This window comes from Lepidochelys kempii, chromosome 5 (assembly GCF_965140285.1).
Source record: "Lepidochelys kempii isolate rLepKem1 chromosome 5, rLepKem1.hap1, whole genome shotgun sequence".
NCBI classification, from domain to species: domain Eukaryota; kingdom Metazoa; phylum Chordata; order Testudines; family Cheloniidae; genus Lepidochelys; species Lepidochelys kempii.
The window spans coordinates 44,911,429-45,126,271 of NC_136384.1; the positions used below are offsets into that span (position 1 = coordinate 44,911,429).

At 41.6% G+C, this 214,843-nt stretch overlaps 1 protein-coding gene across 3 annotated transcripts; it reads left to right on the forward strand.

Moving 5' to 3' along the window:
- The first annotated feature begins 53,443 nt into the window (after nt 1–53,443).
- HOMER1 (homer scaffold protein 1) lies at nt 53,444–204,936 on the forward strand. 3 transcript variants are annotated; one of them, XM_073344146.2, is made up of 9 exons: nt 53,444–54,597; nt 92,066–92,222; nt 111,985–112,116; nt 121,277–121,369; nt 128,044–128,186; nt 166,134–166,290; nt 186,425–186,535; nt 192,431–192,511; nt 201,676–204,936. In XM_073344146.2, exons 1-9 carry the CDS (start codon nt 54,593–54,595, stop codon nt 201,862–201,864), a joined length of 1,068 nt encoding a protein of 355 aa, XP_073200247.1. In that variant the 5' UTR covers nt 53,444–54,592; the 3' UTR covers nt 201,865–204,936. The 3 variants fall into 3 exon arrangements, with proteins under 3 accessions (XP_073200247.1, XP_073200248.1, XP_073200251.1); XM_073344147.2 differs by lacking the exon at nt 201,676–204,936 and adding an exon at nt 195,144–197,512; XM_073344150.2 differs by lacking the exons at nt 166,134–166,290; nt 186,425–186,535; nt 192,431–192,511; nt 201,676–204,936 and adding an exon at nt 128,262–128,996.
- The last annotated feature ends 9,907 nt before the right edge of the window (nt 204,937–214,843 follow it).

The window sequence follows — 214,843 nt, forward strand, 5'->3', positions numbered from 1 at the left end:
CTCTCAGATCAGCAGCAATGTCTTTGTTGTATTCCCTGTTGTCTTTGCTGTATTCCTTGTTATACTTAGCTGGGTCTTAGCTGGAGGAGTTCTGGCAGTCTGTTGCTGCTTGATTTTTATAGTGTGAGCTGCCCTTTTTCTCCTTTGATTTTTGTTGATTGGCTTCTCTTGATCACACTTCACTGCTGCTACTTTTTTCTTATTCCAATGACTTGGGAAGGCTTCTCGCTGGAGTTCAAATGCCTCCGTCATTTTATTCTCCAGTTCTCAGGGAGTGGTGGTCCCAAAGAAATCCTTATAGCAAGCAGCAATCCCTGAATCAGAGTTTCCTTAAAATCAGGTGTATCACAAGTGGCCAACCCATTAACCACAGGACACATGCTGGACAGCCAGTATAGCAACCGTTTTTGTGCCAGAAACCTCTCTGGCCTTTCCTCAGTCTCTGTCTTTCTGAATAGTATTTACCCGTAACATTTTCATGTGGATAATAGACCTTAAACACAGCATCGTACACTTCTGCAATGTCTGTTATGGTGGCTATCTGAACATTTCCAGGCAGGGCTTCAAACTCTTTCCCACTCATACATTCCCTTAACAGAGAGATTGTATCCTCTTTACTTAAAGCAAGCATGCTGCTAGTCAGAGCCGTCCCTAGCAATTCTGGGACCCTATACAGCCCCCCCTCCCCGTGGCGGGGGGACAGGCCTCTGCTGGGGGGAAAGCAAGGGGGCTGGCCTCAGGCCTCCGTGGGAGGTGCTATTCATATATCCAGCCCGGCTGCAGAGCTCGGAGGGGGAGGGGGGGGCTGGGCCGACACTCACCGGCAGTGGGAGTGCAGCAATCTGGCCTCAGCCGTGCCACCGGTGAGTGCTAGGGGGGCTGGGGCAGGGAAGGGGGAGGCCTGGGGAAGAGGCGGGGCAGCGGCTGGAGCAGTATGCAGCTGCGTGCTTTGTGTATGGGTAAGGATGACCCTGCTGCTAGTCCTAGTGAGCCAGTCCAGACCTGACTCTCTATTGAGAGAACCCAAGTTCTTCCCCATCGCACGTACCTGCTCTGGCCCAAATGGTTGTGTCTCATACCTGGTTTCAGGTGGTTTGTGTGGTCCATAGCGTACCACAGTAGTGGTCTCTGGAGCCACTGGAAGATATGATGTCCCCTCCTCCCTTCCAGTAAAACATGTTAATTCCTTGGGGGCTGAAGGCTGTGTTTCCCCCCACACACACACACACATTCATGCTATCATCAGAAGTTTCCCCATCTGAATATGTGCCTTGGGACTCGGCCCCTGAGAGGGTCCATATGAATAGCACTGATCTTTCCCTGTGTTTTCCTAAACTTCTCTTTAACATGTTAACTTTAAAAATTACATGCTGAATGATTATTAGACCCTTCTTTGAAATTTTTTGTTTCCTTCATCATCTCCCTTACAACTGCCTGGGAGTCTAATTTTTTTGCTAATATAAAATTTTCCCTTATCCTTTTTGGTGAGGCAGATTTCACCCGTTGCTCCAATTGGTTTATTTGCATGGTCTGATTTAAGACCTGTGCTGACAAAGTGTTTGAGTGCACTGTCAGTCTTTACATTTCAATACTTTTAGATGACATTTGTTCTTCAATATTTGTGACAGCACCTTGCTGGGACTTAATGTGCTTGTCCAATTCTTTAGCTGCCATTGCAAAGCCATATATCAAAGCCCTTTCCCCATAGCGTTTTACTAGGTTTTGATGTGACAAATCCCTCCCCATTAACACTGAGTTTCTTTAAAGCACTTTCTCCTGCAAACCATTCCTCATCCCATGGATTTTTACCCTTCACGAATAAGTGGAGACTGTACTAGAGTGAAATTTTATTTTTCTGCTCTTTCCAGCTATTGGCTCCATACTTATCGTTCATTATTGCTGTTGATGTATTACTCGGTTCTGATAGGGCTTAACAAGATGGCATAGCCTGTCTGACACTGAGCTGCTGAAAGCTCAGAGGGTTAAGTGGGGGGTTAAGGTGTTCACTGAACCGCTTGGATCAAGGCAGAAGCACAGCTTACTGTACCACCCAAGGTAGATCTGAAGGAATGGTGGTGGAGGTGATATGCTCACTTAGAGCCTACTAAGGCCAGAGCAAAAATCCAGTTCACCAGACCTCTGGGTCCAAACTAGTTCAACTGTATTCTCCACAGGCTTCTTCCAGTCTGGAACAATATCCATACATCCCCTGGGTCCTAGTGACTGGGACAGGTACCACAATGCCTGTGTTGCAAAATGCAGTACGGAGTACAACAGAGGCAGAAAAATAAGTGCTGCTTGCTGCACCCACTGGACTTAGTTAGGCTTACTGGGGGCTCACCTAGGGCCTACTAAGGCTGCAGTCAAGACTGAGCTCACTGGACCTCAGTGTCGGAACATGGATCAGAGCCACCAAACCGTGGGGTCAGAGCCAGTAAATTGCACTCTCCACAGCCTTTCAGTTTGGGCGGGAAACACTGGCCAAAGCTGCCAAAAAGGAACAGGTTGCTCTCCAGGGCCACTGGGCCAGAGCAGGGGAGCACAGCTCACTGGGACACCTTGGCCAGAGCTGGTGCCATTCGCATTCCGCTGTTGAGGGAACAACTTCCCTTCCCACAAGGTCAGTGGACTTTTTGACAAACCTTGAACCAAGTAGATTATAATCAACGAAGAGAAAATAAAAGTAAACACTGTGACCTTCTGGGGTCCTACTGCAGTTGCCATAAATGTTAGGGGAAAAAGGGAATCAAAGGAGGTATTAAAGGACCCCTGCTAAGGATGAAAGTTCAGATTATCCCTGATTTAGGGTCTGTCACCTATGGTCTCAGTGAAACAGAAGAAGGACACGATTAAAGGTGAATGAAAAGACAGTTTATTAGGTACAGGCACGTAAAGAACACTCAGTGGTTTGGAATCAAGGGTGTGAAGCACAGGCCCTCAAGCCCTTACAGATGTTAAGGACTCACAGTCAAGAAATCTATACTTTACAGACGAGACATCAGTCATGGAGGGAGGGTCATGTCCAACCGATTGCCACAGCTCGGGTGCGATGGACTACCCAGACCTCCTACAGTGCCTCCTACTGTGCCGGTGATGTGCACAGGAGGAACACGGATCAAATCAGCTGCTGAACCAGAATCCCTCAATCTCAGGTAAGTAGGGGTAAGTTGATGTGTTGCCTCTCGGAGACTGCTCATGACTACCGATGACTGACACGGACACAGGCTGCCACCATGATGGATAGCACCCTATAGCCTGTGAGAGGAGCTTATATAGTCATTTGTTTCCAGGCAGAATTGCTGGATCACATGACCAATCTTTTCCCACCGTACAGGAAAAGGGCACCAAAAGCCCAACAAGAAGGGAGACCAACATGGCTCCCAAACAACAACTTTACAGAATTCAAAATGGCGATTGTGAACAAATGTTTAAAATGATACCGTAACACAATATACAGTTAGAATACACAACATAAGTTTTCCCGTACACCACTTCCTCAGGATGCAAATCAGGCATAGTCAAAACAAGTGAAATAAGAAGTGCTTAATCACTTTGTTTTCACCAAAAAAGTTAATACCTATTGTACGTCTAACATAATTAATGCCAGTGAAAATGAGGTAGGATCAGATGCTAAAATAGGGAAAGAACAAGTTAATAATTCTTAGACAAGTTAGATGTCGTTAAGTAACCAGGGCCTGATGAAATACATTCTAGAATACTCAAGAAGCTGACTAAGGAGATTCTGAACCATTAGTGGTTATCTTCAAAAAGTCCTGGAAGATGAGAGATTCCAGAGGACTGGAAAAGGGCAAATATAGTGCCAATCTATAAAAAAGTGAATAATGACAATCTGGGGAATTACAGACCAGTCAGTTCAATTTCAGTATTAAGAAAGATAATGGAGGAAATAATCAAATTTGCAAACACCTAGAAGATAGTAAGGTGATAAGTAACAGCATGGATTTGTCAAGAACAAATCATGTCAAACCAACATAATAGTTTCCTGTGACGGGTAACAAGCCTTGCGGATAGGGGGGAAAGCAGTAGATTTGGTATATCTTCATTTAGTAAGGTTTTTGATACTGTCACACACAGTTGCTGGAACTGGGGGTGCTCCTGCACCCCCTGGCCTGATGTGGTTTCCATCATATAGAGCAGGATAGTCAATTATTTTTTGTCAGTGTCCAAATTTCCAGACCCCCCACTCAGCTCCCCTCACCCCTCGATTGCTGCCCCCCCGCAAGCTCCTCAATTGCCCACCAGCTCCCCACCTGGAGAGTAAGGTGACCTTATTTTCTTACACTGAAAACAGGCCAGCCCCATGTGTCCTTAGCTATCTGGTGTTGCTGCTCACCACCTCCACCCCCCAAGTGGTCCTCCCTGCCCCCAGTTGAGCCAAATAGCAGCAATGGGGGTAGGGGGAAGAGAAATGGGTATGGGCTGGAATCTGGTCAGCAAAACAGAGTGTGAGTGTGTGTGAGTATTTTTGAGCTCGGAGCCAGGAGGTGAAGCTATTGGACTAAGAGTGAACAGGATGAAATTCAATAAGGACAAATGCAAAATACTCCACGTAGCAAGGAACAATCAGTTGTACACATACAAAATAGGGAATGACTGCCTAGGAAGGAGTACTGCAGAAAGGGATCTGGGGGTCATAGTGGATCACAAGCTAAATGAATGAACAGCGTAACACTGTTGAAAAAAAAAAGCAAAGATAATTCTGAGATGTATTAGTAGGAGTGCTGTAAGCAGGACACAAGTAGTAATTCTTCTGCTGATAAGGCCTCAGCTGGAGTATTGTGTCCAGTTCGGTGCACCACATTTCAGAAAATATGTGAACAAATTGGAGAAAGTCCAGAGAAGAGCAACAAAAATTATTAAAGGTCTAGAAAACATGACTTAGAATAATAGAATATCAGGGTTGGAAGGGACCCCAGAAGGTCATCTAGTCCAACCCCCTGCTCGAAGCAGGACCAATTCCCAGTTAAATCATCCCAGCCAGGGCTTTGTCAAGCCTGACCTTAAAAACCTCTAAGGAAGGAGATTCTACCATGAATCTTATGAGGAAAGCTTGAAAAAATTTGGTTTGTTTAGTCTGGAGAAGAAAAGGCTAAGGGGGCACATACCACCAGTTTTCAAGTACATAAAAGGTTGTTACAAAGTGGAGGGAGAAAAATTGTTCTCCTTAACTTCTGAGGGTAGGACAAGAAGCAATGGGCTTAAATTGTAGCAAGAGCAGATTAGGTTGGACATTAGGAAAAACTTCCTGTCAGGGTAGTTAAACACTGGAATAAATTGCATAAGGAGGTTGTGGAATCTCCATCATTATCCCTACCCCGGTGGGTATGTGCCAGTGAGGTCCTCTCAGTCTATGGTGGATACACATAAACAGAGGGGCATTCCACGATACAGCAGTTTTCATATCAACAACTTGATAATAACCAGAATTCATAAGTCATACATGGGTTCACACCAAATCACACCCCTCATCTCAAGTCTCTCCATTCATTCCATAACTTAGAGCCTTGCTGCTGTCTCTTATATCTTACCATGGCATTCCATTCATCCTACTAATAATGCTAACCTCCATCACCTGTTTGTCTGCTTCTCCCGCAAATGCTTTCATACTTTCTTCTAGTCTGCTCTTTATGGTATGGTGGATACACTTACCAGTTTCATCTGACCTGTTTTCAGTGATGTGAAGAGGCAGGAGTGGAGCCCACCCTACTACATGTGGGGTCTCATCCCAGATCATGATTCCTGTCTGTGGTAGCTGACAACCAGATGGGGGGAGCAAGCGCAAGGATTTGCCGTTTGGGCAGTGGAACAGACTCTACAATGGGTAGTGGAGGAACAAAAGAGATGTAGAAGACCATGCATTTTTTCTCCAAGAATCCTATCAGATGAAAAGGCAGTTCCTCCTTGTGTGGCAGGCCGATCAGCAGAAGACCCTGCAAAAGTTCATAAAGGAGCAGGCAGATGTGTAGCAGGGTGAGCACCCGCTCCAGCCCTGAAGGGGTTAGAAAAGCCCTGCTGGTGCAGGGGAAGGGAGTAAAACCCCGGCTGATTGGGGGAACTGGCAGCAGCTGGGGGCATGCCCCAATCAGGGCCCAGCTGGCTCTATAAAGGCTTTGAGCCAGAAGTTCCAGAAGAGACTCTCTCTAGTTTGAAGGGGGAGGGACCTGGCTGTAAGGGCTGAGAAAGTATCTAGATTGGAAGCAAGGGAGCTTAGGCCTAGGAAAGCCTGAGATTGCAGGCTGGGAAGGCCTATTAGGTATGGGGTTTGCAGGGGTAGCCATGGGTAGGCAGAGGCAGCAGGTCCAAACCCCCTTGCCTGTAATGAGTGGCTTATACTGCAGTCTGCCCCAGGGAGCGGGGGCTAGTTGGTGACTGGCAGTAGCCTAAGACTGAGGCGAGTTGGGGATAGTGGGTGGGGGTTCCCCTGGGAGGGGGAGACCCAGAACTGGAGGCGGCACCCAAGACAAGGGCGCTGGGGTCTGGGAGGGACACGGGGGCCAGAGGCAGCAAGACACTGGCCTGAAGAGGGCACTCCAGAGGCTAGAATGCTAATTCCTCAAGACAACCAGCAGGAGGCGCTGCCGGGTGAGTCTGTGCTCCATGACAAGCAGCAACTGATAAAGGGTCTGTGAATCTTATGGCTGGGAACAGCAGTAAGACACAGGGATGGGTCCAGCAGATGACCCTGATGAGTTTTTACTAACTTTCAAGAGGGTAGCGATGGGAGCCGGATGAGATAAGAAATCATGGACCTTCCAGGTGATGCCCTGCTTGTAAGGGGAAGCACAGGCAGCCTATATGGCCTTGAGTGAAGAGCAGACCTGGGACTATGGTGGGGTAAAAGTGGCCATCCTGGACAAGGTAGGCCTTAGGGGCACCATTTCAGATTTTGGAGGTGTGGGGGCAACTTTTACTTTGATTCCAGGAGCAGATGACATTAAACTGGGAGGAGTTATAGATAAGCTGGAGGGTAGGGATAGGATACAGAGGGCCCTAGACAAATTAGAGGATTGGGCCAAAAGAAATCTGATGCATTTCAACAAGGACAAGTGCAGAGTCCTGCACTTAGGACGGAAGAATCCCATGCGCTGCTACAGACTAGGGACCGAGTGACTAGGCAGTAGTTCTGCAGAAAAGGACCTTGGATATGAGTCAACAGTGTGTCCTTGTTGCCAAGAAGGCTAACAGCATTTTGGGCTGTATCAGTAGGAGCATTGCCAGCAGATCAAGGGACATGATCGTTCCCCTCTGTTTGATATTGGTGAGGCTACATCTGGAGTACTGTGTCCAGTTTTGAGCCCCACACTACAAGGAAGATGTGGAAAAATTGGAAAGAGTCCAGCAGAGGGCAACAAAAATAATTAGGGGGCTGCAGCACATGATTTATGAGGAGAGGCTGAGGGAACTGGGATTATTTAGTCTGCAAAAGAGAAGAATGAGGGGGGATTTGATAGCTGCTTTCAACAACCTGAAAGGGGGTTCCAAAGAGGATGGATCTAGACTGTTCTCAGTGGTAACAGATGACAGAACAAGGAGTAAAGGTCTCAAGTTGCAGTGGAGGAGGTTTAGATTGGATATTAGGAAAAACTTTCACTAGGAGGGTGGTGAAGCCCTGGAATGGGTTACCTAGTGAATCTCCTTCCTTAAAGGTTTAAAGGCTGGCTTGACGAAGCCCTGGCTGGGATGATTTAGTTGGGGTTGGTCCTGCTTTGAGTAGGCAGTTGGACAAGATGACCTCCTGAGGTCCCTTCCAACCCTGATGTTCTATGATTCTATTTAGGCAACAGAAAATTCTAGGTTTTTTTTTTAACAGACAATAACTTAGAAATTAGCTGACTATATATAGATATTGTGGCAAATTGCCAGCACTACTATGATGGGTCTCTCACTTTCTCTTCTTGGGTGGGGATTCAGGGCACCATTTCTTGCCCCGGAACTGGGGTATTAATTGCCCCACTAGTGTCCTAGAGGAGGGGAGTGGAGAGGGAGGGACCCAGGCCCACCCTCTACTCCAGGTCCCAGCCCAGGGGCCCTAGGGATAGTGGTAAACCACTAGAACTAGCGGTTCCTTCCCCTGGGCTACTTCCCTCTCATGCCCTTCAGCTTGTGGGGCTTCCTGCCCTCCCTCTGCACAAACCAGGTGTCCCTTTCCCTAGGGTCTTGGTCGTCTTAGCCCGCTGCAGCACTCCTCCAAACTCTCCTCTGCTTCCCTCCAAACTGCTCTCTGCTTCAACTCCTCCTCTTGTCTGATTGAAGCAGGGGGGGTTTATCATGTGACTGGCTTCAGGTGCTTTAATTGGCTCTGGCCATGCTGTATCACAATATATAAATAAATCTCCAATACTCAGCTCTAATACTAACATGTTCTGACATCTTGTGTCATGTCACTTAAGGGACACTGGTTAGCTTTAAAAATTTAAAGTATATTCTTACTCTTGAATACAACTGAAATAATTCTAGAAAAATCTAGATTACTTTCTATCATTTAGGCTACTTACTTTTTGCAGTTCACCAAGCTTGGGAAAGATCATTTAATTTTTGGAAATATCCTACTTAGGGAAAGGCCCCATGAGTTTATACTGCACCTGACTGGGGCTCTAGGGGTGTTATACCATACTACAAATAATAGACTAGAAACTGACTTTAAACAGGGTGAAACTAACACTTTCAAGTTACTTTCACAGTATTGCCAACCCCAACTATTCAAAAATCATGAGTCGGGTTCACCAAAAATCATGAGATTATCTAAAAATAATAGATTTGGTGTTCTTTTTATTTGCCTTCTGCTTTTTGAGCTTTTAGGGTGCACTGGGATCACATTTTGAAGCTTTTGTCACAGCCATGAGGGCTAGAAACTTACTGTTTCTTTAAGAATGAAGGCTGAAATCATCACATATCCACTTGACTCCAGGAGCTGGGGCTTTAAAGAAAGCAATTATCATGAGACCCATGACAAAATCATGAGAGTTGGCAACACTTCTTTCACTTCTGTTTAAAGACCAATTACTTTCAGGAAGGCTCTTAAGAAAAACACTCAGTGATTGAGTTGCAGTTCTCCCAGGAGAATATTTTAAAACCAAATACCAAGAACATTCCAAATTTTAAAGTTGAGAAAAAATTGAGTCTTCTAAGGTATATCAGGGCACTGCAAGCAAGAAAGGAAAATAAACAGGCCAGGAGCTCTGTGCAGCTCTTCCTCTTGAAAAAAAAGTTGCAGGGTCAAATCTTCCAGTTCTTAATCAGGTAAAACTTCTGTTGCCATCAGTGCCTCCACTCATGGATATTACCATGTGTTCACTAATTATACACTTCAAGATATTTAACCATCTTATCCAGGGCTATGCATTTTATACGCTGTGGCTCAGGGACTACATTTTCTGTCATATTCTAAACAGTGCTGAGCGCACAGATGGTGTCCGTGAATAAGAACAGTCAAATGGTCCATCTAGCCCCGTGTCCTGTCTTCTGAAATTGGCCAATGCCGAGTGCTTCAGAGGGAATGAACAGAACAGGCAATCCTTGAGTGATCTATCCCCGTCACCCATTCCTAGCTTCTTGCAAACAGAGGCTAGGAACACAATAATTCAATATCATGAATAATACAAATCATGACAATAATTGTTGATTTTATGGACTCTGTGGATGCAATTTCTGTTCTTTGTTCTGGAACTAGCCTGAATACAGCTGAAACACATCTGATACTCATATGACACTTTCTCATTCCTTCCTTTTCTCAAACTCAGAACAAAAAATGACAAAAACAAAATAGTTCAGTTAAAATATAAAATTTCACAGCAGCCATTGCAGTACAGCCCATCATGGGGCAGAACATGCCACTCCTTGTGGGTTAAGTGATCTCCTCTCATCTGATTCTTATTCTCCCTCTTTCTTCATCCTTCCTGACCTCTGTGCTGCTTTTCATGGTGTCAACCATGACATCTTTCCCAATCGCCTGGGACCGTTTGCTGGAGTCTCTGAGAACTGGCCTTCTTGGTTTTGCTCCCATCTATCAGAGTCCTCTGTTTTTGCAGCATGCAGCAGAGAGAGAGGCTGGCCCAGTGGATAAGGGAGCAAGCCCTCAGAGACCTGGGTTCTACTCCCCTGCATAGACTGCCTGTATGAATCTCAGGCAAGTGCCTTAGGGACAGGGTTGCCAAATTTCCAATTGCAGAAAATCAAACGCCCTGCCCTGCCCCTGCTCACTCCACCCACCCCAATTGCTTGTTCTCCCCACCCTCAGTCATTTTCACCGGTCTGGGCAGGAGGTTGGGGTGTGGGAGGGAGTTCAGGAGGGCTCCAGGATGGGGCCAGAAATGAGGGATTCAGACTGTGGGAGGGGGCTCTGGGCTGGGGCAGGGGGATAGGGTGTGGAGGGGGTATGGGCTCTGCGATGGGGCCAGAAATAAGGGGTCCAGGGTGCTGGGGGGCTCTGGGTTGAGGCGGGGAATTGTGATGTGGCGGGGAATGAGGGCTACAGCTGGGGGTGTGGCGTTTGGAGTGCAGGAGGGGCTCAAGGCTGGGACAGGGTGGGATGAGGAGGGGGTGTGGGCTCTGGGAGGGAGTTCGGATACAGGATGGGACTCAGAGCTGGTACAGGGGTGGAGTGCAGGAGGGGGTGAGGGGTGCGGGCTCTGGGAGGGAGTTAGGGTGCAGGAGGGGGATCCAATCTGGGATAGGGGGTTGGGATGCAGGCTCTGGGCAGCGCTTACCCCAGGCGGCTCCCGGAAGTGGCCAACATTTCCCTCCAGCTCCTAGGCAGAGGCGCAGCCAGGCGGCTCTGAATGCTGCCTCCATTTGCAGGTGCCACCCCAGCAGCTCTCATTGGCTGCTGTTCCTGGCCAATGGGAGCTGCGGAGCTGGTGCTTGGGATGGGGGCAGCACACAGAGCCCCCATGGCCATGCTTCTGTGTAGGAGCTGTAGGGAAAAGCCATCCGCTTCCGGGAGCCTCGCGGAGCCAGGGCAGGCAGGGAGCTTGCCTTAGCCCCGCTGTGCCACCAGCCGGACTTTTAATGGCCATTTTTTGACCATTCCCGTTGAAAACTGGACACCTGGCAACCCTACTTAAGGACAGAGTTTCAAAGGTTTTTAGGCACCCAAAGATGCATCTAGTGGGGTTTACAAAGAACCTAACCTTCTAGGCGCTTTTGAAAATCCCACTATGTGCCTAAATATCTTTGAAAATTTGGTCTTTAGTTTGTGTGTGCCTCCATGCCCATCTATACAATGGGGATAACAGCATCGCTCTACCTCACAGTAAGGAGAAATAGGTGAGGTGTTCAGATCCTATGGTGATGGGGCCACATAAGGACCACAGGTAGAGTGCGAACTTCTCTGTACCCCTGCTATATCTCCCTCTGGTTTTGGCCCCTTCTTTTCACCTATCCCCCTCACATCTCCTTCTTTTCTGAATGTAACCTTGGCTCAGAGGGTTTGGCTGTGCTCCTTTCAATTCCCCTGAGTTCTGTCTTCACTTCCAGATCCTTAATTCAATTACCAGCCCTTTCTTATCTTAATCACCCTGTCTCTGTTAGTAAACAAAATGCTGACTCCCTGCCCCAGGGACATAAGCTGAGACTAGCTCCTCTCCTCTGATAAACTCACATTCCACACTCAAGCTGCACAGCAGGTAAGAGCTCTGCCTGGGGCTGGGACTACATGCACTGGGAGCAGAGCTCATGTACAAAACTCAGAGGGAGAGGGGGGACCGTAAATGACACCCCTGGTAGGCCTCTCAGTTTTAAAACACAGAGAAATTTCTGGCAGCTAGATGGAGTGAAGGGTAGTTGACAGGCAAGGATGGCAAATGTGGGTAGCCCAATGTGCACCAAAGCATGGGATGGACTAAGGTCTACAATGGAGCGGAGGCATGCAGCCCACGGCATTCATGTAAAAATTAACAGGCTGGGCAACTTACTGACTATGGCCAGACACCTGAAGTGTGGGGAAAATCATAGATAGGATCATATTGGAACAATTTTTCCTGAGCCTCCCTGAAAGCACATGCATTTGGGTTCGGAGGCACCAGCCAGCCAACAACCGTAGAGGAAGTGGTAAAGAAAAGTTTGTGGAGACAGATTTAAGAAAGAAGTCCAGCTATTTCAGGGACTGGACTTGAAGAGGTGAGGTGGGTGAGTTCTTGCCATACTAAGGACAACCAAAAAGAAAAAGGAGGAGACCAAAGAAACTCCTTCAGGGAGCTAGGGTGTGGTTTTCTACCAATATGGGCAACTGGGGCATATGAAGGGGGACTGCCCAGTTATGAAATGTGGGTTCACAGAACGTTGTGGATGGACTGTGACTAGCAGAGATGAGTGGAAAAGAAGAATGCCTACCATCCCCGTAGGAGAGGAGGAGGCGGCGGCATAAGAGGGGAGTAGTGGACACTGCTTCAGGATGTTCACTGGTCCAAAGGGATTTGGTGTAGCCCCATTGGATGTTGCCAGGCAGGAGCTTAAAACTAGAATGCATCCACGGCGAGAGAAGACTATGCCCAATGGGAGACACCCCTAGAGATAAAGGGACAAATGGGAGCCCCTTCCCTTCTAAGAGAAAAAGGGGGGTCTGGAGTCCCCTGCAGTGGAAAGAAGAGCTAACAAAAAATAGGGCAAAAGGGCTTTATATAGAAAAATCTGAAAACCCTAGACCTGAGGACACAAAACAGGTGAAAATACAATCTCCTTAGGGAAAAGGAAGGAGGAAAAAGAGAGCCCATAACAAGATGTAGGGGAAGACAGTCAGTCAGACAGTCCCAGGGAACCTCATCAGCAAGTCAACAGTATGCCCTTGTTGCCAAGTAGGCCAATGGCATTTTGGGATGTATAAGTAGGGGCATTGCCAGCAGATCGAGGGACGTGATCGTTCCCCTCTATTCGACATTGGTGAGGCCTCATCTGGAGTACTGTGTCCAGTTTTGGGCCCCACGCTACAAGAAGGATGTGGAAAAAATGGAGAGAGTCCAGCGAAGGGCAACAAAAATGATTAGGGGACTGGAACACATGACTTATGAGGAGAGGCTGAGGGAACTGGGGATGTTTAGTCTGCGGAAGAGAAGAATGAGGGGGGATTTGATAGCTGCTTTCCCCTACCTGAAAGGAGTTCCAAAGAGGATGGTTCTAGACTGTTCTCAGTGGTAGCAGATGACAGAACAAGGAGTAAAGGTCTCAAGTTGCAGTGGGGGAGATTTAGTTTGGATATTAGGAAAAACTTTTTCACTATGAGGGTGGTGAAACACTGGAATGCGTTACCTAGGGAAGTGGTGGAATCTCCTTCCCTAGAAGTTTTTAAGGTCAGGCTTGACCAAGCCCTGGCTGGGATGATTTAGTCGGGGATCGGTCCTGCTTTGAGCAGCGGGTTGGACTAGATGACCTCCTGAGGTCCCTTCCAACCCTGATATTCTATGATTCTATGAAGAGTGTAGGAGGAGGAATCTCAGGAACAGTGGGGCTGGGAGAGCCAGAGTTCCTACTAGAGGAGAAAAAGGAGGGACAGTAAGAGGCTGTACCCCCAAACCAAAGGGGGAGAGGGCAAAGAGTAGGGAAGTGGGCTGCCTTGGTGTGAGGACTTATAGGCAGAAACTAAGTTATGTAGGCAACCCCACCCAAGAAATGTGATTTCTGTAGGTGGAGAATGGAAAACCACCCTGGGAGCAAGCCTGAGCAGCAAGAGTCCAACACTGCCTCTAAAGAAGGAAGGGCATGAAGCAGCGGGGGAAGAAACCTGGCCAGTAAGCAAGCAGGGAGATGTATGGGGTTAAGAGTTAACAGATGAGCCTGTATCTGATCATTCCAGCACCCATAAGATCCCCCAGAGAAAGCTAATTAAGACAATTAAAGGTAATTAGCTGATCAGTTGGTGGGCTGGGTGAGCTAAGACTGATAAAGAGGCACAGGAGGGAGGAGTTAACTGAGCTCAGTTTTACAGAAGTCTCAGTGACTTCTCTCAGACTGTGAGAAGAGAGTCTAATGTATAGGGGGATATTGTAAATAGTGCTGTTGTATGGGACTATAAGTGTTGGTGGAGGGAACTCAAAGCAATGGCACAGTAGATACGTTACTAGTAGAGTCTGAGGTGGTTTCTGTAGTGCAAAGAGGCAAGAGTGGAGCTCACCCTACAACATTTAGCCTAACTAAAAGAAGGTTGAGGGGAGATATGATTGTTCTCTATAAATATATCAGAGGGATAAATACCAGAGAGGGAGAGGAATTATTTAAGCTCAGTACCAATGTGGACACAAGAACAAATGGTTATAAACTGGCCACCAGGAAATTTAGACTAGAAATTAGATGAAGGTTTCTAACCATCAGAGGAGTGAAGTTTTGGAACAGCCTTCCAAGGGAAGCAGTGGGGGCAAAAGATCTATCTGGCTTTAAGATTAAACTCGATAAGTTTATGGAGGAGATGGTATGATGGGATAACATGGTTTTGGTAATTAAATATTCATGGTAAATAGGCTCAATGGCCTGTGATGGAATATTAGATGGGGTGGGGGATCTGAGTTACCCAGGGAAGAATTGTCTGTAGTATCTGGCTGGTGAATCTTGCCCATATGCTCAGGGTTTAGCTGATCACCATATTTGAGGTTGGGAAGGAATTTTCCTCCAGGGCAGATTGGAAGAGGCCCTGGAGGTTTTTCGCCTTCCTCTGTAGCATAGCGCACGGGTCACTTGCTGGAGGATTCTCTGCTCCTTGAAGTCTTTAAACCACGATTTGAGGACTTCGATAGCACAGACATAGGTGAGAGGTTTTTTTGCAGGAGTGGGTGGGTGAGATTCTGTGGCCTGTGTTGTGCAGGAGGTCAGACTAGATGATCATAATGGTCCCTTCTGACCTAAATATCTATGAATCAATAATAAAAAAAAACAAAAACTTGTTCTGATGTAAGCAGTGTCAGGATGAGCTCCACGGGTAGTGATCAATGACTCCATATCTAGTTGGCAGCCGGTATCAAGTAGAGTACCCCAAGGGTCGGTCCTGGGGCCGGTTTTGTTCAATATCTTCATAAATGATCTGGAGGATGGTGTGGATTGCACTCTCAGCAAATTTGCGGATGATACTAAACTGGGAGGAGTGGTAGATACACTGGAGGGGAGGGATAGGATACAGAAAGACCTAGACAAATTGGAGGATTGGGCCAAAAGAAATCTGATGAGGTTCAATAAGGATAAGTGCAGGGTCCTGCACTTAGGACGGAAGAACCCAATGCACAGCTACAGACTAGGGACCGAATGGCTAGGCAGCAGTTCTGCAGAAAAGGACCTAGGGGTGACAGTGGACGAGAAGCTGGATATGAGTCAGCAGTGTGCCCTTGTTGCCAAGAAGGCCAATGGCATTTTGGGATGTATAAGTAGGGGCATAGCGAGCAGATCGAGGGACGTGATCGTTCCCCTCTATTCGACATTGGTGAGGCCTCATCTGGAGTACTGTGTCCAGTTTTGGGCCCCACACTTCAAGAAGGATGTGGATAAATTGGAGAGAGTCCAGTGAAGGGCAACAAAAATGATTAGGGGACTGGAACACATGAGTTATGAGGAGAGGCTGAGGGAGCTGGGATTGTTTAGCCTGCAGAAGAGAAGAATGAGGGGGGATTTGATAGCTGCTTTCAACTACCTGAAAGGGGGTTCCAAAGAGGATGGCTCTAGACTGTTCTCAATGGTAGCAGATGACAGAACGAGGAGTAATGGTCTCAAGTTGCAGTGGGGAAGGTTTAGATTGGATATTAGGAAAAACTTTTTCACTAAGAGGGTGGTGAAACACTGGGATGCGTTACCTAGGGAGGTGGTAGAATCTCCTTCCTTAGAGGTTTTTAAGGTCAGGCTTGACAAAGCCCTGGCTGGGATGATTTAACTGGGAATTGGTCCTGCTTTGAGCAGGGGGTTGGACTAGAGGACCTTCTGGGGTCCCTTCCAACCCTGATATTCTATGATTCTATGATCTGGTGGTGAGGTGTAGCAAGTTGTGGAAAAGAACTTCAGGGGCCAATCTCATTTGCATAGGCACACCCACCCCGCCTAGAATGAGGCCATAGCTGCCCAAATGGTCACTTTGGCTGCTGTGGGATCCCCAGTGTCTCTGTTATTGGAGCAGGAAGAATAAATTGTTGTTATGCTGATTATGGGAACTGTGCTTGGAACTGTACTTGGCCTTTTGTTATGATGGAGGGACTCACCATCAACTAAGTAGCACTCGCTAGGCAAGAGTCATGGGTTTTAAAACTCTGTGAAGGGAGAGAGGCTGGGGACAAGTATTAATACTTGGTGGCCTGGGCCCCTTGGTGAGGGCCTTACATGCTAATTGCACTTCCTTCTCTCTCCACTGTGGAATATCAGAGCTAATTTTGATTCCATTAGGAGTCTAGTTACAGGCTGCTGAGCTCACTTTGGGCTAATAGTGCACCAGCACTGAGGCTCCCCTACTACAAGCTGAATTCACCAAAGAGTTGAACTGACTAAGAGCTGAAATCACTGAGCGTTGTGTTAAGTAGTGGGGGAGCCTGAAGATATATTGTGGAGCAGTTTGCGGGACGGCTGGAGTGCCTTGTGGACAGGCTGGTAGAGCAGTTCGTAGGATGGCGGGAGCTGCTGGTGGGACGCGGAGCAGTTTGTGGACCGGCTGGTGGCGCAGTTTGTGGGATGGCGGGAGCTGCTTGTGGGCTGCGGAGCGGAGCTGAGCGAAGGAGTTCGTGGGGCGGCTGGTGGAGCGGAGCGAAGGCCTATGGAGCTGTGGGGCAGTCAGCTTCAGATCATGTAAGGTGCCTCTTACCCCCGTCCCATCTCCACCCAGGTTGGGAGGTAAAGCTCCACAGATAAACTTTCGAACGCTGGGGCTGCCCTGACCAGGGACAGAAACTTTTGGGTCATTGGACTTTTGGGACTTCGGGTGATTTGGGGTTGCTGGACTCAAGAACCAAAGGGAAAGGGGCATGCCCCAATTTGCTTGGGGTGGGTTTTTTGCTCATGGGTTGTGTTATGAATCCTGTTGGTGGTGTTTCCCCAACATAATGCCACATTGTTTCTCTCTGTTATTAAAAGGCTTTTTGCTACACTCAGACTATGTGCTTGCGAGAGGGGAAGTATCGCCTCTTGTAGGCGCCTAGCGGGGGTGGTATATATTTGTCCCAGGTCACTGGGTGGGGGGCTCGAGCCGGTTTGCATTGTGTTATTGGAATGGATCCCCTAGATATTGAACCCGGCCCTTGTTGCTGCCAATTCTGACGGGCAGAAGGGTTACACTCATTATTGTTTTCTTCACTTCTCTGTCCATGTTGCTGTCTGCTCTGATTGCATCTCAATTTAATCTAGATTTTGTTCTTTTGGTCAGGGATGGTTTCTTACTATATAATCCTGAATGGGGCCTGTGGGTGTTACAGTAATAATAATGATGTAGATGTCTTCAGTTAGGAAACACAGCGCAGATCCTTTATCTAACACAGGGTGCAAAGTCTTAGTGATATTTTTCAGTCATGCCACACAAAAGAAGTAGGTTGTTGGTCAAAACAAATCCCCCTCACCTACCAAAAGGGGGGGACGGGATTCTTACTCCAGGTATTTCTGTAGCATTGTAGTAGTTTGTATTTTATTATGGCCCTCTTCCAAGTTCTCCATGTTCCTTTTTCCAAAGAGTATATTACTCTGAAATAAAGAAGGGTCTAACAGATTGTGATGCCATGGACAGACCCCACGCTGGACCAACACAGAAAGGAGTTACTGATCTGTGCTAGAGGCAGCAGCTGAAGCCACAAAAACTGACAGCAATATTTAGCCTGGAGGGAATAAAAAGGAGAAAATATGTTTCAGAGGTAAGTTGTTCTGACAATGAGTTTCTTGGATTTAAGGCAGAGGAGACTTAGGGGTGGGCTAAACAGACTTAACTAAAAAAAAACCCCTAAAAGTATCAATGTCTAGGGAAAAGGCTTAAATTGAAACCCAGGAAGGGGGTGAGTTTTGACACCACAGGGAGTGTATAGACTGTTTATTGGAACAAGTGGAAAAGTCACCTGCACAACAAAAGCCCTCTCAGGTGTGATGTTAAGGGAAGCCTGTCCCAGATGTCTGAAAAGGGAGTACACTAGTATTTGCTATACTAATTCTATTTCCCCTGTGGAGAGAGAAACCAGTATGATATTTCAGATGCTGAAAGAAGGAAAGTCACATTTGTTTCTTCTGGACACTTTATCAGCCCAAATCTTGCCTTTCAAGCAGCCCACTTACTACTGTTATGCCTATTTAAAGATGATAATCACAGGTCCCTTTGGAAGTATTTTACTAGTACAATGTTTCTGATCAGGCCCCTTCTTAAAAAAAAAAAAAAAAAATTGCTAGGACTTTCAAAACTGGGTGCCCAAAGCTTCATTCCTAATACTTACTTAGGCAACTAAAAAAATTGCCTAAATTCAACTGTGAGCTGATGGATTTTCCATGCTCTCGAAAATTAGGCTACTTATTCAGGTATCTAAATACAGATGTAGGAGGCTAATTTGGCTGTTTCTTACCCTGTAATCAGAACTGTATGTGCCATACACTGCCAGCTCTGGCAACAATGAACTTCATTGCGAACATCACTTTTTTGCATCATATGATTTACTAGAGCTTGCAAATGTCTTAGGAAAAATTGCTGTATAAATGTCAGTAAAAACAATTTGCTATTTACCACCTGTAAGTGTATTGATGAGTAAGGTACTAGAAGGACTTTCTGACCTGTCTTTAACAACTATAGAGTAACTGTGTGATGGGGTGTACTCCTCAAAGTGGTCTGCCTGGCCTAATTCAAATCAGATGCAAACAGGAGTGGTCTGCCCACCTTCCCAGGACTTCAATAGGTGCAAACAGGGAAGATATAGAATGAGTGGGTGGTGCTAATCATGAGAAGCTCATTTGTGAGGAAATAGGCAGGGCTTCTATAAAGCCAGAAGGCAGGTAACAGTCTGGGAGGAGACAGGGAGGAAGTCTGCAGTCCCTCTCCCCCTTAGGAAAGGGGGAGATAAAAACCTAGGAAGAAGAGTTTATGTAGTAGCCCTAAGAGAGGGGTCTGACTAGGGTGGCTGGAGAATGAAAAGCTTGGAGAAGCACAGGAGGAAGTAAGGTAGATGTAACTGCAGACCTTAACTGTTCACTGTAGGACCTTGGACTATAAACCAATGTAGAGGTCAGGCCTGGGTTCCCCGTCAGTCCACTGTAGTATAGTATTGCTAGGGGCTGTGAATGGGAAGATTGCCTGAGTCACTGTGGGAGTGAGAGCAGTGGGCAGGAGGAGTGCCTGATGCTGCTTGGGCAGAGACATTTAGAAAGACTCCCTGGGAAGGGGAAATCAGAGTATAATCTGGCCAGAGGGCTGAGTCACGAGGTAGCCATACTGCGACTCTGCCAGCAGTGGGACAGCTGAAAGTGTCTGAGCAGAAAGGGTGCCCTGAACTGGGTGTAGCTAATCGCTAGAAGGAGGAAGCACTCAAAGGTGAGTAGAGCACTCCATGACACACCTATGTAATTCTGGCCTTTTTTGGAGATTATAACAATAGGAATCTCTATAGATGCAACATTATTTATATAAGTCCCTGTTTTCAGTTCACTCGCATCATGTGAATTTTGACAGTGGAAAATGCATTTTCTTAAACTCTCCTCTTGAGCTGAAATTCTTTCTGTTAAGTTTGTGCCTGAAGGTAAATTGTTTTGGTAAGTTTGATCAAAAATGGCTCAACTGTCATCATGTGTCAACACTGTCTCTAGTGCCCTCCATTGCTGGTGTAGGTCGTCTTCAAGTAGAGTGAGGAGTTTATACAACATCCCAAATATACTGTGTTCCTTGAACTGCATGAAACATTCAACTGACTGTATTGCACAATCTAGCACCTGGGTGAAGAATTCAACTTTGAATTATTGTTTGGGGTCTCTTATGGGATTATCCCGTGCCTCATAATCAAAATGTCGTCATCTTCGATGACTCTTGTATTCTTGAATGGGTGGGAAAATAGCTTCAGTGTGAAGTTTCTCTGCCAACTTCTGTGCACTGTTCAAAACGTTTTGAAGTCCCTCATCTGACCAGTAAGACTGTAGGTATGACTTTGCTTTGTCCAGTTGTTTCATTGATCCAGATATATCAAGGTCAACACCTTGGAGTCTCTTGCTTACAGCATTTATTTCAAACAGTAGGTCCTGCCACAACATTAAGCCACACAGAAATTTGAAGTTATGTATGTTTCTGATGATTCCATTTTCCTCTGCCACTGTTCTCCCTCAAACAGTTCCTGTCCTAGCATTATCCTCCATAATGGCAACTATGGCATCATCTATCTTCCCAATTTGGTGTTTGTTAGGCTTTGCCTCCACTCAACTTTCCCATCATGTGGCACTAAGTGATTTCAGTGTCAGAGAGGATGTTCCCCGATATTGCTTCAAAATTTGCCATCGATGAGTTGATGCAGAGAAAAATACATAGACGCTTTTGAATTTAAAAATAATTCAGCAGCCTCACTAGAAGCTGATGCTGCATCACTGACCAGCAAGTTCAATGAATGAGAACTGCATGGGACAAAAAAGCTCAAGGGTTTAACTTGGATCCGTGTCTGCACTCCTCTGTTCTTTCCTCTCATGTTGGCACCATTATTGTAGCCCTGACTTCTTATGTCAGCTATTGCAACTCCTGTATCTTCCAGCTTTTTAAGAAGCATATTTGTCATACCAGCTCCTGTAGTATCACCAATGTCAATAAATTCTAGAAAATGCTCTCTGACAGTGACCATTGCAGGGACATTTTTCACTAGGTTCTGTTGTTGTTACAAAACATACCATTAATGTCATTGTTCCGTATGGCTGATGTCCGGTGTGCAGTCAAGAATAAAAGTAATATCTTGCTGACTTCAGATCTGCCACAATCTCCTGTTTGACTTTTGTTGCCAGTAACTGTATGATCTCATTTTGAATTGTTTTTCCAAGGTAGTGGTGTATGTACATTTCTTGGGTGGTGACCCTTCTTAGATGCTCCTGGAGTATAGCATCAAACTCAGCCATCAGTTCCACAATTTTAAGGAAGTTTCCATTGTTTGGCACATACAACTTATCTGAAGTGCCGCACAGTGCTAGGTTTTGGATAGCAAGCATTCTCACAGTGGCAATCAGCCTTTTCAGAACATTTTGCTAGTAAAGAGACTCTGATGCAATCTTCTCTTGATGCTGATCATCTATGGTGGCCTTTAACCTTAGTCTCATCTCAAGCTCTTTCCCTCTATGGAATGCTCTTTGGTGATTTGCTGCCTTCTCATGGCATGCCAGATTTTTCTAGTCCTTTGTTCTTGTAGAACCCAATGTGGCTGGAACATTAGACGAAGAGTTTGCGACAAAAACAGTGTGCAGCATTCTGGGTTTTTGAGTGCATAAGCCATGGCCTCTCCACTTCGTCACCATTGGGGATTTCACGTCAGTAATGTGTTGGATGGAAACTTCTATTTTCATTGTCTTTGGGGGACATAAAGTTTTTCACTTGCTGTGGCCCATGCAGTACAAGGAAGTTCCCTCAGGCTACTGCTCAAGTGGGTCCACTTGATCCTGGATCATCCTGACTTAAGGAACTAAACTCAGCAGCAGCTCTTTCTTGCACCTCCACCACGCTCTTCTCTGATCTACACTTTTTTTTCTTCAGGAATGCACATGGTTACATCCATTTGAGATGAAAATATGGATGCTGCAGTAGCTGCCAGGTCACCTGCACTCTGACTAACTGGAAGATCAAGCATCTCCTCACCACTCACATCCTCACTGGGGCTGGAAGGCTCACTATGAACGTTTGTGTCTACGTATCTCAGGAGAGCTCCTTCCTGCTTTAGATAGAAAAGCTTCCTTTGCTTTCTTTTTCTGAATGATGCCCCAGAGCGGCGTTTTCTTCTTTCACTGATGACCGCTGTTCTGTGCCAGCTATAGTGGCTCTCAGCATTCAGTTGAAGGGGACAATAAGCAGGCTGGTAGCAGGGCCTGAGTGAGGGAAGATATCAGCGTCTTAAGGGCCTAACTGTCTCCTACTGCTTCACTTGACTGCCTGTTCTTCTCAAGTGGGGACAGGGAAGCAGCAGGAAACAAGAAGCTCCCTGAGAAGCTGGTGTTAATCAGTCCAGGCTCCTGGGGGTGCTAGAGAGGTACACAAGCTGCAGGGAGAGGAGCCTCTTCTGCTGCTTTCTGTTATTCCCTCTCTCCTTTTCTCCTGCCCTCCTTTCTCCAGCATAGCACTCCACTATCTCTCTGCATCTAGAGCAGAGAGAATACCTATGCACCAGCAGCAGACACAATTTTCTACACTCTGGGTTCTAGTGGCGCCCCCCCACCCCCCACAGTCTGGCACCTGAGGCAGCCACCTCAGTTCGCCTCATGGTAAGGCCAGCCCTGTGTGTCCCCCTGTGCCTAAGATAAGAGATTTTAGGTAGCAGTGTCAATTCAGCCTGCACATGTGCTTTCCCAGTCTCGTGTCTTGCTTTGAGGTTATCTAGCACTGTGCAGGCAAACGGTCCCTAGTTCCTTCTCTATCGCAGAGCCCTTATTAACAGCTCCGAAGTATGGGAGGAGGGTGGGTTGTGGAGCATGCATAGGGACACATCTCAAAGCACCACAGTTACTGCACAAGGTGTGTAACCCCTTCTTCTTTAAGTAGTGTCCCTATGCATGCGCCACTGGGCTTGAGTCCAGTCTAGTACTGATAATACCATAAATCAAAATGTATCACCTCTGACTCACCGTCAGATGCTTGTGTAATGTTCCACAAAAATATGAGCAGATGTCCAAGTTGCTGCTCTGCATATTTCTGTGACGGGAATGTTTTTTGATGAAGGCTACAGAAGTGGAAAGAGATCTTGTCGAATGAGTTCAAACTCCAGATGGAGGTTGAAGATTGCAGATACAATAGCAATAGGGAATACGGTTTGATATCCATCTAGAGTCTTTGTTTCAAGGCTGAGGATCCTTTAGACCTCTCTACAATCAAAAAGAATAGTTTAGGAGATTCTTCTGAATTTTTGTTCTATCCAAATAGAATGCCAAAGCTCTCCTGACATCAAGTGTATGTAATCTTGCTTCTCTTGTCACAGGGTGACTTTGGGAAGAAATTGGGAGGTGAATAAGTTGGTTTATGTAGAAGGCAGTGGCAGAGGATACTTTTGGGAAGAACTTTGGCTGTAGTTGTGTGTGACCTTATCCCTTAAAAAAAAAAAATGCTAAGGGTGAGTGTGCCATTAGAGTCCCTATTTGCCTGATTCACCAAGCCGAGGTGATAGCTACTAGGAATGTTTTCATAGACAGATGCGAAAGCAAACATGTGGCCATGGGCTCAGAAGGAGGCTTTGTAAGGCGCTTGAGGACCAGATTAAGGTCCCATGTTGGTCTAGGATGTCTGATTTGTGAGAAGTTACCCATACCCTTGAGGAATCTCTTCGTTGTTGTAGAATGAGTGAATACAGAGTGGCCATCTGTCTTATGATGAAAGGCAGTTATGGCTGCAAGATGTACCTTTACAGAATTTAGAGATGATCCTGACTCTTAGATCTAGGGTGTAGTCTAGTGTTAGTGGAAGGAGAGAGCATGTGGCGGGTAATGTTTCGAGTCACACCAGATTTGGAATCTTTTCCATTACTGCATATACGTGCAACCAGTTGTTGTTTTTCTACCTATGTAATAACACCTTGTGACACTGACATACTAGTATTGCCTGACCCTATCAACCTTCAGAAAATGTTTGAATTAATTGCCAATTGATCTGACTGTAATAAGGTTCTTCCCGCAGAGTCAGGCTGTGCAGAATTCACACTATGGAGTTCAGTATCTTCTGGGGAGTCTTGGAGTGGATGACAAGGATACTTTGCGTCCAGCATGAGTAAAACCTTTGGTATTTTTATTAAAACAATAGATAAAGCTAGAAAAGATCCATGCCACATAACATGATTGAGATAATACAGTATTGGGGGTAATCTGTGGTATCATTCTATGCATAAACTCTTAGAATTGCATACTCTCACCCTTGGTTGAGGACCAGGTGGTAAGAGACAAAGCACTAGTCTTATCTTTGGCATGCCAGCATCCAATGGTCCACGTACCCCCAACAAGTTGAGGGGTCAAGTAGAACAGAAGAAGACAGTAATGGAAGAGGCCCAGGAAACCACAGCCTTGGACCACATGGTGACTGCCCTATTATAAGAGCATCATCCACTCATTCTCAGTCCTCCATGCTCATGTTTAGCCTTTTCACCAACATAATACTGAGCTGTACTTACACGTATCAATAGATTATTCTATAGGTTAACTGCTATTTCCACTCTTGATTACACTGTCACCCCTTGCTTAAGCAGATTTGCAGTTATTACTTCCATGCTCCTTGTGGTAGCACTAACTGGAACATTCAAACATTGCTCTTTGATTGTTTGGGAGATGCTCAATAAAGGCACGGAGTGTTGCATAATTGATGTGATTATATTTTTGCCATAAGGGCCTGATAATTTGCAATCCTAAACAGCAGGATTGCTGATGAGTATGATTTCCTGCTGAATAAGTCCAGTCTCTTCCAATCATTGTTGTACAGTGTTGATTTAGTGTGGAGTTGTCTATCACATTTATTTACAGCATCTACCACAAGGGAATTTGGTGATGGGTGGGGGGGGGAAGTCCAGGTATTTAGAGGCGACGTAATTTTTGTCTGCCTTTTACGTTATCCTGGCCAGCATTTGCCAAATGATTTCTGCTAGATCTAGTAGGGCCTCATTAATCTGGAGTGCAATACAAACAGAAAAGGACATATGGAGGATGTCCAGCAGCTTGTGCTATGACTCCTTTACTACTTTGAAAGGAATCTGAAGTGAGTTCACCACTTTCTTGATGAGGTCTTGAAATTGTTGACGTCGTCTGCCATAGATGATGGAGGAGGCATCACAGCTTCATCTGGAAAGGATGATGAAATGTTTGTTGCTGGAGTAATTTCTTTATCCAGTTTTTCCTCTTTCTTCTCAAAGGTCTTCTCCTGAGGACCATGGGGCCTAGAAAGGGAAGCTGAGGGAGATTATTGTCCTCTATCCATATGTGAGACACTCAAGGTCCTACAGAACTGGTGTCCGTAGGCGGCCCCTGGGTTCCAAGACGGCCACTGGGGAGGTGCAAAGGGTAAGGGTGGTGGTACCCAAGGGTGTCAATACCAAGTGGATGGGCCTTGCCTGTCTTGTCAATATCATGGCTCTGCAAGTGTTTCTAGGTGACTGGTCCCCTGATGTTTCCCTCAGGAGCTTTGCATGAAGACCAAAGAGATAATCATCCTCTTCTTCTTGGCTCAAGAGAGGTGGAGCAGATAAGGAGGCTGATGGTGAGTGTCTCTGTACTATGGGGAATTCAGGAGATCAAGATGTGATTAGTACCTCTAACGCTGGTACTGAGTAGCAGGGATTCCAGCATTTCTGAGACCAAGAAGTCCTTGGAGAAACTGAATTCCTGTGGTACCATGGTGGTAATCGGTATCAACAGAGTCTGTCTAGAGTGGCCCATCAGTGTCAAGGGAGTCAGCGGTACCTGTGGTCTGATGATTGGCCAGAAGTTGGCACTCTGGTGGAAGTGCTCAGAACAGAGTCTTACCTTATCTCCAGCGATGCCATTTTAGAAGAGGTAGTCTGGTCTCTACCACTTCTTTTGTCTGATGGTACTGGTGCCTCTGAACCTGTGCTCCTTCAGTCTTTAGGCTTATTGCGGTACCAGTACTTGAGGAGCCCAAAGCCTCATGGGTACCATGTCGCAGCTCAGTTGATAGCGAGGTTGATGATTTTGCTGGGGACTTTTTTCCTGGTCAATTCGTCAGTCTGGGGGTTTGTAGCCCCCCCTTTTTTTTAAGGTTTTTGCCTCTTTGAATCCACTGAAGTTGGATGTCCTGTGGATATTGATGGTTGTGTCAGAGATTGTTGCACCATCTGGGGTCGGAGGCTGGTCTAAGTGAACTTTCCATCATAAGGAGTCTGAGCTTCAGTTCATGGCTCTTGTCTTCAATGTCAGATGGAAAGTACACTTTTTTTTTGGTATATTGGATTCTCTTAAGTGGCAAATGCAGTGTGAATGGCCATTGCTGACTGGAATTGCTTCTCTGCAGGAGAGACAGTGCTTAAATCTGGGGAAGACAGGCATGCCCTTTCTTGGGTTCATTTTCCCACAAGGGGAGAACCATTATCTCCCTGTCTTTATTGATTTAGTTTTCAAAAGTCACCAAAAAAAACAAAGGGAATAGTGTTAATCTAGATAACGTAAACTCTACTAGCTACTCTATAAACTTTATTTTAAGTTAAGAAATGAGCCATCTCTCAGACTCTGCTAATGCTCTGTCTCAGGCCAAGGATGGCTGAGAAGCAACTGAAGACAGTTCACCCATGCAGCGTTAGGTAGTCTAGACATAAGGCATGAGACAGGGAGAATGCATGTGCAGGCAAAATGGATGCTGCTACCTAAAATTTCCAGTCTGAAGCACAGGGATGCAAATATATCTACAAAGGAGCACCCAAAGGGGTTCTACTTACAGAAGAAAAATCTAGTTTTCTACAGGAGCCTTTGGCTGAACTCCTTTGCACCTGAAAAATGTGCAGCTTCTTTCCTTATCGCCCTTGCCCCTTACAGTGCCTGCAGGACCTGAGCCAGAAGCTCCTGCAGAGCCCTTGTGTCCACCCGCACTCTTCACTGTAGCTAAGTTAGCCATAGGCATAAAGTATAGAATACTACAATTTTTGAGAAATGGTTTGCTTTGCAATCACCTTTTATTATATATGCTCAGTTAGTTGCCTGGGTAACCTTAACTGTGGCATATCCTGACTGAGTATCTCGCTGTGAAACCTTAGCTTTCTTAATATGGTTTTTGTGTTGTAGCTGTGGTACATTATTTATGTCACGGGTTTGCAAGTATCCTGAAGTAGATAAGCTTGTACCAGCACACTAGTTTATATTTAAATATAGCTATGCTTATATTACATATCAGAGCCAAATTTTGGCCTAATAAATCCAAGTATGTTCGAATCTGAAATGTAGCTCTATTGAAGTAAATGAAGCAATAACAGGGATTAATTTAGGCCAAAATCCACAGTGAAGACTCTAGCTTTTTAAAAATGATACCCATGTACTGTTTTTTGAAGTTTGTTCAGAAATCAGCATGTTCTGGGATGCAAGCCAAAACATAGACTTAGCTCTAACAGAATTTCTGTGTCCATGAAAAAGCTGCTTTCCTTGTGGAAAGCAATAAATTTAAATCAGATGTACATTAAGAAACAATACATTAATATTCCAAAAAACAAATAATTAAAAAAAAATCAGTTAAATGACAGTTTAAATACTGACCCATTATTTACAAAACCCAGATGCATAAGAGCCAGGAAATGAATAGTAGAGAGCTTGATGAATGTGTGTTTTTATAATAATAAACACATTCTTACCATGTGTATAGTAAGACTACATATTTTATTACAACACAACCTTAGCTGTAACCTAGCAATCAGTTCTGCTTTTAGCAGCTATAAGATGGCTCTAATGTGACAGTGTGTATCCCACCATGGGTACATACGTGCCTGGTGTGTGAGCTCAGAAGCTTTTTGAATACCAGCGTACAGTGGGGCCACCCATGTACTTCCTTGTGCTCTGGTATGAGGGCATAAATGGCAGACCAGCCCCAATCCTCCCTCAATTCTGTTATCGCCCATAGCAGCAAGACTGAGCCTGGATTGTGTCTGAACCACGTTAGCTTTCTGAGTTTCACAACCTAACTTTTTGTGAAGATATAGCTTCATTTTTTAAATTAAATTCTTGTTCTTGTCCAAATTTTCAATTGGACATTCAAAACTAAATGGCAGACCTAAACACTCTCTCTGGGTTTGTCATACCCTTCCTACAATGGCCTGATGTCACAGCAAATGCCTCTTACCCCTGCCTTGGTGAAGGGCACATCCCAGACTAACACTCCATTTATCATTCCTTCTCATCCTGCACCTGGAAATCAAGAGACGTAGGCTCAAACTGTACCTGTTAGTCTCTTCCCCAGGGTTGGACATCTCCTTCCTGGATTGCTCTATCATCTGGCAGCTGGGCCCATCTCTGCCTCCAGCAGCAAGAAGAAAGTCAAGTGAACACCTAAATATTGGCACAGGGAGCTCTGTGGAGTCTTCAGTATTGGGAACTCTGGCCCAATCAGCATCATCACTGACCTCAGGCTAGAGAAACCCTACACTGTCCACTTTGAGTATAGAGCGTCACAGCTACCCTGAGTGTAAATGCAGCTCAGTATGGGCTTTCCTGTCCCTCTCAAAAAGAGTACTCGAAGTCTAGGAACAAGCCCTCAATACCTTACCTGACTTCAAGAGACAGGCAGGCCACTGCAGGGGGGGGAGGGGGAAGAAGGTGTAGGAGATCATGCTAGTGCTGATGCTGAAAACTGTCTCAGCACCAACTAAGCAAACCATTCAGGTGCTGAGGTGTGCGTATTCAAAGATCTACCCTCCCCCTTCCTCCCAGCACCACTACTGATGCCTGCTCCTGCAGCACCACCAGAATTACACTGTGCAGTGTGCCATTTCCTGAGGAATATGCCTCTCCTCTAGGAAATTCCTTCTTCCCTATTTAGAACAAGGAGCACTCTCCAGCAAGAGGGGGAGTGGTACCTTAAAGTGTACTGTAGAAGTTCCCAGTATTGGGTCTCAGCACAGTACTGGCAGTGGTTGGGCTGCCAATAACAAAACAACATGCTGCCATAGCTGTACTAGCCCTACTGAGGTGGTCCTTCTCACAGGTCCTGGAGTGGAGCCCTGTCTCAGAGCCCCTTCCTCCACATGAGAGGACAAAGCAAGCCCAATAGAAGCTCCATTTTCCCTCTCTGTCTAAAGAATCAGCCTCTTTCCCTGACAAGGTGGTTGCCTTTTCCCCAATACTGGCCACGGATGACTTTTGACCCTTCAGAAACTGCTCTCTAGCACATCAGACACCTTGCAAATTGAGATGACAGTACTCAAAGAGTGCATTAATTGTTCAATATCTTCAGGTCCTCAGTGACCACAAATATTTCCCTATCAATTAATGAACACATATTGGGTCCTGCGAAAGGCCTTTGGCACACCCCAGCCTTGCTTCCTCCAATCTTGATAGCAGCCTTCATTTGCTTGAAGTCTAGTCCAAAGGAATTGAACAGTTCTTTTTGTATCCCACACTAGGATCACTTGTTTTTTGGTGGTCCAAGAAAAGACTAGATCTACTACAGGGATGCCAAAATATAAGGATCCTGTAGTGTGGTGGCTTGGTGGTCTGGGTCTCTGACTCTGGTCTCTCTAGCAGCCCAATGTGGCCTGGATCACCTGGATGGGATCTCAGCTGGGTTGGCTTCCTTGCTGATAACCCCTCATCCTTTCTATCCCAAGGAGGAAGGGAATCTGAGTGGGTAGAGAGACTCAAGTCCTGGTCCAGGACCCTTAAAGTGTAATAGTGTGGGATGGCCAGGACCCTGTTTACCATCCCTTGGACAACTTCTTACCACACCCAGTACCTCTGTTTGGGGCATGGCTGCTGCTGGGTTAAAGGCCTCTGCTTCAAACCCCTCCAGCCTAAGCGCTGATGCAGGTGGCCTGCTGGTGCCCCTGTACACTGGTCTCCCTCTCTCTTGGGTAACGTCAAAAAGGAAATAAAGCCAAGAACTAAAGGCTAAACTGTGACCCAAGAAATCCTCCGTGCCAACTGTCAAGAATATCCTGATTCTAGTATGTACATTCTGGTTCACCAAAGGATGTCATGTGAGGTCTTAAAGGAAAGCTAGGGTCATGCTGGTAATTAATATTATGAAATGTGTACATACTCTCTCTCTCTCGGACTGCCAGTCGTAGGCATTAACTGAAAACAAAATGAATGCGTTAATTGTATTCCTTTGGAAGAAGAGAGAAGCATCAGTGGGGCTGAAGCTCAGCGCTTCACAGGTGGCAGTATGGGGCTTAAGGTAAGGGGTCAGTTTTTTTTGCGGGGGTGGGGGGGGGGCGGGGCAGGGAAGACCACTTTTTAAAAGTCCGAATGGAGTCACCAGTGCAAAAAGTTTGAGAAACTGCCATAGAGAGCTGGGGTCTGGGAATCTTAGCCTCCCTGCACCAGCTTCAACTCCCCTGCTTCATGACAAGCCCCTGAGGTAAATCCTTCCCTCCCTTGCAAAAAAAAAAGGGCTCACTCAGCTGAAGGGAGTTATGTAAAAATAGTAATAATTCTACATTTGTAAGGTCAACTTTCATGACAAAAAGATTGCACTACAGTAGTTGTATTAGGTGAATTGAAATACTATTTCTTTGCTTAGTTTATATTTGATTACAAATACTTGCACTGTAAAAATAATAAATCTATTTAACAGTGCCATTAAAAGTGTGATTAATCACAATTTTTTTAATTGCTTGACAGCCCTAATATATACTAAAAATGTTTTAAAGTTTGTATGAAGGCAGAGTTGACAAACAAGTTTTCTACAAGGGATGTTAATTTCAATCCCAATAGAGAGATGGGTGAATAAAGTATTGTCTGTCTCATTCACAATGGGTCCTCCATTATCCATCTAAACTGATGTAGATGAAGGATTGTAAGAATTTTAGGGTATGCTGCAGCTATGTCACAGACCACCTGTCTTGAACCCTAATTCTCAGGGCTCTTAGGAGTTATTAATTTCCAACCTGCCAACAGTTGCCACAATAGAAGCTGAACCCCGACAGAAGACTCCAGTCCTGGAATCTGACTGGCAGAATGCTGGGAGTCCACTGAGCTGTCCTTGCAGAGCTTGTTCAGCTCTGCCTGCCAGGGTACTGGGAGGGCGCTCTCCTTCTCCTGCTGTCCCTCCTCCCCCACCACATTTCTAGGTCTCTCAGCCCCTCTCTCCAACAGCTGGGCCTGAGCATGAAGTGGAGGGGGTGGGACAGAGCCACTTCTCCTGCCAGGTGAGGGTGGCCACTCCTGGTCCCTGCCTCTATGCAGCGCAGCAGCTGCCTGCAAGAGCCCAGTTGGGGTGGTGATGGCAGCCTGCCCTCCCAGCAGCTGGGCCTGGGTGGGCCCAGGGCAGAGGGGGGGGGCCTCTGGATCTGCCTCCCCCCTGGCATGTTTCTGACTTGCTCAGCCCCACTCCCTGGCAGCTGGGCCTGGGCAGGGAGCAGAGGGGGTGGGCCATCGCTGCCTCCTCATCCAGGCTCTTGCAGGCAAAATAAAGCACCCTGCAGCAACTGTAACGTAAGTCCTGAAGGCTCTAAAAAGACAGAGGTTCTATCTCCTGCATTAAAGGAAAATCTGCTAGAAGTCAGCTAAACAAATAACTTTGTTTTTCCTAAGCTGCAGCCAGCTACTAAAGAGTAACATGCTCACAATGTGCCTACCTGTTCCCACTTTGGGTGCTGCAACAACACCCATTCCAAATTAACAGAGCAAAACTGGGACCCCATCTATCCCTGCCAAAAATTGTGTATAATTTTACTTTTTTCCAACTATCTTTTCTTTTTTCCAAATACGGGACACATTGGTTTTTAATAACATGTAGCTCATATCATTTGATTTGTCTTCAGACTTTGCCTTCATTTTGTTTGTTTGTTTGTTTTTTAAGGGACAAACAGTTTTCTAAGCCTTCATTATAGAAGGGATAAAATAGGGCTCTGTAATGGAAGCTGACTGCAGCCTTATTTAGGAAGAGGCTACCACATCTCCATAATTCACTGAGCAATATATTAATACATTTTCTTTGAATAATTTATAATGTTGCTGTGCAAACTAGTTACAGTATTAGGAGTCCTAGAAATGTCAGATTTCAAAAAGTGTTCTATTGATAAACACATACAATGCAAAATACTTCATTAATGCAATACTGACGCTGTCTTTAAACCCGCTAAAGGTAGGAAATCCAGAGTTAAGGTTCCCATGACAACCTTTATATATGCAGTACTATGGTTTTAATTACCTGCTTTATCTATAACTCTATAAGCACCCTATTTTCATTTTATGGATTTTAAGAACACTGAGCACTATTTATAGTACATCTTAATTACACTTGCACCACTTAGCAAATCTCATATCTGAGTTAACTGTAGTAAACTGATGTATAGAAATATCTTTCATAGTAACATTCTGTTGTCTGCAGATAAGTTAATTGTAGCTTACTTGCCTGCCCTAGTGTAATGTATTGGCTAGTCCTGTTTCTCAGAGTTACAGTAGCAGAACACAGATAATGCATTATAGAGAGCTCCTGGAAGTCAAGGCAATCTAAAGGATGAGGTAAACTGAAACTAGTACCTAAGGGCAAGTTGAACCAGAATAAGGGTCACTTGATTCAGCTCAGCATGAAATTATAGTTTTTATATCCTACACATTTACGTTGTTCCCCAACACTAGCATGTCCTTTACAAGGGCAGAGCTATTGCTTACTTTCCTCCTGCTTCCTTCACGGACAGCTTGACTGCCAGTGTGAAATCCTTGCAAAGCTCTTATTAGGCTGCTAGGATCACTACATACCCCTACCCAATTCAGAGTTACTTTTTGTGAGTTACTGAGCCCTAGAAAGGGGCAAGTTTAGCTGCAGTTTTGGTCTATTAACTTGATCATTGACACTGCTAATCCTTTAAGGAGTGCACAAACTTGAAAGTTGGGGTTACTAGAGTCTAGTACAGGGGTGGCCAAATTTTTGGCCTGATGGCCACATCAGGGTTCTGAAACTGTATAGTGGGCCAGATAGGGAAGGCTGTGCCTCTCCCACTTCCTGCTCCCCTCAGAACCCCTGACCAACCTGCCCTGCTCCTTGTTCCCTAACCACCCCAGCAAACCATCCCATATCCAACCCCCCCGCTCCCTATCCACACCCCCACCCTCTGACAAGCCCCCCGGGACTCCCACGCCTATCCAACCACCCCCCATCCCCTGAACATATTTTCCCCCCCCATGAACCTCCACCCCATCCAACCACTCCCTGTCCCCTGACTGCCCCTCAGGACCCACTGCCCCTTATCCAATCCCTCCGCTCCCTGCCCCCTTACCATGCCGCTCAAAGCACCAGGACTGGCAGCCGCGCCACCCAGCTGGAGCTAGCCACAGCACTGCACAGTCTAGAGCACCAGGGCATGCCAGCGGCTCTTGCAGCTGTGCTGCCTTGCAGGAGCTTGCAGCCCTGCCACCCAGAGCACTGGCAGCATGGCAAGGTGAGGCTGTGGGGGAGGGGGGACATCAGGGGAGGGGCTAGAGGCTAGCCTCCCTGGCCGGGAGCTCAAGAGCCGGGCAGGAGGGTCCCGCGGACTGGATGTGGCCTGCAGGCCGTAGTTTGTCCACCTCTGGTCTAGTACTTAGACTTTTTGACCACTTCTGGATGAGATCCTGAAGTATATAGGAGACTGCAGGGCAGATTATTTAGCAAAAGAGGACCTATCTCAGTGCAAGCAGGAAGTGATGCACCCTTTGGTGAATTTTGTAGGGGATATTTATAGGTACCTCTAGGAAGTTCATAGTTTCTGGCAATGAGAATCTATTTTAGGGCAGGGAACCTGCATGCCTTAAATTCTGTAAGTACTCAGTAAAAGTTTGGAAGACTGTCACCAAAAGCATATAAGTAAAAAAGAAAAGAATATGTTTGTAAAAAAGCAGATTTGAACATCATCTAGTGATTTTCAGTTCTCAAACTACTAGTAGTACCTCTGGCAAATTTGTAGGGATAATATTAGATGTACAAAAATTAAAAGATAGGAATGAAGGCCTGGAAAAAAACCTGTTTTTACGTTTGCAGTTGTCATTGGCATTAACCTGTTTAGAAATCCACAAATAAGTTTTTTAATTTATTGACAAACTAGCAAATATATTAAAGTAATCATCAGTTATTTAACACTGAATAAATAATTTGAACCTCGACTAAAGTCACCAATTACAAAGGGATAAAAATCCAGTGAACATCCTCAATGAACAACAGTTTGAAGGAAAAGAGCAAAGGGAAAAGTTATAAATCTTGAAATCCATATACGTTGGTCAGTAATAAAGCCTTGTACTTAACTCTATTACATACCACTTGCTGCAATATATCAATACACATAAATATCCTACATTGTCATAAATGAGAAATTGTCATTACTATGTTAGCATACAATTTAATGCAAGATTGGAACATGACTACTCCTCAAAGTAAAAGGGAAGAGGAGATCAAATTCAAATAGTTGCTTGACTTTAGCTACATTATCTAGCTAGGAAGAGACTCTCTATCCCATCCACTGGCTCTTTTAGCAAAGATTCAAGGCGTCAAAATCTCTGCTGACATAAGTAGATATTTTCCATTGACTTCTGTAGTGTTTCAATCATTTATGCAATCAGGGAATTTGGCCCAATATCTTATAAGGTACTGTCATCTGAAATTTGACTCTAGGAATTTCAGCCTTCCAACCAATTTATAAAAAAGGGCAACAAGTTCTGCTGCTTAAACAGCTTAAATCTCTCAAGTCTTACTTTCCACTATAAAAGTGTTAAACTAACCCCTCATAGGAATTTGATAATTTCTTGTAGCTCAAGAATGGACAAAGAAACAGGATTGAAAGTGATAATTAGCCTATCTGCAAGTTGAAGACTCCCCAGGGGCCAGTCCTCTTCAAGCTGCTGGGGTTGTAGAGACAACAATGTAGAATCTTTCTAACAAGACAAAATACAGTCAGTTTCAATGGTGAAAAATCCAGGTACCAGGCAATAAGGTACAATTCCTAACTTTGGCCCTGATCTTCCAAGGGACTCTGTGTGGATGAAATCCTGAGCTCATTCAGAGGCCTTCTGAACTTAAAGAGGCTCCATATAACTGTGATTCACCCCCATCCTGCAACCTGGGGCCCTTGATAGTATGCTGGTATCCTTAGGTATGAGAATAAAGAACATGGAGTCTTAATAACATGCAAATTGCAACTAAAATCTCTCAAGGTTTAAAAAAAAAATCTGCATTTTAAAAAGAGGCTACTGGGTTGACTGAGAATAAAGTATGTTGAAGAATTAACTCCGAGTCAAAAATTGTAGAATTCTGGTATTCCTGAGCAAATCAACATTTACTAGTATTGGTGGAAGAAGGAAAAAAGATACCTCTTCTATTAGGTTTCAGAGGAGCAGCCGTGTTAGTCTGTATCTGCAAAAAGAACAGGAGGACTTACGGCACCTTAGAGACTAAACAATTTTTTAATCTCTAAGGTGCCACAAGTACTCCTTTTCCATTAGGGTTAGAACTCTTAAGATTACTGAATATATAGTTAATTAGAAAACAAAAACTATGTTTAGTGACAGTTAAGGTGGTGGCAGGACAAACCCTCATCTGTGCAAACCCTTAAAAGCACAGAAACAAGAAATTAAGGGCAAAGATTCCTGCATTCATTTCCACATTCATATTGCCCCCAACAATAATTCACTCCATAATTACTCCCATTCGCCTTTTACTTTCATCAGTTGTAGACACCCAAAAGGAACAGGTACCCCAACTTCATCAAACTAGCATCCTGCTGCAAAACCTTAAGTGATCTCATGCTTTTATATCAAGTGATCAGCATAGCTGATTGTTGCACATTCAGTGCATGTAGGATATTGTTTTGTTTTAACACTTTTGATATCCTGATCTTTTATGGAGCTTTGCTTTACCTCAGTAGATAGTTATTCAGAGACAAGGAAAAGGGGAGCAGCACTTGGCTGGGAATCACAGAAAAACTGTACTGTTGAAGCTGCTCCTGACTATGCCAGACCTCCTTCAGGATCTCAGAGGATGTGATGTACCTCAATAACTTTTTGGTCTAACATTTTCTCCCCATTTAAAAGTTAACAGAAGTAAGTACACAAAGAGCAGTTCTCCATGATGAACTGGTGATGGCATAGCCTTTCAGCAGGAGGAAACTTCCATGAACAAAGGAGTCTATGTCATCACTCCCCAAAACATAGCCTCTCATTGGCTTCTGGAAATGGATACAGCCAGGACTGGCTGCAGCAGCAAAAATGTGGCTATGCTAGCAGTTCTGCCTTTTGCACTCTCCTTTTGGGACCCAGTCCCTTCCTGTGTTAAGCATACGTTCTCAGCCTTCAAAAATGCCTATGCTGGATAACTCCAAGTATGACAGCCAATTGTGACATCACCCAGGGTACAATCTGGACTGATGGACAACTGTGTCCTCTCAATTTTCCAACCTGGGGTGCTCTTTACCCTGCTTTGTTGTGAGAGCAACCACTCCTAGCCTGCTCTCACACACTTCCAGCTATACGGTATGAGTGCCCACCACTCATGAATTATATTGCAGGCAAACACCAGCAAACTCCCAGTCCCAGGCTTCCCCCCAGCAATGTGCATTTTGTACTGCCCAGCACCCTCCTGGACAATACAAGCCCATATAAAGTCCACCATATATTTGTAGAAAATTATATCCGTAAGCCCTCTTATCCCAAATGGAGTTTCCCAAACACTTCAGTACAAACACACTCATTTAGATAAAACAACACAACTAATGTATTAACTACACAAAGATAGATTTTAATTGACTACAAGTAATGAGGCCTATGTCAGAATTGGTTACAAAGAAATAAAAGGTAAAGTGCAACTTAAGCTAAGTGAATACAAAGCAAAGGTCTCTCTCACCAGTGTTCCAGCAATCTTACTGGCTGAACCTCTTTTAGTCAGGATCTCTTCTCCTGCCCACCATCTAGTGCTGCTTCCTTTGTTCTTCAGGGGTTGATGCTGCCATGGGTAGAGAGCAAGGGAGAGATGACTTGGGGCATGTGCCCTCTCCTCTTATAGCCCTTTCTCTTTGCAAGAATCATCTCCAGCTGATGTTCAGGAGACAGAAAGTCGGTGTGGCCAGGAACCTTAAGCTGCTTCTTTGTCAAAATGTAAATCTTTTGCTCACAGCCTCTCTCCTGCTAAAGAGTGGCCCCTTGATCAGGTGATGGTCCCTTTGATCCCATTGACACCTCACTGAGGTGTTGGCTAGCCTTTCATCTCTGGGAAACTTGTTTGTGACTGCCCTCCAGAACATGTTGAAACATGTCCCAGTAATATCACAGTGGAATCTTATATCTTTACATACAATGTTGCCACTCAAATTTACCAGGACAATAATGATCAGCTAATCATGAGTTTTCAAATGCTACGTTACACAGTCTGCTTTGTACAAAATTTAACATGGTCTTATAAAAGGGGTGAACATAGAGATACAGACTGTCACACCAATTATTGGCCAATGCTGGGAATTGAACTGGTGACCTCCAGAGGTTAAAAAAAAAAGTTTGCCCCTTAACTGCTTGAGCACGGCTCTCAGGTGACAGGTAACACACATAGGCACCAACTCCGTGGGTGCTCTGGGGCTGGAGCACTCATGGGGAAAAAATGGTGGGTGCTGAGCTCCCCACCACCTCACTCCCAGCTCCTCCTGCCCCCGGCAGGGCCTCATGAATCAGCGCCTCTCCCTCCCCCCCATGCCTCTTGCCCACTGTGATCAGCTGTTTTGCGGCATTCAGGAGGCTCAGGGGAGACAGGGGAGGAGCGAGGATGCGGCACGCTTGGGGGAGGGAGCAGAACTGGGAGGGAAGAGGTGGGGCAGGGCCTTGGGGGATGGGTTGGAGTGCAGGCAGGGCATGGGGCAGAGCCGGGGGTTGAGCACCCACCAGCACTTTGGAAAGTTGGTGCATGTGGTATCACAGACTTATAGCCCGTGTGGCTTGGACACAGCACATATGTATGCACTGCATCTGGGAGTGAACCTCTCAGCCCAGGTCACAGACTCACACTAACATACTAAAAATAGCTTTGGAGATGTTGCAGCAAGGCTCTGAGGCCTGGGTGGGTGTGTGTCAGAGCCTGAGCACCAGCTTGTGTTGCAATGTCAAAGCACTGTCTATACAGCTATTTTTAGCATGCTAGCGCAAGCCGCACAAACACAAATCTGTGGACGTAGGCTAGGAGGCATGCTCCAACATGCAGTGCAGACATACCCAGAAAGGACATATAACACACACACACCATATTATTTCTTTGAACTGACCAGGAGAGGGCTGGACATTTCAGGGCACATGGTTTTGAGAAAATTTGGGCATGCATTGGAGTCACTGCAAGTAGTAACTAAGGCTCGTGGAAGCCAGAGTGGGGCCACAAGGCTGTAGACAGGCCACTGGGGTTAGAGCTGGTGAACCAGGGCTGTCTAGCACACAGATAGGATGCAACTTGTATGTAGGTAGGCTGGTTGTGGGTGGCATAGGTTGGGAGCTATAACAGCAAAGCATTGTGAGGCACTCAGGGTTAGAGGGTAGACAGTGACACAATCCCTGACTGCTTTGGATTGTACCCAGAACATGACTTCATAAAAGCTAAACAGATTAATATTTTTCATTACCTTCCAAAACTTGCACACTGTTGTCCAAAAGTACTCCCTTTCAGGCCCGTTTGTCCACTCTGGATAGACCCAAAAGAATCAAGCATGATAACCAAAGGCTTAATGTCTTTTTACTAAGGTTTGCTCTAGTGGACCTCTCTCTTCTGTGCTACATCTCTTCAGGCCGTAAAGAATATCCGCATGACTCCTAGCAAAAGGAAGAATGAATGCAGACCCATCAACCACTGATCTGCAAAACACCCTTGAAACTATCACCAACATCTTCTGAAAGTGATACGTGAGAAAAAGAAAGCCTGTTTTCACGAGCATTGCAATAATAAAGTTCAAACATAAATGGCCACTAGCTTGCGCTGCCCCCCTTACCAGGTTTCCCACAAGTTCAGGGACTGTAATATTTCCTAGCCCTTCTATTGGGATCTGGGGAAGGTGAATCTGCCCCTATATATTTACAAGTTTGTTTGTTTTAATGGGCAGAGTTTCCTGTGAACCCTGACCTAGTGCTTGACCGTTAGCAGCCACTTTTCCATTGCTTGAAAAATCTGTAGCTATATACTCTTTATTCTGACTCTCTTTTCTGCTGTTTTCTTTCCTATGAAGAACCACCAGGGAGCCCCACTGTTTCCTGTCAGGAAACAAGAGCCCTCTCATATTTTTCTCCACTCAAAACCTTTCTCCTCCTCAAGGCAAATTGCCTCAGGGGGATAGCCTGATATTTTCCCAATTAATCCCTTGTCTCAAGGGCAAGGTCTCAGGAACCCCATATAGTAACAGTACTAAGAACTGACAGTATAAATCCATCTGCCAAAGACCTACTGTCACTCCCAACTGCCACAGAACCTTCTGATTTTAGTATTCCATCCCTTCACCCTTTAAAGGAGCATTACACAATGTTCTACAGATGTGCACATTAATACGGAATATCCCTGTTTATGCTACTACATTAAGAGCATACCATCAAAAAGAGATCTCTATTCACTTTGATTTTATTCTGCTAATAATGATTACCTTTCCTTTGGTGATTTTTTTCCAGGCTGTACTGCAGGGACCATTACAGGACTTCATTCAGTTGCCTGGGGATGGCTGGAATGACCATCCTGAGACTGCATCCCACATGCAGAAATTGAAAGAAGATTATTTAATAACTTCAAACCTCATGGCTATCATAGAGCTAACAGAAGAACTAGGAAGCCTGTGATATCCCTTCCCTCGCTGGCCCAGCGATCCCTGTTTGTCCGCTGGCCCCACCACACCCATTCTCACAGGCACATCTTCTTTCCCACCTAACAGCAACTGGTCCAGTTCATCACGTAAAAGTTCTGTCTTCTTTTGCCTGCTTATTAGCCTGTCCTATTATCTGAAAGTTCCATTGTCTCTGTACCCCAGTCTCCCTAGTCAACCAGTCTCCCTAATAAAGCTCATATTTTCCACCTGAGATCTCTGCCTCCTCACAATTCTTGAAAGCAAAGATGTCATCCCCCATGCTTGTGTAACTCACATACTTATACTGCAGAATTATTATTATTATTTTATTATATTAATTTATAAGTCCAAAGAAATGGAGAGAAGCAGTGGGGAGGAGACATGGGTTTTAGTTGAATCATCTGTGTCTGTGCATACATGCAGAGATCAGGTCATGGCAACTTAGAAAGGCCCAGAAACATCTCGAGGAGGAAGGTATGTGATAGTTACTAGACATGCTCAATAGCTCTTTTTAAAGCTGTACAGAAATTTTCCATTAAAGGCAAGCAGTCTGTCAGGTCCACACATTCACCCTCGGAGAACTGAGTCAGAGGTCAGGTGGGAAAGGTTATAAATATGGGAGTTGGAGAGAGCCCTAGAGAATCAATGGCTGATCAATGCATAGCTAAGGGATCTGTCTGCTATGAAGGCTGCGTCCCAATACCTGTACCATTTTGGGTATAGATTCTCTGTTTTGCTAGAAGATGGAGACAGTCAACTATTAGTTCAGGCATTGAAATTTGCTGCTGGCTGCTAGGCTCTTAGGACTGCTGTTTTGCTGAGGATATTCTGAAGTATTTGGGTGAGACCTTAGAGGCTTCTGTTCTCCTTAGGCTCTGAAGAATCTAGGTGACACACACACACATTTTGAGGCCATGCTATAGGGACTGAGAAATCCTCTCTGTGAGAATGTCTCTCTATGAGTGTACCAAAATATAAAATTATATATGGTCTTTTGAAACCTTGCCCAGAAGTATACGCAACTGCAACAAGTGGGGAAGTCTGTACAAAGAACACTAATAAGTTTACTGCCAAATAGTCTTGTTTAAGAGGTTATTCAGAAGTATTCCAAATACTGTTTGGAAATATTTGTGTATGTGTTAAATGTTTGTTCACTAAGAAATTGCATAGTATGCTCTCTTTGAAGCTGATTGACAGCTGTTATTAACACCTATGTTCAGGGGTTTGCACACTATAGCTCTGAGTTTTAACTCCATTTTATATGTTCTGAAGTCTTGAAAACACCAAACCCTGGCTTGTGCTTCAGCACAGAGGCTGTGACAGAGTGTGAGTAACCTCAGGCTGACTCTCCACACTTTGCAAGCTTCCCCATGTGGGCCAAATTGAAGAGATAATTGGTTAACGATTGGATGAGTAAACAACTAACAAGGTGATTCAGCTTGTCAGCTGGGGACAGTTAAAAGAGTGATAGGAAGAAGAAATCTGGAAAGAGGGGCTGGAGAAGTCCAGGATCTTATTGTAATCTTTTCTCTTTCTCCTTGTGTGTTGGGAGAAGGTAAGAGCCTTATGTTGTAGGGAACAAGTATCTGTATAGCATATTGTCAATAAAGCATGTGGTGTTGAACTTCTGCAGGAGTTTATGAGGACAGTTTGCGGTAAGGAATCCATAGTGAGGGAATACTGCCTTGTGATAGAGGCAAACTGAGATACAAGAAAAAGGGGAGTATGATAGTTATACATAATATTATCTCAGCAGTTACACCTGCTTATTGTCTTATCCCACCATCCTCCCTTGTTTACAGTATGCTGTGGTAGTCACATGAGGCAGTGCTTAGTGAGTGAGCCAGATATTGGTATTTTGGAAGCAGAGAAAGGGGAGAGGCCTGCACCTATGTAAGGGGGCTGTTTGCCCCTTACTGAAACTTGGTGATATTTATTTATTGGTTGTCCCTCTTCCACTATTAGGAAAAAATGGAAAGGGCCAAAGAGAAGTCAGGATCCTGAAACTGGTGCTTCCCAGGGCCAAGGGGAGAGGGCAATGTTACCAACTTGTGATTTTTGTCATGAGTCTCATGATGGTTATTTTTCTTAAAGTCCCAGCTCCTTGAGTCAAGTGGATATGTGATGATTTCAGCCTTCATTCTTAAAGGAAAAAGTAAGTTTCTAGTCCTTATGGCTGTGAAGAAGGCTTCAAAATCTGACCCCAGTACACCCCAAAGGTTAAAAAAGCAGAAAGCAAATAAAAAGAACATCAAATCTATTATTACTACAGAATCTCATGATTTGTGGTGAGCCTGACTCATAATTTTTGAATATTAGGGGTTGGCAATACTGAGAGGACAAGGCTCTAAGTCAGCCAGATTGACAGGGAAGGTAGGCCAAGAAGGGAGTCAAAAGCCCAGGGGCCCATTCTCCCTGTGAGATGGGGCTGCCTGAGCCAGAGTGGGCAGAGCTAAGGAGAGAGCAGCAGCCAGAGCTGGGTGGGAGAGAGAACTGCAGCCCAGGAACAGAGAAGGCAGAGCTGAGCTGAAGGCAGAGCAGTAGCTAGAACCAGAGGGGCTAAAGAAACAGCCGAGAAGGTAGTCAGGCTGGAGGCAAAGCAGCAACAGTAACACTGAGCCAGAGGAGGCTGGGCTGGGCTGGAGCCAGGAGCAGCAAAGATCTGCCACGCTGACAGTAAGCTAGAACTGAGCTACAGTGGGGAGTTGCGGGGATAGTGGACACCTGCCGCGCCATGAGTACACCGAAGCTGAGAACGGTGAGCCATTGAGGAGAGTGAGGTGGGCAGCGAGGGCCCAGAAGAGGGAGTTGTTGCCATGCAAGAGGACCTTGGAGGTTGGACTGGGGGAGGGGAGGGTGAACCTGATGAGAGGGCTGATGCTGGGGAGGAGGGTCCTGTCACCTAGAGCCTGAGGGCATGTAGCTGCCATCAGAGCAGGTGTCTGACCCACGGTATCACTGCAGTGCATCTAGGTCCTGGGAGGGAGGCCTGGGACATGTGAGGTCTGTGAACTTTTCTTAAATTGCAGAGACGACTGTTTATGGTGTTCTCCATGGCCATAGGGAAGGGTCCCTTGTTCTTTTGATCTTTTCCTTTTTTCCCATATTTTTCTTACAGTTTCTGTTGAATAAATTGTATTTGGTTTAAACTTAATGTAGTGATCAGTGGGTCAGGGAAGTGGCTGGTGTGGGGAGAGTACCCCACAGTGGTGATGCCCTGGTCTAAGTGACCATGACAAGATTGGGGATTAAGCCTCCCAGTAATCCTGGACCCAGCCTTATTGGGGTTACGAGGACTACTGCATTGGAGAATGGAAGAGGAGTCCTCAAAGGCAGGCAGGCATCTGAGTTTGGAGTGAGAACTCAAGTTCTTTCACTATCCAATTCCACCAGAGTGGTACAGAACCTAGGAAAGTTCCCACAATAGCGAGACCATTCCCCTAATTACACCTACACTGTAAACTGGCCAGTTTAATGAAATTTCAAAGAGAAAAGCAGATGTATGCTGGCAAACAGAAGGGAGAAGTGTCTGTATTCCTAACCAGTTCACCACACATCCTACTACTCTCTTATATGGACCAGCTGGGATAGTTGCATCTCTTCTTCTTTCCTTAACTGGCCCCATTCTCTGCAGCTGATGCCTTTCTCTAAATCAACTCTCTCCAGTTACAGTTTGTAACAATATTCTCTCATAAGATGACTATTATTTGCAAGGTGTTGTTACCTTGTCTTCCCTCTGTTTTCAAGTTTAAACTATTTTTTTTTTTGTTTCTTTGTCTGCTAGAGATGTTTGAACCCACTTCCCTTTCTTTCCTTTTGTATTCCAGGGGAAAAGAAACCCCATCCTGGACTTCTTACACCAGTAGCTAAGGAGCCAGCTCTCCCTAGGCATACATCCTGTCCTGGATTGCCATTTCTCAACTGTGCTAGAACATCTTGGTCTGACTCCCTCAGTGCTCCCTGGATGTGTCAACTTGTGTTGCCATTCTACAAGCAAATCAGCAGCACGTATGAGAGCGCCAATGAACCTCTTACATGGCATACCCCAATTGCATTGCCATTATAGTTTAAGTGCAGTTATTCACTTGCACAGCAAAACAGGGATCTGGTCCTCTAGTTTTGTCTTCCCTTATACACTAAGACCTAAAAGTGTAAGGAATATGTTGTCCTTATCAACGATGCCATCAATTATTGAAGGAGAGACCTGAGAGGCTTGCATTTATCAGGGCAGATAAAGAGCCTTTCAGGTTACCTTCACAATGTATTTATTTGTAATTTTTAAGTTCACAGATATATTTTTCTTATGTGGCTTTTAATTATTTTTTAACATTTCAGTGCAAGTATTTTCAAGTACTTTTTAATTTGCTCATTATTGAGCAAAACCTAGTAAGATCTCTGTACTCTCTCCTTCACTTCCAACCTATTAAGGTCTCAATCCTGCAGGAATGTAGATAAGGATTGTGAAAGTGCACTTCTGAGCTGTGGATGGGACTGCTCAGCATGATACTTTGTTATTCGGGACACAATAAGGTTAAGTAAACAGAGGGGAGTGGGCGCTGCTGGCTGTTGAGCTGGCAAGAACACTGTGCCCAGTATTTATTAAATAATAAATCCTGTTCACTCAGTGTCAATTTCCCCATACTGGGTCACTTCTTGTGGCAAAACTAACCTTTTTACTCTGTTGTTCCTGCCCTTCCACAAATGTAGATGCTACTTCTATAAGCTATGACCTTATTGTCCTTGCAGGGAACTGATTGCTGTGGAAGACACTGGGTATATGTTCCTTTATTTTATGGAAAATGTTTTATTAGATCCTTTGTTTATATAAAGGGAGTTCCAAAACTTTAGTGAGAGGTGCCTTACAAATGTATACAATACAATAATGAAAATATGCATTTTATCTCTTCCTTGTATAGAATGTAATCAGTTATCAAGTATTTGAATTAAAAATGCGAATATGGAAAATAATAGTATCCTAGCATACAATTAAATAACCATCTTGTGAGATGCAGGTGGGGAAGAATATGGGGTGTTTGTTTGTTTGTTCTATGCATGTTTTGAAAAAATCTTGACAACTATCATCATAGGTCATTTTCTTGAACCACCACCCTTGGATTGGCTAGTTGTTCAATTATTATCCTTCTGTTTAGGACAGCAAAGAGTCAATGATTTAGAAAAATTAGAAGAGGGAATGAGAACTTTATTTGCCTGCTTTTGGAGATGAGGTAATAAAATGGTATACTATTCTTGCACAAAATAACTAAGTCCCCCCACAACTCTACGAACACTTATGCACATGCTTAACTTTACAGCCATGAGTAGTCTACTATTCACGTTAGTAAAGTTAAATATGTGTGTAACTGTTTGCAGGATCAGGGCCTAACCAGCAGTTGGAGAGGATATAAGTGACCATGCAATCTGTCTACCTCTCATTATTACTGGTTGAGGGCAAAAAAGAATTAGTTGAGGTAAAACTTGTATTATACTATCTGGTTTGGAGGAAACACCATCACTTTTCCTCTAGAGATTTGATCATAGATTTAAAAAATGATGATGATGATAATAATAATTTAATCCTAAAAATAAGGCCTCTGACCAATAGGGATGACTGCAGATGATTTTAAATAAAAGAAAGAGAATCTATCCTAAAATGAGCCAACATGGACCTTCCCCAAACCACATACCAGTGCTAAAGCCTATGTGAACGTAGGTGCAATGGGAGAACTGTTGGACAGCAAGAAGAAGGGGAGGAAAGGCCTTGGGAAGAAAGGAGATTGTAAATCTTATATGGATTAAGATGGGAAATAAGGGTGAATAGTCTCCAATTGTTTTTTAGCTGAAATCAGTAAATGGCAATGACATCACTTGTTTGTTAAAGAGAATAAAAAGTAAACTCTGAAAGGGCTCACTGCTAATACCTGCCTGACCATGTTGGAGCCAACCAATATGGATCTAAGCACCTGTGGGTTTAGCCCATTTGTAAGTATCTTGATCGAATGCTTATAAAAGTTTTGTTACTGTTTAGCTGTAGTAAATTGCTTATTTTTTAGGTTCTTTAGGAATGTTTAGAACAATTGTATAAATACCATTTGGCCTTTTAATCATCAATTCCTTTATTAAATCCAATTGGTGTTTGGTAGTTTCCCATATTAATAATTTCAAATATTATTAATTCCAATTCCACAACATCTCTCGGAAGCCTGTTCTAGTGCTTGACTATGCTTATAAAGTGTTTCCTAATAGTTAACCTAAATCTCCCTTGCTGCAGATTAAGCCCCTTACTTCTTGTCCTACGTTCACTGGACATGGAGAACAGTTGATCACCATCCTCTTTATAACTGCCTTTAACATATTAGTAGACTACTATCAAGACCCCCCACCCCCTCAGGCTTCTTTTCTCAAAACTAAATGTGTCCAGTGTTTTTTAACTTTTCCTCACAGCTCAGGTCTTCTAAACCTTTTATCATTTTTGTTGCTCTCCTCTGGACTCTCTCCAGTTTGTCCACATCGTTCCTGAAGTGTGTGTTCCAGAATTGGACATAGTACTCCAGCTGAGGCCTAACCAGTGCGAAGTAGAGTGGCAGAATTACCTACTGTCTTACTTACAATAGTCCGGTTAATACACCTCAGAATAGTAGCCAGTTTGCTAACTGCATCACATTGACTCATTCAATTTGTGATCCACTATAGCCCCCAGATCCTTCTCAGTAGTACTACCACCTAGCCAGTTATTCCCAACTTTGTTGATATTTTTTTCCTTCCTAAATGAAGTTCTTTGCACTTGTCTCTATTGAATTTAATCTTTTTGAATTCAGGCCAATTATCTAATTTGGCACGGTTGTTTTGAATTCTAATCCTGTCCTCCAAAGTGCTTGCAGTCCGTCCCACCTAGCTGTCATCTGAAAATTTTATAAGCATACTCTTCACTCTATTATCTAAGGTTTCAGAGGAACAGCTGTGTTAGTCTGTATTCGCAAAAAGAAAAGGAGTACTTGTGGCACCTTAGAGACTAACCAATTTATTTGAGCATGAGCTTTCGTGAGCTACAGCTCACTTCATCAGATGTTTACCGTGGAAACTGCAGCAGACTTTATATACACACAGAAATTTCTGTGTGTATATAAAGTCTGCTGCAGTTTCCACGGTAAACATCTGATGAAGTGAGCTGTAGCTCACGAAAGCTCATGCTCAAATAAATTGGTTAGTCTCTAAGGTGCCACAAGTACTCCTTTTCTATTATCTAAGTCATTAATGAAAATATTGAATAGTACTGGACCCAAGACTGACCCCTGTGTGACCTCACTAGATGCACCCTCATAGTTTGACAGTGAACTGTTGGTAAATTAGTCTTTGAGGACAATCTTTCAATAGTTGTGCACCCACTTTATAGTAATTTTATCTAGACCACATTTCCCTAGTTCACTTATGAGAATGTCATGTGGGAATAGCAGGACCAGCTCTAGGCACCAGCAAAGCAAGCATATGCTTGGGGCGGCACATTTCCAGGGGCAGCATTCCGGCCATTCTTTTTATTCCCCCCCCCCAGCCCTTCTCAGTCAGCCAATAAGCCTCTGCATGGGACGGGGCAGCGGGTTCAGCATGGGGGTCCCAGCCCGGGGAAAGTCCCTATCCTAGCCCCCTGCTGCTGGGGGAGCAGCGTGATGTGGCTCCTCCCCTCCCCCCGCCCGCCCGCCCCAGCCACACGTGTCACACGTGGCGCAGGAGCTGGAGCCGAGGGGAGCGGACCCCGGGGTCAGAGCAGGACCCAGGGCCAGTAAGGGACCCACTGCCCCGGGCGGCCCGGTGCTGGGCGGGCACCCCACTGCCCACGGCTGACCCGCCCTGCAGCCACTCTGTCGGTTACTGTCCCCTCTGCAGTTGTGGGGCCAGGTCTGAGATCGGGCTGTGGGGCCACAGGCAGGATGTACAGCCCTGAGCACCTCACTCCAAACACTGCTATAGTATTATGCATTCTTTTAACATTACCAGTATCAGTGTCTTCTGGTGAGTGCGGTTTCCCAAAACTGAAATTACTAAAAAGTTATTTGAGGTCCACCATGTCTCAAAATCGTTTGTCAGGACTTGCATTAATTTCAATTGAAAGTACCATTGCAAAAAATTTAGATTTCACTGAATTATTAAAAGACTATGCAAGTATAAAAACCAGAAAAATTCAGTTCAGATAAATTCTTTTAATTTATGAGAAACTGGGCGCACCAGAAGACACTAACGTTTTTCATTACAGTGTATAGTGAACCCAAATTGTTTGTAATTGTGATTTTTGTTAAAATTAAATGAGTACACCAGTAGGAAATTGTTTTATTTCACTAACTACAAACTCTGTTTTCATTTCTTTATTTTAAACAGTCCAAAAAAAATTGCAAAGTGCAAACTTGTGAAAGTGGGGGCACCCAAAAATTTTTTTTGCTTTGGGTGGCAAAAAACCTAGAGCTGGCCCTGGGGAATAGGCAAAACATTTATCCAAACTGAAGCTGGACAATCTGTTTTTGGTAATGTTTGTCCCTGTCCTGTCCTGGACTTGGTTTTGTTTGATATCAGAGCATGCTACTTTGCTCCCACTGGTGTGACCTCACATACATGGTGCACGCAAGGTCATGCCGCATGGAGGACACCATTTTGAAAAGCGTGCCATCTTGTTCCCACTGGTGTCTTGCATGTGAGGTCACACAGGTGGGGCAGGCCCATGCTGTTCCAGAAGTACCAAGACCTCTGGTATTCTGTGGATCCATCAGTGGCCCCTGTATGAAGGACTGTGTCAAAAGTCTTACTAAAATCAAGATATATCATGTGTACTGCTTCTCCCCTATCCACTAGGCTAGTAACCCTGTCAAAGAAGGAAATTAGGCTGGTTTGGTATGATTTGTTCTTGACATCCTTGTTGGCCATTCCTTTATAACGCTATTATTCTCTAGGTGATCACAAATTGATTGTTTAATAATTAGTTCCAGTATCTTTCCAGATGTTGAAGTTAAGCTGATTGGTCTATAATTCCCTGGGTCGTCTTTGTTCCTGTATTTAAAGATAAATACTATGTTTACCTTTCTCTCCTCTGGGACCTCACCATTCCTCTATGTGTTCTCAAAAATAATCAGTAATGGTTATGGGATTGCTTCAGTTACTTCCTTAAGTACCCTAGGATGAATTTCATCAGGCTCTGCCAACTTGAATACATATAGCTCAGTGGTTCTCAACCTTTACAGATTACCTTTCACTGATCTGATTTGTCTTGTGTACCCAAAGTTTCACCTCATTTAAAAAGTACTTGCTTACAAAATCAGACATAAAAATACAAAAGTGTCACAGCACCCTATTACTGAAGAACTACTTAAGTTCTCATTTTTACCATATAATTATAAAATAAATCGATTGCAGTATAAATATTGTACTTAATTTCAGTGTGATACCTGAGCCTGTTTTTCACATGTGAGCCTTTATCTGAAGCCTGAGTCCCACCACCCAGTTCTGAAGCATATAACTTAACTCCACAGGGCCCCCTGTGAGCCACCCTGTAATGCTGGCCCTGCACTTGTGACCCACCCTAAACGTATCCTGTGACCCCCCCCCCCCATGGGGGTCGCAACGCCCAGGTTGAGAAACACTGATCTAGATGAATTGAGTACCCCATGGAAGACCTCTATGTACCCCCAGGTGTACACATACCCCTGGCTGAGAACCACTGATCTAACTCATCTAAATATTCTTTAACCTGTTGTTTTTCCCTATTTTGGCTTGTGTTCCTTCCTACTTATTAATATTGTGTTGAGAATCTGGTCACATGAGGTGTTCCTTTTCTGGTCCTGAATTTTCTTAACCGAATAATGCAGACACGATGACATACTTCACAATATCTGAAGTGGCTAAAGCAGGCCAGGTGCTGCCCTAAGGAGCAGGAGGCCTGAGGGGTTGTCACGTGCTGCCTGTGCCACTCTCACATATAGCCTCTCTACCCCTCCATCTCCATTTATGGAGGGGTGGACGGGCCCAACTTGAGTCGTGGTGCAACCCTATTTCCTAGGGGCCAGGACTCAATGCCCAGAACTGAGAGCCAAGCCCAGCCAGCTCTATGGGACAGGAGCTGCTTCACCCAGAACAGAAGGGTTTGGGGGTTAAAACAGGACAGTCCTGCAAAACCTGGGACTGTTGGGAGGTGTGCTTCAAACTTCCTACATTAAATTAACTGAAACCTTGTGTACAGATTACTTCTGAAGATTTATGTTTCAAATTAAAGGCCACTTCCCCCTGTTTTTCATAACTAAACATTTCTTCAATTGGACCTGAAGGGGAGAGCTCATTCAGATCCTGGCTTGCACAAAAACAAGTTAAAATAACATTACTAAGGTTGCAAAAATCAAGCACTCAAGAACTAGAATTAAGGTTACCTGTGCAATCCTAATTCAGATGCCTTGTGCATATGCATTATGATACAGTTCTTAATTATATAATATTTTTCCCACAGGACCCCTGCCTTATTCAATGCACAGCATAGACAGTGTTCATTTAATGAGCAGTTATTCAATATTTTGTTTTCTCCTCATTGTTCAATGTTGTGCCCCATGGTTTACTTACTGCACACTATTCAAACCTTGTTCAGAATACACCAACTGATTTCCTCATGGGCTTTTCTCTGGCTCTTACCACTACAGTATCTGAGTGCTTCACAAACATCAATTTGTATCATAACAGTCTTCTGATATGTCAGTATTGTCCCCATTTTACAGGTGGGGAAATGAGGCAGAGGGAGATTAAGGTCAAAAGTACCCACTAATGTTGGGTGCCCAGATGGCTCAGTCTCTCTGCTCTGAATCTGCTCACAGCTCTGGTTCTCAAGACAATATGCAGTTGTTTCCCTCAGGATTTGGTTGGTGGGTTTTATTATTTATTTTGTCCAGACTTGGGAACTTCTGTTTTTGGTCCTGTGTGCTGGGAAAACAATGTTGTATTTCATGATGGCCAAAAATGTGAACAAGTTGAATGGTAGAGACAGACTGAGCCATCTCTGGAATCTTTAAACATCTCACTTTGGGCATCAGTAAATTCTATAGCATTTTCACCAGTTTCAGAACTCCTGGTTGAGAGAACAGAACTGGTGGATGCATGGCATTTCTCATAAGAACTTGGAGCTTTTGTTAATTTCTTTACCCTTGAATTATGTTGCCACAAGCAAAATGTGTCACATTATGGGTTAATAATACAAACATGTTTTTATCCCCTCAACAACAAGGATTATATTTGTAATAATTGGCCTATTTTTTAGTCCTGGTCTGTTTAATCCTAAACTATTACTGTGTGGAAGAAAGGAGTGATATACAGCTTTATTCCTCCCAGAACACCCATTGCCAGTGGGGTCCATTACAAATAGTTTTATTTCTAAAGTCACATAAAAAGCAAATCTACATTTCTAAAGTCACATAAAAAGCACAAAAACAAATGAGATATGAAAAAGACAGCCACAGTTTGAGAGTCTTATATGCTAACTTCAATTATGCATACTTTGAACATTGCTAATAGCAAATTACACCACTGATTCTAAACTTTTCATAGATGAATGCCTACCCTGTACTCTTAATTGCGAGGGAGGGAGTGGGAAATGTGAAACTAAGGAAACTGCTGTTTCCTCCCTTGTGATGAAATCCACCTGACACCTCCATGCTGCTGATCTGAATGATTCACACTTTTTTTTTTTGTACTTATTTTCCTTTGGAGAAGATTTCCCTTGCTGTGTAATGTGTCAGCCTCCTCTTGCTTTGTAAGAAGTCCTCTTTACCTGTGTCCAGTTACTGCTGTAGGTCAAAATGCTAGGTAAGGCATTCTAACTCATCATATCTACTCACACTTATCAATTAAGATCACTTTTTGAAAATGTCAGTCATTCAATACCAAGTCGTTCAATAAAATCATGCTGCAGCTTTAGAGTTCCCTGCTGAAATATGCTCAGTTGGATGTACTGTAGTTGTTGTCATGCAGCTATCCTATATGAGGAAGAGCTTGTCTGATAAAGGAAAAGCTCTGAACATAATTTTATTTTATTCTTGTTTTATTTGTTTTTGTTTTGTCATTTTTCTGAGTGAGGCAGTGTCCTATGTACCCCAACGGTATAACTCGGGGCTAATCAGACTTTTACGTACAGGTAGACAATTTGAGTGTCTCATGGATACCTCCCCTCTCATTCATGATTGCATAGTGTCCCTGTGCTAACTAGATTGCTTATGAGGAAAATATTTAAAGAATTCTTGGTTGCCTAATTTGATGGAAAGCACACCACAGACCACAGAGTGAGACTCTTTGATATAACTGCCTCACTGTACTAACTTTGCCAAGGATCAGCTGCCCTTGATTTCTATTTATGCATTAGTATTTAGAAATTTAGGTACAAAAATCTGCTGAATCTACAAAGATTCAGGTGCCAGATAAAGGATTTTACATTAAACTAGCACCAGGCTCTAACAGAGTCTGGCAATTTCCGGTCTAGTAGCAGCAGCAACATGTGTTATCTATTTTGACAATACAGTTGGAGGAGTGGGCCAAAAATAGTAGGATCTGGAAAACTCTAGGTGCTGGTGTGTCTTTGCAGTGTTACTTAGCAGGAGTGCATGAGATTTAAATTTTTTTGCAGTAAAACTGGAGAAGGTGCTGCACTTCTGTATTTACCTGGTAGAATGTGGAGACTTTGGATTTGTAAAAGTAGCTGGATCTAAGGATTGGATATATATCTTTATGGTGCTAGTGTGCCAGTTTACAACAGGATCAGGATTTTTTTTGGTGCACTAGGAGCTGTTAAATTTTGATATAATGAACACCAAAAAACCCAAATTGGAATTAAAAATTGGCAGAAAGCAGGCACTGGATTGGGCTGCAATGCATCAGGTTCTGGATTTTTAGAGTGATGTAGTAGAGGCATACTTTGTTTTATATTTAGATTATATATTTTGGGGCTTTGGGCCAAAAATTGCAAAGATCCAGCTATAACTGTTCTCTATCCAGGCTATGCAATTCAGGAGGTATAGAGGGAAACCAAAAATTGGCTAGGTCTCAGGGGCTCCAAGTTTTTATAGTCTTTATTCTCCAAGTTTTTGTAGTGTTTATTCTCTGAGATGCATCTGGTATGCATTTTTATTTTCTGGTAGAATAGGAGGCAGCTGGACTTGTTAACTATTTTGATGGTACAGTTTGGGACTTGACAGCCAAGAATGAGCACACTCCAGATTTCTTCCCATTTGCTGAACACAAGGTGTTCTGTGGAGAATCCGTGAGGTGGGCAGAGGAGGTGGGAGATGAATGCGCTGGGACAAGGCACAGCTAGTACTCTGGGGAAGATCACGCATGGAAGTGGGCGGCAGCCGAGGTTTCCCTCTGCTTTTCCGTTCCATTCCCTAATATAGAAACGCTTCCGGCGGCGTGGAACACTTTGACATCATCCCCCGCACCCCGATGACGTCAGCGCCGGGAGCAGTGTGTGACGTTGGTGCGTAGGGGAACGCGCTGACGTGTCCTATTTAAAGGTCCCCAAGCGGAGGATGGAGACAGAGCAAGCGGGTGCCGCTGTGGGAAGCGCCGGGGCTGCAGAGCACAGGGAGGGAGCGTGCGGCGCAGCTTGCTGGGGACCGTAGGGTGCCCGGCCACGGGGAGGAGGCGGGGCAAGTGCCCAGCCGGGACCGCTAAGTCGCCGCGGTCTCGCTGACAGAACAAGCGCCTGGTCCGGCACCCGAGGGGTGAGGGAGAAAGAGGCGAGGGGGCCGGGGCAAGCAGCGCCTGTTCCCCGGCGCCGACGAGCTGCTGTTCCCGGGAGCAAGGGAGGCGGAGAAGGAGCGGAGCTGGAGCGGGGGCGGGTGTGAGGGAGGGGGGAGGTGCGCGGGGAGCCGGCGTCTCGGGGGCGCTGGAGCAGCCGGGTGCAGCCCGACATTGAGCTCCCAGCTGCGCTACGCCAGTCGCCGCGCGACACTGGGATCCCGCCGCCTTGTGCGGGGCCAGGGAGCGGGGGGGCCGCGCGGCTCAGTCCCTCGGTCCGTACCGTTCCCCTGCGGCATAGGGGAGCGGGGGGCGCTGCCGCTCCCATCCCCCGCTGCCGCTCTCGGTGATTGATCCGCCTCTCCGAGCCCGGAGGAAGATGCTCGCCCGGTCGGTCGCTGCAGCATGAGGCGTGACTGAAAGGACCTGTCCCTGCTGGAAGAGGGAGCGGCGCCCCGCGTCTCGGCGGCCGGGTAGCGGGGCCTCTGTCTGCGGGGGATGTGCCACCGGTGCTCCCGCATAGCTGCTGCTGCTGCCGCTCTCGGGGAGCCTCATGCCAGCGCCGGTGAAACGGCTCCCTCCGCCTCCGCCTGCTGCTCGGGAAAATGAATCGATACCCCCCATCCTGCTGCTGCTGCCGCCGGCGGGGGTGTTAGAGGGAGAAGCGGCGGGGAGCGCTGCGCATAACGCCGGCCCCATCCCGCGCTGCACCTGACATACCCCGAGCTCGCGCTGCCCTGGGGCTTTGCTTACCCGGGGGATAAACGCTGCTGCAGGGTCCCTCGCCCCCGTGAGAGGCGAGCGTCTCCCCTTCTCCCCGCGCAAGGAGAGGCTGGCTGGCTGTGGGGAGGGGATTCGCTGTTTGCTACTACCTCCGAGGCCATCTCCTCTGGCAGTGGGCTGGAGTTACTCTAGGGCTGGAGAAGACCGTGCTCCGAGAGGATATGGGAGAAACCCCCCTCGGGCTTCTTCCTTAGGACGCCTCGGCTCCTTCTTCCAGAGGGGATTGTGATTTCTTTGGCTACAACTCCACATGCCTACGGACTCCCGTTGTGGGAGGCGCTGACCCGCTAGGGCAGCGCTTAAGCCCTGCTAATAGGAGCGCGAGGCCACTTGGATTTCTCTGAAAAGCCTGGGATATAATCAAGCCGGGAAACGTGGTGACCCAGACTCGTGTCACCATCGCTAAGGGAACGTCGGACCAGAGGGGTAGAGAACCAGGTGGTGGAGAGGCGAGGAAAATCCTCTGGGAATCGTCTATAGAGCACCTTCAGTTCAAGCTTCCGTTGGGCATCATGGGGTAAGGATTTCATACTAAGAAATGGACTTGTCAAGAGGGAGCTCCATAGAAGGAACTGGGTTTCCAGGTGGTTCACAAGTTATAAGCAAAATACATAGGTCCGACATGAAATGCAGAGCAAATGAGCTTTTAATTTCTATTGTCAATAAGTTTTTCTGGTACAGGAAGTCTGGTATGTAGAAATTTGTCATTTTAACTTTAGTAGAATGAATGCTTTCATGGCCATGTGATCTAGTCTTTGGTCTCTCAGCACTATGGACTTGGATAGGGCACCAGGAGTTGTATTAAAGGACACTGTTATTTCTATAACAGGTTTTTGCTAACGAGTATGGAACTAGGGAGTATTTCAGCAACAAGACATGAAACAATAGCTAGAAAAACAGCAAATTGGTGTTTCTGCCCTTTCCAGACTGGGATAACATCTATTTCATGTTTACATTTTTAATTTCTACTCTGAAAAGTGAATGAAAATGGCATCTCACTACTGAACTGATCATTTCTTTGTGTGACTCTAGTCATACGTACTTGCATTGTGACAAACCATTTTACTCCTATTGGCTCTGCAGGGCCAGATCAGCTAAGAAAGCAATTTGTATTCTATTATTTCAGAGGAACAGCCGTGTTAGTCTGTATTCGCAAAAAGAAAAGGAGTACTTGTGGCACCTTAGAGACTAACCAATTTATTTGAGCATGAGCTTTCGTGAGCTACAGCTCACTTCATCAGATGTTTACCGTGGAAACTGCAGCAGACTTTATATACACACAGAAATCATGAAACAATAATAATTCTATTATTTGGCATCCTCAGAATTATTTAATTACATTTAGTAACCTGGGCAAATCCACCAAAGACAGCAGAGTTGTGCAGGTTTCATTGATCATAACTTGGTTTGCAGAACTCTTTCTGGTGCTGACACACAAGAAGAAAAGAACCCAGCTTGACTTTCAGATCCGAGAATGGGAGAAACATGAAAACTTTCAGTGACATTTTTAGTCACTTTCAGAGTTGAACCATAGTTTAAAGTATAGCTTGTTACATTAACTTAACAGTAGGTACCAGGGAAGGAAAGATTTATTCTAGCTCCTCTTCCAGGTTCCCTACAGAACAGAAATTAGATCTAATGTGTAGTCTTCCCAACTTTTATAGAATGTTCTCTGTATTGGAAAACTACTGTACACTAAAAGAAAAGGAGGACTTGTGGCACCTTAGAGACTAACCAATTTATTAGAGCATGAGCTTTCGTGAGCTACAGCTCACTTCCTCAGATGCATATCGTGGAAACTGCAGCAGGCTTTATATATACACAGAGAATATGAAACAATACCTATTCCCACCCCACTGTCCTGCTGGTAATAGCTTATCTAAAGTGATTTCCAGCACAAATCCAGGTTTTCTCACCCTCCACCCCCCCACACAAATTCACTCTCCTGCTGGTGATAGCCCATCCAAAGTGACAACTCTTTACACAATGTGCATGACAATCAAGCTGGGCTATTTCCTGCATAAATCCAGGTTCTCACATCCCCCCCACCCCCATACACACACAAACTCACTCTCCTGCTGGTAATAGCTCATCCAAACTGACCACTCTTCAAGTTAAAATCCAAGTTAAACCAGAACATCTGGGGGAGGGGGGTAGGAAAAAACAAGAGGAAACAGGCTACCTTGCATAATGACTTAGCCACTCCAAGTCTCTATTTAAGCCTAAATTAATAGTATCCAATTTGCAAATGAATTCCAATTCAGCAGTTTCTCGCTGGAGTCTGGATTTGAAGTTTTTTTGTTTTAAGATAGCGACCTTCATGTCTGTGATCGCGTGACCAGAGAGATTGAAGTGTTCTCCGACTGTACACTAGTTATTCAGTGTTAATCAGAACTTGTAAAGTAGAGAGATGGGGTAAATTTTAAGTCATTTAGACTCTGAAGTGACTTAGCCATTTTGGAAATCTTTTCCCATGGCCAACTGGAATTTTTATAAAATGTCTTGAAATCATCCCAAGCAGCACACTTGGTTGGACAGCCCCTACCAAGTATAATGGAAAAAACATATGATCTCTCTCTCTCTCTCTTTTTTTTTTTTTTAAATGACTTTCTCCTTTTTTCTTTGCACGGAACATCAGTTGAGGAAATTTGACTAATTCACTATACATGGGAAACAGTAGTGTGGATTATAAAGAAAATGCTATAAAATGCACCGAGTAAACCCCCAAAATTCTTTTTTTTCCTGATATTTTAATTATACCAACTTTATACAATAGTAAGGCCAATATTTCAGACAGAAATGTGACTCAAGACAAGTTATGGTCCTTCGGTGCCTAATTCATATAAGGATTTGTTCTCATGAAATTGGTACACCAGGTGGGAAGTGAAAAGTGCATTTCTCTTCAAGGACAGTTTAAATGGGCATTTTAAATCTCCAATTTTTTCAGCAGCTTCTTGTGGGGGCTTTACGTAGTTTTGACTACATTCTGGAGTAGACCTTATATAAGGCATGGGATGAATAGACTGATAATCTTTTAGATCCCAGTGGTGTACCTCTCTTGTTCTTAGGCTAGCTATTATCTTCTTACTTTCTCTCTTCTTTTCCACTCACCCAGCAGACAACAACCCAACTCACTTTTCATTTGCAGCAAGCTACATACATAGAAGATGTATTCAAGCAAGCAGTAATGTAGGTACTCCTTGTGATACAAATGGCTAAATGATTGTGGGGTCTTCATAGAATATAAATGTTGTACAGACCTTAAAACTGAACTAATTCAGATGTAGGAATTATTGCTTTTGGAAGACTTTCAAAATACTACTAAAGTCTGCTCTTAATAGTTTTTCGAAGAACTTGGTTAGTTGATCTTATGCCACATAAGAATGGAAAATCTATTTTGTCCTTCACAGAGCGGTGAAAAATATGAACATACTTAATACTACCTGGGTATACAAGTTCTGCCCAATATCTAAGTTTTCACTATTCTGTAGTAAGAAGTAATGAGTTCCTCACCCCTTCACAACTTTATCATTTCTGAAAATAAAAGCTAGCCAGCATAAACTGAATATTTCACCATTGCAGAGAAATTAAAGTGTGTTGGTTATTTGTGATTAATTAGCCAGTGCAAATTACCTCTTCTTGCAGATATATAAAACGAGGGGCTTTTGGGGTATAGAGAGAGAGGAGAGAGACTACAAAAATGGCTTCCCAGAGAATAGGTCCCTTAACTGAGTAATTTCAGCAGAAAATCACTAGCAGATCTTCATCTGAAGAATGACTCTTCAGCGAAAGTGCATGCTGGATAATGTAGAGAAATTTATTAACTCAGAAGATGTACTATTCTCTCTGCAGATTTCTTTGTAAAGGAATGGGCACAATCGGATCAGGAATGATGATATTAACCATTGCTAAGACTATTGCTGTATAGCCTTGTCTACACTTATCTGTTCCTGACAGGTTTCACAATGAGTGCATGGGAACCATGTTTAGCGCAGATTCAGCTGAATCCACTGTAAAGAATGGGTAATTTTGCTCATGGTGAAAGCCACATAGCATGAAGTATCCGTCCCCTTCATGGGACTGAAGTCCTTTTTTGTGTTAGAGGGTACCCTGTGGCATTTGTGTAGACACTTTTTCGAATGTAAGATATAGCAACTGTAACACTGCAGTTTCTAAAGTTATCTTGATCATGGCTTTTTCATCAAGCTTCTATTCAAAATAAATTAAAGTGGCATGCAAAGTGAATGACTGTAAACTCTTGAAGTTTAATCCTTTACAGTCAAGTTACAAGAGTGCATGGCTACTCTGATAGAAGCAGTGAGACATTTAGGCAGGAGGGGTGCATCTATTTTAAAAACATATCTAATACTTAAGAGGTGCTGTTTTTCTACACATCTCTCACTCAGCCTATGAACATACAAATTGGTGCCAGAGCACACCAATGGTGTAACAATTTCAGTGCTTAGTACCAGATGCTTCAGAGGGAAGCACAAGAAACCCCATATAGACAATTATGGAGTAACCTGTCCACAAGAGAAGTTTGCTGTTTTAGTCATCTCTAATGTAACTGGATGTTCTTACTGACATTATAAGTGTTATCCTTCTAAACTCTTGAACTCATTGCTACAAGATACTGAGGCTAATAGATTAACTATGCACTGTGTAAAGTATTCCTTTTTTTCAGTCTTAAATTGGTTGCATTTCACTGTCATTGAATGTCCCTTTGCTTTTGTAATATAAGAGAACTACTTTTGTCCGTAACATTCATTATTTTGTACCTTTTCATCATGCGCACTCTTATTCATCTCCTCACTGAACAGTTCCAATCTTCTTGGTCTCTCCTTGTATACAAATTTCTCTATCTCCAGTCATACTCTGTTTCCTGAGTGTCTACAGGTAATTTCAATCCAAGTCCTATTAGAAGAAATAGTTTGCACTACTCATGAGTATTACCTTTTATTGTTTAACACAGAATTTCACCTGCAATTTTGCTGTCTGTTCACCTTCTTTATTTTAACTTAGTGAAGACAACTTTGTCATCTAGAAGTTCTGCCAATTTGTTGTTCACCTCTCTTTTTTAAAGATATTTGAAAAATATCTTTAAATATCAGTTCTACTATGAAAAACTTGGGCACAGCTGTTAACCTTGCAAAGTGAAAAATGATCACAGCTACACTTGTGGTTTACTACACTACCTTTTGCCCTATAATCTTCTTCTTTCGTTAGGGTTACCAATTTTGGCTGGACGTATTCCTGGACTGAAGGAATCTTTAATTCCGAGAGACTCCAGGACAATCCTGGAGGTTTGGCAACGTTTTCTTTCATATGGCTTGAGTAGGTAGCAATGACAACAAATTTATACTTGAGTGAGATAGCCAGCACGTTGCCGCAGCGGTGAGCTAGTGAACGTCCTTCAGGCCCCCGGCAAATTATTAATTCCCTTAATAGCCTTTTTGCAGGACTTTGTCAAATATTTCTTGAAAATACAAAGAAATTGTCAACCGGTTTGCCTTTTTTTACCTTTGCTGAATGATCAAAAAATTACAGTAATTCCTATCTTTGCTTTCTTTTTTTCTCTAATAATAGTTATGACATTTGTCAGCCTCTAGTCCTCAGGTGTAAAGGTTTTTGCATGCACCTACACTTGTAAAAAATTCCTGGGATGTTGCACAGTCAGGATAGCAAGCCTTTCTCATCAGCTGGGAAATGTTGTAGAAAGTAGTATGTATGTAGTTATTCCACAGATACTATTCATTTAACTTACACAGAAGTTCCGCATGAGTATTTGAAATAGTGCATGCCTGGGCTCTTTTTAAGACACCTGGCAGAATGCATATTTCTAGTTGATTGAGTACCCTAATTTTGACTCCTCCTACACTTGTTCTCTGAGTCTCAGGCATCTAGCTAACACTCTAATTTTTAGCAAATACACACACACACACTCTTTAAATCTTCTTAAAAAGTGGATTTTTCTTCAATTGTGTGGGACTATGTCTCAGAGAGAGTTTACCAAGGGCTTAGCTACAGGGAGAGGGAAGGAGGGAGAACCTGCAGCAGTTAGTGTGGAGTAGCTGTTGTGCAATAATTCCCCATGTGGACACTCTTGCTGCTCACTAAGAATGTCGTAGTGCATAGTAGCTTAATGCACTTTGGGAAAAACTCTTAGAGGCAAGTTGTTACACTTAGGCTATGTCTATACTACACAGCTTTTAGCGACACGGCTGTGTCGCTACAGCTGTGCCGCTAAAAGTTGTGCAGTGTAGCCGCTGTTTGTCAGCTCTCCTGCTGACAAAAAAACTTCCACCAACAAGCAGTGTTTGCGTTGTCGGCAGGAGAACGCTCCTGCCAGCAACGTGCTGTTCACAGTGGTGCTTGTTGCAGCAAAACTTTTTTGTTTTTCGGGGTGGGGAGTGGGTTTAACACCTCTGAAAGACAAAAGTTTTGTCATTCCATTGCCAGTGTGACGTAGCCTCAATCAATCCCTCTGACCCCTCCCAACCCCTGCCCCCAAACAAACCCTAGACTTAAAGGGAAACTTACAATTGGTGTTGTAAAAGCTACATTGAATTGTGATGAACCATTTTGTTTGGGCTTACAGCATAGACATACATGCTATACAACTTAAATATTCATCTGAGGGATTTATAAAACAGAGAGGAGAAATGTTGTCACTTTCACCTTTTTTCTTTTTTTTAAAAAAAAGCATTTCAGAGATCTAAATAGCAGACTATTTCTTCTTGCAGACTACATTAACTGAGTATTGAACAATATTTGACAATACCAGAAGCCTTCATACACCACAAACTGGACCTTATACTAAACAGCCAGCTAGGATGTGATGTCCACTGTTGAATACCACATCAAATTTAAAGATTCTTATCCTGATGTTTTTTCAAACCACCCAGGAACCAGCTTTTTCTCAACAGTAGTGGTCTCCTACAGAAGTTGGAAATATTGCTTATAAGTATGAGGGAAGAGCTTTTTGGTAATGCATTCGTGATCTTGAAACTCCCTTCCACAAAAGCCACAGACGGTGGCACTTTCAGGACAAAAAGAGATTTTTCACTGCTACTGCTTTTCCACTTAAACACTTTAACGCTTAAAAAATTACACCCGTTCCTCTGGCAGGGGTGGAGAGTAGTAACAAATAAGAAGAACTTTTGTTACAGATGTACCCAGGTCGCTCAACAAAGTGTATGTACTAGATGAGTGAGGTATAAACGTCTAGAAAGAATCCAGTTTGTGTTTGTTCTTAATATTACATAGATCATAGACTACTACCTGAGGAAGTAACATTGGCAGGAACTCCACACACTTAAAGCATGTGTTTTTTATGGCCTTGAAACAGGCATCAGAAGATTAAAACTGCTCTTGCAGCCTTTCAGCACATAGGCATGGAGTAGATTGGGCTGAAAACACCTTTCTATCCCAATTCTGCTCCCTAATCAAACTTGAGCATGTTTATAGATTTGTCAGACATGTTAGACCACCCCCCCCCCTAAAACTTTTGTACTCATCAACTGTTTGTTAGTTTAGAGACAAATATAGTGAAATTGGTATGACCTGCCCCCACAGTATGTATGTGGTTTCATATTGGTATAACTCTATCCACTAAGGGTTGCACCAATTAATTACCTTTTTTTGGTAAACCAGTATAGCTAGATCAGGACGAAAACTGTACCTAAGGGTGAAATCCTAGCTCTGCTAAAGTCAGTAGCAAAACTCCCTGTCACTTCAGTGTGCCCAGGATCTCACCCTTAATGTCTCAAGACAAACATGGCGGATACCAGAGGATTATTTTGCGAGTGGTTTTATTCTTGGGATGTCTTTCAAATACATAATAAATGGATGTGGCTAAAGCTACAGACACTGCTGCATTGCATATCTCTTGGTTAATGTGTCATTTCAAAATAGATTAGCGGGCTGCTGAGTGTGTCTTTTTATGGCTTGCAAATGATAATGGAATTACCACAGGTTCTTATGAATAGCTTTAATATACAATCCACTTAAAGGATGAAAACATAACAGCATGACTGCTTAGTGTAATGTTGGTCACTTGTATTAGAAGCAGAGTGCATCACTACTGGCTAAATGTTCTTTTTAATAAATAAAAACTCAAGAGTCATAGGGTATGTCTACACTGCAATTAAAAACCTACGGCTGGCCAGTGCCAGCTTACTCAGGCTTGCAAGGCTGTTAAATTGCTGTGGAGATGTTCTGGCTCCGGCTGTAGCCCAAGCTCTGGGACCCTCCCACCTTGCAGGGTCCTAGATCCTGGGCTCCAGCCTGACCTGGAACATCTACATAGCAGTTAAGTGGCCCAGCAGCCCAAGTTGGGTGTCCCTAGCCTCTATTTGCCAGATGCCGGGAATGGGTGACAGGGGATGGATCACTTTATGATTATCTGTTCTGTTCATTCCCTCTGAAGTACCTGGCATTAGCCACTGTCAGAAGACAGGATACTGGGTTAGATGGACCTTTAGTCTGACCCAGAATGGCTTTTCTTATGCCATCTGTGGGTGTCTGCAGTCTATGCACGTGCACAGGGGCCAGGACAAGAAGTAATATACAGGCAAGCACAGCAAGTTACACACTTAAAAATAAAAATTCCTTCTTATAATAATTGGTCCATCAAAATTTATCTGTTTCACTCTTATTTGTCACCTCTGTTCAGCACTGCAACTTAAGGTTGAACTGTATGGCTAATTTTTTTTTTTTTAAGTCAGAAATGTTGCTTATCTACCTCCACGGTACACTAATGCATAGGGAGAAAAAAGTATTTGTTCTAGTGTTTGTAAAACTGGATTACAGATATCTGTATAAAATAACTGTCCAGATCACCTTGATGAAATATTAATCTTCTAGCTATAACTTCCAGTATATCTCAAATTGTGTATATGTAAAGAAGTTTTGAAATATGTAAGTAGATAGGACAGTTTCTGTTGATCAGCTATTATTATTATTTTAATCTAAAGGACATGTTTTGTTTACAGACTTCATGTTTCATATAATGAAAGATGTGATTGAATTAGCAGCAACTAGTGGAGAATTAGGATGAGACTTGAAGTGAACTGCAAAAGCAGGTGTTTGTGCTTCACTATATATTTCTTCCTCTCTTTCAAAAAAATTTTTTTTTCCTTTCTCTCTCCTTCCCTCAAAGATCAGGAATATGTGGTTCAGATGATGTTGAAGGAATGAATAAACTGGCAAAACCAACAAACTGGAGTTGTTGTTCTTCAGCTTGCAGCTTGGGTTTCAGGCTCCTAGCTCTAGTTTCCAGTCTGTTATGTGTGGGGGTTCATTGTGTTGGTGGTAGGGTGAAGGTATATATATATTTTTTTCTTTAACTCTGTGATATGATACTGACGCAATCTTTACCTCCACGAAGGGCACAAACAGAAGGGTGTGATGACAGAGCTGCCAAGCACCAAAAAAACTATACAAATTGGGAAGCTTTGAGTTAAGGCTATAATGGTAGGTAGGAATTTATCTCTGTGTGGACAGATTTTTAATTTGAAAGCATGGTCCTGTAAAAGTCTTTAATTTTGAGGGGTTTCAAATAATGTGCCACCATTAGTAGGATCTTTACTTCTAGGTAAATATGCCTTTAAGGGGGTAGAATTAAGGCTGCTATTGGAACCTTTAATCTGAATTTCCTGACTTTTTAACAAGATTTAACATCTCTCAAATGTTGATTTCTTACAAATGTCTGTAATACAGTCTCTTTTAGGATTCAATGAAAAAGGATGACTAAGTGCAATGATCATGAAAGAACCATGTAAGGCACTATTAGAAAGCAGCCTAACGCATTTAACTTTGCACAGTTTTGGGGTCAGACAAAATTAACAGTGGGAGTGGTAATAGTGCAGGTTACTAGTTTCTGGGAAGGAGGAGCATGGAATACATTGCAGTTCCAAGGAATTAAACAGCAGGGTTAGAAATCAAATACACGCTGCTGGCATGACACCGAAGTGTACTGTGATTGATATCTTTGTTCTGCTGGCAAATATAATGCTGGTGACAGCAGTCATTACTACTACAAAAACAATAACACCAATCCAGAAAGACACTGTTCAAGCATCCAGCTGCTCTCATTCCAAGTGCAACTGACTGATGCTTTCACTTGAAAAAACAGGGTAAACCTATATTTCTAATATCTTATACTGGTTGTCACCAACAAGTATGAAGTCACCTAGTTTGCACCTTTGGGCTTGGCTGGCTTGAAAGGATGGCTGGTAGCTAAGCAGCTCTGAGAGAAATTGTGATTCAAATTCACAGTTCCTCTCCGGCTTCTTTTCTACCCTTCAACCCCCTTCACCTCCCAAATACACACACTTTAATTTACTACCTCATAGAGTAAGTCCCCATCATGGTGCCTGGCCAGCTCTGGGTGCAGGAGCCAAGGCTGTGTCCTCACAGACATTGGCCCTGTTCTCCCCATCTTCTCTGGGCATGAGTCATAGGATTTAATCTAGGAGAGTTTTCTGTGACCATCTGGAGGGCTGGGTTGGTCTCTGTATTGGGACAAGTACCCTTTCATGATTCTCTAAAAATATCTTGTTGACAACATAAACCTAAGTATAAGTAGGTCCTCTTATGTTCCTTGGTTATGGAAACGACCCATTCCCACAAGTTAAGTTCTTGAATTTGTTTTTGGTTTTAAAAAATGCTTCTCATCCATATGGTTGCAAAGACACTGTGGATGTGACTAGTGTAAGTTAGGGTGAAAAGTCTCAAATCTACGTTAGCCTAAATATAGCTCGGAGAAGTGTAAACTCAGTGAGTTCTTAAGTCTGAAAGGTAAATATTTGATTTATTTTTAGCAATGAAGTATTCAGCTGAAATGTCTCTCCCACCATTCCTAGCTGCCAACCATGTGGCCCATACCTCTCAGGTGCCAAAAGGCTTTGCTCTCCCTCACCCAGCTGTGAAAATCTCCAGTGTTACCCAAGTCTTGAGATGCAGCCAGGAATTATCAAAACAAAAATTATTAGCATATTGAAAACTGAAAATAGTAAGACAATGTAAAATGAATTTGTGTCTCTTACTAGAAACTTGCTGAGTAAAAGAATAGCCATTGGTTTGTGTATACACAAATGTAATCAGTGAAGGAAACTAAGAAGAAATGGATGGTAGTTGAAGGTGGCTTTTTCACCAGCATTCTAGTTACATAAGTAATTTGGGGCCTTAGCAGTTATTTAGCCTACTTACTTTCAAACAAGGCATTGTACCATCTATACTTTCATATGAGTTATGGACTTCTAATTTCCAGTACCCACTGATGCATACTCTGAATTGTTTACAAAACTAACCTACGTTGGTTCAACTTTTTTTTGTTTTCCATTCTTCTCTTTTGAATATTTCTTTTCTCAAATATTTAACTGGACTACTGACAGTATCCTTATCACTGTACAAAACGTGCCTGATGATCCTGTCCCTGCCCCAAAGAATTTGCAACCTACAAAATCCGGATACAAAATGCATTGAATGACTGGGAGAATGGGTCTTAGAGTAGTAAATGTTATATACGGGTGTATATCAGTACTGTCTGTTTTTAAGTGGATTAACACTTGATGCTTCATGGAAATATTGAATTTAAGAAAGGGATTTGAATGAAGAAGGTGATTGCCGTGTTCAGCAGGGCCAGAAAGGACTTTACATGTGATAGCAACATGTATCAAGTACTGTCCAGAGGTGAATGGGAAATGCAAAGGAAGAGGTGAGGAAGGAGATCTGGGTGGAGAAAAAATGGGAGTAGAAAGAAATAAGCATGGGTAGCACATGTAGAATCTTGAAGGACAGTAGGAGAAATCAGAACTTGATGAAGGTGAGACAGCTCATGGATGTTTTCAGTGGAGAGAGTAACTGGGCAGGGGTTAGGAGAATCTATTTTAGGCATGGTATCTTGGAGGGACTGGAGGAGATTGAGCAAGGAGACCAGAGAGGAGGAAGATACAAACAAAAGCCCAAGTATGAGTTTTCCTGTGGCATAGTTGTTTGTTTTGGCATGGAGAGGGGAATGAAGAGTAGCTAAGTAGCCAGTTGGACGTAGGAAGCCAAACCTTCCACCCAATGTGTTGGTTTTGTTGCAGGAATTTGAAAAATAAACATGAACATAGCTCTGAGAGGGATCTTTTGAAACATTATCCACAATGTTAAGACCCCCATTTGCAGCCATTTAGCTTTGTAAGCACTCATCCAGTTCAAAACACTCAAGTTATTTAACTTGTTAGCTTAACCCTCACCTTTTAATTTATTACAAACATTTTAACCAAAACATCAATGGATTTCTTAAGGGTTTAGTGTAGAGCTTGAGCATTTGATTCAGCTGCAAGGAGGCACCTTTTTGTCTAAGCTTATGGAAGGAAAACAAGCAAATGAAGTAGCACTTCCAAAATTTGAGGAATGGGTAGCAGGGGTCTGTCAGACAAGGTAGATGCAGATACTAAGGAGAACATGATTGAGCTCTTATTCTTTCTTTTGTGGCTTAGAAGATATGTCTTATAGGTCAATTTGTACTCCACTTCTGCTGCTTGTGGCCATAATAGGTTAATTTTCACTGGCTAGTGGGGGAAGTTGTTAAATCTAGATAGGCAGGCTGGTGTGATAGCAATTTGAAATAAAATATGTACTAACTAGCTGATTTGTTTGTCTTTAAAAGAAGAGTGAAGCTGGTGGATGGAAGTGATGAGTATGTTGCATAGCATAGGTTGATCTGGTCAAAGGCTTGAAAAAGTGTGGTGGGAAAGCACCAAATACTGTCCAGAAAATTTATTTAGAAGAGCAGTCAGGGGTCTGGATAACACCTATGCTCCAAATCACTAGTAGTGATCATCACTTATTCTGAAGTGAAGTTATTCTGACAGCATGTCTCCACTTGTTGTCCCCTACAACTCCTATCACTTCTGGCTGCAATTTACTTCTAATGGTGAACGTTTACTTCTAGAGAGACAAGATGGGTGAGGTAATGTTTTTTATTGGCTGTCTTTCACCAAAAGAAGTTTTCAAGATACACAGAGCTCTTCTTCAGGTTTACCTTTGTCTTGGGGCATTCAACATATTCTAAACTTAACAACATTTGCAAACTTCTGCTTGTACATCACCTTTAAACTTATTTGCAAAATACATTATTTTCTTTATGCCATTTATTTTGTTGCTAGTAAATGTTGTTCTGTTCAAAAAGACATCTATTTTTGAAAATGAAATGTCGTCATGCTTTTGAACTTTGTGAATGTTAGGGAATTCACAGTAACAAATCATACATACAGCATATGTGCTAGTTGGTTTTCTAGACTATCGGAGGACTAACTCTGAAGAGTTTTGTTTTTTTTTAAATAAAGTAATTTTCTTTAAAGTCAAAGTAGGGCAGTTATGCATTAATTGTACGCATTTGCAAAAGACACATAAATATCTAGGGTGATTAATATTAGAGAGGATTTCAGAAGACCCGAACAGAAATAGGTGACTGGGCAGTATGGTGGCAGATGAAATTCAGAGTTGATAAATTGCTATTTGAAAGGATTAACTCTACTGGTGTCAAAATTAGCTGAAAAAAGACATGGGTATAGTTGTTGACTTATCAATAAAAATTTCTCATCAGCATGAAGTGGTAGTCAAAAAAGTAAATCAAATGTGAAGATGCATAATGATTGATAGAAAATAAGTGTTATAATGCCAAGTCAATGGTATGCCCTCGCTTGGGGATATTTTGTTCACTTCTGGGCATGGTGTCTGAAAAAGGAGACAGAAATAATATGGGTTCTGGGACAGACAAAGTATATCCTCAAATATAACTCCATTGCTTGCAAGTTTTAAAACTAGGCTGGAATAAATATTTAAAAGTGTACTCTGCAGAACTCTCCTGGATTGAAATTGAGATGGACTGGATGGTCTAACTAGGCTCTTTCCTCTTGATGGCTCTCCCATTAAGACCTCAAACCACCTTCCATTTGCTTCTATTGTCAGTAGTCTTGGTGTCCTCTTAGACCTCAAACTCTATCTGCGGCATCTCCTAGACCTGAAAATATGCCTGTTGGTACTTCCTCAACAATTCCCATGTATACCACTACCTTGACTCAGCCTGTGATGAAACTTTCTTTCATATAATCTTCTCCTTTGATTGTTACCATTCTTTTCTGTGGCCTCCCTAAATCCTAGCTCTACACAATGCTACTGCTGTCACGCGCTGGAAGACACATGACTACATCGCTATTTTCCAGCAACTCTCCTGGCTCTTTTCTTTTTTAGGATTCAGTTCTAAATGTTATGAATCTCATCTGACTATTCTCCTTCTCACTTGTCTATTTCCTGGTTCCCCCTCCCCTCCTCCAGACTTCCCACTGGCTACTGTCTGTGCTACAACCTACACTGCTGCAGCTGCTGCCATGAGGTAGAATCCCTCATTCTCTCCCAGTCATTGATGCACTCACTTCAAATATTACCTGAAAGCTTCTCTTCTCACTTATTATACAACTTAATTTCTCTATTTTATCTGCCAATATCTTTAAAAATGGTTTGAATCTGTGTAGGAGCTAGGAATAGAACTTGAGAATTCCTGTTTCATAACCTCTGCACTCATCACTAGGCTACATCTCTCTGTCTCCTGTGGAATTGAGAGCAGATGCCTGATCAGCATTTACCCAGATTTTTTTTACAGAGGGAGGGTGGGTGATGACAGACCCAGAGGAAGCACTCCTGGTGCTACAGATACACACATTTAATGTTAGTTTCATCACCTGTTAAGGATTCACATTGGAAGATAAGGGATGATGAATGCAGGCAGCCTGGAGATTGGTTAGCTGCTTTTGGAGACCAGGTGGTGATTATATGCTACTATAAAACTTTATTCTAGTGCAAAGAGGCTGGCTGCATTCCATTAAATTATTTTCACACTCCCATCCAGCTTCTTAAGGTTAGTATTACTGCTTGGCTGTTGCTTCAAATAATTTAAACTATTTTTTATTTTTCAGTTCTGAGGATATATCAGTGACTAACTCTTATAGCAGATCTTTACAGTTCTCAGAGAATCTTGGGCATCACAAGGTTGATACACCATTGTTAGGGCCCAACCAAATTCGCAGCCATGAAAAACGTGTCACAGACCATGAAATCTGGTCTTTTGTGTGCTTTTACCATATACTATACATATTTCGTGGGGGAGACCAGTGTTTCTCAAACGGGGGGTCCTGACCTAAGAGGGGATTGCAGGGAAAGTGGTGTTGCAAGGTTATTTTATGGGGATCGCGGTATTGCCACCATTCTCTGCTGCCTTCAGAGCTGGGCGGTCAGAGAGCAGCTGCTGTTGGCTAGGTACCCAGCTCTGAAGGCAGTGCCCAGCCAGCAGCAACACAGAAGTAAGGATGGCAATACCATACCATGCCACCTTTACTTCTGCACTGCTGCCTTCAGAGCTTGGTGGCTGGAGAGTGGCATCTGCTGACTGAGGGCCCAGCTCTGAAGGCAGCAGGACAAAAATAAGCATGGTAATACCAGACCATGCCATCCTTTACTTCTGCGCTGCTGCTGGCGGTGGTTCTGGCTTTTTTCAGAGCTGGGCTCCTGGCCTGCAGCCACCACTCTCCAGCTGCCCAGTTCTGAAGGCAGCGTCGCCACCAGAAGCAGTGCAGAAGGGTAGCAGTACTGCAAGCCCCCCTACAATAATCTTGCAATTGCCCCTCCCCAAACGCGCACACCCCACCTTTTTGGGTCAGGATCCTTACAATTACAATACCATGAAATTTCAGATTTAAATACCTGAAATCATGAAATTTACGATTTTAAAAAAATCCTATTGCCATGAAATTGACCAAAATGAACCATGAATTTTGTAGGGCCCTAACCATTGTCTTTGAATTTGTCAGGTGAGATGGACATAGTGCCAGGAGCATATACTTAATAAATACTAGGTAACCCTTGTAGCTGACACTTGTGTGGTCTTGCTGATCTATTCATATCAATTGGAACCTTAATAAATTCTATTGAAATAGTATGTTTTTCATACATTCAGGTTTTGGATACTTTGGAGTATATAAATTTGATGTTCATATGATCAAGCAATCTACAGTACTTGAATTAGTACTTCTATATGCACCACATGTTTCTGGATAACATGATGTTCTCTTGTTCCAAAATTGGGTAAAATCCTAGGTAGTGGCCAGAGTTCTGTATTACATCTATTCTCTAATTATACCATATGTAAGTTAAATAACTTCTATCTAGGTTGAACCATCTAACAGTGTGTTATCCTGATAATGTGGAGTGTTGGAACTGCAGTTCCATGATGACATGTTCATAACCTGCAAAAATAGAAGTATAACATTTGATTCAAATCTGAATCTTCTGTGTCATTCACTTCAGCCAAGTCCATTATATCGTTGAGAATCTGGTCACAGAATAGTTCCATAGGTGTACACTGAATCTGCCCCACCAACAGCAGATATTACTCTCTGTGAATGAATAGTGTATCCAGAGCAACAGCTGTAATGGACAAATACTGCTTCAATGTTTTTATATAGATCAAGGGCCGTAGTGTCTCATAATGTAACAGTCTTTATCGTGCAGTATGTTGTCAGACATAAGGAAAAGGATTAACTTTCCAGATCAGTGATGGCAGATAGCCCTGAAGTACTATATGTAGTGCTTATTAAAAATGAGTGTAATTTATTCGATACTTATTACTGTAAGATGAATTAATTTACCTTTTTTAAAAACGCTCATCCAATTCCCCATGTAGCATGAAATAGTTATTGGCTGATCTTATGATCTGGATCAGCAATTCCTTTGAAAATTTAGCATGCTTCTAAAGCAGCCTGGAAAAAATATGAACTGTTTGGAAATTGATGATGGAGACAATGGGTATTTATCCATTTTAGCCCCTCTTACTATTTGTCACTCTAACCACCAACACTGTACTCAGTGCTGATGAAGATACTTCCCCATCCCAATGAGCTTACAGTCTAAATAGGTAGACCTAGAATACATCATGAGAACATCATCATAAAGGACAGTTATCTTTAAACTTTTAACTTTGCAATTGATAAAAGCATTTTTATTAATGTAGGTTAGTGCTTCTATGCTAAATGAGTGTTAGGGATGGAATTGAAAGAAGACTGGTGGGTGCTTAATAGACTGGGATAAGAAGGGAGTTTGATACATAGCACTGAAAGAATGCACACAAATAAGAGTGAGTAGAGGTGAAGAGGAAAGATAAGGCAGAATTTATTCATTGGGTGAAGAGAAGAGTGGTAATAAATTAAGGTGGAGATGAGGCAGGGGCTGAGCCTTGAAGGCAAGGACAAGGAGTTTAAAGTTGATGTGGAAAATATGTCGAAGGAGAATGACCATAGACTTAGTGCCAATTTATGAAAACTTACTTTTGCTACTGAAATATAGCAGATAAATTCCAGGTGACTCATTCTGACCACACCAGAGTGACAATAAGAAGCTTACTTTGTGTTTTTATAGATGTTTGCAGCTGCTTTTGACTCATTGTATTGATCAGCACTGTGGATACTGCTGCACCAGTATGGTGTGCCTGAGGGCTTAGTGTGCTTAGTAGAGGAACTGTACTGCGGAACACTTAGCTGTGTGAGGGTCAACAGTTGTATTAGACTGGTTTTCAATAGACTCAGGAATACAGCAGGGATGCTTTCTCTCACCTATGCTATTTAATGTTATAATAGACTACCTGATGACAAAGCTGACTGAGGCCAAAGTAGTAAGAGGTGTGAAATCTAAAGATTCATTTTTAGAGGATCTTGGGTGTGCAGCTGATATTGCCTTACTGGGAGAGACTATTGACCAATTACAGATAGTGGTGGAACAGCTGTGAAAACCTATAGAATCTATGGGACTTAAGATCAGTGGTGGTAAAACGAAAAGGAGGCCTTGTGGCACCTTAGAGACGAACCAATTTATTCGAGCATGAGCTTTCGTGAGCTACAGCTCACTTCATCGGACGCATACTGTGGAAAAGTGTAGAAGATCTTTTTATATACACACAAAGCATGAAAAAATACCTCCCCCCACCCCACTCTCCTGCTGGTAATAGCTTATCTAAAGTGATCACTCTCCTTACAATGTGTATGATAATCAAGGTGGGCCATTTCCAGCACAAATCCAGGGTTTAACAAGAACGTCTGGGGGGGGGTAGGAAAAAACAAGGGGAAATAGGTTACCTTGCATAATGACTTAGCCACTCCCAGTCTCTATTCAAGCCTAAGTTAATTGTATCCAATTTGCAAATGAATTCCAATTCAACAGTTTCTCGCTGGAGTCGGGATTTGAAGTTTTTTTGTTGTAATATCGCAACTTTCATGTCTGTAATCGCGTGACCAGAGAGATTGAAGTGTTCTCCGACTGGTTTATGAATGTTATAATTCTTGACATCTGATTCGTGTCCATTTATTCTTTTACGTAGAGACTGTCCAGTTTGACCAATGTACATGGCAGAGGGGCATTGCTGCCAACCTTCCACACAAACTTCCTCGTGGCTGGACTTTACTAAAACTAGACAAGCCATTTACAACACGCACTTTGCTTCCCTACAAAAGAAAAAGGACACTAAACTTTCTAAACTGCTACATGCCACAAGGGGCCACAGCAATGGTTCTCTCAACCCACCCAGCAATATTGTTAACCTATCCAACTATACTCTCAGCCCAGCAGAAGCAGCTGTCCTATCTCGGGGCCTCTCCTTCTGTACCTCCACCCCCACGAACATGATACAGTTCTGTGGTGACCTAGAATCCTATTTTCGACGTCTCCGACTCAAGGAATATTTCCAACATACCTCTGAACAACATACTAATCCACAGAGACCTCCCTACCAACACTACAAAAAGAAGGATTCTAGGTGGACTCCTCCTGAAGGTCGAAACAGCAGACTGGACTTCTACATAGAGTGCTTCCGCCGACGTGCACGGGCTGAAATTGTGGAAAAGCAGCATCACTTGCCCCATAACCTCAGCCGTGCGGAACACAATGCCATCCACAGCCTCAGAAACAACTCTGACATCATAATCAAAAAGGCTGACAAAGGAGGTGCTGTTGTCATCACGAATAGGTCGGAATATGAACAAGAGGCTGCTCGGCAGCTCTCCAACACCACTTTCTACAAGCCATTACCCTCTGATCCCACTGAGAGTTACCAAAAGAAACTACAGCATTTGCTCAAGAAACTCCCTGAAAAAGCACAAGATCAAATCCGCACAGACACACCCCTGGAACCCTGACCTGGGATATTCTATCTACTACCCAAGATCCATAAACCTGGAAACCCTGGGTGCCCCATCATCTCAGGCATTGGCACTCTGACAGCAGGATTGTCTGGCTATGTAGACTCCCTCCTCAGGCCCTACGCTACCAGCACTCCCAGCTACCTTCGAGACACCACTGACTTCCTGAGGAAACTACAATCCATCGGTGATCTTCCTGATAACGCCATCCTGGCCACTATGGATGTAGAAGCCCTCTACACCAACATTCCACACAAAGATGGACTACAAGCCGTCAAGAACACTATCCTCGATAATGTCACGGCTAACCTGGTGGCTGAACTTTGTGACTTTGTCCTTAACCATAACTATTTTACATTTGTGGAGAATGTATACTTCAGATCAGCGGCACTGCTATGGGTACCCGCATGGCCCCACAGTATGCCAACATTTTTAGGGCTGACTTAGGGGATGAGAGCTGAGGAAGTGTTGTTCTAATGCCCCTACTCTACTTGCGCTATATTGATGACATCTTCATCATCTGGACCCATGGAAAAGAAGCCCTTGAGGAATTCCACCATGATTTCAACAATTTCCATCCCACCATCAACCTCAGCCTGGTCCCGTCCACACAAGAGATCCACTTCCTGGAGGCTACAGTGCTAATAAACAATGGTCACATAAACACCACCCTATACCGGAAACCTACTGACCGCTATTCCTACCTACATGCCTCCAGCTTTCACCCTGACCACACCACACGATCCATCGTCTACAGCCAAGCTCTACGATACAACCACATTTGCTCCAACCCCTCCGACAGAGACGAAACACCTACAAGATCTCTATCAAGCATTCTTACAACTACAATACCCACCTGCGGAAGTGAAGAAACAGATTGATAGAGCCAGAAGAGTTCCCAGAAGTCACCTACTACAGGACAGGCCTAACCAAGAAAATAACAGAACGCCACTAGCTGTCACCTTCAGCCCCCAACTAAAACCCCTCCAACGCATTATTAAGGATCTACAACCTATCCTGAAGGATGAGCCAACACTCTCACAAATCTTGGGAGACAGGCCAGTCCTTGCTTACAGACAGCCCCCCAACCTGAAGCAAATACTCACCAGCAACCACATACCACACAACAGAACCACTGACACAGGAACCTAGACGTGCAACAAAGCCCGTTGCCAACTGTGCCCACATATCTATTCAGGGGACACCATCACAGGGCCTAATAACATCAGCCACACTAGCAGAGGCTCATTCACCTGCACATCCACCAATGTGATATATGCCATCATGTGCCAGCAATGCCCCTCTGCCATGTACATTGGTCAAACTGGACAGTCTCTACGTAAAAGAATAAATGGACACAAATCAGATGTCAAGAATTATAACATTCATAAACCAGTTGGAGAACACTTCAATCTCTCTGGTCACGCGATTACAGACATGAAAGTTGCGATATTACAACAAAAAAACTTCAAATCCAGACTCCAGCGAGAAACTGTTGAATTGGAATTCATTTGCAAATTGGATACAATTAACTTAGGTTACCTTGCATAATGACTTAGCCACTCCCAGTCTCTATTCAAGCCTATTTCCCCTTGTTTTTTCCTACCCCCCGCCTCCTCAGACGTTCTTGTTAAACCCTGGATTTTTGCTGGAAATGGCCCACCTTGATTATCATACACATTGTAAGGAGAGTGATCACTTTAGATAAGCTATTACCAGCAGGAGAGTGGGGTGGGAGGAGGTATTTTTTCATGCCTTGTGTGTGTATATAAAAAGATCTTCTACACTTTCCACAGTATGCATCCGATGAAGTGAGCTGTAGCTCACGAAAGCTTATGCTCAAATAAATTGGTTAGTCTCTAAGGTGCCACAAGTACTCCTTTTCTTTTTGTGAATAAAGACTAACACGGCTGTTACTCTGAAACTAGTGGTAAAACGAAAGCTTTTGTGCCTCCTATAAAATGGAAATGAATGACCTGCAGATGCTGTCTGTAGATGGCAGTGCCATTGAATGGGTGAACAGTTTTTATCTGGGTAGTCAGCTGACAGCAGGATGTTCTGTATCCAAAGTCACATGTCGGATTAGTCTTGTCTGTAGGATTAAGTTCAACGTGTAGAAGAAGGTATACATTTACCGAAGGGTTATAGAGGTGAGGTTGAAGGAAGTAGAGCACAAGGCCAACCACAAATTGAGGTTGGAAGATGTAATTTTGGGGGGATTTAAAAAACCAAAATCCTCCCATGCTTATTCTTTCCAAAAAAAAGAGATGACTTTCAAGGGACTGTTCAAGATGGAAGTCTATTGTACGTGTCACCACAGCTACATCATAGCCAGGTGAATCTTCTGTTGCTACTGTGTTATGACCAGAGACTCGGATTGCTTCATTCCTTTGTGGAAGAATTCATTGTAGAATCCATCCCTTGCTCCAGAATCTCAACTTTCCTCAAAACAAAATAACCTTTGTGCATGCGAAGAAAACCCTGAACAGGGTGTAAATTGATTCAGTGTTACTTCCTGAGTCTTAGCCTGAAAAATGACTCTTAAATGTGATCTTCTCCAAAGTTAATGATTTTTGAAACATCAACCTTTACTACTTCACTGCTGATTAAGCGAATATTTCTGCTAAAATGTGCCTGTTCCATGATCTTAACTGCCTTCTCCTTGTCCTCAGGTACCAAACACTTGAATTGTCCTCTACCCCATTGCCAAAACCTCAAGCTTGTATCTTGTTAACTTCTATGATGTAGTTAGGAGTTGTCAGTATAAACATCCACAGCATATCAAAAACTGCAAATATGGAGACAACGTAGAATTGAGTAATATCAAACAAGAGAAGGGCTACTGTACTATATTCATTTTTGTATTTAGTTTATTAAAATCCTTCCTTTTACTGTAGAATTTCCAGTCTGATAGTACAGGAGCTGCAGGATTTAGGTGAAGCTTTCAATAGAGTACAGAGGGCTTTAATCAGCTCTTTCTCTGTGCTCTTACTGTATGCAGGGACTCTTTTCTGATGTCTGAAGGAAATAATTATGGTGGGGAGGTTGTTTTATCAGATCAAACTTCTGGTCACAAAATAAGTTGGTTCCAGACAATATTTCCTGTAGTTTTTGCATCAGTATAAAGTGTCTCTGATATGGTGGTTAAATCTTCTGATTTTTAAAATTAAAGATACTGGGGGGGGGGGGGAAATGTCCACTTAGGTGTATGGAAAAATAAATGTCTACACTGCTAACTGTAGCTTTTGTCTAGTAAATCACAGGTACTCTACCTTACCAGCACAACCCATCTGTTAAACTGGAGAATAGGAGAGATTTAGGCATTAGGGCATGCATAAAGTGCTGCTTTCTGCCTGTTTTTGGCAATTGCAGGTTGTGTAACCTGATTGCTGTAAAAAAAGATAATTAACTTTTTGCTCATGATTTGTGTCAAGCTGCAATAAGATAGAAACTGGAATTAAACACACAACAGCGTATAGAATTTGGTTTTATTAAACAAAACCTTACATGTTTTGGATGCATAAACTTTTCTCAAAACATGTTTCACATTTACAATTAAAAGATTTATAAAAGGAACAAAAGGATTAACTGTAGTCAATGAATTAAACTGATTATTTCAGTTCAGTCTAGGAAAATTTTCAGATATGCTAAGGTGAAAGTGACTGGAGCTTAAGTTTCTACTTGTATAAGTCTCTTGAAAATGAGACAATTTGCTAAGTTACTTTAGGCTATCCTTCAGACTTTTAAAACTAGTAAATATCACCCCCCTCCTAGATTTTATGCATAGACTGGAAGAGAAACAAGTTTTCCTTTTTTAAAAAACAAACAAAAAACTCCCAATTGATTTCTCAACTTTGACTTAGTCCAAATGAAGAAAATCTCTTCAGTAGGCACAGAAAGTGTACTACTGCTTTCAAAAGCTGGTTTAGCACTTCAACAACTCTGGTTTCAGGTCTTGGGTAGTGACTTCCTCCAGTTCAGTGGTATGACTTTCTTTAAAACATCATCCGCAAACATGTACTGCTTGAATGGTTCACCGTGAGTCCTGAAACTTATAGTTGGCATGCTTTCGTGATTATTGGATGCCTGTGTTACAGCAGTAGCATTCTCAGCATTTAGGCATCTACGCTGGAATTTTAGGTTGAGAGTAGTGGCAAGAAAAATGAGGTTGAGTAAGTGCTTGATCCATATGCTTCTTTACTGCCTGCAATTTAACTTTGTTGTTGGGTATTTCTTCAGTGTCTCTTGAAGTTCCTTCCAAATTTCACCAGCATCAGCAGCACAGCAGTTTGTCCAAGGCTATGGAAATAGATTTCAGTATATTCAGCATATCTTTAATCCAATATTGACTGCTTTGGCTGTGATAGTTCCATCTATTTTGTTACAATTTTCTTCACAAATTGTCATCAGAATGCTTCTTAATAAATAGCTCAGAACAGCCAACCACTGAATTTTTCATTGTACATCTTGGGGGAGAATTAGTTTGAAATCCTCCTGCTCTCTTCGGTGTAGCTGAAACAAAGTGGTTGATACAGAAGTATTATGCAGTTCTAACACTTTCCTTTATTCCTTGAATTGTGCCTAAACCTTTGGCTAAAATGTGCATCAAATGAGCACTGTGCCCATATGTTAAAAGTTTCAGGTTCCCTTCATTATCTTGTTCTAAGATTTCTTCTCAACTTTGCGACATTTGTAGCATTGTTTGGGACAATGCTACATATGTGAGTTAATTTTTGTTCACAGTTGTTACAACGTTTACTGCTGCTACTTTTAAGTATTCTGCATTATGAGCATTTCCTGATGTATCGATTGTTTCTGTAAGCCCCCCTCCCTCCCACCCTCGTTGTTGTCACTCAAGCACGTATTACTGGGTCAGTATCTACATTGCACCACACATCAAGACTCAGATTAACAAATTTCCCATCCGTGTTTTTTGCACCCTGTTCAACTTCCTTCTCATATGCTGTATCTGGCAACCTTCCAGCAATGTCTGTTCTATCAGGTGGAATATAGCCTGTTTGTAATGACTGAACCATATCAATGAAATGTTTGTTCTGAGCAAGGTGAAGGGAGAATTGATTGCATAAATATGCTAAGCAATCTTTTCAGCTATTCAGTCTTGTTGGAGTTTGCTGGTCCTAATTACCAACTCATTCATGGTTTTACTGGATGATGAAGAAAGTGGGGGAGGGTGCAGGTAGTTTACTGTCTGATATATATTTATTTAGTTGCAGAACTTCTGGTCACAGCAGCAGATGACTAAAGTTCTAGACCTTGCAGATGATGAATGTACATCTGAACATCCCTGAAACAAAAATGGTAAAAAGGTCTCTCACTCACTGAGTATTACAATTTCTCTTTAAATCAGTGCTCTGAGTAACTGACAGATCCTTCCTAGTGCAGCTGTTTGTACCACTGTTTAAATGATATGATTATTCTAAACCCAGTTTTATAGGGAAAATAACAAATTATAAGGATTATCTAAATCTATTTAAACCTTATCTCTAGCAACATACCAAACAACTTGGGAAAAAACCTCATGTGTTAAAATTCAAAAATGCCTACTAAAACTTCACTTTTAAACAGGAAACCTTCATGTAGAATGTTTTGATTGTATTGAGCTATTAAAAATCATTTAATAAATCCAGTAGTAATAGATAAATACTCCCTCAAGAAACTAACATACCAATTTATATTTTGGATGCAAACATTTTGAAGTTTATAAGCATCTGTGGAAAACACAAATTTGATGATGATCTAAATTACCATTTACTAGCATTGTTAGAAAGGATAGGCAGCCCAGAAGAATGGTTCAAAAATAACGTGACTATCCAGTTGATCCAGATTGTTCAGACATGTCTGCATTATCATCTTCAAAGTTGTTGCCTTCTGAAAAGCATTTTTCTTAATGCTGTTTCATTCTGACATCCAGGCCTTGTATCTCTGTTGCACTGTTTACATTTGGCACATGTTCCTCTTGTAGCCAGGGATACAGGAATTTCATGAAAGTATTCCCAAATATGGTGTTTTTTTATGACCTGCAGCCATGGCAATATTATTTCCTCCAAATCTCAGGTGTTGAAATCAGCACTAGAGGCTACACTCTGTCCCTTCTTTCCACAGTGACCTGCTTTGACACCAGTGTTGCGCCTTTCTGGTTACACAACTCCTCCTCTCCCAGAAAAACAAAAGAACTAACAATCCAAGCCTTTTGTTCATGTAACCCACATGCCTTTTACGCTGCAGTATTTTATTTGTTTATGGACAGAGGGAGACAGTTGAGAAATTATTGGATTTGTGTGTGTGTGTGTGTGCACACGTGCGTACACATGCAAGGAGACAGAGCAAGGCCATTTTACCTGAAGTGCCCAGAACCATGAAGAAGCAAGTTCTGGCAGTTAATTACTGGGCAGATCATTGTTTTTCCCTGAGCTGAAGAATAAGTTTCCATCGTGAATGGAGTCATAAATATTTATAGTTTTTTTGAGAACTGAGCCAATCGGAGCTCAGGTAGGGAGAAGTTATAAAATAGGAGTCTGAAATCACCCAGGTGAGCTCTCTGGATGAACCTGAGGGGATCACATGAGAGTTAGAGGTTGGGATCCAAGGCTTGTCATAACTTTGCCAGTCTCTTGCACCCAGTAGCACAGACCTGGGATCCCCCACAGGATCAAGCCCTTAATACAGCACTTGACATCTTGTGCCATATTTATAAAGCTTGACCTGAAAAGTTAGATGTTTTTCCCCAGATTCTTTATTTATATAGAAAAGCAGCCTTTAATTCAGTCTTTGATAGAGACTTATGGGTACAGCATATTTTATTTTTTGTTTAAATGTTTTGAGAGATTATAAGTAGTTTAGGCCTTAACATATTTTGTATTAAATTCAGATTTCATTTTAAACAGGTTTATTTTTTAAAAGAAAAACTTCTTATAATAAAATAAAAAAAACTTCTTTAAATTTAAAAATGTTCTTTCTTTTTTGTTTAAAAAAAAAAACCCCTATATTTTTATCCATCTTGATAGGAGGGAGCTTTGAGTGTTGGCTGGAAATGAGGTCTTCCAACCATACGGGTGCTGTGAGATTGTGAGGAAATATTGTTTATCTCTGTAGCTCCTGGGGCATCTCTACTTGGCTCATTCTGGAACCCTAGCTGTGTACTTAATTTCTCTTCGTCCTAACAAAGGGGAAACTAATGTTACTCCTTGTAGTTCTATGCAGATATCATTTTGAATATTTGCTGGCTTGCCATGGGAGTGCTCTGTAGGAAGAGGGATATGCTATGTATGCTCCAATTCATCTCATCTGCAAACTTCTCCATTGTACCTGAACCCAAGTGCTGCAACAATTAATATAATTTATTTTAGGAAATATTTATTGGATTTTTAAATTTTTTTCAGTGTCATAAATTCATAGGATATATTAACTGATTTGTTGAATTTTTTTTATTCTGTTTTGTTTAGGGATTAATTTTTTGGTTAGCAGATAAGAAAGCTAGCTATCATTTTTTAAATCTTGGGGGGTTGGCTGGTCACACAGTATTAAAAAAAAAAAAAAACAACAACAAACAACCTCTTTCCCTTTTTAAATTTTTTAGGGCTTTTGGTGAGAACAAAGGGTATGAGGCTTTGTTTGGGATGGAGTTTTGCTGCTGTTTGGTGACTGGAATATTTGCTTTTTACTTGATTAGACTGCTGGATGATACTTTTACTGATTGTAAATTTAATTGCTATAGTATCACTCTAAGATCATAGCCATTTTTATATTTTAATCAAAAGAATAAATTAAAATAAGAGGTAATTCAGAAGTAATAAAATGCAAATAAATGGAAGATCTCCAGATCAATAAGCACTTTACAAATCTTTAAAAAATCAGCAGTTAAGATGTTCTTTATACATTTATTAATGGTAATTCATGAAGGTATTCCAAAATGGAACTGTATGAAGCCAAATGCTTGTCCTTGTTCATATCCTTCTCCTGGTTGTTCACATCTTACTCCCAGAGGTCTCATTTGGTACATGGCACAAGGAAGATGAATGTTTGATGGTTGGCTGGAAAGACAGAGTAAGGGGAAAGTGTTCAGTGAGATGGAACTTCAAAGCAGCAGTCAGTGAAACTGCCATATTCGGCAATTAATGTTGGTCTTGCTTTTCTTTTAATAGCACTCTGGGAGAAGTGATTACACTGAGCTGAAATGGCACAGGATATTTTGGGTTAATGGAGGGAGTGAAATTTTTTTAGTTTGTTGGACCATTCAAAAAGAATTAGAATTTCTGTTTTTATTATGGGGGAGCGGCAGCCACTCTGATATTTAGATTGTCGTACACCTTCCATTGTGTATGTGGTTAAACCCCTTTCCCCTCCCTTATTGTACCTAAGTAAGAGATGCTGCCTAAATAGACAGATAAGGTTTTACAAAATGCAGAAAGACAAACCACATTATATACATGTTCCACAAGAATGTGGAAGCATTGGTAAATGTTTTTGTCTCCATGATGACGATGATGATGTTGCAATTCTCTGTTTTCAGGAGCGGGTACTCAAATTGTATTTAGAATGCATCTTACTAAAAAAAAAAATAGCAGCTTGCATTTTAACAGGTAAATATCTCTCTGAACACTGAGCCTCTCCGTGGGGCCAGGAATTTGGGGGCAGATGGCCCCAATAACCTTACTGCACTACTTAGAGCTCAACAGCAGCATCTGCAAGTGGCACCTCCGCAGCCTCATGAGCAACAGTGAACAACAGCTCCATAGTCAGAGCTGTTGTGTGGAGTTAGGAGACTGGCTGGCTGAGACTCACTAGTGGGAGGACAAGTCTTTCAGGAGGAAATGGTTATGTTACCAGAATTTTGATAGAGAATGAAATTCTTGATAAGATACAATTCATAAATTCAACACACTTCTTATAGGTGCTCTTATAATTTTTACTGCTCAAGATTGTAGAAGATTATGATTATTACTAATCAGAGCCAGATTTAAGAAGGACTCCATCCCACTCTTCCACTGCAGAAGCCTGTGCATAATTTTGGAAATCAGATGATTTTCTGTCCTTGCACAGGCTTTCAGAACAGAGAAGCCAATCTGGGGTGTTATGAAATCTGACAGACACAGAGTGATGATCATCCTTGGTCTAGTTTTGTTAAAGTTACACTGGGGTGAATTTGGTCCATTGCTTATTTGTGTGGGGATGTGAAAGAAAAATTGTCCTTCCATTCGTAGCATTAAAAGTATCTGAATAAAAGTAGCACAGTGTTTATAGATAGATTGAGGGGGAAATGTGGAAACTTAGTCATTTAAGCAGGCTAATACACTATAGAGAAATAGGTCTAAAAATGTTGTCACAAACAGTAGAATGTACATTGATCCACCGAAATATCTCATCAAGACTCGCTTATTCCACAGATGTTAACCTATGTCAGTCAATGCCCTCTCCACTCGCATTGTGTATGTGAAGAGGGGATGAGAATGAATATAAACTAATCACCTCTAGCTTCCAGGAGCTCCTTGTATTCTGTTTCTGTTTTTATACTGTAAGCTCTTCAGGGCAGGGTCTATTTTTATTTATTTTGCACAGTTCCAAATAGAATAAGAGCATTTAAATAAGTTTCAGCATGTTAGTCTGTATCAGCAAAAACAACAAGGAGTACTTGTGGCACCTTAGAGACTAACAAGTTTATTTGGGCATAAGCTTTCATGGGATAAAACCCACTTCATCAGATGCCTATTGTTTTTTTTCCCCTCCATGCATCTGATGAAGTGGATTTTAGCCCACAAAAGCATATGCCCGAATAAATTTGTTAGTCTCTAAGGTGCCACAAGTACTCCTCGTTGTTTTAGCATTTAAATAATTATCTAATGAATGCTAAGCCCACCAGACTATTTCTTGAGAGGCTTTGATATTATAAATCCTTATTTGGTGCTACTTAAATGAACCCAGGGTAGTCACTGCTTCTTCTTCCTTGCCCATGTATCATGCATTTAGCATGTTTTGGGTAGTATCTATGCTAAGTACATAAACACCACCCATAATTTTATTAAAATAGATATGTGAAATCAAAGCTACAGAGGCCAATAAAAAGTAGAGTATTAGACTATTCTATCTAGGAATTTATATGGTTCTCATTGCAGTTTGAGCACCTCACAGTCATTAATGGACTTTATCCTCACAATACCTCTGTGAAATATGGATGTATTATCCCTGATTTTACTGAGGAACTGAGACACCAGATAAATCAAGCACGTGTCGCGGCTCACGCAAGAAGTGTGGCAGAAGCAGGAATTGAACACAGTTCTCTTGAGCCCCACCCTAGTGCCCTCTTCACTAGATGGGCTTTCCTGTGCCTGACATATTGGGTTTATAAGACAATCTCCTCTCTCCCACCACCATGGTCTGCTACCTTCATAATCTACCCTAAAATTGCTAGAAGAGACTCCTTATACTGGCTCATGCCTGTCTTTTATAAGGTTTGGAACCTGGACATAAGTTTGTTTAGTGTTTTGTAAATTTGCCAAAACGTAACCTGCCAATGTTACATTTGTGAGAACTTTTGCATTGGCAGTGAATTTTAAATTGGAATATACACTGTTGAAAAGGTACTTCCTTCTATTTATTCTAAATTTTAGCAGCTATTGACTTCATTCAGTGACCTCTGTCCTCTTGTACGATAGAACAGGGTAGAAGAAGTAAAACTTGTACTATGTTCTTCAAAATACTGAATCCCTTTAATGAAACTCTGTTTTTCCCAGGCTGAGCAATCATAACTCTTGCAATTTTTTTTGTCTTATGTAAGTAAAGATTAGAATGCTAATGCTGTCTGCTGTTTTAGCAACACCTGCTTGCAGTTTCTTTTCTAGTTATTCCTTTCCTCTTTTTGAAATTATACCTTATGGGCTTCCAGAGCATTCAGCTGACGTCATAGTACACAAGCCAATTTTTTCTCCCAAATGCACTATTTTATAGGATTAAATACTTGTAAAGATTCTGTCAGTAACTAGTGGAAATGCCAAAACATTATCAAAAGGATCTACTTTAAGAAAGTTTTCTTATTTTATTTTCTGCATAACTATTTGGTTTCCTGATGTATCACCCATGCAATACACATACACAATTTGTGCCTTTAGTGTATAAAAATGTAAGTGGCCACCTACAACAGATTTCAGTGGCATCACACCTGCTTACAGCAGTGTTAAACTTGGCCCTGTGTGTACATATTAATGTAACTGTATATTACCTCTGTTTCGAGTGGTATACATGTGAATCTTAAGTTAAATATTTTTAGCCTCTTGGTAAAATGCTATGATTTTTTAAAAATTTATTTTTATGAGCATGGTGGAGAAGCGGGGATGACTCTTTATGGATAGGATTTTTAAAAATGCTCAGTGAAATGAGTCAATTTTAAAGACAATGATTAGGCAATGCTGAGCACTTTTTAAAATCCCAGACTCTCTGAGTGGGTGTGGTGTTATCAAATATAGAAACCTAAAATGCCTTTTGCCAGCTGTTTATCTTCACAAACTGACCCCTTCTAATATTTATGTATGTACACGCTATTCTTCTGCTGAAGAGCTGAAGCTACTAGGTGGTAAGATTTCTAAGTCATCATATGTATAAAAAACAATAAAAAAGAAATGCATACCTTTTGAGATGTTATAGATTGTCCTACCCCATAAAAGTTTAGTTGTTTCGCTTGTATTTTAAACATGTAGAGACTTATATACTTAATTGCAGGCAGGTCCACAGATCCAGTAGCGAGTTTTTAGCCAGGTGAGACAGGTTTGTTTGCCTTGGGAAGGGCTGCATAGCTGGGAGCCTTGAGTCTGTGTTCAGCCTGGGGTTTGAGTGGTTAGTCCATCTGTTTAGTAAAGGTGTGGAGCTGAACAGTAAGACTTGGGGTTTGTCTTCACTAGACTGGAATGTGTAAATTCCAATTTGAGGAGACATACCTACCCTAGCTCTGATTGCGTAAAAACAGAAGTACAGCTGCAGCAACATGAGCAGCAGGAGGGGCTTCCTCTCCTTCGTATGTACTTGGGGCAGTACTTCCCATTGCTCGAGCTGCCGCAACTAGACTGCTGTTTTTAGCACTCTAGCTCAATCAGCGCTAGCGTGGGTAAATCTCTTCAAGCTGGAATTTACATCCTCCATTGTCTGGGTATACCGAAAGAAGGTCAGGAGACACTTGATGTGGATTTTAGTCAGGCCACAACTTTATTATATAGATATCTGGGACTACCGGGCAGATAAAGTGTACAATGCAGGCAAATCCATGCTTATTAAAATCATTACCCATGGCTTCCACCAGCCTCCCTTCATTTTCCGTCCAGGTCCCCCCAGCCAAACTATGGCTTGGACCTTACCACCCCCCATAGGAGGGTTAAGGTGGGCTATAATAATTGGAGGCGGGGGGGTGGGGTGGGAAGGTTGGTTCCATGCCATACCCATCATAGGTGTCCCCAAGCCCCTCCCTCATTCTGTTCCTTTATCTAGCACATCCTTTTAAGTCCTTTATCTGGCCATTTATCTGGTCACTGGATGCCTTCCCTATGGAGTACCTTCACTGGACATCTGCCGCACGCTTACAAAATAAGTTGCAACATATAGCCTACCACCTTTTCTTCTTACCAAGAAAGGTCCTCCCTGACACCCGCTGTGGGGATCGTGAAAAAACCTCACTGCACTGAAGCCAATCTGGTGGTGTGGGAAAAATTCCTTCCCAGACCCCCTTAAAAAGGAGCGACTAGCATAATGCTCACAGCAGGCTCAACCTGATATTCACCACCTCTAGGGGAGGGAGGATGGGTGCTGCCTTGCCTGCTGCATGGAAAAAGGGGCTTCCAATGCCCAGGGCTTGCACCTTTATAGCCTTCAAACCTCACATTCCTGTGGGGTGAGTCAGCGTTGCAAAGCTGACCACTGTTCACCGTTTGCAGCAGTTTCTGACCTTGTTCCCACCCCCAGCCATAAAGCACAGCTGCCTTCCCTCAGCAAACCTAGACAATATTCTGCCCACTTTAGGTGAGGTGTGGTTAACTCTACTATACAAACTGGTTGCCAAGTAAACGGGAGCTGTAACAGGAGAGGTTTGGAGAGGGAGTGTGGTTCCTTCTGTTTAGGGATGGCTCCACACTAAGTAGTTGATATGGAGAACAAGGAAACAACTGTTGTGACCTGCCTTGGATGTGTTATTTCCATTCTGCTAGAAGACAGACAAGACCTTTGGTACATGAACTGCAAGTTGACGGCCATACTAGTATACAAAATGTATTGTCTGGAAGTGCAAGTTTCAACACTGCAGCATCTGAGAAAACAAGACTTCTTGGACAACTAGATTCAGAAATTGTTTCCACAACTGTCTATATAAGGGAAAGGACTGGCTATAAAGGAACTGGAGAGCGTGACAACTTTTGACCAAGAGTGGAAGTAGAACCAAAAGGGTTTTGACCTGATTAGAAGTAATGAATCACTGTCAGTTACTCAATGAGTAAATTACTAAGGGGTCTGTCTCTGGAGGAACAGAACTGGGGTGAAAGTAAGTCTAAGGACTTACCGGTACGGGACTGGGCTGGGGCCGGCTCTGGCCCCTGGAAGGGGCTGGGCCTCAGGCAGAAGGGGTGGGGCTGAGGGGGTCAGAGCCAGCCCCGGCCCACCCTGCACCGGTAAGTGCGTCCTTCCCCCTCCCCAGGGTAACAGCGGCAGTCAGGGGCTCTGGCAGCGGTTTAAAGGGCCCTGGGCCCTTTAAATCGTCCCCAGAGCCCCGCCACCGCTTCCCCAGGGCTCCGGCAGCAGGGCTCCAGGGATGGGGCTCCCACCGCCACTACCACCCTGGGCCCTTTAAATCATCCCTGGAGCCTGCTAGAGCCTGGGGAAGCGGCAGCTGGGCTCTGGGGACGATTTAAAGGGCCCAGGGCTTGGCCGCTGATACTGCCCCAGGCCCTTTAAATCTCCGCCCGAGCCCTGCTGCCGCTACCCCAGGGCCCTGGCAGCGGGGCTCTGGCAGCAAATTTAAAGGGCCGGGGACTCCAGCCACTGCTGGGAGCCGCAGGCCCTTTAAATTGTGCCTGGGGAAGCCGATCCACCCCCGGTACGGCGCACCGGCTCTTGCCGGTACACCATACTGGGGCGTACCAGCTTACTTTCACCTCTGAACAGAGAGCTACCGAGGTCATACCTGGTAAATAACCTTGTGGTATGAAGTGAGCAGCTAACAGGAGGTTCTTCATCCATCCGAAGAAGGCAAGCAATATTATTGGTGACTCCATATTAAGAAAAGTGAACAGAGAATTCAAGGAAGGGACACAAGGACAATAAGACAGCAAAAATACAAGATCCTAACTGCAAGATTAGATGGGATTATGCAGTTGTCTGGCAAGTTGACATTGGTCATATACATTGAAACCAATGGCATGGCATCACATGGAACAACATTGATTATGGAAGACTTCAGGGATCTTGGAAGGAAGCTGAAGAAGAAGAAAGTTCAAGTAATCTTGAAGATCGTTCCAGTTCTGTGAGTGAGAGAAGGTAGAAAATACTGCATGTGGGTTGCGTGAATGGTGTGAAGCCAAATGTTTTTATTATGTGGAACATTAGGCCACAATCCACCAGGAGAGAGGGCTGTATGAATGGGATGGTCTAAATGTCATAGGTGAGTCTTCTCTGGAGCCTGGCTGAAGCAGCATGGAGAGCCTTTAAATTAGCAATTCAAAGGGAGGGTGTTAAGGAGACAAGTTTAGTAAAAAATCACTCAGCATGTCATAAAGAACATGAAGAGAAGAGTTTTCAGTTGCTTGTTACCCAGACTCATAGCATTTGTTTATAAGCAAGTGGAATGGGAAATTCTCATTAAGAAACTTGATATAGTTGGCATTATTAAAACTATAAACCACTGGTTACAACTCCAACAATACTCTTCTTCTCTCTGGGGGAAAAAAAAGTCTGCAAGAGAAGAGCAAGCCAGTACTTCTCCACTCTGGGCTATTTAGTGTCCTGCACTCTCTGGAAAGATTGGTAAGAAAGTAAGAGCTCAGTGTCTCATTGAAATAGCACTTGCTCTTTCACCCTGCATCTCTATCAATCTGAATAGTTCAGCATCCATAAGGAGACTTCAAAAACTTTGTCATGACAGTTTCCCTACCTCCAGTCCTGTATCTCTCCTGTGCTTCTGACATTGATTCACCTGGCAATTTTAAACTCAACATTACCAAAGACAAGCTTTTGATTGTCTGTCTGTCTTCATTGTAGATAAGATGATGGAAACACGCCTCCCCCCCCCCACCCACCCACCCACGGTCACTCATGTCATAATCTGTGTCCTTTTTTTTACTCTGCCTCCCAATGGACGCATCCTGGCACTGTCCGAGGCCTGCCACTTCTACCGCCATAATGCCAAGATTTAATCCTCTCTGCTCAGAGTGCCAAGACACTCTAGTAGACTTGACATGAGATGATGACAGTCAACAAATCTCCTGCTGTCTGGCTTTAATGCCAGCCATGTTGCCCCTTCCAGTCCATTCAAAATGTTGTTCATGGGAGCATCTTCCTGGCGCATACCTCTGACTAAGGTGATAAAGGGTCATTAAAAATATTTTAAAATGATGACAGATAGAAGGACAATATTGTTGTTATTGCAGCTTCTGGTATTTTTGGATCCCCTTAAATTCCTAGTTCTACCTACGGTTTTATCCATAGGGTCTGATCCTGCAAGTGGTTTAACATTGACTTCAGTATGAATTTAGGGCTCCCTCACAGGTTTGGTCCGTTCACTGTAGTAAATCCACCTCCTCATGAGGTGGTAGCTAGGTAGACAGAAGAATACGTCTGTTGCCCCACAAGTGTCTGCTCTGGAGCTTAGCAGATTAGCCTAGGTGTGTCTGCCACATGCAGATGAATTTAAACTTATTTTAAACTCGGATACTGTGTCACTTCTTTAAAATTCCACTCGCCATTGCTCATTGTCAAGATATTTCTGGAAAAGAGTTCATGTTCTTAGTAATTAGTAACTGGCTCTTGCTTTACTCCTGGTTTGTGCATTTTAATGAGTACTGAAAGCATCTTCATAATAGTGGAGGAGTAGTAAAAGAGGCAGTTGCAAACGGAAAGTAGGAAAACGATAGCTAGGGGAGGATGGGACTAACTGTTCTTATAGACCTTTTTCTTCCTTTCTCCCTCAAAGAAATCCATGCAGACAGGCATGTAGCTTTTTAACTTTTTGTTTCAAAATTTTCGAGGTCTCAGAACTCACTAAATTGAAACCCATGCCGATCTATATATAACAGTGGTGGTTACTCACTTCTGCTGTCATATGTAACAATGCAATAACTTTGGGGGAAAAAGTTATTTAGCTGTGAACTTGTAGAAAATATTTCATCTATATTGCACATATGTTGTTTTTCAGCTATATGACTACAAAAATGCTCTCTAAGAGGTTCTGATTAATGATAGTACATCAGTTTGATATACTATATACATAAATACCAGAACTAACTTTGTTCAGGTTTCATATAGTTTGTATGTGTGGGCCTGCTTTTAGGTAGAAGATAGGATGTTTTTCAGTCTTTCTGAAATGTTAACCATCGATGGATCCAGTAAACAATCAGTGAATTCTGTGAGCATACATACAATATAACTGATGTGCAGAAAAGCCCCGAAATCCGCTGCTTAATACACTGAATACTGGTGCCAAAACTGCATGTGTGTGTTTAGGTAGCTAAAGCATATATTCTTCATCACCCGTGGCCTACGCTGTTACTGGAAGAAAGCTCTCAGAAGAGAGGTTTAACCAGCTGAAGCCATGACTCTTGTATACAGTTTTTAGAGGCAAGTACTAACACAGTTAGCTGCTGGTTGTATCTGAATGTCTTAGTAAATATAAATGTAAGTAGCTCCTATGTTATGTACTTTATGCTTTAATGCTACTATCGATGGATACAAAAGACTTTATTTTACTGGAACTTTTGAAAGTCTTTAATGTTGAATGACTAATTGAGATTCTATACCATTTCCCCTTAGAAATAACTTGAGGTGGTAGGTAGGTAGACAGAAGAATATGTTTTCAATAGTTTTCATTTGTTTTTGGAAGCAAAGATTTATACTAATGTAATTGATTTATTGACAAATGCCCCTTGCACATTCTATTTAGAATAACTTTTGGTCTAGCTAAAAATTAAGCGTGCCAGCAGAAAACAGGGGCATGGTTCGGGTTTTTGATCTTTCTGAGAAGGCTAGTTTTTCATTTTAGACGCTGCAAGAGATTCTAATCAGCAGGATATCTGGGCAAAATTGTTTGTCACAACTAGTTTAACCAAATAGGGCTGTGCTCTTTACTACTCTGTTTAGCTACTATTTCTTTCTTGCATGGATTAATGTACTGTATAAATTGGGTGGTTTTTGTTTTTTTTTTTAAAGCTTCCTCTCTTTTCTCTTCTGGTGAACAGACAGCTTTACAACAAAAAAGATAGGAAGAGCAGTCTTTCTTTAATTTACAGAAAGCATTAAAAACAGTCAGTGCAAGGAAACTTGATAGGCACTGTTCTGTACTTAACAGTAAATACCTACAGTTTACATACTTGGGTACTGACTCATGATATATTGGAAAAAAATCCTCCATTTTGATAGAACTGAATAGGAACATAGCTCCTGTGTGGTATCTGGCCTCCTGTTCTTATAGTAGTTATCAGTATATCTAAAAGTTGGATTTATGATGCAAAATTATTTTTCCGAATCCCAAAATGGATCTTTTCAAAATAGCTGTTTATAAAGATTTGTAAAATTTTTGTTTTTTATGGCTTTTAAATTTCTGAACACTGGAGAGAACTGTATTTGTGCCATTGCAAAATTCTATTGCATTAAATTCAGGCGTAGATGCAGCAAATTTTGTGTCAGGTGTTGAATGAGGGCCATAAATTTAAACATGATATGCTAGACAAGTGGAGTAAGTGAAATGATTCAGAAGGAAGGGATGATATGAGGACTGATGATGAGGAAAATGAATTTTAGCTTCTGAGTTCAGCCGCTGTGTTTTGGTCAGGGAAAACAGTCTTTCAACCCCATGAATCCTGGGGAAGGCATGACCTAATACTGTGGATGCAGTGGTGTCTGTGTGGAGGACTGGCATCCTGTACTGATCTGTCTCATGTTCTTCCCAGACTTCACTTGGAACTGTGCTGCCACTGGCTAATTACATGGTTCTGTTAGAACATTCAAGTAATAAACTCCAAAGGATGAGGGTTTCACAAACATGTTCCTATCACTAATGAATGTCATCTGTAGCTAATTAAATCGAGCAGGCCAGTTCAGTTTCAGATGATAGACCATTACTGAATAATCAGAGTATTAAAAAGTTTAAGGGAAAAAAAGGATTTGAAGTCAATGCACTCTACAATGTTCAGTATACTGAGATGTAATTACACTTGTATTAATGACTGCCAGTGTTTAAAGGGGTAGACAGATGGAGGGTGGGAGCTGAGGTGGTGGTGGATCAGTGATGAATCTATATTTAGATATCTACTGTATATCCTTTTTTATCTGACTCTACAGCTGGCCACTGATTTTGTTTTAAAAATCTTGCCCTTCTCTGTGTTAATGCACTTAAAACTGCTGTATCCCACTTCACATAACAATTTTTGTGGAGGAAAAATACACATGCAAAGTAAAATATGTACATCCCGATAGTCAGAATTGCCAGATCACTAATGTAAAAACCATGCTGTGTCCAAACCAGATTCATCACTTTTACTTTCTGTCCTGCAGGGAACAACCCATCTTCAGCACCCGAGCTCATGTCTTCCAGATTGACCCAAACACTAAGAAGAACTGGGTTCCCACCAGCAAGCATGCTGTTACTGTGTCCTACTTCTATGACAGCACAAGAAATGTCTATAGGATAATCAGCTTGGATGGCTCAAAGGTAAGTTCTGTTTATTTTAAGATTGTTTACTTTGACTTGCTTGATCAACTTTTTAACTCTGTTTCAGTCTGGCATATCTCACACACCTTCTTAGAAATGTGTCCTACCTACGTCACAATCTTTCCCAAAAGGAAATTTATTTTTGGAGTTTTAAAATGGGAACACTTTTATTTACAGTGTTTAATTGTTCATGAGAAAATGCTGCTGTCAATACATTAATATATAAACCTATTACCAAAGTTCAGGAATTGCCTTTTCGTCACTGAGCAATCTCAAAAAGTGCATTTACTGTAAAAGATACTGGAAGTTACGTGTAGGTAATGATCATATCTGTTTTCAGCTTTGTTTTCTATGGAGTATTAATGTAACTAGTTCCTTAGCATTATGAAAGACATCTGTTCAGTTATCATAATCTCTCAGTAAATCCTTGTTTGGCATATAATCCTCCATTTTCTGCATAGGAAAAATGGTGACTTTTCTCCTATAATGCTTTCAGAAGTAACCTCTTTTATCAAAATTCAATACATATTTTGATTAGGCATTGTAAATTGTCTAGTACCTGGATTTAGAGGACTAAGAGTCAGGAATCTTGTTCTATTGTGTGATGTGAACAATATCCATCTGTAAAATACATATTAGAATACTGACATGGAGCTGTGAGATTTTAAATGTTTGTAAAGTGCTTTGAAATCTGTGGGCTAAGGGTACTGTGTAAGTGCAAAGTATAATTCAAAAATTAAAAGCTGGAATTTTTCCCAAAAGTCTTAATTTACAAAAAGGTTGCAACTTCTGCCGGCTTCACTGAATTGAAAAATAGGGGTATAGCCAAAAAAAACCCCAAGAATTTAGTGGCACAGATGACTTGTATCTTAACCAAAGTTTTAAGGTCTATTCCAATGCTAATTGCATGATGCAGTAGAGTTTGTTTTAATTCCTTAATGAATGTTCTGTATTACTTGGGGTTTACTGTGTTTTGTAAAACTTTGCCGGGTTTGTCAGTGTGGTCCAATGGATAGAGAACCGTAGTAGGAGTCAAAAACTCTATTTGGATGAGCTTTCATGCCCACATGAGTTCCCACTGAAGTCAACAGGGTGTTGCATAGTCACAGAGATCAGAGGGCAACCCTAGTAAAATAAATTTGCATACAGATTAATTTTGAATAAGTCTAAATAAGTTCTGACCAAAATTGACGTGGTTTCATATCAGACATGTAAGGTGAACAAAAGCCTATACACAAGAGAATTCTGAAAAGTACAGTAGATGCAAGTATAGCTTACAAATGTTTTTATATTTACACTGACAAAATAATAAATTAAGTATGAATAGTAATATGACCATATTTGCTTCAAAGCTCCATTTACGTGGTATTAAGATCAGTTTGCTTAAATACCCAAATCAACATAATGCTCACATCTCTATTGACAGCTTTTTCTGCTTTGGATTTTATTTGGTTCTGATTTGCATAATTAAAAAAGCCACCACCTTGGGAGGTAGAGGGAGACACTAAAGTAGTGCAAAATTCTTATGAATTGAGTAGTGTGATTTGCACAGAGTGCAGTTTCTAGAGTATTTTCTTATTTTAATAAAACCTAAAATGTGAACCTCTGCATTTCTTAAATAACATTCTTGATCTTTTAAAATAAAAAATGAAAAGCTTATTTTTGTAGACACCTGTAAGGTTTTTAAATGGATGTTTTGTTTGACACCACTTTAGGCAAGTTTAGAAGGGAGTAGCAAAAGAATTCTAGCAGACTTCTCTAGTATTTATTTTAATTGCAGCTACAGTACTCTACTTAGCCATTGTTCACACAGAAGGGAGAATGATGCATGGCTTTATTCCTGACTCTTCTACAGACTTATTGTGTGATCTTAAGTCATTTGGTATCTCTCTCCATTTCGCTAGCTGTAAAATAGGGATAATGCTTCTCTACCTCACAAAACTGTTAAGCTATAATTCGCTAATGTTTGTAAAGTATTTGAAGATCTCAGATGGAATGTGCTATGTAAAAGCAAAGGTAGTAATTTAAATCTGTTTATACCTAGATTTGTTTCATCTGTTTGCAGCCCTAATCCTTATTCATATGTCCACCATTTTTTTCCTTTATGTATAGAGGCTTCATTGTGTAAAAGCATCAACAGTCTCAAAATAATTGTTGAATTGTATTGTCCAACTGCTAGCATTCGAAGAGTGTAATATCTACATTTATCTGGGTCATTTCTTTTGTGTATTTACATATGGGGGCAGCTCACACTAATAATTATCATTTCCTCTTCAAGCATTCCATCAATAATATGGTACTCATTGAGATCGAGGTAGAAAATACATGGGCTGCTGTTGCTATTTATTTTTTACTTTACTTTATCTTGTTGCCCAGAACCTCAATCAGGATCAAGGTCCCATTGAGCTTGGTACTGCTGCAAAAACTGAAATTCACACATTTTACCTGTGTAAATAAGTCACTAGTGGAAGATTGAATCTTAAATTCAGGATATTTTCCAGATATATCTCTACAAATTAAGCTATATTTTACCTTGTCCATCCCCCCCATTAAGTGTAAGTGTGTGTGTGGGGGGGGGTGTATAATATATTGCGAAGCACACAGTTCAGATGTCACAAAACATTAAGTTCAAATCATATCCAGCTTATATCTCTGCTACTTGGGATAGAGCTGGGTGTCAATAACCAGGGCCAATCAGAGTAGGGGGGAAGGCGCCAAGAGGGCCATATGGCCTGGGCCTCAAATTTAGACACTGGTTAATTTTTTGGCATTTGATAAGGTTTTTGCTTGTTTTTATGTGCATCCCTATCAGACAAAAATGTGACCACTTAGAGCTGCAAATTTAAGCAAATAAGAGTTGTGATTTGGTAAAAGACACAATTTTTTAAACTGTTATAGATTTTGTCATATTGAAGAGTTAAAACTGTTCATAAATATTAATAAAAATATATCAGTTCTGATGGCACAAGATTAGACCGTGATGAATGTGTCCTCTCAGATCAGCTGATTCTATAAACAAACCACTACTAGTGGCTGGTGCTGGATCCAGTGCTTGTTGAAAGGTAGTGAATTGTTACATTTTAATGTCTTTAAAGTTTTACATCTAGTTTACTAAGGAATTATTTGTGTATGAGAATTTTTCATTATTATCTTCATATGGTGGCTAAAAGAGGTGGTTGGTTGGTTGAACCCTAGCTTGGTAGCTTGGCTATCATCGTAGGCTATAGACCCAGATTCAAGGTGAAAATTTGTGAGGACAATCTTGTACAATGAGTTTCGTGAGGAGACACATTTGAAATTTTTGGACATTATCCCTCTGTGTGTATCTTTCTGCGTTTACTATCTGTCTGTCTATCTATCTGTAGTCATCCCTTTTGTCTTCAGCTCAGCTTGTTATATTATACTGTTGCCGGCACCCAGTGCCAAGAGGCTGAACAACAGCTTGAGTGGTTCGTTACCCGGTGTGCTACACCCAATAATCACAACGGGGTGGAGAAGCAGAAAAGTTTATTTGCAGCTGCAAAAAGGTACAGGGAGAATAAAATCTCAAATCCTGCACCACAGAGCAGGAAGTTACACAGGCTTTTATACATCCTTTTTCCCAGCATACTTATCCAATAGCAAGCTGCCCCAAGTATCCATATAGCCAGCCAATCCAGTTCCCAGCTAGTTCCCTGATTCTCTGTATCATTTGTTAAACTTTACATAAAGCTGCTTTATTCAGCATTGTTCTTTCATATCTCCCCTGTTTGGCCTTGCTTAGTTTCAGGCAGTCTGACTCTGCAACATACTGTTGCAGATTCTCAGCATAACTGCTGTGTGTGCCTCCAGGCGGGGAGGGGCCAAGGACACTTGGGCCTAGTACGCAGAGCTGCTGCGAGTGCCTCCAGGCAGGAGGGGGGGCCAAGGACACCAGGGCCTAGTGCGAGGGGGCTTCATCGACACTCGTGGTCTTCCATCCCCTCGAGTTACCTAGTGGCCATGCCCCAGTGTTCCCAACAATACCTTGCATGCTTGAGTTTTGATTCAGTGATAAGGAAAATAACCTGTTTCATTTTGTGTTCTTAATTAGTATTCCTTCGTTGTAAGTCTTTTCAGCATGTGTACCATTCAGCATTTGTGTACATGTTTACAGTAGAAGACTTCAAGTGTAGATAAGATACTTATTTACAGTAGAATATTTCAAGTGTTCATAGGCTACATATTGACCAGATAGATTACTATGAAGAGGAGATTTGAAAGTGTTGCAAATAAGAGAGGGCGAAAACAACTGAGTGAAACAGCTAAGAGCTCAAAGCCAATAACTTCATTTTTCAAACCACTGGAAAACACACCTTACCCAACAAACAATGCTACAGATAATGAAAACTCCGCAGCTGCAACAGGTGATATTACACTGCCAATACCTGATCATGAGGACAGTAGTCAAGAAGGTGATGTGCCAACAATAACAAATGCAGCAAAAGATCCTGTGTACGATCCAGTAGCTCAACAGCAACAGGAAGATGTAGATCTTACGCAGCAAGAGCAATTCATGAGGACTATAGGTATGACTGTGACAGACATTGGAATTATTGACAAGAGCAATGCTGCCAGATGCAATCTTTTCTTCAAATTAGTTGTTTTGAAATTCCAAGTAGCATTCCATGAGATGCTGATAATCATGCTTTCCGTACTCATCTGGTGACAAAAACTCTTCCAAATGGTGAGACCTGCACAAAAGACGGTTTTTCCGTACTCCAGCATAATCAATCTCTGTACTGTGCACCCTGCTTCCTTTGAACAAAAGTGCTGCAAATGCTTCAGTTCTCTCTGATCAGTCAGGATGGAGCATCAACAGAGGTTGGAGGAAGTTGAAAGACGGAGAGTTCAACGTGTCACAAAGAAAACTATGTTGCATAGAAATCAGCCAGTAGGGCAGCATCAGCTGAAAGTTCAGCTGAGAATTTACTCTTGACTGAACTCTCTACAGAAACTAATAACTGGAAAAAACTTCTTGAGCGCATCCTGAACGTCATCCTTTTTCTTTGAGTGGGGATTGGCTTTCTTTGGTTCCAGTCAACGTATTGGCGATTGTGCAAATGGAAACTTTTTCGGCATTGTTGAGCTCCTCAGCAAATATGACCCACTTTTATCAGAGCCTGTAAACATGTTCAAGAATCGCAAGAGAGTCAAAAGCGCATGCAAGTCCATTATCTTTCCATGCACATAAAAAACGAGTTTGAGCTATGTGGGTCATTCATACAAACAACTATTCTCAATGAGATTTGAAATGCCAAGTATTTTTCAATTGTTGTTGATGCCACTCCAGATTGTTCTCACAAGGAACAGACTGCTATGGTTATTTGATATGTTAAGATTGTAGACGGCTCAAAATTTTCAATTGAAGAAAGGTTTATTTTGTTTGATGATTTCACCTGAAAAACTGGAAAAGAAATTGCTGCTCAAGTACTAGCAATTCTAGAAGGTTTAAAGTTAGATTTTCAAGTCTGCATTGGTCAAGTCCAAATGAGGAGCACAGAATATTGGCATTTCATCTGAGTTCTCCACCAGTCGCAACTTACCTACTGAGTCTGATGCCAAGCAGCATTATAGGGTCAGTGTCTTCCTTGTCGTCATTGACTGACTCTATTCAATTAGGTCTTACATGTCGATTTGAGTCTCTGCAACCAATTTGTACCCTTTTTGAGTTTCTTTGGCAATCCAACAGATGGGTAATGAAAATCTAATTTCTGCAGCTGAACAATTTCAGCAACAGTACAACAAAGAAATCTCAAAAGATCTCAGTGACAAGTTCATCTTCCTCAAACAAATATATTCCATGAACTTTAAATTGGATTGCAAGCCAAAGGCATTGCTTCAAGTAATACTCAAACTTGGACTCTCTGGTGCATTTCCTAATATCATAATTGAATTACGTATTTTTGTCAGTTTGCCTGCATCACTGACTTCAGGTGAATGCACCTTCAATGTATTGAAGCAGGTAAAGAACTATCACTGTTCAACTATGGGACAGGAGCATTTGAATGGGCTCGCCATGCTTAATATCAACTGTGACATTGCACAAAAGGTAGATTTTTTCCCCCCTCAATAATTAATGCATTTGCATAGAAAAAGGCTAGAAAAGCATTTGTTAAATAAATAAAAAAATCAAATTATGTCTTTCTCTTTTTGGTGCCTTATTTTGTTTTCATGTGTCATTTTTTATTTTTATTATGGCTAAGGGCCTCAAAAGTTGGAAGTGGCCCGGATCCCTCTGGACCTCTGAGGGCCTGTCAATAACATTGTTGTCATCTGAGGTTGTAGTGCTTTTCTCTATTGGTCAGACAAATGTTAAATTAGAGGAGGGAAAAAGTCTATAAAGCTTAGTTCTTGGAGATGCTTGAGGTAATACCCTGCATTAAAACTTCTTTCTTTAAGGAAACATACCAAAAACTTCCTTTTGTACCTTCATTTTTTGCTGCATCTCTGAAAGCTCTCCATGTACCTTGGCTACTTGAAGGACACAGGAAAAATTTGTTACAAGTCTAATTATTGAATCATTCCTATACAAATCTTAGAATCTCTAAGGGTGTTTTTATAGAAAATTTATTTAGTTTACTTCTGCAGCATTCCCTTATTTCCCTTCCCTGTTTGCCTTTCAGTTCTTTGTTTCTTCAGGATGTGTGAAAAAGCCGAAGGGAGGAAGTATCTTGGGTTATCCTAGGCACCTGCATAGAAGAGTAAGGAGGAATAAGGTGTTCCTTTACTCTCCTATAAACTATTCACATTGTGGGGACATGGAGAAAAGCCTCTGTGAGGCTGCTATTCTTCCTCTGGATGCTGGAAGTGGGCAGAGCATTGAGTGGTTCTGTGTGTAGACCAAAAGGCATGGCTATCGATTGGAATAAATCTCAGGGAATATAGAAAGTAGTGTGTGCTTTTGTTGCATGCAAAACACACGGGCAATCCCTACTAAGACCATGTGTGGTCCTTTGAGTGGCCTGTACAATGCCTTATATTGGATCATCCATATGAGGTATGGAATAAAAATGAATTTTTGTACTGATTGTCTGTCTGAGGATATTCAATCCCAATTTTCACTTGAGCCTCTTCTTAGTTTGTCACTACCATTCATTCCAGTTATCTATTTGGATTTTGTTACATAAGAATCAGGTTTTTAGTGTACTAAGAATATAAGAATGGCTGTACTGGGTCAGACAAATGATCCATTTAGCCCGGTATTCTGTCTTCTGACAGTGACTGGTGCCAGATGGTTCAGAGGGAGTGAACAAGTCAGGGCAATTTATCGAATGATCCACCCCCTGTTGTCCAGTCCCAGCTTCTAGTAGTTAGAGGTTTAGGGACACCCAGAGCATGGGGTTGCGTCCCTGACCATCTTGGTTAATAGCCATTCAAGAACATATCCTCTGTGAAATTTTCTAATTCTTTTTTTAACTTAGTAATATTTTTGGCCTTCACAACATCCTCTGGCAACAAGTTCCACATGTTGATTGTGCATGGTATGAAGTACTTTCCTTAAGTTTGTTTTAAAACTGCTGCCTATTAATTTCATTGTGACCTCTAGTTCTTGTGTTATGTGAAAGTGTAAATTATACTTTCACCACACCATTCATCATTTTACAGATCTCGGTTATATCTCTCCTAAACTGAACAAGCCACCTTTTTAATCTCTCCTTGTATGGAAGCTGTTACAAATCACTAGTCATTTTTCTTGCCATCCTGTGTACTTTTTCCAATTCTAATATATCTTTTTTGAGATGGGGTAACCAGAACAGCATGTAGTATTCCAGATGTGGGCGTACAATGGATTTATATAGTGGCCTTATGATAATTTCTGTCTCGTCTATTCCTTTCGTAATGGTTCCTGTCATTGTTAGCTTTTTCTAACTCTTGCACATTGAGCAGATGTTTTCAGAAAACTAGCCACGATGGCTCCAAGATCTTTCTTGAGTGGTAGCAGCTAATTTAGACCTCATCATTTGTATGTATAGTTGGGAATATGTCTTCCAATATGCATTGGTTTGCATTATTTTATGTTCTGTTAAGGTGTTTCTAGTCTAGTTCCTTCTAGTTTTTCTCCACCTCACCAAGTAATAATCTTGGAGTATGTCACTCAAAAATAAATTGTGTATCTTCCTTCCAAAATTTGCTCAAGAGGTAAATGTTTCATACTTACTGCTACTTTACCCTGTCTGACAGAGGCGTACCATTTTCAAAACTTTAAACCCCTGCTATTTCACTACCAGCATAATCTCTAAAGATGTTAAGATCTTTCACCCTAGTTAAAAAATTTTGTTGTTGGGCTGCTACAGTAATAAGGGCCATGAGCAAATAAGTTTCCTTGAAAGAAGACAGGAACAAGGAAAGACCAGAATAGGAAGAGATGGTGAATGCTGGGAAAGTATGAACCTTCTGTCTAGCAGTCCACATTCTCATATTTAAAAAAGGAATTTAGTTAGAGAGGTAAGAAAGTAAAGGGTATTTTTTTAAAAATAAGGCCTTCCTATTAAGTAATATGTGAGGTTAGATACAATTTAGGCTACTATTGAGTAAACATTCACTTCCTTATATTGAGGTGGGTAGCAATAGCTGGCTTCTGTAGCAGTCTTTATTTCTAATCCTGAAGAAGTTAACCTTCATGTTCAGGAACTGATCAGGCTGCAGGTCATACTCTTTCTTAAGAAGCAGCTCTACATCCAGAGCCAATTATATTTTTTAATTCAGCCTTCTCTAATTTCCAAGCTGTAACTTCCACACACAATGGTATCTGGACTGTATATTAATAAGATGCTTTTATAAAATGCACAAAATAAGGCCTAAGACACACCCCATCATCCAAAGCACACCCTTCTTCAGTTGAAGAGAGGAAAGAGTAGATGGTTTATGTAGCATTGTTACTTTAAACCAGTGGACATGACTTCCCAATTTAATCAGGTTTTGCTTACTCTGAATCATGTGGAGGATGATGATAAACTTCAGTGCAAAATGATGATCAGTTCTTCATTTAGTCTCTGGCAAAAGTCTAAAAACAGGTGTCCTATAGTGCTTTAAATATGCAAAGTGCTATGTAAGTGCTACATATCTTTTTTTTTTAGTTGATTATATGAAATAATTCTTAATGAATACAGGTAAACTCCAAATTAGTTCAGATTTGTTGCACCCGAAATTGATGTTGCCATTATGGTAGTCTTAGCAAAAACTACTGTTCTGAGAAGGAATTGTTTCTGGGGACTACACAATTTATTTTCTATTACAATGGTGCACTGAAGACCCCATATTTTTTGAAGTTCAGGAGTGCAAATGACCATGCCACATCTTAAGCTGGGTGGGGATAGTAAGGGGCATTGTCCAAGTTGCTGGGGGAAGGGGGAAAGCGCTTTACAGTTGGGAGGTGAGAGAGGGCTCAGAAGCTGCTACAAAAGAGAGAGTGGAAGGGCTGGGGAGGTGAAAAGTGGCAAGCCTGGTGGGAAAAGCCCCTTTTCCCCAGACCAGGTGGAGCAGCACCTACCCTCCCTCCCCTTGAGGTGGCAAAATACCAGGTTTGGTCAGGACCTGGTGTGGGCATTGCACTAGCCGCTCCTTTCTAGGGGTGCTGGGAAGGAATTTTTCCCTCACCACCAGATTGGCTTAGGTGGAGTGTGGTTTTTTCACCTTCCCCGCAGCAGGTTCGGGAAGGGCTTTGTCATGGTGAGTAGAGATGGGAGTTAAGTTATGATGTCGCAACTCATTGTGTAAGTGTGGGGTGGATGTTCAGTGCAGATATTCCATAGGGAAGGGATACAGTGATCAGATAAATGGCTTGACCAAGGACTTAGAAGATGTTGGTTAAAGAGTGGAACCGGAGGGGGGTGAGTGCTTAGGGCTTCTATGACTGGCATGGCAGAAACCAACCCCCCCCCTTCTTTATAGCCCACCTAAACCCTCATTTGGGGGGAGGGGGTCTGTAGGGTCCCAGCAGTGGGTTGGCTGGAGGACCTGGATGGAAAAAGGTGGGGGCTGGTAGAAGCCCGCAGGTAGATATTGTACAATCATGGAGTTACCAGTACTGCACACACATTTTTTCTCCAGGGTAGTCCCAGACATCTAATAATCAAGTTGTGGACTGATTAAAACCATATCAAGTATCTCCTGTCCTTCTTTTGGTATAGAAGGACAATGTAGGTTGTATGTTTTGGAGGTCCTAGAAAAGAATTTAGCCTCCCTTCCCTTCAGAGGAGCACGTTAATTGATCTAACTTCAGAGAGGCAAGATTATAGAGACAGAGGTAAGAAACCAGGGTGAACTCCTGACCCCGCTGAAGTCAATGGCAAAACTCCCATCAACTTCAGTGGGGCCATTAGTTCACACCCCCCCCAAGGCATGTTGTGTGGGTTTTTTCTGTTTTGAAATCACTAAGTATGTCTTTAAGCCAACAAGAACGTCTCAGCAGAAAGATACTAGTTTGGGGAGATGTTATTTTTCTTCCCACTCCTGTAAAAAGGAAAGATTCACATAGTTATGCTGGAAGACTGTGGCCACCATAGAGCTCTGAGTTGGGGACCTTGACAAAAAGTTTCTTTGTATGCAGTGTAGTTGTAGCCATGTCAGTCCCAGGACGTTAGAGACACAATGTGGGTGAGGTAGCATCTGTTATTGGATCAACTTCTGTTGGAAAGAGAGACAAGCTTTCGAGCCACACAGAGCTGGTCTTCAGGTCTGCAAATTTATTTAGTGTCACAGCTAAATACAAAATACAGATAGTTTAGCATAAGTAGTTAACTCGTATTTCAAGGAACCATTTGAGGTGAAATGTCCTGTTAACAGGCCATCATGAATGGTCCCTTAAAATATGTGTTAACTATTTATGCTAAACAATCTGTTCCATCTTGTAATTATCTGTGACACACAGTCTGGTCTAAACTACAGACCTCTATCAGTATAACTGTGTTGCTCAGGGGGTTGACAAATCAACACCCCTGTGGGACATAGTTATACCGACGTAACTCCTGTGTAGACTGCACTATGTTGGCAGGAGAGCTTCCTCCACCAACATAGCTATTGCCTTTTGGGAAGCAATTTAACTACACTGATGGGAGAGCATTTAAGTGTACATCTTTCCCTAAGTTTCACAGACCAGAAGAATCATAGAATCATAGAATATCAGGGTTGGAAGGGACCTCAGGAGGTCATCTAGTCCAACCCCCTGCTCAAAGCAGGACCAATCCCCAATTAAATCATCCCAGCCAGGGCTTTGTCAAGCCTGACCTTAAAAACTTCTAAGGAAGGAGAATCTACCACCTCCCTAGGTAACGCATTCCAGTGTTTCACCACCCTCCTAGTGAAAAATATCCAACCTAAACCTCCCCCACTGCAACTTGAGACCATTACTCCTTGTCCTGTCCTCTTCTACCACTGAGAATAGTCTAGAACCATCCTCTCTGGAACCACCTCTCAGGTAGTTGAAAGCAGCTATCAAATCCCCCCTCATTCTTCTCTTCCGCAGACTAAACAATCCCAGTTCCCTCAGCCTCTCCTCATAACTCATGTGTTCCAGACCCCTAATCAGTTTTGTTGCCCTTCGCTGGACTCTCTCCAATTTATCCACATCCTTCTTGTAGTGTGGGGCCCAAAACTGGACACAGTACTCCAGATGAGGCCTCACCAATGCCGAATAGAGGGGGATGATCACGTCCCTCGATCTGCTCACTATGCCCCTACTTATACATCCCAAATGCCATTGGCCTTCTTGGCAACCAGGGCACACTGCTGACTCATATCCAGCTTCTCGTCCACTGTCACCCCTAGGTCCTTTTCCGCAGAACTGCTGCCTAGCCATTCGGTCCCTAGTCTGTAGCTGTGCATTGGGTTCTTCCGTCCTAAGTGCAGGACCCTGCACTTATCCTTATTGAACCTCATCAGATTTCTTTTGGCCCAATCCTCCAATTTGTCTAGGTCTCTCTGTATCCTATCCCTACCTGCCACCGTATCTACCACTCCCCCTACTTTAGTATCATCCGCAAATTTGCTGAGAGTGCAATCCACACCATCCTCCAGATCATTTATGAAGATATTGAACAAAACCGGCCCCAGGACCAACCCTTGGGGCACTCCACTTGATAGCGGCTGCCATCTAGATATGGAGCCATTGATCACTACCCGTTGAGCCCGACAATCTAGCCAACTTTCTACCCACCTTATAGTGCATTCATCCAGCCCGTACTTCTTTAACTTGCTGACAAGAATACTGTGGGAGACTGTGTCAAAAGCTTTGCTGAAGTCAAGAAACAGTACATCCACTGCTTTCCCTTCATCCACAGAACCAGTAATCTCATCATAGAAGGTGATTAGATTAGTCAGGCATGACCTTCCCTTGGTGAATCCATGCTGACTGTTCCTGATCACTTTCCTCTCATGTAAGTGCTTCAGGATTGATTCTTTGAGGACCTGCTCCATGATTTTTCCGGGGACTGAGGTGAGGCTGACTGGCCTGTAGTTCCCAGGATCCTCCTCCTTCCCTTTTTCAAAGAGCTCTGTGTAACCTCAAAAGCTTGTAACCTCAAAAGCTCGCCAATAGAAGTTGATCTAACAACATATGTTACCTCCCCCACCTTGTGCCTCTCTTGTTCAAGATGTTTAGGATGGTGTACAGTTCCCCCCCACACCTTTACTAAAGACCATTAAAAAAAAATACATCCCAGTTTCTTTCCTTCCAGAGATTCTGCTTTTCCAGATATTCCACAATATATTATAATTGTACTTGAACTGTTCCATGAAGCCTATTTTTGGATATTTTGGCAGCTTTTTTACAAAAAGAAGCCATTTTCATCCATTCCAAACTGGCACTCTTCTGTGTACCAAAGGCAGAGAATGCTTTGAAAGTTACCTGGGATACTCAAGCATTCTCCAGAATGTCTGATACTTCTTGCAGGATTGATTAGCATATTTAAGCAGTTTCACTGCTGAGCCAATAGTCTGTTGGAGTTCAAAGTGGGTGATACTGACCATGGAAATTGTGCTAGCTGGTGAAATTTACTTTAACAAAGGGTTAAAGTGAATCCGGTAAGTAATTGAACATGTAATAAAAAGCAAAATTGGACAAGGCTGCCATGATGATCATGATTCTTGCAGATCCAGTGTTTGTTTAGATTGTCTGTTCCCCTGTAGTTTCTCCAAGAATTCCAAAGCATACTGTCCAGTACATGTAGGGTCTTTATGCTATTCTGTCAGTATGGAGTTTCTTTCCCAAACTGATCCATTAGGCTACCATCTTCTCCTCTTTCACATCTCATCAAGGCCCATTTCTTCCATGATGCCTACCAGAAAGGAAGGTTAGGTGGGTTTACACTTTAATATATTAAATAAAACTTGAACATGTTTGATTATATCCCTCTTCCTAACTTCTGAATGATGCTTGTCATCTTAGATTATAAACTCTTCAGGACAGGGACTATATCGTCCTTGTACAGTGCCTAGTAGCATCCAGGGATCACAGAATGTGTTTGTGCTGGGCACTGTACAAAGAAAATATGGTCCCTGCCCTGAACAGCTTGTAGATGTAAGCAGAGTCAGGATGAGCTCCACAGTGACATCTGATGGTGAGTTGTGGCAAGTTGTGGAAAAGAACTTCAGGGGCTGATCTCATTTGCATAGGCACACCCACCCCACCTAGCATGAGCCCATAGCTGCCCCTTAACCCCCCCATCTCCACCCAGGTTAGGAGGTAAAACTCTGCAGATAAACTTTGGAACTCTGGCGCTGCACTGACCAGGGACAGAGACTTTTGGGTTGTTGGACTTGTGGGACTTTGGGTGACTTTTGGGTTACTGAACTCAAGAACCAAAGGGAAAGGACACAACCCAATTTGCTTGGGGTGGGTTTTTTTGCTCATGGGTTGTGTTATGAATCCTATTGGTGGTGTTTCCCCAACATAATGCCACATTGTTTCTCTCTGTTAATAAAAGGCTTCTGCTACACTCAGACTCTGTGCTTGCGAGAGGGGAAGTATTGCCTCTTAGAGGCGCCCAGCGGGGGTGATATATATTTGTCCCAGGTCAGTGGGTGTGGGCTTGAGCTGGTTTTGCATTGTGTTATTGGAATGGAACCCCTGGATACTGAACCCGGCCCTTTTTGCTGCCAACTCTGATGGGCAGAAGGGTTACATATAGTAATATACCTCTTTGTCCATAAATAAACTCATGTTAATATCGTTTTAACAGAAAATGTTGTCTGGTACCCTTCCCCATATTTTTAGGGAATAAGACCAGGCCTGAAAGTCTAACTCTGAACTCACCATGTGACGTGAGAAGACGATATAGAGCAGTTGTTGCTAAGTCTTTCAGTTTTCATTTACCTTACAGTAAATTCATATCTTCCTCCAGACTTTAGCTTAATGCCTCTTTCTTTGGCCTCCTGCCTGTTGCAAGGGAAGGGACTCTTCATTATTTCTTACCCTCAACACACTGCTGCTGAGTGGGACTGTAGGATTGTTTCTTTTGCTTTCTCCGTCATGTCCATCCAACCACCTGGCAGCTTCTGAGAGGATCCTACTCCTTGCTGGCAATACCTTGCTCTGCCTCCACCCTTCTAATTCACTTGCTCCTCACTCCTTCACAAGTACTGGGCAATGTGGGGAGAATTCCAGTTATTTGTGCTTGCTCTGCCTGATGTTCGGGCTTGCTAAAGCTAATGTAGAACAAGAAGACTGCTGCTCCGGTTTGAAGACACCATGAGCAGAGCCGGCTTCAGGCACCAGCGTTCCAAGCAGGTGCTTGGGGCGGTGGTCAGAAAGGGGAGGCAGAGTTTCCATGGCGGCGGCAATTCGGTGGCAGCTTCTCTCCTTCCTGCCGTCTGCAGCGGCAATTCAGCGGTGACAGGTTTTTTCACTGCTTGGGGTGGCAAAAACGGTAGATCTGGCCCTGCACATGAGTGTGACTCATAAGCCAGCCACGAGTATATCACTGCTGGAGAGAATCTTTATATTTAACAACTGTTGTGAAAGAAACTGCTTAAGTATTATAATGTGATCTGTTAAATGGTAAATATAGATTAAAATAAGACTTTTAAAGTGGGTCTTCACTGCTATGCTTTTCGAAGAAACTGAAAATTAATATTGCCATCACTTCTAGCACAAGATAAAATATTTGACTGCAGCTGTTGTCTGTGTAGTCAGTGAAAAGAACAGCTCAGATATGTGCCCTGTTTCCTCAAACCCAGATAAACTCAATCGAAAGGAAAACATGAAAGCTGTTTTATTATTCCAACCCAATTTAGAGGAGATAAAAAATGCAGTTTTCTTTAAAATGAAATTGATCGTCCAGTTGATATTCTATTCAGAATTGAGAAAAATGTTACTGTAAGAAGTACAAGAACATTTTAAAAAGTAGATTCACCTTCAGCAGTTTATACACACGCGCGCACACACGTTGTTTTGTGTCTGAAAATGGGGCATCGTTCAGTTGGAGCTGTAGTAGATTGGGGTTTAATCAGTATTGGCTCTCCAGGAAGTCTGAACAGTAAAAGCGTCTCACTGAAGGTCTGTGTGTGTGTGCTACTACAAACTGGTGGTTGGTGCGTCATTCAGAAACCCACTAATAATAAGAGTGGCTGAGTTCCATTCTGTGTCAAGAAGCTGAGTGTGGCAGCTGTGCTACTAGACTGCAGAGTAACGTTCAGCCGGACCAAACCTCAGGGATAATACAGATGTGTGAAGGACCGAAGGGACTGTTCCCCAGGAGGTTCCAGTTAGCTTTTGTATGAAGGAGGTGTGGGAAGAGATCTTCGTTTTCAGGTTATTCTGTGTGAGGCCAGAATGTCCAGCTATGGCAGAGTTGTACTCCCAAGTATGTGACAACTGCTTGGAGTGGCAGTTGCCATTCTTGTATGTGGATCAAGATAAGACCATTGTTTAGAGGGAAAGTAATTGCTGCTGTCTTGGTTTCACTAAGAATTTATCTCCATTGCTGGAAGTAAGTGGTCAAAATGTCCATGCCTTGGCTGAGATTCCCTTCAGTCTTCTGGAAATAGTTTCCAGCATCAGCAATAGCGATGTTATCAGCATACACATACTACTTGTCCTGCGTATCAGGAAGGTTGTATGTTTATATGTAACCCTTCTGCCTGTTGGAATTGGCAGCAACGAAGGCTGGGTTCAATATCTTGGGGTTCCTCTTCAACAATACAACACAGAACCGGCTCAAGCCCCCACCCAGTAACCTGGGATAGTTATAAAAACAACAAGGAGTCCGGTGGCACCTTAAAGACTAACAGATTTATTTGAGCATAAGCTTTCGTGGGTAAAAACCCCACTTCAGATGCATGGAGTGAAAATTACAGATACAGGCATAAATATATATTGGCACATGAAGAGAAGGGAGTTATCTTACAAGTGGAGAACCAATGTTGAAGGCCAATTTAGTCAGGGTGGATGTTGTCCACTCCCAATAATTGATCAGGAGATATCGATACCAAGAGTCGAAACCCAGAGCTCATCTGCAGAGTTCACCTTCCACCCTGGGGCGGGTGATAAGAAGGCACCTTACTTGCACGCTGCCCAGCACTTCCTCACCACTCCACTCGCCGGCCACCTTGCCGGCCGATCGCCTATCCGCCAGGATGTCTTCAGGCCCCACCACTTAACATAGCTCTCAGTGACCCCAGCTGTTAGTGGGGGAACCTTGCTGCTGATGCACACTGGGTAGCCTCTTGCATCAGACACACTATCCCAAAGCAGGTCTAACACTTAGACCTAGGTATCGGTGATTTCCGCTCCGCAGTGTGTAACAAGATACTCAATTGAGTCTAAATTAGCTCTTTTATTACACAGTGGAGAGAGGAAGGGTCAAATAGTGTCTAAAGCCCTGTGATGGGGGTGGACTAGACTCTGAAGCCCCCTGTTGGAGGTCTTGTGGCCCTACCACACCCCACCCCAGAAAAGGCAGTAGAGAGGTCCTCCAAGCTGTCTAGAGTGGCTGTGTGGGAAGCAGCAAATCAGGGCCCAGCAGGTCAATATAAGAAGAGCTGCAGGGCCAGAGCGACGTCAGTTCCTTGTTAAAGCTGGAGGAGAGTGGATAGTGCTCCAGGCTGGCTGCTGGGACTCCATGAGGACAAGGCCCTGAGGTAAGGCTGAAGAATGTGCAGGAGCCATGGGGAAGTGGCCTGCCCCAATAACAAGGAGACTGTGGATCCAACACTAGCCAAAAGTGATCATTTGGGCAAGCAGTCTCATCCTTTTGCAATATACCAGATCACACAAGGTATTGGATATTCTCAAATCTCCCAGTACAGGAGATTGGAATATTTTCTCCCTACTCTCCGCCCCATTTCAAATGACTCACACTGAGCACAGTGCTAAACTCTTAATGTGCGTCCAGATACTTATAGTTAAGTGCACTTAATACAAGTTTGTTTTGCCTTGTGGCATTGTCTCCTCATTTGACAATAGTTACAAAATGTTTTTGTTTAAATGAGAACTCATAAAGTAATAGATTCTCTACCACTTGCCCCTCTTTCCTCACCAACTCTCCCTCTCCCCCCACACACTCTGCAAACACATGCCCCGATGCACAGGTTTTATCACAAGCTGAAGGAGAGATTTTATTTTATTTTATTTTATTTTATTTTTTGTGAGGGACATTTGTTAAAATATTTGTAGCACATCACTAATCTGTTCTTAGGATGGGGATGAGAAGAAATTGAAATTGCCAGTAACTTCTTTTGTTGTAGTCTTCCCTTTTTGCTCATCCTACCAGTTCATCCCTTTTTTCTGTGGTGCCTCTGTTTGTAGGAAGGTTCCTGAGAAACTATCTTGAGCGTTTGTGGTATATGCACATGTGGGCTTTGTGGTGGAGGTTATTAAAAACTTTACTGTGCCTTTCACTTACTAAATTAATGCTTTCCTAGAGTTGCTCCTCCCCTGTGTTTTTAATGACTGAATCCAATAGGATTGGCTTTATTATGAATTAGCATTGAGGATGCTAGCACTTATTTGGTAACAGTGGTTTGTTCTTTTTTTTTTTTTTTTAAAGTCAATTGATGTCTCCAGGAAAAAGGTCAAATTCTTTTAGAGTGGGTACCATGTGCAAAATGATTAGGGGCTTGTCTTCACTTGAAAGTGAATGCAAAATAGAGTGTGAATTTAAAGTGTAGTAGCTTTTCCAGTATGGATGCCTTTGTTCCTGATTAATTCTGGGATCCTTCTGCCTCTCAGGGTCCTAGAGCCCAGGCTCTAGCCCAAGCCTGGAAGTCTACACAGCAATGAAACAGCCCCACAGCTTGAGCTCCATGAGCTCAAGTTTGCTGGAACGGGCTTGGGTGTCTAGTTGCTGTGTGGACATAGCCTTAGAGCTCAGAGCCATCAAGCAAGTGTGTTCTACAACACTCACTGCAGCTATTGACAGGCTGCAGTGTACTATGTAAATAAGCAAAGGGGTGCCCACTCATCTCCCCCTCTGTAGAAAAGCAATCAGTTTGGAAATGGTGTCTACATAGAATGACATCGGTGGTGCTCCATGTCCTGGGAGTCATCAGTGACCGGCCATCCATCCTAAACAGACTGTCTGTCTGTCACAGGCCATGAGCGGTCGCTGCAAAAATCAATCACCAACTTGATATTTCATCCATTGATAGGATTGTTCTACTACCAAGCAGGATGTCAAGTGCCAGAACTTCTGCCCCAGAGGGGGTATGAGTTCAGGATCACTGTCGGAAGCCTTTCTTTGTACAGTGGAACTGAAACCTCATATATGCCTTTTCATGCAACTCCTCTACTCCAGGATAATTGCCAAAGGCAGATGAGACTAGGCCGTTCTTTTCACTCTGTTATTATGTATGTGTAATAATTGTTGTAGGTTGCCTAAATAGTAAGTTGGAAGTAGTTTATAATGCCAGAAAGACCCAGGCAGAGGGACACTGCCACGTTCACATTATCTGTAGTACAGAATAAGTTCTGCTGAATACTGTGTAGCCAATGTTGTTCCTTGCTCAGTTTGGCTAGTACTGAATTTCAATAATCAATAGGTCTTGGCTGATTTTGTTGTTGATCTAACAGAGTATTTGGGTATTAATAATACATTAAGTATTTATTTTCACATGAATTTTGAGTCAGCTGGGTAGTTCCACTTCACAGGGATTCGAATGTAGTCCAGTTGACTTCAGCGGGGCCAAAATTTCACTTAGTAGCTGCTTTTTTTTTTTTTTTTTTTTTTTTGGTGTCCAATATACAGTGCTGTGTGTAACGGAGGAATACATACACATTTACTGCTTGCTGTGCGTATGTAACTGATCCATCCTATGCTATATTGCAGTATTTATAAAAGATGTGCATGGTTTTTTTCCCTACAGTTAGATGTTATCTCATTAATGCTAGCCATGTTCACATAAAGGAAAAATAAGAAGAGTACGGAAAACTACAAAATTGTGTTTCTGAACACACATTTTGAAACTTTTATTTTTGTGTAAGACAACAGCTGTCTTAGCAGTATGTCTTTAGAATGACACATCAACGTACCCATCACAAAATCTGGGTTTTTTTTCTTCTGACCTCATTGGCATCTCTCCTAGCAAAAATGCCACTCTGAATATTAATAACAGTAGATGTGATTGGAACAGTTTGTATCACCTCTAAATCATGGCTACCAGGTTATATGGCTTTGCTAAAGAGTTGTCTTGAGGCCATGTAACTATACCCAAATATTTGGGTATATCTTCATGCTTTTTGGTGGATCTTACATTATTTAAAATGTGGTGAGAACTTCTTACAACTGCTATTACATTTTCTTTGCAGGCAATAATTAATAGCACTATCACCCCCAACATGACATTTACTAAAACATCCCAGAAGTTTGGCCAGTGGGCAGACAGCAGGGCAAATACGGTCTATGGCTTGGGATTTTCCTCTGAACATCATCTTTCAAAAGTAAGTAAACCTGTTTTTTTAAAAAATACCTGAAAAATATGGGAAAAAAGTTTTTTCCTGAACAGTCAGGGTGATTGATGAAGAGCTGGAACCAAATTGATATCTTGTATTACCCTGACACTCAGTAGTGTTAAGGTAATATTTACATATTCTCTGAATCTAGCCTTTATAACATAGAAAAGTGAGAAGGGCAACCATGGAAGCAAGTTTTTAAACCGCTTTGGTGATACCAATGAATTTTTTTTTAGAGAAATTTTAGATTTTTTTTTTAACCTTACTGCAGGATGTAAAATGTCAGATTTTCTTTTCTCTTTTTTGTCATGTAAGAGCGAATTTTTTCCCTGTAGGAAACCAGAACGTTTACATGGAAGATCAGTTTACTTTTTTTCTTTTAAGGAAGAAGATTCAGGCCTTAAATTCAAATGGTTTCTTTCTTGCTATATTTAGATCCCATCAGGAAAATTGTTGCTCAGTCAATGACACACTCTTTTCAACTGTAATTTTCACCCACATTCTTCTTTCACCTTTTCCTCCATTCTCTGCCATATAACTAATATTTTATTACAAACATTTTAAAAATTGAAAACTTAAGGGAATGTTAGTTTTATTTTACCCCCACTGTATTTTTCTAATGTATAGAAAATTCAAGTAGATTACCAGCAATATTGAGAAACACCTTGTGGACTATGTGAAATTTTATGCTGGCCTTCTTGAAAATAAAAGTCCACTTTCATAGTGGGAGGTAAGTTGCTCACATTTCCCAGAGAAATCCCAGTGAGTATTCCTGATGTCTTTAGTGCCGCAGTTTGAACAACAGACTGCGAGTTGTTAGTAGTGTATGCAGTAGTTCATAGGGCATACTGAAATAGAGAAACTCCTGAAAGGTTTTCTCACTGAATTACCTGGTTTTCCAGAGAACCTTGGGCCTTTCAGAAGACCCTACCTTTGCTTTCAATGGAGCTCCCTTAAACCAGATTGTCTGCATTACTGCATCCACTCTACACCTAGGAAAGTGTAGAGCCGGCTTCAGTCCAGATCAAGGAGTTACAGTAGTTCCCTTGTGCCCACTCCCCTTCAAAATATTTCCTGATGGAATATCTGTCCAGTTGGATATTATTGTGATTTACTTATAAAAATTATATCTACTTTTCATAATCAAATAGCATCAATCTCTACTAAGTTACACAAAACCAAGGAAAAAATTCTGAATGACATTGTTGATGATATAATATATATGTGCATTCTCACATGTCACTGCATCAATAAGCATAAAAAATAAGTCAATGTAGATTGTTTTAAACTGGCGTCCACATCTACCCAAGAGACAATTACTCATTAACATGGTGTATATCTTGCATTGCTAATACTTACAAGGGTTATTTGACAAGTGCTGATTTGATTTTCCTTTCTAATGTACTAGCTTGTTGCAGATCACTCTCTCCATTTCTCAAAACAGAATCTCATATGAGCTTAATAAGAGTGCCTTATATTCAGCCTTCTTCCAACATTTGACAGCAGGAGACTGTTTTGTTTTGTTTTTTCAAGTGTCTTGATACTGCCTCTTCATTTGCCTCTTTCTGTGTTTCGTGGTATCTTAATCCTCTTGGGATATGCTTATACATTGGTATCACACATGCAAATAATGATATAGCCAATGCGCTGATGATTAATCCAAAAAAGTGAGAATTATTGTAGGAAGCTGTTGTCAAGCAGTGCACATCCTGAATTCCATGGTCTTTGGCAGATATGTAAACTTCTTGTATAAAAATCAAACTGTCTTTTTTCTGAAATTTGTGATGATGAACATTCAGTACATGTTCAGTATGCTATTTTCATGGTGCCTTCCTTATCTTAATGATTAAACCTACAGCTTTTAGATATGTCAGTCACCAATCCTTATTCAGGACTCCCTTACTCCCCCCCCCCCCCCCTCAAAACAAGACTGAAGTTTTAAAATTAAGTTGTTTTGTTAGTGGTTTTTTTAAATAGCAAAATGCAAGAAAAGGTTATGAAAACTTCTTAGCAGGGGAAAAGAAATCTTCACTTTTTTATCGTAATCTATTCAGTCACTTTTGAATTGGGAAATAAGTTTATTTAGTGGACACTGGACTGAGACATAGAAGACCTGGGTTATAATCAAGCTCTATTAAATTCCTGTGTGACTTCGGGCAATTCACTTCCTCCGTCACTGTGTCCCCTTCCACAGCGTCCTGTCCACAGTGACTGCCTTTCACTAGGTATTTGTACAGTGCCTAGTGGAAAGGGACTTCAGTTCTGACTGGGACCTCAGGGTGCCAGAGAAATATTAATTTAATGTATATACTCATTCATAAGCCGAATATTTTTGGTAAAAAAGTGACGCATCAAAGAGCGGGGGTCAGCTTATAAACGGGTCTACACCAAAATTTGATGATTTTAAACTCTATGGAATCATTGAATTGACTGTCTAATACATTGTCATTTTGTTTACCTGGAGCGTCTGCAGGCATGGAGCACCTCAGCTCTCTGTGGCCGTAGTTCACTGTTCCCAGCCAATGGGAGCTGCGGGAAGAGGCGCACCATGCCTGCAGACGCTCCAGGTAAACAAAATGACAGTGTATTAGACAGTCAATTCAATGTCATTTTGTTTACCTGGAGCGTCTGCAGGCATGGTGCGCCTCTTCCCGCAGCTCCCATTGGCTGGGAACGGTGAACTACGGCCACAGGGAGCTGAGGTGCTCCATGCCTGCAGACGCTCCAGGTAAACAAACTGTCCCGACCCGCCAGTGGCTTTCCGTGACAGGCTGGGAGCCAAAGTTTGTAGACCCATTTATTGATGTCCATACTGCAGCCTTTTAAAGTTGCACAGACTTTGTTTAATGGACTAGATTGACTTGAAAGGAATACTAAAAGAGCAGTGCTGCAGATCTTCATGACATTTGACCTATGCATTTCACAAAATGCTATGCCTTACAAGCCAATCAGAAAAATACAATGAACAATAGTATTATAGCACTGGTGTCAGCCCACTACTGTGTAATTTGATCTCTTCATGCATTTCTACCAATGGACCTCATAAGTCTTCAGCCAATATAAAAATATAACGTGCAGAATCGATGGAATCGCTAATAAAATTGAAATAGCCTGTTATCCCCACAGACATGCTAATCTACAGGGCTGCTTTGAAATAAACGAAGAACAATAATTTGACAGTGAAAGAGCAGGTGACATTCCTATATAAAGTCCTACAAAATCTATAACTACAATAATAATCTATTTTCATACTAGTATTTAAAATGAACAGTGAAATAAAAGAAAAAGGTCCGCTTATCACACAGTGTTCAAACTTAAAGTTGTTGAATATGCAGAAGCAAACAGTAATTGCGCAGCTACTCGTGAATTCTGTATCCATGAGAAGCAAGAGAATGGTGAAAAAATAAAACAACACTAAAAGACATGCCAAGAAGCAAGAAAAAATGTCCAACGAAGTGCGCTTCATTTCCTGAGCTGGAGAAAGATCTCAATAATTGGGGTGCTGAATGTCGACAAAATGGGTACATTGTCACTAGAACTGAAATTCGTCTGCATGCTCTGCAAATGTCGGAAGATGACATACAAGTCAGTAAAGCTGTCAGTGTTTGTCGCATCAGCAGGCTGGTGTACTCGTTTCATGAACCATCATGGTCTCTGTCTTCATCAGCAAACAAAGATTGCGCAAAAGGTGCCAAGAGCTCTGGAAGAAAAAATCAAATCTTTCCAAAAGTTTATTATAAAATATTGAAAGGAATATGCATTCGAGCTATCACAAATAGGAAATATGGATGAAACACCGATGACATTTAATCTCCCGAGCAACAGAACGGTAACCAGTGTTGGTGAAAAAAGTTATAATTAAAACCACTGGCCATGAAAAAATCCATTTTACGGTGGTTTTATCGTGTTTGGCAAATAGATCAAAGCTCCCTCCTGTTGTTGTTTATAAAACAAAAACCTTGCTTAAAAACATGAAATTTCTTGCTGGTGTCATCGTATGTGCACACGAAAAGGGATGGATGGATGAAAGTGGGACTGTTGAATAGCTGGAAAAAGTGTGGAATAAGAGACCAGGAGCACTTTTCAAGAAACCTGCTATGCTCATTTGGGACATGTTCAGGGCACACAAGACGGATGAGGTGAAAAATGTGGCCAAAAATATGAAAACTACTTTGGCTGTAATACCTGGAGGCTTAACTTCAGTTCTACAACCGCTTGATGTCTGCCTGAGCAAACCCTTTAAAGACAGGCTACGCAAAATGTGGTCTAAATGGATGTGCTCAGGTATGGCGAAGTTGACAAAGATGGGAATCTTTTGAAGCCGGGAATCAATCTGATCTCCCAGTGGATCAAGGACATGTGGGTGTCCATTCCCTTGGAAATGATAAATGATTTTTCTAGGAAATACTGTATCAGCAATGCACTCGACGGGTCAGAAGATGATGCCATATTTGATGATGACACAAAAGAGGCTGATGATGAGAAGGAATCTGAGTCTGAAGACTCAGCCGACATCTACGATGACAATGCAGGTGCAGCTGTGACTGAAGCAGAGTTTAATGAACTGTTTGGTGAATCAGAGACTGAATCAGACTTCGAAGAATTTTAAGACTTTTTAAAGTCTCATATTGTTCTAAGTTACTGGTTTTAAATATCCATTTACTGGTTTTAAATATTGACTGTAATTTTGAAGGTGAATACGTATTTGTTCTGTTATTATAACAGGTTTTTCATTAGATTATATTAAAGTAATTCTAGCAAAACTTTTCAGTGTTTTTTGTGATGCCAGCTTTTAAAATATAGCAGGTGTTGGAAGACTTTGGCTCCCGGCCCGTCAGGGTAAGCCGCTGGCAGGTCGGGATGTTTTGTTTACTTGGAGCGTCTGCAGGCACAGAGCCTCTCAGCTTCCAGTGGCCGCGGTTTGCTGTTCCTAGCCAATGGGAGCTGCGGGAAGTCTGCAGGCGTGGCGCACCTTTTCTCGCAGCTCCCATTGGCTGGGAACGGCGAACTACGGCCACAGAGAGCTGAGGGGCTCCATGCCTGCAGATGCTCCAGGTAAACAAAATGTTTACCCTAATGGGCCAGGAGCCAAAGTTTGCCAACCCCTGAAATATAGGGTCGGCTTATGAAAGGATTATACAGTTTTTGCTATTTTTACCTCTCCATCTTGGGGAGTCGGCTTATAAATGAACGGGCTAATGAACGAGAATATACGGTATATTAACATTTGTTTCTGAAATTTCAGAAACAATTTATTCCTTTGTTACCTGTAACTCCACTTTTAAAATTCCTTTTCTATGTTTGTGACTATCAGTGCCCCTAGATGAGCTGTTTCATTATATATAATTTGAATTACATCAGTATACAGGGGCCCTAATCAGAGTCCCATTGAGCTAGCCACTGTAAAAACATAGCAAAAAGACAGTTCTTGCCCCAGGGAGCTTACTTTCTAGGTTTATGAGTAGACACTTTAGATGGATGAAACAGACAAGCAGAGCTGTGGAGGACAAGGTAGCTGTAAAACAAATATCTTTTTCGTAATAAGTAGTATTCTCAGCTTGCTACTTGCCTGATCATTGCCTGTTCCCTTAGCAAGTGGTATATTTTCTCTAGTTAACAATAAATCCTAAAAATTAGACTAGTATTTTCATTTTGTGGACTGCTTCCTCTTCTGTGGGTATTGCTGCCCTCCCAAACCAATCATCCATGCAGGATAGCCTCTTTCCTCAACACAGCAGCTATTATAATCATTATTTTGGTGAAAATCACCAGACTGAAAATACTAATGCTGAAAAATAACAAAAGGGAAAGAAACAGACTCTGGAATCTCTGATGGCGGATGTGCAAATATGTAACCTTGAAGAGATAAAAGCTATAAATCAGTCTGAAGATATGAGGATGGAATGAAGAATCTCCATTTGAATATATCTGTTAATTGAGCTTTTCATTGGGAAAAGGCGTCTGTTACTGATGGTTAAGGTGAAAAACGCCCTTGAAGGAAAGCTCCCTTTATTTTCTTGAACCAAAGAATTTGCTGTCAGAATTCCTATTGGTGTTTGAATAGGAGGACTGGAACTGTATACAATAGCTCCAAAAGGCCATAAAGAAAACTAGTTTCTTATCCAGGACATGAGATTATGCTTCCTGGAACTAAACTACTATCATGGTTAGAAGACATTTTTCTCAGGCTTGTTAGCTGTTTGGAAGGTCTAAGAAAACTTCTAAAAGTAATAGTTGGAATTTCAGTCTAGACTTTGACAGGTTTCAGAGTAGCAGCAGTGTTAGTCTGTATTCGCAAAAAGAAAAGGAGTACTTGTGGCACCTTAGAGACTAACCAATTTATTTGAGCATAAGCTTTCGTGAGCTACAGCTCACTTCGATGATGAAGTGAGCTGTAGCTCATGAAAGCTTATGCTCAAATAAATTGGTTAGTCTCTAAGGTGCCACAAGTACTCCTAGTCTAGACTTTCTGGCCTGATTTCTCACTGCTTTGCACCTTGTGTATTCATATACTAATGCAAAATGTGTAAAATGCTACCCTATTAGAACATCCTCCCTTTTGTACTCAGTTTGCACAAGTGTGAATAACTACACAATGTGTGCAGCAATGGAGAATCTGTTCTTCTGAATGTAGCCAATAATCTTCAGATTAGGAATATGGTGAGAATATCTAAATAAAAAAGTTGATCTTTCAAGCTTGAGTCACTTACACAGAGATGACGTTCTTTTGCTTCCTTAAGAGTGGAATGTAGCCGATTTGCAGAATACAGAACTCTGCTGAATGAGAGGACTATTCGTTTTTGTTATGTATGGAAAATCGTATTCCTAAGGATGCAGCCAAATTATTCATTTAGCACACATTGAGGTGCTTGTTTTGTTGGTTGCTAGCTTCAGAGAATATTGGAAATATATTGTAATATTAAAGGCAGTGAGGCACCTAAATGGGATAGTGATGCTCTTTGGGGAACGTTGTGCACATTGCCCCATCAGCCACAAAGCTGTCAATCATAATAATTTCTTGAAATATGTTTAATCTACAAATTATGTTTTAGTTGTGAAGTGGGTGGGGAACTTTAGTTTTCTTGTCCAGTGTTAATCTGGTGGAGATGACGGAATCCAAAGGAAAGAGGAAAAAGAAACCTTAGTGTGAGAAGTCTTAGTCATAGCTCGTCTCTCCAAAATTGTAGCCAAAATCTGGTGGTCTCACATATTTCAAATAGTTCCTCTGGAGGACAGGATATCGACAAGGGGTACTGCTTCAGACAGCATTCAAGTGATTGTGGAGGCTTTCCACGTTTGCATCTGGGGTCATTCCTCAGCTTCTGCTTGGTCATATTGTCACCAGTCTTTTCCATCTCCACTCTCACTCAATTTAGAGTACATCACTGTTTTCATTCAAGGTCAGTGCTTGGGGGGAGTTTTTTGGAAGCTCCAAGATTGGCATTTTCTGCCTTTTTCATGTAAGAAATAATGACTGTCTATTTTGGATGACACCAGTTTGCTCTTTGTTTAAGTTTTTATATTTGGTTTTTAAGAACTCAGCGCAAAATATTTTAATGTCTGAAGGAGAGAACCAGCTCTCTTCTACTAGGATATGAAGGGCAGAATGATCTAGCACAGCTTTCTTGAATTTACCTTTCTCTAGGAAAGGAGAAATCCTTGTTACAGTCAGATTCCTGTTAGGAGTCTGCAGAGTGTTTCAGGAAAGAGGTCTAAACTTCTGGAAAAACTCTTCTGACTCATTTTCTCTCTAAATCACCTCCCTCTGAGACTTGAGAGGAAAGAGATGTAATTCTGTATGCTTTCTCACGTCTCCAGGCAAATAAATCTGAGTTTTATTGAAGATTGATACAATTCCAGTGAGGAGGATACCACATTCCTCCAGACTTTGGGGGACCATATAGAGAACACATTTATTTACAGTAGCTGAGCAGTTGACCCCTGGATTAAGTTATTCAGAATTGCTTTCATTCTGAGAAACTGGTGCCCTCTTTGTCTCCATTTCTAGATCTTTGTCTACAGGTCAGGTTTTGCTTGAAAATGGGTGAGAAAATTGTGTAATACATAACATCTTCCATTCCCTCCAAATCCATGTGATCATATGCAGTGTAAAAAACAAAACCAAAAAACCCCTGAGTACACCAGTATCAGAGAAATTAAAATATTTCTGCAAACTCTTAAGTTAGATGCTTCTTCAAAACTGGCTGTTCTCGAGGTGTTAATAAGAAAATCGTAATTCAAATAAAAACAGTTGCTTGGATACTGCGTTGAGTGCAGTGCTCATCAGGTTTAGGCACAGCAAGCCAAATTCATCTCTGTAATTCCATCACTTTAATAAAATTGCTCAAAAGATCAATTTAATCCATCACGTTAAATTTAACATTTAATTCAAAATAATTTCTCAGTCACTATTAGAACTAGTTGAACAGTTTTCAGGAAGAAGACTCTGTGCCAGAAACATTGATCTTTTTATGAAAATTCATGAAACAAAGTGTGTGTGTGAATAGTAATCCTTGAAATTAATCTGAACTAAACATTTACTTAGACATAATGAAACACATTGATCCTTCATGTAAGTCCATTGACTTCAGTGGAGCTACATCAGAGATTTAATTTGGTTTAGTATTCCTCTGGTTGATTTTTTCATCCATTTGAGTTTGTTTTAGCCAAGATATGGGGAGAAATGAGTATATTTTCCATATGAGAAAGGATTAAGGCCACTGAAGATCAAGAGACTCCTATTGAATTCAGTGGGTTTTACATCCATCCCAACATCTGTAAGGAGGAAAATGAATTTCAGACTTCAAGGAAGCTTTTTAAGGGTACCTAACACACTTAACACCTATGCTTAAGGTGGCTTTTTCACGCTACCATTTGTGTGTGGCATTATATTTTGTTGGTATATCACAATTTTAATGTGGTAGTTTGCTGCTGGGTGTGTCTGTATTGCCCACATACAAATGGATTTTTAAGTGTATGTAAACTCATGTACCATAAATAATACAGTGCAGTTTGGTTAAATGATCATTTACTAAGGGGAAAAAAAACTTTTAACTGACTGAATCTATAGTGGTCTTATTTTGTAAGATGTTCTGTAGCAATTATTTTGTATTTGTATTATAATCTTTTTAAACATATGTACCTTCAGTTTGCAGAAAAATTTCAGGAATTCAAAGAAGCTGCACGATTAGCAAAGGAGAAATCCCAAGAAAAGATGGAGCTAACCAGTACACCTTCACAGGTGGGTTTTATGAACTCCGATCAAACCATATCTTTATAGCTTATTAGATTTTATTTGGCAGACAGCGACCATTGTATAATGCAAGTGGTCGCACTAGACTACTAACACAGGCCATAATTCCTGCTTCAAGTCCAATAGCTGTGCTTGAACTAGAGCATTTTAAATCAGTGTAGCCTTCTTTCTCCATTGTGGCTTTTTGGGCATCTAGTAAAATGTGCTTAAACAATTCCCAATTATCATTCATATTTTTCTGTTTTAAATTTTTTTCTTCTAGCTGCCTTGGCTCACAATTATTTTCCACTGTGTGAAATTGGCCCTTTTAAAGCAGCAAGCACATATGTTACTGGTTTGGACTTAATTGGATTGTACAAACAGAATTAAGTCATGATTACTTGTACCTAAGCAACCACTCATTTTGAGTTCTGAGATCAGTTCGCCTGTCTCTGTCAAGACAAAGTCCTGTATAGAATTTCCCTGTGGTGGATGCAACACTTTTTGAGTAAAGAAATTGTCATCTATATTTTTTAGAAATTTCAAAGATGTTTTAGTATTGGCAGTGTGAGACCTCCGGCATAGGTCACTTGCATTGTCACAGGAGACTTCAATCCAACTTTTTTTCTATGCATTATAGATAAGTGTCTAAGGAGCCAGTCATTCTGTTCTCTAGTGTGATTTGGTGATCTGTAGCAGATACCAGCTAGTTACTGCATCTTGTGCTTTACCTGTTAAAACACTAATCCATAAGCATTAAAGGTAATTTGATTTGGAGTTGCCAGTAACCTGGAAACAAGTACAGTAGAACCGCAGAGTTACCAACAGCAGAGTTATGAACTCACCAGTCAACCACAAATCTCATTTGGAACCAGAAGTACACAATCGGGCAGCAGCAGAGAGGGGAAAAAAAGCAAGTACAGTACTGTGTTAAACTACAAAAAAGGGAAAGCACCATTTTTCTTCTGCATAGTAAAGTTTTAAAGCTGTAGTAAGTCAATGTTCAGTTGTAAAACTTTTGAAAGAACAGCCATGTTTTGTTCAGAATTATGAACATTTCAGAGTTATGAACAACCTCCATTCCCGAGCTGTTCGTAACTCTGAGGTTCTACTGTAATGCTGTTTTTTGACAGAATGCCACTTCCCCTCCCCTTTTGCCCACACAGTCCTACTTAAAAAGGTCGTAACCATTGATGTTCATGTTCCAGTAATGGGAATCTTCCCACCAGGTTTCAGTAATATACTGAGTGTTGCTTAGTGTTTTAAAAATGACTTTTTTCTCCAGTTTTAATGTTGTTGTTTTTTAAAATGCTTTATAGTCTGCTGCTATGTTGATGTTCAAAGTAGACATTTAGGGTCTGATTCTCAGTTACTGTAGCATTAATGTCATAGAATCATAGGACTGGAATGGACCTCAAGAGGACATCTAGTCCAGTCCTCTGCACTCAAGGCAGGACTAAGTATTCTCTAGACTATCCCTGAGAAGTGGTTGTCTAGTCTGCTGTTAAAAGCCTCCAATGATGGAGATTCCACAACCTCCCTAGGCAAGTTATTCCAGTGTTAAACTTCCTAACTATGAGGGTGCTTATTCCTAACTGCCCTTGTTGCAATTTAAGCCCACTGCTTCTTATCCTACCCTCAGAGATTAAGGAGGACAATTTTTCTCCCTCTTCCTTGTAACAACCTTTTATGTACTTGAAAATTGTTATCCTGTCTCCTCTCAGTCTTCTCTTCTCCAGACTAATCAAACCCAATTTTCTCAATCTCCCCCTCATAGGTCATGTTTTCTAGACCTTTAATAGTTTTTGTTGCTCTTCTCTGGACTTTCTCTAATTTGTCCACATCTTTCCTGAAAGATATGGTGCCCAGAACTGAACACAGTACTCCAGTTGAGGCCTAATCAGCGTGGAGTAGAGCTGAAGACTTACCTTTTGTGTCTTGATTACAACACTCGTGCTAATACATCCCAGAATTATGTCTGCTTTTTTTGCAACATGTTATACTGTTGACTCATATTTAGCTTGTGGTCCACTATGACCCCAGATTGCTTTGTGCAGTACTCTTTCCAAGAAAGTCATTTCCCATTTTGTATGTGTGCAACTGATTATTGCTTCCTAAGTGGAGTACTTTGCATTTGTCCTTATTGAATTTCATCCTATTTACTTCAGACCATTTCTCCGGTTTGTTCAGATCACTTTGAATTCTAATCCTGTCCTCCAAAGCACTTGCAACCCCTCCGAGTTTGGTATCATCCACAAACTTTGTAAGTGTACTCTCTATGCCATTAATTAAATCATTGATGAAGATATTAAACAGAACCGGACCCAGAACTGATCCCTGTAGGACCCCACTTGATATACCCTTCCAACTTGACTGTGAACCACTGATAACTACTTTCTGGGAATAGTTTTTCCAGCCAGTTATGCACCTACCTTATAATAGCTCCATCTAGGTTGTATTTCCCTTGTTTGTTTATGTGAAGGTCCTGCAAGACAGTATCAAAAGTCTTACTAAAGTCAAGATATGCCACATCTACCACTTCCACTCCTATCCATAAGGCTTGTTACTTTGTCAAAGAAAGCTATTAAGTTAGTGCAATATGATTTGTTCTTGATAAATCCGTGCTGATAGTTACTTATCACCTTATTATCTTCTAGGTGTTTGCAAATAGATTGCTTAATTATTTGTTCCATTATATTTCTGGGTACTGACGTGCAGCTGACTGGTCTGTAATTCCCTGGGTTGTCCTTATTTCCCTTTTTATAGATTGGCACCCTATTTGACGTTTTCCAGTCCACTGGAATCTCTCCTGTCTTCCAGGACTTTTCAAAGATAATCACTAATGGCTCAGATATCTCCTCAGTCAGCTCCTTGAGTATTCAAGGATGTATTTCATCAGGCCCTGGTGACTTGAAGACATCTAACTTTTCTAAGTAATGTTTAATTTGTTCTTTCCCTATTTTAGCCTCTGATCCTACCTCATTTTCACTGGCATTTACTATGTTAGCTGTCCAATCAGTACTAACCTTTTTGGTGAAAATTGAAACAAAAAAGTCATTTAGCACTTCTGCCATTTCCACAAGTCTTCAAATCTTGATTTTAAAGACTTCAAGTTAAAAAGAATCTACCAATTACTGTTGTTCAAACCAGCAAGTGACTCAGGCCCCATGATGCAGAGGAAGTTTAAAACTCCCCATGATCTTTGACAATCTGATCTGGGGGAAAATTCCTTCCCAACCCCTAGTGGGCATACTCCACTACCTAGGCAGCTGAGAGAGAATTATTGCTTTTATGTTCAGTAGAATTTGTTTTTACGAATCAAACATATTGATGGTACTTCTTAAAAGTTAGTCCCATATGTGGCAATTTGACTTTTATACTGATTAAGATGGTAAGAATTTGTTTAAAAGGACCAGATTAGAAACAGTCTTTGATGTTTTCAAAGGCAGGAAAGAATTTCTCACCTTTGGAATACCGGTTGGCTGCAATAAAGAATTTAATATCTACTGGAAGCTCTAATTATATGGGAGCACTAATTTATAATTTGATTGACCTACCTTGTCAGAAAAATGGCTACTAGAAACTGATCTAGCCTTTCAAGATACGGATTTCATCTCATAGATCGATATGGATTTGGATGTAATATAGGGTGACCAGATGTCCCAATTTTATAAGGACAGTCCAGTTTTTTTTGGTCTTTTTCTTATATAGACTCTTATCACCCTTCACCCCATCCCTATTTTTCACACTTACTGTCTGGTCACCCTAATGTAATAATTAAAATGAGGTATACTGATTTGTCAACAGAAGTCCATTGTACTTAAAATAGATTAACTTGCTTTACCCCCAAAATGGTCCTAAATGTAATTTATGCATTTCTTTAAGTTATTTAAACGGAAGTAAAATAACTCATGTTTAGGACAAGTTCTGACCTCAGTTGTGCCTTTTTATCTAATTTCAGCAGAATTTACTTTATATATCAGAGGACAACATTTGGGCAGTCTATTTTACATAGACTAGCATAATATATGCCTGTATGTATTTCTCCCAAACCTTCTGGCAGCTGTTTTCTTACACTAGTTTTTTCTCACTTGGGACTGTTCTGTCTTTAACATTCACTGTAGTTAAAACTAAATTCTGAATTTCACTAGAGTGCAAATAAACAGAAGTAGTTTTGGGCACAGAAATGGTAACAAGATTGAAAGAAAGAAGCGTGTACTCCCTATAATTTGAGCTAATAGATTCTTCATTCTGGATTGGAGTGGGAAGGAGGGAGGGGATTACTTGTGTATTATGTGATTTTAAAAAAAAAACAACAAACACATTTAACATAATACAACTATAAGTCAAGAATTACAGAAAACTTTGTTAAAAGGTAAGTTTGTGTCATGCCATTTGTGCAACTCTTTAAGATGTAAACACTGCATATATGAATCAAAAGCAAAATATGAACAGTTATTAAACATTTGTCAATCATGTTTTGACTCTCTTGTAAAGGCCAAGTTGAAAGTAATGTACAATTTTGACTTGAATATTTCTGGTTACACAATATCTGTTCTCTGGGGAGGTAAAGGAAACCTCCGCTTTCAGTCCTGTTAAAGAAAGCAAAGGTTTATTTGTCATCTGAAATTGGAACTCTGTGGTCTGGTTCTGTCTTGATACCCTCGTCAACTTTTTCTGCAGATTTAGTGATTTGGAGTAACTGGGTCAGATTCAGAAGTGGCAGCTCAAAAGGGCTAATATTTGTAAATTTAGATAGTTTTACTCCCTTAAAAACAAGTGGGGAAGAATGTGCACAATAAGGGCCTCATCCTTTAAAGTTAGGAGCACCTTTGACAAGGTGCTGTGGCCTTCAGTTCCCACTGAGGTTCCCACATACTTACAAGTGCAGTCTTTTCATAGCTCCAGCCCATGGGGTTACATAACAATAGCTTTTGTCCCCCACCTGTGGTGTTTAGATGGTGCTTGTAATTATTAGAATTTGGAGCACTGGCTGTTGGGAGTCTGAAAGGACAGGAAATGGGAAGGAGGGGGGAGGAGTTGAGAGGCTGGGAGAGAGCTACAGAGGGTGCAGCAGCATCTTGGTAAAGAGGTTTCCACTTTGAAAATAAAGTCCTGTTGAAGCTTGTTAGTACCTTGCTTGGTCAATACAACACCACCTTCCACCCACACCCTCAATTAAGAGGTATAAGAAATGCTAGAGACACAGGATGTGTTTAGTTATGGGAAAACATGGTGCTTCCTGTAACCTATTCATGTCAGGGAAATGATACACAGGGAAAAACTCTAATTCCAGATTTAGGATTCAGGCTAAGCAATGTTCCTTTTAAAATTAAAATTACAGTGAAATACATCTAATGACCAGGATTTAATAAATATTGGTTGCTTGACAGAGACCGCAGAACACAAATGTTCCTGTGTTGTCTTGTAGGGTGATGGAGATTGTACCAGTTCTGTACAGTAGTGGACATCTTTAAGTATAGTCAGGGATCCAGAGACCCACACTAATTGAGACTGCTCAAGGGATGGGCTGAGTCATGGCCGGTGTGACTTCTCCATTTGGGGAGGCTGCATGCACCTGGACCGTGGCCCTGCCCATGCTTGGCCTCCTCCCTGGAAGGCCCGCCCATGCTTGGCCTCCTCCCTGGAAGGCCCGCCCATGCTCCACCCCTGGCCCTGCTCGGCCTCCCCCCCTCACTGCTTGTGCCTCTTCGTCTCCTCCCGCAGGCTCTCCCACCCACTGGCCAGCCGCTCACACGCCTTTTCTCCCCCAGCCCTCCTGCCTGCTGCTCGCACCTCTTCGTGTCCCCCCCAACCTCCTCACTGGCTGGCCACTCACAATTTGCGCGCACCTCTACACCCTCAGAAAGGCTCCTTTGCAAGTGAAGTGGGGACAGGAAGAGGCAGAGCCTTGAGGGAAGTGGGTGAGTGGGACCAAGGTCTCGGCAGGCAGGCTGCTTGGAGAGGCTTAGTCTCCCCTGGCCTCTTATACTTGCCACTGATGGGCTGAGTCAATCCATAAACTAGCTGCCTCAGCCAGCACTAGCTAGGTCCAAGTCACCCTGGCTGAACAAGGTTTTCAGATAGACCCTTGTACAGATTTTACTATAATTGGTGTGCAGCTGAAGCTGTGATTGTACCAGTAGTAACTCTTCCACTTCCCACTTTCATTTTTTATTAAAGTAAAATGAGAAACTGCTTTTAATACTACTTCAAGGTGGTTACACTATGGTAAAATACAAAGTGAAAGGTAAGAGTTGTCGTCATGGTTGTGAAGAATTTTCAACCACTAAGTCTGTACCAATGTGTAGATAGAAGATAAGGGAAGGAAAAGAGGTCCAGGCACCCTATAAGCAGGAGACTGCATACTTGTTGATATATTGTACATATTGATGTGTACAGTCTTTTCATATAAAGTTTATTAAGTACTATTAAGTACTACTAAAGTACTATAAAGTACTATTAAGTTTCTAAATCATATCACATGATAGTTTGGGTATGGGTTTTTTTTTTTTTTCAAATTTGTATACCGATGATTTTGGGTGCCTCAGCTTAATGTCATTTTTAAATTAATAACCATGTACTTAAAAATGTTAATTTTTGTCTTTGTTTATATGCACATTGTGGCATAAGTTTAGTGTATAATTGTAATTTTTTTTTTTTTTTTTTTTTTTTTACTTAAGGAATCAGCAGGAGGGGACATTCAATCTCCTTTAACACCAGAAAGCATTAATGGAACAGATGATGAAAGAACAACTCCAGAAGTGACACAAAACTCGGAACCAAGGGCTGAACCAACCCAGAATGCATTGCCATTTACACATAGGTACAGATTCAGTTCACACATACTAATTAAGTAATACATGTTTACTTCATTGTTAAAGGGACCTTTTTTCTTCAGACTGCTCCAAAATGACCGTGTCATGAATTAAAGAATCATACGCCACGTCTACGCTACCTGCCGGATCGGCGGGTAGTGATCAATCTATCGGGGATTGATATATCGTGTCTGGTGTAGACGCTATAGATCGATCCCCGATTGCTCTGCTGTTGATTCTGGAACTCCACCATGGTGAGAGACGGAAGCGGAGTCGACGGGGGAGTGGTGGGTGTTGATCCCGCGCTGCAAGGACGCAAAGTAAGTGATTCTAAGTCGATCTAAGATATGTCGACTTCAGCTACACTATTCTCACAGCTGAAGTTCCGTATCTTAGATTGATTTCCCCCCACCAGTGTAGACCAGGCCTAATATTCTTTTTTAAAAAGCAAAGTACAGGACTCAGCTTCATGTTTGCAATTCAGTCTGCTTTCACAGAAAAATTATATAAGAAAATCTACTGAGGAGGTTTTTTGGAATTTCTCTTACAATGTGAATATTTTAGTACAAGCACTTTATTCCTGAATACAAGGTGTCCCTTTAACAAGAAGCAATACTTACATGCCTGAGACCTCAGCAGAATTAACTGCTTCAAAGAACTTGTTCCAATTAACTTACTTTTTTTGTTCACTTTCATATTATTTTAAAAGACTGATAACATTAGGCTCAGCCTTGTGGTGATAAGTTGTTGGAAGATGAATGTGTCTGTGTAATCCTGAAGTGCTATAAATTTAAAGCAGCCTTCTAATTAAACATCTCTCTGACCATTTAAAATATTCCTTAATGTTTTTTTCAAAATATAGAAGAAAGTTACATTTGCGCTTCAGCATGAATTATAATTCATTGAACTGAGCAAGTTTTGCTCCAGTGCCCCTTAGGAAAATTTAAACAATGTTTTGATTTAAAGTTGAAAGTTCTGAGCTAAAATGTATCTAATTAGAAATTATCATAAATGGGACGTTCTTTCTTTACAAGCAGAATAAGTAGAGCAGGGAAAAGTTAGATAAATATATAAGTCAAGCAAAGATTGAAATGTTAAATTTCTCTTAAATTATGAATTTGATTCAGTTTAAGAAGAGTTTAAAAATCTTAAACTGCTAAGATTTTTTTTTGAGAGACTGGTTGATAACAGAATCTTTTGAAATTTTGTGCGGGGAATTTAGGATGAGCAGAGACATGGACTTGAAATTGTTCAAGAATTCAGTCTTCCTTATGAAGAATGTGTTAACATCACTTGGAAATAACATCACTTGGAAAAGCTCACAAATTTTAGAACTCTGAAATACTCATCATTTTGCACTTAAATTCTTTGACGAGTGATTGCGTGTGTTGTCGTTTTTATATTTGAACTGTCACCAATGTAGTCCCAGTATGTTCATAGAGGAAATGGACTTTTTTTGAGAGAGAGAGAGAGAGAGAGAGAGTGTTTTTGAGGGAGGAATATTCAAAATACAGTAGATGCTTGTTTGCAGCAACAGCTTGTTAAAAGCAGCCATTGCTTATGAGCAACATTTCCCCTGGGACCACTTTTTCTACTGTGAATTGTCAACATTCCCCATAGCAACAGCCACTTAGGAGCAACATAGCAAAAGGACAGTGATATGTTGCTACTAGGGCTGTCGATTAATCGCAGTTAACTCACGTGATTAACCCCAAAAAATTAATCGCGATTAAAAAAATCAATCACGATTAATTGCAGTTTTAGTCATACTGTTAAACAAAAGAATACCAATTGAAATGTATTAAATATTTTGGATGTTTTTCTACTTTTTCAAATATATTGATTTAAATTACAACACAGAATACAAAGTGTACAGTACTCACTTTATATTTTATTACAAATATTTGCACTGTAAAAATGCTAAACAAAAGAAATAGTATTTTTCAATTCACCTCATGCATGTACAGTAGTGCAATCTCTTTATCCTGGAAAGCGCAACTTACAAATGTAGATTTTGTTTGTTTGTTACATAGCTGCACTCAAAAACAAAACAATGTAAAATTTTAGAGCCTACAAGTTCACTCAGTCCTTGTTCAGACAATTGTTAAGAGAAACAAGTTTGTTTACTTTTATGGGAGATCGTGCTGCCTGCTTTTTATTTACAATGTCACCTGAAAGTGAGAACAGACATTCAAATGGCACTTTTATAGCTGACATTGCAAGGTTTTTACATGCCAGATATGCCAAACATTTGTATGCCCCTTCAAGCTTTGGCCACCGTTCCAGAGGACATGCTTCCACACTGATAATGATGCTTGTTCCAAAAACAAGGAGTTAATTAAATTTGTGACTGAGCTCCTTGAGGCAGAATTGTATGTCTCCTCTGTGTTTTCCCTGTATTCTGCCATATATTTCCTGTTATAGTCGTCTTGCATAATGACTCAGCATGTTGTTCGTTTTAAGAATGCGTTTTGTCAGATATGCAATGAAAGTAAAGAAGGTATCAATGTGAGATTTCTAAAGCTAGCTACAGCACTCGACCCAAGATTTAAGAATCTGAAATGCCTTCCAAAATCTGAGAGGGATGAGGTGTGGAGCGTGCTTTCAGAAGTCTTAAAAAAGCAACACTCCGATGCAGAAACTACAGAACCCGAACCACCGAAAAAGAAAATCAACCTTCTGCTGGTGGCATCATGTGCTCTCGTTTTAGAGAGAGACACTCAGATGGTGAAAATGAACATGCATCGGTCTGCGCTGCTTTGGATCGTTATTGAGTAGAACCCATCATCAGCATGGACACACATCCTCTGGAATGGTGGTTGAAGCATGAAGGGACATATGAATCTTTAGCGCATCTGGGACGTAAATATCTTGCAAGGCCAGCTACAATAGTGCCATGTGAATGCCTGTTCTCACTTTCAGATGACATTGTAAACAAGAAGCCAGAAGCATTATCTCCTGTAAATGTAAACAAACTTGTTTGTCTGAGCGATTCATAGAATATCAGGGTTGGAAGGGACCTCAGGAGGTCATCTAGTCCAACCCCCTGCTCAAAGCAGGACCAATCCCCAACTAAATCATCCCAGCCAGGGCTTTGTCAAGCCTGACCTTAAAAACTTTTAAGGAAGGAGATTCCACCACCTCCCTCGGTAACGCATTCCAGTGTTTTACCACCCTCCTAGTGAAAAAGTTTTTCCTAATATCCAACCTAAACCTCCCCCACTGCAACTTCAGACCATTACTCCTTGTTCTGTCATCTGCTACCACTGAGAACAGTCTAGAGCCATCCTCTTTGGAACCCCCTTTCAGGTAGTTGAAAGCAGCTATCAAATCCCCCCTCATTCTTCTCTTCCGCAGACTAAACATCCCCAGTTCCCTCAGCCTCTCCTCATAACTCATGTGTTGCAGTCCCCTAATCATTTTTGTTGCCCTCCACTGGACTCTTTCCAATTTTTCCACATCCTTCTTGTAGTGTGGGGCCCAAAACTGGACACAGTACTCCAGATGAGGCCTCACCAATGTCGAATAGAGGGGAATGATCACGTCCCTCAATCTGCTGTCAATGCCCCTACTTATACATCTCAAAATGCCATTGGCCTTCTTGGCAACAAGGGCACACTGTTGACTCATATCCAGCTTCTCGTCCACTGTAAGCCCTAGGTCCTTTTCTGCAGAACTGCTGCCGAGCCATTCGGTCCCTAGTCTGTAGCAGTGCATTGGATTCTTCCATCCTAAGTGCAGGACTCTGCACTTGTCCTTGTTGAACCTCATCAGATTTCTTTTGGCCCAATCCTCTAATTTGTCTAGGTCCCTCTGTATCCTATCCCTACCCTCCAGCGTATCTACCTCTCCTCCCAGTTTAGTGTCATCTGCAAACTTGCTGAGGGTGCAATCCACACCATCCTCCTGATCCTTTATGAAGATATTGAACAAAACCGGTCCCAGGACGGACCCTTGGGGCACTCCACTTGATACCGGCTGCCAACTAGACATGGAGCCATTGATCACTACCCATTGAGCCTGACAATCTAGCCAACTTTCTATCCACCTTATAGTCCATTCATCCAGCCCATACTTCTTTAACTTGCTGGCAAGAATACTGTGGGAGACCATGCTTTCCTAAAGTCGAGGAACAACACGTCCACTGCTTTCATAGAAGGCAATTAGATTAGTCAAGCATGACTTGCCCTTGGTGAATCCATGCTGACTGTTCCTGATCACTTTCCTCTCCTCTAAGTGCTTCAGAATTGATTCCTTGAGGACCCGCTCCATGATTTTTCCAGGGACTGAGGTGAGGCTGACTGGCCTGTAGTTCCCAGGATCCTTTGTCCTTCCCTTTTTTAAAGATGGGCACTACATTAGCCTTTTTTCAGTCATCCGGGACTTCCCCCGATCACCATGAGTTTTCAAAGATAATGGCCAATGGCTCTGCAATCACATCCGGCAACTCCTTTGGCACACTCGGATGCAACGCATCCGGCCCCATGGACTTGTGCACGTCCAGCTTTTCTAAATAGTCCTGAACCACTTCTTTCTCCACAGAGGGCTGGTCACCTCCTCCTCGTGCTGTGCTGCCCAGTGCAGTAATCTGGGAGCTGACCTTGTCCGTGAAGACAGAGGCAAAAAAAAAGCATTGAGTACATTAGCTTTTTCCACATCCTCTGTCACTAGGTTGCCTCCCTCATTCAGTAAGGGGCCCACACTTTCCCTGACTTTCTTCTTGTTGCTAACATACCTGAAGAAACCCTTCTTGTTACTCTTAACATATCTTGCTAGCTGCAACTCCAGGTGTGATTTGGCCTTCCTGATTTCACTCCTGCATGCCCGAGCAATATTTTTATACTCATCCCTGGTCATTTGATTGGCTGGACAAGAAGTAGAACTGAGTGGACTTTTGTACATAATTCTACATTTGTAACTCAACTTTCATGAAAAAGAGATTGCACTACAGTACTTGTATTAAGTGAATTGAAAAATACTGTTTTTATTTTTACAGTGCAAATATTTGTAATAAAAATTAAATATAAAGTGAGCACTGTACACTGTGTATTCTGTGTTGTAATTGAAATCAATATATTTGAAAATGTGGAAAATATCCAAAATATTTTTATAAATGGTAGTCTATTTAACAGCACGATTAATCACGATGATTAATTTTTTAAATCCCGTATTAATCGTGATTAATTTTTTAAATTGCTTGACAGCCCTAGTTGCGACTAATGAGCATCTACTCTATTGCATTTCTCTGAAATCCTGAAGACAGGGTTCTGGTGAATGGGTTTATTTAAACTTGTTACATTTGCATGTTTAAATTTTCTATAAATATTTTGTATGAAAAGGGAAAGGGCTAAGTCAACAGTGTTTTTTTTAAAAAAAAAAAAAAATTATGATCATTGCAAGAACTGCCCCTTACATAGTTAATAGGCATTTCTCCTACACCAGTATAGTAAATGGACTTCCACCTTCACTGAGTATGCATGGAAAAAATTACTTTGGATGTTTTTAAAATGAACCATATGTGCCATTATTTTTTGGAAACTACAATGTTACAAAACTTTTTCTGCATTTCTCTTTTCTGTCTATTTCATATATGTATTTTGAGTTTTCTATTTAATATTCTATTATACTATGTTTAACTTTAGTAGCTAGGATTTGTCTTCCAGTATTTACTCTGTATTTTAGAAACTAACCAATTTATTTGAGCATAAGCTTTTGTGAAGTGAGCTGTAGCTCACAAAAGCTTATGCTCAAATAAATTGGTTAGTCTCTAAGGTGCCACAAGTCCTCCTTTTCTTTTTGCGAATACAGACTAACATGGCTGCTACTCTGAAATCTGTATTTTAGAGTGTCATTTATTCATGAAGTTAATTTTCACAAGGCCAGTGTTTCTTTTGCTAATGGGTACTTATAAGTTAGCCAGTGAGCCATTCATGTTTTTTCAGAAGAAAAGCCAAAGAAGGTAACCTTGTGAAGTTAAATTATTCTGGGTTAACTAGTTTATACTGTAGTTCAATACAGATTACAACAAGCCATTTTTCTAACTTCACTGATAAGTTCGATTGCAGATATTTATATAGCGGTATTTAACATTAAGAGAAATATTATTCTTCAAAGAGTTTTATTTGTGGAAAATGTTTCATATGAAAGTTACTTTTTATTGAGGATTATGAGAGCTCAGTCTTTGCTGTACTGGAATCCTGTATGTTTTCTGATAGATAAAAAGTTGCCTCTTTTCAGGAATAGCTCAATTAAGTAAAATCTGTTTTGTTTTTTTGTTTTTTTCAGCCTATGACAGAACTAAGTTTTGAAAGTCAGTTGCCTTGATTTTTGTATAATGGTTTGGTGCTCGGTTTAATGATGTCTCAATGGGCCAAATTCTATAGTGCATGTACAAAACAGACGTAAAATGAGCTTACATAGGCAAGTGGTCGTGGTCAAAAGTGCAAATCTGAGATGGGATTCTACAACGCTGAATGGACGAGTTAGATGCAGTTTGCATTGGTTGGTAGGGTACGCAGTGTTGATTTGACAGTTCAGTTTTGCTGTACAATTCAACTTGCAGATGCCTATAGGAAAACTGTTTGTGTAAAATACACACTAAACATTGTAGATTATCTGGGATTTTCACAAGAACTGAACTATAGACAGGAATTACACTCTGTAGTGCCTGCTATATCTTGACAGCATTTCGCAGTACTTGGCAGATTTGATCTACCTTGATATATCATTCTGATACTTCCACCCCGCCCCTCCAGATGTACAGATAACCAGTGATGGTTATTGACAACAGCACTGCTGTAAAGAACAAAGTGAATATCCCCTTTCATTGTCACAGTAGTGCATTTCTGAAATTACTACTCAGCAGTTGTCAGGTGTCTCCCTGGTGAATGCGTAGTGGCAATGTTTTTGGTTGTGAAGACCATTGGAGAGCGTGTAAAGGCTCTTATGTGTAGTGCTGGATTTTTAAAATGTTTAGTGTTTATTATTTTATTACTGATAGTGTCCACAGTTTACTAGGTACTTTCCAAACAGAAAAGCAGCCATGGTCTTTTCTCCAAGGAGTTCACAAACAGAGGGTAGGGAGAAAGGATACAACAAATTAATAGCAGAATAAAAGTAGTGATGGGCCATATTTTGGTAAAATAAGGTTAGCTTAACAAATTTATTTTTTCCAACCAATAGGGTATATATATTAGTCCCAATTACTCCTCAGACTTGACAGTATAAGTCAACTAGTTTTCCCACTGATGGCACAGTAGAAGTGGGTCTTCGGGAGAGAGCTGAATGCAGGGAGTGTGGTTGCCTTGAGCTCAGAAAATGCAGCTCATGGAAGAAGGCATGGGAGCAATGTGGAAGAAGCTGACAAATTGGCAGACAGAGCTAACTTAATGGACAGAGCTGAGGAGGCAGGAAGGCCATGCAGATGAGACAAGGACGGGTACATAAGGAGAGGGAATGAAAGACTTTACAGGTGGTTACAGGAAGCCTGAACTTGATCCAGTAGCAGAAGGAGAGACAGTAGAACGATTCAAAGAGGGTGATGTAAGAATAACAGTCAAAGAAGGGGATTTTAGTGGCAGTGTTGTGTGGACTTGACGTAGAGGATGTGGGTGTTGATGAGAACAGATGATCAGAGGTATAGGGGGTGGTATTTTAGTTTGCACCTTTCCTATTGGTCCCTTCTAGTCCGCTAGCACATCTACAGAACAGGTTTGATTTATAGTTTTCTCATGATGCACCCTCTCTTTGGCCAGCTATACTCCCTTTGACAACATACTCTCCTCTCTTTTCCTGTTAGTGGAGTTGCTTTTAATTTGCACAATATGTCAGTATCATAAGCAGGGCTGGCTCTAGGGTTTTTTGCTGCCCCAAGGAAAAACATTTTTGGCCTCCTCTCCCCCCCCCCTTTTTTTTGGCTTTTACACATGTTTGAACTTTGCAATGGTTGGTTTGTTTGTCTGTTTAAAATTTTAAAAAGTGAAAACCGAGAACTTGTAGTTAGTGAAATAAAACAATTTCCTACTACTGTACTCTTTAATTTTAACAAAATCACAATTACAAACAATTTGGGATTTGGGTTCACTATACACTGTAATGAAAAACGTTAGTGTCTTCTGGCGCTCCCAGTTTCTCATAAATTAAAAAATTATATGAACTGAATTTTTCTGGTTTCTATACTTGTGTAGTCTTTTAATAACTCAGTGAAATCTAAATTTTTTGCAGTGGTACTTTCAATTGAAATTAATGCGAGTCCTGACAAACGATTTTGAGACATGGTGGACTTCAAATAATTTTTTAGTAATTCAGTTTTGAGAAATTGTGCTCACCAGAGGCCACTGATACTAGTAATGTTAAAAGAATGCATAATTCTATAGCAGTGTTTGGAGTGAGGTGCTCAGGACTGTACATCTCGCCCGTGGGCCCCCAGCCCAATCTCAGACCCGGCTCCACCCTCCACAGAGGGGACAGTAACGGACTGAGTGGCTGCGGGGTGGGTCAGCCGTGGGGAGGGGGGCGGACCAGGGGCACCCGCCCAGCACCGAGCCGCCCGGGGCAGCAGGTCCCTTACTGGCCGAGGGTCCTGCCCTGATCCCAGGCTCCACTCCACTCTGGCTCCTCCACCGCTTGTGAAAAGTGCGGCAGGGGGCCAGAGCAGGGACTGCCCCCGGGCCGGGACCCCTGCACTGAGCCCGCCACCCCACACAGGGGCTCATTGGTTGACTGAACGGGGCCGGGGGAAAAAAGGATGGCTGGAATTGTGCCGCCCCTGGAAATGTGCCGCCCCAAGCACGTGCTTGCTTTGCTGGTGCCTAGAGCTGGCCCTGCTCATAAGTTTAGACTATTTTGCTCAGAAACAAGTAGCGTTTTGCACCCAAATACTAACTTACAGCACCATGTAAATCACCACACCACAGAGTTCTGGCTATTATGCAAACTTTAACTTTTAATTATTTTATTTTATAAATATTGAGACAAATTCTGCTTGTCACTAAATTGCTGTAACTCCATTCATATTCCATGACTGTAACGGAGCAGAGTTTAGGTTCAGTCATTTCAATTCAACCTTATTTGAAAAGTTTTAATAAAACTGCTACTAAGCATACTAAGTAGTCAGAATATCTTAAGGAGATCAGATTTTTTTTCAGCATATGCTAATTTGCACAAATATTCAATATGACCCTTACAAAGAAAGATAAACACATACAACTAAATCTCTGCCTATTGTCTCTGTTCAAAGTGAAAACTGCAGTTAGCATTGAATGATCCAGTAATACTGTTTTGCAGTTCAATCTCTCCCTTTTGCAATAGTTAACAGAGCAAGGTTAATGCTATACTATATATTAACTGAAACCTAGGATAAAAAATAAAATGATTTGTAGCCTATGATGTCACAAGTAATCATTGGCATCATACACTTTTTTACAGTCTTTTTTTCTTCTCAGCCCTGTCTAGGCACTGTATATCCTGTATATGCAAACTAGTTTTCAGGAAGATACTAATGAACTAGAGGTCATGTGTAAAGTAAAATGAGACCTTGTAAAATGCACAAATTATCTTCTCCCTTAACTTGAAAGGGTCAAGAAAGGGCTAAGATTTTTAATACCATCAGATGTCTTTTTTGGGGGGTCGGGGGTGTGTGTAATTCTTTTCCACATCCTTAGTCTGAGTTTTATTTTTAAATGTTAACCGTAAAATGGCTTTCAGAGAGAAGAAAGACAGTTAAGAAAGAGCACTTCGTTTGTTGAGTCTTAGAAAGCAGATCTAAAATTATAAGTTTAATAAATAGGTCAGTGAACTCCTGTCTTATTACTTTGAGTTTGCCTAGTAACTGTTTGATACTTTATAAAGTGTTTTCCTAGCAGAGTATATTTCAGTTCTCAATACCTTGTAAAACTATGTGATAAACTTCAGCTTTCAAAGGCTTTACTAAATAGGTGAGGACTTTTGTTTTTGACCATCTTAAAAGATTGTTTTTCTGAGCAACCATGACTTGAAGCTGTTACCTCACATTTCATGTAATACAAAATTTTATATATATATTGCAGTGCAAAAAATTTGTGGTATGCCAGTTAAATTAATGAACCTTTAAATATATGGTGTTATATTTTGGAAAAAGAAGTGAGTGTGCTACATAATGTTTTGACAGTAAACAGATTTATTAATAGATATATATTGCCTGTTCATTCAAATAATTCCTATTTTTGTATTCAAATAAGTTTTTTTAATAAGAAAATTTGATTCATTGCCTTAGTGAAAAATATAATTTTGTTTCAAATGTTGGTTATATCTTAGATCTTTTATTGTCTAGACTGAATACCATTTGAAAATGTTGCATGTAAATCCAGTGCTGTACCCAAAAAAAACCATGCTGCTAATCCATGTTTTTCTATGGGTTTTCATTAAAGGTTGTATGCAGAAATCTTATTAGTAGATCAATTTGCTTCTTTATTTTATATGTTACAATTGCACTTTTGGTAAAAGATTTAATATTTGTGGGTTTACATCTGCATTATAGTGAAACTATATTTCGTGGATTATGCTGAATTCTTACTAAGTTTGTCTGAGTTACAAAAGAAAAGTTGAGAGTTGAAATAATTGCATTTCCTGACTTAGCGCATATGGAGATAATTTGTACTGGAATCCAGATGTATATTTTCCCTTTATATTGTCATATTTAGCTTCTTTTGCATGGTCTTAAAAAAACCAGTTTTGAGTGAAATGATTAAATTTAACCTTTTATAAAACAATATTATTGTTATAGTTTCTCTAAGTAGTAACCTAAAGAGAGCTAGGTTCTTTTAAAAGTTTTGAGGACACTTATTGCCTTTTTATAAAATTAATCGGTCCATAAGTGACCAGTAACTTTTTCATTAAAGATAAGTTCTGTGTGTATTGGAAGAACGCTAATGGATTCAATTATTTTGTTGTGAAGAGAAACGAATCCATTGAGGTGTGCTCAAAGTGGTGTACTTTACCCATTAAACAATGTAATGTGTTCTCCCTGCCAGCACTGTCATGTAGCCACTAGTGGAGGGGGGAGGGTGAAGTGCGAGGACGGACCGGCCACATGTGGCTTTCACTTCAACCACCATGTCCTTCACTACTAAGGAGCACCTGTCTGTGTGCTGTCCTCCTATCCTTTGTGCTCAAGAAGAAGTTCAAGACCAGTATGCTGGTTGCCCACTGAACAGGTGCATAGGGGGAGGGAAGAGTTTCCTGTTTTCCCCCTTCTCCCTGGCACTCCTCCATTGGCTTCCAGAATTTAGGCTAAGGAATTTACTATCAATAAAAAAATTAAATTCATATTGTTTGTCAATGGTATGTTCTTAATTTGAAAGAAAAATGTTAGCCAACCTTAACTGAATTCATTTAATTCAAATCTTTGAATTTCTTCTAAAGACTTTCCTAGTTGTGACCATCCCAGTAAGTAATAAGGAATTTCTAGATTATATATTAAGGCCTATGAAGACATTCAAACTGGAAAGTGTTACACTGAATATCAGATTTCTTTGCTAATGTAACTAAAGGTAAGTATCAGTCTCCAAAAGTGGGGGGAAAGAAGGCTTAATCATACTGTTATAAGTATAGACATAAAGCATACATTGCTAGGTACCTTGAAAACTCATGTACAAAACTGAAATCTGCATTGGTTGGAGCTAATTTTAGCAAACATAGGAACTGGTGATAACTGTAACTAAAAGCCATAAACCCTTAGAATACTCATTTGTCACTATTAGTTTGACTAATATAAAACAGTCTATCAAGCACATTCTTAGAAGACCAAGACAATCATTATGTAGTTTACATAAAAGAATGTTCATACAATCTACATTGACATGCTATTTTCTTCTCCAGCTTATCACAGCCATAAGAATTCTATATAAAAATTAAAAGTTGGAGATAGCTTGCTTAGCGGAAGAACTTTATTTCTAATATCGGGAACAGCCACAGTCTTCAACCATTCAAAAGCCAGATCTCTCAAACCCTGTATTTAATATATATATTTATTTGATGATAAATACTATTTATGGTTCCATAAACCTGGTTTGTGTCCTTTGGTACTTAAAAATAAGGAATCAAATTCTCTGCTGGTTAAGAGAGTTGTTTTTAAGCATAGCCGTTAGGATTGCCCTGGCATGTCTCAAGAATACAAATATTTGACACTCATTATTCCTATTCAAATGCCACTCTCGCATATAGAGTGATGAGTTCCTTGTCCTTTTGAGGCCCTGGTGAAAGAGCTCTATCCCATTCAAATTTTGCTGAGATTGTAGGTTAGTGATAAGATTCCTGCTGTTTGATTAATATTTATCATAGTTTTTTCTTGTAAATGTCATTGAGAGAAGTATGTTTTTATTTTAGTTGTAACATTATATGATTGTTTTGTGTTTGTCCATGTGTGATGCCTCTGATGTTCTTCTATGAGATAGTTTGGTCTGAAATGCTGTGAGAATACGTACACAGTTTACAGTATCATGGGTTTTAAGACTGTGACCCTTATCTTCCTTCCAATGAAGAAATCTTTAGGGGATGAGTTGTAGGGAAAGCCTTCTATGAAAGATAGTTATGTCATCTTGTGGTGTTCTTACACACACTTCCATCTTTCAGCGTTTTTTGTCATTGCTTGAACACTAGAGCACTGCAAAGAGTAGATTTAAACTGCATGATAAGACCTTCTTCATTGTAGGATTAGGGATTCCACACTGCCATGTTTCATTCAGCAAATATCTATCTTGTATTTATGATAGATACAAATACAAAAGTTGGAATTCCAACTTTTGTCACAAAGATCTTTCCTGTCAAACATCTCTCTAAACACCTTAAAATATTTAAATCTTGTCACAGAAAATGGACACCAAATAAATGTTGTGAATTCAAGCAAAGTGTATTCCAAAATGATCAAGCAGACTATCATGAAGCATTTTAAACAAGAAATACACAGTTTTTGTGGAAATGACAGTTCTTGAGTCACCAGTGGTAAGAGGGATGAAGAATTTACTTCTATGTATTTTCTGAAACAACAAATGTCATCTTACTTGGATCTGAAACCACAAATGTGTATTTGGTCAAAGGTAACTCCTGAAAGGCCTATTGAAAGCTTTTCTTCCACCAAAAAGGTTAAACTGATAAAAAAAAATTTGCAGCTATTAGGAATAATTATGATAAAGATGTTGATCCAGATAGCCACAACAATACTTAAGATAGTCACGACTCTTCTGTAAGAAACGTGCCTTTTATGAAAAATAAGGGTTCTGCTCTCTCAGGTCACACATCGCCTATTTAACCAGATCTCTAACCAAACCTAACTCATCAAATTGCAGTAACTATACTTGTGTCTCAATTGGCGAGAGAAGTTCATATGTGAAAGTATTTCATAACCAGAATACTCTGCCTCTTCGGAGTCCTAGCTGAATATGATAATACTTACAAAAATGCTTTAAATTGTCTTCAGAAATGAGGTACCCAACATTTGTACTCATCAAAAAGATGACCATGAATTGGTGACTTTTGTCAATCTGTGAGGGGTCATGTTCACCCTTCACTTTGGTGGGGAAACTCTAAAAGGTTTGAAATTTGACTGTTTGTAGCAAGATTATTGCAATCTTTCTTGCAGGTAAGAATATTTTACTCTCATTCACGTGCTACCTGCTTTCCTCTGCCTCTCCAAGTTAGAGCTGTCCAAAATATACCTGAGCAGCCTTAAATTGTTAAATTTAAATAACAAATTTAATATGCTAGGAGAAAAGAAACGCACTGATGAAATGAAGGAACAATATAAACATTCTCAAAAAGAAAAAGGAGTACTTGTGGCACCTTAGAGACTCACCAATTTATTTGAGCATAAGCTTTCGTGAGCTACAGCTCACTTCATTGGATGCATGCTGTGGAAAATACAGAAGATGTTTATATACATACAAACCATGAAAAAATGGGTGTTTACCACTAGAAAAGGTCTTCTCTCCCCCTACCCCACTCTCCTGCTGGTAATAGCTTATTTAAAGTGATCACTCTCCTTACAATGTGTATGATAATCAAGGTGGGCCATTTCCAGCACAAATCCAGGTTATCATACACATTGTAAGGAGAGTGATCACTTAGGTAAGCTATTACCTGGTACCTCTAAGGGCAAAAGTTTTAATGAAATACAAAAGAGAAAAGATTTATATAATTATAGTTACCTCTGCTTCCAGACAAATCTTCCCTTACATAACTCCACCTCAATAAACTAAGTACCTAACTAGATTCTGTATCATCATCTGGTTCCTATGGAGCAGAAGAAAGGCTTGAACTTACGTTTCAGATGTCTGTATTCCTCATGGCTACTAGAAAGAAGTCCAACAGAAGGGCATATAAATTTAAAGAGCAAAAGGCTTAAGATATGGCTTGCAGGCTTAAGAGCCTTTCACTTCTGCTACAAAATAACTGCTTCACTATCTTTTATTTATCCAGGATAATCTCAAGGTTAATTTGGTGTTGGTTTTGACTTTTTATGAATACATAGAAGATAAATTCTTCTCCTAATTTCCGGTTGTCTGATTTAGCCAAGGTCTGATGCCTCTAAAACCTCCATCTAATGTTCTTTAATAATAATACCTAGCTGTTTTATATAGTGCTTTTTCATCAGCACATCTCAAAGTGCTTCACAAAGGAGATTAGTATAATCAGCAGTAAAGGACAGTGCAACAGTACCTAACAAACTCTTCAGCTCCCCAGAGTCCATGGGCTCCAAACCAGCTTTCAAGTAATTTATGCTGAAAACTGATTTTAAAGTGGTGTGCATTTAGTGCGCGTCAAGTTTTGCAAAGACAAGACTGTCAGGTTTCACACTTGAAAATCTGTTACTGCACATGCACAATAAACTTTTTTGAAAAAAAAACAAACAGCTTTATTCTTGTTATGGTCAGCACTAGCTTCATATAGTACTAAATGCAGACTTGCATGTTCATCACAGCTGGGCTAATGGATTCGCACTGCACCTTTTTAATATTTTTAAAAATTCATATTTGACTGAAGAATCCTCTCTGGTTGCTAGAGTACTGATCAGTCATCCAGGAACCAGGTTCAAGCCTCATTGGGCTTTATATAAAACTGAGGCTGTCATGCAAAATAAAGTTGGGGGGAGGTTTGGTGTATGCACATTTCTTAAAATAAGTGGTTTTCCCCTCCCCCTGCAGGCTCTTCATTTTCCCTTGTTGTTTTATCCCTTTGCCTCAAGTATACCCACTGCAGTTTGTCCATTCTCCTATTCCTCTCAAGTTCCTACAATACATAATTCTACTTTGCTGCTCGTCTTTGCTATGTTTGGCTAGAATCCTGCTGTTTTTAAAGAAACAACATGAAGTATTTCAGAGATCAGGGCCCAAATTCAAATGTGAGTGTAAGTATGTCTAAGGAAACCTACGTTGGTGTAACTCAAAAGGAATGTATCAAGAAAAGCGACTACAAGCAGAGAGTAGTTTATTTTAATTAGAATTCTTCTGTCAATTATTCCTTCCTGAAGATTGACAGGGAAGCTACCTGAACATAGACCACTTTTTAATTTGTGCTTTGGTGTATTAATGAGGTTCTCCTTTCAGGTCACAGAACAATTTTACGTGGAAAGATGAGTTCTCAAAGTTTCAATGTGTATTCTGGGAAAGCATTTCAACCCTTTAAATTTTGTGTCTAGGAGCACAAGTAGTTCCTTCAATGTACAGTATTCTAGCAGCGAAATGTTCAGCCTGGCCTGGAGGTCAGAATACATGTCTTCAGACAGTGAATTAAGTGTACTGGAAATTGCTATATTTGAAAACGTTCCCTTTAAAATTTCCCGTAAGCTGCTGGTACAGAGGGAGATCTAGCAACCCTACAAATAACTGTTTCCCAAGTATGGTTTAATGAGGTTAAGGCTCAGTACAGTAAATAACATGGCCTTGCATTCTAATGTTGGATACGCCCACCTTAGCTCCTTTAATATTACCCACAGTGCTTCCAGCTTGGGCCTGGGTCAGCTGACCAAAACTGAGTCTTAGAAGCTTGTATCTTCCCCCATATACTTTGTATCTTGTTTTTTCTTTGTTTTTGTTTTACCTTTTTTCAAAAGGCGAGTGGAGGACTTTGTTCTCCATATAAGCTTCTTTCATGCCAGTCTAGCACACATCATGTAAACTTCAACGAATGCCATTTTTTTTAATAGTCGGTATTTGCCAGCAGATGTCATAGTTATTTCTTATAGTAAAGAAAGGGGGGTTGTGATATTTCATATGGTAGGTAACTAATGGCAAATAATGACTTTTGAAATGCCAACCACTGTACGGATTGCTCTTTTTAGGCAACTAACACTGACTTTATTTGAGGATAGTAGGTATCTTTTACTGTTCAGGAGTCCTCTGTTGAACCTTAGAATCGCAAAGATTATGATGATTTTGCTGGAATCAAGGAGGTTTAGTTATGTACTATAAATCTCAGAGTCTCCTACAAACACGGTCAAAATTTCTGAGCAGATATCTCCGACAATATTGTCAGTTTGGAATTTTTGTGTGTCTCTTTATTTCACTTGCGTTCCTGGAGTGGTTGGTGACTATTGTCATACTGTATTGTGTTTCTGAAACTTAAAGGGTGGCTGACCTACTGGAACTGCTTTTTGAATCTAGAGCAGTTTTTCCGGACTTCTGAAAGCTGAGCCACTTCAGAGAAATGAAAGCAATTGTGCTCCCACTCCTCACTTCTTAAATAAGCTGTTAAAAGCTTAACCATTTTCAATTAGACATTTTCCCACCCCCTTCAACTAATTCTTTGTACACTAATGTACCCCAGAGGAGGGACATGCTCTGCACTTCGATAGACTAGTCTAGAGATCAGCATTAATCATCACCACCTGCTGCAATAATTAGGGTTGAAAAGTTTGTTTGTTTGTTTGTTTTTTACCACAATTGGAGTTTATAAGGGCCCTATTATGTATGGAGCAAGTGAAGTTATCATTACCCAATACATCTCACACCAAAGCTTATACCACAGTGAACTTCAGATCTTAATAGCTATTGATGAGTCTCTCAATTCTCATGGTGAATTATCAATCATGGATTCACCCAAATTGTGTTTAGGAAATTCATGAAGTGTTTTGTTCAGTAATAAAATGCTGTTATTTTCAGAAGCTCTGTGCGCCCCCCACCCCACAGCCTACCACATTATTTCTAAACAACTGTATTTGTGTCAGAACAAGTTTCTTAGTTGGAAGTTTCCTCTTTGGCAGTGTCTGTAGAATCCTTCACCTATAACTTCTAAATTATTTACCTTAAACTAAGAATTCTTTTCTTTTAAATTAAATAGGGTGAGCTGAATTCTGAACTCTGCAGAGGGGCTGTCAGCAGTTGATTGCAGCTCCCAATCCTGCACGCGCCCCCGCCCCAGCCTGGTATAAGTTAGGTCTGTTGAGAAACTCTCTATCTTATACCTCTGCTGTGAAGTCTTTCAGTGACTATAAGCCAGTGGGAGATCAGACATGGTATTGCTGAATGTTCTTCTGCCCTGGAACACCACTTTATCTCCTTCTACACCTGAGGTGAGGGGGAGACAAGCACAGGAGCTGATTCTATTGCCTCGGCCAACTTTGTAGCAGTAGAGTTCCCCTGTGCAACTTTGGACTGCCTGCACAGGCGCCAACTCCATGAGTGTTCCGGGGCTGGAGCACCCCCCAGATCAGCTCCTTCTCCTTCCCCCCCAGCACCTCCCGCCCACGAATCAGCATCTCCCACCCACCACTATCAGCTGTTCAGTGGTGTGGAGCAAGGGCAGGGTGCATGCATGGGAGGAGGTGGGTGGGAAGAGGCAGGGCATGGGTGGAGCAGGGGCAGGAAGAAGCAGGGTGGGGTGGGGGCAGGGCCTTGGGGGAAAGGATGGAGGGGGCGAGCAACCCCCGGGAATTGACAAAGTCAGTGCCTCTGGTTGCCTGAAGCTGTAAAGCAGCTGTACTGGGCTGGAGAATCCAGTCCAAGTCTCTACATGTGTGTTGGCCTGGGCAGTTTGGCAGAATGACTTATCTTTGATCGATCTTACATTAAAAACTAGACTTAAAGAGACACTTTAATTTCATGATGGTGCTGATGCCCGCATTTAAGAGTCCTCCAAGTTTTTGGAGGGAAAAAAAGCGCAAAGCTTTTAAAAAGAACATTAAATTATTGGAACTACTGAAATAATTTTTGAGTTGTTTGGTGGTTTGATGAGTCAAATAAACACTCAACTTCATCAAGATGTTACTTTGCCTTTAAAATGCATCTGAAATTCAGGATATAATATCTGGCATCTCTATAGCACTTTTTAATACCAGGAGATCACTTTGCATCACAGTAAAGGAGGAGAACGTATATCCTAGTGCGTTAGGAAAAACTCCTGTTATAACATGAAAGCCCATGAGATCTTAAACGTTCACACAAAGCAGACGGCTTGCTTTTAACAACCTCATTCAAAAGGCCCACACAGCGTTTATTTCATGGTACTCTATGGAATCTGTTATTTTTGTCAGATTAATTAAAGGATTCCTAAAGATCTTCCCCACCCCCAAATTTGAAGATGTGCTATTGCAGAAGAGTCTAACTGATATAATAAATTCTTTGGGGAACTGCAAAGAGAACTGCTCAGTCAGACCCCTGTACTTACACAGAGCCCCACTGAATGGGGCTTTCATCCATCCACATAGCTCTCTTTAGAGGATCAGGCATTTATTTGTGCCTGGGTAGCCTCCTCAGTTGAATACTGTGTTTTGTTGTTGCAAAGTTCTTACTAACTGGGATTGTCACAGCGTTACTTCATTCGAATTTACTTAAACTTTATGAAACAGCGTTAAGGCAGAATTATTTTTCCTCCTGTAAGAAAATATTAATTTTCTTTTAGCTATTGTCATTTACAACTTTTATCATCACTGTTACAAGTACGCTAATCAGATTTATTTTTTACTGGGATCTGTATGTTTATCAATATGCAATATTGTAGCTTCTAAAGATGATAATCTATTCATTGGAGTGAAATAGAACTGTGCTGTGTATGCAGATAGTACAGCTGTATTAAAGATGAATGACAAACTTTTATAATTGACATCCTACATGTTTGTGTAGGAACTTGGCTCCTTCCCACCTCTAGCATATGGAGCCACTCCATGAAGGGTACTCCCAACCCAAGCAGAAGTAGTCACCACTGAGCCTTATTGGATAGGAGGAATCTGTGTAGCGACAGATCCTCCAAACCCACTTTTGCCATCCTCTGGCTCACCTATACCTTGTATGCTCTCTCCCGCTACCTATTTGGTTTTGCTCTAAAAGGGGGCTCTACCTGGAGGAGGAGGCTGGATTTGCCCCTAAAAAGCAAAGAGTGAAAGTTCACTGAAATGGGTTAAAACAACTTTGAATTTCCACTTCACTATAAACACAAATTCATAGATTCCAAAGCTCAAGGGACTACTGTGATCATCTAGTGCTAGTCTGATCTTCTGTATAACACAGGTGAGAGAACTTCCCCAGAATAATTCCAGTTCCAAAATATCAGAGTTCAGTATAAAGAGGCTTCCAAAGCCTGCATGTAATAGTGACATTAAAAATTGTAATTGACCATAACCATCCAGTATTAATCCATATGATGTGTCCAGCATACGTTTTAAACTCATTTTACTCACATGCAGAGCAAGAATTAGAGTATAGTGTCTAGAGGTCCCAGTCAAGGATCAGGGCACCATTATTCACACACCTAACAAAAAGACAGTCCCTGCTCCAAGAAGCAAAAACCATGAGGAGTCCTTGTGGCACCTTAGAGATGAACAAATTTATTTGGGCATAAGCTTTCGTAGGCTAGAACCCACTTCATCAGCTGCATGGAGTGGAAAACACAGAAGCAGGTATAAATACATGAAAAGATGAGAGTTGCCTTACCAAGTGTGAGGTCAGTGTAACGAGACCATAGAGGTTACAATTTGAAATATAAAATGAGAAGAGGGGATTACAACAAACAGACCAGAGGAGTCCGTTGTCTGTCTTTCTGGTTATGTCCCATAATGGTCTAGTTTAAATGTGAATTTGAATGTAAGTTTTAATGATGGGGTGTAGCTTATGGGCAACATTATTGCTCAGGATAATTATTTTTTGTCACAGCATGGCAAACAGAAGCCCCTTGAAATGGAAGTTCAGTGATGTTATCTCTTTTCCTAAAACTGTGTTGTAGTTTGGGTTTAGGAGCAGGTATACAGATGGAAATGAGCATGGAGATGGACTTTTTATTAGCTGGTGTTAGATGAGAGTCACTTCTCTATCCCATCCTCTCTGATCATCTTGAGAGAAGATTTAGCTTCGGTGGTGGGGGGGGAGGGTTTACAGTTAAGGGCAACAGCTCCAGGGGTGCTGGAACAATTTGTTAGTGAGGGTGCTGAGAGCCATTTAACAAAACTGTAAATCCTGTATATGATGAAAACCACTTCAAACCATGGGATTAGCAGCAGCACCCCTAATTCCAGTACCTATGAATAGCTCCCTTCTTTGGACATAAATTTCAAGATTTTGAGAGGCTTTCAGGATCTTAACAGTGCTAAAGATGCCAGTAAACCTTGACCTCAGAAAATTTGTCTCTTTGGGTTCTGTCAACATCACCATAAATGCTAGTGGCAATGGGTAATATTGCCAAATAAGATTTCATACTCCTTCTGAATCATATAACCTGAAAAATCCTTAGAGTCTAGAGGTTAAAAGGTAGCTCTATTTCTGCCTCTGTTTGCTGAGACTGTAATCTAGGTTGCCAAATAGTACCATTGGACCACCAAACTAATTTTACAGTGATCACCATAGAGCCATCAGATGCCAGCAACTTTTGGTTTGTAGCAATGCGCATTGGATTCAAACTGATAATCTAGAGGTGAAAGGCTGTACAACTTCTTATCAACCACCTGAGCCATTTAGTCAATAAAACCTTGAGGCTTTGTTTCTCTTAAACATGTGTCCAAATGAGAAAAGCCAGCACACTTCAAATGAATGAAGAGGACAAAATAAAATGTCCAGGATACTTTTGACCTCTTTCCAATACACATATACAAGGTTCTGTTATCAGGCCATTCATTATAATGAACTTTGTTACTAGAGTTGCTATCATTGCAAATCTTGTCCAGTTTAAGGAAGAAACAAGATGATCACTTGATGTGTGATAATGGTGTTCCATCATTCTGTCATGACACACCCAATTTTTTAAATTATTTAAATTCAAAGGATTGTGATATCCTGCAAGGTGTTTTTGTAGAGGATGTGACTGTGGTGTAAGAATTGGAAAGAATCTTATGAAATTCAAATCAAGTGAAAACCGTGTGATTTGATTAAGCCAGTGTGGGTCAGTCAAAGGAAGCTAACCCTGAAATGTTTCTAAAGCTCAAAATAAACTATGCAATTGGATAGTTTATCAAATAAAATCTTCCCATAACAGAAATGAGATCTTATTCTCCTTTTCCATAGTTAAAAATGGTGAGTGAAATGTAAGTAGACTCATCATGTCAGTATAAACTTAAGTCTAATTGATCAGGCCAGAGAGCTGTTTCACTTTATTCAGCCTCAAGTTTCAAATTTTAAAAATAAAATGAGTGACAGTATATATCCTGTAGAATTGTCAAGTCATGCTTGCCAGAGGCTTGCGTATTGACATGTGGGCCAAGTCCTTAGTGAGCTCATGTTGAGTACACTTGGAGAAAGATGGTTTTAAGTTCCCTGAGTTCTGTTACTTGGGGATTTTTTTCTGGCATTTTTAACTACAATGTTGGTTACTGGGGGTTAAAATGCTGCCACCGGCCAGAGCTTATTTTTCCCCCCTACACTAGTGATCTCACCAGTGAAGCTAAGACAGTAGTAGCAATTGTGGAAAATTCTTTTAGGAAAAAAAGGTTAGTGTGGGCAAGGCTTTGGAGGCTATGGCTGGAGGAGTCTGAAGATCCTCTTCTCGATTAAAAGTATCATTTCACCTTGCCCAAAACTTACAAACCATCCAAAAAGTACAGATGGCTATTTGCCCCACCCAGTCTGTTTCCCATGACTTACTTCAAGAGATGAATGACATAAACTGGCAAAAGTTTAAATGTTTCTTTGAAACTATTATTTCAGTAGACTGTTGAACATACTCCTCTTGCTCAGCTATTTCATTCTGTAGTTTACAGATAAAGATGCCTAGGCCTCTGCCAAGTTCATTCATTCCAAAAAGGTGCTAACAGAAATCTAAGATACTTCAGGACCTGCAACTTCACTTAAAGGTCCTTCATTTGCCTAGGGATCAAATTAAACTAGACACTATCGGAGTCCAATGAATGAAGATCCAGCACTGGTTATGTAAAGTATCAGTTACCTTGCTTATTTCATATTGTCCACAATATTACTGTAAATAGGTTTAAAAAAGTAGTACCCAACTGTGTATGGAAGACCAAGTCAGGGAGGAAACAAAGGGCACAAACCAGGCTTTCATAAATCCTCTCATGGACCACCTTCCCATTACCACTCCATTTCTCTCTCTCTCACACACTCTCTCTCTTTTAAAGCATGTTATTGTGGGGAACGCAAGAAAGTCTCTGCTGATCAGAAATTGTCCATAGACTATAATTTCAGAACCACTGTTCTCTACCAAGGAAGCTTGTATCTTTGCATGCAAAAGTGAAAGTTTGACCCCTAGGAGCCTTTTTCCTAGACTCAGATTTGGTTTAAGTGAAACTAATTTGATAGTTTTAGTCTAGTGTAAAATCCTGATGTAAAATGGCACAATTGTCAGTATCTGAACTCACGGGATGTTGAAAGCCTGTATTGAGTTATGTTGGCTTTGTGAGGGTTGAACACTGTGAGTCAGGTCATTGCTAATCCTGTTTGTTTCACATCCCTTAACATTTACTTGTTAGTGTCTTTTAACAGCTCAGTAGAAAGAATAGGTTTGGGCTATCTACTTAAGCTACTGACTTTAAATTGCATAGTTATCAGGGGAGATATAACTAGGCTTAATTAAATTTACCATGATCTCATGTAGCTTTTGCTTCCTTAATGGAATAAAGTTATGTTATTGTCAGCATGTGAAATGACAGTAGATCTTGTGCACTAATTATGCATTTAATGTGTCAAATGCTAAATGCAAATGAAAATAGTAAGTCTGAATATCAAAAGCCCTTGCAAGAGAAGCCTGAAATAGTCCCACAAATACCCACCCTGATCTGCTTGCCCAAAAGACTTTGTGTTTTATCTCTGCCATTGAATGGGGAGGAGATTGTGCAACTCAGCTGTTCCCTGAGCTTAACAGTAAATATCATATACTGCACCAAACATGGGAAAAAACATAACCACAGTAACCGATTCTTTCATGCCTTCTCTTCCATTCCACTTGATTCAAGAAGCATGTCTGAGGGTGAGTCTAAAGTGCTCAGATTACCTTAGTGGCCCCAGGAGCTTGCCTGCTTTTGATTCTCAATATCCCGTTGGCCAGGGAACCTACTCTGAATCATCAAGTTGCCCTAGATACTCTCCTTCAGAGAGAATGTGTTTTCACCCTATTTCAGTGTCCTTTCATGTATTGTCTAGCATCCTGAGTCACAAGTTTTTGATACTCCCCATTTATTGTCCAGTGTACAAAAGTTTGTTACTGTCTAGAAAACTTCCACGTGAAGACATACTTCCTGAAATGAGACCAATCTTCTATATTTTGTCAAAAAGAAAAGAACCTCCGATAAGGTCATGCCCAATGACTTTAGTCCATTTAGCTGCCATTGCTGCTTTTCTTTAAACGGTACAATAGATAAATCTCTCTGTCCTTAACCTGTGTGTAATCAAGACATTCTTAAAACACTTCCTTTATCTTTTTTCCTCTGATCAAATCTGAAATTTGGGGCCTGATTCACAAATGTATTTCTCCATTTCACACTGGCATAGCTCCATTGACTTAATATAAATACTCCTTAGTCCAGAGGGAAGAACAAATCTTTCAGAGTTAAGGTTCCCTTCTCCTCTGCCCCCTCCCCCAATCCACCAGGAACTATCTTCCTGTGCTAAAGATTCCTTTGAATGCTCTAATTAAGAATAAGGATCCTTTTGAAAGTTAATTAGTCTTTGACTGGCCTTGTTTAAAGTGTTAAACCTGAAGCAAGTTCTCTGTTTATCTCTTGGTCATATCTTTAAAGAGGGCATATTTTGTTAAATTTTTCAATTAGTCAATAACTTCAGTCAATATCCAATATGATCTCCTTTGTGTACAGTGTCTACTTAATCACAACAATAGACAGGAAGGAAGTAACCAGTAGCCAGCAAGATGAGTATATAACCAAAGCTTATCTCATGGTTTAAAAAAGAAAAAAAATGTAATGAAACCGTCATTCTTATATTCTTTCTCCCATCGTACTTGTCCGTTGCTTTATATTATTTGGTTTAGATTATAAACTTATTGGGCAGGGAAATACGTAATTACTCTGTAAATTGACACAAACAAGTGTGGTTCTATAAAAATGATATTAAAATCATAGTGGCCATTTTGAAGCAAAACTTAAAGCAAAACTTTGATATTATCTTGGTATATACCAGGGGTCACAAAACTTACTGACCCTCTGAGCCGCATATAATTGTCTTCAAAAGTTCAAGAGCTGGGGTGCACCGCTCGGGGCTTCAGCCCCATGGGAGGCACCTGCCCGGGCGCAGGGCTTCAGCCATACTCCTGCTGAAGCCCTGGCAGGCACGCCCTGCGGGCTGAAGCTCCAAGACCCCCTGCCCACTGAGTGGAAGCTAGTGGTGATATGGGGGTTGTCACATGCCCCCCCAGATTTTGCAAGGGTTTACTGGCCCCACTCGGTCACATGATTCCACCAGGCTCCCTCCCGGACCTGTGGATCCTCCCCTTAGGCCTGGGGAGGCTCTGCCCGCCCACTTCCTGGATACCAACAGGACTACTCTGCTGTACACAAGTGGCCTGGGTCTATCATAAAGTATAATCAAGCAGGCCAAAAAGGAATTTGAGGAGCAACTAACAAAAAGACACACAGAGCTAACACCTGGGAGCTGCAGGGAGAGGCCGCTGAGAGTAAGAGGGAGGATGTGCCTGGGAAGGCATGACTCAAGCTGTTTTGGGGGTAGGGCTCCACAAGCTGCACTTAAATTGTAAAAGAGCCACATGCTAACAAGCCAGTCTGGCCACCCCTGCTATATACATAGTTCAGCAAACCAAATGATTCATCTCTACGGACTTGAAATATAGAAAATATCTGTTACTTAGGCCATCTTTTGTATTCTAATATGTTGAAGGCATCTATTGGAATATCACTTTAAATGCAGCAATTTTTATTTATTTATTTATTTATTTTGCCAAAAACAACTAAATATGGTGATTTGAGCATTCAGGATTAATATTCCTTAAGTGACCTAGTTTGCAGAAAAAAATAATCATGCATTTATAGCCTCTGGCGCTGTATTCGGGTCACAGATGGACAGATAGCAAAGCTATTGCTTAGTGATTTGCTTAAATTATAATACTAATACCCGACAAGAATGAGGACAGGCTCAATGTTAATTGTTCATGTTGCCTAAAAAGAAGATCAGTGGAATCTACTTTGATATTAAGCAAGAGAATCAAGGTTATTTCCAAACAGTGAAAATAAGCAGTTGTTTTTACATGCTTTGTACTGACTGTCAAATTATGAGAAAGACAAAGTGGGTGAGGTAATATATTTTATTGGACCAACTTCTGTTTGTAAGAGAGGAAAGCTTTTGAGCTTACACAGGGTATGTCTAAATTAAAAACCCACGGCTGGCTGGTGCCAGCTGACTCAGGCTTGTACTAAGAGGCTGTTTAATTGCAATGTAGATGTTTGAGTTCAGGCAGAAGCCTGAGCTTTGGGACCCCCTTCCCCCTCATGGAACATTGTGGGACAATTTCTGAAAGTCAGCAACAGTCAATGTAAGCAATGCAGTGTCTATAGTGACCCTGTGTCAACCTAACTACACCTATTTAAGTGCTACACCTCTCGCAGAGGTAGAGTTATTAAGTTGGTGTAGTGGGCGAGTTACATTGCTGGGAGCAAAATTTTAGTGTTGACACTCAGAGTTAGGTCAATGTAAGACAGCTTATGTCTACCTAACTCTGTAGTGTAGAGCAGGCATAGGTCAATGGAAGAATTCTTCCGTTGACCCAGTTCTATCTACACCGGGCCCGCCGACAGCAATTCTGGACCCTAGGGCAGAACAGTTAATGGGCGCTCTTCCAGCATGGCCAGGGCTTCCACATGCCCGCCCAGCTGCCTTCGTCGTCACCAGTACCACCCCACGCGTGCCTAGGAGCCTTGCAGACTGCCTGAGTGATTTAAAAGGGCTGGGGGTCCCTAGGCCCTTTAAAATCACCCAGGCTCCTGGGCAGTTGTCCCCTATATTTACAGTTGTTATATATATATATAAAACATATAATATATAACTATATATTACAGTTGTCCCCGGGGCAGTTGTCCCCACCCTCGGCGGGCCTGGTCTACACTGAGGGTTAGGTCGGTATAGCTACTTCCCTCCGGGAGTGGATTTTTCACACCCTTGAGAGAGATAGCTATAACAATGTAAATTCCCAGTATAAACCATCCCTGAGTACATTTCCCAGGCCTGGTCTACACTAGGAACTTACATCCGTATAGCTACATGTCTTAGGGGTGTGAAAAATCCACACCCTGAGACATGTAGTTACGCTGACCTAACTCCTGGTGTAGACAACACTAGGTCGACAGAAGAATTTTTCCATCGATCTAGCTAATGCCTCTCAGGGAGGTGGATTACTTACACCAACGGGAGAATTGCTCCCATCGGCGTAAGTAGTGTCTGCACTGAAGCACTACAGCGACGCAGCTGTAGTGTTTCAAGTGTGGACAAGTCCTTAGAGTGTCACAACTAAATACAAGGTGGAACAGACTGTTTAGCATAAGTAGTTAACACATTTCAAGGGACCACTGAAGGTGAAATGGCCTCTCCAGTCATGGGGGGAAATGAGGGAAAAAAATGGCTGTGGTGGGGATTTGGTGGGCTATATATTGTTGTAATAAGCCATAAATCCAGTGTGTCTACTCAGTGTCTGATTTTTAGTCTCTAGCAAAGTTGTGAAACAAGATTTCGAGTTTACACAGAGCTCTTCTTCAGGTCTGAGAAATGTACTCAGAGTGTCATAGCTCAATACAAGGTGTAACAGACTGTTTAGCATAAGTAGTCAGCATATTTCAAGGGACCGTTGAAGGTGAAGTGAACAGTAATACTGCTCCAGTCATAGGGGGGAAAGAAGGGGAAAAAAGGCCAGGATGGGAAGGGATTTAGTGGGTTATAGGTTGTTGTAATAAGACATAAATCAAGTGTCTCTAGTCAGTCCATGATTCTTAGACCATGTCTACACTGGCGAGCTTACAGCGGCATAGCTGTACTGATGCAGCTGTGCCACTGCAAGATCCCCCGTGTAGCTGCTCTATACCGATGGGGGAGCGCTCTCCTGTCAACATCATAAAACCACCTCACCGTTGGAGAAGCTGCCATAAGAATGGCCACACTCGATCAGATGAAAGGTCCATCTAGCCCAGTGTCATGTTTTCCAACAGTGGCCAATGCCGGGTGCCGACATAGCGTTGTGCACTCTACCGCTTAAGACGGTGAAATTTATGTTGCTGGGGGGGGGGGGCGCGGCGGTGTTTTTTCACATGACATAAGTTGTGACATAAGTGACATAAGTTTTGCCAACATAAGTGCTAGTGTAAACATAGCCTTAGTGTCTAGCAAAGTTATGAATTTAAGCTTTCAGGCTCATCTTTTGATGGTGTTATGCTGGTTTCCTCTGAGGATGAGGACTGAGAGGTCAGACATAAAGTGATTGCGTTGTGAAAAGTACTTAAATTAGTGAACTTTGCTAGACACTAAAATTAGGGTTGCCAATTTTGGTTGGACATGTTCCTGGAGGTTTCATCACATGCCATAATCTTTACTTAAAGATTCATCTTTAATTCCTGGAGACTCCAGGACAATCCTGGAAGGTTAACAACCCAACTAAAATCCTCTCACCAACAGGAGTTGGTCCCATGAAATATATTACCCCATCTACCTTGTCTCTCTAATATCCTGGGACCACCATAGCTACAACACCACTGCAATCAAATTATTATAAATCATAGAAGTTAGAGATTGAAGAAAATCCATTACTCAGAATCCCTCCCCTTGAGAAATGCAAGATTCTCAGATAGCAGATGTGTCTGATATTAAACTGACTACACTACATCTACACCAGAAAGCCAGGAAAGTGTCATATAGATTTCTAATGGACACTCAAATCCTTTCTCTTCCGGATGTTTATGATCATGAAGGCAAATGATAGCATAAACATGGTTTTATATTCAGTACATAAGCATTCCTCTGTATATTGTACACATCTACAGTATATATATAATTGTATATATAGTTGTAATTGATCCTAGTAGCACTCATTTATTATTGCATAATTCTATGGTCTGTTTTCCTCTTTATCCACAGGCCTGGAGACCATATTGCTATAGCACTAGGGTTGTCACCTGTCCGGGTTTTAGCTGGACAGTCTGTTTTTTGGTTTCTGTGTCCGGGTTCCATTTAGGGTTGCAGGTGCCCAGTTTTCAACTGGAAAGCCCAGTTAACATGGGGTGGGGGAAGGCGCCAGGTCATTAACCTTGCCAGCCCCTACTCAGCTGGAGCTGCCTCCTACCTGCAGGCAGGCTCTTTGTCAGGCTGCAGCAGCTCCCAACCCAGCCCCAAAGCAGAGGGAGCCTAGCTGAGGGGAGGGATGGGGGAGGGAAGTGAGGACCATCCAGCAAGCAATGTGGAGAGGGGAGGAGATGAGTGAGCGATGGAGGTGGGACTTTAGGGGAAGAGGGGGAGGAGGAGGATAGGGCCTCAAGAGAAGAGGCAGAGCAGGACTGGGGTCAGGGGGAAGAGGCAGAGAGGGGGTGGGACCTTGGGGGAGAGGTGGGGTGGGGGCGGGGTTTTAGGGGTCCGGTTACCAGCAATTAGAAAGGTGGCAACCCTAAGTAGCACTACTATAGTTACGGTTGAAAAGTCTCTTCCATTATAATCTTCTAATTTCAGACTTCCACTGTTTTCTGAAATCCATCCGTTAGGCCGAAAATTTTCCTGCTGTATCATCAATTATCAACTGGAGGACTGCCATGCATCTCCTCCATTATCAATATTCCACCCTATTGGCCTGCAACAATCTCTGCATTTCCTATGTAGTTACTTCTAACTGTTGGATCCATGTAGCCCCTGCCTTGGCTTACGCCCTACATCCTTCTAGAGAGTGCACACAGAGCATGCAAAGAATGTATGTTTCCTGTGGGACTAATGACATGGTATTAGTTAACTATGGTGTTGTCTACAAATGTGGACTAATTTAGTTAAACTGGTGTAAATGCCATTGTGGTGTAAATGCCATCTGATTCCGAACAGATTTAAACTAATCCAAAATAAACCTGGTTTACCCAAAATAGGTATCCAAACAGCGTTTTGCTCTAGATTAAATCAATTTAAAATAATACCTTTAGTTAAACTGGTGCAATATCAGGGCTGATCTTCAGGCTACATAAATTGTCATTGCTTCATTTACTTTAAACCGGAAGCTTGACTTCAGTGGAGCTGTGGCATGTGAGGTTCTGACCCTTTGTGTTTAGTCAACCACTTTATTTCATGGGAAATCTGGAATTTTCGTTTTCTCCGGGTATGTCCTCAGTTCAGTCAGCACGTAGTTAATGCCAGCTTGCTTTACGTGTAGATATGATCTGCCTGCTTTTGGTAGTTGGGAAACCTCAGTCTGAATGGCTTCCATTGGAGTCTTGTTTGACATTTTACTCTCTTTTGTGGATGTTATTCCTGTATTTTCAGCACTGTTATTGGGGGGCATTTTGGGGCTATAATTGAGTTATTCTGGAGAGTTTTACACAAAATGTCACTGGTTGTTAAGAAAATGAACAAAGTAATTTGATGCTGGTTATTTAAATCAGGTCCTGATTCTATTAGGTATATAACTTCTAATATGTTCAAATCTTGTAATGTCTAAAGGAAAAGAAATTTGAAATAATAACCATATTGTCATAGTTTTGTTAGAGGATGTGAAATTTTATTAGGGGGAGGTACTAATACCAAAACAGTTCTGAAGTTATTCTGCATCATCAAAAATAAAACTAGACAAATTAAGGAAGAATATGGCCTGTTGTTTTTTGTAAAAGATCTAAAGATCTAAAAGATCTACAGAAGGCACAGTAAAATCCTATATAGAAATACCAGTGCGTGTTGTGAACAGTGTATTATGAAAGTCTGCATTAAAATAACAATGTTCAAGTCCACTGTATAAATCTATTGCCTGGGAATATGCTTGGGAAATCATATTGGTGAAGCCCTATTGAAAATTCCCATTCTAAATACAGAAAAAGTTCTCGGGACAATGTCTAAGTTTTAGATCTGAATAGCTAGGGTAGTAATAGAATTGTTGCTGAATCTAATCTTCTAGAAAATGAATGCTTCAGGAATATTTAATGCCAACATCCTAGTGTTCAAGCAGTAATAAAACAGGCCAAGGCTGTTTACTTGGCATGGTGGTGAGGGGGTGATACAAAAGTACAGGTGAAATGCATTCAGTAAAGATCACACTTGCATCATTATTTATAGTAGGTGGAAACCTTCTGAAATCTTAATAATTCATAAATTTACCTAGTATTAAGATGGATATATCAAAGTTAAACAAATATATCTATTTACCTATGCTGCATTAAGTTAAAATATAAAATAATCAATCCAGTCTTCGATTAGCCTGTATATTTATTTGGAAAAAGAGCTTTCATGTGCTATAATACATTAGTATAAAATCTTGTACATATAATTCTTTCATAAGGAGGTAGGGGCCTCAAAGCCTCAAGCGTAAACACACATTTGAGCAATTTTACTCATGTGATTAGTCCTGCTAAATTCAGTGGGACTGCTTGTATGCATTAAGTTACTTAGCTGAATAAGTGTTTGCAGGATCAGGACATAAGGAAGGAAATATGTGTATGATGTATAATTAAGTAATACCTATTAAAATGAATGATCTGGCTTCCTTAAGCATGTTCTTAATAGATTTTGCTGTCACCACTGTTAAGTAAATCTAACAATCACCCACAGAAGCAAAGAATGAGAAGTTCTTTTTCAACAGTTAGTTCTCTTGCCTTCCCTGGAAGAAATGAGTCACAACCTTCCCTTGTAATCTTCATACTTTTGAAAGTAGGATTTTCATTGTTTTAAAATTTAGTCATTTTACTCTAACAGTTGGGGGAGGGTTGATATTTCTAAATTGTAAGCTTCTAATTAGTTGATTAGATCCTGAAATGCCATGCTAGTGGATTTTTTTTCTACATTCTGATTGGAAGGGAGGTGGGTGATTTATTTAAAACAACAACACTATTCACTTTTTGTAGGGGGGAACCCATATGTAATTAGTGAAATGCAGGTTTAAAGCTAAGAAGTATTGCATAGAATGTACTGAATTGCCCACAAGCACCCCTCACCTGCTGGTTTAGAATGGCATAAACATCTTTTAAAAATCTGTCAGCCAGTTCATATGTAAGGTTTGCAGCAGTGTAGGCTGCATAGGATAAGAAAAGGAAACCCGATGGGTGAAATAGTGACACAGAATGAGTTACTGCTTATTATAGGCAATGTTCAAACCACATGTAAACCTGCAGGCAAACCCACTTTTCTTCAGGGTCAGAGAGCACTTGGTTTTAAATGTTGCTGTTGCTCTTGTAAAAACAAAACAGGCAAAATACATAATAATATTCACAGAGCAAGATAAATGATTTTCAGTCCATGCTTTCATATTTATTTAGTTATTTGTATAATTCCAACATTGTGCAAGTCTGTATGTTTATGGTATTGTACATACTGGCCTGTGTACTTTAATACAGTCACCTATGTGTATCTACCTTAGATGTTGTTTTCCTTCCTTTGCATGTATTGTATATTAATGTAGGGCTTGTGGATGATACCATATTGATTGCTCCCGGAGGCTGAAGCTCTCTATTTATCCAAAAAGCAACTACAGAATAGGCAGCGGCAGTTTCCCTATAGTGCTCTGGCAATATATCTCAACCCCAACCTGGATGAACTTACTCTATGTGAAGGCAAGTCTACAGTACAGAATTAAGTTGACCTAAGTTACATCAACTAAGTCACTTTTGCATATCAACGCTATGCTCCCAATGTCAGTGGTGTGCATTCTTACTAGCAGCGCTTGCATTGATGCAGAGAGTAGTGCACCATGGGTAGTTATCCCACAGTGCAACTTGCCACCATCTTGTGCAGGGTGTTTTGGGAAGGGTTTGCAGTGCTTCATGGGGGCAAATGATTCACGTTCGGGTGACTGGGTACATGGTTTCAATATCCCAGGATGCAGTTTTTGCCATCCCATTTTGTCTGCATCCCATAATTTTTGTGCCTCTTTTCAAAAGCCCTGCAAGCCTGTGTGTCCGCCATCTCTGTGAGAAGCATGGATCCTGCACAGCTCTGTACTATTGTGATGAGTGTTGTGAGCATGGCAAACCTGATCTTACAGTATTTGCGGAGCTGCCAGAGGAGCCACAGGGAACATGATAATTTCTTGGAGCGTAGTTTACTGTGGGACATAGAACATAAGAATGGCCATACCGGGTCAGACCAAAGGTCCATCTAGCCCAGTATCCTGTCTTCTGACAGTGGCCAATGCCAGGTGCCCCAGAGGGAATGAACAGAACAGGTAATCATCAAGTGATCCATTCCCTGTCACTCATTCCCCACTCTGGCAAACGGAGACTAGGGACACCATCCCTGCTCACCCTGGCTAATAGCCATTGATGGACCTATCCTCCATGAATGTATCTAATTCTTTTTTGAACCCTGTTATAGTCTTGGCCTTCACAAAATCCTCTGGTAAGGAGTTCCACAAGTTGACTGTGTGTTGTGTGAAGAAATACTTCCTTTTGTTTGTTTTAAACCTGCTGCATAGTTCTTGTGTTATGAGAAACCATTCAAGGTTGTTGTTGGCATTCACGGAGCAGCTGCAGACGGTGGAGTGCCATTCTGGGCCCCAGAAACAAGCACTGACTGGTGAGATCACATCATTATGCAGGTATGGGATGACGAGCAGTGGCTGCAGAACTTTTGGATGCACAAGACTACATTTCTGGATGTGTCTGTGGAGCTTGCCACAGTCCTTCACCACAGTGACACCAGAATGAGAGCTGCACTGACAATGGAGAAGCAAGTGGCGATCGCAGTGTGGAAGCTGGCAACGCTAGATTGCTACCATCAGTCGGGAATCAATTGGGAAATCCACTCAGGGGATTGCTGTGTTGCAAGGGTGCAGGCCCATTAATGACATCCTGCTACAAAGAACTGTGACTCTGGGAAACAAGCAGGACATAATGGATAATTTTGCAGCAATGAGGTTCCCGAACTGTGGTGGGGTGATAGATGGCATGCCTATCCCGATTTTTGGCACAGGCCACCTTGCCACGGAGTACATCAACAGAAAGGACTACTTTTCTATGCTATTGCAAGTGCTGGTGGATCACGGGGATGTTTTACTGACATCAGTGCGGGATGGTGAGGGAAGGTGCATGATGCATGTATCTTTAAGACCACAGGCCTGTTCAGAAAGTGGCATGCAGGGACTTCCTTTTCAGACCAGAAGATTACCATTGGGAGTATTGAAATGCCAATAGTGATCCTGGGATACCCCCCCCAGCCTACCCCTTACTCCCGTGGTTCAGGAAGCTGTATGCTGGCCACCTCAACAGCTGCAAGGAGCACTTCAACTACAGGCTCAGCAGGACAGTTGAATGTTCCTTTGGCCATTTGAAAGGCTGCTGGGACTGTCTACTCATGAGATTAGACCTCACTGAAAAAAGTATCTCAATGGTTATAGGTAACTGCTGTGTGCTTCTTAATATCTGTGAATCAAAAGGGAGAAAGTTTCTGCCAGGGTGGAGGGCAAAGGTGGAGCAGCTGTCTGCTGATTTTGAGCAGCCAAATACCAGGGCTATAAGAAGAGCTTGTTGGGGAGCTATACAGCTCAGGGAAGCTTTGAAAGACCATTTTAATAGTAAGTCCCAGTAATGTGTGTTGCTGTAGTGTGCTGTGCCTGGCATTGTTTTTTCACCCCCCAGTATGACCCTTATAATGAGTGTTGTGTGTGTAGTAATATAACATTGTAAATGCGCCTATTGCTATTATCTGTGAATTATGTCAGCCCCAGCCAGCATATGTTGTGAACTAATACAAATGAATTATGTTTCCATAATAGACACCATGTGGAATGTGGGTGGGGGTAAAGGGAGGTCCCAGAATGCAATTCTCTATGGGCTGCAGGGAGAGGTGAGCACGGGTTCTCTTGAACCTGAAGGTGAACAAGAGTCTCCAGCATGTCTGTTTGCCACTTGAAAATCACTAGAATCTCCTGCTGCATGTCTCTCTCCTTTTCCTGTGCTTTTCTTCTCTCCCCTCTATCCTTGTCCATTCTGTCCATAAGGGTGATCCTCCAAGCCCTGTGCTCGGTGTCCACAGCACCAGAGATTTGCATGATCTCTTAGAACATGTCATCCTGCACCTTCTCCTCCTTATCTGACTGAGCTGCTCCACTGGTGTGGATGGAGAGACCCTCAAGGCCACATTTCCAGCTGCAAAAGATACAATGCACAGAGGTACTATAGTGAATATATTCACAAGATAAATGGAAACATGGTATATTGAACTCACTCCCCTTGATCCACACAAGTTGCAAGCACTATGTTCTCACTTCTCCTTGGGATTCATAGAGCATGGCGGCTGTCCCAGCAGCCATGGTGACTATGGCCTGCGAGGGAGGGAGCGAGTTGGGACAATGAGGGGGACGGGTATGAGTATATGTAGATAGGGCAATTGAACTGAATACTGGCACCATTTTCCACAGGCAGTGGTGATTTTAGGTGATATCTCACTCCTGAGGGTAATGGAGGCTGAAAGGGAACAGCTCCTGCACATGTCTGGCTGTAGACTGGATCCATCTGCAGCTAGCTTGTGTGTTTCAGTGATGCTTGCTTAAGTAATTGCTGAGTGGAATGGGAAAGTGTCCTACCACAGCAGAAAAAATAAGGCAGCCCTCCCTAGAAACCTTCAGCAGAGGATTGCAGTGTACCTTCAGAAAAGTTTCTTCAAGATCTCTAGGAATTCAAGGTGCATCCTGGTGCACATAAACAAACTGTTCTGCAGGACCCCCCTGCCTAATTCTACAGGGGAATAAGAAGCAGATAGTGCATCTACCTCTGTTGGTTATTTCACTACCTTTTCTAGCATGATCAAAAAAGAGTAAATGAACAGATGTGTCCCTGCAATATCAAAGCAAACTGTACACATACCAGAGGTTCCTTCCCCAGCATCAGGCTTGCCCATGCTGGACTGTAGGAACTGGCTTGACTGATCTGGAGTAAAAAATACGTCCTGGATCGCTGCACCACTGGATCCCCCAGTCGCCTGTCCCCCATACTCCTCCTCTTCCTCATCCAACACCTCCTCCTAACTGTTTACTCCAGCTGCCTGTGATTCCTGCTCCACCAAAGATGGCATGCAGCTCTTTGTAAAAGTGGCATGTCTGCAGCTCTGCACCACAGCAACTGTTAGGCTCCATTGCCTTCTGGTACACCTGCCTCAGCTCCTTGGCTTTCATGTGGCACTGCTGCAGATCCCTCTTCTCCCCACAGACCCAGGAGATCCACCACCTCCTGTGTACTCCACGCAGAAGTGTGTCAGCAGTGTGCAGTCAGCATGGTCAGCGGGGCAGTTGCTAGGTGAACTCTCCACGCCAAACAAATAGGAAATGGAATTCCAAAAATTCGCAGGGCTTTAAAGGGGAGGGCTGTCTACCTGGTCACCGGGCTGTGGAGTTCAAAATGGTGACTGAATTTTAGGCATTGTAGGAAACCTCCTGGAGGCCACTAAAGTCAATGTAAGTAATGCAGTGTTTACACTGACACTGCATCGACCTAACTATGTCAACCTAAGTGCTACGCCTCTCACAGACGTGGAGTTAGTAGGTCGGTGTAGTGGGCATGTTACATCAGCGGGAGCGACGTTTTAGTGTAGCCGCTTACGAGTTAGGTCGACATAAACTGCCTTGCATCGATCGAACGCTGTATCATAGACCAGGCCTAAGTCAGTGTAGTGGGTGAGTTACATCGGTGGGAGCAGCATTTTCGTGTAGACACTTACAGAATTAGGTCAACATAAGCTGTTTTACCTCGACTTAACTCTGTAATGTAGACCAGGGCTGAGATAGAGTGATAAAAGCTCTCTGCCTATTCAGTCCTTGGTCTCTCTTGCTGATGCTGCTGACAAAAGTGTAATTGTTATGGTGATAGTGTTTGTGATGTGAAAATTTGTCCATTGGAATGGACTGAGACAATTGATTCTTTCCATTTAAGCCATTAACTGGGCTGTTTTTTTGCTACAGGCATTAACAGTGAAGCACAAAGAGAAATATCTAAAATATTCCTTTCTGTTTGATCATTAATGTCACTATTACATTATTTTATATTGTCATGTTAAAACTAGTTGGTTAGAATAGAAGAGCATATGTGAAAAGCAAAGCTAAAAAATACTGGTATGTCAAATGGTCTTTTTATAATTTGGGTAAAAATCAATCATTTTTATATGGATGCACGGAAGTCAAAAGGCCTCTAGTTTTAGACAGCTGTGGAATTTGAAGTTTTAAAATCCTGTTTAGACCTTTGGACATTTAACCTCCATAAATGTAGATCAGGGAAGCCAATGTGGGATAAACCTTTCGGTCTTGATTCACTTGTGTGGGTGCAGGAAGGGCAGCTGCATCCCAGGAGAGATTTACCCTTAGTGAAGGATAGCCTTAATCTCCATCTAGGGTAATAAGATTAAGAGGGACCTTTATTTTTATCTTGTCCTTATTCCAGGTAGTATCCATCTGCATAATTCCTTCGTGCAGGAAAAAAATAATTCTTTAAAAGTAGCTAACGTCATAGTAATTAATTTTATGGTTGTTTAGATTTGGTAATCAGACTCCACACAAGATTTTTTTATCTTGTAATGAAATCTGAGAAGTAATCACTGAGACGTTTTACTATGTGAACTGAGGCCTCATCTTTTATCCTATTTAACACCTAAAGGAAAGGTTACAGAAACATGCATGATTTTCATACTGTTGAGAACAGTGTTACGTACATGAGAAGTGTACCTAATTTTTTATTATCTACAGATGACGGGAAAGCAGAATTGCAGCATTAGAAATAGGGATGCATATTTATGGAAACATATTAATTCCCCGTAAAGTTATTCTCGAGGAGGTCCAGGATGGACTTCCTAGGAGGAGAAGCTTCCCAATACATTCAGGATGTTTGAATGTATGCCGAAGTGTATTCTTCAGGTTTGATTTACTTCTGTACTAGAGATATTGTAATTAGGCTGACTACACTGTAGCTCCAAACCACTGTACTCATTCTCTGAAATCAATATGTTGAAATATATTTCAAAAATTTAAAGCTAAAAAAAGATCAGTTACATAGAAAGCATATATATATATTTAAATCATTAGGAATTATGTTGAATATGTTTTTTAAATCACATGCAGTTACTTTTAGAAAGCAGTCCTGGGCTTCAGCATCTATTTGTGGTAGGATAAATTGGACTTTGAAGGTTTTTGTAATTATACTTTTCCATGGTGAAATCTATTTTAAGTGTTTTGAGAATTTGAACTATTTGAGCAACTAAACCAGCCTGGGTACCTTTCTCATTTAAGCTTTCAATGGAGTGAGATTTTTTTAATTAGTCCTTGATTTTCTGTATTTTGAATGTTTCCTGAAAGACAGCACTTTGGCAATGAAGAGCCAAAAAGAAAAAAAAAATGAGGCTATGGTGATTTGCATTATTATGATTGTTCTTATTCTATGTTTGTAGTTCGACAATCAGCAAGCACTGGGAGGCTGAACTGGCCACACTTAAGGGTAACAATGCCAAGCTCACAGCAGCTCTGCTGGAATCCACTGCCAATGTAAAACAATGGAAACAACAGCTTGCTGCATATCAGGAGGAAGCAGAACGTCTACATAAGAGGGTGAGTCCAGACAAACAGCTGAGGTCCTTGAAATCCATAAGACTGAGGAGCTAGTGAATATATTTGATTATTTGGAAGTATAGTGATCTCTCAAGGGATTATCTTCTCATATTGCAGTTGCCAAACTGCACCCAAACAGGGTTTTGTGAGAGAGAGAGAGAGAGAGAGAGAGAATATGTGTGCACTGACATTTTTCTTAGGAATTTACTCAAAACTCCAGGGTGGCGCAAAGTATTCTGTAACATCTGTTACAACAGAATAAGTATTCTCTTGTAAATTGTCATAAGAAATGTGTATATTTTTATATCACTTAGACGATGCTGTAGGGGTGTGTGACACCTTATAGATATGGGCGGTAAGTGACAATTCCCCTATGGGAGGCTAGCTTCCCGTCCACCTCTTCTGCTCATGGTCCCACCCACACTCAACTCCTGCCCTGCCCCCTCCTCACTTGCCCCATCCCTCCTCTCCTTCCCCCTTCATTTCTCCGCCTGCCTCCTGATTCCCCTGCATTGCCCTATCCACCATGCCGTGCACCCACTGCCCCTGCCCCCCATCCCATCCGGCCCCCTGCATCTCCCTTCAACTGCCTCCTGCCCCTTCACACATCCTTGTTTCCACTTCAATCCCCTCTTGCTCACACCCCCGAACAGCTGATATGCAGATTGTCCCTGCAAGAGGTACACCAGCTGCTCGGCTTCAGAGCACACAGAGTGCAATATAAGCCCCATAAACGGAAAAGGTCAAGAATACCTCTTTTAACAGTTTCAGAGTAGCAATCATGTTAGTCTGTATTCGCAAAAAGAAAAGGAGTGCTTGTGGAACCTTAGAGACTAGCAGATTTATTTGAGCATAAGCTTTCGTGAGCTACAGCTCACTTCATTAGATGCATTCAGTGGAAAATACAGTGGGGAGATTTATATACACAGAGAACATGAAACAATGGGTGTTATCATACACACTGTAAGGAGAGTGATCACTTAAGATGAGCTAATACTAGCAGGAGAGCAGGGGGCTGGGGGAGAAAGCCTTTTGTAGTGATAATCAAGGTGGGCCATTTCCAGCAGTTGACAAGAATGTCTGAGGAACAGTTTTTGGGGGGAGGGGGGTTATAAACATGGGGAAATAGTTTTACTTTGTGTAATGACCCATCCACTCCCAGTCTCTATTCAAGCCTAAGTTAATTGTATCCAGTTTGCAAATTAATTCCAATTCAGCAGTCTCTCGTTGGAGTCTGTTTTTGAAGTATTTTTGTTGTAATATTGCGACTTTTAGGTCTGAAAATCGAGTGACCAGAGAGATTGAAGTGTTCTCCAACTGGTTTATGAATGTTATAATTCTTGACATCTGATTTGTGCATTTATTCTTTTACGTAGAGACTGTCCAGTTTGACCAATGTACATGGCAGAGGGGCATTGCTGGCACATGATGGCATATATCACATTGGTGGATGTGCAGGTGAATGAGCCTCTGATAGTGTGGCTGATGTGATTAGGCCCTGTGATGGTGTCCCCTGAATAGATATGTGGACACAGTTGGCAATGGGCTTTATTGCAAGGATAGGTTCCTGGGTCTGTGTTTTTGTTGTGTGGTATGTGGTTGCTGGTGAGTATTTGCTGCAGGCTGGGGGGCTGTCTGTAAGCAAGGACTGGCCTGTCTCCCATGATCTGTGAGAGTGATGGGTCATCCTTCAGGATAGGTTGTAGATCCTTGATGATGCGTTGGAGAGGTTTTAGTTGGGGGCTGAAGGTGATGGCTAGTGGCGTTCTGTTATTTTCTTTGTTGGGTCTGTCCTGTAGTAGGTGACTTCTGGGTACTCTTCTGGCTCTGTCAGTCTGTTTCTTCACTTCCACAGGTGGGTATTGTAGTTGTAAGAATGCTTGATAGAGATCTTGTAGGTGTTTGTCTCTGTCTGAGAGGTTGGAGCAAATGCGCTTGTATCATAGAGCTTGGCTGTAGACAATGGATTGTGTGGTGTGGTCTGGATGAAAGCTGGAGGCATGTAGGTAAGTATAGCGGTCAGTAGGTTTCCGGTATAGGGTGGTGTTTATGTGACCATCGCTTATTAGCACCGTAGTGTCCAGGAAGTGGATCACTTGTGTGGAGTGGTCCAGGCTGAGATTGATGGTGGGATGGAAATTGTTGAAATCATGGTGGAATTCCTCAAGGGCTTCTTTTCCATGGGTCCAGATGATGAAGATGTCATCAATATAGCACAAGTAGAGTAGGGGCATTAGGGGACGGGAGTTGAGGAAGCGCTGTTCTAAGTCAGCCCTAAAAATGTTGGCATACTGTGGGGCCATGCGGGTACCCATAGCAGTGCCGCTGATTTGACGGTACACATTGTCCCCAAATGTGAAATAGTTATGGGTGAGGACAAAGTCACAAAGTTCAGCCACCAGGTTTCCCGTGACATTATCGGGGATACTGTTCCTGACGGCTTGTAGTCCATCTTTGTGTGGAATGTTGGTGTAGAGGGCTTCTACATCCATAGTGGCCAGGATGGTGTTTTCAGGAAGATCACCGATGGATTGTAGTTTCCTCAGGAAGTCAGTGGTGTCTCGAAGATAGCTGGGAGTGCTGCTATCTCTATCTCTATCTTGCTATATCTGCTACCCAAGATCCATAAACCTGGAAATCCTGGATGCCCCATCATCTCAGGCATTGGCACCCTGACAGCAGGATTGTCTGGCTATGTAGAGTCCCTCCTCAGGCCCTACGCTACCAGCACTCCCAGCTATCTTCGAGATAGACCTGACCCAATAAATCCAGCTCTCTAAGCAAATATATGGAGTTCCGGCATTTAAAAAAAAAATCAACATCAATATGCCGTCAGCATGATTGATGCAAAAGTGGATCAAATCAGGATGTAGGTGGTTAATCTAGACTGGGCCTGATCCTGTAAGGTTCTGAGCACTTTCAAAACTTCCCTCAGCACTTTACAAGAATCAGTCAGTACCCTTTAGGGTGAGGTCCCATGTTTGGAACTGGAGAAGCTTTTAGATTTGGTAGTTAATTCAGTGACATTTTTTTAAAGCACAATTTTGACAAGCTACTGCATCTCAGTTAGCTCCCTCTGTAATAAAGATAGAAACTGGTGCTTAAAATTCTGCTGAAATATTGGAATAACAGACCAGGAGGCAATGTTTTAGCTACACCATATGATGGCAAGCAGAGGTTAAGTGATTGTGCCTTTTTTGACAAATGGATTATCATTATAATAGGCTCAGTTGTTAAATCCAACTCTTTCTTCAGAGCGCATGTAGATGAAACATGACCAAAAATCTGTCCATTAAGCTCCCAAGAAACATGCCATTTGATCCTGAGAGCCCTGTCAAGAAAAGAGACTCCTGTAATGAATAGCCCTGATTTTTAGAAATATTCATATTAAGATAGATTTCAAGGGGAGACAACAACCCCAGTACTGGTTTGCATGTTAAAGCGTAGTTAAATGGGTTCTCTGTATACAAGATTTTTCTGTGAGAGCATCTTGGATGGGCGGTGTTTATATCTGTGCCTGTGTGTCTGTTCTCTTGGGAAGCTCACACACCAATCAGATTGTCCTTGAAAACCACAAAAAAGCCAGTGACATAGTGAGAGGGAGAACCATAGTGGATAATCACATTTGTTACCAGAGAAAGGAAAGAAACAAGAATGAATTGGAGTTTCCAGAAATAACGACTTGTTTTACATCTGTTTAATGATGCATAGTGTAGTTTTGAAAATTAAATTTTCTATGCAATTTGGTAAAACTGCTTTATAATTTGTATTTTAGAAGTGTAAGATCATTTACTTTAATTGAATTACTCATTTAAGTAAAGTTAAGTTAGTGAGTGTTTGCAGGATGGGGGCCTAAGTCCTCAAGCTGGGAGCTGTAGCAGACTCTTATCCTCTGAGGATCAAACACAGAAGCAACATATCACATGTACTGAACAATGGGCTTGATCTTATTTTTCTGTATTTAGTCCTTCACTATTGTTTTTGATGCTAAAATTATGTTACTGCTTGCCTTTTTCCTGTATAATTTTATATTCAACCAGAACCTTGATGTAGTATGTTTATTATTAGCATTCGTCTTTACAGTTCTATATAACCCTTTTTTCATTTTTTATTATTCTCATTAATTCTAGCCTGTCTGTCTATCTTGCTGTTAAATATCATAAGCATAATATCAGGCCTTTTCTGCACTCTGCTGGAGGTGTTGGCACCCTAAAACCCACCTGCCCAGTTAGGCTACCAACAAGACTTAGTCCTCCAGAGGCCTAAAAGGGCCAGAAGGAGAAACTTACCAATTGGGAGCCAGCAGGCCGGATAAGGACTGTGACAGAATTGGAGCTCCTCATTGCTATCCCAGAACCACAGGGCCTTGTCTTCAAGTGCTGCAACTAAGTATGTTGTTGTTTGTTTATTTAAAGGTGCTGACAGCCGACATCTGAGTTTATTTTTATTTAACTCTTTAGGGACGGTTGCTGAGCTTGTGACATGGTCACCCTGCTCCAAGCAGGCTGCCAGTACTTGTGGTCTAAAGCAGGGAACACCTGCAGTACCACACTTGGCCCCACAAGAGGCACTATGGAGCAGCCCCACCTATCCCAACTTGGTATTAGCAATAGGATCGACTCCTCCTTTCTGTAAATGAGAACCATGGAGGAGACTGTATAACTCCCGGCTCTGCAGCAGAGGCTTTTCCTGGATGCGCAACTGGCCGCCAAAGAGGCCACCCAGAAGCAGCAAGCTGTGCTCCTCAAGCTACTGTAGAGGCAGCAGCCATAGCGGCAATGACAGTTCCAGGAGGCAATAAATGGGTGGATCACCAGCCTCTCCCATTCCAGAGGGACACTTTGGGGTCAGGAATAGACCTTACCAAACTGGGACCTGATGATGATCTTGAAATACATGTTACGCTGTTCAGTGGGAAAAGACTACCTAAGCTGCATGACTAGCTCCTTTTCTGTCTGGGGAAGCTCAGACAGGTTACTGGGCCTTAAATGATGAAGCCACAAAGGACTATGATACCCTGAAAACCACCATCTTTGACTGACCAGGAGTATCACTGGAGACTTACCAGCACTGGTTCCAGATAGAAACTTTCTCCTTTGGGATACAACCCTGTTCCAATGCCCAGCAACTAAAGGATTGGGCCACCTACTTGCTTCAGCTGGTTTCCCGCTCTCCAATTGAAATTGTAGAGTCTGTAGTGTGCAGACAGTATCTAGAGGTTTTGTAAGCCACCATTCAAACCTACCATATGCAGACATAACTCCAGCACCACTGAAGGTGCCATCCTATTCACAGAGGACTTTATGCTGTTTGGTTGACCCGACCAGTGTGAGCCACCTGGGCCTGGAGAAGCCTGGCCCCAACCTCCCAAGGAATCACCCTCGGCCGTTTCCTGGAAAAGTCTCAGAACGAGGGTTACCCTCCTCATGGACCCCAGAAGGCACCGCACAACACCACCAAAAGAGCATCAGAGAGGAAGTACATGGAGTCACACCTGGGAGCCGGTCAGGGAGCTTCCCCTAAACAAATGATCATCTGTTTCCACAGTGGAAAGCTGGGGTACATCAGTCACTCATGCAATTTCATAGAGTGTGGTTTCATGGAGTGCTAGGGCCTCTCAGGAAGAACAGATGAGAACTGTTGCTAAGGATTTGTAAATCCAATAGTTCTATGGGGCTCAACAGTATCAGAGCTAATAAACTCAAGGTGCTTCTGAACCCTAGTCTGGGAGACCTTACTGGATTCTGGAGAGCAACAGGAGGATGATCCAGTGTATATGACCTGGGTCCATGGGGATACTCATACCTACCCAATAACCTGGCGATCTTTGAACATACGGGACCAACCAGAATGCTTCAGGTTGGTATAACACCCAGTTTGCCATGGGAAGTAATAATCAGGAGGGACTGGCAATGTTTCTCTTCACTATTACTGCACCACTCCGAGAGCTCAGACATCAGATCTGACCACCTGTCTGACATCTTCCTGATTGTGGGCTCCAACCTCTGTAATGGCTTCTTGCAATTCAAGAAGACTCAGAAACAGCGACAACTTGCTTGATTGCAAACAGCCTTGGCAGCTGATGAGCTGGCTGGCAGCTCAGCAGAACAGCCTCGGAATAACTCTCTTCCCAACATCAACCCAATGCTGTTAACCAGTTCCTTTGATTTGGTCTGAGAAGAACAAGGAGATGCCACCCTTGGAGAGGCATACACCTAGATTGTGGTGGTTAATGGAACTATCTCTCAGGAGGTTTAAACCGCCCAATGTCCTTATTTCAAGTGGCAAAATGACTTACTCTGTTGAGTGGAGATGAACTCCAGCCCAGGTGAGGTATGCCACTAGATCCTGGTGCTTTGAAACGTTCAGAAAAAAATGCTACAGCTGGCACATGAGTCCCTTCGTTGCTCACTTGGGCAGAGACAAAACCCTGGAGATTTTATCAGCCAGGGGTCCACAAAGAAGTAGTGAATTTTTGTGACGCTTTCCCTCAGTGCCAACAGGTAGCACCTAAAGGACACCTTGGGGCTCCCTTGATCTCCTTTCTCTCATAAGCACACCATTGAAGTAGGGTATGGATGGACATAGTGCTATGGAGAGGGGGGGCGGGGGGTGCTTTCCTGGGAGTGGGCCAACTACTACATTAGGTTCATGCCCCACTTCGCAAACCTTGCAGCACCATTGACAGACCTCACAAAGGCCACTGCACCCAGAGCAGTGGACAACTGACTGTGATGAAGCCATTATCAAGATAAAGAGTACCCTGTGTCAGCAGCCTGTACTTCAGAGTCTGGACAACTTCTCATTCCAGTTCTTACTGCAAACTGATGCTTCTGCAGTATGTTTGGGAGCAGTGTCACAAAACTTTCAGGTTGTGGAGGATCTTATACTATTCAGAAACTGCATCCACTAGAGACTAGATTCTTCATCATCAAGCAAGAATGCCTGACCATCAAATAGGTTGTTGGGGAATTACATTATTATATTTTAGGGTCTCCCTTTAACCTAATAATGGACAATCCACCCCATAAATGGTTGCAGGTGTTGAAGGACACTAGTCCTCGCATTACTCAATGTTATTTGGCACTGCAACCATATGCCTTTTGCATGCGATACCAAGGTTCACAGCGCTAGAATGCAGGTTTCTTTTCCTGGGATGGTGTGGATATTCTAGAAGGAGGAGATTGGGGCCCTTGGGATCTATCAGGCCTTCCCTAACCCCTACTAGAGGTGTTGGCATCCTGACACCTCCCTCCCCACACACATCCGCGCACACACATCTGCACATACAGTCAGGCTGGGCTACCAACAAGACTTAGTTGTCCAGAGTCCTAGAAGGGCAAGGAGGAGAACTGACCAATCAGGAGCCAGCAGGCCAATTAAGAATGCTTCCCAGATTCTTCTCAGGGGCAGAGCTGGGCGAGACTGGGCAGAGACTGTGCTCCTCAGTGCTAACCCACAAGCCCAATGCCAGGTCAGGGCCTTGCCTTCAAGTGCTGCAAATAAGTGCTTGCTTTGTTGTTGTTTGTTTATTAAAAGGCACAGACAGCCAAATTTTGAGTTTATTTGTGTTTAACTGTTTAGAGACTGTTGCTAAGCGTAGGGCACAAGCTGCCCTTCTCCAAGCAGACAGTCAAAACTTGTGGACTCAGGGAGCACCCGCAGAACCACACTTGGTTCCACCGGGGGCACTATGGAGCAGCCCCACCTGTCACAGATACCTTTGTCTTTTTTAATATTTCGAACTTCGTTCAAACTCAAGCTTTTTCTATTTTATATAAATATTTTCAAAATCTTGCCTTTAAACAATGGCCTTAGTCTCTTCTATTTATTTTACGTTATTTGTAAATCTCGTCATCCTTTTTTAAAACAGAAACTATGCCAAAATACCCCTGTCCCTGATTATTCTTCATTCAATTTTTAAAAACAAATGAATTAGCTCCACTCTAGTTATGTGTATTAACCTATATTGTCCAATGAGTCAGAGAGGTCTATTATGAAATTCTCTGGACAAAAAGAAGAAACATGAGATCTTCCATGTATTAAAACCAATAGTAAAAGGTTCTATAGCTGTATAAATAAGAAGAAAACAAAGAAAGAAGAGGTGGGACTGCTAAACACTGAGGATGGAGTGGAGGTTAAGAATAATCTAGGCATGGCCCAATATCTAAACAAATACTTTGCCTCAGTCTTTAATGAGGAGCTTAGGGATAATGGTAGGGTGACAAATGGGAAGGAGGATATGGAGGTAGATATTACCACATCCGAGGTAGAAGCCAAACTTGAACAGCTTAATGGGACTAAATCGGGGGGGGGGAGGGGGCAGATAATCTTCATCCAAGAATATTAAAGGAACTGGCACATGAAATTGCAAGCCCATTAGCAAAAAATTTTAATGAATCTGTAAACTCAGGGGTTGTACTGTATGACTGGAGAATTGCTCACATAGTTCCTATTTTTAAGAAAGGGGGAAAAAAAGTGATCCGGGTAACTACAGGCCTGTTAATTTGACCTCTGTAGTATGCAAGGTCTTGGAAAAAAATTTTGAAGGAGAAAGTATTTAAGGACATTGAAGTCAATGGTAATTGGGACAAAATACAGCATGGCTTTACAAAAGGTAGATCGTGTCAAACCAACCTGATCTCCTTCTTTGAGAAGGTAACAGATATTTTAGACAAAGGAAATGCAGTGGATTTAATTTACCTCGATTTCAGTAAGGCATTTGATATGTTTCCACATGGGGAATTATTAGCGAAATTGGAAAAGATGGGGATCAATGTGAAAATTGAAAGGTGGATAAGGAACTGGTTAAAGGGGAGACTACAATGGGTCACACTGAAAGGTGACCTGTGAGGCTGGAAGGAGGTTACTAGTGGAGTTTCTCAGGGATCGGTTTTGGGACCAATCTTATTTAATCTTTTTATTCCTGACCTTGGCACAAAAAGCTGGAATGTGCGAATAAAGTTTGCGGATGACACAAAGCTGGGAGGTATTGCCAATACAGAGAAGGACCGGGATATCATACAGAAAGATCTGGATGACCTTGTAAACTGGAGTAATAGTAATAGGATGAAATTTAATAGTGAAAAGTGCAAGGTCATGCATTTAGGGATTAATAACAAGAATTTTTGTTATAAACTGGGGACGCATCAGTTGGAAGTAACAGAGGAGGAGAAGGACCTCGGAGTATTGGTTGATCACAGGATGACTATAAGCCACCAACGTAATATGGCCGTGACAAAAGCTAATGCCGTCTTGGGATGCCTCAGGTGAGGTATTTCCAGTAGACATAAGGAGGTGTTAGTACCGTTATACAAGGCAGTGGTGAGACCTCATCTGTAATATTGTGTGCAGTTCTGGTCTCCCATGTTTAAGAAAGATGAATTCAAACTGGAACAGGTACAGAGAAGGGCAACTAGGATGATCCGAGGAATGGAAAACTTGTCTTATGAAAGGAGATTCAAAGAGCTTGGCTTGTTTAGCCTAACCAAAAGAAGTCTGAGAGGAGATATGATTGCTCTCTATAAATATATCAGAGGGATAAATACCACAGAGGGAGAAGAATTATTTAAGCTCTGTACCAATGTGGACACAAGAACAAATGGATATAAACTGGCCATCAGGAAGTTTAGACTTGAAATTAGATGAAGGTTTCTAACCATCAGAGGAGTGAAGTTCTGGAACAGCCTTCCAAGGGAAGCAGTGGGGGGCTAAAGACATATCTGGCTTGAAGACTAATCTTGATAAGTTTATGGAAGGGATGATATGATGGGATAGCCTAATTTTGGCAATTAACTGATCTTCAACTATTAGTGATATATATGCCCAATGGCTTGTGATGGGATGTTAGATGGGGTGGGATCTGAGTTACTACAGAGAATTCTTTCCTGGGTGTTTGGCTCATGAGTCTGCCCACATGCTCAGGTTTAGCTGATCACCATATTTGGGGTCGGGAAGGAATTTTTCTCCTGGGCAGATTGGCAGAGGCCCTGGGGTTTTTTTTGCCTTCCTCTGCAGCGTGGGGCACGGGTCACTTGCTGGAGGATTCTCTGCACCTTGAAGTCTTTAAACCACGATTTGAGGACTTCAGTAGCTCAGACATAGGTTAGGGGTTTGTTATAGGAGTGGCTGGGTGAGATTCTCTGGCCTGTGTTGTGCAGGAGGTCAGACTAGATGATCATAATGGTCCCTTCTGACCTTAAAGTTTATGATTCTATGAAATGTGTTAAAACCCTGTGGGGCTTGGGAAAACTTATTAATAGGTCCTAGGGTCCTCCCAGAGGATCTGGATCCTCAAATACAGGAACCAGCAGCTCCTGAAGATGTGCCAATAACTGAAAGTCTCACCCCTTGTTAACATTGGCAAGTCAGGACTAGGTACGTGCATTAATCTATATTAGTTTGCTGTCCATTGTCCCCCTATCTTCCTGCTCCAGTTGCCCTCCTTCCCAACCATGGACCTAGGGCTGAGAGGGAAAAAGACTGCATACAGCTTCATTGAAACTATAAAGTTCTAAAAGACTAAAGATCACTACTTTTTTCTGAAATGTTCAGTATCAGAAACACACTTCATGGCAAAATTTTGGCAATAACTGGGTTGTTCTGAAACACATGAAAGTTTACAAAACAAATGTATGGATTTGGTATCCTTCAGATCTTAGAAAAAAGGTTTCGGAGATGTCTTGTGATGCCAGTCAAGAGCTTAACAGTAAGCTCTGAGGCACAAGAGAAGTTGTTGGATCCTTTCATGGTGGTTCTGAAAAAATGGCAAAAGACAAAAGGGCCCCTTTGAGCAGGGTCAAGTCCCACACAAAAGGTTAATCAGATCCAGCACACTCAGATCTGACTATGTCCATTCCAAAATTGAAAAGTAAGGCTGTCCATCAGGGAAAATCTTGGTGTGATGCTGGGAGACCTGGTACCAGCTCATGCCTATTCCTCTGCTGAACACTGACAAATACATACCTGAATTAGTCTGCCTCTCCTATGTGTTAGCATTGTTAAAATAGATGTTAAGTTTATAAAATGTGTATAGACTTTATTAAACTCTTGCAGGATGCTGCATGTATTAATCTCACTTATAACATCTGTACCCCATACTATAAAGTTATATTCAGGGTTTGTATTGTAATCCTCTGTAATTGTGTAAATCATCAAACAGGAAAGAAACATTAATTAATGTAAAATGCTGGCTTCCTACAGAAGGCCCACCAAGAAGGTCCATTGAAACCAAATGAATCATTGTGAAACATCAAAGAACAAAGGCTTTGGTAATTGCATTCCTCCCATCCAGTGAAGATGAGATGTGAGCATGAACACATCCCATCAGCTTGAACTTGGGGGACAGGGGAATAAAAATCCTTAACAAGAAAAAACTATATCTTTATGCTGTTTGGAGCAAGGATTCCTAAGTATAACCAAAAGATCAGCAGTGCTTGGCCTGGTTTAGCAGTGAAGGACATATAGAGCTTGCTTATTATAGAAGCTTCTGTTACCTTTTGAAACTTAAGACTGTAACTCATTTGTGTGTATTTTTATCTGCTTTAGCCTTATAAATAACTCTCATTTCTTTTTCTTAGTTGTTAAATCTTTAGATAGTTTGTTATAGGATCAGCTATAAACATTGTCTTTGGTGTAAGATCTGAAGTGCGATTGACCTGGGATAAGTGATTGGTCCTTTGGGATTGGAAACAACCTGGATGTTGTGATTTTTGGTGTAAGGGACCATCTATCACAAAGGCAGGCTTACCTGGGTGACAAGATAGAGAAGTAGCTAAGGGGACTCTCTTTGACTCCATGGTTAGGCTGTTATAGTGCCTGAGGAGTTCACACTTGATATTTGTTGGTGAAATCTAAGTATAGAATTCACAGCCAGTTTGGGGTTTGTACCCTGCATCTTAACTGTCTGAGGCTGGTATTCACAATCTTGAGCCACTATAGGACAGCTTGACACTTGGCATAGACCACAACTGCCAAATCCCGTGAGTTCATCAGATCCAAAATGGTACTCAAGATCCTTCCAGAATAGATGGTTCTTTTATCACAGTCACATATAGCTACCAATGTTACTGTGATAGCTGAATACACAAATCCACAGCCAGATCCTGTACCGGATCCATGGGACAGACCATCTAAAGAAGGGAAGAGAAAAGCACCCTCAGATTGTTGCTATTCGGATCTCCACACCTGAAAAGCAAAGTGGATGGGTGGATGAACTTCCTCATTTTTCTCCAGTCTTTATCTTCTCCTAAAACACCTTTGGACTCGCTAAATAAAATTATCCTACCATTTGTTATGCTGCACGAGACCAGTTCATTTGGTCTCGCCAGTTGTATCTGCATCGGTTCCAAGGTTGGATCCTCAGTCAAAACAGGAACAGGATTGAACTAAGCCACTGGTGGTCCATGCTAGATTTCAGCCTTACAGGACAGGGTGTACTCTTAGATGTGGAGTTTTCAGACCTCATTGCCTCTGGGTTATGAATCACTACTAGAATGTGGCAAGATACTGGCAAGATTGGCCACTGTCAGTGGTCTAGTCCTATTGGCCGCCATCCAGTGCTATATACTTAGCATTATTGGCACAAGAATCCCACTTTGACTAAAGAACAATAAAAGACTTGTCCATCAGATTTGAGATTCACAGATCCAATTACGACTTCTATTTTCAGAGAGCACCTTTGTACCTTACAGTTTTGCAGAAGAAAGAACTAGTTCTTCAGGTGGAATACCAACAATTAGAGACAGAATTGGAAACAGAGATTCATCCCCTGATGAGAATGTTGGAATAAAATTTGCTTCCTCTCCTTCTGAGGATGCACTACAATTTCATGAACTTGTAAAAAGGATGGCCATAACTTTAAAACTTCTATCTGTGGCACTGGAGGAAACATCTCACCCCCTTTTCAACATTCTTGGTGCCCCATTGAAGAATAAAGTCTCTCTCCCTTTCCTAGATGCAGTAGACCTACCAAAATGTTTTGGTCTACCCTGGCATCCTGTCAACCAATTTCTAAAAAGGCAGACAAATTGTCTCATTTACCATATGAAGGGTTTTCCTTTCACTCACACCCCAATGTGCATTCTCTGGTTGTAGCAGCCTCAAGTAAATAGTACCAGAGCGGGACAAGCACTTTCTACTCTATATAGTAAAGAAGGCAAGAATTTGGATGCGATAGGAAGAAAGGTGTTTTGTTCTATGTCGCTTGGAACCACAATGGCAAATTACCATGCATATTAATTCCATTTATGGAAAAAGATTTCTACTTTCAGTAAAATACTTCATGAAGACCAGCACAAACTGGTTAATGCTATAATAACTGTCAAAATGTATCAAAACATGCCCTCAGAGCATCTTTTCATGCTTTGGATTCCTTGGCTAGGGCAGAAGCATCTCCAGTCACATTAAGAAGTCATGCATGGCTGAGATCCTCTACTCTCCCTCCTGAAACAAAGTGCAAGGTGGAGAAGCTCCCTTTTGAAGGGGATGGATAATTCAGTATTAATACTGACAAGACAGTGGAAATAGCCCGACTTGATTATGTAAAGAGTTGTCACTTTGGATGGGCTAGCACCAGCAGGAGAGTGAATTTGTGTGGGGGGGTGGAGGGTGAGAAAACCTGGATTTGTGCTGGAAATGGCCCACCTGTTGATCACTTTAGATAAGCTATTACCAGCAGGACAGTGGGGTGGGAGGAGGTATTGTTTCATGATTTCTGTGTGTATATAAAGTCTGCTGCAGTTTCCACGGTAAACATCTGATGAAGTGAGCTGTAGCTCACGAAAGCTCATGCTCAAATAAATTGGTTAGTCTCTAAGGTGCCACAAGTACTCCTTTTCTTTTTGCGAATACAGACTAACACGGCTGTTCCTCTGAAACATGAAAGATACAAGATCAGCTGCTTGTTCTTTGGATGTTTTTCCAACAGCAGGGGGCCTCTTGTCCTACATTTTGATACAACAGACAATTTTATCCATCATTGTCCTCTTCATAGTATCTCTCTCAAAGATGGCAATTTCACCAGCAGCAGCTGGTTTCTTTTCAAACACAGCAGAAAAGGAAGGCTTTTCAACCACAGATTACAGGGAAGTAGCGTGCAACCTCAACTTCTGCTCAGTTCCCAGGTCACAGATTTGACATGAAGATAGAGAGCTCCGAATCAATTCTACATCAGTCCTCTCCATCCCTTATTTGGGGACAGACTATCTGGCTTGTGAACAAATAGAAGTCCATAATGTCAGTCAAGTTGACCCTGGAAGTAATGGAAAAAGGGTATGTAATTCAATTCAAAACTATACCTTCTCCCAGTCTCCCAACCCTTCCCTATTCAGGAACCCCTCTCAGAAGAACTTGATAACATCAGGGGTCCAGTCCCAGTTCAGTGCAGCTCCACCTGTATTTACTTTCAGTGGTCCAGCAAGAGCACCTGTTCTGAGGCTTCCATTTCCCCAGGTGTTTGCCTTTCTTGGGTGAAGACAGTCTTACTCCCGTCTGATTGGGATATTTCCAGAATGCACAGTACCCTCCTTTCACTGTATTATTGGGAGCCAAGACAGGTGGCCCAAGCACATCTGCTTGCTTTCTCTGCAGTCATGGTTAACAGGCTCACTGCCCACAGTTGTAAGTTACAGCACAGGTCTTTCTAAGCAGCCTATTTTATTTTTCAGATAAAAGCATTACTGAGAAAACATATTAAAACCAATATAAGAAGATACACTCATGGTAATAATCTTACCAGAGATCTCCCCAACCCGAACATGGGCTCTGGGAGGAGCAGTCCTTCAATACCCCACCCAAAAGGATTTCCATGTGGTTTCAAGTTCAGCGCAGCTTCAGCTCAGAACAAACACCTAGTCTTATGAGGCCTGAGTAGGCCCAGTCTTTCCAACCCTTCCTTAAGGATTGGGGCCTGTCCATTTGCTGAATCAGGAAGAAGGCCCCAAGACTGTGTAAAACCAGGCTGTTTATTCAAAAATCCTTTCTTTGTTGGTCCCTGAGAATCGAGCTTGAACTAGTATATGTGAACTTTGTCAGGGGTGGCTTCAAAGGGGTTGATAATCAGGGCAATTCCATTATCCCCATTCTCCTAAAGGAGTTGCATACAATTCCACAATAACACATACACAATTGAATTTTTAATACAATGGATCACAAAGGTATTAACCCTAATTCAGTAAGGTTTAAATTAGTTCAGTTAAGTTTATCTTAGGTCCATAAGGTTTGTCCAGGATGTTGCATGATATTGTCAGTCTGTAACACCTGCTCCTTGTGGGTGTAACAGTGGAGGTTCCAAGAGAATTTACACATCAAGGGTTTTAATCAAGATATTTCCTCAAACTGAAGGATGGAGGGCTTCATCTGATTCTTGTTAAAGAAAGCTCAATGCCTTCTTCAGGAAATTCCTGCTTCCCATGTTGGCAGTAGTGTCCATCATACCCCCCTTTTCCACCTTAGATTGGTTCTGGCTCTTGATCTAAAGGATGCCTATTTCCATAAGGCCAAGTCACCTCAAGTATCACTGGTAGGTCAAAGACATTTTCAGTGCAAGGTTCTTCCTTTTGGTCTGTCTACTGCCCCCAGAGGTTTTATACAGTTCCTTTGTGATCTAGCAGTTCATTTAAGAAGACAAGACATTTTGTTTACCCCTCATCGCTATGACTGGCTACTAAAATAGACAATGCAAGAAAATCTTTTCCATGATACTCATTATACATGTTCCCTCTTCAAAGACCTGGGACATTTTAATTAATGTGAGGAAGTCATGCCTATGTCTCCCACAGAAAATCCCAATTATAGGGAAGGCAGGCTTTTTCTGACAGATGAGATTTCTGAAACTTCAGACAACCATATGTAGGCTTCATTGCCAACTTATCCAGATAAGAGGGTTTTTTCTGACACGTATGGCTCTAATGGCTGCAGCAATTTATGTCACATCATCCTCTCTTCTCAGAATGGGAACTCTGCAGTACTTGTTGGCAGTAAATTACAGACCAAGTACAGACAGTATGTGAAAATTTCTAACCATAAGAGAAGATGTGCTGACCTCCTTAATGTGCTGGACTCAGAGTACAAATGTTGTAAGAGGGATATTATTCAATCTTTAGCTCCATCAATGACTGTGACATTGGGTGCTTCCAACAGGGGGAAGGGGAATCATAGAATCATAGAATCATAGAATATCAGGGTTGGAAGGGACCCCAGAAGGTCATCTAGTCCAACCCCCTGCTCAAAGCAGGACCAATTCCCAGTTAAATCATCCCAGCCAGGGCTTTGTCAAGCCTGACCTTAAAAACCTCTAAGGAAGGAGATTCTACCACCTCCCTAGGTAACGCATTCCAGTGTTTCACCACCCTCTTAGTGAAAAAGTTTTTCCTAATATCCAATCTAAACCTCCCCCACTGCAACTTGAGACCATTACTCCTCGTTCTGTCATCTGCTACCATTGAGAACAGTCTAGAGCCATCCTCTTTGGAACCCCCTTTCAGGTAGTTGAAAGCAGCTATCAAATCCCCCCTCATTCTTCTCTTCTGCAGGCTAAACAATCCCAGCTCCCTCAGCCTCTCCTCATAACTCATCATCTCAACTCTCTGTCAGTTTGAGGACACTGAAACTCTCAGGAAAAGAGTCTATACATAAACACATTAGAGTTGAGAGAGATATGTCTGTCTGCCAAATCTTCTCTACCTCACATCAAAGGGAAGGTAGTTAGTCACGTATTATATCAATAAGCAAGGCAGAGTTTTATTAATCTCAGTTGTGCAGTGAGGCAATCAAGTTGCAGGATTGGTGTGTCCAGCACAACATTTATCCCATAGCCCTCTCATCTGATGGGAAAGCGCAATGACTGGTGGATCAACTACGTAGAGACATGATGCAATTACACAAATGATCAGTACAGAAGAAACTAATACACAACATCTTCAACCTCTGGGAATTTCCAGATAAAGACCTATTTGCCACCAGACGTAATACAGTGTCACTAATTCTGATCAAGAGCAAGAAAGGACACCTAATCCATATTGGATGTGTTTCTCCTGAGTTGGGGAAAAGGCCTGCTGTATACTTGCCATTGAATGCAGAAATTCTTGAGAAAGATAAAACAGTATAGAACCAAAATGATCCCAGTTGCTCCAGCATGGCTGGGGGCAAAAATGGTACACCAACCTACTGCTGCTACTGAGGGAATTGACAGACTGATTCTGGCATTACTGGATTTATTGTTGCAACAACAGGGCAGGATTTACCATCTGGATACTTTATCTCGACCTCTGACTGCGTGGGCTAAAGGATTTTAACAGACTTTAAAAAATCTTCTCCTTCAGAAGTGCAACAGGTGCTACTCAGTTCTAAAACAATCTACCAGAAAATGTTTTAACCTTAAATGACTGAGGTTTGTAAACTGAATGCATAACAAATCAGAACCATCAGTATTAACACCAATTCTGGAATACTTATTTCAGTTAGTTTCAGATCTGTCAGTTTCCTCTTTATGGCTCCAGGTAGCATCTATATCAGCATTCTGTTTTCATAGACATTACATTTGACTTTGCGCACAGTACGGTCAAGACATATATGAAAGGACTTTCTAATTTGTAACCACCTGTAAAAGATGCAATTCCACCATGGGATCTCAAGTAAGTCTTAGCACAACTCGTAAAGTTGCCTTTTGAGCCTTAGGCAGAGTGCTCTCTATTCCGTTTGTCTATTAAAACTACTTTTATAATAGCTATAATTTCAGCTGGGCAAGTGAGCAAGTTACATACCCTTGTGGCTGGACCAATTTTCACTATTTTTCACAAATATAAGGGTGGTGCTTTGTCCTAACCCAGTATTTTTATTTAGTATTGAAATTTCACATTAATCAAACAATAAATTTACCAGTTTTGTTCCTCATGGTCACAAGAGTGAATCAAGGTTACATACTTTGGATACTCAGAGAACCCTAACTTATTATCTGAGTAGGACTAAGGAATTTCACAGGCCTCCTAAATCTCTTTTTTTCCTATGCAGTCAGGCTGTCTCGGCACAAACAATATCTAAATGGGTTAGACAGTGTATTCAGGAAAGCTATAGATTAGCAACTATTCTCCCCCTGCTGGATTATATCACATTCTGCTAGAGCAATGGCTACATCCTTGGCATGTCTTAGACATGTGCCAGTTTGGAAGGTATGTAGGGTTGCCACTTGAAGCATTGTACATACTTTTACTTAACATTATACATTAGTTCTGGCACCTAGAGTAGACACCCAATTTGATAGAGTTGTACTTCAGTCCTTATTTAATTAGGACACTGAGTTCCACCTCCCATTTATGGAGTACTGCTTTCCAAACTATGCCAGGAGTGGGAATATGCAGAGGACATTCAAAGAAGAAATGAAGGTTATGTACAATCAACCTATGGAACTCATTGCCAGCGGATGTTGTGAAGGCCAAATTATAACTGGGTTCAAAAAAAAAATTAGATAAGTTCATGGAGGGTAGGTACATCAATGGCTGTTAGCCAAGATAGTCAGGGAGGCAACCCCATGTTTTGGGTGTCCCTAAGCCTCTGGGACTGGACAACAGAGGATGGATCACTTGATAATTGCCCTGTTCTTTTCATTCCCCTTGAAGCATCTGACATTGGCCATTGTCGGAAGACATGATACTGGGCTAGATGGATCACTGATCTGACCCAATATGGCTGTTCTTATGTTCTTACCTGTAACCAGAGTTCTTTGAGATGGGGTCTGGATCTCTACCCCCTCCCGCTCTTCCTCACAGTCCTAATAAAATCTACCTCTGAGGCAGTGGTGGAATGAACTGAGGCAGCAGCAGTTCCTTCCACTTTTTATAGCCTTTCCATCAGAATATTCAGGAACACTGAGGGAAGTGGTGGAGAGATGCATGAGCACTTTAACGGACACTACTAGGAGAAAGCTCCACTGTTCAGGCTGCACCAGCCAGCACAACCCAGGAGTGTGAATATGCACAGTCCATCTTGAAGAACTCTGGTTACAAATAAGTAACCTTCATTTTAAACCAGCTGAAAATCTGGCCCTTTTAAAAGATGCTTCATGCAAGTCAGGAGCATATTGTATCTGTAATTAAGCAGACTCTTCGTAATTATGGTCTTTAAAGAAAATTAGAGCCTTAAACTTCAGAGGGAAATAATTTATTTAGAAAACTGAGTTGTCGGGCTTTGTGCAGTAATATTTTTCAGTAACATTTTATTTAGTATTAATATATTTTTAGCTTACTTCACACATACAAGAGCTGGACTGATAGAAAACATAATGGCTCCATCAGTGTTCTGAATGATTTATGAACAACGTTAGTACAGAATATAATTCATGGATGTACAAAATGTTACCCATTGTTCTCTCAAGGATCATTTGTCTGTGTATAACAACAGTCATATTAATATCTCTTCAAATCGAAATTGTACGTGCCATTGCTATGCGTTTCATCCAAAGACAGATGGACAGAGCACTCTGTCTGCTAATAAAGGGAACTGTATAGTACCAAAATGTGCCATTTAGCTACTGGCCTAAAGGTGAGATCTGAAAATATAAAGGAGTTAAAATGTCTGCAGCCATGTTTCGGTAGGTAAGTATGCAGCATTATGTCTTGAATGCAGATTCAAAAATTGAATCTGAGAAATTGTAGCTGCTTTTTGGAGGACAGGGTGGGCATTGATTAACATGATGAAATATTAAAAACTTTCAGTGGATAGGTTAGATAGATCAGATTAGACAGACCTGTGATCAATCCTCTAGACCATGTGGACTCTAGAGAGATAATGCCTCTTCTTCCCTGAACATTTTCAAAATTAGTAAGTGCACATTTTCATGCAAAAGGGGCTTTTTTTCAGACTACAGAACCAATATTTTTCAGCTATCAGAGACTGCAACAAAATTTAAAATTTCAGAGGAGAGAAATATTATACAAACCATTGAGTAAAGAATTTTATACTAATGTTTTACAAAAATATTTTCAGCATTTTAATCCATATATATTTTCTAGAGTTAATAAGTATATTTCAACAGATGTATATTTCAGATGTAAGTGTTAATGCAAGGAGGCACTAGTACCTTGTAATTCTTCATGTTGTCACTAAATTCTATATTTATTGCTGACATTTATTTCTACAGGTGACTGAGCTGGAGTGTGTGAGCAGTCAAGCAAATGCAGTCCATACACATAAAACAGAATTAAACCAGACAATACAGGAATTAGAATCCACACTGAAGAAGAAAGAAGAGGTATTTGCTAATGTTGTTCATAACATTTTAAAGTGGCTTTAAAAATCATGTTATTTATGACAGTTTGTAATGTTAATCTTAAATCTGCTTGTGAGCACAGAGGTAATTTCTGTTTGGACTAAAGTAAGAAGAATCCATTTTTTAGCCTTTTTGAGGCTAATAATAAATTTTCTTAGATTGTCAATCACAACTATTGTTTGGATTTTAGTGTATCTGAGCCAAAAATCTGCATTTTTCTGTTCACGCTTCCCAAGTACCTTTCTTTGCAAAAGAAAGCATGTACTGAAGCATGCAGCATTTCTGAAGCGCTGTGAATCCCATTTATAGACAAGCAATGTCTTTATTTTAAAAAGTATTTATTTTAAAAAGCAGCTATAAGCACTGCTTTCCTTTATTGGGGAAGTGAGTTCATGGTGAGAAACAAACCAATCTTTATGTGTTAAGATTATTTTAATATAGCTGCCCCTTTCTTCTAAATAAGCTCCACCCTCTACTCAGTGCTGCTTGTTGTGCCGTCAGCCAGGGTCTGGGCCAGCAGCAGGAGGGTATGGGGAATTAGAGAAGCCACCTGTGCTGCCCCAAAGTGAAGCACACACCCACCCCCAAAAGGGATAGCTACCTATATTGAAGTGGGAGGATAAGAGGGAGAAGGGAGCTGACTGTGGCGGGAATTGGCTTTTGTGGCTCCCCCATTATCAAAAATTCCAAGACAAGCAGTATCATAGAATCATAGAATATCAGGGTTGGAAGGGACCCCAGAAGGTCATCTAGTCCAACCCCCTGCTCAAAGCAGGACCAATTCCCAGTTAAATCATCCCAGCCAGGGCTTTGTCAAGCCTGACCTTAAAAACCTCTAAGGAAGGAGATTCTACCACCTCCCTAGGTAACGCATTCCAGTGTTTCACCACCCTCTTAGTGAAAAAGTTTTTCCTAATATCCAATCTAAACCTCCCCCACTGCAACTTGAGACCATTACTCCTCGTTCTGTCATCTGCTACCATTGAGAACAGTCTAGAGCCATCCTCTTTGGAACCCCCTTTCAGGTAGTTGAAAGCAGCTATCAAATCCCCCCTCATTCTTCTCTTCTGCAGGCTAAACAATCCCAGCTCCCTCAGCCTCTCCTCATAACTCATGTGTTCCAGTCCCCTAATCATTTTTGTTGCCCTTCGCTGGACTCTCTCCAATTTATCCACATCCTTCTTGAAGTGTGGGGCCCAAAACTGGACACAGTACTCCAGATGAGGCCTCACCAATGTCGAATAGAGGGGAACGATCACGTCCCTCGATCTGCTCGCTATGCCCCTACTTATACATCCCAAAATGCCATTGGCCTTCTTGGCAACAAGGGCACACTGCTGACTCATATCCAGCTTCTCGTCCACTGTCACCCCTAGGTCCTTTTCCGCAGAACTGCTGCCTAGCCATTCGGTCCCTAGTCTGTAGCTGTGCATTGGGTTCTTCCGTCCCAAGTGCAGGACCCTGCACTTATCCTTATTGAACCTCATCAGATTTCTTTTGGCCCAATCGTCCAATTGGTCTAGGTCCTTCTGTATCCTATCCCTCCCCTCCAGCGTATCTACCACTCCTCCCAGTTTAGTATCATCCGCAAATTTGCTGAGAGTGCCATCCACACCATCCTCCAGATCATTTATGAAGATATTGAACAAAACTGGCCCCAGGACCGACCCTTGGGGTACTCCACTTGATACTGGCTGCCAACTAGATATGGAGCCATTGATCACTACCCGTTGAGCCCGACAATCTAGCCAGCTTTCTACCCACCTTGTAGTGCATTCATCCAGCCCATACTTCCTTAACTTGCTGACAAGAATACTGTGGGAGACCATGTCAAAAGCTTTGCTAAAGTCAAGAAACAATACATCCACTGCTTTCCCTTCATCCACAGAACCAGTAATCTCATCATAAAAGGCGATTAGATTAGTCAGGCATGACCTTCCCTTGGTGAATCCATGCTGGCTGTTCCTGATCACTTTCCTCTCATGCAAGTGCTTCAGGATTGATTCTTTGAGGACCTGCTCCATGATTTTTCCAGGGACTGAAGTGAGGCTGACTGGCCTGTAGTTCCCAGGATCCTCCTTCTTCCCTTTTTTAAAGATTGGCACTACATTAGCCTTTTTCCAGTCATCCGGGACTTCCCCGGTTCGCCACGAGTTTTCAAAGATAATGGCCAATGGCTCTGCAATCACAGCCGCCAATTCCTTCAGCACTCTCGGATGCAACTCGTCCGGCCCCATGGACTTGTGCACGTCCAGCTTTTCTAAATAGTCCCTAACCACCTCTATCTCCACAGAGGGCTGGCCATCTCTTCCCCATTTTGTGATGCCCAGCGCAGCAGTCTGGGAGCTGACCTTGTTAGTGAAAACAGAGGCAAAAAAAGCATTGAATACATTAGCTTTTTCCACATCCTCTGTCACTAGGTTGCCTCCCTCATTCAGTAAGGGGCCCACACATTCCTTGGCTTTCTTCTTGTTGCCAACATACCTGAAGAAACCCTTCTTGTTACTCTTAACATCTCTGGCTAGCTGCAGCTCCAGGTGCGATTTGGCCCTCCTGATAACATTCCTACATGCCCGAGCAATATTTTTATACTCTTCCCTGGTCATATGTCCAACCTTCCACTTCTTGTAATCTTCTTTTTTATGTTTAAGATCCGCTAGGATTTTACCATTAAGCCAAGCTGGTCGCCTGCCATATTTACTATTCTTTCGACTCATCAGAATGGTTTGTCCCTGTAACCTCAACAGGGATTCCTTGAAATACAGCCAGCTCTCCTGGACTCCTTTCCCCTTCAAGTTAGTCCCCCAGGGGATCCTGGCTATCCGTTCCCTGAGGGAGTCGAAGTCTGCTTTCCTGAAGTCCAGGGGTCCGTATCCTGCTGCTTACCTTTCTTCCCTGCATCAGGATCCTGAACTCAACCAACTCATGGTCACTGCCTCCCAGATTCCCATCCACTTTTGCTTCCCCCACTAATTCTACCCGGTTTGTGAGCAGCAGGTCAAGAAAAGCGCCCCCCCTAGTTGGCTCCTCTAGCACTTGCACCAGGAAATTGTCCCCTACGCTTTCCAAAAACTTCCTGGATTGTCTATGCACCGCTGTATTGCTCTCCCAGCAGATATCAGGAAAATTAAAGTCACCCATGAGAATCAGGGCATGCGATCTAGTAGCTTCCGTGAGCTGCCGGAAGAAAGCCTCATCTACCTCATCCCCCTGGTCCGGTGGTCTATAGCAGACTCCCACCACTACATCACTCTTGTTGCACACACTTCTAAACTTAATCCAGAGACACTCAGGTTTTTCTGCAGTTTCGTACTGGAGCTCTGAGCAGTCATACTGCTCCTTTACATACAGTGCTACTCCCCCACCTTTTCTGCCCTGCCTGTCCTTCCTGAACAGTTTATAACCATCCATGACAGTACTCCAGTCATGTGAGTTATCCCACCAAGTCTCTGTTATTCCGATCACGTCATAGTTCCTTGACATCACCAGGACCTCCAGTTCTCCCTGCTTGTTTCCAAGGCTTTGTGCATTTGTATATAAGCACTTGAGATAACCTGTTGATCGCCCCTCATTCCCAGTATGAGGCAGGAGCCCTCCCCTCACAGACATTCCTGCCTGTGCTTCCTCCCGGTATCCTGCTTTCCCACTTACTTCAGGGCTTTGGTCTCCTTCCCCCGGTGAACCTAGTTTAAAGCCCTCCTCACTAGGTTAGCCAGCCTGCTGGCAAAGATGCTCTTCCCTCTCTTCATAAGATGGAGCCCGTCTCTGCCCAGCACTCCTCCTTCATGGAACACCATCCCGTGGTCAAAGAAGCCAAAGCCTTCTCTCCGACGCCACCTGCGTAGCCATTCGTTGACTTCCACGATTCGACGCTCCCTACCTAGGCCTTTTCCTTCCACGGGGAGGATGGACGAGAACACCACCTGCGCCTCAAACTCCTTTATCCTTCTTCCTAGAGCCACATAGTCCGCAGTGATCCGCTCAAGGTCATTCTTGGCAGTATCATTGGTGCCCACGTGGAGAAGCAGGAAGGGGTAGCGATCCGAGGGCTTGATGAGTCTCGGCAGTCTCTCCGTCACATCGCGAATCTTAGCCCCTGGCAAGCAGCAGACTTCTCGGTTTTCCCGGTCAGGGCGGCAGATAGATGACTCAGTCCCCCAGAGGAGAGAGTCCCCGACCACCACCACCCGCCTTCTCCTCTTGGGAGTGGTGGTCGTGGAACCCCCAACCTCAGGACAGCGCATCTCATGCCTTCCAACCAGCGGAGTCTCCTTCTGCTTTCTCGCCCCAGACATATCATCTGGTCCACTCTCCGCAACGATACCTGTGGAGAGAACATGAAAGCGGTTAGTTACCTGTGTCTGTGTTACTGGAACCCGGACATTCCGCTTACCTCTTCTGGAGGTCACATGTTGCCAAGCTTCTTCACTGGCCTCTTGGCTCCTCTGTGCAACGTGCTCTATATCTGTAGAGCTTTGTGCCCCTAGAAGCCTATCCTGAGTTTTGTCCAGGAAATCCTCAGTTTTCCGTATGCAACGCAGGGTTGTTATCTGTTGCTCCAGACCTTCAATCTTCTCTTCCAATATGGAGACCAGCTTGCACTTTGTACAGACAAAGTCGCTTCTGTCCTGTGGAAGAAAGACAAACATGGCACATCCAGTGCAGGTCACAACAGCTGAACCCCCCCCTTCCATATCACCTTCCTACTACGAGCTTCCTCAGAGCAGTTTGCAAGACGTAAGCCTCACTGGGCTCACTCCAGTATATAGGAACATAGGCATTGCCATACTGGGTCAGACCAGTAGTTTCCAACAGTGGCCAGCACCAGATGTTTAAGAGAAAGTGCAAGAAACCCTGACATCGGCAGTTATGGAATAACTTCGCCACAGGGCAAGTTTCTTCCTAACCCCTGTTAGAGATCAGCTTGTGTCCTGAGATGTGGGGTTGTGTATTGGTTTCTTTTTTCCTGTTGTTTTTTAATCCTTACTGTTGTAATTCTGTGTGCTCTTGTTGTTGCCGTAAACATCCAGTCCTCCTTTGATTCCTGCTAAGCTCTTGGCCTCAGTGATATCTTGTGGCAAATTGGTCAACAGCGTAATTGTGCATTGTGGGGGGAAATATTTATCAGTTTTAAAGCTGCTGCCTTTCAATTTCATTGACCAACTGCTTGTTCTTGTATCGTGAGAATGAGTGAACAGAAATGTCTGATCTAATCTCTATACCATTCATTTTGTATACCTTTATCATCTTCATCCCCTCATACTTTCTCTAAACTAAAAACACCATTCTTATCAGTCTCTCTTCATATGGCAGTCAGTGGTCAGAACTTTGTGTTCAGGCAATTTCTGTTCCCTCTCTCTTGCTGCTGCTGGCTTCATCCCTTGCTAATGATATAGGAAGCAGCTCCCCACTGAAGTCTGGACTTCTCTTTTGAAAAGGAGTACATTGGTGTGCACTAAAATATTTTTTTTTAAATAAATACAGACCAGGATTGAACTTTTAGTTACCATGACCCTCAATTTTCCAGAAAAAATATTCCAGCCTTGCTGGGGTGGGAGATTAAGAGAAACTCCACAAAGCTTAAACGTTGATGGCAAATATGTTGTTTGAGTTGTTACACTTTTCAAGATGGAATTGCTCATTGTTGGCATATGAATATCTAACATACAGATCAATAAATTACAGAAGTTGCTGATTGCATACTATTGGGGGGGAGGGGCTTTGAACTCCACCCACAAGAAGTGTCAAGGTAAGCAGCTGCTCAGTGTCAGTTTTGGTATAATTGGAACGATTTGGCCTGGAAAAGAATAAGTGGCTTATTTGCACTGAGTTAAGATCCGGTAATGTTGTTAAAGGGATTTGTTTTTCCTTCCTCAGGAAATAGAAAGATTGAAACAAGAAATTGATAATGCCAGAGAGCTTCAGGCACAGAGGGATGCTTTGACCCAGAAGCTCCAGGTAAGCATCAGTACAGTGTGTGTATATATGTGTATATATTTTATAGGAAGATGGGCAGTAGGCAGACGCTTATATTTATCATATGCACAGCTTATCTTTTCCTGGCTAGATTCACCCAAACTGGCAGAGAGAGGTGCAATTTATGCCTCCATGAACCAGTCTGGACCCCATGTCCTCCAGGGGGAATTCACACCAAATTGCCATTTGCCCTCCCTTGGGCCATTTGACCTAACTGCTCCATAGGGGAGCAGTTTTAAGTTGCAGCTGGAGCTCCACATAGAAGCTACTGTAGTGGAAGCTGCTTAGGAGATGCACCACATTAATGCATTCTCTGGCCACTTTCCTTCACTGGCCACTCTGTTCCCATTTTGAGCACTACTTGGCTTCTCTCAGGCCTTTCTGGCAGACCTGCTGCCATTGAGTGCCTTCATCAGGTTATTTAGAACACACGGGGATGAATCTAGATCAAATTGCAACTGTACTGTAATAAAATTTGATTTTAAAGTGTCCATTTATATAGTATCTCTTTATTCCTTGTTGGTTTGAATAACTTTACAATTCTTAACATTCTCTCAGGAGTCTCTAAACTCAGGATTTGGGTTGGGGGGTCTTACTAGGGTGTGTTTATTTTGTTTGTAAAAATTGTTTTTAGAGCTGAATGCCTCTGCAAATTGGAAATGGAACATGCAGCCTTTCATCTTTCAAAATCAGTTTAAATTTAGCCCCAATTTGAAAATTGTTAGTCTGACAATTCAGTAGTCCTGTGTAAAATGAATTGGTGACCTCAGTCTGTCCCTTTAACTGAAAACCATATGGCAGACTTGGCAGAAGCCCAGATGTAGTTGGTGACTGAACTATTCTTTTATTTTGAGGAGAGATGGGCATTAACTAATACCCTGTGTTCAAACACCTCCAAAATTTAGGAGCTTTGAAATTCATATCTGAATTGTGTCTCTTGGGCCCACATCTAATTCCTAGAACAGGTCCCTACAGATCTAGATTTAAATGTGTAGACAGGGCAGGGAAGAGGCTTGCATTGCCTTTTTCTGTGTCTGTTAGAATCATAGAACCATAGGATTAGAAGGGACTGCAAGGATAATATCTATCCCCCTGCAAAGGTGCAGGATTTGTTGTGTCTAAACCATCCAAGACAGATGGCTATCCAGTCTCCTTTCTAAAACCTGCAGTGAAAGAGCTTCCCTACATAGTCTGTTCCATTGTCCTACTGTTCTTACAATTAGAACGTTTTTCCTGAGATTTAATCTAAATCTGCTGTGCTGTAGTTTGAACCCATTTCCTATTGTCCTGCCCTCTGTGGCACAAGAGAACAACTTTTCCATCTTTTTTATGGCAGCCTTTCAAGTATTTGGAGACTGCTATCATGTCCCCCTTAATCTTCTTTTTTTCAAACTAAACATACTTCAGCCCTTGCTCACATATGGCTTGCATTTCATCCCTTTGATCATCTTTGTCACTTGCCTCTGGATCCTTTCCAGTTTCTCTACATCCTTTTTATAAATTGGTGACTAAAATGGGACACTACTCTAGCTGAGGCCTAACCAGTGCCAAGCAGAGCAGTACTATCACCTCCTGTGTCTTGCATGCTATGCATCTGTTAATGCAACCTAAAATTGCATTTGCTTTTTTTGCAACAGCATTGCTGACACACATTGATGTTGTGATCCACCACAACTCCCAGATCCTTCTCAGCAGTGCTGCTAGCAAGCCAGTTAGCCAGCCCCCCGCCCCCTTTTGTATTTGTGCATTTGGTTTTTCTTTCCTGTAGCACTTTACATTTGTCTTTGTTGAATTTCATTTTGTTGTCTATAGCCCAGTTCTCCAATTTATCAAGATCCCTTTGAATTTTAGTTCTAGCCTCCAAAGTGTTGGCAACCCCCTCCCCAGCTTTGTGTCATCTGCAAACTTGATCAGCATGCTCTTTATACCTACATCCAGATCATTAATAAAGATGTTAAACAACACCAGATCCAGAACAGATCCCTGTGGAACCCCACTTAATACCTCCCTCCAATCTTATATCATTCCCATGGGTCGCAGGTTGCCCACCACTGTTCTTCATCCTCCAGATATTCTCAAATCAAATGATTTATACATTGCTCTCAGGTATCGAAGTCAGGCTGACTGGTCTATAGTTCATCAGCTCCTCCTTTCCCCCCTTTTTAAAGATGGGCACTATATTAGCCCTTCTCCAGTCTTCAGGGACCTCTCCTGTCATCTGTGAGTTTGGCTATTTTTATTATTTTTTTCTTTCTGCAATGGTGTCTGTAAAGTCCATAATCTGACTCTATGTGGCTTGATAATTCCTGAATACAGCCATCTCTGACTAATTAAATATCTCCCCTGCCACATTTAGGATGTTGCCACATTTAGGACCCAGCCATTTTTGACCAAGGATCCCTTGTCTCCAAAACTCAGCCAGCCAAAGCACAATTGGAGTTGCAGCTAGCAAGGGATGTGAAGGGTAACAAGAAGGGTTTCTACAGATATGTTAGAAACAAGAAGAAGGTCAGGGAAAGTGTGGAACCCTTACTAACTTGGGGAGGCAGTCTAGTGACAGAGGATGTGGAAAAAGCTGAAGTATTCAATGCTTGTTTTCCCTTCGTCTTCACAGCCAAGGTCAGCTCCCAGGCTGCTGCACTGGGCAGCACAGTATGAGGAGGTGGTGAACAGTCCTCAGTGGTGAAAGAACAGGTTAAGGACTATTTAGAAAAGCTGGACATGCACAAGTCCATGGGGCCGGATCTAATGCATCCAAAGGTGCTGAGGGAGTTGGCTGATGTGATTGTAGAGCCATTGACCATTATCTCAGAAAACTCGTGGCAGTCGGGGGAGGTCCCAGATGATAGGAAAAAGGCAAGTATAGTGCCCATCTTTAAAAAAGGGAAGAAGGAGAATCGGGAACTACAGACTTCAGTCCCTGGAAAAATCATGGAGCAGGTCCTCAAAGAATCCATTTTGAAGCACTTCGAGGAGAGGAAGGTGATCAGGAACAGTCAACATGGATTCACCATGGGCAAGTCATGCCTTACCAACCTGAATGCCTTCTATGATAAGATAAGTGGCTCTGTGGATATGGGGAAAGTGGTGGACGTGATATATCGTGACTTTAGCAAAGCTTTTGATACAATCTTCCACGGTATTCTTGCCAGCAAGTTAAACAGGTATGGATTGGATGAATGAACTATAAGATGGATAGAAAGCTGGCTAGGTCGTCGGGCTCAACGGGTAGTGATCAATGGCTTGATGTCTAGATGGCAGCCGGTATCAAGAGGAGTGCCCCAGGGGTCAGTCCTGGGGCCGGTTTTGTTCAACATCTTCGTTAATGATCTAGATGATGGGATGGATTGCACCCTCAGCAAGTTCGTGGATGACACTAAACTAGGGTGAGAGGTAGATACGCTGGAGAGTTGGGATAGGGTCCAGAGTGACCTAAATAAATTGGAGGATTGGACCAAAAGAAATCTGAGGTTCAACAAGGACAAGTGCAAAGTCCTGTACTTAGGACAGAAGAATCCCATGCACCGCTACAGGCTGGGGACCGACTGGCTAAGCGGCAGTTCTGAAGAAAAGGACCTGGGGATTACAGTGGACAAGAAGCTGGATATGAGTCAACAGTGTGCCCTTGTTGCCAAGAAGACTAACGGCATACTGGGCTGCATTAGTAGGAGCATTGCCAGCAGATCGAGGGAAGTGATTATTCCCCTCTATTCGGCACTGGTGAGGCCACAACTGGAGTACTGCATCCAGTTTTGGGTCCCCCACTACAGAAAGGATTTGGACAAATTGGAGAGAATCCAATAGAGGGCAACGGAAATGATTTGGGTGCTGGGGCACATGACTTATGAGAAGAGACTGAGGGAACTGGGCTTATTTAGTCTGCAGAAGAGAAGAGTGAGGAGGGATTTGATAGCAGCCTTCAGCTACCTGTAGGGGGGTTCCAAAGAGGATGGAACTCGGCTGTTCTCAGTGGTGGCAGATGACAGAACAAGGAGCAATGGTCTCAAGTTGCAGTGGGGGGAGGTCTAGGTTGGATATTAGGAAAAAACATTTCACTAGGAGGGTGGTGAAGCACTGGAGTGGGTTAATTAGGGAGGTGGTGGAATCTCCATTCTTAAAGGTTTTTAAGGCCCGACTTGACAAAGCCCTGGCCGGGATGATTTAGTTGGGGTTGGTCCTGCTTTGATCAGCGGGTTGGACTAGTCTCTTCCAACCCTAATCTTGTATGATTCTATGAGGAGTCAGTCCTGGGTCTGGTATTATTCAATATTTTTATTAATGACTTAGATAATGGAGTGGAGAATGTGCTTATGACATTTGGAGATGACACCAATCTGGAAGGGTTGCAAGCACTTTGAAGACAGGATTAGAATTCAAAATGACCTTGACACATTAGAGAATTAGTCTGAAATCAACAAGATGAAATTCAAAACAAACAAGTGCAGTGGTGGGCAACCTGCCGCATGTGGCTCATCAGGGTAATCCAGTGGCGGGCCGTGAGATACTTTGTTTTCATTGACTGTCCACAGGCACGGGCAGCCCCCTGAGCGCTGCAAGTTTCATCACTGTAAAGTGGCAGTGTAGACAGTGCACCAGCGCTGGGAGCCGCGCTCCCAGCACTGGTACTTACGCCCCTTGTGGGGGTGGTTTTTTACAGCGCTGGGAGAAAAGCTTTAACGATGTAGCTCTGTTCTGGAATAGACTTCGAAGGGAGATTGTGGAATCTCCATCTTTGGAAGTTTTTGAGAACAAGTTGGACAAACATCTGCCAGGGATGGTCTAGGTTTACTTGATCCTGCCTCAGCAAAGGGGTTTAGACTTGGTGACTTCTCAAGGTCCCTTCCAGCCCTTCATTTCTGTGATTCTCTGATCTATCTTCTGTTTTCAGATCTCATCTAAAAACAGATGTTTTCTCCTTTCTGCATAACTCTCATTTCATTTCTCTCCTCTCTCTCTGTTTTATTATTTTCAATTTAATGTATTGTGTACCTCTAAAATGTTTTGAAATACAGCTTGTATAAAAAAGGTTATACAAAATAAAGTATATCACGTTGTACTGCATATCAACTAGATAAAAATCTATTGATGAACAGGAATGAAACAGAGAGTAATCCATTACTGGTAAGAACTCCAATGGGTAACAGTATCAAGTAAGCTATCACAGTGGAGGGGTAAGTATTAGGAGCCTTGTTAGTTAATATTTTCATTAATAATGTAGAGAAAGCATACACAATCAGCCATGCTCACATACGCTCACAATAAGTAAGTATTCCTTTATTAGAATAGCAGATTCATAAATATAGCTTTTACTCAAAACATGTATATTTAATTCTGATCTGTTTACTACATACCTTGCACAAGACCCACAGGACTTTATTATCATGTAAACAACAAACACTATTTGTTGTGTGACATTTTTATTCGAAATGAAAAATATATTATAAAAAAATTAAGCACAATACCATTATAGGAGGAGCTCAAAAACACAGGAGAGAATATAGCTGCAAATGGACCTGGAGAGATCAGAAGAGTGAGTTGACTATAACAAGATGAGATTCATTACTAATAAAGTTAAATCTCATACCTACAGATAGGAACGGAGAGACATAGCTATCTGGAAGGCAACAAGTGTGAGTTAGTTGTAATAGTAGATACTAAACTAACTATGAACTTGCAAAAAGAAAAGGAGTACTTGTGGCACCTTAGAGACTAACAAATTTATTTGAGCATAAGCTTTCATAAGCTACAGCTCACTTCAGTATCTTATTTACGGTCAAATAAATTGGTTAGTCTCTAAGGTGCCACAAGTACTCCTTTTCTTTTTGTGGATACAGACTAACATAGCTGCTACTCTGAAACCTATGAACTTGCAGGGCAATACCTGGGCCAAAAATGCTAGTGCTATTCTTGGGGGTGTATATGTAGGAAGGTTGTATGTAAAGCTAGGGAGATAACATTTTCCATAACCCTTCTGCAACAGGAGCTGGAATATTGCATGCAATTCTGTTTCCTGCAGGTTAGTAAGTATACTAAATACAAAGAAGGAAAACAAAAATTATGCAAGAATTGGAGGAAAATATATATGAGGAAATATTTGGGGAGCTAATTGTGTATAGTTTAGAACAGAGAAGACAAGAAAGGGACATAAATACAGTCTGTAAGTACCCACAAGATAATTTAAATGAAAGAAAGAAAGTATTCATATTCTAAGAAGATATTGGGACAAGGAACAAGGACACAGTAAGGAAAGGAATGTTTATGCTAGATATTAGATAAAAATTCCTAACTTTTTAAGAGCAATTGGACAGTGGACTAGACTGAGGAAGGTGTTCAATATTAGATATAGGCAAATCAGCCATTATTTAGACCTGGATGATGTACATATTCAGGGGTACTAATATTTAGATGATATTCACACATCCATCTATATGAATATCATTAGAAATTAAAAATGTTCTAGTACATCCTCTTGCCCTCCCTGCTTACAGCATTTTAAGATCTTGGGGTTAAGGAAGACACCCCACTGCATGTAGCATTGGGAAATGGAGAAGGGGCTCTGCCAGGAGGTCAGAAAAAGAAGAGGAGAAAGATCAGCAATCAGTTCTGCTTTGGAAAGAAGAAATAGACATTGTGCAGCTAAGAAAATTTTAAAGAGTTACGCTTTCTTTTTAGGCATATGTCACTGATGATCTGGACAAAGGGGGCCTGATTCTTTACTGCATTGCATTTGTGTAATCATTTACGTGTAATTTGGTACAATTTTACACACTTCACAGTACAGCTGTAAACACGAAAGAGCAGGGCAATAGAATTTAGCACAGGTATGGATTCAAAGATGGACAATTGGTCTGTTTCGTTATGGCAATTCTTACATACCTAGTAATAATAGGCGCCTATAAAGCAATGCGAAGTGTTCCACCCAGTGCCATTCAGTAAAAATAAATCTTTTTCAGTCAATTCTCCCTTCTAAGTACTTCCAGAACTATTGTATTCAGTTATAAATGGCCTAAAGCACTCTGCTGTGGACTCCGAGAGCAAGGGGAAAGTCCTACTCATAGGGTTTTGTACAAGACACAGTAATCAAAACCCAGTGATTTGTTAAGATTTTTGAACACACGTCTGTTTACAAATGAAAAGCAAGCACAGGGTTCCAGTTTAACTTTAATGTAACCCATGACCACATGCTCACCTAGGGTGGGTTGCATTGCATTCATGTAAGTGTGGTTTTAAGCCTCCTTTGTGATTCCCTGATCCTGTGGCTTTCTGGCCCACATGCTCCAGGGCTGTTCTTTGGGCCTTGAGGGGCTTTCGCCGCATCACCTTTCCCCCAGTTTCAGCCTGTGACCAGTCATCAAGAGGTGGGATGGTGTAGGAGCTAATACAGTTATCTGTACCACACAAGGATTTCCCTGTGCAGTGAGAAACTGATTACATTGACTTTATGGTAGCTTTGAGCCACTCGGTCAGCATAAAGCTGCCCCATCATAAATGGGTTCTTATTGTCCTTGTCCAGCTCCCACTGATATGGCTGGGCCCATGTCAATGGAAAACATTAGTACAGTCAGGTTTCAGAGTAACAGCCGTGTTAGTCTGTATTCGCAAAAAGAAAAGGAGTACTTGTGGCACCTTAGAGACTAACCAATTTATTTACAGTCATTAGGTTAAGTAGTTGCGGGGGAAATGGTAACAGGCAGTGCAGAGGGGAGGTGGTGAATGCAGGCAGCTGCAGGGGAGAGAAGGACACACAGAAGGAGAAAAAGTCACCACTGTAAATTGACCCATTCTCCAAGTGCTTTTCAGCAGCAGCTTGAAACCAGTCATCATAAAACCTAATATTGGAACTATTAAATGTTTCAAATTTAATTTGATAAAATGCGACTGAGTTGAAAGTGACTGTTATGTCACAGAGTTCTACTGGAAGGGCAGCTGGGTTTCTGGGAGAAGGGAGAAACGGGAAAGTCCAAGTAGCCCACAAAATGATGAAAAAATGTTTATAAATAAATATATAAATAATGTTTCTTGTCTGTTTCCTGAAAACTGTTTTTCATTGTAGACTGTATATTATATAAACCCTCCCCATGCAGTTTTTAAATAATTGAAATTTAAAATTGAGACATACTCAAATAACAATAAGCTACACCAGACACAAATGAGGCTCATGTTGATAACTTGTCAGGAGCCCAAGGGCAGCATGCAATTTGCATAAAATGGAGCTTATTATAGCTGCCCTCCTCTTTAATACGTGACCCACAGAGATTAGAGGTCCAAGCATACAGTTCTGCATCTTGATCCAATAGCCTGGATTTGAGCAGCATCATGTTCTGTGGCCTATAGCAACTGTGGGCTGCTCCTCTGCCTTAAAGATGAGAAAAGACATTTGCCATGGTGTAATTCCCCTTGAGCTGCATTTGACATGCAGGTACATTGTCTCCCCTCCTACCCACTGTTATATTGGAACAGCTTCTATGTATGGCAGCTCAGAAACTGTACTCACATAGCACCCAGGAACAGAGATAAGCTCTGAAACGTATATTTCAGTAAAATAAAAGACGTAATTAGTATTTTGTTATTGTTTATACATTCTTACAGTTACCTTGACCTTGATATTAGTCTTACTCTATATAGGTCAGTGTGTAGTGTGAAATAGCATATACAGTGGGTTTATAGTGGGATAGTATTCAATCACACATGAAGTAATGTCTAAGATATAAGATCATTCTTTTTATTTAGTGGGGAGTGTGTCCTATGTATTCTAAAATGGAGAATGGCTAAGATTAAAATAATCCCTTGAGAAGCCACTTTTAGTAAGTAGCATATTTATATATCCGAAACAATAATTTACTTCAGTTAATGTCTTGCATTCAATATGGCACTCAGTGGCTATATAATTTTATCACTCCATTCCAAATGTCCTGTCCCTTGGATGTTTTACTGAGAAGATAAAAGAAAGATAGTGTTTTTTCAAACTCCTCATTGTCCTTTTACAAAAAACTGGTTTTTTAGTTAGCTGTAACTGAAAGATTGCAAATAATTTAATTGTGGTCTTTTAAACATATTAACTAAGACATACATGAATGACAGCAGAAAGAGAAAACTACATTCTATTTATAAACAGTACATTAACATATTACATGTTTTCTCTGAAGGAAGTAGAAATTCGAAACAAGGACCTGGAAGGGCAGCTGTCTGACCTAGAGCAACGTCTGGAGAAAAGTCAGAATGAGCAAGAAGCTTTTCGCAATAACTTGAAGACACTTTTAGAAATTCTTGACGGAAAAATCTTTGAACTAACAGAATTACGAGATAACCTGGCCAAGCTAATAGAATGCAGCTAAAGAAATGGGATTTCAGTGCCAATCATCTTAAAGATGCACTGTCTCTCTTCATAGGACTTTGTTGGGCTCTGCATCAAAGTTGCACAAAATTAGAAAAATGCTCCTCCAAGAGGGCCTATTTTAAATTTGAATAGTATATTTCAATGTAAAATTTAGAAATCATCTTGTAGCTAGTTGAAAAAGAAAACACTTGAATTACAAATTACCTCCATGTATATTATTGGCCATAAATAACTTGAAGAAAGATATTAACAGTAATTGAATGCAGTGATTTTCTGATTATTAGCCAGTGGAAGAATTAGCAGTGTCCCAGGTCACATCCCCTTTTTGTGTTAGACACAATGTAGATTATCTGCTTTTTTTGTTTAAGATATCTAATTGATGTGTTTTGTGCAAAAACTTAGTGATGACAGCCCTGTCTTTTGTTGTAATCTTAATAATTTCTCAGGATACTTTGCACTGTTGAGAAACAGTGCCATTACCAATTAATTCTTGCCAGGAGTGAGAGAGAATTGCATCTTTAATTGAAACATAGTTAATAGAACTGCTTGTATAGAGTTCTTCCTTTTTTTTATACTGGAAGATACTGTATTTCTTTATGAAGTTCACTCTGGTGTTCTATAATATTGTCCAGTGTATGGTTTACTTTCCATATTATTTCCATGTATTTACAATGAGATCCTGTCTCCCATTTTATTATACATTTTAAAGTCAACCAATGAAGGCAGGTGAGTTCCTCAGAAAAAAATACTTTTAAATTTAAAATTTGACATGCACAGATAAATATAGGTAGCCAGTCATTTATTGTCTGGCCTTATTAAACATCAAATATAATTAGAATGTGCAGTTACTTGAAGATGTTTTATTAGCCTATTTTGCAAGAAATCTTTTCTGAATGATCAGTGCATTTCAGTTTTGTGGAATAATGCCTAGTGGAGAACACTGTTTATTGATCATGTTAGGGATATAGAGCTATTACAAGGGGATTACCTTTGCATTGAACCTGCCCAGCCAAGAGAAATGTTTCTAGAAGCTGTGTAGTCATAGCAAATTGAAATGGAGACATGTTTTCTCTGTATAGTTCTTCACACCACATTTTATCGAAACCACACCAGGCAACTGAACTGTTACATAGTTGTTTAAAAAGAGGAATTGAATTCACTTATCCTCAGTGAATGGGTTTTAAAGTTGTTTTGATGTAATTTTAACAGACTTTTGGCAAACATGCATTTCTCTATATAATATATTGATTTTAAGAAAAGTAATTGAAAGGTAAGCCAAGTGTCATATGTTTGCTTATTGAATGGAAAGTGCATCAAAGTATGTTGTTGCCATAAATTGCCTGCAATGTTGGAGAGGGTTTTTTTAAAAAAAATGTATGAATGGGTATCAGACTCAAGAGTCTCAAGATGCACTGAGTTTTTGTTTGTGCCCAAAATTAATTTGAATGTTAAATACAAAATCCAGATGATTACTAAATTTGTATAACAGACAATTTTCTCCACTTTTACAGAGTGCTATTCAAAACTAGAAAATGTAGGTCTAGTTTGTGTGTGTGTACTGTATGTATAATACACGCATTCTAATTTACATTAGAAAGAGAGAAAATACATGGTTTGTTTATAAAATATCATCATTTTTTCTTTACAAGTGATTTATCAGGTTCCCCTGACAAGTCAGGAGAACAGTTAAGTTCAAATACTAAACCATCATATATTATATCGTATGTACTGTACACACCATTTACATTTCCTCCATATTTTTAGGGTATTTTCTCACCTATTTTATTTATTAAGAGGGGAAAAAAAACTTAGTTCAGTGTGCATATGGCTGAAAGCTTGCTGTGGCGAGTTACAAATATTTTATTTGGTGGATGTTAAATGATGATGATATGGGTAACTTCATCAGGTGAGCAGAAATCACCAGGTTTTAATTTATATTAAGCTATTTGGGCCTGATTCTCTTGTGATTTACACCAGTCTAAACAGAAGAATCTTCAGTGATGTCAATGGAGTTACTCTGGTTAAAACTGGTTTATGTGCCAGGAGAATTAAGGCCATTAAAACTGGATGGGCTTAATTAGGAGGAAGTAAAAGGTGAAACAATAGCAAGTTGATAGGATAATAAATGTGATATTATTTTAAATTATATTATCAGAATTTTTTAAAATGTCATCCTTTACATGTGGGAAAATAACTTACAAAAATATTTCCACTTACTTTTTTGTATATGTGTGTTACATGAGTATTTTTATGTATGCATACATACACATATGTATATATAGTACATGGAAAAAATTTAGATGTGCACATTTTTAATATTTTCCTAGTGAAATGAAATTTAAAATTGGAAAATAATATTTGAAAATTTCTTTTCTCATAAAGTAGAGATGCTTGATTTCATTTTTTAAAATAATGCAATCTATTGAGGGCTGCACCTTTGAATTCCCAAAATAGTCGTTAAACATGGATATGGGATAAGGTGGACATAAGTGCACATATAAATAAAATCTTATTGTAAGAATATTTTAAATGTTCATTTTCAGTAGGTGAGTGTATAGAAATTGTAATCTAAAGTTCATAATTAGGTGGTGATACCTACTGTAGCCTCTCCACTTCTGTATTAAGATATTTGAAACATTAATTTTTCCCTAGAGACAGGTATTATACATTGTATCTAACTTTAGATAAAACTGTGGGAATATGTATGCCAGAAAACAATGTTGGGTACTGTAGCCTGAAAATGTGAACAAGAACCTACACAGGAGAGGAGAGCAATCACATTGTGTATAACTTGTTATATGACAACTATGGAGTCTTGTTTAAAAAAAAGATGGAAAAAAAACCCCAACAAGAAAAAGAAAAAAAAATATAATTTTTATTTTGAAATACACTTGCTGTTCTCTGGAGAATGTACTTTTTCTCTTTATTTTTTTCTTAAAACTTTTTCAAGTATTAAAAAGTGTGCAAGTGATGGCAGCAGTTACCTTAATCCTTCAGGTGCTACTGGATTTTGCATTGGCGTGTCATGTTGTGAAATCCTGACTTTGACATAAAAGGTTTTATAAGTACATCCCCGTCTGGAAAGTTAGTTTTTGGAGTGTCTCTCTCGTAATCCGTATGCCGGAATGATCCCAAAGTTGTATTCTTCTGTACTGACGTATTAAAATCTGTCAGCTGTAATATAGGCCATGATTTCCTGCTCTCAGCAAACTTCCAAGAAAACTGGAAAGGAAAACAAAAATAATTCATCAACAGTGGACTTTACATGGTACAGGGAAGGATACGGAATAATTAATTGTTATAAAATCTTAAAGCAGCACACATTTCAGGTAAGATGTAGTTTAGAGTAGTGAATACACAGATATAATTGAAACTGAATGTAAGGAAGTGGTGGTTGTGACTAATATTGTGATGGTGGCATTTGGAGAAGATAATTCTTTTTTTAATAAAGTAAATTTTTAATAAGAAAAGAGAGTGGATAAGAATGCATCAACTGAGGGAAAATATTTTTGGTTTTCCTCCTTCAGTTGCCAGCCATGGAAAGTTTTCTTTTTTCATGCCTTTTCCTTCTCCAGCCTATCAATTAAGGGTTAAATCTAGGTTTAACTTGAGTAAATGGGTGAACCTCAGTTGGTTCCATCCTCATGTTCTCTGTTTCTGTGCTGAAGAGGCTATTGAACAATGTCCTTCCTTTATGCATCATATTCTTTGAGGGAGGTAGTTACAGAGTCAAATGCAAAATCTGCATCAGGCTATTGTCACAAATTCAGGGTGGGAGGCAAAGGAGAAAAAGGCTGAAATCCTTCCTGGTCATTCTCTATCTTGCAAAGTCTGGCCCATTAGCATTAAGAATATATTGACTACTTTACTTGTCATTACCTTAGAATAGGGCCAAATGTCAATCTGATTAGAGTACAACTCTGAACATTGAGGAGTAATTTTAAAAAAATCAAGCCCACTTGGGCTAGAGGTGTATGCACTCTCAGTAACTGATTATGCCAATTAGACACGCAATTATGCACTTGTTTTCTCTAAACAAGGCTCTGGATTGTGCAAAGCAATGTTCTGATTGGTTGGTTGAGCTTTTTCTGACGATAATACATCCATGCACCAACTCTCAATGGTACAAAGCTGGGACTTTATCGCTGAATAATATTTTTAAAATTCCTAGTCCTGCTTAATAAAACGAACCCCTGGATTTACTCAATTAACATCAGAGTTTAATTTGACCCACTATGTTAAATACAAGATAGTGAGTAGAGTCTGTGGGCTAGATCTTGGCTCCTAATTCAGCTACTTTCCACTGCTCTGGCAGTGTAAAGGAACTGGTAAGCTGGCATAATTGTCTACATGGGGAGTCCACATGTGTAGGGCAATCCATAGGTGGAATAGTGGTTCCTGTGCTCCTCACTCTGCTCAAGTCTTGGCATAAAGCAAAGGAGACTGGGGAACCAATATGTCCTAGCTGCCAGAATGACCCTTTGGGATATGGGCAGCCAGCCCTGGGATCAGGAGAACATATATGTGATTTAAAGCTACATTTGCAGTTCATGGTCCAATCTTGAATAAAGATGAGCTCGGGTAGACCAGTATATCTGGATCTTGATGTTATTTTAGATCATTTAGTTTATGGAGACAGAAAAAAGCACAGGTTTAAAAAATATTTTAGAATGTAAAAAAATCCTGAGAGCTTTCTCATAGAGAATCTGTCACATGACACAGCTTAGAAATTGACATTTCATAGCTTTCAAAGCAGGATATACAACTTCTGAAGTGGAGATCTGCAACAGCAGGTTCATGAAAAAGGCACCGCTTTCCAAATTTCTCATGCCACTCTAACTTTGGGTGCATCCAAACTAGCTGGAGAAAATCACTGCAAAAGGGTGTGCCAGGAGGAAGAGTTATACAGCCAGGGATCCCAAGAGCAGTATCAAACATACTTCAGTATGGAATATATTTTATAAATACACTGAGAACCCTGGTACCCGCAAACCCCATTTTCTCATGGCTTTCTGCCTCCACAAATCCAGAAAGTATTTTGGTGGTGGTCTTGCCATTCACAGTCTCTAAATGCTCTCTGCTATTTTGGTGTCACAGCAGCTGTGGGCCACCCATGTCTCACACCATTAGCATGACAGAAGATTGCTTTTTAATTGATTCATTTTTCCCCTTCCCTTACATTTTTGGGTAGTTTAAGATGATCCACTGGCAGAAACCTCCTCTAGTTGTTTATCCAGGATTTTCAATACCTGTCAAGCACTGCTTCCACTACGCACAAAACGATAGACCAACCTGAATATTTTAGTGGAAAAGAACTTGCACTTCTGTGAATGTGGGAATTTTTGATAAGGAACAAATTCTTCCTGTAGGTCAGGTAGCATCAGCCTCCTCAGAAGCTAATGCAGAGGTTCCAGAACCTTCACAAATGAAGGACACAACGAGATGTTGAGAGAAGAAATAGAGCCACAATTAACAGGTAAGATTTAAAAAAAATCTAGTCTTAACAAAGTATCTGTCACTGGATGGGAAATCAAATTTTCCTTGACAGGATTTAGGGCCATTTAGAGGTTAATGTGCTTCCCCGCTCCCCCCCCCCCCAATTTGGACTAGACCCTTTCAGATTCCCAGACCATTAACTGATACTCATCCCCAGATAAGAGAAATATCTTGGCCGGAAAAATCCTCCTGATAGCCCTGCCTAGTAAGAGGATATTATATCATCCAACTAGCAGATGTAGATGCAAAGAAACCAAGCCCCTCCCCCACCACAAACACACAGCACATCCATCCCCTATGCAGGTCTGGCTGGCTGAATATGCTGTCCTTTTCTTGACTCCAGCAGCTGCTCTTCTGGGTTGCCTCTAAAACTTTAGTTTTGTGTTACTTTTTTTTGTAGGCATCTGTTTCTAGTTCTACGTTAGCTCCCCAGAGGTGGTTTTTGTATATGTCAGTCCCCTCATTCTGCTCTTGTGTGTTTTGTATATACATATACATGCAGCCACAGAAAAAAATTGAGAGAGACCAGGAGGGAGAATTTTGTTCACCAGCAACTAAAAGGGAGAAGCAGAATTGGCAGCCAGGACGCAACCTAGGCAAATTTCTCTTCCCACGGCATATTTTATTGCACCCTTTAAAAAGTAATAAATAACCACATAGACGTCTTTGTTCTATCATTTCTGCATCACACTATTACATAAAAACTTCTTAAAATTTTACTTTATCGCCCTTGTATTTGTTTTTTTCTTTCTCACTTTGTTTTTTTCTATGCCTTTTTCAGTCTGTTTTACTCAGAGAGGATTGATTTTCATCACTGATTTTAATCATGATTTAAATAATTGATTTTAATCTTGTTGTGCATTTTTAATTTTAGTTATTTTCCTAATGAGAGGTTGATTCCCACTGGTAGGTAACCAGTAAAAAAAGGTTGATTTGCAACTGAATATACCCTTCACACTAAAATTGTTTTTTTTTTTAAACTAACCGGGAGGATATAGTGTGTCTATATACATTTATGGAAGCAGTTATAGGGCTTAATTTATATTTATTCAGATTCTTAATTTTTACATGTTTATTCTTAGAAAAAATAGTGAATAATGCATTTATTTACTAGCTGATCATGTTTTACTCATGATTTGTGTATTTGGATGAAAATTAGAATTCAATTAAAATTTTCATAAAATCTTTAAAAAAAAGAAAAGTACTTTTTATTTGGTACGTAAGAAAAACCGTTTATCCAAACATGTTTTGCATTGAAACTGACTTATTACCTGACCTATGTTGTTTAATATCTTTTATTAGACCAACTTCTGTTCGTGGAAGGGACAAGCTTTTGAGCTACACAAAGATGCAGAGTTCTGTGTAGGTCAAAAGTTTGTCCCTTCCACCAACAGAAGCTGGTTCAATAAAAGATATTACCTCACCCACCTTGTCACTGTCGTATCCTGGGACCAACACAGCTAAGACACTGCAAACAATTACTAAACAAGCAAAGTATTATATGTAGTTAGTGAACTGAACTGATTGCTTCTGGTCGCCATGTCCTTCAAGATTTTAGAATTAGCAGATCTCATTGTCTCACAGCTAGTTGTTGCTGTTGATAGATTGCAAGAAGAAAACAAGCTTTCCTGCTTTTTCAGTTCCCAGTAAGTTTATTAACTTTGACTGAACTAGTTATTGAGCTGAACTAGTTGAGTAAACTCAATGAAGAAAATATTCTCCCTACACCTTTACAAGAGGCTATTGCTGTCAAAAGCTGGTTTAGCAGTTCAGCAGACTCTGCTTCCAGGTGATTAACCAGTAACTTCCAGCAGTTCAGTAGCTTGACTTTCTTGAAAACTTTGGCAGCAAACATAATGCTTGAATGGTATTATTTATTTAATCTAAATCATTTTAATAATTATAGTAAGTTTAGGCTTCAACACAGGTTGCGTTTTTTAAAAAATGTATTAAATAAATCTAATCTGAATTTAAAAATCTGATTTTTATCCATGCAGTCTTCAGTATGGTTCTGTATAGTGTGATAATTGTTCCTTTCTTTTCTTTTCCCACATCTTTCTTTCCTTTTGTTCTGTCTCTCCTTCCTTCAAGTTTTCACACTCTCCCTCTCTTCTCCTTTGCACTCTTTGGTGTTCCCTGATCCTAATTTCTGTACTCTCCCCTTTCTCTCTCTGGTGTTCCCTGATCCTAATTTCTGTACTCTCCCCTTTCTCTCTCATGTACAGGTTCATGCTCTTCCCCCCACTCTGCCCCACCCAAATAGTCTCCTCACTCAGGCTTTTTGCCTCCTTGCTTTGCTCTTCACTTTCTCCTTCTAGACCTCTCCCTAGACTCACCTCTTCGCTCCCTCACCAATCCCTCCATAGTGTCATTCCAAAGGCTCTTCTTATCCACCCTCATACTCTCCCTTCCCCAGGCTGTATTAACCTTTTCTCCTCTCTTCCTCCTGGTGTTTCCATTCACCTCCTTTTCCCAGTGCTGTCCTCTTCGGATAGCAGAGGAGTGGGGAACAGACCTGACTCATTTTTTACTTATCCGGCAAAGTTGGGAAGAACATCACCCCTATGAGAGAAAGTTAGTGAGAACATACCCCCACCCTGATTGTATTTATGGCTCTGTGAACTCCTGGGTTAGTCTTCTGATAGCCTGATGGATAGTCTAGGCTAGTGGATAGGCAGAGGTGATTGGAAAAGAGAATTTCCATTCCATGGAAAATTCTAACATTGGTTTTTGTTCCAAATTGGAAGAAAAAGTCAAAACTTCACAGAAAGTTAAAGTAAAAAAAAAAAAAATCAAGCCAGGATCATTGAAACAGGATGTCAAATCATTCTGAAGATTGTATTTATAGATTACATTTGTTTCAAAGTTAGTATTTTATTAAGTAAAATGTTGACATTAAACAAGTCAAAGCTATTTACTTTTCAAAGTTTCATTAAATGATCCCCTGAACTGTTTTGATTTCTACAAAATTATTTTCTAGTGGAAATCTTTTGTCAAGAAGTTTGATCTATGCTAGTTGTGGACTCAGTGATAGTTATAAGCACATCCGGCCTCATCAACTTCACTTACTCTTGTATTGCCATTGTTGGCTATGAGTATATGAGGTCTGCATCTAGGGAATCCTAAACTCCCAAAGCTTTAATATCACAATGTCTCAGAACAGTGGTTAGTGTCCTCTCTGACATTTAGTTTAGCTATCCAGGGTCTGAGTCTCATTCAGATGTCAGATTATTTACAGTAAGTGTGAAAAAATTATATTGATCCTGAAAGTGATGTTTGACCTTGATGGGATTCCTGGAATGAGCCAGGAAGCCCAGAGTGGAGTTGAGCACCGGCTAACACATGACTGGCATGGCAGGAAAGGAACATTTTATTCTACTACAACATGAGTGGGTTAGAGAGCAGGCATGTGAAACTGCTGGAGCAGTGCAGATAAAGGTGTGGAGGTTTCAGCCGTGGTAGTCTGTATCTGCAAAAAGAACAGGAGTACTTGTGGCACCTTAGAGACTAACCAATTTATTTGAGCATAAGCTTTCGTGAGCTACAGCTCACTTCATTGGATGCATGCAGTGGAAAATAAAGTGGGGAGATTTTATACACACAGAGGACATGAAACAATGGGAGTTACCATACAGACTATAACAAGAGTGATCAGGCAAGGTGAGCTATTACTAGCAGGAGTACCAAAAGGACTGAAGGTAAAAAATCCATTACAATTACATACCACACGGACTATGCTGACAGCTTGTGCCACACGCTCTCAAAGAAATTGCGGAAACACCTGATCAACATCCTCAACAGCAAACAGGGAAAGATTAAGAATGAGCTCTCAAAACTGGATACTCTCAAGAAAAAACAACCTTCCACACAAACTTCCTCGTGGCTGGACTTTACAAAAACTAGACAAGCCAATAACAACACACACTTTGCTTCTCTACAAAAGAAAAAGGACACTGAACTACTACATGCCACAAGGGGCCACAACAGTGGTTCCCTTAACCCACTCAGCAATATTGTTAATCGATCCAGCTATACTCTTAGCCCAGCAGAAGAATCTGTCCTATCTCAGGGCCTCTCCTTCTGCCCCTCCACCCCCATGAACATGACACAGTTCTGTGGTGACCTAGAATCCTATTTTTGACATCTCCGACTCAAGGAATATTTCCAACACACCTCTGAACAACATACTAACTCAGACACCTTCCTACCAACACTACAAAAAGAAGGATTCTGGGTGGACTCCTGAAGATCGAAACAACAGACTGGACTTCTACATAGAGTGCTTTCACCGACGTGCACAGGCTGAAATTGTGGAAAAGCAGCATCACTTGCCCCATAACCTCAGCCATGCAGAACACAATGCCACCTACAGCCTCAGAAACAACTCTGACATCATAATCAAAAAGGCTGACAAAGGAGGTGCTGTCGTCATGAATCGGAATATGAACAAGAGGCTGCTAGGCAGCTCTCCAACACCACTTTCTACAAGCTATTACCCTCTGATCCCACTGAGGGTTACCAAAAGAAACTACACCATCTGCTCAAGAAACTCTCTGAAAAAGCACAAGAACAAATCCGCACAGACACACCCCTAGATCCCCGACCAGGGGTATTCTATCTGCTATCCAAGATCCATAAACCTGGAAATCCTGGATGCCCCATCATCTCAGGTATTGGCACCCTGACAGCAGGATTGTCTGGCTATGTAGACTCCCTCCTCAGGCCCTACGCTACCAGCACTCCCAGCTACCTTCGAGACACCACTGACTTCCTGAGGAAACTACAATCCATCAGTGATCTTCCTGAAAACACCATCCTACCCACTATGGTTGTAGAAGCCCTCTACACCTACCTTCCACACACAGATGGACTACAAGCGGTCAGGAATAGTATCCCGGCAAACCTGGTGGCTGAACTTTGTGACTTTGTCCTCACCCATAACTATTTCACATTTGGGGACAATATATACCTTCAAACCAGCAGCACTGCTATGGGTACCCACATGGCCCCACAGTATGCCAACATTTTTATGGTTGACTTAGACCAACGCTTCCTCAGCTCTTGTCCCCTAATGCCCCTACTCTACTTGCTACATTGATGACATCTTCATCTGGACTCATGGAAAAGAAGCCCTTGAGGAATTCCACCATGATTTCAACAATTTCCATCCCACCATCAACCTCAGCCTGGACCACTCCACACAAGAGATCCACTTCCTGGACACTACGGTGCTAATAAGCGATGGTCACATAAACACCACCCTATACCGGAAACCTACTGACTGCTATACTTACCTACATGCCTCCAGCTTTCATCCAGACCACACCACACAATCCATTGTCTACAGCCAAGCTCTACGATACAAGTGCATTTGCTCCAACCCCTCAGACAGAGACAAACACCTACAAGATCTCTATCAAGCGTTCTTAAAACTACAGTACCCACCTGCTGATGTGAAGAAACAGATTGATAGAGCCAGAAGAGTACCCAGAAGTTACCTACTACAGGACAGGCCCAACAAAGAAAATAACAGCACACCACTAGCCATCACCTTCAGCCCCCAACTAAAACCTCTCCAATGCATCATCAAGGATCTACAACCTATCTTGAAAGACGACCCATCACTCTCACAGATCTTGGGAGGCAGGCCAGTCCTTGCTTACAGACAGCCGCCCAACCTGAAGCAAATACTCACCAGCAGCCACACACCAAACACACAAACCCAGGAACCTATCCTTGCAACAAAGCCCTTGAACAGTTGCCAACTGTGTCCACATATCTATTCAGGGGACACCATGCATCTGATGAAGTGAGCTGTAGTTCATGAAAGTTTATGCTCAAATAAATTTGTTAGTCTCTAAGGTGCCACAAGTACTCCTTTTCTTTTTAAAGGTGTGGAGGAAAGTGTTGGCAGTTGGGATGGAAAAGGTGATGCAGAATTGGACAAGTTGTAGAAAATGAGACAGGATTCAATGAGAATCTAGGTGTGAGAGGAGGACAGGAAGGCATCTCAGCAACCAAAAACACATTTTACCTGCAGTCCTCCACCATAGAAAAGTGGACAGAAGCTTGCCCTCTTAGAGCATTGTGCTGAGCAGAGAAACAAGTGTATTGTAAGCAGAAAGCTGAAGCTTTAGTGGACAGGAACTGCAGCACAACCACATGATCAGTTCAAATGTTTCCAGTTTGTGTGTATGGAAGTGTCCTCAAAAATTTTGTTTCACGGAGGCTTTCCTTTTGCTGTGGCACTAGGTGTAACATAATAGGTTTTCTCCAAGATGAATAACAGAAAGAGGAGCAATGGGAAAAGGAACCCTCAGTGGGTTGGTTTTGCATAAAACTTCCTTCCCTTCTTTCATTTTCTGCTGTGAAGGTGGATAACCTACGTCCCCCTTTGGTGGAGATAACTGCCTGATGTAATGCTTTATTCCTATAGGACTGGAAAGAGGATTGTGACAGTGGCTTTCTAGTGAGTAGTTATCCTTTATATCTAGCATATCTCTAGTACAGTAGTGACCTTAGCTACATTTGGTAATAATCATTTCATTTCTTAGTATGCTTGTTGATCTATTCACTAATTCACACAATCTAACTTGCAAGGAGTAGCTCAGTTCCTAGGGTGCAGTGGTTCTGTTGTACACATTAAAAATACACTGCTGAGATAGGGACATATCAATTAAGATGAAAGTGTGCACAGAGGAGCTGCTCATCCACTCAAACCTATGCCAGAAGAGACCCTGCAGTCTCCACCCATGCTGCTCTCAACTGCTGATTCATCACATGGAATGGCCTGAAAAGTCAGTGGAACCTACGGAGTAAGTACAAAACGCCAGGAAAGAGTAAGTACATTGCTGCAGCAGTCAGGGACAAGCGGGTAGAGATGTATCCCAAGGTTAAAAGAGTGGTCCAGATGGACATCAGTCACAAAAAATGATACCGAGATGATTGCAACTGTTGAGTAAATCCCAGGCACAATCCACAGTACCAGACATGCCCTCCAAAATCTCAGTGTAAACTCGGCTAATTTAGAAAGTTGAGTTCCTCCGCTGTCTCAAGAATACCATATTTTGTACAAAGACACTTTGCAAAGCATAACTGCACATCCAATGTAACCGTAGTGCACTTTTTTTTTAATGTGGGAATAATTGAGCAATCTTTGTGGTGCTTCCAACAACAATCTGCTATGCATTTTGCACATATAAAAAGGCAGAGTCCCTGCCCCCACAAGCTAACAACTTAATAGCAGATTCCTGCAAGTGGATTTACATGGGTGTAGATCCTAAATATCAAACAGAAATATAAGGAAAAATGGCTCAGTATATAAGTAAATGGTATATGGCCATATTCAGTAATGTAGTAACTTAATATTTTTGTAAGATAGATACACAGAAATTATCTTTATGTCCATTTTGTGGAGGTACTTAAATCAGCCAGTTGACACAAAAGGTAATAGTTTCTCTTTGGAAATTTCACCCCGGTAC

Excerpts from the sequence above, each read along its gene's own strand:
- HOMER1 (XM_073344146.2), top strand. Across the intron at positions 128,187-166,133 it reads GCATTGCCATTTACACATAG|TTCGACAATCAGCAAGCACT; the intron begins GTACAGATTCAG and ends CTATGTTTGTAG. Across the intron at positions 166,291-186,424 it reads CAGAACGTCTACATAAGAGG|GTGACTGAGCTGGAGTGTGT; the intron begins GTGAGTCCAGAC and ends TTATTTCTACAG.